The 285653-nt window shown below is 47.0% G+C and overlaps 6 protein-coding genes and 2 long non-coding RNA genes across 11 annotated transcripts; 4 read left to right on the plus strand and 4 right to left on the minus strand.

The window, feature by feature from the left end:
* Positions 1 to 30603: 30603 nt before the first annotated feature.
* On the minus strand, positions 30604 to 49046 carry ABRAXAS2 (abraxas 2, BRISC complex subunit). The gene is made up of 9 exons (XM_051618989.1): positions 48938 to 49046; positions 47802 to 47892; positions 44572 to 44608; positions 42044 to 42110; positions 39565 to 39755; positions 38880 to 38999; positions 38330 to 38414; positions 36461 to 36575; positions 30604 to 32804 (listed from the first exon to the last, which is right to left on the minus strand). The coding sequence occupies exons 1-9, from the start codon at positions 49010 to 49012 to the stop codon at positions 32338 to 32340; spliced, it is 1248 nt and encodes a 415-aa protein (XP_051474949.1). The 5' UTR covers positions 49013 to 49046; the 3' UTR covers positions 30604 to 32337.
* A 194-nt stretch (positions 49047 to 49240) lies between these two features.
* EEF1AKMT2 (EEF1A lysine methyltransferase 2) lies at positions 49241 to 55976 on the plus strand. Its single transcript, XM_051616716.1, has 6 exons — positions 49241 to 49491; positions 49755 to 49820; positions 50329 to 50443; positions 53025 to 53132; positions 53996 to 54212; positions 54976 to 55976. Exons 1-6 carry the CDS (start codon positions 49376 to 49378, stop codon positions 55101 to 55103), a joined length of 750 nt encoding a protein of 249 aa, XP_051472676.1. The 5' UTR covers positions 49241 to 49375; the 3' UTR covers positions 55104 to 55976.
* LOC127383576 (uncharacterized) lies at positions 54015 to 61493 on the minus strand. The gene is made up of 3 exons (XR_007889240.1): positions 61384 to 61493; positions 60185 to 60278; positions 54015 to 54092 (listed from the first exon to the last, which is right to left on the minus strand). It is a non-coding gene; the product is annotated as an uncharacterized LOC127383576 (long non-coding RNA).
* A 100-nt stretch (positions 61494 to 61593) lies between these two features.
* FAM53B (family with sequence similarity 53 member B) lies at positions 61594 to 101790 on the plus strand. Its single transcript, XM_051616715.1, has 5 exons — positions 61594 to 61692; positions 78058 to 78265; positions 81172 to 81223; positions 88057 to 88781; positions 98166 to 101790. The coding sequence occupies exons 2-5, from the start codon at positions 78197 to 78199 to the stop codon at positions 98493 to 98495; spliced, it is 1176 nt and encodes a 391-aa protein (XP_051472675.1). The 5' UTR covers positions 61594 to 61692; positions 78058 to 78196; the 3' UTR covers positions 98496 to 101790.
* Positions 101791 to 102650: 860 nt separating this feature from the next.
* On the minus strand, positions 102651 to 185801 carry LHPP (phospholysine phosphohistidine inorganic pyrophosphate phosphatase). 2 transcript variants are annotated; one of them, XM_051619673.1, is made up of 7 exons: positions 185439 to 185752; positions 173031 to 173218; positions 172144 to 172297; positions 168550 to 168613; positions 167316 to 167408; positions 160510 to 160601; positions 102651 to 103528 (listed from the first exon to the last, which is right to left on the minus strand). In XM_051619673.1, the coding sequence occupies exons 1-7, from the start codon at positions 185552 to 185554 to the stop codon at positions 103438 to 103440; spliced, it is 798 nt and encodes a 265-aa protein (XP_051475633.1). In that variant the 5' UTR covers positions 185555 to 185752; the 3' UTR covers positions 102651 to 103437. The 2 variants fall into 2 exon arrangements, with proteins under 2 accessions (XP_051475633.1, XP_051475634.1); XM_051619674.1 differs by lacking the exon at positions 160510 to 160601 and having other exon boundaries at positions 185439 to 185801.
* A 2961-nt stretch (positions 185802 to 188762) lies between these two features.
* NKX1-2 (NK1 homeobox 2) lies at positions 188763 to 190794 on the plus strand. Its single transcript, XM_051616695.1, has 2 exons — positions 188763 to 189372; positions 190151 to 190794. Exons 1-2 carry the CDS (start codon positions 188763 to 188765, stop codon positions 190738 to 190740), a joined length of 1200 nt encoding a protein of 399 aa, XP_051472655.1. The 3' UTR covers positions 190741 to 190794.
* Positions 190795 to 190997: 203 nt separating this feature from the next.
* Positions 190998 to 200362, minus strand: LOC127384633 (uncharacterized). Of its 3 annotated transcripts, XR_007889466.1 has the most exons (4): positions 199415 to 200362; positions 197727 to 197794; positions 194085 to 194165; positions 190998 to 193992 (listed from the first exon to the last, which is right to left on the minus strand). It is a non-coding gene; the product is annotated as an uncharacterized LOC127384633 (long non-coding RNA). The 3 variants fall into 3 exon arrangements; XR_007889467.1 differs by lacking the exons at positions 190998 to 193992; positions 194085 to 194165 and adding an exon at positions 194590 to 196103; XR_007889468.1 differs by lacking the exons at positions 190998 to 193992; positions 194085 to 194165 and adding an exon at positions 194590 to 196389.
* A 3294-nt stretch (positions 200363 to 203656) lies between these two features.
* On the plus strand, positions 203657 to 214295 carry OAT (ornithine aminotransferase). Its single transcript, XM_051617391.1, has 9 exons — positions 203657 to 203916; positions 204739 to 204963; positions 205086 to 205181; positions 207335 to 207462; positions 209021 to 209143; positions 210606 to 210734; positions 211701 to 211814; positions 212599 to 212743; positions 213901 to 214295. Exons 1-9 carry the CDS (start codon positions 203700 to 203702, stop codon positions 214059 to 214061), a joined length of 1338 nt encoding a protein of 445 aa, XP_051473351.1. The 5' UTR covers positions 203657 to 203699; the 3' UTR covers positions 214062 to 214295.
* Positions 214296 to 285653: the final 71358 nt, after the last annotated feature.

Below are 285653 nucleotides of genomic sequence, written 5' to 3' on the forward strand. Positions count from 1 at the left end.
ATTCCCTGCTCACACTGGCTCCTCAAATCCTGCTCTTGCTGTTGCTTTATTCAGGCTTTTTCTCATCAAGGAAGATTTGTGACTGAAGCGAAACACTTGGGTAAAGGGTGAGGAACAGAAAGGCACAAGAACCCAAAGGAAAAACAGTGTTTGAAGCTATTGAGAACAGATTTTAAATGGTTGACTGATTTGTTACCATTTCTCATCCTCTCTCTGAGTCAGCCTCAGCCTTCACACCCAGTATATCTCATACTAGGGGTTCTTTCTCCCATTTTAGTTTGAAATATGAAAATATTCAACTGCAGCTAGATCACTGTCCCCCCTGTCCAGTCGAGGATGGTGTCAGGTAGGGCATAATGCCCCAAACAAATCCCTTCTTCCCTGCCCCAGCTGCTGGGTGTTGTTGCAGGCTGCCACCCCCAGACCTCCAAACGAGCTTCAAATATTTGCACCTGAGCCCTGTGTCCTTCCCTGTCATTACCACACACTCCTGGTCCTGATGGAGGGTAATTGCCCCCAGACTAGCCCTGCTCTGGCCTCACAGCTGCATCCAGTGGGAAATGGCTTTGCTAGTCCTACCCCTTCTGTTGGCTCCAGCCTTTTCTCAAAATCACATCCTGCAGAGAATTATTTTCAGTCACAGATTTTATTCTGACTTCCCTGGATTCCTGGCTTTAAGGGATGCCACGTGCACGGATCAAACCCTTTTCCTTTTGGTCTTTTTTCGCTACAAAACAAGAGTTTATCCCACACCCTGAGCCACCAAACACATCGGCACAAGGGGCAGGAAAGAGCAACCAAAGGGGTAAGAGGTCCTCCTTGTCTTCAATAGCAAAAGGAAGAAGGTTGGAAGTAGGGAGCTCTTGGACTGAAAGCTTCAACACACACAGCATTTTTCTGGCTCTCTCTCTGGTTCTGCAGGGAGAAGAGGAAGGGGGTGAAGGAACAAATCCAGTGGGATGAGGCATTTGATCCACACGATTGGGGAATCTTAGGGACTTTCTGGTTGGGCAGATGCTCAGCAGGTGAAGGAATCTGTGCTGGGTGGCCAAACAGAAAAGCAGCACAGAGGCAAAATGAGAAAACTGGGAGGTAACGGGGTAGCTGGAGTCCAGCCTGCTCATTCCACATGGTTCTGGAGGCTCTGGGAGGCTGCAGGATCTGCCCATCCCAGATGGTGAGCACAGCGTGGCTGCTGCCGCGGCTCCAGGCTTGCATCAGCAGGTTTGTCACAGCAAAAGAATGCAGGGGGGAGGACACAGAGAAGGGGAGAACGAGAGGGAGAGAATGAAGGAAAAAATGCAAACCAGCGTGTTAAAATCCAAGGGAAAAGAAAAATAAAACGGGGAAATGCAAAGAGCTCTTCGAATGTGCTCTTAAGGACAGTCATGAGGGAGGACAATGGCAAGTCACGGTGCAACTATAAAAGGAAGCAGCAGCCTGTGTCCCTTTAGGGGAATGTAAGACACTTGTGAGGGCTCGAGACAGAAACCCATGAGACAAATGGACTAAAATCCATGAACTAATTGCTGGATAGAAATGTCAGGCCAAAAGAGGCTGGATTCCTCTGTGCAGTGGCCAGCACCTCTCTTGTCCTTCACGATGGCACGTGTAACACCGGGAGCCCCCTGAAACGCGTCTGCCAGCAGGCAAGAGTTGTGGGGTGAGCGTAACACTGGCTGCTCCAACACTGCTCACTCAGGCTAGATAAACATACCACCATTATACGACCACAGGCTTTGATGCTCGGGTTAGGTGCCTCCCTCCTCTGAGTACAGACTTTTGTGAGCCCCACCGAGGGCATCACCCCCCAAAAGCAACATCACATACCAGTCACAGATGGAAACCTCGGTGGCCGTAGGTTGTGAAGCTGAGAGGCAAGAACTCGTGCATTTTTCTGCTTGAGGTGAGCACACCCTTTTTTTCCTAGGGAGCAGTGTTATCAGGGGGCATTAATTGGCCCCAGAGGTTGGCAGCCATCAGTGGCTGGTGAAAGGAGCAGGGGATTCTTGTAAAAGCAGGCCACCCAGGAGCGTTGGAGGCAAGAGAGGAGGGACGTTCTGTGTTCAGTTTCCAGAACACAGCACATCTTGCTGAGCATAATCAGCACCAGCTAATCAGATTATTTGATGAGCCAGAGGGAGCAAAATCTATCTTCCAGCTGACGTAATCCACCAACAGACAGCTTAAGGCTTCTGGATGTGATCATTCTGAGTCTCACCAGCCTTCCCCTTACCTATTCATTGCGACTGATCCTTTTTTTTTGTGAGCAAATCTAGGATTAAACACCCTCGGTTCAAACACAAACCAGAAAACAAAACAGGTAAGCCAGACCTTGGGCTCAGAGGGAGTCAAAAAATCCCAGTGACACCAGGGATAGTTTAATGCTATTAGTGCAGACCTTGTAAGGATGGTAGCTGATGAAGCTAAGGAACTCACAAGTCTGGAATTAAAATCTGGAAAGGATGATTTTTCTGCAAAGTCCTGAATTTTGGAAGAGAATCGATTTTGATTTTAACTTGGGCCTAGCCTGAGCCAGGAATTCTTATCACTTTAATAGTGTTGCCTTATTTTAGAGATATGTTCTGCAAAATCTCTACACCTTCTCCCAGCATTTCTCATCCCAAATAGGCAGCTTCAACAACCGGATAAAAAGTAGCTTTCTATCTTATTTCTGTTTTCAGTCTTACAGAGAAGCATTTATCAGGGTACCTCATAATGCCATGCCTTATTTACAAACACAGCAAAGGTAAAATAAGTCAGAGAAACAGAAAAACAAATAATTTCCTAACCAGATTATTTTCCTGGAAGGACAGTTCTTTGATTGCTTTTATTCCTAACTTTACAATAAAAGATGTTAGCAATTATACCTTGAGCAGCTATTGTTTACTTGGATCAGGCATCACAGAAGCTGTTGTGCCTTCCCTTCTGGTACCTTGTGCTAAAAGGATGGGTAGAAACAGAATGATGTCATTGCACTAGAACATTGCCTGGGATCACTGTCTCCCTCCCATTGCACACAGAAATGCTGAAGTAAAGCTAAGACATTTATAGAGCCACAGGAGCTCCTTAGCTTGTTGTCAGTGCTCTCTCCCATTGATAGCTCTTACATGGCTATCTTGTAGGTAAGCAGCATTATAAAGAGTCTTTTTGTAGCACACGGTTCTGTTTCCATGCTAAAATTATGTTTGTTGTCTCCTAGATAACCCTTTCCACCCTGAGAAATACTGATTTTGTGATTTGGGAATGTGCTGCTTCAGTATTCCAGCCACAAGTCTCAGCTGCATCCAAGTTTGTCTTGCCTAAGCTCTTTGAAAAAAGTTTAAGCTTCAACAGCCTCCCCTTCCATGAGACAAATAGCTCCAGAACTGCTCATGTCTAGGGACAGGATTCATTTATAGGGCTTTAATGCAAAAGGGCCTAATTAAAATTGGAATTGTGTACACCTGAAATGGCTTAAAACTCACAGCAAGTTCCATCTCCCATAGAGGTCAGAGGAAGGACTGAGTATTGGAGAATTCAGAAGTATGTTTCACTGCGGGGTGAACTCCTGGCTCCTGATGGATGTCATAAGCCAGCCAGATCCACGTCCAGTCGTTTGTCTGTGCCTCTCACTCCTGGCCAAGCAAAAGAGAAACAGAGAGGGTGAGCCACTGCCTTACGTTTGCCCAGTGCCACTCAGGTTAATCAATAAAACAAATTCTACAGAATTGTGCAAAATGTTGAGCTCCTGCTAAAATTATTGGAAACTGGGGAAGCTGCTCAGTCTCCCGAAGGTCACATTCCTCCCCTGATGATTGCACCTTTACAAACATTGAGATCCTTGACCAGGGGGATTCGCAGGCTTATCTTTTTGGACATGGCACTGCTCTTCTTGCAGGTTTTGTGTAGCCTAGTTTCCTCAAGACTTCCCCAGTTTCTCCCAGACTTCCCACCATACATCTCTCTGACAAGTCAACTGCTCCAGCCAAGGGGCCTGGGGAGACACCCAAGGCCCAGTGCAAAGGTTCAGATTTGGACTTTTTCCCACAAGTCAGATTCGATGGGTAGAGAGAAATCACATTATACTGCCTACATTAGTAATATGAATGACACAACTGAAGTAGATAGAATCCATGTCAAAAGCAGAAGGTGGCTCTTCAGATGAACGGGGCTGATGACTTGCATCAAACTGGGAAGGCTGTTTCTCAAAAGGAGCAAAAATCTGTTTGGATTAGTGCTTTCCTAACACTCTGTGGAAGAAACAGAAGCTCTGCCATTTCATTTTGGTGCTGTTTCTCTTGTCCTGCCACCCTGGCTTTGAATTTGCCACTTTCTTATTCAGAGTGTGCTTCTTGCCCCGCTAACTCAGTCTTCAAGAGGCTTCACGTTGTTCTCAGGCACTCAGGGAAGAGGTCAAGTGGAGCTGGTCTTCCCTCAGAGCACACATCTCCAAAGCTGAACCATGTTCATTTCTTGGCTGTCTTCCTCTCACATCAGATAATATTCCAAATAAGGTCTCACTGGCGTATTGCTCAGAATCAAAATAGCTTTGTCTATTTAAGTCTGATAACCCCTTGAGAAAAGTCCCTTGGACTTTGACTTCCCTTTAGAGCTGTTGACTGCCTGGGCATATGGTCCTGTTAGATCTTCTCAGCTAAACTCTGTTAAATCACAGTTCTGTCAACTCTCAGTATTTTAATGTTTTTCTTGGAATATTTCCTTTCTGTCCTAGACCTCCTGCCTCTGGAGTCAAGTGATTCACTTAGACTCTCAGATTTTATTTCCAAAGTAGATTTCTAGTCCTCAAGGCAGTGAAGAAAAGCATAAAACACAGACTAAATATAACCTCAGTGCAATCTGAAGGTTCAGGAACTAGAAGTCAAGGCAAAAAAAAAAGAACCATGAATATTGGATCCTAAAACTGATTTTTTTAAAAAATAGATTTCAAATATTTTTGAGAATGACAAATTGGTTATTTTTTTTTCCCAGTGGTTTTGACTGCCAGTTCCACAATGCAGAAGACATTTCTTTTTGTGCCAGTGCTGGACCAATACCCCAGCTGAGTGCAGAGGAATGAGTAGGTTTGCTGTCACCAAGAGGTGTCTAAGTTTGCACTAGTTGTCCCCAAAACATGCTCCCTCTGCCTGTTTTCAGTGTTGTAGCCCCATATGAAGCTGAATTTAGTTGGTTTTCATTGAGAGAGGATGTGACCAGAGATCACATGAATTCCCAAAGTTTGCTGAGGCTGCATGAAACAAAATAGATTCTAGAGCTGAAACACAAGCCTTTGACCTAGGACACCAATAAAAGCTTTGGCTTCTTTTTCTTCCAGCCTAATACTGGAGGAGCCATGACAAAAATACTTACTTCATTTTTATTTATCATACGAGTTTATAACTAGAACTGATTAAAGACCATTAGTTCTTTTCTGTTTGAATTTTCAAAGTTCTGAAATAGCAATTTAAAAAAACAGAAAAAAAATACTGAAAACTTGCCAGAAAAAGAATCCTGTTATTTAAAACAAAAAGTGTTCGATCACAGAATTTGAGGCTGTTGTAATTTATCCAGGAACCCTGGGACTTGCTCTCCAAAGCTCTGCCTGATCACCTAAGTTCTCCAGTGCCCAAGACAGGGAGTCCAGGAGCCCAGCATGGCTGGTTCAGAGATGGTCTCTGAAGTGATGGAGATTCCTCATCATAACCTGGGGCTTCCCCAGAGATCCATCCAGTCCATCAAGTCCAGGCCATCTCCTGGTCCTCCTGGCAAACTTGTTAGTGTAGCTCAAATATGTGTCTTAACTCATTAGCTTGGGCAGAACAGGCTGGTTGCAGCAAGTTGTCAGTTATCACAACACCTGCATATTTGGAAACTGTTGAGCAAGAAGTATTTCCCATCTAAAAGGAAACATTTTGCTTATCATGAGCTGACAACATGAGCTTGCAGCCCAGAAAGCCAACCAAATCCTGGGCTGCACCAAAGGCAGCATGGCCAACAGGTCAGGAGGGGATTCCCCCCTCTCCTCTGCCTTCCTGAGACCCTCCTGCAGTGCTGGGTCCAGGTCCAGAGCCCCAGCACAGGAAGGACACGGAGCTGTTGGAGAGAGTCCAGAGGAGGCCGTGGAGATGACTCGAGGGCTGGAGCAGCTCTGCTAAGGAGACAGGATGGGAGAGTTGGGGTGTTCAGCCTGGAGAAGAGAAGGCTCCAGGGAGACCTTAGAGCACCTTCCAGTGCCTGAAGGGGCTCCAGGAAAGCTGGGGAGGAGCTTGGGACAAGGGTTTGTAATGAAAGGACAAGGGGTAATGGTTTTAAACTGGAAGAGGGGAGATTTGGGTTAGACATTAGGAGAAAATTCTTTGCTGTGAGGGTGGTGAGACCCTGGCCCAGGTTGCCCAGGAAGCTGTGGCTGCCCCATCCCTGGCAGTGTTGAAGGGCAGGTTGGATGGGGCTTGGAGCAACCTGGCCTGGTGGGAGGTGTCCCTGCCCATGCAGGGGGGTTGGGACTGGATGATCTTTAAGGTCCCTTCCAATCCAAACCATTCTATGATCACCTCGCAGCCACCTCTCCAAGAGCCATTTACCTGGGAGCTGTTCTGAGCTGTCCCACCTTCTCACCACAAGCAGAAAGCCAGGTGTGCAGCTCACCCCACCTGGCAGCGACTCAGTGCGTTTCACTGCGTGTAAACAAGGCTAAACCAGTTCCATCCCGGGCACGCTGCTCCCCAGGGAATACCAGCACTCTCCTCCAGGCTACACTCACATCATGGAGACCTAATTTAGTCCTGACATTTTGAGATCCACGTGCAAGCTGGTTTGTACAAGGTCACCCCCAGCACAGACAAGTCTTTTTCTTTTTTTTACTACTGTTAGCATGAAGACCTTGATTTCTGAAAAACACTCCTGCCTTTCATCATCATCTGCATGGTATTTTATCTTTCCCCCCCCCCCCATTTTACTCCCATGAAATGGTTGGTAGCAGAGGCTGTGATCCCTGCAGCACTGCAGCCAGCTCTCTCAGGGATGGCACAGAATGCAACCACCTGCATTTTAAATCCTGCTTTGAGTTAAATGGTCTCAGAAACACTGTCCAGTTTTTAAACTGTGAAGGTAACAGAGGCTGCCTGGTAAGGAGGAAAAAATGCATTTGGTGGCAAATTGAAGTGTTCAGCCAGAAAAAGAAAAAAAAAATGATGAGTCCCAGGAGGTGAAGAAAAAGAAATGGCAAAATAATGTTAAAATAAGACATTTTGATCTTTGGGCACATTTGTCTCTCTCTCCTTATAGAGAATATTTTAAAAAGTTCAGCCCTGATCCTGTGTAATTATCCTTGAGAGTTAGTACCAAGCACTTCCACAGGAAAATGATTTAGATCCACCAGTCACTAATTACCCTTCCTCGTGGTGCCTGTTTCCTTGGGTGCTCTGTTTTTCTCCATCACCATGACAACATTTCTCACACCAGAGGGAAAACTGCACTCACATCTTGGGGGTTGTTCAGCCTGGAGATGTTATGTTAGGAGGAGAGGGCTGGAGCAGCTCTGCTATGGAGGCAGGCTGAGAGGGTTAAGATTGTTCAGCCTGAAGAGAAGGCTCCAGGGAGACCCTAGAGCACCTTCCAGTGCCTGAAGGGGCTCCAGGAAAGATGGGGAGGTTAAACAATAGGAAGAAATTCTTCCCTGTGAGGGTGGTGAGACCCTGGCCCAGGTTGCCCAGGAAACTGTGGCTGCCCCATCCCTGGAAGTGTTGAAGGGCAGGTTGGAGCAACCTGGGCTGGTGGGAGGTGTCCCTGCCCATGCAGGGGGTTGGAACTGGATGATCTTTAAGGTCCCTTCCAACCCAAACCAGTCTGGGATTCTATCGTTCCTGCAAAGTCGTAATTCCCCCATTTTCATAACCCAAGCCTGCCTCACCCCAGCAGCTGCAGTATCTGCTTGGATTGCTGAATATTTATTTTGTGGTTGGTCTTTTTGTAAGTCCCGATCAAATTAGTTGGAAGAAAGCTGCCTCCAGAATCTTGAAAGAGCAGCTTTCCTTCACAAATCAACACTGGGAAATATTTGGTGTGTTTATCCAATGACCTGGCAGAACACAGGCTCCTGTATCCTGAAATCTTCTATCATCCCCCATTAAACAAGGAGGGAACTGAATCTCCTTTCCCAGCTACAGATCACAAATGTAAGTGGGAGGAAAGTCAACATTTAGCTTTCACCTTACTGAGATCTGAATCACTTTATCTGGGTTTAGTTCATCTGAAGTTTCTCGCCAATATCCTTAGGAAAGTGAGTGAGAGCATCTTGGTTTGTTTTTTTCTTTTTCCTTTTCCTAAATATTGGTTTCTCTGCAGCTCCCACATCCTCCTTAGCTAAACGGACACATGCTAGAAGGATAAAGATCTCTCTAAAAAAGGAATTATTTCCTAACCTTTGCCTGTCCAGGGGCCAAAGAAAGCTGTGTGATGTTTCCTCTTACATTTGCACAGAGCAGCTCAGGGGCTTGGTCAGCCACTCCTCAGGCTTTCAGTGTTAAGTTGTGTAGAAATCTTCCCCTTCAGTTAAAAATAGTTATATATATTATATATATATGTGTGTGTGTTTTATTTTGGCATAGGAACATTGGTGGTTGTAGCATTTGTTGGTTTTTTTTTTTCCCCTATGGGATTTCTAATGGCAGCAGGGGTTCCTGGACCCTGCACCCATCAGGTGCTGCGAGGACAGGGCCTGGGATCCCGTGTTGGACAGGTCATCAACAGTAATAACAGACTCCAAGCTGTCAGAGGATGTGACCAGGCCTTCTTGGTGATGGAAAATTCAGCCACATTGGATGACTGTCAGCTGCCATGACCTCAGAAGGAAGGGGTTCTGCCCACAGCAAGGAGCTTCTCGCCCACCCACAAATCCAATGTGTCCTTCCACAGGGATGCTCCCAGCCAGCCCCATCCTCCCAGGGACAACCTCTGCTCCTTCCTGTTCCCCACCAGGTGGGCAAAACTGGATCCATTTTATTTGGTGAGCTAGGATCTGTCTCCTCACTATCCACTGCTTGTGGCTGGGGGGAGAACTGTAACCCCAACAGATTTCCCACCTGTAGAGATTCCCATGCAGCCTGTGACAGCCTTTGTATAAGCCATGGAGCTTCTACAGCACTTGGCATTTTGGGATGTATAAGCCTTGCTGACCAGCCTGCCCCAGGACCAGGCTAAGTTCCTTCCCTGAGTAACAGGGAAAGCAGCTTCCCCATTTTTGTTTAGGAAGTCACACTAATTACAGAGTTATTGTCCTCTTCATTTAAGCAGATGCCATAAATCCCAATGCTATTAAAATCTCCACGATTCCAGCTTTCCTTGGGAAGAAATGGCTAATCATGGAACAAGCCCACACCCACACTGCTCTGCTGGGGTGACACTGGGCAAGTGGCAAACGCTGCACAGTCACTGTACATTCATATTTTGCTGGTCTCCTTCCCCAGGAGCCAGGCCAGAGCAGCCTGGAGCAGGATCTGGGCTCCTGCTTCCAACTGTGACAAAGAAGGTGCCAGAGGAGGGCAGAAGGAAAAGTGAGTCATTCCTGTGATCATTAATTAATTAGTGTCCTGCTGCTCCTCCAGACAGGCCAAACAGATTACACATGGCAAAACTGATATAAACCAGTAGAAATTTCTGCTCATCAAGAAACTTGGGAAGATGCTCAGTCCCCAACCTGCCAGAGCCCCAGACAGCGATCCAGGCTGCTCCCTTCTCAGGATGCTCTTAGGTGCTTGGATCCTTTAGGCTTCTCCCTAATGCAGGTAGGGTTCCCAGATGAGGAGATGCTCAGAAATTACTCTCCCTGGTGAGACAAATGCTTGTCAAATGCTTGACAAATTCTGTCTCCAACCTCGATGGGTGAAGAAGCTTCAGGATCTGAGTAAATCACAGCCACGGTCACAACTTCTACTTTGTGCTTCCTGGCAAAAGGCAGAGACCCCCACTGCCAGCACCAAGACAAGGAATTAATGGCAAATGCTTCATTGCCACCACCAAGTTCCTGAGGTGCCTACCTCCATGTCCTGTGCCCATAGAGAACTGGGTGAATTGGGAGGACAGTGTCACTGCCATCATGGTCAGGATCCCTCAAACTTGCTGAGACCATCCAGCATGGCACAGATGGCAGCTCTGTGTCACCTCCCTGCACTCAGAGAACTTCATCTTTGAAACTGTTGCAGACTTACCCAGGTGAGCTTTGTAAGAAAGCCACTAGTAAGAGCCAAATCTCATCTGTATTTGTGCACTTCCTAATTTCTTACTGTTCCCTTGCCTTGGACAGCAAAGGCTGCCTGCCAGAATGCCACCTTCCCTGGTGTCCCCTCTGCACCCTGTCCCAGACTCATTCCAGAGGAGAAACTCACCAGAAGAGGCAATATTACTGCAAAAAGGAGGATCTTCCGCCCCCACCTGCTCAGAGAAAACCAGTCTGGAGGGTGGGCTCAGCAGAAGGAGCCCCACTGCCTGCCTGCCCTTGCAGCCCCTCACAGCTTTCTGTCCCACTCCCCAAAGCTGCTGGTGAAGGGGGCAAGGGCTGGCACAGCAGAAGACAACAAATGTGGATGATGCTCCCAAGAGCACGGGCTGCCTGCCAATGAGCACTGACAGGTGCCTGCTGCTTAAATTGCTTAATACATTGTATTAAACAAAGACCAATATCAAATACACAGTCTCCATCCCTATCTTAGGGCATGAGCTTGTCTAGAGCTCACAGCATCCCACCAGGGCTGTGCTGAGGCACAGACTCCAATGCATGGACATAGCTCCTGAAGGTAGAGCTCACTGCACCATGTCCATCCTCCACCTCACCCCAGTCAAAGGACTGGAGGTGCTGGCAGAGTGCAGACAGTGACCACCCGTCAACTGACCCTCTGCAAAAGCTGAGTGTGCATTTTGCTGAAGTACAAAAACCCTCTTGGCAGGGAAATGATGATGGAGGAACCCTGACATCCATCTGCACAAGTCTGTCTGATGAAGGAAAAGATCTCAAAGCTCAGAGAAGGGTGCATAGCCCCAGACTCACCTTTCTGAGTCTGTGGGAAGGGAAGGCATTTTGAGACTGCTGGATAAAGCCACAACAGAGAAACCAAACCTTGTTGTTAAGTCCCCATAAGGGCAAGGTCCTTCCAAGGCTGGTCCTTCCAAGTGCTGTAGGCTCAGGCCCAAACTCTAATTGCTTTATTGTTGTTGAGTTACAATAGTCTGTGATAAAATCTCCAGCTATACAGAGCATTTCCCTGGCGTGGATTCAGAGCAGCAGACTTGCCTCCATCACAGAATGGTTTGGATGAGAAGGGATCTTAAAGATCATCTAGTTCCAACCCCCCTGCATGGGCAGGGACACCTCCCACCAGCCCAGGCTGCTCCAAGCCCCATCCAACCTGCCCTTCAACACTTCCAGGGATGGGGCAGCCACAGCTTCTCTGGGCAACCTGGGCCAGGGTCTCACATAATAATTTCCTCCTAATGTCTAAGGGAAAGGAAGGACAAGGAGGGGAGAGGAGAGGCACATACAAATCTAGAGTGAGAGATAGTCATACTTGTCTTATGACACTTTAAAAGCCATTAACTGTTTAGCTCATCTCATTTTCAAAAGGTTTCTAGCACAGCTGCCAGTATCTGATTGTCTAAACTGAGCATAACTGTAATTTCTTACCCAGACTTTGTAGAGGGTGTTGATCATGGACCATCCCAGCTTCTCCTGCAAGATATGTAGTACCTGAAAATAATTCAAGGGGACATATCTGAGATAGATCCTTCTTTCATTGGGAAACCTGTAGATGGAATGAAGTACTCATGAAACCCCCAAGATGACCCTAGGCTGGCAAGGGGGACTGGTAAATTTGAAGCAGAGGGAGTTGGTGCAGGGTCTCAGAGATGCCATCAGACACCTGGGGACATTCAGTGCTGCTGAGGTCCCTGAAAAGGAGCACTTGGGGAGCAGCAGGCGGGTATTGGCTGCCATGGCAGTGAGTCAGTGATGAGTTTTAAGGCAATTTATTTCTCTCTCTGCTCCTACCTGTGTAGAGGGGATATATAGCTCACTAACAGAGATCCCAACCTGGAGAAGTTTAACAGCTTCAGCAGAAGAATCAGCCTTAAGTTTGTTTCTACCAAATACACAGCAATGTTCAGAAACATCATTTAACTGCACATCCCATCACACAGGGAGCCCCACATCCCCCTGCATCCATGCTTCCCTCTCCCACTGCATTAATCAGACCTTTTCCAAAGACATTCACTAGCTCTTTCCCTGTTCAAAATCCTAAAATAATTGTCTGTAGCTATTTAAAGCCCTTCACAGACCAGCACACCACGGGTACAAACAAAACCCTTCTGGGTCAGCCCAGCCTGGCTGTTGATAAACAGGACACAAAAAAAGGACAGTCACATTGCCCAGATAAGCACAGAGACTCCTGCTTGTCAAGAACATCCCGGGAGGTTTGGGTGGCCAAGGTCATGTAAACATCACTCATTAATCTGCCCAGGTCACAGCTAGAACAGGCACGACAGGTTTGGATAATGTCCCTGGGGACATTTACAGCTTAATTTATAAAAATACCTCTGCAAACCCAGCAGGGCAAGGGAAGAGGTTCTCTGCTTCTTTCAGGGCTTATGGGATGCTGGGAGATGCTGCTGCCAGGATGCAGGGATTCCCTACTTTGCATCCAGAGAGGGAACGTGAAAACATGGGTATGGAAAAGACCCCCAAGGTGTCTGAGTGAGCTCCAGAGGCACCTGTGCTGTGACTATGGCCCATGGTTCACTACAGGGTTTAACAAGCCATGCAAGAGATTGCAAAACCTTTTTGCAGATTGCAAGGGGAATGAAAAAGACAGATCATTTCTTGCAACAAACACTGCACAGCTCACAGATGTCAGCAGAAGATTTTCAAAGTGGTGGTAAGGTCATTCCTATCAATAAATCATCCTGGCCAAGAGGAGCCCCATGGAGGGAAATATGCGTCCTGGCAAATGGGATCTGCCCTGAAAGGAGTCAGGTAATGACTGCTCCTTCTAATGCTGCAGGATTAAATGAGACCAACAATAGCATCCCTGGTTTTTAATCTCTCTGATGAATAATGCAGAGCATTCCATAAAGCCACGGTCAAGGTGTTCCCACAAACTGGTACCAAATACCAGCAGTGTGTGCAGTCCCAGAACTGCCCATTCAGAGGGTAGAAGCAGAGATGAGTCACTTAAGACAAGTGGGCTTTGCACACTCAGGTGTGCTGGGGTGCACACGTGCAGCCCCTGGCACATTTATCACGTGGAACTGCATGGCTTGACCTGGAACCTCCCCTGGGCAATCCTGCAAATACCTGTGGTAGAGCAGTGAGGAGAAAGCAGGAGCAATTCCTCCCACCCAACCTGATGGCACACTGTACAGAACTCATCTGAAAACAAAAATACTCAGCTGGCAGACTGGGTACCAGGCAGGAGGTGATGTCCAAGCCACAGAAGCACATTACATAGGGGAGAGGGAACAAGGAGCCCAGGGCTACATGGTCTGGGTTTGGCTGCATGGCACACTGGGCCACTGATGTGAGGAAGAGTCACCCGTGGGTGGAAGGAAAAAGTAGTAGGTAGGAAATCACCTGATCATGGGCTTTAATATTTATGCATAGCAAAGCTTACTGTAAGCTATTTTGAAAACAGAAATGTAAATGCTGAAGAGGGAAGGCATCAGGGCTAATGCAAGGGTGGAGCCACGTGGGGTTTGCACATCTTGTGATCCACTTCCATGGCCATTACACTAAAACCACCTGCTGTTCTTCTGGGAAATAATTGGATTTGGAAAGAATAAACCATAATTATTTTTAAGAACTATTACTCCATCCTCAACCCAAAGCTTCTGCTGACTCTCAATAGCACAGATCAGATCCAGCCTAAACTTCTGAACCTCAACCTGCTTTACAACGTTAATCCTTGTGCACAGCCCAGCATCACCATCCCCCTCCTGGGCTGGAGAGAACATGGCAAGGAGTTGGGCTGAGCTGCAGGAGCTGCAGCAAGCAGGGCGTGATGCACCACAACAGGGCTTGAAAGAAAACCCCTCATTTCAGATGGAGTGGAAGCTCTGGCCAAGCAGAGAAAGGAGAACGGGGGCAACAATGGGCTGGGCAGAGCAGGGACTGGGGCAGAAGTGAGCTCAGAGCTCAGGTCTCTGGGCAAATCCAGGGATGTGGCAGCATCCCAGCACATGGGAAGCTGACCAAACCATTAGAAGATAGAAAGCCTTTTACTGTAATGTCTGTCCTGTCTCTGTTTTTTTCCTGGGGAAAAGAAAAACACACACAAACCCAAGCATATGTTACAATACATCCATGGTAAAATTCCCTGTGCCATTTTTTCAATTAACATTAAAAAATAGCTACATGGGGATGCCAATCAACCTCTGGTTTTGACTATTTTGCGTGGGGAAGGAGAAGGGATGGGGAAGGTTTCCAAGTGAGAGAGAACTGCATGAAAAGAGGAAAGAGGTGCTTTGTGATTGTTTTTCACAAAGGATGAGGGTGGTCATAATTAACTGAAAATATGGCAGGAAAGGTTCACTCTCGGCTGAAAAGGCTTTTCTCTCAAAAATGGTTTAGATGATAGAAAAATTATGATCAATAGCCAGTCTAGATTCTATATTGAGCTCAGCTGAAAACGGGTGGTAGATGCATTCACATCCTACGGTGGTGTTAGCTGGATGAAGCCACCTCCTCCCCAGCTTCCCACGTCTCCTCAAACACTCTGCAACCAGGAGATGTTGCCAGTAGCAACCATGAGTGTTTCACCTGTTTGAAGGTCTCTCTCCTCTCCTTTAGCTGCTTCCTGGGCCCTGATCCTGCTGTGTGTGGCAGATTACCAACAGCTCTGCACTTCACAGTCTGTCCTTTCTTCCCCACCAAGCATGCAACTCCTTGGAGCCCACAGAGGCCAGTAGAGACCTTTAGAAGACGCCTGGACACTCCATTTCAAGTTGTGTTCATTTGGCATCCCAGTAAAACCAAATCCTTGATGGGAGAGGAGAGAAAACAGTTGGAAGGGACCTACAACCATCATCTAGTCCAAATACAACGGGACAGCATGGTCAGCTCCAAAAATGAGGAGCTCCAGCAAGAGACTGAGTGAAGTTGGCCAAGGATTTGGTTGCTCACCCATCCTTCTAGTTATGAAATTAGAAGCTGCCAGGTCACATTCAGAAAACCAATGTACATGTGTCTTTCATCAGCCACAAGCCATGCAAGGACCCTACCTTCTCCTGGCAGTGGCCAGCAGCTGACCTTCAGTCTTCCTGTCTTCAAATAGATCCCTTTCCCTGGTGTCCAAAATACTTGCCTAGTGGCTTTCACCCAGTTAAATGCTTCTGCAGATTTTATTAAAATGGCATTTTTAGTGAGTAAACGATGTTAATAGTTTTAAACACTTTTTTAAAACTTACGCTGTTCTGTTTAAAACAAAACAAAAAAACCCTCACCCATTCTTACCAGGGGATCATCTCCACCAATCCCTTTCTCTTGCCTCCAGCCTCCCCCAGGTGTTACCAGCCTTGCTGCAGACACAGTTGTCAAGGCAGCCCCCAACTGACGGATGCTTTGCAGATGGCAAACAGACCGGTAGGAGAGGAGCTGGCAGATGCTGCCCCCGGGCTGGCAGCAGCAGGCAGGCTGCCAGGTCAGCTCCCTGCACCCTCCAGAGGCAGCACCCAGCATAAACCCAACCTGCTTCTCCTCAAGGACCTCTCCTGAGCATCCCAGCTCTCTGTGTCCATAGTCATTCCGCTGTGGATCAAGGGCACCATTCCTATGGCCTGGCTGCGGTCTCAGTCATCAACACCAGCTCTTCCTAAACACTGCTTGGTTTTCCTCCAGGTCTTCCTTATGGATAAAACATCCTGAAGAACCTCCATCTTCCAGAGACAATAAACGCCCTGATCTGCTCTTCCAGCACCTAAAAAGTTGCACTCAACTTTATTCTATTTAGGACTTTCTGGGTTCTCTCCTTCCCCTGAAAAAACATGGAGGGTTTTTTTTTTCTCTGATGGTTCCTCTGAGCCCACTTTTTAAATGACAACTCTGGAAGACTTGAGTCAGTGCCTTTGTAGTGGTAACTATAAAAAAAAGAGTAGATGAAATATCTGCAGAGAAGTTGGATGGAGCAAAAAAAAAAAAAAAGAGCATCAGCACAATAGCAGGTGTCAGTCTGGGAAAGTATTTCTGGAAAAGGGAAAATCGCAGCATGATCCGCGTTGAGACATTTTGATTATAACTCCCCCCCCCAATGACTGTGCAGCTACAGCTAAGAATTATACAGAGGTATTCAATGTGATCACTGCCAAAAATAAAGAGCAAGAAATAAAGCAGATGTAAAGCAGAGCAGCACCTTCTGTCAGGTGAGGTACTGAGACATCAGTGCTCCACCTGCCTAAGAAAATCGTGTCGTATTCCCGGGATGCTGTATCTAAGGAGCCTCTAAGGAGCCTACAGATGTGGCTGGAGTTTGTCACGGGTGGGCACCCACTTTAGAGCATTTACATACTTTGTTCCAGAGGATACTCAAGGCCTCTCTGCCTCTGGGCTCCTCTTTCAGAAACTAAAGCCTCTTTTTCACCTGGCAAAACTGCCACTGCTCAGGGCATCATGGACAAGCTCCTTCTTTTTTTTTTTTATGCACAAGATTTTTTGTAAAAATGCTACTTGAAAGGAAAAAGGAAAAGGTACAATTATGGACAGACATCAGTGGAATAAGAACGAGGTGACATATGCAGAGAATACCCTCAAAGATGTGCTTGGTTCGTCTCTCCTGAGATGGTCTGTGATGATGAACAGGACTTTGAAAGCTGCTGCACTGGGTCAGCTCATGGGACCACTCTCCTGTCTCTGATTCTGACCCTCTGCTGTGAAGCCAGACTTTGGATGCTCACTCTGCTGTGACCTACATCTGTTGTGCAAGCAACCAAGTGCCAAAAACACAACTTGTGCTCTATTCTCCTCAGAGCTTTGCCACAAAGAGCTGTTTGACTTCACAAAACCATAGAATGGTTTGGGTTGGAAGGGACCTTAAAGACCATCTAGTTCCAACCCCCTGCATGGGCAGGGACACCTCCCACCAGCCCAGGCTGCTCCAAGCCCCATCCAACCTGCCCTTCAACACTGCCAGGGATGGGGCAGCCCCAGCTTCTCTGGGCAACCTGGGCCAGGGTCTCACAACCCTCACAGGAAAGAGTTTCTTCCTAACATGGCATCTAAATCTTCCCTCTTTGAACTTAAAAACCATTCCACCTCATCCCTTCACTCTCTGCCCTTGTCCAAAATCCCTCCCCACTTTCCTGGAGCCCCTTCAGGCACGGGAAGGTGCTCTAAGGTCTCCCTGGAGCCTTCTCTTCCCCAGGCTGAACACCCCAACTCTCTCAGCCTGTTCCCACAGCAGAGCTGCTCCAGCCCTCTGAGCATCTTCGTGGCCTCTTCAGAACTTGCTAACTCCTTTGCCCTGTGCTCCTCACTCTCAGCAGGGCTTTTGTCTCCCTCACTACCCACTCACTGAAGACAATACTTGCAAAGCCTTTCAGCTCTGCCTGGAATTCTTCAATCCTTCCCTAGGTGCTCTTCAAGTTTAGTAATACTTGGGAGGAACAGATTCCATGGAACAGGTCACATGAGGTTTGCCCACAGGCAAGCAAAGCCCACTTGGTCCAGAGGGTTGAGCAGAGCCCATTTCTGCCCAGTTCCCAGCACTGAAATTGAATGATCACTCAGTGGAGAAAATTAGAGAAGGGCAAGCTGCATTCTGCTCTCCTGGCTCACAAGATGTGGCTGACAACTTCACCCAGCCAATTTCAGAGCTGTGGGTTGGATTCCCTGGTCCAGACCTGCGCCTTGGCCAGCAGCCCACACCAGTGTGACCCACCACTGCTGTGATCCAGGCAGTGGAAAAGAAAAGAAACCTGAGCATAGATCAAAACCAACAACAAAACAAAGGCCACAACCCCACCCCCCAAAAAAAAACCCAAAACAAACACCCCTGAACTCCAAACCAAAGTCATCTCAGGCTTTCTACCAAATTAAGACAAATAAGCATAAAGAGGATGAGCACAAACCCTTGAGGGGAGAAGCTCTTCAACAGCTGGGTGAAATCTCTCTGAAGTAGCTTTGCTATCCCTCCCCTTCACTGCCCCGTGGGCCTCATGAAATTGTCTCCAACTCTTCCACTGCATTCAAAACCATAGTTGAGTTTCTCCTGGACACCACCACTGATAATCCTGAAACCTGCCAGACACTTTGGGCAAGTTAAACACCAGAAAAAAACCTCTCATCTCTTGCTTTGCAGGTAGGAAATGCAATTCCAAAGCAATTTTCTTAAAGAAAATTAATCTTTCAGTGCTCCTGTTCTAAGCTGGCACTTTGGACCCCAGCTGATAATTGTAACATTTGGGTCTTTCACTCACATCATATTAAAACTGCAACACTCTGCAGCCAAGATATGTGCTGTAGCCCCTTCTGGAGATAGATAAGAAACTAAATGCTATTCTCAGAGGTCAGTTCCATCTACAGAAGTTATCTAACCAAGTAATTACATGGACCCAAAGTCCTATAAACACATTGCATCATCAGCTGGTGATATGCAAAATCCCACCTCTGGGCTAGAAAATGGCTTGAATGCAGTTTGACAGCTCTGAATCCCCTCTAGGCCACTTGTTTGTCCAAAAAAATCCCAAAATTCAAATAAAGCAACTTTCTTCTCCTGCATTCATGAGGGTTATTTGACTTGTTGGATTTAAAACTTCACCAATAAACCAGTCTGAGAGCTGCCACTGAGTCCTGAGTTGCCTTTAGAGCTTATTTGCCTCATAGAATCTCATAGAATGGTTTGGGTTGGAAGGGTCCTTAAAGATCACCTAGTTCCATCTCATACCCCAGAGCACTGTTGGTACCACCATAGTGACCCATAAATAGAAGTAAATTAAAAATCCTCAAACTCCTCCAACTCAGAAACAAAATGTGTGGTGCTGTTTTCAGGGGGATGCTGGGAAGAAAAGTACCTTCCTGTCTGTCTGGAGAAAATCCAGGTCTTGAATGTGTTGCTTCACTAGATGATGTTGGTTAACAAACCCAACTGGAGCCTGCAGATGAAAGGAATGATCAGGGTAGGCTGTTCTTCATCCGTTAACTCCTTTTCTTTCCCAAAAACATGCTGGCAACCAACATCTACTGCCCTGCAAGATTTCTTCCTGCTCCTCGAGCACGTCGGGTCTGCTGTTATAGTGGAGGCTGGCACAGATTTTGTTTTGGAAAAGAGATCTTCCTTGAACATCTACCAGCAGACAGGATTTGGAAGACAGATCAGCACTGGGGTCACTCAAGGAGAAGAATGCCTTGGCCCAAGTCCATATTGGAAGTGTCCAAACTATCTGCAGCCTCCTGCAGTCAGTCTCCAAATATAGGCCCTGGTGGGGTGAGACCCTCCAGAACAACCCTCCCTGGAATACACAAACTGTCCCATCATGGTGCAGGGTGGAAGATGAAGCTCATTGTTCAGTGTTGGCTTGGAGATGCCAGCCCTGCTTCTGCTCTCCTCCTAGCCAGGAAAATCCTGAGGGAAAATAATGATGTAGAAGGGGCACGGAGCCAACCTGGGATTTTTGCAAGCATCCCTGGCTCAGGCAGCCTCAGGGGAAGGATAAAGCTCCTCATGCTGCAGCTCCTCGGGAGGGAAGGTCACATTTGCCACCAGGATTATTTCCCTCCCACCCCAGACTCACACACCAAGCTATATGCCATCAATGCACACACCAGCCTGAGGAGAACTGGGATCGCACAGCCAGTGCTGGGAAGGTAATGCTAAACACAGAACACCCTTATTTTTAGAGCATTTTACAAAAATGGCACCTTGGCTCACAGGAGCAATAGCAGAAGGGGTTGGGTGGAGGAGCTGGGCTCCATCACAGCAGCAACCCTGCGTCTCACTGGGATCACTGGTTTACCAGAGGAGTGTGTAGAGAGGGACATTCCTTACTTTGCACTCCTTTTCTTCCTTTACCTCCCCCTCCCTGGGGGCCATGAGGGTATTTCCCCCTGAGATCTGGCTGAGTCATTGCCAGGATGGTCCTGGAAAACCAAGGGCCATCCCAGCAGAAGTGCCCAGAGCCTCCCAGCACCCTCAGAAAGCTTTTTCAGGGGCTGAGCAAGTGTGAGCACTTTTTTTTTTTTTTTTTTTTTCCCAAGGGAGGAGCATTATGCTGTGTGCACTCAGAAAGGATTTTTAAAACCCACCTCCTGGCAAATTGCCCATCAGCAGGAACTGCCCATTCGGAGAACCAGTTTCCTGGAAAATCAGGGTCTGCTCCACTTCCACACAGGTGCCCTCACAAATCCTGCAGGAGAAATTTTAAAGGGAGGTTTTTTTTTGTTACTCTAAGAGACTGTGTTCTGGTGTTTTAGGCTGCCTGTGTGTCCATGCCAGCAGGAACATCCCACCCACGCAAGGTATTTCAACAATCCTGCTTAAATCTCCTGCTTCAGTAAGAGACCAATTTTGCAACGCATTAAAGCCTTGTAGGAAAAAAAAAACAAACACACAACAAACCCTCTTGAAACAAAACCCACCCCAAACCAACCCTACTCAGGATGCTCACAGCATCCCTGGTACACAGGTCAGAGCTGTTAGCAGGTGAACAGAAACAAGCTGAGATTCAGACTGCCTAGGGGGGGGAGCCTGACATACAAACTGCTGTTGTCTGCACGCTTGCAGAATTAGCAGCAGAGTGAGGGTTGGGCTGCAGCCTGGCTGTGGTCTGCTTAGCCATTTATCCCATTTGGAAAGCACACACAAGGCTGTCCTGCAAGGAGAAATATGCCCAGAGACCAACGGCCACCACACATGAGGGAGCAAGGAGTCTTTTAACCAACAGCAGAGCAGTTGCACCGCTGCTCAGCCGGGGAGGACTCTGTCTGAGCAGCCAGGGCCAGGCAGACAGATGAGGGCTGAGGATGGGATGCACTGTCATGGGATAGTAGAATCACAGACTGGTTTGAGTTGGAAAGGACCTTAAAGATCATCTAGTTCCAACTCCCCTGCATGGGCAGGGACACATCCCACCAGCCCAGGTTTCTCCAAGCACCATCCAACCCAGCCTTCAATACTTCCAGGGATGGGGCAGCCCCAGCTTCTCTGGGCAACCTGGGCCAGGGTCTCACCACCCTCACAGCAAAGAATTTATTCCTAGTATCTCATCTAAATCTCCTCTCTTCCAGTTCAAAACTGTCCCCCCTTCCCTTGTCCCAAGTCCCTCCCTAGATTTTTTGGAGCCCCTTCAGGCACTGGAAGGTGCTCTAAGGTCTCCCTGGAGCTCTCCCTTCTCCAGGCTGAAAAACCTTAACTCTCTCACTGCGGGGAATCCCTGGCTTTGCTCCCCAAATACTGCAGCAGGGCTGTAAGCTAGTGGTGAGGCTGCGTGTGGCAGGAGGGAGCTGGCTGGGATGAGGGTGCTTGGAGCAGGAGGTGAGACCCGATTAGCCGGCCAGCGTGTCCTGGAGCTGCTAATCCCGCCGCAGTGATCCCTGCAGCACAGCTGGGACACTGCTCCTGCCCCGCAGCACAGCCAAGCCAGGAGCCACAGCTAAGTCCTGGGCAGACCTGGCATGACCTCTCTCCAGCTGGGATGAAGCCTCAACACTGGGAAAATGAATGTTTTTTGCCCTTGAGCCTCTTATGCTCAATATCACACATGCCCCCTGAAACTCGGGACACGAATCCAGTGCTCGGGAAGAACGGGTCTGACACAAGCCCAGTGCTGCTGCACGTGGGGGTCCCTCCTTCCTGCATCCCCAGCAAGGCTGTTGATGGGGTTTGTTATGCAGAAGACACGTTTGAGAACAGCTGCTGGTGGCCTCCCATGGTGTGAGAAGCCTCGGCCACCAGGATGGCATCTCACTGTGTCCCTTTGGGCATCTTCCTGGCACCTTCCAGGAGGAAGAAGGAATTAGCTACAACTGAAGTCAAAGACACACCATGTACAAAGATGCTGGATTTTCAGAGCTCACCTGGCTCAGGGTGCAGGAGCAGAGCTTCCACACCAAAGAGAAAAACCTCCTTCTTCCCAGCCCCCACACACTGGGTGGATGTTGGCACCTCCAGGCTCGTGGGCAGCAGCTCCCTTCCATCCCCTGCACTGAAAATAGAGGAGAAAATCTGTGGATACAGAATCACAGAATCATTCTGGTTGGAAAAGACCTTGAAGATCATTGAGTCCAACCATAACCTGACTCTGTCAACCATTAACCTAACTACCATGGCCAATGCTTAAACCATGCTCCTCAGCACCACATCTATATGTCTCTTAAACACTTCCAGGGATGGAAACTCAACCACCTCCCTGGGCAGCCTGTTCCAGTGCTTAATTACCCTGTCAGATACACCCCAGTGCTGGGGGGCACGGCAGGGCTGAGAAGTGAAGGTTGGTCTGGGGAGGTCTGTGGGACTTCGTTAGTCAGAGCAGTGTCCATTTCCTGCAGAAACAGAAGGCACCCTTACGTTAAGTTAAAAAAAATACATAAATTAAGAAATGAAGTTTTGGAGCACAAACAAGTCAGATGTTTCACTTCATGAGCAAGGTGCTTCAGCACCGGCATCCTCCTGAGCTCCTGCTTGGTTGACCTCAGTGGGGGATACAGCCACATCTCTGTGTCCCTGAAGGCTCAAGCTGTTGCTCCAAGAGCCACTTCAGAAAGGCACATGATGTCTGTAAAAAAGCACAGTCTCTGTGCTGTGAAAGCTGTCTGGTGGAGGTGCACCTGGTAGCAGCAAAGCCACCCCTTTGCAAGCAGGAGTCCCTCTCTGAATGACACACAACATACTCATTTTCATCTGGAAATGCTACTGGCTTTTGTTACCTGAAATTTCATATTAAATTGTAAAGGTATTTTTAAATGAAAGGGGAATGAAGATTCACAGTTTTGCAGGTGATTCCAAAAATCCTGAGATTTGCCCCTTTCTACAAGGGAATCAAAGTTCAAGTCCTAAAAGCCTCGTTTGCTCTCTCAAATAAATAAGGAATAAAGCCTAAAAGGAAATAAAAATAAGCAGATAGGCTTGAATGTAACTTGGCATTAATAGAGCTTTAGAAAGGATTAGGTTAAGCTTGAAAAACACATCTAGTTTGATTCAGCAGCTTGTTTGGGTTTTTATTTGGACAACAGGAAAAGCCATGGGCAAAGAGGCACCGTCTGGCTGCGGCAGGATGGGTGCTCCCCTGCCCAGGGGTGAGGAGCTCTGCTCCCCTCTGCTTTGGGTGGAACAGGCATCAACCCAAAGGGAAAAGTCAGCTAAAGCCAGCATTCTGTATCTTGAAGGACACTGCACTCAGGCAATCATTTCAGCTTCATTTGCACCTACTTAATTAAAGCCTCTTCACAGTGCTGCTGCTCTGCTCCTTCCCAGCCACCATACTCTGCAAGGGACAAAACCTTCCACGGCCTCACGTCACAGCCAGGAGAAGCCCTTGTCCTTACTGCCACCATCCCACTACACCTTGCATTAACATTGAAAGTGACAGCCTAACATTTACTCTATGCATTACACCAGAGAGCAAGGGTCTGCCCAGTTTAAGGTCCCATAAAGAGAGGTTTTAAGCTCTTCAAGGACCAGTCGAACAAAGCAGGGTTGAAGGGACAGTAGAGAAAGCCTCACACGTGGAGAGCAAGATGGGTGGAGGAATGAAGAACACATCTGCTGCTACTGCATTCAGCATCCCATCCCCCCAAATTCATAGTGCCCTCAAATCACACCCAGCCAGGAGAGGCAAAAAAATAAGATCAAACCAGTTGCATTCCATGACAAAGACATGAACAACGAAAAGCAACATTTGAGCCCAGCAGAAAAGCCATGTACTGTGAAATCAGTTACAAGGGACTTGACGTTGACTCATTTCTCTCACTGAGGAGGGACCTCTCAGATGCAATTCCCATGAGCAAAGGATGAAACACACTAGGGAGGGGTTTCGCAAAGGATGAAACACACTAGGGAGGGGTTTCTAGGGCAAGCAGGTAGAAGGAATCACTTGGCTTTCCATGTGATGCTGCCTGTTTTGAATGTGGATTTCTGCTGATACAGCCTATAGCCTGCATCAGCCTAAGCTGAAGATCAGAGCAGTCCTACTGCTCTGCCTCCTCCACTGCAGTTACTCTGGTGTTACAAAGGGACTGACTGCATGATTGTGTCTGGCATCAGGATCTCCTGGTATCTGGAAACCATTGATCCAAAGGGGAAAAGCCTGTTGAAAACCTGAGGATTAATTCAGCACTGGATGATCTTTCTCACAATGCTGAAGTCCAAGGCCATTTTTTACATTTCACCAAATCAATTGACTTCCTCAGGAATGTCAGCACAGAAGTAATGATCCAGGCAAGTCCCATCCCCTGTCCCCATCGATTGTACACAAGGTGTCTACACACACCATAGAAATGATCTCTCTCTGCTAAATGTTTTTTTAGTGCTTCACCTCCCTTGAATTGCAAGGGCTTTGATAAATGAACTGAGAAGTTCCCCGACTCCTCCACTGCACGGGTAAGTAGCTCAGTATGTACTACCAAAATTACAGGGTGATTTTTCACAGCAATGCTCAGTGAACCACTGATAAAACATCTACACCTTTACCTGCACCCCAGCACAGAACCTGCTCATTGTTTCTTGCAGATTTCCCAGCTCCAAGGCACAGATATGTTTTTGGACAAGAGTTCAACAGGCATAGCTTGAAATTGGGTATAAAAGCTTCAGTTAAATCCAAAATCATCAGCTCAGCAGGATGCAGGCAAAGCTTTCCCTCCTAGCAACTTGCAGGAGAGCTGGTAAAAATGGAAATAGCAGCACTGGGCTTCATGCATCCTCCATAATGTGCCCATTTTTATTTCCTAGGAAAGGCACAGCTGTTGGCCTTGCTGGGGTAAGATCCAACAGCTCATCTGGATTTGGACAATTAGCAACCACAAATGACTGAGGGAAAGCCACCCTCCTCTTCAGCCACCTCTATTAAGGAGCCAAGGGATCAACCAGGAGCCTGTGACAAACCTGCTGCTAAAATAACAGCCTTAATCCCACCAAAGCACCTGGATCAGGCATTTATAAGGATAACCAGCTCTACTGGTGCTTCTCTGAGAGCATGAGGGCTGTGCAGGTCCAGGAGCTGGACATTCCACAGGTGCTCAGTCCCCCAGTCTCTCTGGCCAGGCTGTTTCCTGATGTTCCATCTCCATAGCCAATGCACACCAGTACTCATGGAAAGCTCAGCTTTCTCTTCTTTCAAGCATTCAGGCTGGATTAAATTTAACATCACTACGTTAAGAGTTATTATTAGCAAGTGACATCTAGTTTAATATACTCAAAGTCAGCAAAACATTCATCTTCTGCACACCAAAGCCTTGTATTATTTCACGGGCGTGACAGCCAGCAAATGAATTGTTCAGACCTGCAAGGGCTCAGAGAAACTAATGGGTGAGGGGTTTGATTGCCTGCCAGAATCAGGTTCAAAATAAAAGCTCATCAGGAACTGGTGGCCAGTTTGCTGCTGGTTGAAGTTGGGGAGGGTCACAGTCCTGCTTAAGGTTGGTTAAGGGACCTTAAACATCAGCTGGATGTTCAACAAGCAGCGGGGTTTGGGTTCCTATCTTTCATTGCCTCTCCCCTGAGGTATCCTCCAGATTGGGCTGCCTTGTCCCTAAACCACACCTCTCCCAGACGGTTCCCAGATGGCTCTTTGAATTTCTGCTTCCGTGGAAGGAAACCCCATGGCACAGCTGCCAAAACCCATGTGAAGGCTGGTCCAGTCCCCAGGCATTCCAGCAGCTCCTGCCTGCTTTCCAGAGGCTGAGTGCAAAGGCATGTTTGATTAACCAGAGTCCTTCAGGGACACAGAAGAGCTGAACATGCCACAATTATTTTGTAAAGATTTCTTTTGTAAGAAAGACAATTACAACCAAACCCAAACAAAGATCACAGCAAAACATTAGCATCCAGCAAATCAGCACACACAATTTATCTCCTCTCTACCTTCACAACTCCTGGGAACCTCCAGGGTCCCAGAGGAGCTCTAAGAAAACCATGATTCTTTGTCCTCTACACTGGCATGGTCTCACCTTCTCACTTTGGCAGCCTCTTCAAACAGAGGGTGAGAAAAAAACCACATTATTTTCTAATCTAGCCTTCCAGCTTGCTCTAGACACATCTCCCTGGTAGGGGAAGAAAGATCTCAAAAGCATCCACTGTTTGCTTACTCCCCAGCACACTCAGGGAGATGCATGTGGGCTGGAAGCTTTCTGAGCAAGGGTGGTCAATTTGATCTAAGTTGAGTAACTTTATATTCTGTGCAGAAATCTTGCCTGCCAGCTGCGAGGCTTTAGAGCATCCAAGGGCCACGACAACCACATGTGCAGGTTCACAGCAATGCTTCCAGACTCCAGGACACAGATAAGAGTAATAACTCACCTGCTTGTGGTGCTTACAAGTCAGCTCCACGTGATACTTGTTTCCTAATTCATGGTTGAGGCAAAGCTGTGCTTGGGAAGTTACCTGTCTTCATACCTCCAGGTGTCACAGGCAGAGGACACTGGTTTTGCCCTTCCCTGGAAGCAGACCAGAGCCCAAGCAGAGTCACTCTGCTGTCAGTTAGCCCAGGACCAGGAGAAATACCACATCTGCCCAGGGGCAAGTCCAACACCAGCATCACCAATCCCAGTGCTTTCACCAGCCATTTATAGGGATTTTAACAAAATAAAAGTCCTAAAAGCCCCAAACCCCACCACAGCTAACACCAAACATCAGAGTCAAACCTCTTCACGGGTTCCTTTGGTATAAAAACAAGCTGAATAGCAAGGGTTGAAGGGTTGCCCTTCAACCAGGAACTCTTCCTGCTCAGCCTAGACAGTTACAGCAATATAACTCTGTTTAATTAAGTTTGCCATGAGTCTTGAATAAGAACATTTAAGGCAGCTCCATTTATAGCTAAAATTAGCTATTCCTTATCAGCACTGAAGACCACCAATGATCTCTGCTCACAGCTTTGAGACAGCAGCTACAGCAGCCTCTTGCTCTTGCCAATGAGTCAGAAATCACAAACTGGCATGAAAAATTTGTTGGAACAAACCCCACAGTGGAAACAGGCCTGTGAAGGGAAAACACTTTGCAGTACTATTTTCCCTCCTTTGGAAAAAAAAAACACCACAAAAAAACACAACAACACCCAAACATTTGCTCAAAGAAAAATGCTGAGCAGGAAAATAACTCCGGGAAAAGCTAAATAAAAATAATTAAAATTGCTTATCATGAAAGAATTTTGAAGCACCTGTTTGTTCTATTACTGACTTGTCTCCTAAGGATTTTTAGTTTTTTCCTTCCTAGCAGCTTCTCCAATACAGTCAGAAGAAATAAATTTATGGTACACGAAGCCACACGAGGGAAATGACCAACTATTCTCTTTGGTCTAAGGTGATTATCAAGGGCCCTGGTGCCAGCAAAGCCACCCAGCACACCATGGGCATCACAGGGCCTCAGGGGAGCTGGAAATAATTAACACAAAACCCAGTGGCCTTGAGCTCCTTCTGCAGAGCTCAGCAGGCAACCCTTCCCTAATAAAACTGGAAAAGGCAAAGAGCTGCAAGTTAACATCTTGTTTAAAGGTCAAAAAGAGGATAAACCTTCCTCGATTTCCACTGGAAAATGCACAGTGTACAGCAGGATTTAAGCCTCACCCACCTGGGTCTGACAGGTGCCAAGAGATGCTGATGTGACTGACGTTACAATCCCCTCTTCCAGGAAGGTGTTCAGCTGACCTGCTTTAACATCCATCTTCAGGGCTTGCCCTGGGAAGCTGAGCCTGCAAGTCTCTGAAAATAAGGAGAAGGTTGAGCTCCTAACATACACTTTACACCTGGAGCTCTCGTGAGCTCTCCTGAGCCTCTGCTCTCCCTGCCTAGCAAGCCTGCCAAGCACAGGATTTATCCCCACAGACTACCTTGAGAGCTTTGCTCTCCACAGGGATTGTGCTCCTGGCCATTCTGGAGAAGCAATCTGTGTTCAGAAGGATTCAGAGGCTTTGGGTGTCATTAGAGTTACCATCAGATTTATGGGAAAGTATAAAAGCTTAGCTGTGAAAAAAAAAAAATAAAAAAAAATGAGGAAGAATAGAAGCCAGAGAGCTATTTAATCTGTTTAATCTGAAATCCTTAGACCTTAGGCATGAGCTACACCCCAGCCCAGGCTGTGGGGGCTGGGCAGGACATAGGTACCAGTTGCTAGTTTGTCCCAGGGAAAGGAGCAAAGCCAAGGCAGCCGAGTCTCCAGGGCTGACCCATCATTTCCCCCAGGCTCTGAGCTGCCATTCCCAACTCAGCAAACCTGAGCATCACAGGCTGGTTTCCTCCAGTCCAAATAACACTGAGATTTTTCACCTGTTCCAGCCCCTCTGTCCCCCATCTACAGTGAACCACCCTCTCAAATTTTGTCTGAAGCTGGTAAGAACCAGAGACAGCCCTCTCTGCTTCCACCAGCAGGAACAACACCAACTGATCCCAGGGAGGAATCCACAGGTATTTTTGCTCACAGAAAGTAAGAAAATGCAGGAGTCAACAACTTGAAGAAACATTCTTACACCTTGTTAGACAAGGTGTGAAACATGAAGCAGGTAAGAGCTTGGCAGGAGCCCTCTGAAGGTGAGAAAACCAAATTTGAGCAATGCCATATCAGGGTCACATTCTAACCACAGGCTGGGAGGGATGTCCAAGTATTTAGCCATTTACTAATGAAATCCTGTAATCAGGCTTCTGTTTTCTTCCTAAATCTGTAAGCTGTACAACTGAGCACCACAAAGGCAGGTGTACATGGAAACACACACCAGTGGGAGCCCATTTGATAAAGCAATGTGTATGTGAAACCACCCTAATTTTGTACACCAAGAGAAAGCCTGGGGAAGATTCTCCTCAGATGAAGCCAGAGAGATCAACACCTTTACCAGCTGATCCACAGACTGCTCAGAGGCAGCCATGAAAGACCCAAGCAAAGCAAGACTCTTAGCAGAAGGCTTAGACTAGACCTTGCAGCACTGAAAGAAGCAGTTAGGCTGACCAGCACTGACCAGGCACAGAGCTGTACCCTTTCACATGGGACAACCCAAAGAGACAGAAAAGCACTAACAACTGGCCCAGCAGACACATTCACTTGTGGGTAATAAAAAAATCCATTACTTCATGCCTAGAGGATCTCTCTACCACATTAATTATAAGCAGGGGTGGAGGATACAACAGAAGATGCAGTGTCATTTTGATCTGCAGCAATACTGATTGCCTTAAATGTTCTCTTCTGCTCCAATCAAAGGTTTTAAGTCTAAATAAAAGGAGCTAAACAACAGAATATGAAGTGTACTGATCTGTTACCTTAAGTATGGTCTGAAGGATCATTCCACTTGACAGGAAATCTAATCAGTGTTCTGCTGCTGCTTCACAAAGGACTCAGAGGTTCCCTTTAAACTGCAACTCAGAATAGGTCAGAGCCAGTGAAATGTCTCCTGGCAGTGGAGAGACACTAGACCAGAACTCAAAGCCTGCAGAGTCATGAATATGCCAAAAGTAAAGATGCTCCCACTTCACTCTGCCAACACACACCATTCCATAAGCAAACACAGGATCTGAAGACTCTCATAGTGTCAATCCCTGCTAATTTCAGAAATATCTGGTGATGCTTTCTTTTGTAAGCATATGTGATAGTTCCCTCTTATTGAGACTTCCCATATGGTATATTCCTGTTCTAGCTGTAAACAATCAGGGAGGGGAAAAAAATAATCCAAGGAAGCCTGGAAATAAAGAAAACAGCAATTCTAGATTTCTGACAACAATAAAACAATTTCATTGTATCAGAGGAACTACAGGGTTTTTAACCATAAGGCACAGATGCCAGTTTTTAGTAGCTGTTCTTCATGCTGCCTACCTGCTGGTGAGTGGTGACTGCTCAAGGTCGTGCTGCTGGGTTTTGTGCTCCCAGGAACCACCAAAAGAAACTCTCCACAGGTCAGACATGGAAGCTGGGTACTTCATGGGTATGAAACTCTGGCTTTATGACTAAAGCTGCTCCCTCTTGCCTTCAGATGGATCACAACCCAACATCATTACTTTTAACAGCACTGTAATGAAAACTGCAAAATCCACTCACATGTAGTTCTACCAGAATAATATCTGAATTAAATATATATATAAAAAAACCCACCCTTTGTTCTTATGAGTAAGCAGCTACAGTAAATGAAAGCATCTGCAGATTGGCACTGGCTAGAGGGCACAATTACATACTCATTCCACCTCCAAACTCAACATGTCACAGACAAAAACAAGCACAACTTAAAACATTTTTTGTTGTTAGAAGATTCCAGAACCTGGATTTCTGGATTAACATAATCATCAGAATGTGTGGCAGGCAGGTAACAGTTCTAGGCATGTTACAGTTCTACCTTCTCCCCCCTCCATCAAATCCCCCTCTCAGTCCTACAACCAGAGCAGCTTTCACAAACCAACCATTTTGAGCAGCATTTCTGTATCCTGGTGAGTTATTTCACTGGCATCAAACCTGACAAATAGAAAAATAGAAGTTCCCGGATTAAATATGATTTTATTGTCACATTTAACTGCTTTGTCAGATGTACACTTTGCAGGTTTCTGTGCAGAATAAAGAGAAAGACTGTAGTTGCCCTCTTGTCCAGTTCTGATTTCCACCCCGGGTGCCTGCAGCCAGCAAGGAACCCAGGGCAACACTCCAAGACAAAATGCATCAAGTTAAGGCTAACCAGAATCACGTCAAACAGCTAAACCAGACCACTAGGTGTTCAAAGGTAGAAACAAGCCATAGAAGAGTGGTGATTTTAACATCTTTTTTTTTTTTTCTTTCCAAAATAGTTTTTGCTTAATTTAGTACAGGTGAGGAGAGGCTCGTGAACAGCCTTTTGCCTACACATACATACATACTGAAATCTTCAGTCTTGTTGGAAATCTGAACTACTGCTACTTGTAAGCAACTGCTTTGTTCTTCTGGGTGCAAACCAAAGAAGTGGTTATGGACCCCTCAAAGGGACAAATGCTTAAGATAACCTCATCTTCAAATGTGTGCTTTCTCATTTACAGACCAGGGAGAAAAGTCCAATCATACAAACTTCTTAGTGGCACCATTTCACATATTTTGGGCAATGTTAGCATACAAGCAGTGTTTAAATAAGTGCATCCAAACATGAAATTCTCCAAATATACCACACTTCATTTATCCCAAATGGCAATTTTCTGACTAGAACCGCAATTCAGATTAGAATAATCATTTACACATTTCACCCAGAGGAAAAGAGGTAATAAACCCATGGGACTCTCCAAGCAATCTTCTCCTACCCTATCCCCTGTTTATTACATAAAATAACTCATCTAGAAGCATAAATCCAATATGCAGATGCAAATAAAATGCAAAAAGCAGTCTCTGATGTTTATAATTTGCAGACTCCAAAGTCCAATCATGATGGAATTTACTCCTTCTGTCAGTCATTTACTCCTTGTATGTGCACTTTGTATTTATGCTAAAATAACAAATGAGACAATAAATGAGGCTAGTGTGGCATAAAGTCATTGTAAACCCAGCGAAACCAGAATCATTATATTTATGACATTCATTTGGATGATTTACCAGTCATCCCACCCTCCCCCCCACCCCAACACCCTTTACAGAAAAAAGGCAACCATCATTTGAAGTGATACACACATTCTGCTAGTAAAAAAAGGTTGAAACAAACCCCTTCTCTGGTAAAAGAGCATGCTGATAGAAGAAGGTAGACCACATCTGTTCCAATCAGGCTTCTCAGAGCTACCAACATTCCTCTGCTTGCAAAGGCCAACTTGGCTTACCACAAAAAGCTATTTTGAAGGCGGCTGATGATACAATTCTTCCCTTTCAAAAATTAAAATTCAAGGCATGATAGTGCAAGAGGTAAGTTTTGATTTGAGAACATCATTTGTAGACTAGCTGTGCTTAGTTACTACACCCCAATTTATTGTCTTAAAGAAAATACGGCAACAAAAGCTACAAGTTCTCTATAAATTTCATTTTGCCTAAATTTACCAGGACATCCATGAAGCTCACCAGTATTTGTACAATTTGATTATCCTAATGATTCCATTATAAAACTTGCAAAATGTATCACAAGGTGAATAAACCCTCTAGTGCAAGTCTTCTACATTTTGTGTGCACAGAAATCCTGTGTAGTTCATTTCCTCCAGGTTAAATCCCCAAAATGTCTCTGGAACAAATGAAAAAACAGTGTCATGTGGATTTCTTTTCCCTCCCCCTATCAAATCTGGGAAGTTTGAGTGTTCCTGGAATCTCCATCGGGATGTGCTGCAGGTCGTGAATCCCTTGTCTGTGAGTATTCACTGTCAGATGACTCTGTAGGTTCAAGCAAATTTTCATAATCACTGTCTTCTGATTCATCAACATTGTCACCAACTGCTCTTTGGGAAGATGGCATGGATGCTCCATTACCAGAATATTTCAATCCTGCATTTGTGGAAACATAACTGGAAGAACCTACTGCTTGAGGCCGAGGCATAAAAACATTGCTGTCGAGGAGACCATGACTGACAGTACTTTCTTGACTGGATGCATTGAAATCAGAATATGGAGGGGGAGGATCAGAGACATCTGAATCTTCAAGCGTGCAGCCTTCCACAGCAAATCCAGTGTAGGACATTCGGGGAACAAACATAGGTTCCAAGTTATCTGTTGGCATTTGCCTGCTTAAAATTGCTTGCTGCATTCCTACAAAAGCAAAGAAAATCAGTGTACTTAATACTTACTCTGCAATGTTTTACATGACCTGGCTGCAACACACCACACTTCCCTAAATTTAGCAGTACATCCATCAAATCATCAGTGTTAGTGGAACTTGTGGATCCTACTGATCCCATTTCAAAAATGAAATGTGTTCAGAAAGCAGATGAGCCAAGTGCAAGTCTGCTACATTTTTCTGTGCAAAGTCATCCTGTGCAGTTAATTTCCTCCAGTTTAAGTTCCCTAAAAAAAAACAGCTACAGGAAGTTCCCAGAACCTGCTGCTCTTTCCACCTTCATCTTCTCTGTTTCTTAATTCCTTCTCACATCAAAAAGTAGCTATGGAAGAGCTCCTTGTGCCTGCTCCTCTCCACCTTTCTCTTATTCAGTATTGAAAGCTTGACTCAAGTTTGCGGGAACAGTATCAGCTTCTGCTGTGATATTAAAACTCAAAATCACTTCTCTACTTTCCCTGAATGCTCCTTGTTCAAGGGGACAATCTCAGGAACACCAGCAAAGCTACGTTGTCTGCTTCCCTCAGATTATTATTGTAAAACCTTTTCCTCCCAATGCCTGTGATGAGCCCAGCAGGCTGTTGAGACCACAGTGTACAACGGTCACCTTCTGCTGGTCAAAACAGCTGTACTCAAGTGGCACCTCACACTGAGACTGCTAACTAGCTGGCTGAGGAGGAACCACCTTTCCAGCCTGTGTTTTTAGGTCCCTGGCACAGCGATCCACAGCCAGGGCTCTGGCACTAATGTGAGACTGCTAAGGGATGCTGCTCACCAGAGCTGGAAGGGTCAGACACAATCACTGACATCTGTTCCCTGTGAAAAGCCACATACAATGGATAAACCCACCACTTCCATGATCTGACTTTTATTTACACAACTGGAGGCTTGGATAGGTGCTATAAATACATTTGTCCATTAAGGACAAGGTCTTTTTCTAGTCCACGTGGTTTTAACCATCCAAGCAAGACCAAAAGCCACAGATACACCTTGCCTTCAAGGATTTCAAAGCATCTCCATGTTTCATAATTAGTAAGCAGTAACATAAGCACTATGAGGATTTAAGATGTGCCAAGATGAGGCTCTCACAGCTCTGCCCTGGAACTGGAAATACACTTGTACTATCAACCTCAATGATGGAATTTAACCAGCACACGCTTATTAAAATTACAGATGGTTCCATGTCAGTAATAGCTGCAAGTATAACAGAGTATTAGAACAGAAAATTCAAAGTGATCTTAACATGAGATGATTTGGAAAATAATTTAAGGCAGACACACAAAGGAACAATGAACTGTACAAATGGCAAAAAGAGGAATGGTTACATCCTTCTGCTGACAAGAAACACAGGCTTACTCTTGATTTATGTAAGCTATAAATATCAACATGCATTAAGTGTGCTCAGCTGCTGAGAAACAGGCAAGTATTATTTTAGTATCTACTGTAATGGTTACAACTACAATACTGTATTTTTAAACACCACAGTTTGAGAAATAGGGAAAAAACTGGAGAAACTGCACAAAAGAGAAGGTCTCATTAGAAGTCTAGACATCATGACTGAAAAGGAAAGACTGGAATAATCGGGATAGAGAAGAACATGGGAACAATTTAAGTCTTTCAACTGTACATAAGAGGCTGCTGTGGAAAGGAAAGCAGAAGGCAGCTTAATTGAGAGTAGTACACATTAGACAGGAGGAAAAACTTTCCTGCAGGAAGGTTTGTTAAGTACTGGGGGAGACTTCAGTTTTTTCCTGGTTTCTAACTGGTTACTAACCTCCAAACACCTGTCTGAATTGACACTGGTATATTTAAAGCTGGCTTGCAGCTAGGCAATGGACAAAATGGTATCAGCTCTACTAACTGTAACACCAAACTGCTGGAAAAAGCAAAACCATTAAGGCTGAAGAGTTCCTTTAATAAGTCAATTAGCTGTATCTTCAGTAATAAAAATTATGTACTCCCTCAAGTGGCCAGGTAACAGCACTCCATTTTTACTCCATATTACAACTGTGGTGGGAGATTTCCAGGCACCTGGGAAGTGCACAGCACTCACTATACCCTAGAACATGCTCATACATGGGCAAAATTATTCCAGTGGTCTGGCAAGTCAAGCCTCAACTGACTTTTACACAACAGTGTTATAGTCATAACCTGTTCACCAAAAATGTGCCACAATAACAAGCTTAAACACAATACTACAGCAGGCATTGAAATCAAGTGCTCCATTTTCTTCCAGCTCAGAGAGCCACTGACTGGAATACTTAACTCACTAAAAGCAAGAAAATTCTCAAATATTGAGCAAGCAGGAGAACAGAAGGCCAGCTTCAGTATTTAGCCACACACATCTAAATATATTAGAGATACCAGCTGCATGTCTTCTTGTTTCAGCCCTCTCACATGACTATCTGCTCTGGCATAAATTCTCAGGCCAGCATTTGCATCTCACTAGCAGTATCAGAGGCCAGCACTGACTGCTCTTCCTCCTCCCCCAGCTTTTGCCATATGGGCTGGGATCAGCTCCAGTCACACTGCATTCCCATCTCCACTTCTCATTAGCTCTTGTAGTAGCAGTTCCCAAGCTGTTTCACCTACAGACAAGCAGGAAACAGCAGCAACTTGTGCCACTTCCATCTTTCAAATGGTCTGTGGCTGGTGCTGGTTCTTACCTTATCTCTGAGGCTGGAGAAGGAAAAACCTTAGAGAAGTGGCCTGACAGATCAAACTATGCTCTAAAAAACTCATGTGATACAGTACTTGAAATAGACAGGCAAATTCCAACAATATTCTGCATTTAAGTAATTTATTCCACTTTCTAGCAAGTACTTCTGAAGACAGGAATGACTGCAAAATGGGCTTTTAGGGAAGATTTAGTTCAACACTGAAAAGTGATACTTCAGTGCTCATTATGCTCACCACTGAGTCAGCAAATAATGGAAAAAAATGCTGACTAAATTAGGATTCAGTAACTGGGAAGTGGGACAGGAGGATAAAAATGTAGGTGGTCTTCTCTAAATCAGTGGTGAAAAAATCTGACACATCCACTAAAAGCTGCAAGATCAAAAATCATGATCTACATCAAAGTTCATCACTTAAGCATTGATTTTACTTCACCCAGTTTGCCTGGTGTCCAGAAATATAATTGGATTTTAATTTAATTGTGCTGGGATTGTATTTGGGGATAGAGCTGGGGAGTGGGAAAGGGAATAAAGATTTCAAATGGATAGCTACTAGCCTGTTAACTCAGTACCCTTTAACTGTGATACTTCAAAAAGGAATGTCCCCAGTGGTTAGATTTGCTTTTTCCCTTTCCTGGCTTTGCTCCACATTTCCTTTCCTACAACCAATCTTTCCCTGTGTTATTTTCCAAAATTACTTCCTCATTCTTTAGCTTTGTCTCTCTCCTGTGTTTTAATTTTGCTAACATTGGATGACTCTCACAAAAATACCTGCAGTACACATACTTTCACAGCTCAGTTATCATTCAACATAAACCCATCATATACCCCTTCCCAATGTGGGTTTTGTTTTGTTTTGCCATCAGGAAAACAACTCAAAATACTTCCACAAAGCCCTCTGTCCTTACAGCATCTGCTTCTGAAACAAACCAACAAAAAATTAAAAGGAAACTTACTTAATTCTTGTTCTTTTTCATTTTTCTTTTGTGCGATTTGCCTTTTTAACTTGTTTACATCAGCTTGAAAAGATTCAACAACACGTTCACTTTTTTCTACATCTATACACACTGCCTAGGAGAAAAACAAAAGATATGCTAAGATTTGGCAAAAAAACACAAAAGACTTCCATGAGAACATTAATAAAGCTACTACCAGACAAGAAGCAATTAAAAACACAAAACTAAAGAGCTGGACTTGAGAATATCAGACCATAATACTCAACCTGAAGATCATTTTCTTTACTGGTTGTTGCAATTCCCAACTGCTGCATGGCAAGAAAAGCATTTTCAAGTCATTTATCATTATAGAAAGGTTTGTAGTAAGATCCAAAGTTAGTTCTTCCTACTTGGTGGAGGAGATTTTTATTTTTAAATTTTAAATACACTGTTCTTAGCAGCTCAGGGTAATATTGATTGCTTTTTTAATCTGAAGATGTTATACTGGATATTGTTTACTTCTTCAGAAACTAAGTATGGGTCATTATCCTTAAACACAATCACTTTTGAAGAGCACACAGCTCTACAAGCATTGATGAGTCTTAATGTCACCAGCTATTCACAGCTTTTCTCCAAAAGGTTACTGATGTCTCCTGAGTTGAAACATTATGTTTTCATTTCTATATCTGATTTTGAGAAGTTTATAAAGTTTGAACCCTCTTCTCCCAACTAATGGGTGAGTAACACAAATACATGGCTCAGCTGCTCTACCAGAAAACTTTTTTTCCAGTCCTGCAATGTTCTTTGTGAAAGTCACTTTAAAGATAAGAGCTCCTCCGAAGTTAGCTAACACCTAAGTTTCTCTTAAGGTCTGTAAACAGCACAAACAGAGTCAGAGTTTTAACAGGTGTGAAGACAACTCCCTGATGATGGTACATTTTTTTTTTTCCAGACAGCAAGAGCATGAAGGGATGTGTGTGCTCTTGGCAAAAAAAAAAAAAAAGCACTACAGAATAACACCTTAGCTAATGGGACACCCTCTGAAAAGAGTTTATCATGTGTCCTGAAGGTGGCATGAGAGCTGCCTGCCTCCTGGACCCAAGTCACCCACCTCACAAGGCAGGTTAGAAATAGCTGCCTCCCTGAACAAGCAGGGTCAGGGATGACTGGAGATTCCTGTCTTGTTCTCTGCTGTACGTGCCAACCAGCAAAGCTAAGCTGGAGCTGAGACACAAATCCCTCCAGGGCAGATGTAAAGGGAAAGCCTGGGAATAAGCTGTGACTGCAGCACAATTAGCAGATGTGTGTGCTCCCCAGGCAGCACAGCTACACCGCTCTTCACATAGGACAAGCTGTGAATTGACAAGCTTGCACTGAGGAGATGTGACACTCAAGGCACTTTTCAGATGCTTTGTCACATTTGGAGCAGGATTCACTCATGCTCTCCACAAAATATTCACAAGTTTTAACTAACAGATGGAGCTCTTTGCTGCATGGTACATACCAAGAGCCAGGAATCATTTTTAAACTCACACAGGCAAGCCTCTAAACCTATGCAACTTCCTCCAGCCTTCAGTAATGCTTTTCTTCAACACATACTCTTAAAAATAGCTAACCTCTCCCAGAAACCACTAAGCATTACATCATTCTTACTTGCAAAAGAGAAAAAATTGATATTCCCATCAACCACTTTTACAGCAGCCACTGCAAATGCACACACTAACTAGAAACTTTATTAACACATTATTAAAGTCAAGACTTTTTTCCCCTACAGTCTATAATAAATTGTTTATGAGCTCTAAAAATCTCAGTCCCCATCCTTTGGTTTAAGCAAAGGACAAACAAAAGACACCAGATACATATGGATCAATAATAAGAAAAGGAAGTTACCTGTACTTTTTCCTGAAGTGCATTATAAACCTGATATATAGCCCTGATGTCCTTCATCACTCCATCTTTGTCAAAAAAATCAGTACTAAAAAAAAAAAAAAGAAAAAAAGAATTAATTCCTTAGAAAAGGCAATACAAGTTTCTAGCTCATGCTGTCTTCGAATTGCTGGTAAGCACTCTTAGCAGTTTGGTGCTAACATGTATCTTATCTTGTATCACTAAAAATATACCATACAGCCAAGAATCAAAATTGGGACAGCAGTATATTAAATACCAAAATTCCTTCTGGAAGAACAAAGTCCCTTTTGAATGAGATTAAACATTCAGAAATCTTTAATTTTATATATTTCCTTTGTTAACAGTCAGAAAAGCTACCTTGCATTTGCAGTATTTAATCAAAATTACTTAAAAAACAAATGCAGTGGGAACAGACCATTTTCCTGCAGAACTTGGGTTTCTCCTGCTTGAAATGCTTATTTGTATTATTCTTTGGAAGCTAAAGAATGTAGAATTGGTGACTGTACTTCATTTGCAAAGGAAAAATGCTTACCCATGTTCCTTAATAACTTTGGCATAATTCTGAGAAGTGTTTGGCACTGAAGAAACTTTGTATTCCTGTTGACTAGTGTTTCCTAGATTAGGAATAGTAAGCGACACCCTTTGATTATACCTGTAGAGAAAGTTTAGAAAGACTTCTTAATTCATGCTCAAAAAGATCAGTTACAATAGCCTTGATATGATGCCATCTCTCTGATGAGCTCATCTCATTTTACAGCTTGTGGGTTGGGTTTATTATAAAAGCTGCTAAGTATTCAAAGCTGTGTTCAAAATAAATGCATATCAAAACCTCCCTCGAGATGGACCTACCTCTTAGAACCTTTTAATTGTGCATTCAAACTACTTCAGATATAAGAAGGGTGAAGCTACATTCAAGTCCATTATAACAAGCATGGCAGTGACATCTGGTTTCTCTTAAAATATACTTTTTTTGGTAGTTATCTGAAGGCTGAGAGTGAAAAGAACTTTTACTCACCCCAAAACTTTAATTTATAAATGACTTGCTCAGAAAAAAAAGCTCTTGTGACTAACCATTGTACAGCAAGACATCACCTGACAAATACAAAGCTTTCCTTACATGTGATTGTACAAATCTCAAGACAATTTATAGTATAAAGAACAGCAATAAGAATAGTAATTTTAAAAAGAGGACTGGTTCCTCTACACAGATTTTTTACCTTCGGTTTGGTCTAAAAAGCACATATTCTAAAGCATGGGTTGAGTTATTTGCAGTGGAAATGAAGCTGAAGAGGAGGAAGACAAGATCAGGCACTCCAAGAATGTGTGTCAGCTGCTTGTGGATGATGTGCTCTCTATATGACATTTGCTGCTGAGTGTTTCTCCTAAATCTGTACCATCCAATAACGTTCTGTAATAAAAGTACATCAGAAAAAAACCCATAGTATTAGCAGAGATACATGTTTATTGTCTGACAATAAAGTTGCTCACATAATTAGCCAATAGCTTTATTACAAGGAAATTGGACTGAATTACTAGAGGCTTGTACCTGTTAAATAACCCAAGAGACATCCTGTTCCAACAAGACTATTAATTGCTAAACCTTACTGTGCTGCAAACACCTGTGTGTCTTCAATGCCGTTCAGGATCTCACTTCAGAAACACTTCAATCATTTAATTTTAGCATCAAATTTTGGAGCATCTTCAAATTATTAGACTTGAGCAGATGTAGGCTCTCTTTAGTCTAAATATTTCAACTGCTTCTTCACTTGTATTGATTTGTAAGACACTTCTCTTCACAAACATTTGCAAATTCGTGTCTGGTCACGTATGGGACTCTGCTGTGCAGAACAACACAATGATCTCATTGTGTATTTAATTGTGAAAGATTCATATGCACATCAGATAAGACCCATTCTAATTAAATTATTATTTCTAATACAACATGCATTAAACTCCTTTTCTTCATGTAAACTAACGTTTCATTCCAGAGATTAATGAAAAAAGGACACATAACGAAAAATTTGGTCTAAGAAGAGTTCCAAAAAGAGGCCTTATTGGGTAGTGAGGCATTTAGACTGCAGGTATATATTCAGTGCAATAGAGCAGATTCAGCAACATAAGACTTATGTGGGGAAGAAAAGAACAGTTTCCCACAACAGTGCTGCCATTTCCCCTGTTTTGCCTGCTTTCTCACCACAGATGATGCACCTTGCCAGAGTCTCCCTGCAAGGTAGGTCCTAACAAAGTAAAATTCCACTGAAATCTAGCAGGAGACAAGTCTTTTTAAATGATGGTGTTTGACTTGTCTCCTGAAGGGGAACTTAATATGCTTAGTGTGCTGGAGTAGAGTTAGAGGGCTACAGAATTCAGGATCTGAGACTAGTAACTCACTCCATAAAGATGTACATGTCTGTATGTATAAATACACACACAAAGCACCTCTGCACTAAGCAACAATACATTTGTATACACAGAGGAGTTTATTCTGAGGACATTTGCTAGAAGAAACACACACACACACAAATAACATTAGTGTTGCAGCAGTTGCAGAGATTTAAGACTTGCTTCCCTGAAGATCCCTTCTCAACTTAAGTCTTGTCTGTAAGGCAAAGTCCACAATTCAGATGGGTGAGGTGAACAGAAAGTCAAGACTGCAAATTCAATTTGCAGTTGGGAAACTGTCATCACTTTGCATAAAGATGATGGGTTCACACAGTAGACCTTCTTACTCAGACCAGAGCAGGGAAAATTAAGGACAGAAACCCCCCAAACCCAACAGGCCATCAGTGAAATACAACCAGCAGCTGGAATGACATGGGTTTGCTGCTGTTTTGCAGAATAAATAAAGCAAGGAAAAAGGTCTTGCTTTAACCTTGTACTAGCTCTGGCACTAACCAGACCTTGTGAGCCAAATCCAAGCACTGGTGATGCTTTTCGGACAGGTCTAACAGGGTCCACCACTGCCACAAGTTTATCCATGCAGGTCAGTCAGTGTGCTTTTGCCAGAGCAGGATGACTGGTTGATTCACTTCACTACATAAGGAACTAGACCTTCAGCTCTGCTCTTCAAAGTATCAGCTCAGGAGAGCTTCTGAAGTAACCATCTGATGATCAGAAGGACAGTGCATTCACATAGGGAATGAGATGGAACCCTGAAAAAGGCTTTGACTCTCCTCCATATAACTACTCAAATTTAATCTTACTGCCAGTTGTGCTGCTAATAACATAGACACAGCATAAAGCTGTGGCATCTTCTGAGATAGCTGACACGAGTTTACCCAGTGTAAAACTGACACTACAAAAATTGCAATTACAAGGCTTTATCATGACCACTCTTTGAAATTAACTCTTCAGAGCAGCTTTTCAGAGCAGCTCCATTGTTCTTGGTTCCAGCAGCAGAGAACACAACCTTTATGCTACATGTTTAGCTCAGGAATTTTAGAGGGTCAATACTAGCCCTTCACTTTTGGAGGCCTGAACTTAAATCTTTTGCATTTCTTCAGGGAATTTAGACGTTGTCCCCAGTTTAACCTTAGTAACACATTCTGTACAGGATAAGCATTGGGTCAAAACAAACGATCAGATTTGTGAAAGCAAGTATTTCTTCTGGTTGCCAACTCTGTTTGTTTTCCAAAATTGCTCTCTCTCATTACAGGCTCTAATGACTAGAAGAGGATGAAAAGACAGAAAACTTACTTTTCTTCGGTCTTTAAGAATCCTGTCCAAACTCTCCTCATTAACCTTGCCTGCATAGTCATAAAAGCTTGAACCAAAAAAGGAAGAGAGAAAGGTAGGTACATGGTTTACAAACACACATGATACATACAGTAGATAATTTAATCTTTGTGTTCTTTGAATAGATAGAATTCTAGACATTATAATAAGAACTTCCATAGTTTTGCCTTTATCGACACAGGTCAGTATTTCAGTACTCACACTGCCTATTTGAGATATCCAATTTAGGTGCCACGTAGAGCACAGCCAGTCCAGGTCTGACTGCACAGCTCACAGACAGAGGCAGCTGCTCACATTTAACCTAGATGCATAAGACCAGCTGCTGCAAAAACCCTAACCCTTCTTAAACCACTAGCAATGAATGACAACATTATTAGTTTTAAAATGCTTTCTTTGCAGACATCAGATTGATGCCTAGTATTTCACTGCTAGGCCCTACAAAAAGGGGCACATACACAAATGGTCTGTGTCGTTTTATTTTGACTACCATTCTGTAAAACCCTGATTTGATAACAAAAGGGCTACCTGCCAAAGAAGAAAGGAAAGCAGGGCCATTTTACATGCAACTACAAATCAATTTCTTGAGCTCCAGTCCTGCAACTGGACCCTCAAAGCCAAACCAGTCAGACTGAGGTTAGCAAGGATCCAAAGGATCATGGTCTTTCTGTGTGGTTCTGATTACAGAACTGAGGCTCAAACCCTGACAAGTTGTTCTTTTGAGGACAGGACAGATTCAAGAATTTATAAATCTATCTACACAGACAGGTTTATAAATTAAGGAGATCACACTTCATGATAAAAGGAAAAACGTTTGAAAACAGATCCCTCCCTGACTTACCTGCCAAGTCCTTGGTCCCTTTCAAGAGCTGGTATCACTAACACCTAAAGCATTGTAGGAAAACACTCTGTTTTAGAGGTCTATAATCTCAGCTCTTGTGTGTGGGGGTAAAAAAACCACAACAGAAAATCCTGAGCTCAGTACTTGGCTGGTAAATAAGGGTGGAAATAGAAATCGTTTTAAGATGCAGGTTATCTGGAATGTTAAGACTACAACTAACTACTAATGTGAGATTCTACATAATATTTGCATAATCTTTTCAATTAATGTTCGGAATGTTTTTATCTTCTTATAAGTAGTGGATATCTATTTCTCTTTCTAGGATTTATAAGAATATTCTTTTTATAGAATGAACAACTAGTACTTAACAGAACACTCCATTTGAAAACTGCAGAGAGAAATCAGCTCTTTTAAAATCCTTGCTTCTTACTCAGTTCCCACATGTTGGCAAAAGCACTGGAACCAAGCCTATCCTTCACACCAGCAGTGCCAGCTTCCAAGAACAGAGTGGATGAGCAATGTGCCTCCCTCAGACTGGCTACACTGAAGTGAAAAGAATAAGGGAGAATGCCCTAAAATCAGCATCTGCTCCAACTAAAGGAACAGAGAAACCAACAGCACGCTCTGGTACTGTTAAAGGCTGCATGAGCTGTGAGAGCTTCCCCTGTGCTCTGAAGTGAATAAATCCATCCGTGCTCTTCTGCAGCAACCATGCAGTGAAACCCAGACCTCTCCCCCTTCCTCCATCATCTCAGTTACTAAGAGCCAATTTCCTGACTGTGGAGAAGCAGTAAACATGAACAGTTTTGGTATATGCTGCACAAAGCATCACACCAGGAACCAGAAAGAATCTAGCAGACACTGGGATATTATCTTGCTTGTCTCTAGCATTTGAATCCCTGGGTTAAGAGCACCCTCCCTGGAATCACCAGGTAGCAAATGACAGCAGATTTTCTCTCTCATGTAACTAACGTCCATCATAGTATCTTAGGTATTTTGTTTTCTTAATTGGCTGGAAATCTCTAAATAAAGACAAGAGGAGACTGATTGGGAACTCCTTCTAAAATTAATTTCTAGACAGCAGTTTAGAAGCCATCACTCTATAGCAAGTGAAGACTATTAAAAAAAAACTATGAACTAATGGAAGATGCTAAATAGAATATAATAGATTTCAATTTAAATTCTGGAGTGCGGGAGACCAGAAAGCAAGAATAACTAGTAAGCTGAAAGTTTCAGAATAATTAGTTGTTGCAAGTCAGTAAAAGTAAGAACCTGGCAAGCCAGCAAGTGACTAAGGTTAGGGTGTCCTTTATCCATGCAAAGCTAATCTAAGGTTACAGTATCTTGACATTTCTCCTGATTATCAGATATGATTTGGTCTAACTGCTATCCCACCTCCACTACATGAGATACACACCCAAGGAGACAGAGAAATAAACTGAGCTGCCTCAACAACCTTTTTTAACCTAAGGTAAGTGCTACTAAAAGTGTAAACTCATGCTTTCACTGTCATGGCTGGTGCCATTTACACATGTCCCTTTAATGTCATCAGATGAGCAAACACTGGTGGAGACATGTGAAATGCTGATGTATTTCCATGAGCTATCTATTGTAGTGCAGACAATGCAGGAAGACAACAGAAAATGCTTACCTAAAGAGTTTGGAACAAGGCTCATGGTTATGGATTTCTGCAACAACAAACAAAAAGAGACATTTGTCCAACTGCTCAAGGTAAACTGAAATTACAGTGGCATATCTTGTAGGAACCTTCACATCACAGCTACTGAGCAAATAAGCATTTGTGTCAGACCACACACTGCCCTCTGTGTCTCAACAGCACCTGATGACACAGCACCATACCTGGAAAACTGGCTTCTCCTCCTCATCTGCCATTTTACAAAGGAAAATATGTTAACAATAAGCAAGCTGGACACTTGCTCAGACACACACAGACATACCTGAGCCTCAAATACACACTTTTGGTTGTAACATCCTCAAAAAGGCATTTATTGTATTTTTTTCTTTTTGATACACCTTTCCACAACAGTTTACTGGCATCGATACACACTGTGTATTACAGCACCATCTAATAAAAATAGGTATAGCTCAGCTATAGGAAATAGTAAAAAGCCACTGATGTATTTTTATTGAAGAAGCTGTAATAAATTCTGAGGTGCTTATTGAAGCAGCAAAGGTTGCAACATGACAACAATCTTGGAGAAGAGTGAGAGAAGTGCAAAAAAGCAATCCACTTCATCCCTCTAACACCAAGCAGGACTTCCTTTTTCTGTGGTGTTTAAAACTTCTCTAAAGTTCTCCTCTACTCTTTCCACCAAATACAGCTTGTCATTTAATAATATTATCAAACCCTGACCACACAACAACTGTCTGGAAGTGTCTGCTCAGACAGACTAGCACTTTTGTAGCAATACAACACCCAGCTCCTGTATCAGAGCCCTGCCGGAGTTGTGTTTAGCAGCAACTTTGTTGAGACTCTTCCTTCCTGGAGGGTGACTCACCACCCACAGCTCTGCAAGCCACGGGCTGCTGGCGATTGCAATCTCAGCAGAGTCAGGACCAGATCACAGTTCCCAAGAACAACAGACTACACACACTAAGCCACTATCAAAACAAGGCCCTGGACATCCACGGCAGGCATGCTGCCTGAGAATCCCTGCATTTTCACTGGCAAGAACCCTGCAGGATGCTGCTGGTACAGTTCCTGACCTTATTTACTTGGCATTGTTTAAAAGCCTATCAACCCTGCAGTTTCAAACAGGAATCTGTGGAAATGATCTGCTAAACAAAGCCAGCATGTGCAATTATTCCAGCTTAGACCAATTCCTTCCAGCAAACACACTGACTACAACAACTGAGTATACATACTTGATTCTTGGGTTGTTCTGTTGCTCCACAGACCTTGTCTTTTGAAAAGCAGGAAGCAACCAGCCTGCTGCTCAGAAGGCACAAAGCAGCCATCATTCTGAATTTGAGTTTTACACAGTGACTTACTGTATCCCAGACTGGTTTGGGTTGGAAGGGACCTTAAAGATCATCTAGTTCCAACCCCCCTGCATGGGAAGGGACACCTCCCACCAGCCCAGGCTGCTCCAAGCCCCATCCAACCTGCCCTTCAACACTGCCAGGGATGGGGCAGCCACAGCTTCTCTGGGCAACCTGGGCCAGGGTCTCACCACCCTCACAGGGAAGAATTTCTTCCTAAAACCTAAATATGTCTAGCTAGACACGTGTATATAGATGTAGATGTGCATATATATAAAAAACCCACACATGTATATATAAAAATATGCAGATGTACACGTGTATATATAAAAACCTATCTGTATCTTTATATAGAATATATGTACTATATACATACACACATATATACTCAGACACCACCACTGCCTCAGCTTTGAAACAGCAGACACAGAAAGATGTTCAAACTCACTAGTGACAACAGTGCCAGAGAACTGTCAATCTCAGTTCCTGAGTTGAACCGGGAGTTCAAAAGTGAATGGCAAGCAATAAATATGGAAGCAAACATTTGGTAAGAAAATAAAAATACCCAAAAGATCTCCATGGGAGAGTAGTTTCCATTTTCTGAAAATGACTGCAATCAGGAACGTGACAAAAGAGTTACCTAAAAAGGGAGTAATTCTGAGTGCCACAAACACTTGGTTTATGGAAGCAGGCTGAGGCTGCAGCTGGTGACATGACTGTGCTGCGCTGCACTGTCAACAATATCAGTTACCAGTGAATAATCCTGTCTAGTTCTGTCCCAACAGACAAAGCCATCAGCTGCCTTCCTTTCTGCAACACTTTGACAGTGATTGCACGCACACAGAAAATCCTACGCCTTTATTTTTTGTAATTTAGCTCAATTAATTAATTGTAGCTAATTGACACTTCACACAGCCAATTTATCAGTCCTGTTCCCTGAGGAATAACCGGAACAGGAAACCATTAACCTTCTGCATTCTTGAATACACAAGCAGTTAAGGTGGCAGGTACCTTGAGATGTGACATCCTATGGAAGACACTTCCAGAGATCTTTAGTTCTGTATCAGAAAGACATCTGAGAGTCAATCACAAGCTGCCCGTGCATTAGCTAAGCTTTCTGCAGACCCTGCCATGCCATCTGCAACCACCTTCACAAGCCAGGTATGTACACAGCTGGGTTTTTAAAAGAAGCTTTAGATGTATTTTAACATCAGGTCACAGATAAAAAAGGCATTTCCTATTTTCTATAAACCACAGAGCTACAAATACAAAACATGCAACAGCTTCTCACTCGTGTATGAAAATACCCACTTCAAGCAACAATACTTTACTGCAAGATCTCAGCTCTTCTTTCACTTTTCACAACAAAACCAAGCTGTGCTTATCACCAAACTGGCAAATATCCCTCAGCACATCTTGCTGTGACAGTTCATGAGGCCATCAACCACCAGACATCCATCCAAACCCTCTACTGGAAATCTGCCTCCTTCCAGTGTTAGAAAAATCAAGAAATGCAACTAATTTGATTTTGAGCACACGCTTGTATTTAGGCAACCATAGCAAGCAGGAAACTCCCTGCAGGACCAAAGCCAAATAAATAAGTTATCCACCATAAAATGCAGATAAATGCCTTTAATGAATGATCCTTCTTCCACAAAAGGAAATGCATGAAAGCACATCTAGCAAAGGACTGTCTCCCTTCCTCACACCTCAGCCACAATCACAAAAATACTTCACACATCAAAGACTGGAACAATACTACAGGAGAGACTGGAACATCATGTGCTGGTCTCACAAGTGAAGTAATTCTTGCTGAACTGTTGGACTGAAAGTGGAAACGCTGCTTCTTTCAGAATTTCTCAAAGTTCTATCACTTACCAATCACTTGCAGAAACTCAGTGTTGCTGATCTGTGAATCACTGATGCTAAAGGTCTCTTCTTGTCTCACCTCTCCCAGCAGGAATCCTTCCTACAATTTCAAAGAGGAAAAAAAAAACACAACTAAAAATAGGAGAAAACCCCCACTATAGAGTCCCTTCCTGTAACTTTCTCAGCATTAAATGGAAGGACTAAATCAAAGATTTAGTCTGAAATAAATATGAGCTGCAGCCGGAGTTCGATTCACCAACATCCTTTCATGACACTAAAGGAACAGGTTGTCCCACAATAAGATTAAATCCACAGCTCCACAGGTGAATCCCAGCTCATACAAGGCAGAGATGAAGCAAAGGGATGCTCTGCCTCCAGTCCCAGAAGGCAGGCAGGCCCTGGGGGAGGAAGCCGGATCAAGTGCTCCAAAGCTAAGGGCAGGTGGAGCTGACATCTGCAGAGCTCTCTCCAGTGTCCACATGGAGATGGGGCCCGGCTCGGAACAAAACCAAGGATGATACAACTCAAAAGGTAACTAAAGTCTTTCCCACCCCCCCACCCCATCCCCGCCCCAAATGAGTAAGTAGAATAAGGAGGAACCAGGTGCTTTCGGCGGTGCAGCCTGTCCTGGTGCAGGGATCGGGAAAAGCAAGCTCAGGCGAGGAGCCTGCCCGCACGGCAGCGGGGCTGAGCAGCCCCCCGGCTCTCGTCAGCGGCGCTCCCAGCTCCCGCCGCTCCCAGGGCTCCCAGCTCCCGGTGCTCCCAGCTCCCGGTGCTCCCAGGGCTCCCAGCTCCCGGTGCTCCCAGCTCCCGGTGCTCCCAGGGCTCCCAGCTCCCGGTGCTCCCAGGGCTCCCAGCTCCCGGTACTCCCAGCGCTCCCAGCTCCCGGTGCTCCCAGCTCCTGCCGCTCCCAGGGCTTCCAGCTCCCCGCCGCTCCCGCACGCCCCGAAAACCTTGTCCGGAGGGCCCGGCGGCTCTGCAGACCATCCCCCTCCTCCCGCAGCCCCCCCAGCCGGCCGGAGGCACCTGCGGGAGCCCAGCGGGGCCGCACCCCCCGCGCGGGGCCCGGCCCGGCCCGGCCCGGCGGCTGCGGGGCGGGGGAGGGGGGAGGCGAGCCCCGGGAGGCGGCGGCGGGAGGCACCTACGTGGTCGGCGCTGCTGTTGGCGCTGCAGTAGCAGACGGCGCTGAAGGTGTAGCCCGAGATGGACGCCGCCATCATGGAGGCCCCGCCGCCGCGCCCGCCGGCCCCGGCGCGCGCCCGCCCGCCGCCCGCCCTCCCGCTTCCGGCGGCGGCGGCGCGGGGGCTGCTGGGAAACGTAGTCCCGCCCGAGGGGCCGCTCCCCGTGTCCCGGCCGGCCGGCAGCCGCGCCCGGGGGAGCGGGCGTGCCTGAGGGATAGAGCGGCAAAACGCCTCCGTTGGGTTGGGTTGGTTTGGTTTTTGGTTTTGAGAGAGAACCGACCTCACCCTCGCGTCCCCCGACCGGCAGCGAGGAGGACTCCTCCAAGCCTAGAGCGGCGGCCGCTCTAGAGCAGCTGCACTCGGTGGTGCCGCGCGGGGCTTCCGGGCCGGGCCGGGCCGGGCATGGCGGCGGCGGGGGAGCAGCCCTGCTGCCCCTCGGGGGGCCGGGAGGAGCCCTGCTGCCCCTCGGGGAGCCCCTCGGAGCCCTTCAGCCCTTCGGCGCTGGGCACCCGGGAGCAGTGAGTGGCGGCGGGGCCCGCGGGACGCTGGGCAGACCCAGAACCTCTCGTCTCTTCACCCTCAGCCTTCCCTCTCCCGGCATCTCCTGTCGGGATAAGGTGTTTCCCCAGGATCTCCCGGCTCCGGGCCGCTCAGGGGACATGGGGCGGCACCGCCGCACGCAGACAGCCCTCCCGTCCCTTCCCTTCCCATCCCTTCCTCGCCCTCACGCTTTCACCTGAGTCTTTCCCCAGTGCTAACATCCCTGCCCTTCCCCCTCCAGCTGGGATGCTGCGTATGGAAGAGAACTGCAGGCTTTCCAAGATACCGGAGATGCCGGGGAAATCTGGTAAATAAAATGACTCCGGCACCGGAGTGTTGCTCTTATGTCGTTTTTGAAACAAGACCTTGCCAAACGCGGGGGGGGTGGGTTACTGAGCGGCTCTGGATGTTGGCAGAACGGTGGGAAGTGGGAATCTTGCAGCCACCAGTGCCTCTCTGGCCCGGTTTTGCCATCCAGACTTCCAATCTGTGTTTGGAAAACTGTCACGGCATGGAAAGGGAGCAGGTAGTTTTCATGTAAGTCACTAATAGATGTGTGTTTTGTCCCTGGTTTAACTAGGCAAGCTAACAGTGCTGCCTGCTTCTTTAACACGCAGAGGGTTTCCCCTCCCAGATCTGGTGTTTTGGGGAATTTTAAGGCCGTGTGATTCATTTCAACTGAAAGCAAACATGAAATCTGAGCTATGGCAGGTGTTGCCCAGCTGCTTCAGTAGGAGGCACTTTGCAGAAGCAGAAGAGAGGGTGTGATGACATAAATTTGCTGCCTTGATTGCCTGAGCCCTTGTTTTCCATAGGTTTGGAGAAGAAAGCATGGCTCGTGTTATCAGATGGCTGGGAAAACAGAAGGTGCCCCTGGACAGTTCTGTGCTGGACATTGGAACTGGGAACGGTGTTTTACTGGTTGAATTGGTTGGTACATGGCAAACTTTGTGGGGTTTGGTACAGGATCCATGGTACATGGCAAACTTTGTGGGGTTTGGTACAGGATCCTTGCAGCAGTTAGCAGTTCTCACCAGTGGCAACAGTAACCATTTGAAAGTGACTTCCGAAATTACACAGTTTATGGCTTTTAAGTAATTCAGGACCTCACTTGCTTAGTGGAGGTAGAAGAAATGGTTTTGTGTCAGTTGCCAGGCTTTGGAAATCAAGTCAGGGTTCTTTTGGCAAGCACCTCAGGTGCTGCAGAACGGTTCTGCCACTTGGTAAGGTGATAGGAATGGCAAGACTGGACAAGGCAATCAGACTTCAGACCTGGAGGGCATTGGGGGGCACCTCAGCAAAGGGAGCTGCTGAGGGAATGTAGTGGAACAGCACCTCAAGGGGAGGAGGTGCCATGGAGTACAGCTGAGTGGGGGATGCTGGGCACTGACACACCACCAGCCAGTAAACAGGAGCATAGTAAGGAAGTTACTCTGAAATGCAGCTGAGACAGTGTCAGCTGCAGCAGGGAGTGCTGCACAACAGGAGGTGGAATCGCTGGCTGAAAAGCAGGTTAAGAAATGAAGTGAGAACAAGCAAGGCTGCTGTACCCTGTGGAAAACGGCTCCACTAGAACGTGCTGCCACGGGTCTTCTCCATGCACACTGCAGGGATCTGCCCATCCGTGAGCTCCAAGAGAAATGTGGCTGGAGGTTCCTCTCTCCTTTCTGCTTTGAGGATCTCGGATGCAGAAATGCGACCTCTTGCTGTTTTGAGATGTGCAGTAGACCATGGTCCTACCCCTGCTGACTGCAGGAATTTGGTAGGCTGCACCAGTGACCTCATTCTTCTGCCATCCAAAAATTCCAGCTCCTCTAAGGAAATGTTGCAGCCACATGGAGCCCTGACCTTCTCTTTGTTTTTCCCTGAGCATCGTGGGAGCCAACAGTGGTTGAAGATCATCTCTGAAGTGCAGGGAATTCACCACCCAGGTGCAGGGCATTCACCACCCAAGTGCAGGTGTCTACCTGGCAGCACCAGAGACCCCACGATGGTGCAGTGCTGATGACATTGCAAACTCCCTTCTGCTGTTTAAGCTGCTTTGTCAAGAAGCAGCAGCAGAGTGCTTATAAATGCCACCTTCAGGACAGGAGTCCAGTTGCAGGATGCATCAAGGTCACATTTGGCACTTGAGTGAACCATCCTGTCCATACCTAGTCAGGCCATACAGGTTTAGCAGCTTCAGGGTTGTTTATCCTTAAACTTCCCTTCTGTGCCCTGGAGATGGTAGGAGTGAATGGGAACTCCCTGAAGTGACTCAAGCTCTTCCTTTCCAAACAGAGGAGCTGTTCTGGGAGCTGCTCTTCCACCCCCAACTCTTCAGCTCAGGCATCTCAGGAAGCTTGGCTTGCTCTGGGGAGGGACGTGGGCAGGAGGCTGAGCAAATACACTGTTCCTCACCAAAGGCAAACAACACCCTCTTTGTGTTTAGCTGCAATTAGCCCCCCAGTTAAGAACAGCTGCCTAGCACCCAGCTCACAAGGGCTGAGGAAGGGCTGTTTTTAAAAATTCCTCCTAGTTTTCCTCACTGTTGAGGTGCTTTTGGAAGGAGTAGCTCTGCAGCTGGTTGCTTAATGCTAGTTAAAGCCTGTGCATTGTTCAAAACCAAACCCAACCCGAGCCTCCTCCCTCTCTCTGCTGTTGCTGCCTGCAAGATCCCAGCTCTTCCTGGTAGCTTTGGATCCAGCCAGACCAACTGACAGACTCAGATACTCAAATCTGGTCCCTTCAGCTTCTACCTCAATCAAATGTGTCACTGCTCCCCTCCCTCCTGCCCAGCTCCAGGTGGTGCAAGGTGCCCCCCTTCTTGGAAAAAGGGTTGCTAGGATCTCCCTGCCTGACTTCCCTGAACTGGCTTTTAGTTACCTACTTGCAAAGTGAGATTAACAGAAAGTCTTTCCTAGGTGGTGCATAACCTGCCTGAAGATTGCTGATGCAAAGACCTGGTAGCATGGAAGTAATTGCATTCAAATAAATGTTAGTAGGAATAGTTAGAAAAATGTAAGGCTCTGCAGTGGATTTCAGAATTAATAAACTGCATTACATGTTTTGGCTCTTCCAGTTTGGGTTAGAAACCAAATAATTGCTCAATCTCAAATGTTATGTAACTGTCAGTGAGCTTTTCTTCTTATTTTGAAGCATCTGGCATTGGCACATGTTCCCATCACTGAAAATCCCTGGTTTCTAGGTTACTTTTGGTGCAGATAAGAGAGCCTCTTCCCCTCCAGGGTATTACTTTTCACAGTTCTGCTCCGTTTTTCATTTCTTGACATAAACTGGCTCTCAGTCAACAGTTCTCCTGATGAGGTAGTAGGCATAATGGAGTTATTTCAGCTCATTCCCCCAGCTATTTAGGCTCTTGTAATGGTAACAGGAATAAAAATGAATAAAAGGGTAGGGTTGTGGGTTTTTTTTCTGTCATTAAGAGGAAGAGAGGATTATAAACAAGGAGTACTCTTGTTGGATAACAAAATTGCTAGCACACTGATTAAGATTCTCTGCTTCTGTCTAGGCAAAGTCTGGCTACACTAATCTCACTGGGATCGATTACTGTCCCTCTGCAATACAACTTTCAGAAAAAGTAAGGGACAAAGAAGGGTTGTCTAACATTAAATTAAAGGTAAGTTTTAAGAGAAACTTCCCCGAGGAAATAGAAACCAATTGAACCCAAGATTAAATGACCTAAATGCTACTCAGATGTACTCAATGTACAACATCAATCATGTCTTTTGACATTCATTTGTCAGAGAAGTCTCACCCAAATAAATCTATTCACAAGAAGATTTTTGGTCTATTTTTTTTTTTTTTTCTGTTTGTAACAGTCATTAGGGCTAAAAAGATTAAAGATTTTCTTGCTTTTAGCAAGGAGCAGAACAGTGGTTTGCCACTTGGCAAGCTCTGTATTTTTGCTGCCACATTCTCAATTTCAGATTTGAGATAGAGGATGGAATCCTCAAGTGAGAAAATCCCTACCAGTAGCTGCGCAGCTGGAAATCTGAGAGGGAGCAGGGGCTGGGACCAGATGACCTCCAGAGATCCCTTCCAAACTCAACCATCCTGTGCTTCTGTGACTGCCTTTCACTCTGAGTGCTCACTCTGCTACCCTGTGTTCCCCTCCAGCTCCCTGCCTGTGTGATGTCTCTGTTCTGTCAGTTGTCATCTCCTAGTGGCAGGCACTGTCTGTTCTCTGTACAGAGCCTTGCAAGCAGAATCTAGGAAACCAGGGATCAAAGAACAAATAAAGAATGAATTTCAAGTAGGTTAGTTTGAACTTTAGATGGACAGGTAGATATATGGGCCTTGCAGCAAGTGTACTACATGGAGAAGAAAGAAGGTGACATGTAAGAGTGAAAAGCCCATGAGTTACCTGTTCCTAAGCACACCTGTTGTCAGGTTTGAGGCTTTTTATTTTAAAGTTTGCATTAAAGATTCAGGAGCTCCTGAGCAGAAGATTGTTTTCACAATTGCAGACTTCTGGTTTAGGTAGAAGACTTCCTGGCTCCATCAGCTGAGCTGTCAGGATTTGAGATTTGCATTGACAAGGGGACTTTTGATGCCATAAGCCTTAATCCAGATAACGCTGTGGGAAAGAGGAAGCAGTACCTGAGATCCCTCTGCAGTGTCTTGAAACCAGAGGGATTTTTCCTCATAACATCTTGCAACTGGACCAAGGAGGAGCTGCTGAACGAGTTCAGGGAAGGTAAGGAGTTGGACAGAACCACTGGCCAACTTATGGGGTTTTTTAAGGGTGTGATGAGTAAATGTTAATGTTTGTGTTAGGATATTGACTCTCTCAGATCAGAATTGGACAGGGTGAAGAGGGTAATAAATGCTTCAGCCTGTCTCCCCTCTGTTTTCCTCAGGAGTTGCAGCTTCTGTGTTTGGCCAACATGCCAAGGGACAGATTTTGTTACACTCTACAGGATGAGGATTTCAGTCTAGTTAGAGTAGGAAAGGAGGGGGCTCTATCTCCAGGTGATACTTTTTCTCTTCTGGCCCTTTATTGCCAGATCCTGCTCACCCATCTGCTTTAAAAAGAGGGGTAACATTGTTACTCAGGTTTGGGGGAACTGGCAAGTCTGTGACCATGACCTTTTATGTCACCTCAGCAACCTTTCTGATCCACTGGAAAGGGTGGTTTTTACAAGCTCATGCCTGAGGCTTGAAACTTCAGTGTGGATCTAAACCAACAATCCCTTCTGGGGAACTAAAATTACTGGCAAGTTTTCATCTTTTTTGCCATTAATTGGTGTGAGTCAGCCAGCTAAGATTTTTATTGTCCATGGAAAGATTTCAGCTGTATAAAGCAGTGGTGCAGTGTAACAACACCAGTCCTATAAATGTAGAGAGTAACTGACTTGCAGGTTTTCCAGACGAATAAAGGATGATTTGCAAGGAGTTATCCAAGAGGAGAATAAAAATTACTTCCTTCTAATACAAACATTTTAATTTCTGTCTGGCAGGATTTGAAATTCTGGAGGAGCTGCCAACACCCAAGTTTTGCTTTGGAGGAAGAACTGGAAACAGTGTAACAGCATTGGTTTTCCAAAGGAAAAAAGGGAGGCAATCCATCTTGGACAAATTAGATTAGTTGAGAAAAAAAAGTCTGAACTTTAAACCTGACAGAAAACCTCAGACACGTGTGTAAATAACTGCTATTTGAGTACACAGTAATACACTGTGTATGGAACTCTAAGGGACTATAAAACATTGCCCTAGAAACATTTCAGCTCTGCATAACTTGCCTATAAATTTTGCCCTTGCTACAACCTCACTTGTTTTAGGGAAAATGCAAGTTTGTAAGTGAGGGAGAAATAAGGCAATCTCAATATGGAGACTGGTATAACTGAATGATAGTTGTGTTTGGAACACAAAGATTACCTGGTGTTTAATTCCTGTATTGGCAACCAGTGAGCAGTAAAGGTATTCTGCAAAGCAAAAAACATCTCATGTCTCTGTTTTGTGGTGTCATAGGGAACAAGTTTTGCAATTTAAGTGCTGGGTTTTTTTCTTAGTTGACCATGAATGTAGCTGTTAAGGAGGGAATGAATATAAAAGCCATAGCACTTGCAAAAAAAGGACCAGTTAGTGCTTTAAATTCACATTTTCAGAGCTTCTCAGACTCAGCATGGTTCTGTCTCCACGGAAATACCTCAGGTGTTTTCCCACGGAGGAAGGCTGTTGGGTGCTTTTGAAAATTCCTCTTGCCTGAAGATGTTCCTGCTTTAGCAGTTATTTTCACTTATAAATATATAAAAGTGTGAAGTCAGAGTCTCTCTAGCACGTGACATATGCCTCCATCATTAATTTGCTATATAGTAATGTCTGAAGTGTCACCAATGACTGTGTTTTCCAGTCAATGTCTCAGGACAGATTTGAGCTGCATAAATCCAAAACAACCCAATGCACAACTGTCCATTCCTTTTTCCTTTGAAAAAAAATAAACTTCTGCGTGTGATCCTTTTTCTTGATTTCTTTGCCTTTATTTTATGGTTTTATGTTTTCACCATACTACTGTTGTTTGAAAGGTAGGAAATGGAGATTTCTTTGTGCCTTGACAAACACCTTTGCAGGTGACAATAAAACTTGTTCTTTCAAACATCAGGGAGGCCCTGTTAGGCAATCGGGTTTTGTCTCAGGCAAGGTCATGTTTGCTTCTCAGAGGATCACTTCTCCTAATTTCTAGGCTTCTCCTTGCTCCTGGGCTTCAGAAGATCTCTAAGGGTCAAGAAATACTTCTAGTCCTTCCCCAAGACAGGAAGTAAGGGATTATGTGCAGTGGTGAATCCTCCCTCTGCCATCCTACTGGTGATGTCTTCATGGTAGGGATCCTGAATTCTACTTCTTTTTGCTAAATGGGATATACTGGTTTCACTGGGAGCGTGGTCTGCCAGCAGTGGTGAGAGAGTTTAGTCCTTCCTTGCACACTGGGTCAGGCTTGGGCTCCTAACTTCAGTGCCACCACCAAGGTCTTGTTCTCATCTGGGTAACTCTTGTAGCACGATGGACTGGACCTGCCCATCAGGCAACAGGAGTGCTAGGAAATAGCAGTGGTGATTCAGACAGAGGGGTTTTCTGATGGAGGAGCAGCACAAAGGATTCAAAGCACACTGCTGACAGCAGCCCCAGAAAAAGACTATGATATTTGTGTAGCCAAATTGGCATCAGGTAGAGTTAATACAAGCAAATCTTAACTGGCAAGTGCTCTGGCAGGATGTGTTGAGGGCATCTGTTTTATTCCCATCTGTGATTTTTTGCAAACAAAGGCGTGATATGTATTTAATCATGGAATGAAAATAAAGTCGTGGCCATCACAGATTTTCTTTTCATCAATTAGGAGGAATTTAACTATAGGTTCACACTCCATAAGGGATGTAAGGCTCGGAGCAAATATAGGATTGATTATTATTAGATTTTTTTAGGTTTTCTAGGTAATATTTTTGTATCATTTCTAAAGCTAAAAATAAGCTTCTTGAAATGGTTACACACGAATTTTTAGCATCATCATCATGTGTGTCATGCAAGTTGCATCATCAACCACTTTCAATTAGGATTTTTAACAAGGCATTTGGAAACTGATAGTAATTCACAGTTTTCTCTTGCTGTCATGTTGCTGTTTCTCAAATGTTCTGGACATTTGAAATGGCTATTTTATTTATTTTTATTTTTTAATTTTCGTTTCTGTTTTCTTTTTTATTTCCTCCCATATAAGTAAATTTTCTACCAGAGTTCTGTAGTGGTGGGGAGGGACTAAGAACCAACCTCCCCTTCCAGCCTACCTCATTATTTGCCCAAGGTCATGGATTATTGAGGGTTTTCACTCCAAGCATTTCCCTGCTACTTCTGGCCCTATTTGTAGCTCCACAGGCAGCCAGCCTTCAGAGATGTGGTTCCTCTGCTTCACCTTGGCATGAAGGGTTCCAGTCACCACTAAAAGATCACAGGCCTATTATTAGGAGCCTTTAATGCTGGTTGTCTGAAGGAGTTTGGGACAGGAATGTGTTTTTCCCATGGACAAAGGTCTGGGCTGTGTCCATAGGCAGTCGTCTTCATGTCTCTGTGTTGTTCTGGGGAAGAATTCCTGTGCCCAGCTGCTTCTCAGGTCCATGTGAAGGTTTTCTAGTAACATGCTCAAGAAAGCTGAAAAGACCAAGCCTGCTGATAGGTGCCTGTACAGGGAGGATGGGTTGGGAGTGGAAAAATGGAGTGGCCCTCACATATAGAAAGGTTTGGATTCCTAAATTTGTCATGGCCCCTCTTTAGTCTAAACAAGCACACAAGCTGTTGCTTGAAACTAAGGATTTCTGCATCTGATCTGCAGTTTGCATGTTCTTTCACAGGACCCAGCACTTGTAGGTGTCACTGGAGAGTAGAAAAATCCTTGTAAAATATGTTTTAGGAGATTTATTTTCAGGTAATATCAACCCAAAGCTTACTGTTTAAAATCTGCGCTGTTGAAAACTTGGCATTTTATGAATCATGGAGTCTAGGTAGCAGCTCTGATACTGACTTGAGCAAGGGCTTTTTTCTGACTAGCAGGATTTGGAAATGGCATGTCAAAGAATGTCCTTGATTTGAGGCAGCTCATCTTGCTAGATGGTTCTTCATGAAGGTATGATCCCTAAATGTTGTTCCTTCTTCTTTTAAAAAAAGAGGCAGAGAGATAAAGAGTGAATTAGGAGGAACACAAGTAAGGTGTGCAATTAACAGTGCTGTGAGAGGACTGCCCCACACCTTCAGTGTAATAATAGGGTGTTCCAAAGAGGATACTAATATGGAAGCTGTGCCTGTAGTACAGGGTTTGCTGTAAAGACCCAGAGTGCTGGGCTGATGTCCTTGGAGGGCCTGCATTATCCTTGTCTTTTAAGCAATAAAGAAGATTCTTCTCTGAGGGAATGTGTCCATGGCTAAAGTGGAGATGTTCTCTCATAACATTTGCATCCAGATTATTCCAGTTCTGCACAGGCTTCTGGTGCTGGCCATGAGTCTGTGGGGCTGAAGTGTCTTAAGGCCTGAATGGGCAGATTGATGACCTGAAACCCTCACTTGGAACCCCTGGGCTATGTGTCCAGGTGTTGAAGGTGAAGCCACGTGTGCAAGCTAGATAGGTAACTGTGAAGATACAAAGCTGGGCTGACACTGATTCTGGCAGCTTTGGAGTTATTTTTATGTGAGGATGAGTTCTTGAATAGCTCTCCTGGTACATGAGGCACAGCAAGCTTTTTCTTCATTGCTGACACTGGCTTCCGTGTATTTCCACATTCTAGGAATGCACTGGCAGCACTGCAGTCATTGTAAGGAAAATCTGCCTATATATACTCTGCGATGTCCATTCTGCTCTGTTCCAGGGTGCCTGGTAAAAGGCTGCCAACATGGATGTTATTCCATACCAGACAGAATCTTGAAGTATGGTATTTAGCAACACACAGCAACATTTTCAGTCTTTTGGCTCTTGGATCCCTTTCCAAATCTTGGCATGTTGAAAGGTAAAGAACACGACTTGCTACAACAATAACTGCTGTGTTCTATAGGCCCTCTAAGCATTTTAACATATTGAATTGTCTCCTGTAAAATAGGTGGAGAGCACACAGGAAATCAAGGAGCTGGGGTTTTTTTCATGGCTGTAAAGAGACCTGCCTCTCCATTCCCATTGCTCCCTGCCTTTCCTGGGGTGGGAGGAGAGGAGGGCTGCACTGCCTGGTGTTACCTGCCCTTGGGTGGGTGGGTGGTATGGACAGCTCTGTCATGTCCTTGGCTGGAAGGATGTTGAGCATGACCTAACCCTTGTGGGTAGCAGCTGAACTGAGGAACAATTAGTGGACACCTAGGGCTTCCAGTGAGAGGGGATGAGGTGTTATAGCCTCAAGACAAAGGAGGAAAAGAAACACTGGTGTGTTTTATTTGATACAAATAAGGTAAAAGCCAACCTGTGGCTTAATTTCCATTTGTTAGGTAACAGTATAGCTTGAAATGAGCCCATTCCTAGGTTACTGGGAATTAAACTGAGTGCTGTCAGACAAACAAATGATGTAGCTGCAAAGTAGCATATAAATTCTGGATAATCACAAGTGCATAAGCTAATGCTGGAAAGCCAGAGCTAATAAACACTAGTGAGAGAACAGAAATGAACCTCAGTACAGTCACTCCCTTGGCCAAGTATTCATGGACTGCGTCACATGTCAAGCAGAGATGGGAAGAATGTACATTTATTGAGTGATTTAAAATGTTGATAGGGCTGTGAACTGAAACCTCTCATTAGCAGCACAGAGATGTGCACAGGCAGTGTGATAAACCTGCACCCTACCTGAAACATCGACCAAGAAAGGGCAAGCTGAAGGTTCATCAGTTTGGTTTTCTCTGCTGCTTCACCAAAACAGAGAATTGGTGTTTCAAGGGAAGGATCTGGGCTCTTTCACCCTGATTTGCAGTAGCAATTAGCTTCACTGACTGCTGCCCTACCCTAGGGCACCTGAACTCCATGGGTGCTCATCCACAGGGTGCTGCTCATGGGCATGCCCACAGCTGCCTCTGTTTTTGTGAATGATGGACAAGTAACTCCTAGCTCACCTGAAGCCCATTCAGATGCAAACCTGGCTGACAAGGTGATTAGCCTGTTCAAGTGAGAGGAGGGTTCACATGCGCGTGTCATGGTCTATTTATTTTATCTGTCACCTGTTTTCATGGTACCTCCTCTGGGACAGCCTGTAGCTCAGCAACCATGGCAGGCAGGGAGTGAAGCAAGGAGCTGAAATCTGCAGCAAGTAACCTGTGAAATAAAAGAAGGATTTTTCAGGCTTGGTACGTCTGCTTACATGTGGAATTTCTTCTTTATTACATTAAATACTGGCCAGTGGTCTTCTTCAACATTGATTTGGTACCTTGGCCAGAGGTGAGTGGGGCAGGACACCCGAAGCACTGCTGGGTCACAGAGCTGAGGCCTCCCTGTTTCCTTGGCATGCACGTGCCCTGGCTCATCCCCACCTGCCACCCCCAGCAGCGTGCCCGCTGGAGGAAGTTTAGATGCTGAAGCCTCAGACTCACTGCTGATGACACCTGTGTTGTCTGCCTGCGTATGTTCAAAATGTAGCCTCGATTTTTCTACTGACTTCTGTGTCTCCCCTTCAGCCGCCGTGCAGCTCCCTTGCTTGCTAACTATGCTTTGCTCTCGGAAGGAGCCGACGTGCCGGGCACGGTTCAGCTCAGATGGACTGAACACGTTATTGTGAGAGCAGATGGCTTCTAGAGGCCATCTCCTGCAGAACCACAGGATGGTTTTGCTTGGAAAAGACATCTCAGAGCAGCAGGTTAACCCAGCCCTGCACTGCCCCATGTCCCTCAGCACCATCTCCAGGGCTTGGAAACCCCTCCAGCGATGGGGACTCCCCCCCCCCCCCCTTTCCCTGGGCAGCCTGGGCCTGGCAACCGTTTATGTGAAGAAATTATTCCCAATATCCAGTCTAAACTTTCTCTGGCACAACTTGAGGCCGGTTCCTCTGGTCCAGTCCCTTGTTCCTGGGGAGCAGAGCCCGACCCCCCCGGCTCCAGCCTCCCCTCAGGCAGCTGCAGAGCCCTCAGGCCTCCCCTCACCTCCTCCTCCTCTCCAGGCTGGACACCCCCAGCTCCCTCAGCTGCTCCTCCTCACACTTGCGCTCCAGCCCCTTCCCCAGCTGCGCTGCCCTCCCTCCTCCGGGCACTTCTCGGCTACAAAAGCCGAGCGCAGGGCCGGCTCTGGCGGCCGGGCCCGCCCGTCCCGCCGGCGGAGCCACCAGGCGTCACCCTCGGCCCGGGGACGGGCCCGGCCGGCCCGCCCCGCCGCAGGCTCTGGGAGGGTTTTCCCTCCTCCTCCTCGCCCTTCCCGGGCCATGCCGCACCTTTGGGGATGCCCGCTCAGGCCCTGGCGACTCTTCCCTCACCTCAGCCCGGCCGCGCGGGTCCCTCCCGCCGCGGGTGCGGGGGGTTCCGCAGGTGCGGGCCGGGCCCGGCCCGGCCTCGGCCGGCCCCGCTCAGGAAGTGACAAGCGCATTTCCTCCTCCTCCTTCCTTCCTTCCCTCCCTCTCTCCCTCCTTCCTTCCCTCCGCCCGCCCCGCCCGCGGCACGGCGGCGGCAGGAGGCGGAGGCAGCGCGGCCGGGAGCGGAGCCCCCAGAGCCGGCCCGGCCCGGGCCGCGCCGCCGCCACCACGGTAAGAGCGCGGGGGGGGGGGGGGATGGCGGCCGGTCCTGCCCTGCCCTGCCCTGCCCGGGGGGACAGCAGGAGGGCACTGGTGTGTGACACCCCCCCAGTCACAGGTTGGCAGCCCCCCCAAAGCGAAGGCTGGCACACAGCAGCCCACCCCCCCCCCCCCGAAGGCTGGCATCCCCCCCACCCCGGAAAGCCGGCATCCTTCCTCCCCTCCACCCGCCCCGAAGGCTGGCACCTCGCTTCTGCGCATCCATCCCCCGGCGGCTTCTCTCCGCCCCGGGATGCCCTGAGGTCAGCGGTGCCCGGGATGGGGAATGCCCGGCCCGGGAAGGTGAGCGGTGCCAGGGCTGGGGAATGCCCGGCCCGGGAAGGTGAGCGGTGCCCGGGATGGGGAATGCCCGGCCCGGCAGCGGTTCGGCCGCCGAGGAGCCGCTTCCCGAGGCAGCCAGGTGCAGCTGGGAGGGCTCCTGGCGTGTTCCCGGGACAGGGTTGCGTTGCGGGGATGCTGAGCGCTTGTGCCAGGACAACAAGACCCGCTTCAGGATGGATTCGGGTCGCCCGGCCAGGCTGCCGGGGTTTAGGTCGCCTCGCCAAAGTTTAGCGTGTGGAGAGCAAGCGTTGCTCCCCTCCTCGGATTACCCTGCCTTTGCCTCTCTAATTTCTTCCTCCAAACGGATCAACACGTGCTTTCCTCCCTCCGGGCTGAGAGTGCTGTTTAATGGGCTGAAACTTGGATCTTGGTGAGCGCGGCACAGATCTCCCCAGGTTTCGGGGGCTGATGCGGGGGGGGGCTGCAGCCCTGGGGGAGCAGGGGATGTGGTTGAGCATCCTGCAGAGATGCTCCCCAGCCCGTCCAGGACCTTTGCACGTCCTTCCCAAGGTGCCCTGCCACGGTTTTCGTGCCAGGCGTGTGCGAGGTTGCTCAGTGGGGAGGGAGGGGTGCGAGGCTGGGCCCCCGGGGGGGGTCTCCAAGTCCCAGAGGCTGAGAGCTGGCAGCAGCTGGCTGTGCAAAGTGCCCTGGCAGCAGGGAAAGTCTGTGAGCCTTGTTCCTCTGCTCACTGACATCAGGTTGTTCAAATTACACGGTACGTGAAGGTTTCAGGTATAGATGTAGGCAAAGATTTCAGGAGTCAAGGTTTTCTCCTCGGTGACTTTTAAGATCTCCTTGACTGGAGTGAGAGGGTTGGGTGCCTGTTGCTGGGTCGTGCAGCCTCCAGAGAGGCTGGTGTACCTTGGCAGCACACCCTTAGGAAATCCTCTGGAGTCAAAAAGTAAGCATAATTTGTTATGAAATGGGCTGATAGACCAAACTTCAGCTTGCGATTGAAACCAGATGTGCATATTTTCCTTTTGAGTCCTCAAACGGTAATAAAAGACTTATTTTCGACGGATTAAACGCTACTTGCAAATTGCAGAGGTAGCAGGGTCTTGTGGTAGTGCTGTGAGAACACGGAGGGGCTGTGGGGGGGTCTTTTGCCCATCTCTCACCAGTGTCGGGTGTCTCCCAGGGCAGGGGGCTGCTGCTGAATTCCCTCTGATCACAAAGATTCCCTTGGCCGGTCTCTGATGCAGGCAGAAATATTTACCAGGGCTTGGCTGAGAGCTGGAAAAAGTAATAAAGAAACCTCAAAACAATGTATATAATGTTTCTAGAGAAAATATTTGGGGCGGGTCGTGAAACAGATTAATTAGAGTGGTGGTAAAAAAACCTGAATTTCAGAGTGGTTTGCTCTGTCCTTACCTGCTGTGGCTCCCTGCAGGTTTGAAGACAGCTTCTGATTTATTTCTTTGGTTTTGAAAGTCCTCTGGAGCCTGAGGATGCTTCTGGTGGTGGGTGTGTTACACCTGGCTCAGGGGTGCAGGATTTAGGGCTGTTCCCCCTGTGCTGGAGGCACTTTTCCTAGAGAAGGACACAGCCTCCTCGCTTTCAAAAGTGGGAGGAAAAACCCAACCAGAAAAACCCAACCAAAACAGCAGTGCCATGGAATTGTTTCCTCCTCTCCACTTCAAAGGAGGGAAAGACACCCCACTGAGCACGGCCACGCGTGCCAGTGGTTTAGCAGCTGAATCCCTGGATCTAGACTTTCTCACTTCCAGGTTAAACCCAGAGGAGGGAGGGAAACTTTTGCAAGTTCCAGCTCTGCACAGGGCCAAGATCTCCAAGAACCGCCACAGTCAGAGAAAGCAGATGGGCCTTCGGGAGGAAGATCAGTAAGAGCTCAGGCTGTCAGATCCAGAACTTTGCATGGAAAATCAGGGCAAATCGATTCAGTAGTTAATTGATTTCTGTGGATGGGATCCAGGTTCTTCTATATGGAGATCAAGCAGGCTGTGGGACAGAGCCAGCACCGGTGTAGGCTAATTTTTAGTTATGGATACCTGTAGAAATAAATACATGTGCAAAAATATGCACGCATGCAAATAGCTAAACAATATGAATTCCCAAATCCACTTTGATTATATGTAATTAATATTATTTTTTTTTGGTATCAAAGGCTTGCTTCACTTTCAGCAAAGGTATAGGTAGAAAGAGACATACAAGTTTTTGCTGAAGCATCTGTATTTTCGTGCAGGACTGTCTCCTGAGGGAGATGAGGTTTATCAAATTTGTCCATTTTATTATTTCTGGTTGACTTCTGATTTTTCAAATGACCGCTCTGTGGTTTGAGGCTGTTCTTCCTTTTTTCTTTCTTCTTTCTTTCTTGTGGTGTTTTGTACAGGTTTTTTTTCTCGATGTCCATCGGGCTGGAGAGTTTGTGCTTCCTTTGTAAAATGCCAGATAGAATAGAGGACACCCCAGGTTGAAGGGGCTGATTTTGGTTTTGTTCCCTTTCCCCTTCAGTATCATAGGGTTTGTAGAATGATTTTGCTGGGAAACAGTCCTAATGAACGTTCATCTGTAGCAGAGCAGACTTTGGACTAACGGGCTGGGCAGGGCGAGGTGCCAGAGATGCTCAAAGCTCTTTAGAGAGCTCAGCCTGGAGGGGTCGGCTCTGCTTCCCACATCCCAGGGGAGGGAGAGGAAAGCAGAGCCTTTCCATCAGGTCTGCCCTCATCAAAACTAGGGTTGCAACAGTTGAGAATACCTCCAGAAAGACAAGCCCATGTTTTATTCCCTGGCTATGGGGGACCAGGCCAGGAGGAGCCCAGGAGGTTGCTCCTCTGTAGCTCCTCAAGCAAACTCTCTTTGTAGCTGACTTTTTTTGTTTGTTTGCTCCTTTCTCTCCCAAAATGGGGAGGAGGAAGAGGAAGCAAGCCTGCTGACTCGGGGAAACAGCACAAAAAAAAAAAATAGAAGTCTGATGGGGGCTGTGACTCCTGGAGGTCTCACGTGGCTGGTCCGAGGTACGAAGAGAGGTCCCCTTGGCAGCCTCCCCCAGCATGCTGCTTTGCAGGGGTCCCTGCAGGGCTGTGCAAAAATATCACCAAAACAACAGCTCCTCCAGCACATCTGCTCCCCAGAGAGCTAAATATAAACTAACTGGGTGAAGAGAAGGGAATTTTCCACCATGCTCCTTGCCTGGGATCCTGCCACGTTGCTCCCCCCAGAGAACCCAATCCCGCTCTCCAGCGTGGCACAGTACGAGTGCCACCACTCTCTTTGGGGATGACACCTTCCCTAAGTTCCTCAAAAGCAGTTGAGACCTGAGCCCTGGAGTTCTGGTTGTGCTCTCAAGTATCCCCACGAGCAGCAGCCGTGTTACAATTATGAAAAAGGACTTTTCCAAGGTCACACTACGCGTCGGCAGTGGCAGCCCTGCTCCTTGCAACCCAGCTATTTGCTTAGAGCAGCAATGCAGAACGTGGCTCTGGTACAGTGAACTGGAGAGCAGATCCTTGGGCTGGTTTGTTTTTCCAGACTTTTACGAGCCGGCTGGCTTTAGAGTGACAGAAATTCCCAGGCAAGAGCTTATTCCTGAAGCCCTGCCAAGGTGGTGCGAGTTCTGATAGTACAGGCTGTAGATGCATGAGCCTTTAGCCATTAACAGGTGAAGTGGGTATAGAAAATTAGAAAGTGTCATCAGGCAATTAATTTACAGCCAGAATTTCTTCTGGCTTCAGGTGACTGATCCATGAGAAATGAAGCCTATGGCATTGGATAGGTTAGGTATGTAAAATATTGCATCTTATGCATCTAACATATGCTATGGAAGATAAATGAGATCTGATATGTTAGAAGTTTTTGTTGAAATGCACAGAAGGAGGGAACTGCTTTGGACTGACCTGGAGGAGCCTCAAAGCCTGCACGAATTGTGGCTGCTCCAGGCAAGTTTGGCTCCGTAATTGCCGTATTTGGGTAATATTTTAAGAACTGGTTGAGTGAGTGCAAAAAAATCTGTTCTGGCGCATTGAGTTTCTATACTTCCCCCCCCAAAAAAAAAAATAATAATAAAAAAAATTGCCCATGGGAGACTTGGTCATGGTTTTTGCTTTTAGAGGATTAAATACAGCAGCATCATCGGTGTCACCCCTCTGAAGTCCATCCGAAGCATCCCTTGGGCTATATCATTCCCTCTCTTGGTGGATCCTGGCCATAGCTTTTGCTTTCAGCAGCTGGAGCTCAGGGCTTGTGCTGTGCGGTAGGGAGGGAACCGTAGTGAAAGATGAGTTTAACTTTTGTGGCTCTTTTGTGCTTATATATCGTTAGGTCTCCCAGGGTTTGTAAAAAATGAAATCTGGCAAACTTCAGTCCAGCAGCTGGGAAACCTGCCCTCCCTCTCTCTGCTCAAAGCCAGCCCTTGAAAGGAAAGGCCAAAAAGTCCTTTTGATGGCAGAGGAGAAGCAGGGCTTGGGGGTGATGGAGCAGAATGATGCTGCTGTTGAGGTGCACCAGCAACTTGCTTTGGCCTTAATGGCCAGTATGGACTGGGTGGGGGTTAAGGAGATTCACCCCCCTATCCTGCTCCTGAATCCAGGGTCTCCTCAGAGATGAGTTAAAGTCTATACTTGCATTTAGGAAATTCCTTTTTTGTCCTTGTCTCCACGAAGACTCTTGCAGTGACCTGAGACAAGCCTCCATGCTCCTCTGTCTCAGCTGTCCTAGTTGTGCAACCAATGTCATGGTTCTTCTGCACTTCTGGGAAACATTAGGGAAGGAAAAGGCATTAACATGTCCCTGGTTAGGACAGCCTAGCACCTTGGTTAGGCCGGGTCACGGTAGCAATTGCTTGTTTCAAGTGGTGTGGGAAAGTCACAATAACTCTGGGTTTGGCATTTGTGAGCTTACCTTAATGTTACTGAAAATAGCTTCCTGGTGTGCTGGGTAATAGTTGTGGATGCTATCAAATTACTTCAAATATATCTATTATTAACCCCATTATCACAGGCTTTTTTTGTTCCAGCCATTAAAAATAAGTATTGTATAGTATTTTTGAAAGGACAAGCTTTAATACCATTAAAGGGATGCCAAAAGCTATAATTGTGTGCCAAAGCTGAAGATCCATTACAGTTATGAAGATACAAAAAGCATTAGGAATATCCACGCTTGGTTTTGTAGCCTCTGTTAATTCAGGAAAGGATTATCTCTTTATTGGACTATCAGTTGTGTTATAATTGAAATACGATGTGACGGATGGTGGTACTTGGAGCAAAAGCATCGTGGTTAATGAAGATTTACAGTTGCCAGTAGCTTCATTTAGCAATTATCACCCACATCTTCGGTTGCGTGTGGTTTATGTTGTTGGTAGATGACTTTTCCCATGGAGGTTTTAGGTGAATTGCTAAGTATTTAAACTTCATGAAAAAGAACAATAAATTCCAAGTCTCCAGTGTGATGGAACGTGCTGTTGATGCCCTCCCTGTGCCGGTTGCTTGTGTGCCCTCATGGGTTGAAATGGGTTGGGTTCCTCATGGGTTGTACACCAGGTTGCAAAGGAGCCATGTTAGAGCTAGGTGAAGAGGCTGACCAGTGGAGGGGCTGGTTTGCCACCTCTCCCTCCTTGTCCCTGCACAAGCCACCCTGGGGACACAATTCTCTGAATTAATTCTTGCCAGAGCACATCTTTTTAGAAAAGCCATCCAGTGCAGAGATAAAAACATAGTGAGGATTAAGAACCCACCACATCCATTCACTATGCCCTTAATTTATCACAATTATTGTCCATGCTGTTCAGGGAAAAAATTGCACTTTGCCCTTACTCTGAGTCTGCACAGTCCTGACTTCCTGCAGGTCTGGGTGGTGTTAGACTGCCAGCCCGCTCCCTCTGAAGGACCTGCTCAGCATCTCCTTCCCTCTGGGAAGGAGGCCAGGTTGTTCCTGAGCAGTTACCACCCCATGTTCTCCCAGTCTTGCTCTGTACCTGTGTCTTCAAGTCCCTCAGTTACACTGGGAGTCTTCTCCAGACCTTAATCAGACGTGGCAGATGGCTCCAGATGCCTGTAGTTGTTGTGATGTGCAGAGCACAGAGGCAATACCTCTTCTTCTTGTGGAGAGCTGCGGTTTATCCAGCCCACATGCCTTGGTAATCCACTGCACAGGGGACATGTCCCTACCTTTGAGGTGGGTGTCTTTTAAGCAATTAATTTTTTTTTAAGGCATCTCTTAACATCTCAGTTAAAACCTGTGCTGGTTGCTTTTCCCCGTTTTCTGTTGTCAGACTTGAGTCACTTACACGGCGCTGATTTTCCTGTTTCCTTCCCACTTACTGCCAGAAATACTACATGGCACGAGGTGGAAGTCTGGTTTGTGTGGAAGCCAGTATTGCTGGTTTACGTGCAGGTCTGTTTGAGATGCGTCTCTTCAGCATTTATCCGTAACTGCCATCCACGGCTGTGCACTTTCATCAAGTCTGTTTCACCAGCACTCCCTTGTCTCAGCTCAGAGACACGGAGAGGGGTGAGAGCTCTTTTTCTGGTGGTTTGTTAGTCGTGGTTCCTGACTTCTCTGTCCTTGGACTGAAACCTGAGCCTTGCAGGGCTGTTTTTCTTGGGGCCATCACGTTTACCACGCTGGCTTGTGCCTGACCTCCGGGAGCATCAGCCGTGATGGCTCAGAAGGCTTTTTGGCACCAACTTAAAACAGTTGAAGGTGTAAATTATTTGGAGCTGTTGTTTAAGAGAGAATCTATATTTAGTGCCTGCTGTTTAATATCATCCCAGGTTACTCTTGACAAACATGACCATATCATTTTACTTTTTCCTTGGGACAGCACTGAAGTATATATTGACCATTCCTCCCTTTTAGGCATCATGACTGATGTTCCTGCTGCTCTTTCTGACTCTAGAGTGACACTGTCAGTGGGACTTCTTGTTGTCCTTAATGTCTGTAGAAAATATGTGTCTTGTTTTCTGACAAAGCCTGATTTCTAGCTTGCAGTGTCATGCCTTTTAAGGTGGTGTCATTATTTTAGGGACTTCATAATGATTTACAAGTTCTAGGATTTGTTAGTTCCTTCGCTTATTAGTGTAGGAAGTTGATAAGTGTGTTTCCATGTGGTAAAGGTGGACGTTTTTGCTGCACTCTTTGTACTGGACAATCAATTGTGTTTGTGCACTGACAAAATACCTGGCATTTCCTTCCTGATCACCTGCTGGCAGCTTTGGAGCCAAGGTGGGATGCAGCATTTAGGTCAGTTCTTGGGATGCCATTTCAGGAGTCCATGGTTCACTCAGTACCAGGGCTGACCCTTCTGTCCTTTGGGCTTCCCATTTCCACCACACTGAGGAATCAGTTTCTCCTGATTTTTACCTGCAGGGTGGGAGGAAGAGGGATATACGGACAGTATCCAGACACTGGAGGCTCTTGGGGTGGAAAATGTAGATTTTTCACATTTTCTTTTCCCCCCTTTCACTGCATGTTCACACTATCATAAATGAGCTCGAGGAAGCCTGGGCAGGATGGTGTTTCTGCCAGCTCAAATAAAAGCAGGGGCTGTTTTCATTTCCACTTACTGCTGGATAGGGTTTTATTCCTCTCATGTCTTAGGCTGAAAAGTCCAGGATTTTACTGGTGCCAAGCCATAGTGGGGCTCATCCCGCCCCGCTCCAGCTGCGTGGGAATTGGGCACCTCCAGGGGATGAAGCATCCCAACACCTTGAAAGTTGTTCTCTGTGGGCACTGCTTCTCCATCTGGGTGATTGCCTGGTGGGGTACCTTGCTTTGGGGCAGCTGGAGCTGTACCCCAGGCCTGGGGGGAAATATTTCACTGCCCAGCCCTCAGGGAGCCCCTGATGGAGCCAAACCTGCACGAGGTTTGTGCTTTACGTGCTGCTGACACCTCGCAGGAGCTGAGAGTGTGTTATAGCAACAGATTCTGTATTATTCCAGCCTCACAAGCGTCTCCCTGCGATATTAAAAACACCAGCTGAAAGCCAAGTCCAGACTCTCCATGAATGACTCCGTGGAAATGCTGTCAGGCGCGTTTCGGCGCTGCTTGGCTCTGATTTAGACGAGTAAACACAGTGAGTGGGTGTTTGCTTTGACTCCTTCCTCGCAGCGAAAGACTTCCTTTGAGGGAAGGTGAAGCCTCCAGCACTGTTCCCCACCACAGACTGTTCTGCTCGTGGGTTGAACGTGGGCAAATCCCCAAATATCGGGGATGCCGTGTGCCCAGGGCTCTGCCCCTGGGTGCAGATAACCCCCCCAGAACCTGGCTTCTCCATCTGGACATGGTGTGGTCAGCTGGGACAATGTTGCAGGACGTCCTCGGCTTTTGGAGGCATCTCCCCCAGCTTGTCCCACGCTTTTCAGTTCCGTTCTCCTCAAAACTTCCCAAATTCACCTCCAGGTTTGTGTGTTGGACATAGCCTTGCTGTGCAGCTGGCAGTTGCTGGAGGAGGTAGGTTGGCTGCAGCCCAACCTCTCCTTGCCCCCTCTCCTCCCCACACATTCCCCCATCTCCTCCAGAGCTATCAAAAGCAGCTCCTTGGCAGCCAGTGCACGTAGGAACCGTCTTCTGGTAACAGATTGTTATGTATTTAATGAACCTGAGGAAAACAAGGAACGGGAAGGCTGCAGGGCGACACGAGTTGGCGGTTCAGGCTGCCAAATTCGTGCTAATTCAGACAACTCGCAGATGTTTGGCTCCTCGTTTGTTAAAGAGATTTATCTGAGATGCAGGGCTTGGAAATTTATTCCCAGAGAGGCTGAGGTGGCAGTGTGGGTAAAGGTTTCCCTGCTCCAGAGGATTCCTTCCTTATCTGTGGGGATGCACCGCTGCCATACCTTCCTCTTGCCAGGGCGGTGTTGGTGGCAACGAATGGACAAACAAAGGGGAAGTGTGCCTTTTGGTTGCTAAGAAAATGAATAAAGGCTCTGGGTTTGTCTCTCAGGAGCCAAGGAGCTCTTTGAAAGCTTTTTCTTAGCTGAGGAATGAAGACTCAGAGATTGCCCAAGAGCAGAAGTACTTCAGTCTAATGCAAACAGCGGTCTCGTAGGGTTTGCAGGGGATGGTGGCACATGTGGTGCCCTGTGCAGGCACAGAAACCATCCACTGAAAGCATTTGAAACTCTTTACATGTTGCCTGCCTAGTTCAGGTAGATAATTTCAATTTTTAGAAGGTCCTAAGTGCAGATCTTGCTGGGCTTCATGCAAGGTTCTGCAGTCTTAGAGTATTTATCCATAAAAGTGAAGTGGTAGGAGATGATGTGAAGTCTGGCAATCCCTACATCCATCCAGTATTTCCATACTTTAAATTGAGATACTTCTTCAGAGATATCATCTGCCTCTACTGATTCTCCAGCTCAGCCTCAAAACCAACCAAACAAACAAAAAATAAACCTGATATCCATACCTGTTCAGAGAACAGTGCTGGTGTTCTGCTGGTGCTGGGCAAGCTTTCCTCAACTACACCATGAGGTCTCCCAGATCTTGCTTATGCTTGGTCTGTGTGGTGGTTTTTTGGTGGTCACTGAGCAGAAGGCATTACTGTCAGCGTTGCGGTGCTGAGGTCCCTGTGCAGCTCTAAGACATTCTTCTCACAGAGACCCCAAGGGCTCTGGAGCAGTCAAGGAAGTGTGGGCTGGCCAAGAAGTCCCCCTAACCCTCAGAGCATCACTATTATCTGGCTATAAGTAGGTGGACGCCATGTTAGAGGTCGGTTTAAGATGGTTTTATGGTTTTATTAAGTGGGGTTTAGTATATAAACCCCACTGTGAAATTATTTGTGCTTGAGAAGTGTGTCTGTGAAAATGCCATGGTGGGGCTGTGTTTGCTGTCTCCTTCTGGGACATTTCTGGTTGTGTACAGAGAAAAGAATATTGAGAAGAAACAAGAATTGTGTTTTGTGTCTGTTTACTAGAGCAGCACGCTCTGAGCAGTAATTAAAAGTAAACCTGGACTCTGATGGCTTGTTCAGCATCCCTAGTTGTTGAGATTAAGCAGCCAAAGCAATTCTCAGTTCAGCAATTCCTCAGCTTTTGGGAGCATGGCCAACACTCACAGTGTCTCACCGACCGTTGCAAATTCTTGTAATAAATCTCACAATTGGGGAAGGAAATAAAAAAAGCAGAAAGGTGAGATGGTCTGTTGGAGCAGCAGGCTGGGCTGCTGCTGCTGCTTCAGCTGCTCTTCTTCAGAGACAACCCTTGGTCTGACTCTTCCAACAGTCCTTGGCAATATTACTCAAAATGAGAAGCAGTCCCCTAACGAGTGGACTAGGCAGTCATTGCAGGTTTGCTCAAAGGAAATGTGCCATTTGTACAGCTGCTGGGACAAAGAGCATCCTGTAGGATGTCTCTATCCCTGAGCCAGCATGGTGGGCTGCATTCCTGTGGGATTGTCCCTGCGACCAGTCCTGCTGAGTGGAGGAGGAGGATGCTGGGCTCATGGGGCAGACTGGGCTGAGCTGGTCCAGGTGTTGCACCATGGCAAAGCCACGTGCTGGGGATGTGCCCTCAAGCTGGAGCAGCTCACCAGCCTACACAGGTAGCCAGGAGTGATCCCTTGGAATGTCTGATGCTGGTCCTCCGTGAAAACATATATGTAGCTGGAATGTGCAATCAGGAGATACTGAGGACCCCATTATTAGTTCTCCAAACGTGCACACTCTTCTCTTTACCCACCGTGTGCAAGTTCTTGTGCAGGGAGCACATCCCTTCACGTGTCTCCTTGGCACCTCTGCTGCAGACCAGCAGTCTCCTTGCTCGCACCTCTCGCTTGCCGCTTTGCTGTTTTGCAATGACTAATTTTGCTCTCTTCTTTTCCTTTTCAGTTGCCAGGGAGGAAAAGGCAAACTCACTGCCAGCACCATTTTCTTCGAGCTAAGATGTTGAGACAAAGCACCTCTGCCCCTACTCTGTCCTTTCTGTCCCTTTCCACTGCTTCTGTGTCCCAGAGTCTTTTCTCCTGCCACTCCTGTTCCCGCAGACCACAGGGGCAATAAACCTCATGTGTTTTACTGAACCAGATGGTGTGTAATCTTCCTTAATTGTTCTTATTTATTTTCAGTGAGAAGTTGCACGTAGTTGAGGTCCAACCCAAAGGTGCAGGTCTGTGTGGGAGCTTGGACTTCAGGCTCTCTTGGGAGGCTGGGGGTGTTCTGGACACGCGCTTTGGGGCTCAGGATGCTGGTAACCCGTTGCTTTGTGTGACTTTGGCTTCAGGTTGGGCCACTTGGAACCAGGATTTGGATTGAAATAATAGCTTTTTATTTGCTTAGTGATTAATTTATGGCTGTGGGCAGGATCCTCATACATTTGTTGCTCCTGGTAGCATGGGTTAACCTCAGACCTCCGTAACCCAGGTTGCACATGTTTTGTGTTCCTAATGTGGCCCCTGGAGATGGGTACTGATGTGGTGAACCTCGGGCTCCTTCTGTCAGGGTGGCTGCAGAGGTCGGCTCCGTCCTGTGCCAGCAGCTCTGTGGCACACAAGCACTGGGTTGTCTTGGTGGGAGGCTCTGTTCCTGCGTGAAGCCGTTGGTTGCTCATATTCATTGCTCATTTGGTGGCATTTGCAACTTCTGAACTGTCATTACTGAACCCTCCTGCCCTGGGATAAACCTTGGGGCAGCAGAAAAACCTTGCCAGAAGATGGCCTGAGCTGGGACGCTTGGCTTGCTCCAGCCTTGCTTCCTTCCTTCCTCCAACCTTGTACCTTCCTGTAGCATCAGTGTTGGTTTTCCAGAGCTGCACGGCCAGGATTTTCAGTGTGGTGATGCTGGGAATGTTCTTCACTGAGCCCGAGCGTGCTCTTGTTTGCACCAGATTGTTTTGGAATGATGCTGCTGGTGGCGAGGGAGCCAAGTCTGCAACTACCCCGAGGACAGAGCCTGGACTCAGTGTCTTTCTTCTGCTTTTACAAAATTTGGGAGGGATTTGGAAGTAGCTGGAAATCCTCTGCCCAGAGAGGGACAGGCAGTTCTTGGTTTCATTCAGAAAGTAAATGTCAGGAATGCTTCTCTTTTCCTCCTGCTGGGATTGGAGAAAACTTTGTGGGCAGTCAGAAGGGTGCCCAAGTGCTTCCTTGTGCACAGCACAGGGAACAGTGGGAAGCAGGGTCCTGTGAGGGTCGTTGCTGTTTCACTGAAGGCTTTGGGCAGCAGAGTTTAACAATTCAGCAGGGCAGGTGATTTCTGTTCCGAGAGCCATCCCGCCGTGCTGCTTGTGAGGTGCATCAGAGCGCAAAATAAGGCTCTGGCTCCTCACTCCCCCCTGCCCTTCCTGCCTGTAAATGGGTTTTATGTCACTGTGTGTGTCTGGAGATGGATTGTTTGCGGTTGGATGAGAGTTGAATGTTTTCTGCCCAGAGGGGGCTGGTCCCACAGCAAGTTGAAATCTGTGCAGTGCTGGTCCTCAGTTGTCTTCATGAAGAGATCTGCTGGGATCAGAGCTGTTTGCCCATGGGGAGCAGCCCTAGGGCTGTGCTCCTTGCTGGTACCTTCTGAGGAGCATAATTGTTCACAAGTGTTACCTTTCAAACCCATGGATGAAAAATGGATCATCTGATTCATTCTCTTTGCAGTGTAGTTTTTTTCCAAGCCTGCAATACTGTCCAGGAAACATCTCTAAGAGAAACCTCTTTCCACCTCTGCAGCTACAAGTATCTCAAAGGCTTCTGCTGTATTTTGAAGCAAGTCCTATGGAAAAAGAATGATTTGCTGAAATTGGGGTGTTTCCATGTGCTAGTGCTGCTCATGGGTGCTGTGTACAGCTCAGGAGATCATGTCCGTCACAGTGGCCATGGCCCAAGTCTAAACTTAGCCTTGGTGAAGGGATGGAGATGGTACCTTTATCTGATTGCAAAGGAGGAAATACACATCTTAAAATAATTAATGGTTGCCAAAGAGTATCTTTTTATTAGAGTGTGTGTGTTTGAAAGCCTCCAGTATATAAATACACAATAATTTCCTCCTTGGAGTCAATAGGGAGAAAATGCTGGGTCTGCAGAAGTGTTTGTGTCCCACAGCTCTGGTTTGCATTGGTAGGACATGATGGGGCAGGACCGTGCTGGTCACGCCGTGCCTCTGGAGCCTGGTGAAGCAGGACAGGGAGCCAAAGATCACATTTCACTGGGAAGTTTTTCCATTTCATTGCAGTTCCTTGGTGGGGATGATTTCAAAACCAAACCAAGTGGTCCTTAACAGAGCCCAGACCCAAAAGCCCATCTCAGACCTGAGAGGGGGTGATATTAGCTGGCAGCTTGCAGCATGGCTGGTGGTTTATCGTTAGGCTTGTGCTAATTGCAGGAGATGCAGGGAGAGGGGAGGTGATGTGTGCTGCAGCCTGTCCGGCTCAGGCTGGGAGCATCTGCCTGTACTTGCTGCTGCTCCTGCCTGCTGGCTGCCACATGCCTGGCTGTATGTAGGAGCCTGCTGCAGCCACATGAATCATTACCTTAGGGAAAGAGAGTTATTCGTGGAGAAACCATACCCTGTTACCTGTGCTTAACTGCTTTCATGTTGCTCTGAACACTTGTTTGATCTTCACTGCCTGCCATTGGGGTGATGGCTCCAGTGGCCTCCAAAACACAGCAAGTCCAGCCGTGTGGCATCCCTGTCTGCACTGGGGTCAGGCACAACCAAGACTGTGGCAGAGGAAAATATAAACCTCGGGTGGCTTTAGTCCCCATCCTGTGCTTTAGCCACCTGTGGTAAGGCACAGGGGAGCAGGAGGGTGCTGCCAGCTCTGCTCTGCAGGTTTCTCCAGTGCTGGAGCATCCTAAAGAGCCTCCTGCTCCTCATCCTTGGGGTGGATTTAAACCTGGCCCAGCTGCCCTGGCTCAGAGGCACACACTGGCGTCTGAGTGCCTCTCCTTGGCTGGGCTGCTGTGGGCACAGCTGTCTCAGGGGGGCTGCAGGGCCACAGGTTTGGCAGGAGATGATTTTTCCTTGAGGAATGGGAGCTCTGTTCTGGCAGACCTGGGTGGGATATCCATGAGGTGGTCTCGCTGTGAAACGCCAGAGGCTTTGGCAGTGAGCATACCTCCAGCATTGCTGATTTTCCTCTGTATGGCTGTTTCCATGTTATTTGGTTCTCACTTCCACCCATTTTCTGTTTGTCCCTGTCTGCCCCCTGTTAGGCACTGACACTGGCAGCCCTTTGAGGGGGAGCATCCCTTCCTCTGCTCTTTGTTCAGAGCATGGTGGTGTAGGCAGCCATCCCTCCTGAGCAGGACCTCTGGGTTTTGCTGCATGCCAATATATTTGATGAAAGGTTTGTCAAAAAGCAGAGATGTAAAACTCCTCTGGAGCTTATTAATGACTGTACAGCAACACCTTCTGCTTGCTGCTGGAAAACAACTTGGTGTCCCCAAACTGGCCCCAGCGCAGGGCTTGGGGAGCCTCCTGAGCATAACCTTGGGAGTCCATGTGCTCTAACAGAGGTGTCTGAGCTGCCTGCAGCATCACTGGGGGGTTTGCAGGCCCATGGTGATGGGGTCAGGTTGCTGGGGTAGCCAACTGGTCCTCCAGCCACCCCATCCTCCTTTGCATCAAGGTCTCCTCGCACAAACCCAGGCTACCCACAGTACAAATGTGTGATCTGTGCTCAGCAAGTTTCATGTCATTTTGATGGTCTGAATTGCTTTGCTTTTCTGTTTGACTTTCCACTTGGTCATTCGCTTGTCCAGAGATTTATGGTGAAGCTCCCAGTAACTTGTGGATTATAAACCCACTGATGTCCCCTAAGAAGCTGGAGATTGTACAGAAGGAGCTGCAGATTGTACTGTGTGCCCTTGGGAACAGTCAATCTTCGGAAAACCTATTGATTCCCAATCCTGGCTTTGCACTCTGGATGAACTTTGTCCTCACAGAATAATAGAAGGTGGTTTTTCTTTACCAGCCAGCTGGCCTTCAAATGAGCTTCTCACCACACCATCACAAGCTCTAATCCAACTAAGCACGGAAAAGATGGTTTAGGAGCTGGGAAGAGAAGCTGTATCCGTTCATAATGAGGTTTAATACTTTGCTGTATATTCTGAAACATTATTCTAAAGTATTGCAGTTGGGTTTTGTCTTGCATGTTACACGATCGGTGTTTTATGCTCTTCGGATCATGCAAACGGTGGTTTTGTCTGTTTGTGTTAGCTGCAAGGCAACAAAATAGCAAAACAGGATTACAGGAGTGATTTGGTAAAAACACTGATTTCTATAATCAGATTTGAATTGCAATCTGTCTGCTTTTACACTGGAGTAAGTTTACTGGAAGCGGATGCCAGGAGGTGAGGCAGAGCTGGGCAGCTGCTCGTGGTCAGGTCTGTGCGGTGCTGTATGAGTCTGGTTGGGAGCTTGTCTTTTAGTATGTGCTCCTCGTTGTGCAGCCTTCAGCTTTTCCTACCTAAAACTGCCTAAGAAAGAGGTAAGAATTGGGAGGCTTAGCGTGGTCCTCAGGATTTCGGGGCAGGGAGCTCTCTCCTTCCTTGCAGGCAGCTCTTTGCCTTGTTTTTTCCCCACAGGGCTCTTCGTGGGTTGGGAACCAGGGGGAGTAGTTGGGGTGGGACAGGGGCATCCGGGGGATTTCACAGCCTTAATGATGCTGGAGGGGCTTTTTCTGCAGGACATCTGCTGCCAGTCAGTCAGGGGGCAAGGGCTTCTGTGAGATCAGCCCTGGGCCTTTAACAAGCCCTTCTGTCAAAGCCTCAGTGTCTTCGATATAGGGGACAGGAGTTCCCCTTTTCAAAGGGAGAATTCAGAGGGAAACGTGGTTTATTTATGCGTGTATTTATTTGCCTGACATACTTCTGTCCTTCCAGATCACCTTGGGTACCTTATGTACTTCCAGCAGCTTGTGTGAGTGCCTGTCTGTGCTGATGGGGTGCAGAGGAATGCCAACAATTCTTAAAGAGTCTAAAATAAATACTGCCCTGCGGTACCTGCCGTTGGGGTGTTTTTCTGGCGGCGCTCACCCCTTGCCCAGCACACCCACCCTCATCCTTCCATCTCCAGGCAAATCCCTTCAAGCTCTTCCTCTCTCCCTCTGTGCATACAGGGAGGCTGTTCCTGTGCATCCCCCGAGGGGCTGAGCCTTTCCTGGGGGAACATGCACTGAAAGAGGAGCTTTGCCACACAACGGCTGCCGGTGCCCTTCGCCTGGACCCTGATGGCCACGGAGGCAGGACTGCACTACCATGGTGATGATCTTAACCAAAACTCGGGAAAGCAAAGGTGCTGACTCTGTAACATGCAGGACTGAGCTGGTAAGCTTTGTGACATCTTCCTTTAAAACTCTGCTGCTGCTGAGAGCTTTGCTGTAGTTTTAGAACAAGGTGGTTTGGCGGGTTTTTTTGTGCTGTGGGGCTGCATCTCTAGATAGTTTATAGCACTGGCTTCCACCAAAATGCATTAATATCCAGGCAGCAGGTGATTAGCAGAAGATTGGAGTGCTGTGGCTTTTGCATGTGTGGATTTCAGGAAGCACACAGTGGAAAAAAGAGTAGAAAAACAAAAAGTCATTGCTGTGAAAAACACAGGCAAGAAGTTGCTTCACTAACAGGGAACGGATGCTCTTCATGATAGGAGGATGAGCAAGTGGGGTGCAGGATAAAGTGGGAGATGGTGAAGGGCAGCACTGTGGTGCTGAGCAGTCTTACTGCTACCCTGGAGAGATGGAAATCCAAGCATGCCTAAACAAGCAGACAATGACAAAAAAACCCAAATAAATTAAGGGCAGCAAACAGCCTAAATCAGGCTAAAAGGGGAGAGTGGGGCTGTGGGGCTGAGTGTATTGAAGGTAGAGGGAAATGAGGGGTGACTTTTTTATGGGGGCAGTGTTGGAGCAAGTGAAGGTGGGGAGTGGGTGCAGGGGGATGGGGAGCTGTCTGAGGAAGCCTGGAGCAATGCTGGTCATGGATGTTTGCTCCTCTGCCCTTCTGGAGAGATGGTCACGGTCGAAGACGAAATCAGACCACAAGGCTGTTCCTCACAGGGTGCACTGAGAGCCTCAGATAAGGGTGTGCAGGAACATGGCAGGAAGCATCTGGCAGGAGTAGCCATAAATGGGCATTTTGAGCATAAAGAAATAAAAATGTCTAAGTTTGCTGAGGATGACAAACTGTCTGACCAGGCTTCCTGGGCAGATATCGGAGAATGCTGAGGTGAAGGCAGGCTACCCTGGCAGTGCCTGGTGGAGGAGAAGGCAAGCAAGCCAGAGACAGTGTTAAATCCTTCCTTAAAAGGGTGAAATTTGGGAAGGAAGAATATCAATATATCAGAAGAACAGCCTTGCTTTAGTGTTTGCTCCTGCTAGGAAGGAGCCAATGGCTGCTGCTCAGAGTGGTGAGGAGGGAGCCTAAGCATCCAGTGCCCAGGGCAGGCAGAGGGGAACTTGCTGTGGAGAAGCAGATGAGAAGTAGTTTCATCTACCATGAGGGGAAGAGATGGGCACCCGGGCTGTGCTGTGGAGATGCAATGCAAAACTTTGCCCTCCCATGTTTGCCAAGTGCCTCCCACAGCTCCAGGGCTTGGTCAATAGTGCAGGGATGAATTGCTGAGTTGTCTAGGCTGCTAAGTTGGGGCAGATGTTCACAAGAAGAGTGATCCATCAAAGAAAGCAAGAGTTTTCCTGTTGACTTCATGGGAAAAGCCAAAAAGCAAAACCCAAAGGGAATAAATGTCTGAGGAGCAGGATGGTATCACCTACCAATGACTGATGGATTCGTTTGGTTCAGTTCCCAGTTTGGTGCCAAGACAAAACTCTTAGAAAATGGTAATTACACTCAATATGAGACATATGTCACCTGAAGATGTTCCTCCCCCTCCTGTGTTTGCAGGCAGTAGCTGGTCTCTGGGGCTGGCACACAGATGGGCACTGGCACAACTGCTGCTGTCTCTGGGCCTTTTCCCACTTTTTTTGCTTTGCTTTGGCCACTCTTTGGAGACAAGGGCCTGTCCTTGCTGTCTCCTGATTGATTCTACCTGCTGCTTCATAAGGTAGGGCTTGACAGACAGAAACAGCCTGACTTCCCCTAGAAAAGTGGCACAAAAGAAGGTGACCAACCCTGATTTACCTTCTCCCCATCTGCATCCCATCCCTGTTTTCTGCCTCTGCATCCCTCTACATTCAATATTTACAATCTTCTGTATGTGAAGTGGGATCCTTTTGTTGGATTGCCCCGTGCAGGCAGGTGCCAGCATTTGGGACATGATTTTTATTATTGTTAAGTGAGCAGGCAACGTGTGAAACATGGATCAGGAGAGGAGATGTGAATGTGGTGGCTTAAAGCCAGAGAAAATGCAGCTCTGACAGCGCAGATGAACGGGGAGGTCATGCTGGTGCTTCCCTCAGATGATGTAAAGCCTCAGTCAGAGGGGGCTGGTGTTGCCAGGAAAGACACTTCAGAAGCAGAATACGGGTATTTTGGGAGATAATAAAAGAACAATTAGCATGGAAGTGTGTTTTTGCAGACCTAGCTGAAATGGCACGTAGCTGCAGATGACACATTGATTTATTGTATATAAAACTGTCCATGCCCATTTTTAGAAGTCTGATGATGTCTCTTATGCTGTCAAGAAGAAAATTGTTGGAAAAAGAGAGTGTAAAAAAAAATAAACACCACAGAGGTTTGGGTTTTTTTTACCCCTATAACGGCATTTTAACCTATTTTTAGTGCAAATCAGCACAATCCTAGTGTGGACTCTCCAGAAGTGCTGGGGTGAGGATGCCTTGCCTAGAAATACATTATATGTTTAAAAAAACCTAAATAGCTGCTTTGTACCTAGACAGGAGGCCTTAATGGCCTTGGATGGGGTTCAGATACCACTGCTGCTGCTTTCTTGCCCAATCCTGAATTACCACTGGATTGCAGCTCCAGCTTCAGTTTCTCTGGTGTTTTGGATCCCAGAGCTGGGGGCCTTGCTGCAGCTATTCCCGTGGGTAAGGACTAGGTGCAGAAGCCACGATCTGCAAGCTCAGACCTCAGCACCTCAAGACAGGGAAGATGACTAGGTCTATCCTCTGGTCCCTGCCACAACAGCTCTGCTGTGGGTGCCCGAGGCTCTCCTGGCCATCAGGTGCTGAGTGGCTTTGCTGAGGCTGGAGGCAGGGTGGTCCCTGGTGCCCAGGTCGAGTCTGCAAGAATTGAATAGTTTTTCTGGTTGTTTGCAGCACACTCCAAAGATGAGTCAAGGACCTACTCTCTTCTCTTGTGGCGTGATGGGTAAGTAAGAGAAACTTCTGTCTGTATTTACTCCAACTCCACTCCTGCTTTCTTATAAAGATGGGTGGGAAGATCTCTCAAAAATGCTCCCCTGCAGACCTTGGGGTGGGCATCAAACCATCTGCCCTACACAGCTGGAATGGAGGAACACCCACAGTGGTGGGCATCACGCCTGTGCCACCCTCCTTCCCAGAGGTGGTTGTCCTGCCCCATTGCCATTGCTGAGTGAATTGCTTATCTCCTTCCCCCTCCCCTTTGATATATCTGCTTATTTTTAGAGTAATTTATGCAGTTGAGCTTATAACTTACATTTTGAGCCTGAGATCGTCTTTGAGGATCCAGCCCACGAGTGTGTGGCTCTTGCTGGCTCTTGACTGGTTGCAAGATGCAAGTCATAAATATCAGTATTATCACTAAAATGTTCCACCACTTGGCACAAAGTATTTGGAAAGGCCTCAAACAATATGGAAGATGTCTTATATTTTGCCTTGGACAATAACCATGATATAGGAGGTTTAATACCTTTTATTGTCAGAGCTTGCTATCAATGTTTATGCTGAGCAGCCACCAACATTCATGGGGGATTTGTACCTCGGCCAATGATCCTGAAAAACTGATAGTGCTGGAAGATGTGCCATGAAATTGTGTTCTTTGGGCTCTGCAGGGAGGAGGCAGTCACCAGGCGGCGTCTCAAAACCCAATTAAAATTGTAGGTCAAGTTTGCACCAAGCTACTTGCTATGAAAGCCAATACTCCCCAGACAAAGAAGCTGCCCCTTTTCTTCGTGGACGCAACGCTCATTAGTGTTAATGGGAGCCGAGCACATGCATTGACAGGAGATATTTCCCAAGCTCTCTGATAACTCCAGTCGTTGGGGGGCCGGGGGAAAGATGGAAAGCATTTGGATTTTTTCAAATGAAAGTCACAAGCTTCAGAGTCAAGAAGAGGTAGAGACAGCCCGTTCCCTTTCTCCTGCCTGTCAAACGTGAGCAAGGAACAAAGAAACCCAATCAGATGGTTTTGTCTTGCTCTGTGGCACTGGCAGCCTCTTCAGCAGATACGAAGAGTCTACTCCTAATTGAGAAGCAGCTTGTCGTTAAGAGCTTTCACAAAGCCTTCTGTGTCTTTGTAGCACTGTGCTGGTCTTCCTTGGCTGCCAAATCATCCTCTTTCTGAAGGGACTGAATGTCACCTCCTTGACCACAGCTTGCCATGTCATGGTCTTCATCGTGCCCAGTCAAGAGGAGCCAGGCTCCCCAGTGTGCAAGGGCATCGGTTGGCTTGGCTTTAAGTTTAGGTGTCTTTCCTGGGCGTTCCTAATGCCTCCAACTGTCATCACAAACCATTCCAATGTCAAAACTTATTTGCCTCTTTAAATAAGTCCCATGATTGTAATTGCACTGAATGTGAAACTAGGGAAATATTTTGGGTCAAGGTTGCTTTGGGTGGAAAGCGCTGAGGTAAATAACCACAGTGAAGTCTGGGCTGGCAACAGAGCCAGTGGGAGGCAAAGACTCATAGTCCCATGTATGAAGTTGGGGGGCTGAAGGGAAATGGGCTGAATTTTCTGGGGTTGTGTAGCCAGACATGGCTGAGGGTCTTAGCACAGGGACCTCCCCGTTGCCTTTGGGGGTGAGGGCAGCTTTGGGCTGGAAGGCAGCTCGTGACTGGTCCTGGTGGCCACGGGACAGCGGGGCAGAGGGAAGCCCAACCTTGGCCAGGCTGCTAGGGAGAGCATCATCCAAACCCTGGAGCCTCCCACAAGCACTGGATCAGGAGTGTCCATCTCCAGGAAGGAGAAGGAAGAAGTTGGGTCAGAGGCCCAAGGGGTCTGTAATTCACCATGACCAAGAAACCTAGCTGGCCACCATGGCCAGCTTGACCATGGCATAATGTGGGGAGAAAGAATAACCCAACACCCATGTGTTTAGACACCTCCTAAGGTACTGAACACCACAAGGATCTGAAAATCAGTTCTAGATTGTAAAATAAGTCAAAACATGAGTAAACATTAAAGACTTGATATGTTGGATGCTGCAATGTTAGATCCACTTCTCAGTGACCTAAATGATCCTTTGGTTTTCAGATTTATAAGAAGTACTCCTTTAGAAGAAGTGTGATGGTAATATTGCTAAAAAGATTGGGTTTTATCTTTATAAAGCCCTTTGCTGGGAGGACGGTTAAAGATGAAATGCCTGAAACTATAAATTGAACCATTTCTTTTTGCCCTTCTCCTTGTTGGATCCTTTGAACACCTGGCAGTATAAGAAATTCTTTGCTGTGAGGGTGGTGAGACCTTGGCCCAAGTTGCCCAGGGAAGCTGTGGCTGCCCCATCCCTGGCAGTGTTGAAGGGCAGGTTGGATGGGGCTTGGAGCAACCTGATCTAGTTGAAGATGTTCCTGCCCATGCAGGGGTGGTTAGATAAGTTTGAACCCAAACTATTGTATGATGCTAAGTGGCTTTTCACCCTGCGTGGGTGACCAAGGACAGCCAAGAAGCCAGAAGAAAGGCCAGCTGGGGGTTGATGCCCCTAGATCACATCCAGAAAGCAGGATTTTGGGGTATTTTGCAAAGCCACCGGGGCAGAACAGCATCTTGGTGCGTGCTCAAGCACAGTCAATCCAAAAAGAGAAAAAGCCACATGGGGAAAGCCAGCGAGGCGTAGCTGGAGTGGTGGTGAGACCTCACCACAGGAAGAGCAGGGCATGTTTTGCCATCGTGGTGGGGAATTTCCCTCCCTGGGCACGAGGAGCCCACAGCCCACTGGTGTGTGTGTTCTCCGTTGGGAGGTTTGGGGGCTGTTTTCATTTCCCATTGGAGCGCGGCTCCGTGCGCCGTATTTTCATCTCCTCTCTGCAGCGGGAAGGCTCAGCTCATTATGGCCATTAAGTTTGATCCACATTTAGAAACCATCTCTCGAGCATAAACAAGGGGCAGTGGAAAATGCAGGCTGCCTCTTCCCCTGTGCACGGGGACTGGGAGACCAACATTCATCTTGAACAACACAGGGGAGGAAAAAGAAAAAAGGAACTGGCTGCACACCCGTGTGTAGGGAAATGTTTGGGTTAGGATCCAAACAGAACTCACCTGCCAAAAAGGAGAAGAAAAATTGATTGAAGCCCCTAATTGCTTTACAAGTTGCTGTAATAAATTATGTATTAATGTAAATTATTCTGCGGGAAAAGAACGTAGAGGAAACTCGAGCAGAAGGATCATGCATTATGTATAAAAAGGAACTGTAAAATTATGATAGCAGCACATTTGTGTCGCTGTAGTTAAAGTTGTGTCAGCGTTTTGGTTTTACACCCTGCTCCGTGGTTATGAGTGTGGTGGTTAAAACTTGCTCTGTGTCACCAGAGGAGCACGCCAGTTGTTAAAGAAGGCTTCAACTATCCTAAAGCTGCAAGGTCCTGGTGTGTCCATGCCCTGCTCCCAGAAAACATGGAGCTCAGCGTTTGGAAGCCTGGCTGCAATGGGTCCTTTTCTCTCCATGGGGCTGTGCAAATCTCTCGGGGATGCTGCGAGGACAACATCCATCTCCTTGATTTTTGGAATGTGACTTCAGCCCACCAGTGCCTTGTGCCCTGGGGTTGCTCAGTGTGGTGAAGGTTGCACAGAAGAACAGGTGGATGTTGTTAAGGGCTCGGGTTCACTCTTAAAAGTGAAGGTCTTGGGTTTGCTTCCCCCCCACCCCAGGGTCAACAGCTCTGCCACCAAACTGCCTCCAGGGCTGGACAGGGCAGTGAGAAAGGATGGGGGACACACCTCAGATCACTCTTTCCAGGGCTGAATTGGAGCTAACTATCTCAGTCTTGCTTTAGAAAGCAGAAATAGTAGAGGTTTGGGTCCCCTTGAGGCTGGGCAGCCTGTGAGCTTGCAGCTGGAACCTGAATTTCTCGCTGCTTCCTGCATGGTTTGGAGGAGAACTCAAGTTCCCAGTGCCATGGCCAGAGAGGGCAGGATGAGAAACTTATCCTTCCTGGGCTGTGGATAACAACCCTCATGTCCTGGGAGCTGGGAAGCTATTTCACAACCAAAGAGATGCCAGACAACTCACTTGGTGCTGCCTCACCCTTGGAAACGCAGATTTGCAGCCGAAAACATCTCAGAAGAAATTTGCTGGACGTGCTCAGGAGTGACTCAAAGCATTTAGTTTTGCAGTTTAGGTTAAAATCCAGAAGGAAGATGCTATTTCATCCAGGACACTAACAGCCAAGAAGGACCTGATCAACCAGGGGAAGAGAGCTCTTCATGCCACACTTTTATTATACTCTGGCTGCAAATGTTCTTCTGTTGCTTTTTCCAATAAGCCAAGGGGAGTTTTCCAGCAAAGCTGCTCCCTGGAGAACTGAGGGGTTCTTTTCATGGTGGGTTTTATCCTGGAACAAATCACTGCCTGGGGGTAAACCAAACTGAGGGCTGCAATGTCAGAAAATAAATGCACGCTGAACTGCAGCAGCATTAATGGCTCCACTGCAATTATCGTTATCAGCGTGCTCAGGATGGGAATCTTAGCCTGAAAAAAATTGAACAAAACCAGCCACTCTTCCTCAGTGAGGTTTCCCAGAGTCCTTTAATTACACCCTCAACCCTTAGACTACCCCATATTCAATTTGTTTTGGGGCAAACAATTTTCTGTTTGTGCTGAAAAAAACCCACCCTTTTTTCTGGCTTCTCTGGTAGTTTGGGGCCAGTTCAGGGGGGCTCAGGGGAGGTTACGGCTGTCCCAGGGTCTTCTCCCTGCCATAAAAACAAGGTACAAGAGGAAAAGCAAATAACCCCAAGATGGGGATAGGAGGGAGATTACAGTTTTCTTTGCAAGGTTGGGAAGATTTATAGCTGTTTGTGCTGAAGCAGGGCGTGAAAGTGGAAGGTGTCCCGTATCCTCCTCACCAAGACCTTTTGTACAACTTGATGTCTCTGGCCAGAGGATTGTGGCAGCTTGCCATGAAAAAATCAGCTTCTATTTCTGTTTCTTTTGTCTGCTGACTTGACCCAAGAAACCTCTCTGCTGGCAGCATAATAAGGAGGGGAAAATAATAAAGATCTGAGTGTAGATGTCATTGTTTAGTGCAGATTTCTCACTTTTCATTGTGTTTAGTAAAATGAGGATGGCGACAGTTAAAGTGGCGTGTGGTTACTGAGGGCAGAGCCAGGCTGTTTGTGGCCAGAGCTGTCATGACAGCAGCTGGATGCAGGGTGAAATAAGAAAACTAGCCAAAAGTGGTGTACAGGGCCCAAAACCTCACCTCCTGACTTAAAACTGAGCCCTGGTTGGAAGCATCCTGCACTCTTGCATCTTCTCAAGCTGGTACCCAAAGCTGCAGGCTGAGCTTTTAATTCATCTTTCAGTTGCTTGCGTGGAAAAAAACCCTGAAAAATACTGCACCATCTAGATATAATCGTATGAAACTTCACTGTGACAGCCCTCATGGTTTTGCCTCTTGTTTGCAGCAGCCGAGGTCAAAACCAGCCACCAGAGAAGGTCTGCTGGGTGATCACTTTTTTCCACTGCAGCAGCCGATGGGGTTGCCCTACCTTGGTTTTCCTGTCGAGCATCAACAGTGTCTCTGCAGTGAGCTTCGTTCCCCTGGGCTGGGGAGCCAGGCCTTGCCCATCCACTGCTTTTTGCTGTTATCATCAGTGGGACCCTGTGGGACCATCACCCTCAATCCTCTCTTTTGGCACGGTCATCAGTGGGATTTTTGCTTTGCAGTTCCCACACAGAGCTGCCCGTAGCCGTAAACGTTTGAGGCTGCAGAGTCTGGGCCCAGGCAACGCAAAACCCACCTGAGGAAAGGAACATCTCTGTGCCCACCCTGGAACCATGCAACAGGTCACTGCCATCTTTTCCTCTGCTGCACTGGAAGACTGTTGGTGCACACCAAATCTGTTCCTTTAGGTGAACGATTCGGGGTTATGATTATTACAGAAAGGCAAACAATTGGCTGTGCTACGTGCAACTGGGATTTTGAAGGCAACCCTGAGAGATGCCACAGCCTCCAGGTGGCCCCAGGTTTGGGGGATGGAGGGGAGATGGGTGATGAGCCTTAAAACAGGGGCCAAAGAGCATGTTGTGAAGAACTGCTGGAGGTTTATGATGCATCCGTTCCACCATCAGCCATCCTAGAGCTTGCAATGTGCACCAACAGGAAGTTCTCATTTGGATCTTTGGGTTGATTTGGAGGTGAGGACAGAGTTTTATTGGCTTCATTTCTTTGTGTTTGGGAGGGCTGAGAGCAGGACAGCCCAAGGGGTGTCGGGATGGCTTTTGGTTTCCCTCTGATGACCTTGTTGGTATTTCCGCGCTATGACAGGCTGTTCAGTGCCCAAGGTGCGCTCCCCTTCTGTTAGGACCATCCTAACTGCTCTCTCTGAGCAGCTCCTCGCTGGTGTTTCGTCCATCTCAGCCCAGCTTTGTGCTCCTCACTTCCAGTTTTTATGAACCTCTCAGGCAATTGTGGAGCTCAGGAGAAGCTACAGGTCTGAGACAGGATTTAGCAGAGAGATAAGTCAACGCCCGTGTCACTTCATAATGCTGAATTTCCCTTCGCCAGTGTAATCTGGATGTTCAAAGGCATGTTATCTTCTTCTGGCCGCTCTGCTGCCGCTGCCGTTATCATTTTGTCTCTCTCTCTCTCCATCCATGCAGCAGCCAACGTTCTGCTGGCAGTTCAAAAAACCATATTCCAGGAGTTAATTAATCTGTACTAGAAGACGTCCCATCTGCTACTCTTTTTTGTTTACGGACGTAGAAAGCCAATCGCAGAATTAATTAACGCTAATGCCCGTGCGCGCGCGCGTGTTTTTCTTTTTCTCCTTTCTGAACCAGAAAATGACAGATGGAGAGATCTCAGCAGGAAATGTCCACTCCAGCTCGAGCAGCCGGGCGCCAGCATCTGGGACTGCTTGTCGGACAAGGGCGAGGAGGGCTCGCGCTGGCCGAGGGACGCGGCCAGCACCTGCTCCGTCACCAACCTGATCAAAGACCTCAGCCTCAGCGACCCCCACGGCAACTCCTCGGCCCCCCCCAGCAAGCGCCAGTGCCGCTCCCTCTCCTTCTCGGACGAGATGTCCAGCTGCGGGACCTCCTGGAGACCCTTAGGCTCCAAGGTTTGGACCCCGGTGGAGAAGCGGCGATGCTACAGCGGGGGCAGCGTGCAGCGTTACTCCAACGGCTTCGCCACCATGCAGAGGAGCTCGAGCTTCAGCCTCCCCTCGCGATCCCACCCCTTCTCCTGCGAGCATCCCGCCCTCGGCAACCGGCCGGGATGCCAGGCTGGGAAACCGGCCACCGACAGGCAGGGAGGAGAGCGGGTGGACATGCAGAGGTCCCTCTCCTGCTCACACGACCGCTTCTCCTGCTCGGAGTACTGCCCGCCCTCGGCCCGCAGCACGCCCGCCTCCACGCCCCAGCTGGGCCGGCGGGCCGGCGGGCTCTCGCGGAGCCGCTCGCAGCCCTGCGTCCTCAACGACACAAAGGTCGGGGTCAAGCGTCGGAGGCCAGAGGAGGTTCAGGAGGAGAGGCCCTCGCTGGACCTCGCCAAGATGACCCAGGTAAGAGGCGCCGTCCCTGCCAGGTGATGTTCTCTGCTTTGCTGAAAAATCCTCCAGGGTCATGAAGAGGGAGCAGTTCTGCTCTGGAGCCAGGCTGGGAGAGTTGGGGTGTTCAGCCTGGAGAAGAGAAGGCTCCACGGAGACCTTAGAGCAGCTTCCAGTGCCTGAAGGGGCTCCAGGAAAGCTGGGGAGGGACTTGGGACAAGGGCAGGGAGGGAGAGGACAAGGGGGAATGGATCAAAACTGGAAGAGGGGAGATTTAGATGAGACATCAGGAAGAAATTCTTTCCTGTGAGGGTGGTGAGACCCTGGCTCAGGTTGCCCAGAGAAGCTGTGGCTGCCCCATCCCTGGAAGTGTTGAAGGGCAGGTTGGATGGGGCTTGGAGCAACCTGGGCTGGTGGGAGGTGTCCCTGCCCAGGTAGGGATTTGGAACTGCATTAACTTTAAGATCCCTTCCAACCCAAACCGGTCTGGGATTCCCTGATCCTCCTGAGTAAGGCAGCCTGTGTTACTTGGTGACCCTCAAGCACGACATCAGATAAAAATAGCTGTGGGGGTGCTTCATCCTCTGCATGACCCGATAAGGGAAGGTCCCAGAGCCCCCCACTGTGAGGCAGGAGCACTGCAGGAAGAGGGAAGGGGTTGCCTTTGTGCAGCATCTCTTCAGGTGCTGGTGGGACCCCTCTCCCATCCCCTCCTTACCTGCCACTCCATGCTGAGGGGCCAGGGCCACTGCCCAATGCCCGATGGTTGCCACCACAACCAACCAACACCACCATCACTGGGGAATGGTGCTACTGGGATCCAGCCCAAGGCACATCCCGTGGAGCATCCTCCAGGGAGGAAACCCAGCCGGGTCCAGGAGCCCACTGCAGCAGATGGATTCCTGAGGCAGGGATGAGTTTGGAGCAGCAGAGTGGGAAGGAAGCAAAGGCTGGAGCCGTGCAAGGACCAGGGTTTCTGTAGCTGTTGAGTTCTGAGCACCGCCCTGGCAGGCTGCTCTCGCGTGGGAGGACTGGCACAGAGGGACGAGCAGGATTCGGCAAGTCTGGGAGAGCATTCTTGCCTGTGGTGGGGCCCAGCCAGAGCCCCCCCCACCCCGGGGGTGGGAATGCCATGAAAACCAACTAATTCCTCATGGGCAGTAGGAGATGGGGGATAATCCTGTTTGAGAAAACCCTGCAGGTTTGGGTGTTCCCCCAGGCTGCCTTTGATGCCTCGCTAGGAAGGAGACATTAGGTGCGATCAGATGAAGAGCTGAGATACTGGCAGGGTGTTGGCTGCACGTGCCCTCGAGTCCAGCTGTGTATGGGGTAGAAATGGCTCATGTGCAATGGTCCGAGTGACTCAAAGCAGAGGAGAACCAGTGTCCAGGGGGGGCTTTCCAGTAGCCCTCAAAGCATTGACTTTACATTTGGGGAGATGGAGGCACGGGTCAGGCTGTGAGTCCCTGGGTGCTGATGGCAGAGCTGGGGACCTAGCCTGGGGTGCTGGTGATGGATCAGCATTTGGCTCTGGCAGCAGATTGGTTAATTTTTTGCTCATGCTGGTAAACATATGTGTTTATAGCCCTGAAATTCGGTACCATAATCAAAATAAAAATAATTTGACCTGAAAGAAATGTTTTCTTCATACCAGAAGGGATATTTAGGCCAAGCAGGAGGGGAGGGAGCCACTCCTGGAAGCAATTACATGGCCACATAACTGGGCTAATTAAGAAAGAGACCTAAATGTTAAAAGTTCTGGGAAAGAAACTACTTGGGAAAACATTGCCTTTAGTTCTGCAAAATCCTGGTTTTGTCTCTTCTCCCTGCAATTCCCATAGCTCAGAGAGGGGAGGTGAGCTCAGAGCAGTCTCCTTATTTACTCATACGGCACCAAAGCAGAGAGGATTCAGCTTTGGGCAGAAACCCAACTGTGGAGACGTGGTTTTTGTTGAAATAGGAACAATTTTTAGAAGTAAAGGCACCAGGAAAATCCTTCTGCTGTTTTTAAACAAGATCCACCCTCTGAAATGCTGATGGTCATTTTGACAACATGTTAATCTCATGACTGCTTCCTAGGTACGGTGGGCACCAAGTCCCTTCCTGCAGGCTGTGATCAGAAATGGTTGGGATTGGATTTTTCCATGAGTTGGGATGTTTCTTAAAGAGCTGGGTTTCTTTTTCTGATGTGGTTGTGCCTGAAGGATTTGAGAGATGAGCAGTGTTTAAGAGTGTTGGGAGGTGGCTTTCACCTCAGCTATACTCCTGGCTGGGCTTCTTTGGGCAGGAACAGGTGGTTCCACCCTTTGCAAGGCACTTGGAGAAGGTGTCTGGGCATATTAAGTGAGAAAACTGAACTTTCTCAACAAATGGAGTCTGCCAGAGATGCTGTGTGGTGGAGGGACACCTGCTTGCTTTTCCTCTCCCATGGTCTGGTGTGGTTCTTCTCTGGAGGACACCTTGCTATGTGGTGACCTGGGGACCTGCCATCTCCCACCTCCATGCCTGATGCTTTCCATCAGCTCCGTGTGAACATTTCCTGCAGGATTTGGGGTGCCGTGTGCTGGAACGCCTCGCGGCAGCCGCTGGCTTCAGTGGCTTGGCTGAGTCACCTTCAGGAAGCCATGGGCCAGCCATGATGCTGGTGTCTGGGTGCTGGATGAGGACATGGCTTTCCTTCACCCAGGCTCTGGGGAGCTGCAGGGGACACATCCCAGGTTGGTCACACTGATCACACAGTGAGAAGCTGAAATCTCCCCCGGCAGTGGCAAAATGAGCCCTCACTATCTCTGGCCCAGTCTGCTTCCTGCCTTGTAAAGTGTTGATATGGTTGGTACTGGGAGATCTTAATTTGAGAGATCTCCTAACTCAGCTACCCTTTTAGCAGAGGGGTTTTTACGTGAATTATATATATATATATATATATATATAAAAATAACATTTATATATATATATATATATATATAACATTTTTACAAGTCTAATGAGGAGCAGCTGAAGGAGCTGGGGGTGTTCAGCCTGGAGAAAAAGAGGCTGAGGGGAGACCTTCTCATTCTCTGCAACTCCCTGAAAGGAGGCTGGAGTTAGGTGGGTGTTGCTCTCCTCTCCCAAGAACCAAGTGATAGAACAAGAGGAAATGGTCTCAAGCTGTGCCAGGGCAGGTTTAGATTAGGTATTAGAAGAATCTTCTTCACAGAAAGGGTTACCAGGAACAGGCTGCCCAGGGAGGGGGTTGAATCATCAGCCCTGGTGGAGGTGTTTAAAAGACTTGTAGATGTGGTGCTGAGGGACATGGTTTAGCACTGGACTTGGTAGAGTTGGGTTAATGGTTGGACTCAATGATCTTAAAAGTATTTTCCAACCAGAATGATTCTGTGATATATACAGGTATTAGCTGAATGCCAGCTGTGGTCCCTGCAGCACTAGCCCCAGGCAGGGGTAGCTCTGGATGGAGTTGGAGGATGGTCTCATAGTGTTTGGAAATACAACTTACTGTTTTAAGAAAGGCACAAACAACTTTGTAGCCTGTAGGCCATAGCCCCACTGGTGATAACTGTCAGACATGGTGAGAGGTAGTGGTTCCTGCCCATTGTAAAGGCCCTGGTAGGATCTGTGCACTGGTAAAGACTAGGGATGGTGCCAGTGACCCACTCCTGATGGCTTCAGAAGGTTTTGGCTTCTTGGTGAGACTTTGAGGCATTTGCAGTTTGAAGGGCTACATCTGTCGTAACAAAACGTTTCCTCTACTTCTACTGATGTTGGATGGGGCTCTGAGCAACCTGGTTTAGTGGGAGGTGTCCCTGCCCACGGCAGGGAGGTTGGAACTAGATGGTCTTTAAGGTCCCTTCCAACCCAAACCATTCCATGGTTCTGTAATTCTCCTCCTGAGTTTTCTCTGTTGACTTTCCTGCAAGAGTTGTAACCATGAACTCTGAGGAGTCCCAGAGAGCTGGCAAACTACTTCTCCTCCTCCATTAAGGTCCTTGTTGTGTAGTGTGGCAAATAGTGTATGGGACAGAGAGTAGTTGCTGTAGAATAAATAAGGCAATTAAAATATAATTACATCCTTTCATCTCCCCCGGGTTATGGACAGCTTCCCAGGGTCATGAATTCACCACCTGCTCTCTGCCCCACAGCTAGGCTGTGAAGGATGGGCAAGAGGGTCCTGGCAGCCATGGACACGAGCTTAGAAGGTGGTGAGGATGAAGCACTGGGTGTTCTTGATGAGGAAGAGAGAAGACTTTGTGCCTGAAAGGGCTGTGACGGGAGGGTGGAGCCAGGCACAACAGGACTTGTCACATTGCTCACTGGCTGCCATGGACAGATGGTGCCATTCATAGGGTGACTTCACTGTCCTCACGTGCCTTAGCAGGATGGAGTCATCTGCTCCAGGAGTCACCAGAGCATCCTCCTGAAATGGGGATGGGTGGTTCTTGTGTTTTTCAGGACTAAAATCAGCTTCAGCCTGGGCTGGAGATCCTGAGTGGGGTGTGTAATGGGCCTCTCCTGATGGTTGGTAGCCAGGTTGCCCCCTGCTTTGTTTTCCCTTCCAAACTAAGGAATAATGGCAGTTTCCATGAGGATCCAGGCACAAAGGAACTCTCCCACTCCCAAAACTGAAGTAAACAACCCACCAGCTTGGAAATGTTTCAGGTTGGTCTTGACCCTGAGTGGGGAGAAGGTTCAAACTGCAGGATGCAGAAGTGACCTCTTGTCTCCGACCACCCAGCTCTTCCCTCAAGAGGTAAAATTCTCTGTATTTTCACAGAAGAGGATTTTCTGTTTAAATTTTGGCAGCTTTCAGGCTGACTGGTGAGGGCAGGAGAGGTGGCAGAGATCTCAGCTGGCGTCAGCACCCACTCGAGCCAGGGGCAAATATTGCCAAAAGGTAGCGAGAGGCCAAAAAACTGGAGGTTTTAAATTCCAGACGTATCCCAGGAAATAGTTTGCTGTTGATGTAACTTCTGAGACAGATTCCAGCTTCCAAGCCCCAGTGTTTTTTAAATAAACACAAAGGAGAGCCTGCAAAGGTCAGTTTGTGGCTTGGTGGGAAAAAGCGTTGGGTTCAGGATCAAAAGAAAGTGACTTGGTGTGGAGGGCACAGAGGACCTGGGAGGCTGGTTGCTTTTAACTTTGGTGAGACTATGACACTTCTTTACTCATCCCCATTGCTTTATTTTTTTTTAATTTAAAAACTCAAATAGTTGGAAAAAAAAAATTGTCAGTATTGGAAATTAGATTCATAATGATGTTTATTCCTGGCATGAGCTGCTAATGGGGTTTTTTTCCCTCCTGGTTCCTTTGGCAAACAAGTCTCCATACTCACTGAAGTGCAGCAAACCTTGTCTTGGTTGGTGTCCCCAAGGGAAGTGACACTTGTTGAGGTTGCCCATTGGTGCAAGCCCACATTGCTGGTGTCCTCCTGCCTGTGATGCCAGGGAGGATGCTTGTATGCTGTGAGAAACTGAAACATTCCTGTTGATTTCAGAGATGGTTTGTTTCAGTTTTTCCCTCTGCTGTACTAAAATGTAAATCTTTTGATGGGCATCTTAGCTTGACCTGGTCTAGGAGTTTTCTCAGGCCCAAGTGTATATATTTTCAGGTATAGATGGCAATACATTAAGAGGAATGGGTTCTTTTGAAGTGATGGCATTGGACTGGGCCTCATATGTGTCAGCTCCTCTGCAAATGTCCTTCAAGCAGGATGTCCCTGCCTCAGTTTCCCAAATGGAAAAATGAAGGCAATGCATTTCTTCACCTACCCTTGTCCATAAGCTCCAGAGGCCGCACCTGCTTGGGTGGGCTGTAATTTGGGTGCTCCCCACAGGAATAAAAACCTGCTCTTGGCTGCTGGCTCATGTCACTTCCAGAAGGAGTGTGCAAAAAAGATCCATCTCCCTATAAAAGGCTGATGTGTTGGTACAGCCCTGGAGTGACCATTTCAGGCAAGGTACTTGGGTGCAGTCAGAGGACTCTTGCAGGAGGTGATTTATTGTAGCAGGCTCTATTTTAGTTACCAGACAGAGCTTTTAATAGCAATAACGTGCACTGCAGTGACATCCATTGTTTTGGTTTTATACAGTTGAAACGGGCCCATCTGCCTCAGTTAGAAATTTGTGACTCACCAAACACAATGGGCTGAAAATAAATTCAGCCAGGGAAGCAGAAACAGGCCGTGCCTGGGGACGTGGGCATTGCTGTCATTAAATCACTCTACCAGCGTGGGCTGGACTTGCGTGCATGGACAGGCAGCACCCCCCACCCCTGCAAGGGGCTTCCGAGTGCTGAAGGGCCCCGTGGTACCCAGGGACTGTGCTCTGGCATCTCCTGCTCCCAGCTCCATCCCCTGCTCCCAGCTCCATCCCCTGCTCCCAGGTCCATCCCCTGCTCCCAGCTCCATCTCCCCATGGGCCCAGGGACACAGGGTTGGGCGCTGTACCTTTGTTCACACTCACATGGGAGGACAGGGCTGGAAACGCAAACAAAGCTTGGCAGTGTCTGACCCAAAGACAGACAAAATCTGATTGTGTCCCCAAGACAGGCATCTGATTCCTGTGTGCTGTTTAACCCTCTGGGGCCCGGGCTCGTACCATACGGGGACCCAAAGAGCAGATTCATACTTGAATGAGTCAACATGCTCAAGTACTTGTACCATGGAGACAGGCTGGGAGAGCTGGGGCTGTTCAGCCTGGAGAAGAGAAGGCTCCAGGGAGACCTTAGAGCACCTTCCAGTGCCTGAAGGGGCTCCAGGAAAGCTGGGGAGGGGCTTGGGACAAGGGCAGGAAAAGACGGGACAAGGGGGAATGGTTTCAAACCAGAAGAGGGGAGATTTAGGTTGGACATAAGGAAGAAATTCTTTGGTGTGTTGGTGGTGAGACCCTGGCCCAGGCTGCCCAGAGAAGCTGTGGCTGCCCCATCCCTGGCAGTGTTGAAGGGCAGGTTGGATGGGGCTTGGAGCAACCTGGCCTGGTGGGAGGTGTCCCTGCCCATGCAGGGGGGGTTATAATTAGATGATCTTTAAGGGCCCTTCCAACCCAAACCAGTCTGTGATTTTGTGATTGCCTGGAACACTGGATTGCTGCAGCTTCAGGTGGAGGCAGGGGAAGATAAACCAGCACCTCAAACGGTCAGAAATGGGATATTGCTTTTATGAGCAAAGTGTTTTAGGTGGAAGGCACGTTACTGATGCTTGCTGGGAGAAGTCAGGATGGCCAGGAGCATCTCCCAAAAGCCACCTGTGTCAGATCCAGACAGGGGCCGGGATTCCTGGTTTCCTTGAGACCAACAGCAGCTGGGATGCCCGACACCTTTCTCGAGCTGGTGCTGAAGGACGAGGTTGTGGAGAGGCCGGGAGGGGGCCCAGGGCTGCCTGGCCATGGGGAACAAGCACCACATTGTGCCACCAAAACTGCTCTTTGGCCAGTGTCAATAGATGACTTGACTGCCCGTTTTTGCCAGCTCAGCACTTCAGCACGTGCTAAATTCACCCAATAAATAAAAAATGAGCAAAAGACCTCATGATGGGTGGAGAACAGACGCTGCATTGATGGTTGTGGCTGATCCACCTTGGCTCTACAGCCGGCACAGGCGATGCTGGCCACCATCCTGGGAGGACCCTCCCCCAAAATGTCCCCTTACAGGGTGTGTGGCAGCTGTCCCCCCCGCTGGGGAGGTGAGGCTTGGGATTTTGTGGCACCTGAAGCCTGTGAGAACTTGCTTCCCAAGGTGAGCTCCAGCAAAGCTGCGTCAGAGGGAGCGCCCGTGCCCGGCCCCCGCACATGGGCCTCCTCCAGCAGCCGCCCTGGCAGCACTGGGAGCTGCTGGGCCCTCCGGAGGGTTTTTCCATCCTCTGACAGGGAAGGTAAAAATATTACCTGGAACGACTCAAGGCTGTAGGTGGGAAATGTTGGGTGGCAGCAAAGTGTGGGTTTGAGCAGGGAAAATGAGGCTCTTGGCTTGATCATCTTGCCAAAGTCTAATAAATGCAAAGTTTCCCTGGAAGTCAAGTACATTCATGGCTGCTCTCCGAGGCATGTCCAAGCTTGGAAGCACTTTGTGTTCAGATGGGAAGAGTGTGCCATGGACCTGTTTAGTTACCCTTCACATTGCATCCCCCTTCATTCATCATCACAAGCATGGACCATCTCCCTCTGCAAAGCACTGTAGAGCATCTTCCATCCTCACAGGATGCTCTTGTCCACCTGCGGCCACCCAGCACTCCTGGACCTGGGTTCCAAGCCCAGGGAAGCACCAGAGATGAGCTTGATTAGCAGGAGAAAACTGAACATTCCCAGAAGTGCCAGAGTTTTGTTTGTAGAAGGGATTTGCACTTCTGAGAGGGCTGTTGACTTCCTGCAGACTTGGGCTTTCAAGTGCCTAAATCACTGTTGTAAATATGCTTGCAAACTTTTCTAAGCACTTAGAAAATATTTCTCCCATGTCCTCAGGCCTTCTCCAAGTGCAGTGGTAATTACAAGTTGTCCATTAACCACAACGTGCAGATCTGTGCTTGAAGCTGTTATGTGTTCAGGCCCTAGAAGGCAGCACACATGGAGAGGGACAGCTTGCATTTGAAAAACAGGAGAAGGATGACGTGGGGACTGGTGCAGTTGGGTTTTTAAAGGACACATACCTGTATTTTCACATGGGCTTGTGGGATTTTGGAAGGTTTCAGAGATTGAAGGCCATGTGAAATGTAGTTTCCCCAGCCTGGACACTGGCCACCTCCTCCTTGGGCAGCTGTAACTTCTTTCAGACACACCAGCCTCTGTGTCATCTCCTGCAACAACTGCTTTTACTGTGGTGTGTCTTCCTAGTATCTAATCTAAATCTGCCCTGAAAGAGGATACGTTTACCTTAGAGAATAGAATTTCTTTGCTGGGAGGGTGATGAGTCCCTGGCCCAGGTTGCCCAGAGAAGCTGTGGAAGCCCCATCTCTGGAAGTGTTGAAGGGCAGGTTGGATGAGGCTTGTACAGCCTGGTCTAGTGGGAGGTCTCCCTGTCCATGGCAGGGAGGTTGGAGCTAGAAGATCTTTGAGGTCCCTTCCAACCCAAACCAGTCTGGGATTCTGTGATTTTCAGCAAACAGCTCTGTACTGCCTCACAGGGCGTGGGGGTGGAGGTGGTGGTGGGACCAATCCAGACTGTGGTGGGGGTAGTTTTGATGCCATCCCCCATTGCAGGAGCTGTCATGGATGGGGAGGTGGGGCTGCCCAGCCAGCGGGGACCAGGCAGCTGCGAGTGGGGCGTTTCTGCTGATCCACTTGCTTCCTGCTGGGAAGACTGGAGGGTCAGGAGGACTCTCAGCTCCCCTAGTGTAGCTTCTAGCCCATCACAGCTCCAGGATTCCCTCCAGTCCCTGTCTCCACGCCTGTCTCAGCTGCCCCTTTGCCTTTGCAGAACCGCCAGACGTTCAACAGCCTGACCAGCCTTAGCGCCGGGGCCGAGGATGGCGCCCAGCGGCTCCCCGGCCCCCAGCCATGGACCACGGCCCCCAGCTCCCCGGAGGTGATGCCGGGCAGGACCCCTGCCTGCACCCCTGTGCCAGAGCCACCACCTTCCCGAGCTGAGGAGTGCCGGACCAGCCGGGATGACCTCTCCTGTGAGGAGGAGGAGGAGGGCGGCGGGAAGGAGGAGGACGGGACGGCGTGGCGGAGCGGCGGGACGAGCGCCGAGAGCCTGTTCCAGCTGGATGGAGAGATAGACATCGAGCAGATAGAAAACAACTGAGGAGGGAGCGGGGTCCTCTTCCCCCCACCCGGGGTCGGGGGCTCCCCGCTGCCAGCGCTGGGGTCCTGCCCAACGCTCTCCTCTGGGCAGCTGGAGGGGATGAAGCAGCTTTGCCAAAATTTCATCAGGTATTTGGAGCAATCCGCGTGCGTGTGAATCTTGAAATCCTTTGTTAACTACTGTAGCCAGAGCTCAGCGGCCGGAGGGAACTGCCTGTCCCGCTGGGAAAACCAGGCGCAGGGAAGGCCAGAAAACTCGCCTTCCAGCGAGGAAATGGCTTTGGCAAACGTGGGGTTGCAGCTGATGGGGCTGCCAGGTTCCCCTGCCTCCTGCCTGCGCTTGTTAAAAGGGGATGCACATGGAGAAACCACAGCCCGTGGGACTGGAAAAAGTGTGTGTGGGGGAAAAACCAGAATATTGGGCTTTGCAGCCCGAGCTGGGGGCTGCGGGGGCGGCTGCGGCCCCTGTCCTCGGGCCGCATCCCGCATGGCTCCAGCACCCACCTCGCTCCCCAGGTCCCTGGCAGGGGGAAATCACAAGTGAAGTGTTTTGCTTCGATGTAACAATGGTAAGAGCTGGATTTTTTTACTTTTTTTTCTTTTTTTTTTTTTATTTTTCCTGGTGAGGAATTAAAGGGACCCCCGGCCCGCACGGGACAGCGCCCACAGCAGCGCTCGGTGGGCGCTGCCCGAGGATGCTCAAACCTTCCCTATGTTGTTTTTTTTTTTCCCTTTCCAATCAATCCCTTCTCTCCATCCCATCAGGAAGACGCCCCGATCGGGCTCGGTGCCACCCTTCCTGAGGTTCCCAACCCCCAGTTCTGAGCGGGGCTGGGCCGTGCACCCCTTGCCCAGCGGCCCCGCTCTCTGTGCTGCCCAGGGCACAGCTGCCACCCTGGGGACGTGGCTCTGTCTTACTGTGAAGGGCTGCACGCCCCAGGCCCGCCATGGGGTTACTTGACACAAGTCAGCTGGAGAAAGGCTGAAAATTCCAGGTAGCAGCACTGAAAGCTTTTCCTGTGCCTTGTCAGAAGCACGGATAAAGTGGTGACCCTCATGTTTGTACGATAGGAATCCTATTTTGGTAAAAATAAGCTGTCCGTTGACCAGCAGGTGTAGAAGGACACGTTCATTTTTGTGGGGGTTTTTTCCCCCTCTTTTTTAATTTTTAGTTGGTTTAAAGCTCCAGGAAAGCTCCGAGTGGCTCCCAGCATCTTCTGCAGGTTCCCTCAAGCTCAGGGTTTAACTTCCTGATCTCCATAAAAGTGAGACAGGAAAACAAAAAAACCAAGAAAGTCGCCGATACCAATGGCAATTGAAGGCGTGATGTTTTTAACAGGGCTCAGCACCCACCCCTGGCAAAGCTTTTGGAGCCTGTAACTCAGCGAGGGCCGAGAGCCACTCGAGCAGGTTTTACTCATCATTTCTGGTTACGTTAGTGCACTTTTTTCTGCGGTGGCTGGGGATGCGCGCGGCATCTCCCCTCACCGTGGAACCCCTCAGCTGTTCGATAGCTTTACCCCCAGCCTGGCACCGCGGTGGCCACGGCCGCTCCCTCCGGGCCGGGTGCTGGCAGGCAGAGCCAGCCCCAAGGATTTTTTGGGAAGGGATGACAGGGATGGCTTTTCATTTTGGAGAACCCTCCGGCTCTTCTAAAGTGTCGCTTGATGCATCGCTTAAGAGAAGATAGGTCCTGGTTTCGTTCTTGGCCCTCCTGGAGTGGAAGGCGCTGCCGGTTCTTGGCTTGGAGTCTTCCTGATGCTTGATCCTCCCCCTGCACCGACGTGTCCCCGCTCTCGGGGCACACAGCTCCTGCTGGCCACAGGCACCTCCTCAGCTGCCAGGCTCCAGACTGACCGAAAAAGGGCAAATTCACCCAAATCCATGTCCAGCTGCTGCCACAGAGCTCCAGGTGGGCTCAGCACCGGGGAGAGGGGGGGGGGGGGCTGTAATTCCTAAGGGCTTCTGTTTTCTTTCCAAGGGCTGCTACCGGTGCCATGCTAACCCCCCTGGTAGGAAGGTGACCAGTGGACCACTACCCAGCTGTACTCGCCGTAGCGTTCAGTTTACACACAGCACAACCTGTTTGCCTTACTAGAGATGCTTCTCCAATGAGTCATGGCCTTATCCTGGGCACGTTAGCGTAGGCACAGACTACAGTTAGCGGCGGTTTTGAGGCCACGGTGGGGTTCTCTTGGGTATTTCCTTGCTGGGTTTGTATGATTTCGTGTACTTATTCTCAGTTTAAGAAAGCCTTACTTTTTACATTATTTTTTTTTTCTCTCTCTCTCTCTCTGTAGAGGTAAAACGTTTGTGGATTTATATATATATATAAATATATATAAATAAAGTAATTAAAAATATTAAATATAATATTAGCATGTGCCTCAGATTCAGGGGACATCCTGTTGATTGTAAAATCAGAAGTGGCGCCGCTCCCTGGCAGCAGGAGATCCGCGTGCCCTGTGACCAGAGTGGGAGAGCAGGGCATCCCCCCTGGGGGGGTCCTGCTCTTGGTTTGTAAAGGACTTCACCTGTTACAGGGATGCTTTGGGGACCCCCCCCCCCCACTTCCCATCAAATTCCTGCCGGCTGCCAGAATGTGATGTTAAATATGCAGACGAGGGATGTTATTCCTTGCTAGGAAAAAACAAAACAGGCTCATGATTGTGAAGAGACTCAGTGGCTTGTCCAGGGATTTTGATAGGAAAAGTCTTAATGCGTGCACAGGGTGGGTGCAGATGTAGCTCTTGGAGCCTGTTCTGTGCAAAGATTGCATTCAAAAGACAAAAAAGGAAGTATTTGTAAAATAGATTGTAATTTTTCCACGTTCCAGCGCAGCCTGTCGGGCCCATACGGTTGTGGTTGAAGTGCATTTTTTCAGAGCTCCTGGCTGAACAGGCAAACGGACTTGATGTAGGACCTTAGAGGATTGTAGCAGTGCTTTACAGCGTTCGTGGGTGTGACGGTCAAGAAATCCAAAGGATGGCCAAAAAAAAAAAAAAGAGAGGAGAAGGGAAAAAAAAAACAAACACAAAAAAAGGACCAAAAAAAAAAAGAAAAGAAAAAAAAAGAGACAGCCTTCTGAAGCTATGACCTGTAGTAGCCATGTCTCGCTGGCAATTGCACAAGCGCAGCGGGACCTGCGTGTCCCTGGGGAGGGGCTGCCCGAGGTGCCCCCACCGGTGCAGGCTGCCCCCTCATCCCCCTCCATGACTTGATTGCACTAGAGCAGCTCAGTCTCAGGAAATTGCTTGTTACTTTTACTGTGTAAATAAAGCTTCCTGGTTCAATAACCCCCGGCCGGTGTCTCGCCTCTCTGTGCTGTCCCTGCGGCGGCAGGATCGGGGGTGTCGGGGACACCGCAGCCCCTGGGGTTGTGGCACCCCTTGGGGTTGGATGGGGCACAGCAGGGTGCAGGAGCCCCACCTGCCTCCCCTCTCCCAGAGGGGGTCTGGCTGCGCCTGCTTGGCATCTCCATGGTTTCTGGGGTGGGGGTCCCAAAAATGGGTTGGGAAAGCACCCAGCTGGGACCCTACATCAAGGTGTCCACGTTGAAAATCCCAGGCTTGGGTTTCGCCAGAAACAAATGGGTATTTGATGATGCTCATGTGCAGGCAGATGTGATGGTCCCCCAGCCACCCCTCCCAATGAGGGGACATCTCTCAGGCCTCCCCTCCCAAGCCTGATGCTTGCTGCTCTTTAGCTGCAATGCAGCCAAGGAGGTAACAGCAAAATGCAAATCAACAATTAAGTGCCAGGTGGCACCTCGTGCTTTGTGTTTAAGGACAGAGATAATGGCCCACCCCTGAAAATCAAATCTAAACCCAAGCAAGGCAAGAGCCCACAGCAGGATAAGTGGACATGGGGTGTTAACTAAATTAGTGTAGTATCACCCCACAGCCTTTGTAAACCAGAAAGGAAAACTGCTGCATTTCCTCAAGTGAGCAACAGTTTAAAAAGTTTCATGACAGATGGCAGGATGTTTATCTGCCTGAACTTAATCAGATTGAAGTGATAGGCTTAGTGTGCCAGAACAAAAAGGAAGAATTAGAGGATAAAAAAGAAATTCACAGTGATCCGTCACAGGCCTAAGGTTCGAGCAGGCATCCCTGCCAGGGCTGATGTGACTGAACACAAGGACACCCAGGCCAGATGGGCAGGACAAGGTTTATTCCCGACAGGAAGCAGCAGTTGCTCCGCGATGTGCTGCAGTGTCCCTGGATTCCCCAGCCCTAACCCCGGGCGGTGCCTGACAGGGGCTGAACGTGGCAGAAACTCGATTACTGGCTTGCCAAGGGGGCAGGGGCTGTCCCCCTCCCCAGAGATTTTCTGCCCCGCCCCACCCAGCCAGGGGCACAGACGGGACCCCACAGAGCACCCCAGCCCAAGGCTTGGTAGCCACCGTCGCCCCTCAAGGACATCCCCCATCCCACCTCAGGCACCCCAAAAAGCACAGAAAGGGCGAGTTAAACAGCACAGCTTGTTCATGAAGGGGTGCTGGGTCCCCTCCATTTCCCACCCAGGGCTGGAGCCCTGGTGTGAGCAAAGAGTTAAAGGGGGTACAAACCCCCCCAGCATCACAGGGGGAGTCAGGGGCCCCTCAGCACCCTCAGGGTTCCCCTGGGGCAGACAAGACTCAGCCCCAGCTGGGGAAGAGCCCCGTACTTCTGGGACAGCCAATTTCACCTGCCCTGGCAGGGGCACAACACGGAGGGGAAGGTGTTCAGGACGTGGTGGAGGAGAGCAGAGCAGGTGGGTGCTCCCCTGGGGAGCTGAGGGCATCATTACCCAAGACGCCGAGGGACGCGGTGCTCACCGCTCCGGGCTGGAGGCTGGGGCTCTTCCTATCAGGTGGAGCTGGGAGAGGTGGCCTGGTGGAAGGGGCTGCCCGTGAGGCCTCCTGCTCCTCTTCCCTCTCCCCAGGCACATGCAGAGGGGCTCTACAGCTGCTGGAGGAGAATGTCGACGGCCTCAGCCAGGTTGTTGACGTAGGCGTCGGGCTTCACGTGGGGGTGGTTTTCATCGCAAGGCCTGCGGAGGAGACGGGCACGGTTAGCAAGGACAGGCTCCCAACCAGGTCCCACATCCCCAGCCATCCTCCTGCTGCACACGCAGCCAAGGTGGCCCCTGATGGAGCACTCTGGGATGAGCCTGGGTCTCACATTCCTCCCTTTTCTCTTTCTTTTTTCCCCCTTTCCCCCCTTGTGTCCCTATCTCCCCCATACCCAGGTCTCTCCTGGGTGCTATGGTAGATCCCATGTCCTTGCACAACTGGGCTGGGCAAAAGTTTGCAAAGACACTCTATATCATTAACTAATTAATCCAAATTAATGCACTGCCTTTTACATGGCAATTCTTCATTCAGGCAGTAGCAGTATCAGATGCAGTTGCTGGGAGGACACTTCATGGCAAGCCCAGAGCCCTGTGAAACTCTGCAAATAATTATTATCCCCTGTTTTTTCTGCAGAAACAGGTAAAAAAGAGGAGAATCCACTTCTGACCTCGAGACACAGCAGGTCTGTACGTAGCTTCAGTGAAGGGGAAGGCTCTGCCAGGGTGTAATTTGGCAGGATCACGACCTTCTTGCCAATCTAACAGTGGTGGTTTCAGACACAACCATGAGAAGGGTCAGACTCACCCTCCACCACAAGTCACCACCCCAAAGCAGAGCAGCTCAAAGCCATTTTTGCCAGTGATTTAATTAAAGGTTCTGGCCTAATGAGGCAGGGATGCATTGCTCTTAGGGAGGGGGGTAGAATTTTTCCAAACTTTGTGGCCCTGTGATGGCTTTTGGGCTGAGAAACCCAACAGCTGCTGCAGAGAAAACATATGTACTTCATATGCTGAATGGCTTTCCTTTGGGAAAGAGATGGGAGCCCTAACATCCACCTCCCACCTCTTTCACTCCTTGCAAAGGACAAACCTTTATTTAGCACGGGCCATTTTCTGAGCAGGGAAGATTCATTTCCCATCGGATGCATGGGAGGAAGAGAGACTATAATTATTATTTATGACGTGCAGAATTTGGTGAGCACTTGTCTGTACAAGCACCACATTATTTCTTCAGTTCCAGCACTATTCAGTTCCCCAGGGCTATTTCCTTTTTGGTCATTTTTCAGCTCTTTGTGCTCTGAGTGTACAAGCTCCTCACAAAGGCACGGCCTCTTTCAGGACCCCACACTGCTCCAGATTTTACTGCCTGCAAAGTTACACTATGCAACTAGGAAAAAGAAAAGACCCTGATATTCAGCTCTCCCTGTGTCACCTGCAAAGCCATGTCTAGCAGGGGGGTGATGGATCTGTGCAATGGACTCTTCCTTGGTATTGGGTGTTACTAAAGTATTTATTTAAAAGGCAGAAGGTTATTCCATGGGCCTTTCCTTGAGTATCCAAGTTTTTCTTGTTACAGGGCTAAGGTGCAATAAGAACAGTAATTATGTTTTCCCCAACTGAAGAAGAATTTAATTACTAAAGCAAGCTGTATTATACAATGGAGAAAAACCTTCCAATATAAAGTAAAAATCCAGTAAGTATCCATCCCTTGGCTGGGGATTATTGAGGATTCAAGCAAGGGGCTTTTATGAAGACAGAAACACCTTGGGTGGCATGTGGTAAAACACCAATTTCTTGGCAATAATCTTTTATTTGAGTGGAGAACTAAAAAAGGTAATGGACAAAACTTCTTTCCATTTTACACCCTGAAAAGTATTTCTTTCCTCGCTTATACATGAGGAGAAAATGTTAAGAACTGCTGGAAATGAACACTTCCACAAGAAAATTTAAATTATCCCTCCCTCTTTGATCTATTAAAAGCATCTTGTAATTGATACCTGTGCTGACAATGCAGAACTCCAGCTCTAGCTCAGCTGCTAAATGCCAGTTGTCAAGGAAATACACTTGCTGTCTGCTGTGGAAGGGGTGGGTGTAGATACACGTGTGTGTGTGTGTGTGTGTGTGTTCATAATGCAGTAAAACAAATCAGAAAAGAGGGTATTTTTACCCATTCATCCAAATAACACATGATGACAAGAGACAGCCTGGCCAGCCACCAAACCCTGGCTCCAGAGAGGTTAAAACCCATCTTAGCGCCAGGGGACCTACCAGTTCACCCCTGTATGTTGCCCAACTGCCCACAGGACACCTGGAGTGGACCTGGGCTTCATTTTTCTCTTCTGCACCCCTGTTTTCCATCCAAGCCTGCTTATTTCTCTTCTGATTTGCAGTCCCCACAGGGGTTTTGCTGTAACCCTACAGGGTTACAGCTGAGAACCCCACCGTGCCCCTCAGCTGGCTGTGCTGTAGGTCGGCAGCCTCGCTCACCACAGGAGGGTTTGAGTTGTTTTAATAAGATGTTACCTGTGCTATCCAGAAGAAAATGAGAGGAATCCCAGACTGGTTTGGGTTGGAATGGACCTAAAAGATCATCTAGATCCAACCCCCCTGCCATGGGCAGGGACACCTCCCACCAGACCAGGTTGCTCCAAGCCCCATCCAACCTGCCCTTCAACACTGCCAGGGATGGGGCAGCCACAGCTTCCCTGGGCAGCCTGGGCCAGGGTCTCACCACCCTCACAGGGAAGAATTTCTTCACTAATATCTCATCTAAGACTCTTTCAGTTTGAAACTGTCCCCCCTTTCCTCATCCAAAGCCCCTCCCCAGCTTTCCTGGAGCCCCTTCAGGCACTGGAAGATGCTCTAAGGTCTCCCTGGAGCCTTCTCTTCTCCAGGCTGAACACCCCAACTCTCCCAGCCTGTCTCCAGAGCAGAGCTGCTCCAGCCCTCCCCTCTGAAGCAGATGGGGTGCAGCAGAGCCCAGAGTTCAGCTGCTGCCTCTCCTGCCTGGCCTGGCTCCAGCCAGGACCCCACTTCCCTATAGCGGGGGGACCAGCCCCATGACACTGCTGTCCCCACACCAGCTGTCCCTACCCCTGGGCTGGAAGGGCACTTCATTTCAGCCCGTGGCACATTTTGGAGTTACACTTTCAAGACATGTCATATGCCTTAGATTATCCATATGTTCATCGCTGCGAAGTGGGGGAAAAGGCAATCCATACCATTGTCTGAACTCTGCAGGAAAGCAGAGAACTGGACTAAAACACACTTCCCTGCTCTCCAGCCTTTTCCTAGGGCCCTGCCAAAGAGCTTTTTATTCCTGTCAGTGCCACTCCAAGAGCTGTTTCATGTGGCCTCGTCCTTTGTCTCACAGAACGCTCTGTAACTCTCCCACTGCACACAAGCAGCCAAGCCATGGGTTTTTCCTCCCCTCCCTGGCTCAGTTTTGCTCTTTTAAGCATCTGTTGGAAGGACCCTGCAAGCAATAATCCCCCAACTCTGATGCCAAGAAGCAATGCTCCAAACGCAGCCAAACAACTCAGGAGCCCAAGTCCGGGTGCCAGAAGTGAGGCAGAAGAGAGAGCTCTGCCACAAAACCTCCGGGTAAGCCCAGGAGGCTGGAGGATGAGCCCTTCTTCTGCCACCCAAAGTGAGTGGAGACTGTGGCTCAGCGCCAGCCTCTCCCCTGGGGGAGCTGGGCTTTTCCCAGGGGAAACTCCCTGCTCCTGAGAGCTTTAAGATGCCCTTCAGTGGAGCACTGTGCTCTGGAGCTCAGCCCTGATGTCCTGGGTGTTGCCTGGGTGTGTCAGAGTCTCCCTGGACAGGGCCACCAGGTGCAGGTGGACACTTCAGATCTTGCGCTCACAGCTTCAGCTTGGCTCCTCCTGATGACAATGACTCTTTGCATTGCACGATGGCAGACATCGCAACAGCAGGACCCAAAAGTGACAGCAGAGGTTACTTTTGAGTACTTTTCCTTTTCAAATTCCAGAAATACGAAAAAACACTCTTAAAAATATATTGGATTTGCTAGGCCAGTTGAAGAAGAAACTTGCATTGAGCTAACTTTAAGATAAACTCCTTCCGATCATTTTTTTTTCACATGGGACTCTGGTTGCAGAGAAGAACATAAATCAAAATGACAGAAAATGATACTGTGCAGCTGAATATTGAGCTGTCAGCAGTCTTGGACAGAGCAGAAACTTGCTTGTAAAAAATCAACTACAGCCTTGGGAAAGACTCTCTTCAGTAAAGCAGGGCTCCTTGGAGTGGTTGAGCATCACAGCCTGGGCATGGACACAAGGAACATTTTCCAGCCCAAGCTGGGCCATGACAGCCTCCTGCTCTCTCACTGTGGAATGTGGCACTTCATTTCTACATTGTCTCTTCATGGCCACCTTGCTGGTATATGAAGTGGTCAGGGAAAGAAGTGGCTTTGCACAGGGATCCTCTGGAATCCTGGATGGTCCATCTTGGTCTCTGCTATGTTGTGAGGGCTCAGGGACCCAACGTCTGTTCCCACCCCTCTGTGCACAGAGCAATGTCAGGGGAACATGTTCTTCAACAGAAGAAGCCACCCAAACCCACTGGTGCATGACAACACAATAAAGATATGAAGTATCATTAGCATGATGCAACATGGACAGATGTCTTGAGGCTCAGTAGTTACTCCTGTCCACCAAATCATCCTCAGGAGATGACTAAATATCCTCCTCTCCCAGGGAACATTTATCACTGTCAGTGCTGCAGGAGCTGAGCAGCTATCTATAGCCCCATGTGCTCTGAGCCAGATCTTCCACCCAGACTAAACTGGTTAGTTCAGATCAATGTTTCAGCCTAAGACATGAAGGCAGCAGAAGGGTGCTGCAGAGATCTGCCTCTGAGATTTTAACTCTTCCCTCGGTCACTTGGTAAGAGAAGCTCCAGGATGGTATGAGGGCTACTGATGAGCAGAAAGCCATGGCTTCCTCCTGGTGAAGCATAAAAACAAATCCCAGATCATGAGAGGCAGTGAAAAATCAGCTACTGCAAGAAAAAGAAGATTCACTTACTGTCTGGGTCAGGTTTCCACTTGGACAGGGCTCTTCTAACAAGCTAAGTCCCCTACCTAGACTCAGCTATCAGGGATGGGCTTGAATTGCCTGGACCTGCTCAGGGATCTGTAAAGAATTCATCCAGATACAGCTGAATGTCTGTGATGGATGAAGGTTTGCACTGTCCTCTGCAGGAACTACTGTGAGTCTTCAAAGTGAATGAGGCAAATACAAGCAGCAGAGAGCACTGCTAGGGAGAGGGTGGAAAGATGCGCCAGAAAACACAGACTTCTAGTGAACCCTTCTTTCCTGTATCAGTTGGGATTCTGGGTTCAGTCTGTGGGTCAAGGCAGGCATTGGATGCTGCTGGCAGCTGGAACCAGACGAGCTTGTGTGGTAGGATCATTTCTGCAAAAGGAATGGGAGCTGCAGAACATCTGCAAAGGAAAACGTGGCTGGGTCTGAGATGTCCTGTGAGCTGGAAGCCAAACGCCCCACCAGGAGCTAGGCAGGGGAGCCTGGGCACCAAACCCCCACGTCATCTGTCCTGGGAAACTTCACATCCTGGTTGAAGTGTTCAACGGCAGGTTGGATGGGGCTTGGAGCAACCTGGTGTAGTGGGAGGTGTCCCTGCCTGTGCAGGGAGGTTGGAACTGGATGATCTTTAAGGTCCTTTCCAACCCAAACCAGTCTGGGATTCTATGATATGATTCTATGAATGACTCAAGCACCTCACTTGAGCTCATTTCCAACAAAACACATGGAGAACAAAAAGGAAACAGCTGGATTACTACGTGGACAAAATATTTAGCAGATAAAAGTCAAAGTGGAGGTAGCTGACATGGATAGTCATGGCCACAGGGATGGAAACAGCCTTAGAATCCAGCTCAACCCAAGACTTGCTGAAACTTGACTTCAGAGAACAGGAGCTGACAGGGATTGATCAACACACAATTAGTATCCTAGGTTAAAATTAGCTTTTACATGGATCTTTAAAATAGGGGGGGTAGGAAAAATAGCACACAGGGCCAAAGTGAGGCACCAATGTGAATTTGAAAAAGACAAATGATCTCATATTCCAGCACACAGAGCTGCAGTCAGCTGGCAAATCTGATCCATAAGGCTGTGATTCCCACCATCACTGACCTCCCCAGCAGCACAGCTCTCTGTGGGACAGCAAACCCCATCCCACAAACTCTCCCTCTGTTTGTACCCGGGGTCTCTCTGTGTCACCACACACACTTCCCACCAGCTCCCCAGTTAAAAAGCACATACTCCTGCTGCATACAATTAGATAAAAAACCCCTTGAAACCACTTCTCCTGACACTGTTTTCATCAGGGGCTCTTACCATGGCCGTAAAATACGTGAGACAGAGTTTAACAAGATTTTCTTCATGAGGAACGTAAACAGACACTGTAACCACTGCTGGTTTCTTTGGACAGATGCAATAATTTTCCTCAGTGCCACGAGTGAAACTCTCGTTTCTGTGAAACGTGCAGTTTAATCAGCTGGGCACTGGAAACCCAAACAAATCCTGGTGCCTGGCAGCACACAGCTGATGAATGGCTGCTTCTTGGTGTTAGGATGAGAAACAAACCTGCACCAAAGCCACTCAACACACCCAGCACTGGAGCAGGTCCCAGAACTTGAGGGAATCCTGTACCTGGACTCCATATCTCATGTCACACCCAGAACTCTCCCAGAATAGAAAGAGAATAGATGGCAGGTTGTCCTGCCATCTCCTCCTGGCCAACACGCCTACAAGAGCCCCAGGAAAGCAAATCCATGCCAGAGCAAATGAGCATCCTCCACTGCTCTTCTCCTGCCTCCCAGACCTGCAGACACAGCTAATTGTGTTTAATTGGGACTCATTTAAATGCAAGCATCCACAATCAGGTAAAAATGTACAGGCAAATTGTTTGCTGACATCTGAAGGGAGTCTGTGGGCTTAATTGTCCCCACTTATGTTAACTGCTCCAGTTTTATGAGCAGAATCAACCCGTTTAGGTACAACACTTCTCCAGGCAATATACCTCAACATACAGGAAAATACTGAGACTGAGGGGATAGGGAATTATCTTCCTGCATAAATTACTTTAAAAAAAACCCAAACAACGCTTGGCAAATGCTATCAAACATTCCCCAGATCTTTGTTTTTCTGAATTTCAAGGCACTTCCTGGGGTGAACACTTGTACTTTTCAAACATACATGTGCTGAAAATTTAATGTGGAGTGTTGTGGTAATTTGTTTCTAATCAGCTGGCCGCATGGTGATGCTCCAGCTAATGAGCTCAGACACACAATTCCAGAAATGACTGCTTGGAGGAGGCTGCTGAGGCTAAAATAGGTGCATGGGGGAGCATTTGGTGTCCCTGCTGTGGTTTGCTCTACCAGGACTCCTACCAGGTCTTTTAAAACTGGAACATGCCAAGATATGGTGCAGGACATCACACCAGGGAGCAAGGAGGGGGTCAGAATGGTGACTGTAACCACAGACACGAAGTGGTTCAGGGAGAGCAACTGATGCTTGGTCAAAATAAAAGAGTAAAAGGAAGAGCGGTGAGCAGGACAGATCACAAGCTGGGACCTGGCAGGGGCAAACTTCCGTGGATGTTACACACAGAGCCTGGGAGAGAGCCAACACACGTATTTCCAGTCCTTCTCCTCACAGGCAGGACCTGTGCTCACACCAGCTGTAAATGATCCCTTCAATAATCCCAGTTCCTGCTGTTCCTGCAGGACACACCGCGCTGAGCGGCCCAACACGCGGTGCTGAGGAAGCGGGTGGCACGGGAAGCTGCTTTTCTCCACCCACCCCTGTTTTCTCTCTCAGGAAACACAGTGCACATGAGCACACCAGATCAAGAGTTTTGGAGATTAAAATGCCTGATAGTCCTTGTACAGGCTGTGGACAGGACACAGACGGACCCACAGAATCCCAGAATCACGGACTGGTTTGGATTGGAAGATCATCCAGTTCCAACCCTACATGGGCAGGGACACCTCCCAGCAGCCCAGGTTGCTCCAAGCCCCATCCAACCTGCCCTTCAACACTGTCAGGGATGGGGCAGCCACAGCTTCTCTGGGCAGCCTGTTCCAGTGTCTCACCACCCTCACAGCAAAGAATTTCTTCTTAATATCTGACATAAATCTACCTTCTTACAGTTTAAAGCCATTGCCCTTCATTCTATCACTCCATGTCCTTGTAAAAATTCCCTTCCCAGCTCTACTGTAGGCCCTCTTCAGGTGCTGAAAGGTGCTCTAAGGCCTCCCCTCCTCTTCTTCTCTGCCAAAGGCATTGTGTGGGCTCTGAGCTGGGACCTGCTGCAGTCCCATCCATCCCTGAATCCAAAGTTTAAACCATCATGGCTCAAAAGCCAGCCTTGCTCCATGCTCGAGCTGATGGATACTTGATCAGGCTCCTCAAAGAACACGCAGGTGGAGGGGGTCACTGCATTCCTGACTGCCATCCTCAGCCTCGTGGAAACCATTTGAACTCACCCCATGCCACGAGGGCACATAGTGGTAAGAGTTGTGCAAGACACTCCATTAGGCCAACCAACACAGCTAGAGGAAACAACCTTTTGAGAACACAAAGTGCTTCTGGCTCCACAGGGGTGCACATTCACCCCTTGGTCACTCGGTTTTCCCCATCACACTGGCCCAGACCCATTTCATCCAGCATTGTCTGTCCAAAAGGAAGATGTTGTGCCCAGGCTGGTCACCTGAACCTCTTCAGGAACCTCCTCCTCTGGATGCACAGATCCCTCCGAGGGGAAAGGGAAGGGTTTTCATCCCACCTTCATAGGTAACAAGTCCAAATAGAAAATTCCCTCTTCAAAAGCTGATTTTTTTTCCCCCCCTATTGACTCTATTTAAAATAGGTGATGAGTTGATGGCCCAGAACTCATTCTTCAACAGTCAGGGTAAGGTGTAAAGAGTCTGGTCTAAATTTTAGATAAAGTTTAGATAAAATTAATGAAAATAAATCCTTCCTCTTGCATTACTGCAGTCTGCCAGCACAGGGTAGAGACAAATGATATATGCCAGGAGTGATGGTGTAAGTTCTCACCGTTTGGATGGAAGTGGACCAGGGGATGAGGAGTTCTGCACTGGACACATGGATGCACCTAGTGCTGCAAGGCAAGTTCAGCATGGCTGTGTTCAAGGAAAGCAAGTCTCTTTCTCCCCCGTAAAAGTTAAACACACTTCAGCTGCTTGCTGAGAAAACCTGAGAACTGCCCCAGCTTGGCCAAACCATCCAGTCTAACAGGGTGTTTGCAAGCACCGTGAGACAGCTCTGCCTGCCTGGATTAATTATTGATGCCCTGCACGGCTCTGCCAAATGACCTTACTCAATTCAGTAGAAAATTTAGATGCCCCTGAGAAAGAATTTGGACATAAATATCTTCTTTGTGCGTACATGCAAACAGATGTGCAACTTAAATGCATCTGAGGCATTAGCTCTTAATGGGACTTACAAGAGTGGGAAAGATTAATTTCAAGGGCTGAATGTGCAGCTCAGTGGTGCTCGGGCATCTTACTCTGACAGGCACTTTTAAAGACCTTAACCCAAGGGAATATTTCATTGCTGTCCTTTAATCCATTGCTTACAAAATTGATACGAAATGTGTACAGTGAATGGTGGCTTCTGCACTTGCAAAGCAGCCCATGGAAATTCAATTCACGGAACTCTGGCAGATCCAGACACTGCTAAGAAAGGAGCTTTGCAGATTATAAAAGCAAGAAGTCTAAATTTCAGATTTCAAATACCGTTTGGAGAAGTTTAATTGAACAAGTATCAGGCCAAAGTTGCACTGGTAGCCTAACCCTTGAAATAAGACACTCAAAATGCAGCAGTAAAAGACTGTTTCTCACCAAACAAGAATGTGAGCTACCCTAAGGAGAATAATATTTGTCTTCAGGTGGTGCTCACTACATCAGGCTTAATTTTAAATGAGAATGAAACTATGAGATATCTGTGCCACTCCCAGGAAACCCAAGCAGACAGACACATGCAGCCAGCTCTCCTTCCAAAGGGCAGGAACAGCCAATTCCTGCACATGTTGGGAACCAGCACCTCCCTGCTCCAAAACCTTTCTCATGTGAGAAGCCAAAGAAGCTCCTACATTGGAAAATTAAGTAATGCTCTACATCTTGGCTCCAAAGTTGCTCAGCCCAGACAAGGCAATGACATGGTCGGGCAGCAACCCTGGCCCAGTGGGACCTCTCCACAGGGTCTCTGACTTCTCCTCCTCCCAGACCAGAAAGGAATACTACATCCAACCTCACTATGCTCCTGGATGCCAGGAACCCACCTGTTTCTAAATATGCTCATGCTATCAACTGGTATAACGAAAGGGAATACATATTTGGTTTAGCTGGCAGGAGTTCACCCTAAGCTTTGACTCAGCCCATTTCTATTTATGCCTTCTGAAAGGGCTCAGAGCCACCTGAACACACTGAGCCCACCCAAAGAACTCAAACATACTCCTCAGAAACTTCTGGCCCTTCTAAAGCAGAAATCTTGCTACAGTTATTCCAAATTACGGCTCATTTGCTTAAGCTGCTCCATAAATGAGATCTTCATAATCTTCTCTTTGGAAGTTTGCATACTCCGAATGTCTGCCTACCTTCGTGTCCATGACTGCTGTGCCAGGGAGATGAGACCTCATTTGCCTTGAAAATTCTTTCACCAGTATCTGCACACCTATAGATGTATCCACACAGCACCGTTGGCACTGAAGACAATGAGGTTTGGGACAAGGGACAATCCTTTTCTATCTGCACAGCACCTACAGCAACACAGCCTTCACTTGGTGATGCTGAACTTCTCCTACGGTATCATTTTCTTCCTTTAAATAACAGATTTGCATGGATTATTCTGAACTCTTTCCAGCCCCTGCCAGTGGCTGTTATAAAAGTGGGGATTGCATGAGGAAGGAGAACAGCCCCGTGCACACCACCCAGACAGCAGCTCCTTTGAGTTCTCTGGCACACGACTCCCCAGAGGTGGCAGCCCACGGAGCTATTTATTTTCCAGAGCCTGTGTCAACTACCTCAAGTGACAGAGCTGATCAGCAGCTTTGCTTTCTGCTTTTTTTGCAGTGAGGAGGAAGGCAGGTCTGCCTGGCAGCTGAGTGGGTAATGAAGCAAGCCTTGTGCCTGCACCTCTGGGCTACTGCAGGGAGCTGATGGGCAGCAAGCTCCTAAATCTAACACCAAACCACCCAATCCTGTAGAGACCAGCAACAGGAAGCCCACACTGGATCCTTTTTTAATTGCCAATGGGGATCTTAGGCTGGGCTCCCTCTCTCCAGGAAATGCAAGATGTCCTCTGTTGATCACGTTCACAAAGATGGGAAGCTATTCAAAGAATTATGACTTGCTGCATTTATGGGCTGTGCTCCCTCCAGGTATCTCAGAATCAGAGAATCATCAAGGCTGGAAAAGACCTTTAAGATCATCAAATCTAGCCTATGACCAACACCACCACATCAGCCAGACCAAGTGCCACATCCAGCCTTTCCCTGAACACATCCAGGGATGGTGCCTCCACTGCTTCCCTGGGAAGTCCAGTCCACTGTCTAATCACCCTCTCTGTGAGGAAGCACTTCCTAATATCCAACCTAGACCTCCCCTGGAGCAACTTGAGGCCGTGCCCTCTTGTCTTGTTGCTAGCTGCCTGGAAAAAGAGCCCCTGGAAAAAGAGCCCCTCCCTGACTACAATTTCCCTTCAGGTAGTTGAAGAGAGTGATAAAGTGCCCCCTGAGTCTCCTCTTCTCCAGGCTAAACAATCCCAGCTCCCTCAGCCTATCCCTATAAGATTTTCCCTCTACTCCTTTCACCAGCCTTGTTGCTCTCACTCTCAAGCTCCTTGGAAGCCTCAGCAGGAAACGTGCAGCTCTGCTGCCCTGGAAAGGAGCTTTCCTGCAGCCACGCAGGGAGCCAGCAGGGACGGCTGTGGCATCTTCCTGCTCCTCCTGGCTCTCCCCCACCTGGACTCTGCATGGGGCAGGACACAGGAGGCAGGGCTGGGCTGAGGAAAGCCAGCTAGCACATTTTTCAAGGTGTCAAACCACATCGACGTTGGTGCTTACGAATGGATTATGGAAAGTATGCTAAGCCAACATTGTTAGTGTAAGGATTAAATCCCCAGCGCTCCTGGCGCTCAGCACTCTGCTTGGACCAGGAGAAGAGTGCAAGATTTATACCCACTTCCTTCCAGCTTTGAGTTACAGCTCCTCAGATGAAGGCTGCTGGTGTGTCCCACTTGCTGTGTGCTACAGCACATGTGTACTGCAGGCTCAGCACCAACCCCTGAAGTCTACTAAGAGGTTTGTCAAATGTGCAGTCCCAGTCAAGTCAACAGGAATTTTGCTCTACGTTGTCAAATAAATCAATCCAGATTTGAAGCAACTGACTAATCAGTCATAGAATCATAGAACCATCATGGTTGGAAAAGACCTTCAAGATCAAGTCCAACCATCCACCCTACCACCCCTAACCACTAAACCATCTCCTGAAACACCACGTCTACCCATTTTTTGAACACCCCTGGGGACGGTGCCTCCAGCACCTCTCTAGGCAGGGAGGCCTTCCCACTCTTTCTGTGAAGAAATTGTTCCTGATATTCAATCTGAACCTCCTCTGGCACAGCTTGACCTCATTTCCTCTTGTCCTATTGCTGGTCACCAGGGAGAAGAGGCCAACACCCACCTCACTACAACCTCCTCCCAGGTAGTTGCAGAGAGCAGTGAGGTCTCCCCTCAGCCTCCTCTTCTCCAGGCTGAACAGCCCTAGCTCGCTCAGCCTCTCCTCATAAGACCTGTTCTTCAGACCCTAATCAGCCTGCTTGCCCTTCTCTGCACCCTCTCCAGCACCTTGATGTCCTTCCTATACTGCAGTGCCCAAAACTGCACCCAGTGCTCAAGGTGCAGCCTCACCAAGGCTGAGTAGAGGGGCAGGATCATCTCCCTGGTCCTGCTGGTCACACTATTCCTGATGCAGGCCAGGATGCTGTTGATCCAACCCATTTTTTATCCAGCAAAGCATGTGCAGATCCAAGCCAGGAGCAGCCAGCTTCTCTAAGGAGAATGCTGTGGGAAACCTTGTCAAAGGCCTTGCTAAAGCCAAGGTAGACAACATCCACACACCCAATAAGCAGGTCACTCTGTCACAGAAGGAGATGAGGTTAGTCACACAGGACCTGCCCTTCATGAACCCATGCTGATTGGGCCTGTTCACCTGGTTGTCCTGCATGTACTGCAGAATGGTACTCAGGATGATCTGCTCCATCAGCTCCCCTGGTGCTGAAGTCAGACTAACAGGCCTGTAATTTCCCAGATCATCCTTCCATTCCTTCTTATATATTTGGGTTAATACTTGGGTTTGAACAGTTTGAGCATTTTGGGAAATGTGGCTTCAGCTCAGGTGTTGCAACCCATAAGGTCTGTGTCCTGCATTGAACTTGCACAGCCTCCAGCACCATCTTCTCCATTAGTGTCTGGCTGCCAATTTAATAAATATAATGGTCAGTAAATACTGTGGCCACTTCCAAATAGCTTATTGAAATAAGGTTGTGTGAGACTGACTAGACACTTCTCGTGGCAGTTTATCTCTACGTGCAAACCACAGCCTGAGCTCACAGAAATCATCAGGACTCCAACATTATTTGTTTTATACCACACCCAGCACACACAGAACAGCACCGGGCACCATCCCTGCTGTCACTTTGGTTTCAGACCCTGCCACACTCATCCTCATGAGGCTAAGATGGTATCTGAGTCAGTTCTTCACGACCTCCAAGACCCAGAAGTCCATGATCAGACTGTGCAAGGTGCCCAGAAGAGCTGTGAGCAAAACAAGGGTCCGGGGGGGTAACACCTCCACCTCCCGCGCAACGCACGAGGCAAGGTTTTCCCACGGCTGGTATTTGACCTCTCCCAAGGGAAAACTGAAGGACTTTGCAAGTCATGGGAGAGCAGAGAACTGCATTTCTAATGATAGACTCAAAGCACGAGTAAGGCTGCTGCAGCAGCTCAGTTTCCGCTGCTGTGCTACCTGCTCAGGGTGGGTACTTCACATTCCTGAGCACCAGACTGCACTTGGTGCATTTCTTAAACATTAAACCAATCAAAAGACCTTAGAGTTTTAAAACAGAGGAGAAAAAAAACACAAATAAACAAAGACAGTGGCTTTGAGACTGCTTCACCTTCCTGATACCTGCAGTTTTTGCTTTTATCTCAGCACTTCTGTTGAGATTTCAGCATTTCTGTAATTTCCTCCCTTTGCAACAGCTTCAAGTGGGGAGAATCCTTCAGAGAATCAAAGGCCCGAATTTTGGTTTTAGCTGTGGACCAGCAGCTTCTGTAACCCAACCTGGCATGAAATGAAGTGTATTTACATAGCATGCTTGGTACTTTTGAGAAAATCTACTACTCACAGTACTTCAAGGGATCACTTAGTACCAGGAGTGGAGCAGCCAAGATGACTGTTCTCTGCACACATTGCTAAATTCTTGCAAGGCATCTCAGGGTGGGGATATTTGTCTATCAAGTTAAAAACAACCCAACAAACCCAACCCCTTTCCAGCTGCATTCAAGACAGCACAGAGAAATCCCTGGAGGGCTAATCAATCCTCTTGGCTGGTTTTCCCAGTCTACAATGAAACAGTAGCTTGAAATGTAGGTTTAGTGTGTGGGTTAATGTGGGTATAGAAGCATAATAAAGAAATTTTTGAAATATAGCACGTAAGCCCATGTGTGGAAAGGAATTTACTAGATCATAAAGACAGAGACTTCATTTTCATTAAGTAAAACATTAAAGGAGATATTCTAACTTACAGTCCCATACATTAATGCTCAGCAATATAAGGTGTTTAATTGCCTGTTGTTTTCCCACCATAAATTACTACCTGCAGCTGATGGAAAACCTTCCTCCAGACCTGCTTGTGTGCCTCATTCCCATCTCAAACATTCACACTGGATGGAAACAGCAATGCAGCCTGGAATTACCCAAAGTCCACACAAATGGGCATGACTTCAGAAAGCAAAGAACATTTAGGAACATTGCATGTGTTTCTTAGAAACTACTTTTCTTAGAAGCTACTTTTTGAGTAGCTCATGATGTATGCAATACTCTGCAGGTTTTATGGCTGCATAGATCTGAATTTAATAACTAGCCAGTACAGGCTGAAGATGTCCTGTAATGACCTAATATAACAGTGGGGCAGAACCCTCCTCGTTTGCAGCTGAACAACATCCACATCCAAATACATGCAGGACATATTTTTTACTCCTAAGAAACAAGGTGTTTCCTTCAACCTTCAACTCCCACCCATGTCTCCCTTCTACATCCTCTTGCACTTTTCAGTGTCACTTAAAAAAGAAGAAAAAGACATGCATGTGTCCCCAGAACAGCTACCATGGGCTGCCTGTGGGGAGACACAGGGGGGAGTGTGCTTTCCTCCACGTCCCCTCCAAGTCCCAGCCCTGACTTGGAGCAAAGTCCACTGGCCAGCTTCACTGCTCTGTAAAGCTGGGTGTCAAATCCTCCTGTGGATCACAGGAAGGGGTAAATCCCGAGGAAGAGAGCTAACTCCAGCCCAGGCCGAAGAATCTGAAGAAAAAGCACTGAAAAAATGCTGCCTAGGCATCCTTCTGCTGCAAAACCTAAGAAAATATTGATCCAGCTCCCAAAGAGGAGGCTAAAACTCACAGGCTGTGCAGATCCTCAAACCCACAGGGCTGGCAGCTGCCACCCACATGACCCTTCAAGTTGGTTACACTTCAAGAAGTGATTTTCCAACCTTCCCTGATTGGGATTTACAACACCAAGGTAAAACCAAAGTAAAAACATCTCTATCTTAAAATAGCCCTCTAAAGTCACCAGGAGGATAAGCTGAGTTTTCTCCAGCATTTAGGAGGTGTCTTGTTATTTTTTGGGTTTTCTGGTGGACAAATATTTTCCAGTGCTCTGCACCTGCCTTCATTCTTTTGCTACCAAACCCCTTTTTTTATACTTCTACTTTTTACCCAATTTAACATCACTAGAACCAGCTCTAGGCTGATGTGGACTTCAGGCTTCCACAACTATGCTGCTCTCAGCACAGAGACAATATTCACTTGGCTCTTCTCCCTTGGGCAGTATTGGGTTGCTGTTTCTGGGTGCCCCATGGGTGTGTATTTGCCACATGCCTGTACTCAGTGCCCTGGATTTCTAGATAACGTGCATTTGATGTGGACTCTGATAAGATCTGGTCAGTAGTTACCTGCACTTGATTATTCATTAATACTAAGTAAAATGAGACAAGCTCCCGAGGCACCACGAGGAAGGACACTGGGGCAGGTGCCTGTTGTTTCCCACCTGATGGGACTCCTGAGGAGTAACACCCAGAAGGTGAAGAGAGGTTATTTACAGGAGAAAAATTTGGGTGGATGGTAAGCAGGTTAGCAGGAGCCAGCCTTAACATTTACACAACAGACAAGCAACAAATGAAAAAAACCTAAAGGAAAAAACAGGCGTGTGGCTTGGGAGAGCAGCTGTCACTGTTGGGGCCCTGGTCTTAACCCTAGTTGCACACATGGGGTATTCTGCAAAATAAAAATGACAAAACACCACGATGGGCAATTGCTAGAGGCAATCTGCAAACTCTGGCTTTGAATGGAATCTGCCTGAATCTCAGCTCCAGGGACTTCACTTTCAGTTCCTAACTCTGGAAGTCACCTGTTCCAGCCTTTAGAAGGGAAATGATGTGTTAGTGATGTCCCATTTAGGTTTGCTGCAAGACTTTTATCTTCTAAGCACTTCAGAAAAACTTTCCATCCAGCCTGTGACCACTTACAGTTCCTATAGCTAACTCTGCCCCATCACTGTAATCTGATTTTAGCTCATTAGCCTCAATGGCTAATGGCAGCTTGTATCCCATGGCAGGCTTTTACATGTCAGCACTCTGACTCCAGACAAAGCCTTTTTGTGCTTTTGCAGCTAACCCAGCAAATACTGGAGCTCTGAAAATTCCAAGAAACCAGATAATAGGAAAAAGGGCCTGAAAAATGTTGAATTAATATTTATGCAGAGTCAATTGGACTTCTCAGGTAATTATCAGCAGATCATAGTAAATACTAAGGTGAAACCATGCTCTAATGAAAGTTATTTGCTGATGAGGAGGAGCCTTAAGTCAAAGCTAAACCATGCCACCATTCACACACATGACTTTCATCACAGCTGTTCCCCCCCCCCAGGAAAGGACACTGCCTTCTTTGTGGGGGGCAGCATCAATAGAGTGATCTCTCCATCACCGTGTAGCCAAAGCAACCCAGCCCATTTGCTCTCCAAGCCTGGTAGGCTTCCAGAAGCAAAGGAAGGGAAACCTACCTACCTACCTACAGGATACACTCTAAGGAGGCTATAAAACACAGGCCCAGCTGTGAGCTGGGAGTGAGGGGGGCAGCCCTGAGCCCACCTCCAGCAGATGGGGGTGGTCGGGGTCCCTGTGGGTTGGGGCAGCAGGAGGGCTGAGCAGCCCACAGGGACCTGACCCCTTGGCAGCCCACCTGCACCCACAGCCCTCAAAAGACAATCTCACCTTCCTGAAGGCTGTCTTCCACAGGGGTGCTGCAGCTAGACTGTCAGGAGGATTTTAAAAAAAGGTAGAAAAATGAACGTTTGGTACCTTCCCAAGTTAAATTCAACAGCCTCTGCCTAAAGTGGCCAATACAGGCACAGAGACCTTCTCCTTTCAGTTGACTATAGGCTGGTGAGACATTTATACTATCTACCCAGTAGCCACCACCATGCATTACCTCACAGGAGGAATAAAACACTATTTAACACAGATATTCACAGGCTGCTGATGCCCTAGCACACGGGCAGAGGCAGGCTCCAGAGGCTGGCAGCAACAACTTCACCTGGGATAACAGGGCAGGTCACTTGAAGGAGAAAGAAAAATTACCCATCAGAGAGATGTCTTAAACCTTCTATGATTCCATGATTCTATGATGCAGGAAGGCAAGGCAGCATTTGGATTGAGTTTCACTACCCTGAACCTGGGAGATACTATTCAGATATAAACACAAACCAACAAGCCAGTATCCCAAGCACTTTCCCAAAGGATTAATTACAGCATGCTCCTCCCAGCCCCCATTCAGAAAATCTGGCTGGAAATTAAGTAACAGCAACTGTTTACCCCATTAAAGCTCTGCAGTGAGAAACGACAGCCTCCTGGAGCTTCCCACAACTCGGGGCACGATAAACATCTTTGTTACAAAGCATGAGCCTCTCCACTTTTATTGACAGAGAGTGCCAGAGAATGGGAGCTGCTGAATCCAGCCTCTGATTACCAATTAAGCCCTCGGAGAGGGGCGAGCCTCCGGGCAGCACTGCCCTCCCTCTGATTCACAGAAAACCTTCTCACATAAATTAGCCATCCCCGTGATTTTTAAATGCTCGGGTGTGCCATGGACAAAGGAGCCCTCTCGGGGCTCTGCGCAGCCGTCAGAAGCCTGGCAGGGTCCAGAGGGGTGTCAATCGATCTGTGCCCCCCTTGCCACGTGTGTGCCCTCCCGTGGGGACAAGCCCCTGGGGTCACCCGTGCAGCCCCAGGGAGACCCCCGGAACGCCAGGCGCGTGGCACGCCTGGTTCCGTCCCTCCTGCTTGAAGCGTGTGAACAAACGGTGAACGTGTCCTGGTTTTGCAAACACGGGGCACCTGCAGGGGCCATCAGCGGGTGCCTTGGAGCTCCCTGGCTTTGCTGTCTCCAGCCACACAGCACCCTGCGGAGCAGCACCCACCTCAGCTGGCAAGATCCAAACCGGGTGTTTCCCACTCGAAAGGGGCTACATGAAACCAAAGGGCTACTCGCGTCACCGGCCCAGCTCCCTCATGAAAAGCTGCAAGACCCCGAGCTCGGTCCGGACCAGCGATCAATCCTCCTGACACAAAGTGCCTGCAGAGACGTTTGCAGAACACGTCTGACGCTGCCCAGGGCTTTGTTTCCCCTGCACCTCCTTCCCCAGCATACAAAGCTGCTATGGAAAAGCCCCGGTCCTCGGAGGGAGCGCTGGTTTTTATCAGATGGTAACGATGAGTGCATCATGAAATCGTTTAATAGTTCTCATTAAATGCATTGCTGGAGAGCAGGCCTGATTTACGGACGCTACGCCGTGCGTATAAATAAGCTGCACTTTGCTTCTAACACAGCTGGTCAAGAAAATTAATGTTTCGTTTTCCATAACCTTCGTACTCTCCCTTCCTCTGCCACCACAGCAAAGCTCCAGGCCTGCAACTTGATGGTGCTGGGGAAGATGACACTGCCCCGACTGCCTCACACGGGCTCACCCCAGCAGCAGAGGGGTGGGCTCCCCTGACACAGCCCTGCACTCCAGCCTTCCCAAAACCCTCGCCCTTCCCTGTGGATATACCTCCCAATTTCCAAACAAAAGCCCCAAGTGCCTTCAGGCAGACCTGCCTCTTCTGCATTTGGGCTGGAAGTGTCCCTGGAACAGCGTTATCCCGCCAAGTTCAGGTCCAAGAAATACTGATATATTTAGCACTGCTGTATAACTTTCCATCTTTTAAAGCCCAGTTTTCCTTTTCCTTTTGTGCCCAGGGAATAGGACAAAAGCCACTCCAACCAGACGAACATCCGTCTTCAGAAGGGAGGAAATATGAGGCCATTGCGACACAGGACAGTGGCCAGAAACACTTTTTAATGCTTATATTCACCATGGCACCTAATCCTCAGCAAACACTTCACCAGGCACATAACACGCTTTTTTTTCAAAAGACCTTTGAGTCCCAGCACAAGGTGTGCACTGTGCTTGAGGCTGAGCACAGGGACAACTGCACTTTCGGGGCAGACAGATATTGAGGAGGCTTAGGAGAGAGTGGATTTAAACAAGGACAGAGAGAAAGGCTTTGTAATCGTATGGTGCACATCTGGAATTTACAGGCACGATAATTTTATAACCCTCTCCTTACGGTTTTGAAGCCACGCAATATTCTCCCTCACTTTCCAGCCTAAGCAAGAAACATCTTCATGCATCTGACAACTTTATGTGCTTCTGAGACTGCACACCATGTTGTAAAAAAGGTAGTGGGAAGCTGGCAGAGCCAGGGAGTTACGTCTGGGCACTTGTATTTCACAGGTATTAAAACATGAAGTTTTAAAATCGAAGAGGGAGACCCAGTTTCAGTTTACTTCTGCTCACAGCAAGTCCCTTTATATCTCATTCAGAGACCTTTCTGGTTGCTTTTATGGTATATATGAGCCTCTCCTCATAAAAGCCACTTGCTAGTGACTTTATGTATTTCTTCCCTGGTTGAAACCAAGAAACCTCTCACCCAACCAACCATTTTTCATGTGTACATAATACATGAGGCTGTAAAGTCACTGCAAGGAGAGGTTCTCAGGCACGAGCAGACAAAGCACTGAGACAGCTGAGAACAAAACAATGTGGAAATCACCTCCAACCACAGCAGGAAATGTGGAAAAGATTAATCTCTTTTAAAACTAATAATATTTGTACATTTCCACAGACGTAGCCCCAGCATGGTCACAGCTGTCTGCATACTCCAGGCACTAACCTCTGTGTGGACTCACAATCTGCCTAAAACCAGATCTTAGCTATCATCACGCTTAGTTTAGCCACATATTTGGAATCTAAACCCCCAGAAATTAAGAGCATTTATCTGGGAGGCAACACAGCTTTTGGCAACTGCTGTTAACGTTTTAAACATTTGAAAGTAATTGCTAATGCACAAACCGAGTGGAACTGGAGGAGAATTCTCCCCAGGTTGGAGAGGAGTATCCATCTCTCCTCCAAGAGGAACCGAAAAGTCAGGCTCAGTCTAACATCCCCTGCACAGATGTCAGCACCACCCCCAAACCATCAATGCACACAGACACATAGATCCATTAGCATTGATGTTACTCATTTTGAATGTCTGTTTCTCTGTAGATGAAGAAAATTAATATTCCATTATCTTCCTTTAAAACAATACATAAAGCAGGAAGATGACTTATTTCAGTAGGAAAACAATGATTAGGCTAATTTATAGGGTATATTTATTCAAAAGACAAATTGTTGCTAGGCCTGGTGATGCATTAAGATGAATCTGACCTAATGACTCTGGCTCTTCACTCCTACTAGTTCCTGTCTTGATAATTAAGAGGGATTTAATGATTTCTTGGAGTTTGGTTATGCAAAAATACATCAGTTTCGCAAAGGTCATTAACATCAGGGTTTCCACTGACTCCAAGGTTGATCTTGACCTGATGCAGCTCCAAATCTCATTGTTCCTGGCATGAACCTGTGTTTCATTGCTATCTGGGTTGATGAGAGAGGCTGGGAAGGAATGGAGGACATGGAGAACTGATTTCCTGCCTCTGACACTGGCCTGGTGAGTGACCTCAGGCATGTCACTTTGCCTTTCTGTGTATTGGCTTTCCCAGCTGCAACATGAGAAAAACACTGCTTGGCTCCTTTGTCTGAGCACTGTGAAACTTCATGGTGACAAAGCCAGACACAGAAGAGTGAGGTGTTACCCGTCCCTTCAGGATTAAGTAGGGATAACATTCAGTGATGGTTGAATCTGTGTCCAGGCCCTAGAGCAGGGCTGGATGATGGATCAGTCACAAACTGGCTGGGATGATGCCCTGGCCAGCTGGGAATCATAAATGGTTTTGGCATTGACTTCAAGGACATCAGAGCTTCACTAGCTTCATCTTCTATGTTGCAGGGCCCTATCTGTAAACCAGAAATAATGGGAATTCTGTCTTTCCCTTCCCTCTCCCCAGTACAGATTCTGTGTTCTTCAAACACAGGCTGTGTCTTTACCAACACTGTTAAACTCAGTTTTGGTAGGAACCTGGAGGAGTTACTGAAAGGAAATTAAATAATCTTACAAGCAACAAGACCAGCAGTAAGAGGACAAAGAGTGAGAGAGCAGGAGGGAGGACTTTGTGAATCCGAGCCCTCTGGGGCTGGATCAGTCGTCTGCAGGGCACGTAGTGCAGGCACAGCAGTTCCAGGGAAAAATTCATCCATAAAGCATGGGCCAAATTCTGGTCACTACCACCCACGAGGTGTTGTGAGGTCCCACACAGCTGAGAGCAGGATTTGTCTTTCTGTGTGTAATGTCTTGTACGTAAACAAAAGGGGGAGGAAGAGACCTCTTAGAAAATCATCACAGAAATTATCTTGGCTTTTCTAACACCAATGCCAAGAATGCAACTGATAAAAAAACCCTAGAGCTGATCTCTGCCTCATGATTGGATTTCTGCCAGCATGGATGTGGAAACTGGGATTGTTTGCTTGTGTGCATGGATGTCCCCTGCACAAAGTTTCCACTAAATGTATACAAGAAATCTCTGCCCTCCAGTGCCCCAGTGGCTCTGCAAAGCCGTGTTCCAGGCAGTACCTGCAAGGCTATGTAGCACCTGGGGCAGCCCCACGACAGCCCCAGTCAAACCCCAGAGGCTTGTGTCTGGCACCCATGTTTCATGATAACTTTGTGACCTTGCGCCAACCAATTAGTCTATATTGCAATTTCAACATGAATGAAGCAGAACAAAAAGACCCAGCCAGTCTTCGACCACCCGAGACCTGGGAATGAAAGGGGCGCCCTGAGAAAAACATGCTCTGGGTATCATCTGATCATGCTCCAAGTTCCCCTTTCCCACCTAGATGTCATTTGCACGTACTCTCAAGGCTCCAACGTGCTTTAGAAGATGTCTGAAGCATTAGGATTACACTCACACAAATCACTCTCCTTCCTTCTGGTTCACCTACTCCTGTGCAAACCCCTGGGCCAGCAACAAATCAGTTAGTTCCTCCTGGCCAGCAGGGTGGAAGCAGCTACTCCTGAGAGTAAGTACTTACAGTCATTGCCTCCAGGGAACTGGGCTGGGGCCAGGAATTAAAGGTAGCCAGCTGCTCCATGCCTACTGTAAATATTTTGCAGGCAGCAATGAAAGCCTGTTTCACTCCTTCACCCTGGAAAAAGCTTGCTCTTCCTAAGGAAGGGGCAATCAAACTGTTAGTGACTGCTTCCTCCAACACCTCCACCTTGCCTTTGGAGTCCTTCTGGAGATCCCCTTCCTCCAGCTTTCAAAGGACCATGACCAACAGTTCGAGAGTCCCTGAGGGAAGTGGTGGCTTTGGCTGACCAGAGATGTCCAACCCATGCTCAAACAGGCCAAGCCTCTCTTGCCCAAACAAGCGAATCACAACGAGCTGCCATCTCATAAAGAGTTTATAATTAAGAGTTCTGCTAACATTTAAGCATTACATATCTTTTCAGTTCAAGTAAATTATTCAGGAGATGTCATCCCTCAGGACTACCTGAGCTACATTTTTAAATAGTTTTATGCACTGAACAGGTACTGTCATAATACCAGTGATACCAAAGGATGTGAGATGAAGAAGGGGCAGAAGTGGGCAGGCTACAGAACATGGAAGAGAGAGCTGCATTCTCTGGATGGCCATGAACCATTGCCACCCAAGGCAGAGGAGAGATCAGAGGTGTCCCTTAGCCTGGAGAGGAGGAAACCAAACAGAAACAATGCACCAACTTCAGGAACCACAGGAGCTGCTTTCTTTCCTCCCAGAACCACTACCCTGTTCACCTGCTGCTCTCCCCTGTCTTAGGTCTCATCTACTGTGAATGAATCCACACTGTGACTCCACCAGGTTTTTCCAGAAAGAACCTGGAATCAAGGTCTACCCTCAAGGCTGCACAGATACACGGGGCAAGATAAACCCAAAACAAGGACCTCTTGTCCTACCAGTAAGAGGAGACCAGCTGCTGTGGAGTGACCCCAGATTTCCACACTTCTTATTTCTGTGCAGGAAAACAATTTTGCCCCTCATGTTTTCTGCCTGGTTCAGGTTAAACTGGGTGAGAAGGAGACGCAAGAAGTAACTGCAAGGCTCTTGCCAATCAAAGCATAGAAAAGGGGTGGAGATCCAGGAGATCCTCAGCCTCCTCCAGCAGCATCAGTGTCAAACTTACAAAGGGGCCAGTAAAAAAACTTCTGAGGAGCAAACACCACCTGGGCCTTCTCTGGTCTCCCAGATGGGACCAGCTGCTGACACGAGGGTAACAGCAGCTCAGTAGGTCTCTTTTGCTCTGAGGCATAACTCCATAAAGGTTATCAAGGAGGTTTTGCTACCTGGTGGTTCTCCTAAGAAGCAAGAGATGGCTGTTCAGGCCAATAAGGCAGCATATCTTGTGAAGAAGGGACCAAAATTTGGCAGGGGTTATGGAAAAAATGCAGACTCTCGTTCCTTATTCAGAGGTAAAGACAAGCACGAGGCGTGCAAGCCTTCTGGATGCCCACAACCACTCCCACTATTCACCCTAGCATCTCCTTGGGACTTGAAAGAATTCCTCAAAGGAAAAAAAATGCTGCGGTCAGTGATGAGTGGGCTCATGACTGAATAGTTAGCAAAGAAACCCCAAACGTGTCCAGGCTGGAATGAAGAACATTCAAAGGCAAATATGCCAAAGTACCGTTTGAGTTCTGCAGGGAGCGGCAGAAGGAACATTTGCCAAGACGGTGATTTCTGGGAGTTAAACGTGTGCCCAAAGGAGACCCGAGTGATGCCACCAACCCCAGGGAATGCAGGAAAGGCACCAAAGCCTGAATGTACAATTGACCTACAAGCTCAGAGGTGACAACACTCTCTGCCAGGTAGAAGAGAGAACAGCAGCGCTCTGTGGTAAAGCTTCATCACTTTTTCCATTTTGATTTATGCCTCCTTCCTCAGCTGTAAAACAGCTTAACTCCACTCACCTACAGCAGACAGGTTGCATCTGCCACGTATCTCATGAACTGGGATGCGAGGAGGACAAGCTGGCCTGGTGGCCAGGGCCAGCACACTTCATAAAGGATGATCAGCATCCTGGAGAGACGCCATCCAACCGCAATCCATCATCCGGAGCGCAGAGGATACAAGTGTGGGCTGAAAGTCAGCTATTGTGTGGTTGCACCTACTGAGGGACACTGGTGGAATGAGGGTAACAGGGAAAACAGGAAGCCTGAGCCTGTTTGTCCAAGGACAGTGCTTATAATAGTGCCTGTCTTTATTGCATACAATGGACGTTCCTGCAAGACTGTCACGTGCCACAGGGAGGAACATCTGGAGAAATATCTTTCTTTGGATACCTGGGAGGGTGAGGAACCCCCATCCTGTCAAGTATGAGATGAGTGGAGCACCAGGATGGAGAAGCAGAGCAAGGGTGAGGATGGGAGGGAGTGGGGAGAGCCAGCTGCCTGTTTTGGCAGTGGTGCTGCCTGAGGTATCAGGGAAGTCACTTCCCCTCTTCGCCTCCCAGTGGAAAAATAGCATGTCATCTGACATTGAAGAAATAACCACTGACCCTTTCCAGAAGTACTGAGTGGTGGATCAGCACTGAGAAGAATTAATTCTGTGCAGGATCTGGTGCTGGTTACGGTACCTCCAACAGTGGGAGCATTTTTGCCAAGGATGCAACTAAGCTGCTGCAGTACTTATCTCCTTGGGAAAGCACATCTCTGGGTTCCCTCCAGAAAGCTGCTCCTTTCCCTTGCTGTGTTACTGCCCGTTGACTCCAGCAGCACCTCTTGCTCCCTGGGAGGCTGAAGGGATTTCCAGACCTGGTCTGTGTTTGCTTGGGCACTGGAGGAAAAAAAAAACTGACCATTGTTCAGCAACCAGAGGTGCAAAAATGCAGTGACCTTGTGAATATGGAGGACAGGCCCAACCTGGAACAATCTGTTTTGTTTGGAGACATCCTGGCAGCGGCTGCATTAAGAATGCATGGCTTCTAATGTGGAACATGTGTTTGGTGAGGATAATAAAGCACCTGAGTAGGAAAGCTGGGCTGTTGAGCCTCCTTCCCTCTCTCGGCAGCCTCCCAGTTCCTTTCTGGTTTATGACTTTATGGTGAGAACGCAATCAGACAGGTAGGCCGGGAGGTTTATCTGTCCTCAGAAAGCACACATCAAAACCAAAAAGGATGGGTGGGAAAATGACTGACAGCAGTAGGATTTGGAAACATCAGCAAAGCTGCAACCAGGTCAAAGCTGGTGCCTGCTCTGACCGAGCACTGGATTTGATTTAACCCCCTAAAACCAGTCACTGCTACCTCCTGGGTACTCCCTCAGAGCAGCTTTTTGGGATTCTTTCAAACACTCTGATCCACTTCAAGCATCCCATGTGATGGCTGCAGTGGTGGCTCGGAGGGTCCCCATCCGTGAGGTCTCTCCATGCTCTGCCCAGGGACAGCCAGCCCCGGGTGATGGCTCCAAAATCCCAGGAGATTCTGAGGTCAACCCAGCCTGGCTCTACCCCCCTCCTGCTCCCACCTGGGGGCAGGAAAAGCAAGGCCCTGGTTCAGGCACCAACGCAGCATCTGAGGCTGCTGACACGGGAAGGGTTAAGTTCACCACAGTCTTGTTTACCCTGCACATTAGAGAGGGATAGTTTGCTGTGAACATGCTGATCAATATCTCCCAGCTGGCAGATTAATCAGGATTAAGTGAGCAGCTATTAATTTTGCTCTTTTCCAACAACATTTAGCCACCGTGTGAAAACGTTTCCTCTATCAACAAACAAATTAACCTCGATATCATCTAGCCAGACATTTTAAAGGGACTTAAAAAAAGAAAACCCCAAACCAAAACACTAACAAGAAGGGCCAGGTCCAATAATCTGGCTTTAATTAGAAGTTTCCCAGTGTGCAGCTCACAGGAGGAGGATGAAGCAGCCACGGGGGTGTTTGCCCAGAGCCAAGGCCAGAGCTGGGTGTGGAGAGGAAGGCTGGACACCTGCAAAGCCACCTTTGAAGTGGCAAACACAGCAACATGCAGGAGCAGCAATCAGGTCCCCAATACCCCTTTCCAGCCCACGGGGGCTCCAAGGCCAATGTCAGAGCAGCACCCGAGGGCACAGACACCTCCTTGGTCTGCAGGAATGTGGCCAGACACAGAGGCAGACACCGTGGCAGGGAGGTTTGACTCCTCAGGCACAGCATTTTACTGCTAAGGAGGCAAATCCTCCAACTCTCCCAGCAAACTTCAGGAACTGTTTTACCACGCTGACTGGTGCAGTTTGCTGCTCACCCACGGGAGCTGATTATTTCTATCCATGCAAAGTGCCTCCCTTCTTAAGGCATCTATCCACCTTTGGCCAGGGCTGGCAGGCTCTGCGTGCAGCTACCCATACAAACACACCCCAACCATCCAGCTTGGACTACCCTGGAACTCCTTGGGATTAAACCCCCCAGGCTAGAGATGATGACAGATGCTTGCAGATCCATGAACAAACGACCACAGTGCAACAGCTCTGAAGAGCCAGCTTCTGTTGTTTTGTCCCCTTTGCCCTGAAAGTCTCTTATTCTCATCCATGGGGTGACTCATGGGGGAAAAGGACATGTCCTAGGAAGAAGGGAAGCAGGACACACAGAAGCCCAGCTCCAAGCTTTGTGAAAGCCCCTTCTCTTGGCTGTTCTGCACATTGCAAAGGCACCAGAAGTTCTCCAAAGAAAGGACAATACACAGGGCTGGACTTTATTTCCATGCTTCCTCTGAAATCACACTTGGCAGAGCTGCCCCAGCCTGCAGAAAGAGCATGGGAACAAGCATGGCAAGGGCTGCTCTCAGGTTGGAGCTTGCTGGGTTTTTCTAAGCCATCTGGGCTCTGATTTAGCTTGCAGAATCAGGCCCTGTGAGTCCCAGATGAGAAGTCAGGTCCTAAATGAAAGGTTCAGCTTGGGATCGATGGCAGAGCAGTGGCTGAAGAACATGCTCATCAAATCCTCATCAAATCCCTTTGCTGCCCCAAAGGAAAACTCACCCCATCCATTCCTGTTGCTCAGACCCCCTGACTCTATTGCCTCATCTAGCCAGAAAATTTCTGCTTCTATTTCCCATCTGCTGAAAAAGGAGGCACAGACTCAGTGCAGGTAGAGCCCAGGAAGCTGATGAGTTTCCCGGTGCTGGGTTACACAACCCATCCCCTTCCCAACAGAGCAAGCCAATGTTTGAAACCCTGGTGCCCCCCAACCCATCCCTGAACCCCAGATCCTGCCTAGATGAAGTTCCCACCACCGTGTCCCAGTGGCAATGCTGAGCAGCCTTAGACCAAACGACCCTGGTGCAAACCCCATTCACTGCAAATCCCTCATCCTTTATGTAGCTCCAAAGCTTCACGAGATGCACGAACATCTTTCCTTCCTTTCTCCACACGAACCCAGAAAGGTCCTTGAAGAAGAGAAAAAAAATGGGCCGCAACTTGCCAGCTGGTGTGAATTCTGTCCTCTCAGTTATGCTACACAAGCCACAAAGGCACGACCCTAGGGTGGGGAGCGTGTCATGCTTGGTGACAAGTCTTTTCAGAGCAAACCTCAAACGTCTGTTGTTGCAGAGCTCTCCTTCCTTCCACTCCACTCCCCACAAACTATGAAGTGCCAAGTGACATCCTGCTCTGATTAATAGCTGTGTGGCACTGGGACTCCACCCTCCCCACTTATGTCAGGAACTCTGTTGATATAAATGAAACTGAAGAGCTATTGTGCAAATTGGGCCAAATCAAGCCATATTTAAGCCAGAAGAGCAGCAGTTCCAGGGAGGCTGCAATGTAGCAGAGCAGGTTCAGATAGCACTGAAGGCCAAGCCAACTTCACTGTGGAGGGAGAAATGGGTTTTGTGCCAGGTAGGATTATGGATAAGATGATGTTTTCCCAAGACTGGATATAATCCAGGTAGCAGCAGTTTCCCAGCGCCACCTCTGGGAATGTTAAAATAAGACTTTGCACTCTTTCTTTAAAGATCTTAGAGAGTTTTACAAACATTAGGGAATGAAATCTCTCGGTGCTCCCCAGGGTGGAATATAAACCAGCTGGGATATCCACCGAGGCAGGTTTAAAAGTCTCAAGGACTTTCTCATTTGTTTTACTGAAAGGGAAACTGAGGCCCCGAGGGAGTCGAGCCAATGCCTCCTAATTTGAATGCCTGATGTTAGGCAACCCATCCACATGAAGAAATCATTTACAATTTTTACAATTTTTCTTTTATCAGATTAAAGTATTACAAGCCTGATCCCCTTCCAGACAGCCTGGTTGGCTGCATTATGTTTCAATACTTGGATTTTTCCCACATAAAACACCACCAGCACATTGCAGAAATTCAACCATATGCCTGCATGTGCTTACACACACAGGGCCTTGAAAATGGCAACACCAAGTAAGTATTCCCCACAAAACCAAAAATTCCCTTTGAATATTAAAGCTCTTATAGAAAATATATACTTACTACTGCATAATTAAAAAAGCCTCTGCAACTTTAATGCATATTGCCCTTGATCATGTGGAAGGAAGAAAGAACAAAATCATTAGGAGCTAAATTATTCTAGTAGCCTATTATCATAGTGTAATCTTATTAAAGAAAATTCATGCTGGTATAGCCTCTTATCTTCTCCACTTACAGAAGAGCCATGTGGTGTATTTCTGAGTGCACAGAGATAATAAAATTACAGTGAATTATGCAGCCTGCATATGGAAAAAGAAGCATAATCCTGTCCCTTCGTGGAGGGATGCTGATTTTTCTCAGGGAGGCAAAACCAGCATCCCCAGTTATTAAATATAAAGGGACTATTCATTAATATCTGCAGACAAGCGATTTTGGAGAAGATCTAGGGGCTGCCAGTGCAAAAAGGCACAGCTTGCTGCCACAGCTTGGCCAACAGCTGGTGCTGCTTGCTGGCTTCAAGGGCTCCCATCACACCCCTTGGTTCTGGGCACCTGTGCCTGCCCACCCAGCCACGTGTGGAGCCCTGTGCCACCAACCCCGGGCACCACCAGTGTGTCCCCTGATACAGCAACAACTGGCACTCATGCTGTTCTCCCTCCAGTGATCCCTTCCCCAAGGCTCAGCATCTGGCTGTGTCCCTGGAAACTTTGGCTGTGCCACGGCAGGACACCACAACAAAGCGGAGCATGGAAATCCCACCTGGCTCAGGATAATGAGGACAAGGGATGCCCTGAGAGACAAGGTGTAACAGAAGGCCAAGCAGATAGAGGGGGAGCAGACCTGGTCCTACAGCTTCCTCTTCCACCAAAACACCTCTCTGCACATCTGGCCAGACCTGAGAACCATCATGGTCTGGACCAGCCTGCCACGACGCTCACACAGCCCTGTCCAGCTCATCCAGCTGTCTGGGGAGAAGATGGGGCACACCACGAAGCCCTCTGGGTTTTGGGATCTTTGGGCCAGCTGCTGTCTGTCCTAACCAGCCTTTACAAACAGAATTTAGCTGGTCATGAGTTAGGGACACATGATACAGAGCTTGTAACCTGATTTAAACATCAGCAGCATAAGGGAGAAGGGCCTCTCTTCCCTCACCACCTGCTGTGAAGGACAAGCACACAATTAAAAAGTTTTCTGTAAATGTTAATTACAATGGACTTACTTAGCTAACAACCAATTGATCTTTTGATAGTATTAAGTTTAGAAGTGTAATGAACTTGACTGAAGTATGGGTTACAGTCTTGTTCTAATTAAAACAAAAACGTGTAACATCTATTAGCCATCAGAAAGGGTTTTAATGGCTGTTTGGGGTCAGATTGTTGAAAATATTAATGTGTTGTCCACAGCCTGCAGCACTTAATTAGCTTCTTCATCCAAGTGGAATTCATGGGCCTTTAAATGATGCACCCAGATAAGGTGTTCTTGTGCACTCCGAAACAGCCGGGATATAGATCTGACCCATTCCTTCCATGCCACCCCTCCTCTGCCTTCCAGTTATAAATCCTGACCTCCTCGGTCCCCTTTGATCCAGGGAAGAGGTGAGGAAAGCTTGTGTTTCTGAACCCCTCGGTGCAAACGCATTTTGCACACCCCTGCAGGGAGAGCTGTACCATTTGCTCCCGTGCTCTGGGGCACAAAGCAGAGCAGGGAGGTCACGGTTATCGTGCAAGACTCTGAAAGAGAGCAAACAACTCCTACTGCTTCCAGCAGCCACGGGGAAAAGGTGCTCAGCCTTCGTGCAGCGCTAGTAGCCAAGCAAAGCCAAGGTCCAGAGGCCACAGGGATGAAATATGAGGAGCCCTGGAGGTCAGGATGGTGAGGGGAAGGGCACACACCTCTTGTCAGTGCTGTGCTGTGCTACAGCTCTGGCTCTAACCTTTGCAGCACTGGGAGGAACTGACCTACTTTAAGCCAACTTTTTAATGCCAAACGAAGAGGGGATCTGGAAACAGGACATTCTTCCTGGAAAGCGTGGGACTTAATTTCTTCCACTCCTTTGGCAGTACCTGTTTCTTCACTTCTTTAGGACAAAACACACAGCCCTTGCCTTCTTTTTCTGGGAGCTGCCCAAGGCAGGAGAATGCTGTTTGCTGTAGGTGATGTCTCCACCCAGTTCCTACCAGAAGCGACACATTTGCAAAGTCAAAAAGTCACTGCTCCTGAGGCCTCTCCAACCACCAAAACCCTATTTTAAAGTAACTGTGATCCCTTTTCTCCCAGCTGTGACCTTTGTCTGTCTTCAGTAACCCTTCCTTCAGGAACTTTGTTTCTAAACCACCCAGAGATGCTTGAAAGGAAGAGGGAGGAATTGCATCTCCAAAGGGGACCAAGGTCCCAAAACCATGGGGCAGTTTTGAACAGCTAAAGCCCTGTGAGGCTGGTGCATCATTTCTTTAAATTCAGAGTCTGGGCTTGCTTTCTGAGAAACAGCTGCTGTCACTGCTCCAGGTCCTCCTGGCATCACCAGGCCAAACATGTTGCTGGACACCGAGCTGCTCGCGCCAGCAGAAGCATGACAGGCTGGAGGGTGGTGGAAGGAAGCCACTCTCTAACCTGGCTTCCCCTGGACAGACAGGCAGAGCAGAATTGGAAACATGCAGCTGCAGGTCTCCTGGCCAGGAGGAGTGGTGGAGAGGCTGTGTAAGAGCAGCAGTTGCTCAAAGACAGGGCTGGGGAGGAAAACGTGTGAGCTCAGGAAGAGCTTGTGGTTATGAGGCAAAGTGTCACAAAGCAGCATGCGAGGTGACACTTCAGCTAGTCTGAGCTAAAGGCTTCCTGCCATCATAATACCTCTCTGGGGTCACACTTGAGGCAAACCGTGCTCAGCACAGCCATGCAGCAACACCTCACCTCCAACACACCACGGAGATGGAGGGACTTGTTGCAACAAGTCTGATGGTGCAAACCCTTCTGGCCTTGGTGCCATAGCACCTACACACCCACAACCATGCACATACGTCTTCTTCCAGACTGTGATGTAGCAGCTTATTAGCGTTTTTATGGCCACTCTGGTCACCTCTCTTGACACAAATCACTGCCTGGATGGGGAGTCTGGTATCAGTGGAGCCCTTCTCAACTCCCCTGTCACCACTCTACTGCTGCTGAGCCCTGTCACGGTAGTGCCCTGACATCTGTGAGCTTTGCAGTTTCAGGATAACCTCACTTTAGACAGCCTTAATTGGCCATATTGACCCAGTTAGCAACTGGTGTTTACCCAGTATCTCAAGTCCTTAGTTATGCACACCTGGGTGTGCCCTGAATTGACAGAGGGAGGAGAGTTTACGCTGGAATTCGGAAGTTGATTTAAGAACCCTCCTGTGAGGAATGAGGGCTGCAGTGCAACCCTTGCCTCTGAGAAGAGAAAGACCCAACCAACCAAGCCAAGAGAAGATGGCAGGGAGGGGAACACTGCAGGGAGTAAACTTAACTACATGCCTGTTAGGTTGCCAAGAGCTGGAGGGACAGAAGATGCTATAAGGTTAACACATTAGCATCAGGTAACATCACTGAGGCTGGAAGCCCCAGGAGGGAGCGAGCCTGCAGCCAGAAGTAGCCATGTCCAAACAACTAAACACCCTGCAAGTTCATCAAGAAATAGAGATGAGTTTAAGGAGAAGATGATTCACTCTAATTCAAGGACAGAGAATACCCCAGGCAGAGGTCCCAGCCCTGCTAGTGCTTTGACTTGGAAATTCAAAGGCCCAGAGTGGAGGGAGAGACATAGTGGGGACAATGTTGTTGAGGGGATGCACACCTGGGGACACCATGGCTGCTGGGGATGGGAGGAAGGCTGAGAGTGAGGGTACAAAGCAGTGACCACTCTGCCTTGTAGCAGAGAAAAGAAACACACCAGAGACTTGAAGCTAAAGAAAAGCTGCTGGGAATTTCTGCCCAGCATCCAGGACTGCTGCCATTGAAATCAGCCAAACCCCAGCAGGCAACCTCCCTTTGCTGGGTTGGTTTGCTCCTGGGATGTAAGAGAAGCCTCAAACCTCCATTTTTCTGAGTATACAAACATTGCCAGGTAACTCTGGTGAGTGCTAGGGAAGTCAACAAGCAGACAATCACATGCTGCAGCTGAACAACCTGAACAGAAGTGAGATGATTCACTGAGAAAACCAAGCTACACGCTCTTCCAAAAGCCACAGATTTTGCTCCTGAGGTTTTTGTGCCATAAATCCCATCAGCTGTTGGATTTACATGTTGAGATAGGGAGAGGTAAAGCAGGGTTAAGAAAAAGATAACACAGATGCTACTTCACCAGCCTCAGCTAATTTTCATGCAATTCTGGTTTTAGACAAAGAGCCTCCCACCGTTTTTTGTATGAGAACAGTAATGCAGGGCATTCACAAGGGCTGAGATACATCCCTTTTGTGGCTAAAGCCCCTGCTTTTGGAACTTGCATCCTCAAGGAACACAGCAGGGAGCAGGGATGTGTGCTCAACAACTCTGCCACCAGACTAAATCTCTTCCTCAAGACCTTCCTCAGCTCCAGCTTTGGAGCAGACAATAGGACAAAATTATTTCCAGGGAAGCCCTAATTGCATTTTGTACTATCAATAGGTTATGCTGAAAGCTAAGCAGGGGCAGACAAATTTATTCTTTATTATGGCTATTTCAGGGAACACTGAACTCTGCACAGATTCAGCAAATCTTTCCTTTTTCCACAAGATACTTGAACTTGCCCTTCTCTCAAGGGACAAGATTAAGGCTTTGTTAAAGCTGAGCTTTAAGGGCTTCACTGAAAACAGATGAGCTGAAAAACATCTTAAAGTGTTGAACTGAGCTGCAGCAACCATGGATGGCTGTTTTCACAGCCTCATAAACTAGATATTAAAAAAAGTTAAAAAAGGAAATTAAGAACAAAACAAAGAGAATGAAATCCACTTTAGCTGAGATAAACTGACCTGGCCACGTGTACATACCCCAGAAAGCATCTACAGCTATCTCACAAGCTAGAATGAGCTTCTCTTGGCTAAGAGTCTCAACTGTCTGTGAAAGAGGAATGTGAGCTGATGCTTCTTTTACTAAAACAATGAAAATAATTACTCTTTTTTAAAAGCATATTTAAAGCTAAGTGAACAGGATCATCCCAGCCCCTCATAAGAAACCTCTGACATTTCACAATACATGGTATAACCCTCTGAGGACATAGTTCTGAACTCATGCATCCTTGTGCTCTCCATGCCCCATCCCAAACTGTCTGCCCTTTGCTGCCCTTCCCTGCACCATCTCAGAGGAAACCATCTCTGTGTAAATCTCTGCAAAATCTGGAAGGCAAAAGAGGTTGCTCAAATTAGGTTGTAAAGCAGCATCCTCTCAGAGCCCAGCTCTCCAGCCAGCTAAGGTGTTGCCTTCACTGAAACAAGCAGGTGAGTTTTCCAGACTTCCCTGAAATCAATGGCCAAACCTACGAAACAGGGAGGTGTCAGTCCATGGGACAGCAGCCAAATCCTTTTGTGAGCCAAATAACCAACTCCTTTGCTGCCCTTCTGTAGCCTCAGCACAAAACCAAACCCTTCTGGCCTATCTGTTCACATATCCATGTGTGATGTGGAAACCAGACAAGGATAACTCAAACTTCCCTGTGGCTTTTTCAGAGCATAGGATCATGTTAGCTTTTCCCACCAGACAGACTTTGCCCCATGCCTGGGACAAGGCTTCTCCCCCAGTGATGGAGAGGATCCCCCTCTCCCTGCCCCCAGCTCTCTGAAAACCAGAATGCAGGATTTTGTTGCATGACTATAAATGGTGAATTGTCTGGACCAGGAAGGATTATTTATTTATTCACTCATTCCTCAGCACATGCAAAGCCAAGTTCTGCCTGCCTCCTGGGACTGCACACCAGGGCTAAGGGCTGTGGACCAGTCACTGGGGTGAAGTCCCCCAGGTACTGTCAAGTGGGGCCATTTTATTGTGCAAATAAACCTTCCTGGAGCCAAAAATGAGGAGTATGTTTGGGACACAGGGTTTCTCATTGCACAGCAGCATTCTGAAAGCCTGCCCACCTGTCCCTTCAGAACAAAAATAGTAACAGAAAGACTTTAGGTGCCTGCCAAATCTTTCTTCAAGGTCTTATAAGGTGTCACCTGGAGAGATCCCTCTTATCACCCATTTCAAGTATTCTTGGCTTTTTAGCTCTTGTAACCAACAATAATACCTGAGTGGACCCAGGTGCTCTGATATGTTCTTGGGAAGCATCAGGTTGGTTTTCTTTCAACTTCATTTCTCTATTCCCCTTTCTTCCCATAATGTCTGTTCCTCAGGCTCTGCCCACCTCATTCCCAGGGAACAGGATAACCAGTACAAAGTGACTGGCACATTTCATCCCTGAGAAGGAAACTCCTCCTGGACACGGCAGCACTGTGTGACACTGGGCAACGCTGTGGTACCATCACACCTGGAGAACATGGTCCAGCTACATCCTTGTGAAAGGGGTTTAGCTGCTGCTGTTGATGGACTCGCACCCACTTACATCTTGGGCTAAGTTTGTGCCTAAAAATCATGTGTTGAATTTATAAAGATTTTCTCCCTCACCTCTCTGCAGCGTGGATGTTTCAAGAGAAGCATCACTGGACTGCTCATCCTGGAGGATGCTGTTTGCTTCCTACCCAAGATGGAGGCCAGGGGCACATCTGGAGGCTCCCCAGTGGTCCTGGCCCTGGTGGGCATCAGCCTGACAGCCCCTTGCAGCCCTGAAGGTCCCCCAAAGCACCAGCACCCACTGAAAGGTGCAAAGACCATTTCCAGCAGTGCCATGTGACCACATGGAGCACACACTGGCCTTGCTGAGTTTTCTGTTTCCCATCTTGAAGCCCTCAGAAGGGCTTCATCCTGTTTCCAGATTTAATCCATTAAAAAAATGCACTATCCCTACACAGTCTTGTTTTTTTTCCTGAGCTCCTGCAAAGCTCTGTGTTAACTCTCTGTTAGACAAGATTTTTGTAGTGGCCTTACTCTGAACACAGGTCCTAGGAAAAACTGCCTGGGTCAGACAAACCCTCTGTCCTCCAGCTTGGAAACTCACCCCAGGAAACACACTAAAAATTGACATTTTGTGCTTCTCCTGAACCACATGGCCATGGAGTCCAAGCCCTGACTGATGCAGCAGCCAGCTCTCCTGCACAGCCACCAGCCCATCTTGAGGATATGTAGCATCACCACTTGACTTTCCATCCTGGAGCTCCTAGTTATCTGCCCAGGGTGAGAAGCTCCAACAGCACTCGTGGCTAGGCAATAGCCAACTCCTGACTCAAGGCCTGATCAAAATGAAAAAGGAAGACAGTCCATGGAGAGTCTTCTTCTGTTTCCTCAGAGTCTCCAGGACCCTTGCAAAGTAAGGAGTCACCTCAGTCCTTTTTCCACTGTGCTTCCAGCTTAGGTTCAGTCCTGACTGGAAATGCCCAGTTAGGCCAGGAACAGGCAAGAGTTCAGCAACAGCACCCTGGGCTTCACACCCACTGATGCTGGAGTTGGTCGTGCCACTGGGGTCTAGGCTTAAAAATAAAAGTTACATATATGTCCCCTTCTTCCAAACCTTCCCATGTAGCTACCCACTCCTCCTGACCTCCTTCTGCTAACGTAGGGAACACGATTTGGGAAATGCTCCCAAAGAGAACAGAAATAATGGTGAGACAGGGATCAGATTTTCAAAAGTGCTGAATCAGTGACCAGCTTTTCAGATGAGATGTGCCAGCTCCAGCACAGTGGAGTCTCCCAGTGTGTTAAACCTGCTGGTCACAGGAATTCCTGCAGGTGGGAGTCAAGAAGAGGGATTTCTTCAAGTCCAGGAGATCCATGACCTCCAGCCACTATCAGGCCTACTCAGAGTTTAGAAAGACAGAAAGGAAGCAAAAGAGGATGAAATTACTCCAATTTTCTTACAACACAGGGCACTGCATATGCAAAAACTATGTATACATATAAAAGGCAAAATAAAGTCAGGCATCAAAAGCTGCACCTAAAGGTCTATAATAATTTTCACCAATGCATTTTCAGTTAATTTTTCAGGTGAGATTTTGGCTGAATGGTCAAACACGGGTGAAGGGAAGGGAGCAGCTGTCACCAAGTCCCCACTGCTGGGTGCAGCTCCAAGCCCCACGTTGGCTATGACATGGCTCATGTCACTTAATGCTGTAAGAAAAGCAAAGCAACCCCCAGCTTGCTTTTTTGGGGATTCAGCTGCTGTAAGGAGCTTGTTGGCTTTTTTTTAAGGAACGGCTGCTCCAGGGCTGTTGGGCAATTGGACTTCGGGAAAAGAGCCCTTCCTGGCCGAAGGTGGGAAGCTGGGTCAGGCAGAGGAACTGTCTGTCTTTGATGCCATCTACTGGAAAGGTGGCCCCACGACCTGGGACCTGCTGCTCTGCTGGAGAGCACAGAATTGCAGGTGGATGCTGCAAGCAGGATGCAGGTTGCCCGGCCAAAATGATGCCCCACAGGATCCACAGATGCAGTGGGACTTCCAAGAGCACAGCTGAGGTTTTCAGAGATGTGGTGTGATGGTCCTGCCAGTCCATAGACGTCCAGAAAAACCAGGCAGGAAGGCAGAGCCCAAGGCATGAGCACTGCCATGGGAAAGGAGGACGAAGAAGAGGGAGTCCCTGGCTGCAAGGTTCAATACACAGGAGATTATGGCCCTTCTAGGAGAGGAAAGGTGAGACAGAGCTTTAAGGTTGGAAGGGCTTTCTTCACGTCCAGCTACAGCCCAGGGTACTAGTCTCTGAAATCAGACAAAGCAAAGCTGGGCTGTTGCCCACAAAAGACAAGTGAGATTTGGACAGTAGGTCTGAAATCCTGGGAATTTTCCCATGAGGATGGACCAATATTCATCAAGACACTCCACGACACCAACTAGGTTTTCCTCCCCACCCTCATGCTTTTCCATGCACCAGGCAGGCTTATTATAGGAAAAGCAAGGCTGATTTATCTGCTTAATTCTCATTTCATTTTTTCTGATGCTGACACTGTGTCCCCCCTAGCAGGCTGGTCAGATGCCACCCTCTACAACAGCCCAGGCACTGCCTGCAGTACCCAAATTACTGGAAGATGCTTTATCCAAACACTCTGCAAGACAGAGAAAAACACTAGGTGCTTTTTTTTAGTCCTAGCTATTTTAGGAAGGCATTAAATACCATATTTCATCTCCTGGAGGGATTATTCAGGGGGGTTTTGTGCCTTTTCTTTAAGAATCCCAGCAGATAAGACCAAGACTGGCCCAGGGTTTGTTTTGTGGGGGTTTTTTTCTGTCCCAGTAATCATGATTTGCAGATAGGAAATCCCTGCCAAGTGTCCCAACTACATGGTATGTGTTGGCTCCAGATGTGGAGCCAGCACTGACTTGGAAAGCAAGCACAGCAATCTCAGTATAAAGGGCACTTCTCCCACACTGTCTTCTGAAATGAGCTTGACAACACGGTGACAGCCACGTGGCCTTCTGGAGACAGTGGCCTGTCCTCTCCAGAAGAGTTGGGACACTCCAGGGAGTAGATACCCTGCCCCAAGTCCTCCTGTGGTTTTACAGTCCCAGTGCTGTGCCTTTGGAAACTTCCTCTGTCCTCTGAAAGATCCAGAAAACAAAGAGAGCAGAAGAACCAGCCACCCAGGGGAAGCAGTAAAAGTGATGGCAAACAACGTGCAGTTGGTAAGCAAACTGCAAGCTCAGAACAAATAAACCAAGAGAACAAACTTTTCTCCAATCTCCTGTAATTACACAAAACTTCCATGTTATTGGTAAGGGCAGCAGGCCAAACAAGACAGAGAAGTGTAAGCAGATCTTCATATTTCCATGTTGCCTGTATCTCCCAATCCAATAAAGACACAGTCCAGCCAGCTGCCCTATGCATTATGGTGCCAGTATATTGTTCTCTATGGCTATTTGATGCTTGTGCACAGCTTGGACATACAGCAGCACCAAGAGTTACCAGAGGGAATAATAAACATGCCTGAGAAGGTCACTTCTTTGGAAATGAAACCCCTCAAACCAACATAGATCATTAGGAAGTCATTTGGAATCTGTGGGACTGGTGAAACTCCCAAGCCAGGACCCACCTTTGCAGAGGACACCCATTCCAGAGACTCCTTCCACAGAGCAGCTCTCTGCTGCACGCTCCCAAAGGGATATCACAGGGAACAGTGTCCCCAGGGTAGCAGGGGGAGCCCACCAGGACCCCCAGCAGATTCCTGCTCCTGTGTAGTCCCAGGCTTCAGCTGGGATGTGCAGAACAGCCCATCACATGCAATTGCCTCTTCTTGCTTTCCAGCACAGAACGAAGCACAAGAAGAAAGCAAGGCAGACACAAACCCAAAGGAACAAATAAAGAGAGGAATCTGGGGCAAAGAAACAGGGAAAGGGGAAAAAAATGAAGAAAGTGAAAGGCTATGACTGAATGCAGCCAAGGGAAGGGTTGACCAAGGGAAATACAGGCAAACTTGATGTATTCTGTTCACTGGGCCACACGTATCTTTGTTTAACAGGTTATGGTGCCTCCAGTCTTTCCCTGGGTGTCTGCCAGAGAGCTGGGCTGACTCTCCATACAAACAAATGGGATTGATTAAATTCTGTTACAGTCCCAAGGATTTCCATAGGCATATGTCCTATACATTTACAATCCAGAGATCTGGCCAAATTCCCCGCAGAGTAATTGCTACAGAAAACTGTTGTTTTACTGCCTAGTCAATCTTCTAGGAGTTGCCTATAAAGACAGCAGCTCCTGGATTTACTTGGCAACCAGCCCCTTTCCCAGGGATGGCCACCTGGGATCAAGTTTGCTCACTGGCCGAGACTGTGCTGAAGATGGATGCAGTTTGTGCTCCATCCTGTGCCAGCCAAATTCTGTATCACAGCCCTCACATCCAATATAGAAACACTCAGGGAAGACAGTAACGCTCAGGGTAGCTTTTTGTTTCTTGCCACCTCCTGCCAGCTGAGTGGCTGGTCTTGTCAATGCCATCTGCCAGGCTGCCACGGAGGAGACGAGGAATGGTTGGTAAGCGAGTTAGAGAGCACTGAAAAGGTCAGGCAGAAGAGGATGCTGCCAATTACTCTCATTTATCAGTTATTTCATATCTCTGCTGTTCGCAGAGCTCTTGCTGTGAGATGGGGTTTCCTTCCAGCCACTCCCACAGGACCATGGGCTTTTCCATCCAGGAAACACGGTTGCACGTGAGCTGGAACAGGCACTGCAGCTTTTCTGTATGTTCTTCCCGGAGCAGTGTTCTCTCAGATAAAACCCACCTGGACATGTGTGTGGGTTTTGCTGAGAGTACAGCTGGGCCCTGGAGCACAGGCTGGGCTAGCACTCCATGAGCCCCGGCTCCCTCTCCACCAGAGCCCAGTGGTGGTTTGGTTTGCTTTTCCCCCAGACCTCTAGCTGCACCTTTCCCTCAAGCTTGCAACACAGCCTCATTCCTTAGGTAAAGTCAGGAGGACCAGTACAGGCCAGGAGGTCTGAAGGTCAGTAGGGTTGCTGCTCAGAACTGCCTGGCTTTTCCTGGGAAGGGATGCCTGCAAGATGTCCCCACACCATCCCAAGGGGACTGTGCAGGAACAGCTCAGCCATCAGCAGCAAGGAGATCCCTGCTCACCAATTTCAACCTAGGGCCAGGACAGAGGTCTCCATCTTAGACCCCTCAGAAACCAGGATTTGGGCTGCTCACAAAACCCCCTCCCTGAGCCCCCCAAAGCACAGCCACCCTGCACAACAGCACAGTGACCCACAGCCAGGCAGGGACAGTTGCTGGGACGGTCCTGGGGAGCTGAGCTGCAGCAACTGGGAGCTACAAAGCTGTTTATCCATTCCCATCAGATCCAGTCTCTCCTTTCCATCCAGGAAGCATCTGTCTGGGTGAAACTGTGCTCTGCATTATTATTCAGCGTGGGTAAGTTTGAAACGTTTATAGGGGAGACTCCTCTGCTCTCTCTGAATTGTCTTCTTTCTGTTGGTAACAGGCTGTGCTTTGGCAGGGACAAAGCCCTTGAGAATGGCCATATTAGTACACAAGTGTGTGGGAGGAGGGTGCCAGAAGAAGCAATTTTGAGCTAAATCATGTACACTGCAGCTGCAATGGAGGGTCCAAGGCACTGATGAAAGGCAAGGAGGTCACTCCATTCCCCTCTCTGCGACCATCCTATTAACATCTCCTGCAACACACTTCCCAAAACTTTCCAAAAGCCTCTTAGAGCAACTTCTGAGAAAGCCTGTGTGTAGGTGACATGGAAACACTGTCCCAAGACATGGCACTTAGTGCTGCAGCAGATTTTGCAGCTGAAAGTGATCCCAGGTTGGGATTTCAAGAACTCCTCTGCCACTTGTGACTGGGTGTGTGCAATGTTTTAAAAGTAATTAAAACAAAAACAAAAAAAAAACAACCAAAAAACAGGAAGAAAGAGATACGTGTGGGATTTGCAAGACCTTTTCTCAGCTCTTTGGGAGGAGTTGTGGGAACAGCTCCCACTGGCTTTAGCTGGAGAGGGACAAGACCTCTACATGGCTCTCCACATATGGATGGCACATTCCACAGCCACACTGGAGCTGGCAGCACAAGTCAGAAGCCATTCCTAAACTTGCCTCTCACTGCCAGAAAGCCCAGCTTCTATAATTTTTGCCCACATTGCAGCAGGAAACCAGAGAGATACACAAAGACCTCAGAAGTTGCTTCCATTTCCTAACACCTGGAGTGGCTGTTGGCTCTCAGGTTCAGTGAGCTGCCTACAAAAGGGGTGAATGTGGAGCAGAGCTGGCACTAAGGGTACAAGCTCTCCTCAGGACACATGGCAGAGGGGACATTTTGTGTTGCTGTCCCACCATTTTCCTAAGAACATGCCAAGATTTCTTCCTTTGCTTTGGTCAGGCCAACCATTTCACAGCTCCCAGGCTACAAAGCACTGATGTTCCCTAATAAATCACCAACCCCACCATCATCCAACACCTTTCCCAAACTCTTCAGAACCTGGATTGATGCAAAAATGGGAGTCTGCTCCCAAGGTGTGGGGCAGGCAGGGATGGGCAGCACAGGACCTGGGAGCACGGGACTGTAAAGACACTGCTTCACCCTCAAACACATGTTCTAACCACCCTTCCCCCACTGCCTCCCCATTTAGCCAACCTGCCTGGACCTTGTGGCCTTCCCAGTGACAATGAAGCAGTAGCAATGACCATGCAGCAGTCCAGGTGACAAGGCACCTCTCCTACACATTCATAGAGGAAGGTGCAACCCACGAGAGCTGCCACACCAGTTCAGACAGGCAGCCTGATCTAATTGTGCATTCTGCTTTCAACAGTGGCCAGTTTCTGACAGTGGTTCAGGAAAACGTAGGAGATTTTATATTAGAATGTGTGCCCTGAAGGAAAATTGCCTTTTAAATTTTATTAGTGAGAATTTGGCTTGTGTCTTGAAGCACGAAGGCTTCCAGTGCTACTGAACCCCTTGGACTGAAACTCTGACTCAGAAGGAGTCAAAGGAAATTTTCTTTCTGTCTTCTTTGGATGAACATTTTCATCTTTTAGGGTTTGTTGTTTGGGTTCCATGTGTGCTTCTACCAACCTTAAAATCCCAGAGTGCTTTAGAGTTGAACAGGAAACCAAGGCTATGTGTTCCTATTCCTGCCTGCTGGACTGGAAAAGGCAGTTGCTTTTGTGGTAAGAAAAGAGTAAATATTCAGCCAAAAGGCAGCACAGCTCATAAACCCACAAATGCAGACAGGCCTAGCAATTACCAACTAGCTACACAAAAGAAGAGGAACAATTATTACATCCCAGATCCAGGCATTTGCTCCTAATATTAAATGATGGCAACAAAGAGCTTCCAGGCTCATAGCTCTGCTCCCTTGCCTGTCTTCATTTTCCTGGATTCTGGATAACCTCTTTTTAAGAAACCCTGTATTGTCCCAAAGGGATTTTCCTCCTTGTGCTGCTCTTGCAGCTTCCAGCAGAGGTTTTCAGTTTTGGTAAGACTCTGGATGGACAGGTGATGACCATGGCTTGCCACAGGGAAACTGCAGCCAGCTCTCCAACTCAAACATGCTCTTGCTACTACGACCTTCCCTGCACAGGGAACCTCTGAATACATATTGCCTCTCCCTACGTGCAGGGAAATAAACACAGATCCACAGGAAAAAGGAAAAATTAGGCAGCTCCTGAAGAGGGGATGGAAGGAGCTCTGTTCCCTTCCCAACAGCTCAAGCTGCCCACAAAGGCCAGGTACTTCTTGCCTGCACAAAGCAAGTGGAAGAAGAGCATTTTGACTGACTCCAGCTGATTTTTGGCCTGTGCCTCCTCCGCCCCCATCCGCATTCCTGGTTCCCACGGCCTCCAAGGGGTGACAGTGAAAATAACCAGAGCAGCTCACGGGCCGTGCAGATGAACTCCCAAGTATTCAGATGACTGAACTGCACCTCCATAAATCTAGCCGATCCTCTGCTGCAGGAAAGGGTCCGGGGTGTTAAATAAATACAGTAAATTTCAGAGGATTTGGTAAAATTAGGGTTGTCATTACTTCTCCATTCCAAGAAGACTGATCTTGGTTATAATTATCCCAGCTACATCCAGTCTTTCCAATAGCTCCTACACTGTTAAGTGAAGCATTTGCTCTCACAAATGCCCCTCCTTCCCCTGATCTATGCAATGTGTTCCAGATGGATGGAGAAACCTTTTTTTTTGGGTGTTTTTTTTACACTTGGTAAGCTATTTCCAGGCACCCAGTGGGCCAGAGCAGCAGCAGGTGTAAATCAGCAGAGCTCTACTGGTTTACTCCACTCCTTATGGCAGGTGAGAACCTGTCCCCCTATTTCTAAACTTAAAATAGCTTCCTGCACACAGCAGATCTTCCCTGAGCAACATCCCATAAATGAGTGTGGTAAGAAAAAAACCCACCAGACAAAGAGAAAAGACAGCAACTGCACAAATCACTTTGGGCAGGTGATGCAGTGTGCCTGGCAGCTCCTGGGAAAAGCCACTTTCATTAGGCTGATTTAAATGCAGGCAGGTTTTGGGTTTATTTTTTTCAATCAAGGTCTTTGTACCCTCTCTGTACTAGGCAGAGTTAGCCTCAACAGAACTGAGCCAAAACCTGCCCTTCTGCTCCACTAATGAGAGCAAAGAGAGAGGGAAGAGCAAGCTCAGGAGAGCCCACATGAACTAGCCCAAAAGAGACCAGCACCTCCAAGGCCTGGTGAAGGGGGAGACAGGGATGCTTTTAAGATGTGCTGGAAAGACACAGTAGAAAAACCTACATAGAAACCAGGGACTGGCGAGGGGAAAAAGTTGCTCTCTAAGTCCCAGCACATTTAAGGCTGTGTCTGCTCTGTGGGAGACAAGGATTTGTCATGGAGAAGGGGTTGTGAGCACTTCATTAAGGACTGCTCCTCAGAGGGAATGCACAGTATGGTTGGATTCAGTAATGGCCTTTTAAAACCTATTAGTATCTGAATTTTTAATCTTAATGTTATTTGATAACTTTGGGAGCTCCTGGAGCAAGTCCAGAGGAGGCCATGAAGATACTCAGAAGGCTGCAGCAGCTCTCCTGGGGAGACAATGGAGACAGGCTGAGAGAGTTGGGGTGTTCAGCCTGGAGAAGAGAAGGCTCCAGGGAGACCTTAGAGCACCTTCCAGTGCCTGAAGGGGCTGCAGGAAAGCTGGAGAGGGGCTTGGGACAAGAGCAGAGAGTGAGGGGTCAAGGGACAGTGGCTTTAAAATTAAAGAGGGGAGATGTAGGTTGGACATTAGGAGGAAACTCTTTACTGTGAGGGTGGTGAGACACTGGAACAGGTTGCCCAGAGAAGCTGTGGCTGCCCCATCCCTGGCAGTGTTGAAGGGCAGGTTGGATGGGGCTCGGAGCAACCTGGGCTGGTGGGAGGTGTCCCTGCCCATGCAGGGGGTTGGAACTAGATTATCTTTAGGGTCCATTCCAACCCAACCCATTCTACGAACTTGGGCTACATGCAGCAGTGCTGGTCATCACTGTGTGTCTGCCAGGGCCTCTGGACACTGTCTCACAGCTCCTGGGCCTGCTCCCATTTCTCAGCTAAGTCTCTGCACCCACCTCCAACTCTGTGTGTGAAACTACAGGATTGCTATCTAGGGATGTTTTCAAAAAGAAGCAGGTTTAAAAGCTTGTGTGCATAAAAACACAGCTTTGTACAAAACTACAGTATCACGAAGCTCGGGGACTGCTGAGAGCAGGGTGATCAACCACGCCAAGAACTGCAGGAAGAGACTTTTCAAAGCAAAAGCCAACTCCCCACCTCTCTACATAGTTTAAAGATGACAAGGAAGTTGAGTGTTTGCTAGAGCATCTCAACCAGCAAGCAAAAATAAAGAGCTCCATCTGCAAGAATAAAAGCCAGCTCTTCTAGTGTGTGCCTTGCTTTCATTTATGTCAGCTCCACTAATGCCCCGTGAAGCAACGGGGCTGTGACACAGCAGCTGACCTCCAGCAGCACTGGCATTTGCTGCTGGCAAACACGAGATTTATTCCAGCTGTTTAGGTTTAGGTCCTTGCCTTTCACATGGTTACTCCAGTTAGGCTGTACTTACTAAAAAGTATCAGGGAACAGAAGTTTCACAGACTAGCTGCAAAGAGATCTGTCTCTCAGTCAGAGAGGCTTCAAGCTTTCACATCAAAAAATGTGAGAATCAGAGAATGGTGACGGTTGGAAGGGACCATAAAGATCATCTAGTCCCAACCCCCCTGCACGGGCAGGGACACCTCCCACCAGACCAGGCTGCACCAAGCCCCATCCAACCTGGTCTTGAACATCTCCAGGGAAGAGGCTTCCAAAGCCTCCCTGGGCAACCTCTTCCAGCACCTTACTACCCTCATGATGAAGATTTTTTTCCTAATATCTAACCTAAATCTCCCCTCTTTCAGTTTAAAACTATTACCCCTTGTCCTATCACTGCCCTCTCTGGTGAAAAGCCCCTCCCCAGCTTTCCTGGAGCCCCTTCAGGCACTGAAAGGTGCTCTAAGGTCTCCCTGCAGCCTTCTCTTCTCCAGGCTGAACAGCCCCAACACTCAGCCTGTCTCCAAAGCAGAGCTTCTCCAGCCCTTTGATCATCACATGGAAAAGCCCCTCTTAACTATAGTATAGGAAGTCAATTCCTGACCCTGCCTAGGCTAACACCTTCTTTGGGCTCAGTCAATGCCAATGAAACACCTTTGCAATGGCAGCCTGGTCACTTCCCAGCAGACAACCAGAAACATCCTCATACTTAAGTCAGAGAAATCCTACCCAGAGGCTGATGAGTGAAACACAGCTTGTCTGCGCCTGTTGCAGTGGCAGATGTCTATGAACCAGCCTGGCTGTAGGAAGAGTTTCACTGCTGTGATGATCTGAGAACATCAACACCCCAAGAAGGCCTGGCATGCCTGAACACTCTTCTCAGTCTCTAACCAAATCAATTGGTTTCATATTAGATGAGACACTGATATGGTAAAACTCTTGCCCTCTTCTCATTGTTGGTTACAAATGCCCAGCAGTATGCATGAAATCAGTTCTTGACATAGTGTTTACACAGGAACAGCAGCTTTTTCAGCTTCACTTGGGACTCAGGGACCAAACACTGCCCACAGTTGTGCTTTAGGCATCTCTGCTATAACAGCATTATAAATACATAATGAGAATTCAAAAGGCAGAAGGAAAACAGATGATGGAGACACCCTGGTTAAATATCACACTTAGCTCTCACCATCTGAAAAGAGCTATGAATTCCAGCGTGCACTCATCAACACTGAGGTAAACATGTCCTCGTTTAGAGCACAAGCACAGGAGCCACCAGGAAGCATCCAGAGGGAAAAGGACATCAAGTTTCAGAGGAAAACTGCCTACTGCATCGTTAACACACTTGCATTTTTAAAGAAGACAAAAAAGCTTAGCACAGAAATATGAGGAACTTGGTTCAAGCACTTTGGATTTACAACAATAGCAAGGTCATCCATGCTACTTGAACACAGATTTTGATAAAACCCCTGAAGTGCAGGGGGAGCTGCTGTCAACTATCAGAGAGCTGAAACCAAGGGAGGTCATTCAGTACTTGGCCATCTCAGACACCTCCATGGCCACCGTGAACAATATCCATGCACTTGCCAGTCTAAATCATGCAGACTCAAACCACAGCTGTGACTGGTATCACCAGATATCACTGGGTGGGCTGATGGTCAGAACCTCAACTGTAGCTCAATACCTTTCACCACACCTAGCAGGAAACAAAACCTTTACAGAACAGGCTCTGCCTGAATGGGACCATTTTTGCTCCTATCACCTCCCCTCAAGTTACACACAGACCACGCTCCCTTTCCGACATGTGGCTCTGATCCTTCTCCTCCATCTTCCTGCCTTTCCCTCCCCCTTCCCTCCTTCCCCCGATTCACGGTCACAGCGAACGCGCTGCCTGATTATCCACCACCACACGCATTTACCGCTCTTGTGTGGAAAGCAACGAATTTGGAAGCTTTTCCAGCTTCCCCTCTGGATGATGTCACCCTGGGCGGGCGCCAAGCTGGGTGACGAGTGAAACTCCTTCACTTCAGGGTCAGACATCCTCCTATTTTTAGGCCTGATTTCAGTGTCACGCAGCCAAGAGCCGAGCTGAAAACAGTTCACGTCGTTCAACTGCAAACGCCTGCTGGGGCTGGAACAAAGCTCGGCTCTGTGGCAGGTGGAGGGGCTCTGCAGCCCCTTTCAAAGGCCAGCAGCAGCTGCTTTGCTCGGCACGGTGCTTCAGCACTTCACACCAAGATGAAAACCACTTCAGGCTCCCTCCTGCCCTCCACCAACTGTGCCAGTAAAGCCACAGCCAGGGGCTGAATTTGAGCCGGCACCGAGGAGCGCTGCTGGCTGCGTCCTGCCCCAAGCAGCCCTCTGGAAAAGTGCACTGAGAAACAAGCCTGCTCCAGTACAAACTGGGAACTGGCAGGGTCCCAGGGGATGGGGAAGAAGGGCCCTGTGGCTGCAGTGGGCAAAGCACAGGCTATTGTGCAACCCTGAGCCCTGGAGCCAACACACGCATGGAGCTGTGAAATAAAAGTACATGCTGGCCTAAGTAACATGCAAGAAGCATGGCCAAAATCGCCCTCCACGACTGGAGGGAGTCCCTGAAGGTGCCACAGAAATTGTATTCATGCAGGAAGGGGACTATGGACTGGGAGAAGCATTTAGCAGAGTATCACTGGCCCAGGTTGCCCAGAGAAGCTGTGGCTGCCCCACCCCTGGCAGTGTTGAAGGGCAGGTTGGATGGGGCTTGGAGCAGCCTGGGCTGGTGGGAGGTGTCCCTGCCCATGCAGGGGGGTTGGAACTACCTGATGTTTAAGGTCCCTTCCAACCAAAACCAGTCTGGGATTCTATCAGACCTAGGTAATCACATGAGCCCATTTTTCACTCAGAGCACAGTCAAGAAGAAAAGGAAAAGCTTTTGAGACGAGCTGTAGGTCAATATGAGGAGCAACAGTACATGCAGCAGCTGCAAGTCAGTGGCCAGTGGGTGTCCCTGGCCCCGCTCCCCACATCCCCAAGCCCCATCCCTGTTTTTAAGGAGGACAATGACTCAAGTTTAAAGACCTGACAGAAGTCACAGACCCCATGCAACAGCACCAGCCCTATGTGCTGGATGAGCTCATGTGAGCAGCCTGTGAGCACGCAGGGCTGAGGTGTAACCCTACACGCTGCTGACAACGACCCAAACCCACAGACAAGTAAGAATGGTAAACGATTGAAGGCAAAGTGTGAACATGAGTCACATCCCAGCACCAGCTGCAAGCTGTCCTCATCCCCAGTGAAGAGCACTGCCCATGCTGGTGCTGCTCTTTGCCCAAAACCCTTTCTCTCACACTACCCTCTCCCTCCTGCTGCAGTACGTGAGCACTCACATATGGAGCCACCAGGGTTTCCCAGCACTTGCAGAAGCTGGCACTGCCAGGTGCTTTATTTTGAACACCAGGCAAGTCACATCATGCCTCTCGAAGGGGATGAAAACCAGACACCAGCCCAGGCTTGGCAGAAGCAGCTGGAGGGGCAGCAGTCCCCGTGTCCTGTGGCTGGTCCCTCAGCCTGAGCAGACCAGCCGCCCTGCTCCCACGCACCTCAACAAACACCCGGCTCCACCATCTCTGTGGGGAAAAGCCACAAGGCTGCAGGTGACCTCCAGCATCTGCGGGCCGTGCAGCACAGCAGGAAAGCATGAATACCTGTTGTTTTGTGCTTGCAGGTGCCTGCACCAGGTACTGCCCCAGCACCGTGGCTCCTGAACATGTTTACAGTGCAAGCAAGAGCCCAAGCCAGAAGATTAAATTTCAGATATTAAACCATTTGCTCCGAGGGAGTTACATCAGCAGCTGACTTGGCCTGTCTCACTCTTGTTTGCTTCTGTCTCCCTTTGAAAACAACGCTCTGCATTGGTTTTATCAATCAGAGCAGTCTGCCTGTCTGCCACACTCCCCGTGCTACTGGCTGGGAGGACTCCATCGACCAAGTGAGCTGGATGACACTTAACTACAGGAAAAAGACAGGCAGAGAAGAGGAACCTGTGTTTTAAAAAAAGGAAATCTCTAGTGAAACCACAATTATGCAGCTGTCCCAGCTCTGCCATTTCTGCAGCACACTTCAACACGCTCATTAGCATTTTTACAGAATTAGTTAGCTATTGGTATGGTGTTCATCATTGCTGGCAAACACTGAACAAGCTAATACAGCTCAGCATTCTGCAAGTGACAAGTCTTAAGGAACAGCGATGCACTCGGCCAGCTCCCAGCACTGCTTCGCTGGGGAATTCTTCTACTGCAGCCTTACACTGGCACTGAGGAAAGGTCCCTGAAGTTAAAAATAAGCAAAGACCTGCTCCCTGTCCTGCCTCGCAGACTGTGCTGCTCAGGCTCATACCAGGGAGGGAGGCTGGGGGTCTGGCAGGAGCTAGACATGGTCCTCAGGGGAAGCCACAGGTGTCTGCAAGGACAGTGGGTGCTTTGCCAGAGGTGAATACACTCCAGGGAAACCCTGGAAAGCTCCTGAGCTGTCTCATTTCAGGCAGTGCCACCACCACCTCAGCTTATAAATTATGTATCTGCAGAAACACAAAAGTGTTGATCAAGCAGCAGCCAAGGGCTCTGCTTGATGCACGAGTGCACGTGGCTGTGGCAGGTGGAGGAAGGCTGCCAGCCCAGGAGGGCATGAGCAGCAGAGAAGAAAAACAAAACAGCCATTAACTTGGAATGCTTTTCAGAGAGGGTCTGGAAGTGGTTTAGTCCCAAGCCCACCTGAGCAACGTGCCCTCCCAGGTCTCACTGCCTCTTGCTTCTGGAAGCTGACACCAGTACAACCTCATCCTCCTTCAGCCCTCTATTTAGCAACATCAGAAGGGGAGAAACAGAAAACTTTAAGGCAACTGTCTCTGTTGTGGCACACACTGTGTGGATGTGAAGCAAGAGGGGAAGCAAAACTGCAGCCCAGGCTGATGTGATCACTGCCAGCTTGATATGCAAAATGCAAATCACTTCCTTTCAGAAGTGCCTGAGATATGACAGCTGATCAGAGTGGGACTGCTGAGGAGAAGTCAGTCGTTAGACAGGTAGAGAGCAGAACTCGTGAGACTGTGGGGTAATGCTGCATTTCCACACTGACCTGATAAATTCTTCCTGTACTTATCCTTGTCCCTACTCTCGTCACAGACTGATCTCTTTTCTGATATTCAGACTCATTGTTTGAGAACAGCACCTGAGCACAAGCACAGCACCCACCACAGCTATGTCCGAGCACACTCTGCTTCCCCAAGTTTTTTTATGGGACCAACAAATAAAGTAACCTGCTAATAAAAACCAAACAAACTCCCATTTCTCTTTTAGACTGAAGATAATTATATTTACAGGTTAGCTACAACATAGCAGAATTCCCTATTCCTTCTTGCTTCTTTGAGGTGTGTTTTAGCTCAGATATAATCGGAGAGGGAGAGGACAATTCAGCTGGAAGGGACCTATAAGAATCATGTAGATCAACAGGTACTTCCAATATAAACCAGTAACTTCACTGGAAAGGAAACACTTGGCCCTGCTCAGTTAAGAAAACAGAAACACTTAAGACACACAAAAGATGGTTCTTCAGAATGAGAGGGTAAAACTTTCTGCTTCCCAAGTTCACCACTTGTAGCTCAACAATCACGTATTTCCAACGCAAGTTGTTATTTTGCATTGTGATTGGTGATGCCCTTCACTGAAAAGTGGATGGTTGGATTATAACAGCACACTAAGCAGCTGGAGATTAAACCTTCTCATAAGCTACTCATATCCTACATCAGATACTAAAACTGTAATTTCTGTGTCTGGGCATTTGGACATACTGGGAAAACTGAAGGCTGTCATCAGATGAGTGTGTACGCGAAGGCACCGCAGCATTTACTTTGAACTTCCTCCACAAAGCTGATTCAAAGATTACAGTAACCAAACTGTGGTCAAGAAATTGATAAACACATGTGAAGAAGGTCCTCACGTGGACAGAGCAAACTGTGATTTGAATGTCCAATAAAAGGTTAGTAAGACTGTGACTGACTGCAAACAGCTCTCATGCCACAATGAAAAGTGACTTGCTGACACTAGGTTTTAATAAACACTGCTTAAGACATCAACTAACATGAATTATGACTTTTTACAGTGTAAATATGGGTTGGAAGTCTTTCCATTTAATACTTCAAACAGGCTTGATTATCAGGACTGTGAGGCCATCAAAACGCCTCTGGTTCTGTTTCAGCACAAAGGGAGTGCCTCAGCCTGTTGGCTCTCATTGCACACTTCTGGTATGTTCCACCAGAGATGTGAACAAACTAATAAAATTGTTCATCTTGGCTGTGGTGAGTAAGGCAGTGAGCAAGAAAGTGAGGGTGGAGGGATGCTTCTTCTCTGGAGAGCACTAAGATGTGATTATTTCTTCCCAAAATGTGTCATGAGCTTTTATTTACTATCACAGTGACAGCTGTGAATTTATTTATGGGTGGAAATATATTTTTTTTTAAGAATAATTTTATAGCTTCATTTAGGAGGTTATTACAAAGACCCACCCTGTTTTTCTTAATCCTTAATCAATTGATGATGGCAGCTTAGAAGGCCTTTCCCCTGTCACAACTTTTGTCTTGATCACGACTGGATATTTATCATTTCCTATAAATCTGTACAAATCCCATATGTTTTTCAAACAGGTAAGAGGAGCAGATCACAAGCCACTTTCTTAATAAAGTCAGGATAATTATTCTCAGAGGATTATTATAAAGCAGGGAAACTGTAGAACAGCAACATGAAGTAACTTGAACCAGTTCTCCCAGAGAACAGCAGGCAGAGTTGGAGAGAGACAGCAGCTCTCGTGGGACCTGTCCTTTTATCCTCCATCCCTGGGAGATCCTTTGTGTCCCCAAGGAGGGAGCTCAGAGATGTTGCAGTATCAGCCATGGCTATGAGATAAGTCTCTAATCAAAGGAAGAAAACCTCATGTGGACACTCAGGGGGATGAATCCCTACTGCCAGCCTCTGAAACCATTTTGGAGCCCACAGGCAGGCAGGGGCAGCAGGTATCACTGCCATGAATATTCCTGGTACAGCCACTCACCAGCAGCGGAAAGTTCTTTACTTACAAATGAAGACCTGTAAATAACAACAAGGAGAAAGAGGTAGGTAATTGTTGTGCCTTGCCAAGAACCACCTGCAATTTGACACACTGACGCACCTGGAAGCTGATGCCAGTTTTACAGGGAGACAGCTGGAAAACCCTCAAAGCAAATGTTCTCTGCTCTGACTTGCACGCTACAAAGAAGAATGGGGACATTACCCAGCGTTGCAGAATCAATAGTTATTGTGGAAATTATTGGTTTGATGTCAAGGCCAATCAGCTACAAGTGGAATTAGCACATACCCTGTGCACATGTTCTTCCCTAGATAGGAAAGATGTTGGCTGTGAAGGGCCTCCATGCAGGTGTGCACAGAAACTGTGTAATTAGTGTCAGATTTCCCAATGCTGGAAAATCCACCACCAGCTGCTTCTCTCAGCACACAAGGGTCTGGAGCAATGGCCTGATCTGTCCTGTAGAAGGCACAAAGTGAGAGTGGACAAACTTGCAGACCAGACCGACCCTCTGCATTTGGATTTTACACCAAGGAAGGGCTATACTTGGCCAACCCAGCTACTCACCCCATGTTGGAGAACCACACTGGCTGAGATTAACTCAAAACACACCTTATCCCTATACCTTTCCCCTATTGCTATGACTTACACCAACAGAAATTTTATTCCATGTTGCAGCCAGGATATGTTATATTCCATGGACTAATCCATGCATGGTTTGGCTACTGAGAAAGAGCTACACACTTGAGACTACTTTAGAGGAGAAGATAAGCACAGATACAGGACTGAAGAACATGCAAAGCTTGTCATGCTAAAGGGAATCAGCTACACAAAAGAAACAAGACAAAGGAGCTACTTCTCAGACCTCCACACAAAGTGGTGTAAAACTGAATGGTTTTAAACCCCCCCCAGGACCAGGCAACACTGAAGAAGACCTTGCAAAGGTCGGGGATGTGAGCACCCTAGGATGGAGGCAGCCCTGGGGCTCCATAAACACCCCTTCTGCTTCTCCTCTGGCCCTCAATGTGCCTGTAAAGCCAACCACCCCCACCCAGTATTCACCAAACCAGTTCCTCAGACCAGCAGGGAGCTGGTACCCATCCCCACCATCACTGAGCAACGTGGAACAAACACCAGCATGGAGAAAGGCTCTGACGCTGCAGGCTGAAGTCAGTTTCCTGCACCCAGCTGGAGGCTGCCTGCCCTGCAGACCTGTCCACCCATGTCTACTGTTGAAACCCCTGCATCAGCAGATCAACTGATTCTTTCCACAAAGGGCTTTTAGGGTCAAAGGGGACTTTTTTTTTGTTTTTTTCTAGCTTGTTAAAGCCAGTAAGATGCACAGAGTTGCTTTGCAGCCTGCAATCTACACAGGACCACTGAAGTCCTTTTAAAACACAAAAAGGAGCTCAGTAAACCTTGACTCACGTGTCCTCTCTTGTGCTATGGTGCACAACCCTTTGCTGGCAGTTGGTGGGCAGCAGACCCCAAAGATATTCCCATGAACTGCTGTGACCCCTGACAGAAGGAGAGCTGCCCCGATGCACACTCATGCACCAGAGGTGACAACATCTGCCCGTCAGGGACAGCGTTTAGGTGGGACTGGAGGGCTACAACAGAGTCTGGACCAACAGAACAACATGCAAAATGCCTTCGCTGGCAGAACTTGTGCCCATCGTGTCATTTCCACGTGCCCAGCAGCATGCTGTGGAAAGCACCACTGGGCCAAGCCGAGGCAGGATTGTCGGGGTGGAACTGGAAAAAACTGCTCACGGCTGAAAAACAGAGACAACTCGTCCAAGGCAACCACCCCTGTCCCGAGCTGCAAGACCCTGACACCTGTGGAAAGCCCGGTGCGCCAACACAGAGCGTCTCCAGCAACCCCCTGACGCCTCTGGGCTCTACACTCCGGTCGCAAACCCGGGCTCTGCCTCCTGAGATGTCCCCAGGCTGCTGCTGAGGCCGAAGTGAACGGACTGACGCTGCCATCCGGAGGTACCTGGGTGTAGCACGCAGCTCTGTGGCAGCAAGAACCACCGCACGGGTGAAACAAGAGGTCCTCTGCACGATCTTATCCAGGTCAGACTTCAAACCAGCCATTAAATAATTCATTTCGCAGTTATTCTTTTACTCATCAGCTTTCACTCATTTGGGTTTTTTTTCCCACTTCTCTCAATATTCACTGTGTATCTTGATTTTCCACAGATACCACATCAGTCGTTCTTAAAAATATATGCATCTCTGACCTCTTCTGGCAAACAAGAGCTACTTCACTTTACTCACAACTGCTAAGTCCAGGACTGGCAGCCCCGTGCTCTGTTTAGAGAGACACTCATCTGTATTTCACTGCCGTGCCACAGAACATGATTTCAGATAACAGTAACCACACTGCAACAGGAAACACAACAGTGGAAAACAATCTTTCTTCCCCATCTAGAACAGCTGGTGACTCCCTTGCAGCTGTGAAATCATGACTCCACCTCGATAGAAGAAAATGTTTTTCCAGCATATGATGATACATATTCATTTCTCTGTGTGTGTGTGTATATACAGCTTATCTCAGTTGCCTGAATAGTTTGGATGCAGCATTTTTGATGATGGGCAAAGGATGTCACGGGAGAGATTTGTCCAGTAGCAAAGGTCTAACACGCCTCTGAGTGCAGAGATTCCTCCCTCACTGACACCTGTATGTCTGTGACAGAAATCTGTGGATTCCCAAAATGACCCCATTAATATCACAGTAAAATCCACCATTCAATCCTTATTTTTCTCCTCTAGGAAATGAATGGGATTCCACAGATTACAGACAAATAATCCCAAAAGCACAAACTAAATATTTAAATCTCTGGTATTTGTTGAGTTTTATTCAGACAGATAACTAATTTTGAGATGTACTATCTTAAAAATGCAAAAATAAACAAAATAAAATACACTTGGATCTCTCTGTTTGGTTTTTTTCACCCAGAAACCATTAGGATTAAGGCACTGGGTATTATATTATCACCTTACACAAACTAAAAGAAAAACTGAGAAACAGATTCACTTGAAAACTAACAAAACAACTTTTCATATAGCCTATGGCAAGCTCTACTCTCACTTGCTGCATCTCTCCCCCAAAAAAAGTCTGTCTTTTACAGTTTCTGTGTTTGAAAATCAAGACAATTTGTAAAAATATAAATTATGACAGATGGTGGTGCTGAACCATGCCTGCTACCACAAGGCATGGTTATGGCTAAGAGGAAGTAGTTAAGAGAAGACTTTGAGTGTTATGGAACCCAAATAGGAAGTGTAGGGACCAACATCTGCACTGCATTTGGAGAGTCACCATGACCTCAAACCTAACCTGGCCTGAGCATCAGATGGTGGCTTCATTTTCCACCAGGCAACCCTGGACCATGCTCTGGTTATAACTGCACTTAGGTCTCCTGTCAGCAGCTGCAAGGAGGCAGCTCTTGGGTCAATGGAAGCACAAGATCATGGAGACACCTGCACGGAGAAGGGTTTGAAGGGTCATTTGGAAGAAGTGAGTGAGCCTGTGGAAGCCTGCATGCTGGTAAGACTGGGAAGTGGAGACACAGTTCTCACATCCCAGGTATCCGAGTGCTAAATACATGTCTAGAGGAAATAGCAGACATATGGAGTCCCTCATAAAGCTCTGAGATATGACCCTCAGAGAGCACTGAGTCTAATTTTATAATCTTAACTCCACTGGAAGTTTCAGACATGTCTTGTATCAAGTGTACAACACTTTCACCCAGCAGCAAAACACAATAAAGCAAGCAAAACCCAAGAAACACATCAGTTCTATGCACTGTGATGAAAAAAAATATAGCAGTAATTTAACAGAAAACATTTTTTTTTAAAGATCAAAGACAGTATGTCTTTCCCTTCCTGCCACTTTCATACACACTGTGCTTTCCCAAAATGCTTTTTATAAATGAAAATACCATCACCCATGCAAGCCTAACTGCTGCACAAGGAGATGGTTGTTCAGACAGCAAGTGGAAGTGGCAAGTTTGTGCCACCAACAGAAAAAGATCTGGAAAACACATGGAAAAAATCTGCTTTTGCACATTCACTTGGAACGTGTACCAGCTTCCAAACCACAACCCCTCTCCTTTTAGAAACTCATGTGTTGCAAGGAAATCAGAGCACAGTGTCGTCTGGCAGAAAGGGTAGACACAAAGTCATTCCTTCCATTTGTTTCCCCCTCTTTCCACGACTGCCCCCACGGAGGGCAGGGTGTAGGGTGTGCACTGACCTGTACTTCCCTGTCCTCACTTGCAGGGCTCTCATCCCGCAGCGCTGGGCACCGCCGACATCGTTCACGATATCATCTCCAATCATGATGGCCTGTCAAGCCATGACACACAGAAAAACTGGCGTCAAGGCAGGTTGGTTTCTGCCATTCCCCTCTGACATAACAAACAGCCTGGTTTGATGTTCAGGGCTGCCACCAGGCAAATTAAACAAGATAATAGTGTCATCATATTGATTGAAAGTCATCCTACCTTGAATATAATTCATGCTATAGCTCCTCCAGCAAAGAACTAGAGCACATCTGGACAATTTGTCATCAATCACAAAAATCCAAGTGATTCAGCACAGTTCAAAGGGAATGTTGGATTTTATGAAGTTAGTCCTGCTCTGTTCCTAATGATGCATTTATGTTCTGCTCCAAGTAATGGAGATGAAGCTTAACTTTTTAAACATTCCCTTAAAATTGGTCTTCTCAAAGCCAGTCAAAAGCTTAAAACACTGAGATATGTAACTGCACAGAGCTTGATACCAACTCATGCTCAGGCTGAGACAGAAATTTGGGAAATCACTGGAAAATCTAATTTAGTATTTTTGTACAATGTGATGCATGTACCAGCTTAGCATCGTTTGCGTTCCAGTCAGCCTAAGCCTGTGCAAATATTAATAAACTCAAGTGAGCAGATTACAAAAAAAAATATGTAACTGAGCAAAGAGACCTTCTGGCTGTGCTACGATTTGTCTGATAAAACCATGTAGCCCACGTGCTCCCTATCTTTGGTAAAGATTTTTGTTAAATTGAAGCGTGTCAACCAAGGGGTCTTTCTCATTAACAACTGCCTCTTCAAAATTCCAAGTGCTTATTATCATCCTGCACGAAGAATTATTACACTTCAAATTTAAAAATGGTTGGGGAGGCTTATTTTGTAGTTTGAACAAAAAACAGCATCTACACTAACAGAAGTTTCCAATTAATAACCAGAAAATCAGCTTTCAAGCTTCCAAAACCATTATGGATGACCCTGAAGGGAATGAGGGCAGGAACCATCTTTGAAAATACATAATCAAGCAGTTTCTATGTGCCCATCCTCGCTTAAATCTGTCTAGAAGAGAGACCACCTTTCCTTACCACACCTCCAAACAAGCAATCCAGCATGAAAAGGATGAAGTGATGGGTTAATTTTAAGTAATCAGCAAATAAAGCATGTACACACAGATGAGAAGAACAGAATGGAAGGGCTGTAAAGAACCTGGCAGCACCACTCACAGCCAACCACCATTTCCAATTTCCCACCCCAGCTGCTTTGAGATATTTAATCATTCTCAACTACTGGCTTTAATAGTTTCTAATCCCTTCTTATAAAATTAATTGCAATACCTCCCTGAGGGGGACAGGGAAGGGCCCCCATAGAGTCTGCAGGGGCACCCCTGGAGCAGACCTGCCCTCCAGCACCCAAACACCTTTAGTTCAGCCTGAATCCAGAAGCTCAGGATGAGACTTCTGAAGCGAAGACAATTTCAGCCCTGGGTTCTCAAAACCCTAAAAATGAAATTTCCTCTGAAAATGAAAGAAGGGCAGAGCAGGGCAATGTTTTAACCCATCCAGGCAAGTTTTCTCTGCAAGATGCCCAGCAGGTCTGCAAGTGCAGCTGCAGATGAGCAGCAATGCCTGTCCAGGCCAGCTTGTGACATACGCATACAAAAACATACTCCAGCCCCCAGGGATTTCACAGATTTACTATCAGTGAAGGGCAATAATCACTAAAGGAGGAGCAATTATTCCCAAATCATTTAGGATTTAAAAAATCATTGGCAAGAAGATAGAGGTCAAAAGGTGCACTGTCAAGGGAAATAAAAAAACTCTACCTGTCAAACCTGGGTTTAACTTCCTCTCTGACTGCAATATGGTAAGAGAGAGGAAAGATATAGAACTGAAAGGTCACATATCTACTGAAAGCAAGAATTAGAAGATCCCTGTTCAGGTTCACATTTCACACAGAGATCACACCATTTATCTGTTCAATTATTCTGCAGAAGTTACTTTTTTTGAGATAGGTTTAAAATTTACAAAAAAGAAAGGCAAAAAGCATGAGACAGTCTCTCTGGTTTTAGGGCAAATCATCACAGGGCATAATTTCTATTCCTAAATCACATAGCTGGGGAGAGATGGTGTGTGTAGTTGTACACATGCAGTAAATAAAGAACAGTGCAAGCTGAATGAAGCCACTGCTCCTGAGGAGTCCTCATCAAACTCAGCCCAGATGGGCAGTGATAATGGAGAGGAACACAACCTTTGAGAATTTGGGGGTGGGAAGGCATAATATAATCCCCCCTGGACAAGTGTCTGTGGTAAAGAGATCAACATTGTGGTCAGAAATCTTACTGGTGGTGTCTGGGCCTTGGATGCAGAGCTGAATGGAAGTGGGGACTGGCTCCTCTTACCCACAGAAACAGACAACACTAAGAAGCCTTCAGAGATGCTGGTAGGATGGTGAATGGGAATCTTAGGCATTTCGTGTACAAACAGAGTTTTAGTATTTACTAAAATCACAGAAAAATGTTTGAACAGAAAAGGAATTATGGAGTAAGAAAATGAATGAGGCAGAAAAACAATACTGTGCACTAGCCAGCCATGCCTGTGAAAATTCAGTGCAGTAGGACAAGCTCAGGAGGCTGAAGTCTATGGAGGCTGCAAATGAAGAGCTGCACAGGGGAAGTGTGCAAACGTCAACACAATATTTAACCCTGTGAACCTTTCTAGAGTCAAACATATTTATGCCTACATAGACTTTTGCTATAGGTTTAATGCCCTTAATCAAGGTAAATGTGCCAGGGACATAAGGAAATAAAGCTCGCACAAAAATTCTCCCTATTTTCCTTGGCCTAGTAGTCTCCCAGGCTTCAGGATCCCATCTTACTGTTAATTAAGTTTCTATCTTGGAACTCCTAGCTGTGCAAACATCAGACATGCCAAGGGCATCACACATGGCCTCTGACCCAGGAGAAGCTGTGCAACAAGGCCAGGGAAGCAAAGAAATACATGAAAACTCCCGGGCAGATTTCCAAAGGTTGCAGGGCCAGCCAGGTTTCAGCAGGACTCAAAACTTCACTCAGCCACTTCACTCTTCTTCCTGAGATGGAAAGTCTACCCCTGCTGTGGCTGGTGGGCAGGGAGGGGACACCAGCATGGCAGCAGGTCCTCTGTGCCACTCTGGGGGTGACCTCCCTCTGCTCTCACGCGCCACTAACTCCCACCTGAGACTTGCAGGTGGCAGCAATGAGAATTGGTTAACTACCAGTAGTTTATGCACTCCAGTATGAACTGCCATAACTCCCATTAATGCAGGACAATTTGCTACAGAGAGAACTTTTTATGATTATATAAAGCTACCAGAACCCTAACATTATTTAGGTTTTATTGTAAAGCTGTAAAAATCATCCACTGTTACAGCTGCCTTAAAACATATGAATTAGGCATTTCAGTAACCTTTAAGATGTGTTATTCTTTGTCATCTTACTGAATCATAAGATAGGTCTGGTTACCTCTAAGAGGTTTAAATTTCCAATCTATTAAAGTATTACGGACAATCTGTTATCTCTAGGCCATTGAAGAAAGGTTAAAATGAAAATTTGACTTTGGGGAGCTCCTCCTGTTCTAAGTGCAGGTTGAAAACATCTCAGCAGCAGAAGGCAAAGTCAGGGGCTTGGTAAGAAGCAGTTATCATGGGAAAGCACTGGTGATAACTTTATTGATTAAAGCAGCTTGAGAAATTTCAGATTTGCCACTGTCTAGAACTACTGTGGTGAGACAGCTTTATTACAAAGGTATTTTTCATTAAAAGTCAGGTGAAAGAAAATGGCAATGTGTTTTCAAAAGCACAGCTCGTCTGAAACGGGTTAATGATGGTATGGATGAAATGCATTCCACAGGTGGAATAAATTATTGGCAAACATCTTATAAAAGTAAAGGCAACTAAAACCAGTCCTAGTCATTAGAGATGCAGAGAAGTATAGCTCATTCAGGATACAGGTTAAAATATAATACACAGTGCATTACTAAGGAACTCACTGAGCTGCATATACTATGTTTTTATTATTCTATATGACTAACTAAAACAACCTACAAATCGTTCTAAAAAGAACATTAAAGTTGCAAGGCCAAGCACCCAGAAGTTATAAACAATTTCAGAATTAAAGTAGTTTGCTCTGCTATAATTTGCTCCTCCTACGCATGTGCATCATGATCCAGGTTTTAACTCCAGCATCATGGACTGTTTTCTCCATAGTCAAAGCACAGAGAGACTGGTGCCATTCTGAGGTGGTGTCTGCTGTGTTCCTCCTTGTTTAGGCAATACTCCCTCCATCTCCAGTCTCCCTGAATACAAAACACTATGCCTACAGGCTAGACATATGACTTCAGGAAACTGATGGCATTTAACACTAGAAACTACAAGGGAAAAAATCTGTGTCAAAATATCAAGTTAATCCCTAGCAGCACTATGAACACCTGGCAAATAGCAGAGATGGAATAAGTAGCAATCTCTGCTGAGGACTATTCCTGCTTTTCTGTACCCTAAACAAATCCTCCTGAAGCCAATGGGAACCACTTGCTGAGGCCCACCCCATGGGACCATTTTTGGGAGCTTGATGATGCGTTAAATCAAGTTTTGCTCCCTGAAGCAAACTTTTTGAAACAGGAGCTCTGGGGTCCTGTCACATCCCTGTGATGGTTCCTTCCCTCGGTGCCAGGGCCTGGCACAGTCTCTGCTTACCAAGAAAAACAACATTTGAGGACAACCACCTCATCCTGCCTGTGGAAAAGGCACTGCAGACAATGAGAGAAAACCCCAAAAAAGCTCTTCCTTCCCACCCCTGCACACTGCTCATTTCTGGTGCAAGCAGAAAGGAAACACAACCCTTATTGCATCTGATTTAGACAAACAGCATCCAAGGGCTGAGTTTGGTGAGTTTTGCCTTTTTTCTTTGTTCTTTTTTTCCAGTTACTTTTCCCTCAAATACCATTCTGTGCCTGAAATGGATTTTTGGGGTTGTTGGTTGGATGAACGGATTGAGTAATTGCTGTGGCTGTACCTGGGATATTAATTTCAGACTGGGCTATCTTGTCATGGGGAAGATAGCAACACACTGAAGGGAGCCCAGAAGAGAGCCCCACAGCAGGGTAGGGTGCAGAGGGACAAAATCACAAGGCAAGCTCCTAAGAACTAAACACACAGTTTCAGTAAAAGACAACTACTGTAAGGATAACCAGTCTGGGGGGAACGGGAGGGAGACAATATCCAGGAAAGCAAGCAGCTATTTTGCTTGTTACCTGGAGCAAAACTAGTTTGACAAGGAAGCACCCAAGGAATCTCAGGAGAAGGTGCCAGTCCACGAGACCTACTTTGCCATCAACACTGCCCCTCAGGTGCTTAGAGAAGTCCAGTTGTTTGCTCACTGAAAACTACTCTGGACAAACTCTTAATAAATGTGAAGCAGGGAATGCTCCTGCACAGGGAAGGAGATGGATTGGATGGCCTGCTAGATCTTTTCCATCTCCCCATGCTATAATAAAGTAAAACCCAAGCACATTGTGAATTACAGGGCCATAATTTCATCTCCAGACTCTAGGGACCTACAAGCCACCCAAACTTCACTCCTGTTGTTTATAATGTCACCAAAACCCTCTGATGGAATTACTGCATTGTAATTCACTGCTGTCTGTGAGTCATCTCATACTCATCCCTATGTCCTGTGTGGCATGACAACAAATCATTGAAAAGGATCTGGCACAACTACAGAGAGGGTAAAAAATGGGCTGTGCTAAGTAGGGAGCACCACACATTCAGCAGAATGTTTCCAGAAAGTGTGATTAAATCCTCTAACACCAGAGGAATTTTGGGGTCAGTCAGTGCTCCCCATTCACCTAAATTAGCAAGCATCCTACTTCTGCCTTTCCCTTTTACTAAAAAAAAAGGTAGTCAGTGTGACACCAAAGGGAAGTGTGACCTTTTGGCTGCAATTTCACCATGCTGCAGCCTCCAGCTGCCAAGTGGACTGCCAGACATTGGGGCACCTCTCATCCTGTGAGGCACATCATCTTCCATAATTCCTTGGGAGAGGGAACTTTAGCCTCCAAATATAGGAATTTTGCAACAGAAGTGCATGTTCTTTGGAACGACATGATTTGGGAGGAAGGTGAACAAGAAGGTACAACACACCAGTACAAGTAGAAGGAGAAACCACAGTAGAGAATGGAGGATGGATGGAAGACTAAGGTGGGTAGAGGTATGGATGGCACAAGTCAGAGCAAAGAGAGACAGGACTGAAAAGGGAAATACCAGGCAGTCAAAAAGGACCTTCAAAAAAGCAGAGATAATAACATCATGCCTTTCAGGAGGGTAACAAGAACACACAGGGAAGAAGAAATTCAACAGGTCCCCACAGCATTTACCCTCTTGGCTGTCAGTTCTTTTTTGCCTACTTCACATTATTTGATAGAATGGGTAAATATACAACTTTTTCCCTCTGAAACATTTTTTCAACTATTTTTGTTTGTTTGTTTTGTGTTTGTTGTTTGTTTTTTGTGGGTTTTTTAAATAATTAATAGGAAGATCCTGAAGATAAATATGTCGTTGCATATATAACAGACTGTGTCTGGAAAAAAATATTGACCCCCTCCTCCTGGCCACATTCCCTTCAACCTCTTCTATAACTTTCCATGAAAGGCAGCAAACCCAACATTTTTTTAAAGCAGCATCAGTGAACACAACAACATGGCATGGCCAGAGGTGACAGCATCAGAAACCTTACCTGCTCTGGTGGAACTCCCAGTTCTGCTAAGGCTGACTCAAAAAATGTCTTTGCTGGTTTCCCCACCACCTCAGCTTGAACATCACAAGCATACTGCAAGAAAAGGAGAGAGAAGGACCCATAAAAAAATGCTGATCAGAAAAGGATTTCCTCACCTCCAAAACTCTAGTCCATTGTATAAAATTACGTGATTATTGATTTTTGCCCTTAAATACCAAAACGAAGCAGATGAAGGTGTGTATTGGGGATTTCGGATAACAAAAGTGTTTCGTGTTCTCTGGCAGGAGAGGAAGTTCTCCTGAAACATCTCAAGTTACAAACCTTTTTCATTCATCATGAGAGCAGACTTCAGATTCAGCCCCAATATCACCAGAATTTTTTAAGAGCATGACTCTTAAAGAAGCTTTTAAAGAAACATCCTTCATATGAAATTATCAAAACTACTGGAGGACCTTAAAAGATTTGGGTTCTTCAACCAGATGGCGTATTCTTATGGATTCCAGTGACGAGCCAGATTTGAAAAGCTGTATTTTCCTGCAACTAAATATCAGTAATCTCTTGGAAAAGGTGCTTCTAGCTTGTTCCTAGACAACTAGAAGCCTGAACTCTCCCCAGAACTCACACAGATACAAACTGAATTGCTGCGAGTTTGCATTGTATCTGCTATCTTCTGTCCTTGTCTACTACCCTACTTTGCTTCATTCCCTGCATTCACTATGTTGTGGGGTTTTTTTAAAGTCTCTGCAAGCCTATAAAAAGGAGAATAAGGAACACTTATGTTGCCTTATCTGTTGGATTCCAGTTCTGCACAGACTTAATCAAGCTTAAAAACATGACTGCATTTAAGTATCCTGCTGAATGAAAACCTTTTGCTGTGAACTCTTAATGTGTCTGCTATCAGCTCTATACCAAACATAAAATGGACCTTCAGTTTTTCTTGGGTATCTTGCAGACAATATTCCATGCTTTTTTTCTGTCTCCTTCTTTCAAGGGCCTCACTTCCAATAAAGGTACCCCAATGGCAAAAGTTCACCTTTTAAATAACATTTTTAAAAATGAACAAAGCCAGAAAACAAATGAATCCACCTGTCTTTAGAATGCAGCAAAAGAGTTTCAATCTGTGGAAACTTCCTTCAGCAAGATGAGTAATGACAGAAGGTGACCCATATTTATACAAGTTACTCTTTTAACAAGGTGCACAGAGCAAGTAAGCATAATGCAAGCTATAAAATACCTCTAATGCCTTCATATATGCTCCAACATCAAGTTTCAGACCATCAGTTTCTTTATAGTAGCGTCTGGAAACAAAAGTGATAAAGTTGCAATGAAATGAAAATGTTGGCAGTTAAATACAAAGAAACCACATTTTATTATTTCTGTGCCTATACAGGCGTCCATATGGCTGCAACAAAAAGTCAAGTCATCAGAAACTCTGGAGCCTTAATTTAACACCAGGAATTAAGTAAAGAACAGGCTCAGCACTGTGCGATGCCTGGGGAAAAGACCTCGGAGTGGATGCCCATCTGGCAGCTGGGACACAACTCTCCTGGTTCAAAGGGATTTCAACTAGCTCATATCAAGGATGAACTTGGCCTTTATTTTGCAGCACAGAGCCCTGGCTGCTCAGAAAGAGCAGCAGTTACATCTCTCTTCCTTTAATCAGCAACAGGGACGCCTTGGCAGATACAAGATGAGGGCTGGCACCAGCCAGCAGCTCTAACACCTTCTTCAGGACATCTGGAAGGGGACCAAGAACAGTTGTCCATCACTGCTCATCACCAGCCCCCCACATGAGAAAAGCCAAGGAACTGTTTATCAGGACAAAGAAAGCACTCCCAGCTAAATTCTGCTCCTTCTAAAAATGTTCCTATTGCCATGGAGCTCCTAAAATCAGTTAGTACCTTTCCAGTGTTTATCTGGAATACCCGTTCATACTAACACAGGTCTTCCAAGCTTTCCTGATCAAAGACAGGTTTCTATATGACAGGGGAAAAAAGGTAGGATGAGCAGTCAGTTAAGATTTTATGCCTTATCCTTCTGCCATTTTCGATTATTCAGCACAGGCTCCCTTTAAAATGACCACTTGACCTTTGCTAGAGCAGCCATTAACCTTCCATAGTCTAGCGTAAACAGCTTAATTTTCTGACAGTGGCATGACAGAAGAAATTACAAAGCCAATTCCCACTCTCAGCCCAAAACAGATGCTAAATGTAAATCACTCCATTTTCAGGAGGAGGGCATTCTGCTTCAGTGACTCCAACACTTCAGTTGCCTATGGCATGAAGGAAAACTTCAACCAAAATTCGACCAAGGCAGGCACCTTGTTAAGATCCACCCATTTACACTGATTCTGCACGATAAAAATGAAGCTGGCTTGTGGCTGTTGGTTGTCTATGGCCCTCTTGTCTATGGCCATTATTAATTAATAATTTACCCAATTTAATAATGTAAGTAACCCAATTTATAATCTCCCTTCTTTGAGTCAGAATTCACCTATCAGGGCAAATCATTCAGAGCTCATTTTTACATTGTCTAAATGACTGACCATTAAAAAAACATGCTCGTGGTCAAAACTGAGCTCAGAATATCCAAAAATCTCTGGTTTTCAATGAAAAATAACATAAAAAAAAATAAAATCACAGCAGGCCTAGTTTAGAGCTGTCTACATCAATGAATGTCCAAATAAATAAATGCTTTTATGTGCACAGGGTACAAAGGCATTTTTGCATTGATCACCTTGCAAATCTTAAAGAAAGGTTGAATCTATATTTCATTGTGAAAGGTGGCACAACATAACATAAAACCTGGTTGTTTTGTGTACATTAAGCATTCTGGTGGCTCAACATTCTCTCCTTATCCTTCTGACTGAGAAGCAGCAAGGATTTTTCACCCGTGTTGCAGGATCAGAGCATGCCAGCTACAGCAACACAATGGATTGAATTGCTCCTTCCTGCTGATAAGTTCTACCCAGCTGGATCAATAACCCACAAACCAAGAAGGCTTTTCATGCCCCTTCCAGCCTATTGAACCACTGGAAAAAGTTGTCACTACAGTTTCCTCAAGCTAAACACATACAGTCTTCTTTTAAGCCCATACATGGCACAACAGTTAAGAATAACTCCAAGGCCATTGGGGTTTGTCATTATTCAGTGCTGGCATTAATAACCTTGTGTTTAAAATCCCCAAACACAGCTAACTAGATTTTTTTTTTTTTTTTTTTTAGGAAAACATTCCAGTTCCCTGACTGGATTTTTTTCTGCGTGTGACAGCAGGAGGTCAAATTTTATATTCTTGGGCTCTCCTCTTCAGTCTTCTCAGCCACCACACTCCACTCAGAGCCAGACGAAAATCTACCCCATCTCTGACATAGTTTGGGAGGAGTTCATGCAGTGCAGCTACTTTCATAAATTGGTAGGGTTTCCATATCAGCAAATATAGGGGGGACCTTACAGTGACCTTTCAATACCTGAAACAGGCCTGTAAGAAGGCTAGGGAAGAGCTCTTCACAAGGGCATGTAACAATAGGACAAAGGGTAATGGTTTTAAGCCAGAAAAGGGTAGATTTAGGTTGGACACCAGGAGAAAGCTGTTTAACATGAGGGTGGTGGATCACTGGAACAGGTTGCCTAGAGAGGTGGTGGAGGCCCCATCCCTGGAGACGTTCAAGGTCAGCCTTGATGAGGATGTGATCACCCTGCTTAATGTAGGGGGGTTAGATGACCTTTAAAGGTCCCTTCCAACTCAAGACATTCTATGATTCTATGAAATAAACTATTCTTAACTTCTTATTCCCCATGTATAGCAATTCTCAAGCCACCAGCATCAAAGTGCTCCCTTATGTATGGCCCGTTGGACTTTTTTGTTTGCTTTGGGCTTCTTTCCCTATTAAAAATAATTTATTTTCAGTTCAGACAGGAACACATGGCTACAGGCAGCAGTTACACCAACAGCTCCCATCTCTGAGATCTTTCAGAGGCAAAACCAAACTGACAAGCAGTGCCCATCATCCCACTGGCCTCTTACAATACTAATTCACTGAGGGGTCACACACATCAAAGTCTAAATTCTCCATGATTTCTGCGGGTTTTTGAAGAGAATCTCAGACTTGCTCTCAAAACAACAAATGTTCTTTTCCTACTGGTTTACAAAACTACAGCTCTACAAAACCCTCCCACTGTCACCTGCAAAGATGCAGATTGTTTCATCAAAGTCTATCTCGGTCTTGAACAGTGACTTTGAAGAGTAGGAGGCTGGCATTTGCTGTGTTTATACACCAGGCTGTCTCCAGGTTCTCTAAAGGCTGCTACAGTTCCTCTTCAGAGGAGCAGCTACATTTCTCACTCTCCATAACTTGATTAAACACACCCACACAACTGCTTAGCCTGTGCTGTTGACAGAAGAAAGGCACCAAGGGCTGTAACACCACAGAGACTCTACTGACGAGTAGTTTCAAAATCAACTGGAGGATTAGCCCGTGGCAAGTTCAGTGACTTCCAATGTCTGCAATCCTGCACCAGCACAGGTGGCTCATGGGGAGCACCAATACCACCTTATTTTAGAGACCTGCACTGCAATCACCTCAGTTTTCCCCTACATCCCCAGAAAGGCTACAGGTAAGTGACCCAGGACAGGAGGCCAAGTTAGGTGACTTAATTACCCACTGAGGACTCCTCACTGACAAGATACCTGAGCAGATCAGCCTCCCAGTCCAGGCAGACAGATTAACTGCTTAAAAGGTGGCCACTATCTGGCTTCCATTAAGTACAAAGACACCAGAGGAAATGAAAAAGTGCAGAGAGACTGGAGGAAGAAACAGTGCTTTACTCACCCCCTCCCAAGGGAGATCAAAACAGGCTTCTCCATCCCAATCAGAAGCTGAAAAGCTTTGTTAAGGTTTGCATAGGTGAAGTTTTCTGCTGCATCTCCAAGAACCACACAGTTGGGGTTTGTTTTATCAAGTTCATCAAATTCGGGGACAAGATCTACAGAAGGAGAAATAAAAAAATAAAATCCACAAACCCCTTACCATTTCAGATCCCATTGGAACTGATGGTTTTCCCCTGGATTTGTGTTTCCCTTCATTAATCACTCAACATGTTAATTAAAAAAAAAATAAAAAATCCAAGTCTGAATCAGCTGTTCTTCAGACCCTCTATTCCCAACTGTATCCTGCTATTCCTGTCCTATAACAAAGAGCAAAATAAACCATTCCCTGCCCTTGCCTTAGCTCCCACCATCCATATCTCAGTGGTTCCTTGCACCCAAGCACCTAGACCTGAGGCAAACTCCTGGGTAGTTGAATGACAATGTGTAACAGTGAGGGCAGGACCCACCTCCTTCCTCTGCACCTACACTGTACAGGAGAAAACACTTCACACTTAAACCTCTGCCATGAAAACAATGTAATGTCCTGCACAAGACCTCACCCACCTCCTAGTCTCTGTGGTTGATCAGCAGACTCCTCTGTGCACTTGCTGACCCCCAGTACAACTCTGTGCCTGCAACTCTGCCATAACCGAGACCTTGCTCAGACCAGACCGTTCAGGTCTGTTCCGCAGTCTCACAACTAAGGAAAAAGCTCTTCCCTGTAGGAAAACAACAGCTGGGAGCTCTTCCCTGCACGGCCTGTGGGAATTCACTGCTCTACTGGTAGTGCCCACGTCTCCCCGGGGTGTCCCCTTAGGTGTCCCTGCATCTGCTGCCGTGTTGTCCCACCGTTGTGGACGAGCAAGTGTGGCCTCAGGCCGCGCTCCTTCAGCAGGCGGCAGGCGGCTGGTGCCGGGGCCGTGACTTCGGCCACCGAGATGTCGAAGCCCATGCCCTGGAGCTTCTTCACAAACTTCTCCCGGGTCGCTTGGGTTTCGTTAGTGCAGAGCTGCAGCTTCAGACCAGATGCCTTGATCCTGCCGAGTAAAAGCAGCGAAGGGGTTAACCAGACATAGGAAGTGAGCTGAGACATCAGCTCCGCCGTCCCACACCTAACCTGGACGGTTGCAATAAAAATGCACTGGTGATGTTACAGACCAGGAGCAGGATCCCTTTCTGTGACCAAGACACACCTAAAATATTGATTCTGGGCGCTATGGTTGCAGTTTTCATGTGCAGAGCCCCTGCCATAGCATGTAACCACCCTTCCAGAGAGCTAAGCTGAACATGGCAGCACAGGTGATGTCCACCCATCCCAGGACACCACACACGCACACGCTCCTTCCACACCTCAAAAACTCCAAAATCCAATTCCTTTTCTATAAGATGGTCCACAGATGTGGACACACGTGACCTGAAGGCACTGCACGGCCATGAGTACAGTACCTGGTGAGAGACCACAGGCTGTGATCTGCATTTTAACTTGGATTTTCACCTTTCCACTTACTGATCACCTGCTGCAGTAACCTCCTGGAGGTAACAGCAAGGCTCTGCACGTCTGCAGACTCCAGGTAAGAGGCCAGCAAGTTGCAGTGATGCTTCTATCAACACTGGGGTGGGCTTCAGCTACATTTATCACTTCATCTCTCCTAAAACACCTGTGCTGTTACTTGGTGAGTAATCCTGAAAAATATGGTGCTGCAACCGACTCATTAATAAATGAATCTGCTATCTGCTTCTCAAGGGAAGAAAACATGGCCCCAGGTGCCCACAGCCAAGGACAAGGCTTCTGTGAAGAAGTACTCTGCAATCTCGTGCAAGTCCTCTGCCTCTGAGCAGCTTTGTTTCCTGACCCAAGCTGGGGTGACCTCCTAGGGGTGTCACAAAAAGGCCTCTTCTTCTCCAGTGATGAGCTGTCAGCTATTTGGATAAATAAAGTATTTCAAAGTAGCCAGGGAAAGAAGAATTGAAAATTGATCACAATTATTATAATATATATATATATGTTTGCCAAAAGGACCGTCACTCAGCTCCTCAAATATATTAAGATACCTAATTTTTGTCAGCTTTAGTGTGAATTTTACATAATTTTCTTGGAGGAACTAAGCTAATATAGATTTAGAAACCTTTGAGGTTAGGTTTAGAAATTAATATTAAAATATTATTACATTTTTTGTGTTAGGATAAAAATTAGGATAATTTTATATTTAGGATACTTAAGGATTATATATTATTATATATAATAATATAAGGATTATATTATATTATATATATATATTATTATAAAAAAGGACTTTTCTATTAGGAAAGCCTTTGCATTGATTCTCAAGACAACTAAATGTGGTGAGTTCCTTCTCTAAGGAAGATGACCCCAATTGGTTGGTGTAAACAGCAAAACCATGTCAGGGGAATGTATCTGATGATGAATTTTCCACCAAAGGATTCTTAGAAATCCAGTCCTGACCAGAGAGCCCCTTCCACTTCTTAAAACTGCACACCAGTGTCTTCTTCAATACCACAGGTGATTCATTTCTTTCTTATTATTTGTCTTTCCTAATCATAGGTATGTGAATTATCAATTACACTTAGTGGTTAATTGCCCTTCATAAAGATAGCTTTTCTATTTTAAATTAGGCAGTTAATACATTGTAACTAATAGCATCCACTTGTACATTATAAATATATCTTCATTGATTGGAGCAGTGAATGTGAGATTCACTCACAAGTTAATGAAGCAATTGAGTGAAGAAGTGCAGGGTGTACCCAGGGAATAATTATTGTTAATGAATTATGATGTGACCTTCTCAGAACAATGAACAATCGGTGTGACAGTGGGATGACAGCATTCCACATCTGTTATTTCAAACACAGTTTCAGCTGGAGTTCAAAAGCAAAGCAGTGCAATTGGGCTCCAAAACAAACTTTAACAGAGATTGTCGTGGTTAGAAAGAAATAATCTTATTCTAAATGCAGAGCCTTTCTGCAGACTCTTAGGAAAAAGAAACCCATGATTCATCCATCACTGCCTGGAAGCAGCTATCTGTTGAATAAGAAGCTATTCTTTCTCTTCTTAAAGGTTTAGGGAATGAATCCAGGAACAACACTAACCACCGACTTGCCCTGACAAACAAATGTGCCCTCACAGGTCAGCTGGAGGAAAGCAGATTTGGCATTTCTGTATTACACATTAAACTCCTCAGTTTCAGATAAAAACCAGAGCAGCATTTCTGAAAGGCATGACCAAAACAGAAGCAGTCTGGACATATCCTGGACTGTTTCATGCCTTCATGAACTCAGCAATTAGAGCTCAACAAACGAGCTCAGTAAATGCTTAGGAGCAGGTGAGGTCTACAAAGAGTCAGGCCAACCTGGTCAGAAAATGGGACTCCTCAGGTGAAACATGAATAGGGCTCTCAAAAATATCTTGGGAGACTACACAAAAGAAAAATCACAAAGAACTCCAGAGAAGACTTATTTCTTAAAAAAAAAAAAAAACAACACCAAAACAAACAAACAAAAAAACACACCAAAACAAATCAACCAAACACCAAAACCCCTATATTTTTAATGAAGAGCCACTTTTCCCTTCAAAGTTAGCAGTCTGTGAAGACCCCCTGCTAGCTCTGCACCAAATCCTTGTACAATACAGTCACACTCACCAGTATGAGCACGGTTATACACACACTGGGATGAATCTACCCCTTGATGCCCAGCATGGGGACCCTGAGCAGAGCCTGCAGGCCAGCACCTATCAGCGAACAACTGTTAACTCAGAGCTTAAATAATTAGGGAGAGCTTTTAACAACAGGTCTACGTGGGAGAAATCCTGGCTCTGCTTGCATTTACAGCAAAATCAGCCTTCAGTTTTCATGGTCAGGTTTTGCACCAGGAGGAACTAAGAGATGTCTGACAGAGATGAGATGCTTTGCACAGGCAGTCAATACTCTACTGGAGGCACTGCTGCTAAACGTGCCAACTTAATGGGAAACCTTGAGCTACTGAGATGACCCAACCACCAGAGTTCACATTTTAAGAAGCATGTGTGGAGCAAGTTACCACCACTTCTAGTGCCAGCAAGTGTGGGGATGTTAGGAGCAGAATAAAGAACAACATTTATAAGGCGATGCCTTGTGAGATAAAGAGCAATGGATTAGATACCTGCAAGGGCAGAAGAATGAGGCAACAGCAGATGAAATACATTTATCAAGATCTCCAGCGTCTTAGAGATTTATTGACATCTGAATTACGGCAGCACAAGCAGAGCCAGGAACCCCAGTGGGTCAGGGCTGCAGCTGATTTCCACACCTCATGGCTGGGATTAGGATCCCAGCCAGACTCCAGAAGCAGCAGCAATCAATCCTGGTTAGAGCACAAGCCAAGCACACGGGCAGGCAGAGGGAACTCTGCGTGAGCCAGGTAGCTGTGGGCAGCCCAAGGCCAGCTCTGGGTCCCTGTTCGGGTCCAGCAGCAGGCTCAGCCTCAGACAAATCCACTCCATTGCTGACATGCTGAACACAAAAGACATTTCTGAGCCCAAAATGACAAGCAGACAGATGAGCGCTGAACACCAACAGGTGGGTAAGGAGCCTTTTTCTAAGCCTCACCAGAGGAGGGATTTGAACCCGCTCCAGGCTGAAACAACCACTGGATTGCCCAAACAATCCCTAAATCTAGAACCAGGGCACCCAGCCAGCCCGGGGCATGCCGTGAGCACTTGCACGGGGGAGAGATGGAAATGAGGGGTTTAATTTCAGCCCCGAGCTGCCCCTCTTGCTACGCCAGCTCTTTGAACTGACCTTTACCTCATTCTGCTGGAGCAGGACACGAGGCTGAGTGACAATGTCCCACAATGCAATTACCGTGCGTCTGATGAGCCGGTCCCTTACAAATCACCTCGAACTTTACACATCTGCTGGCTGTCAGCATCTGCCAGGCTCACTCACCCGAAAATAATGAAAAAACTCTCATTATTGTTCCATAACAGGTAAAGTGTTAGGACAATTATTAGACATCCTGACTGACCTTGTGCAGACTTTACCAACTACCCTTGCCAACCTTTACAGGCAGCCTTTGGGCATATAAAACACAGAAAAGAAATGGCCCTGGAATCTAGGCTGGAAGCCATCACTCCTTCTTAAATTCACATTGTCTTGCACTTGGTAGAAGCAACTAAGGACACTGCATAAAGCTAAACTTCAGATCTGCTATCTTTGATCACTGTCTTCTGCAACAAAGGTTTTTCCTAACACAGGAGCAGAAGGAGAGTCCTGTGCAGATGAGCAGGGAGACAGAAAGCAAAACCCTTGGAAGAGGCAACCAGCCTGAGCTTGGCAACTGTCCAAAGCCAACTTCAAAGGGGTTTGGAAGAGCCCTGGTTATGAGATTTCCAGAGCGATCTTTTTATCCTGCCTTTGGTTTTTCAGAGTGGGTTTTGTTGTTGTTTTATTTTGGTTCGTTTTTTCATTTAAAAGAAAAAAAAGTGTGCTTAGCACTTATGTTATTTTACTCTTTTGCTTGACCAAATGAGTACCAGTGTGCTTTAGTGTAAACCTGTCCGTGTAAATCCTAACACCATCTTTGAAGCACTGAGGAAAACTAGTACCAGAGAGTTATCTACCTGCAACCAATAAAGTAAACTCAGGACTTGGGCAGGAATGCTGTCCTCTCCTCAGGGCAAAGCCAACATTTGCTTATTGCCTCTGCAAGGCCAGGGTGCTGGTGCTACAGGAGAAACATCTGTCAAGAGGGGATGAAACCAAGCCAAGAAGAAACTAAGCCTAATGGCCAAAAGTAGAAATGACTTGCCCAGTTTCAAGGTCAATATAGAAGAAAGAGTTTGAAAAGAGCAGAAAATCACACCACTTCTTTAGCCTGCCTGGCTGACAGAAGACCACAGCATCTAATGGGGTTTTAGCCAGCATCTGAAAAATTAAATTGAATTAAACTGAATTAAAATGGGGTTTGCAGCAAGCCATCAGTACTAGCCCCCATCAGTCTGCATAACGGTGGGTAGAAGCTCACCCAGACCACACCTCGGAGTGTCAGATTATATTACATCTATGAATTAATGCAAATCCCAAGCCTGATTTTGCAGGCTTTTTCCAGGAAAATCTCCCACTGCTGGAGAAGGATGAACACCTGAGGATTCAAAAGGGCCTTCTGGCTCAATGCTGGCTGGAAGTGCTAACTAACACCTTCTGGAGTCCAGCTGTGGAAATGCCAGGGGGGGATGGCATTTGCTCTGCTTTATGTGCCCTCTGCTTAAAAAGAGTATTTGTGGCAATAGTGTATTATAATTTCTCTGTGAATCTGCATTCAGGCTATTTTAGTGGCTGCTTCAGTGACAAGCATTTTTCATCTTCAATTTCAGCTTCTGAAATAACACCAAGAAAAATCTTTATTTCAAAAGTCAGCAAGCCAACCATAAAAGCTTTTGTCCATCCTTAGTTCATTGGCCAGCTTCTACAGAAGGAACAAGCCTCTCCCAACTCCAGAGAAACACTGAACTTCCCAATATCTTGCTCAGCAGGTGCAGTGAGATCAGAGGACTGTGGAAAAAACCTCACACATGCTCCTGTGACACAGTGACCCTGACTTGCTTTCTGGTTGTTCCTTCTCTATCCTGGGGTCCAAACCTTTCATTGCTCTGATTTCTTCCATCCTCACAGTATGTCCAAACTGCTCAAATCTTGCTGCCACATCTCTGTGACTGCTGCCCCCTGATCTCCTGCTGTCTCCATTCACTGATGTCCTGTCATTGGTCCTGAGTGCAGCCAAGCTTATTAAAGCTCCTGTTCTCTGGTGGTCCAGCTTTCTGCTCCATATAGCAAGGCTGGCCTGACAAATCTTTACATACTGCACTTCTTGGCCCTGCTCCCCCTTGCACTCTTAGTGGGAAACTGATCTCTACATCTGCTATCTCACGAGCACAATTTCCTCTCCAGACCCATATGGCTCAACTCTATATATAGAAGTGGATAATTTGGAAGGAATCCAAAGGAGGGGTTGCAAAAGGGATTAAAAAAAATAGGAGGGCATTACTTTTGAACAGGCATGAAGGCAGATTAACAGGCACATGTGAGGGAGCCACAAGAAAAGAGGCCAAAGTTATTTAAGGATGGGCAAGGGTGAAAGAAGTGTGCCATTATAAAACTGAAGACTCTGTAAACACCACGTTGAGACACCGTTTGACAGCAAAACCTAAAAAAAAAAAATCACTAAGTAGTAGTTCGAAGTAAACTTTAAAAACCAAGTAATGGGTTTTTTTGGGGGTTTTTTTGGTGGTTTTTTTTAGGTATTTCAATCATCTGGAATTTTTCAGACATAGAAGTAAATGCTGGAAGTTGTACATCAAAACACACACAAAGTCTGACTTGCCCTGAACTCTCTCCAAAAGCTGCCTCATTGCAACCACCAAATACAGCTGGATACCAGAATGACTGAACAAATCACCTGATACCATAAATCACATTCCACCTGCCTGAACAGAAGGGTAGACAACAGAATTGCCTCCAGATTTGTGGACAACAATGTGCCAAAACAGTGAAATCTAGAATAAAGTATTGAAGGAAAATACTTCTTTTCGGTGAATTTGCAGAAAGGAACCAGGAAGCAGAATATAAGAAAAACCTTTAGTCCCAGAGTTTAAAACCACACTGCAGGATCTGAATCAGGGCTTCCCACCCTGTCTGGTAGTGGCTGACTGATGTTATGATTGTAGCAACACAGAACACCATTCAAACATGGGGGTGTGTTTTGTAACAAAAGTAAACTCTGGTAGACTTTCAGTACTTCCTATATCTCTGCCTTGGAGCTGTGAAGAAAAAAAACAACCCTAAACTTTGAGAATTGATTTAGCACGAACAGGTCTGGAATATATTTATTTGCATTAAGCAAAACATTTTTATGGACAATATAATGAATCATACACCAATAGCTTTCATTCTGTGCCAAATGCAGTTGGGTTTTTTTTTGGCTTCTGAAGCTGCTAATTATCACATTCAAATGTCAGTCAAAAGCACCTTATGTTTGTCGAGGTCAAATTATTACTTTGTATACAAACAGGACCTGTTTGTAAATACTGAACTCTTACTTGTTGGAAGAAGAAAGTACATTGACAAAAGGTTTAATTTAACCTATTTTCTAGAGAAAGAATCCACTCTCACATGCTCTGCTTCCCTACTTTGGAAGGTACATCACTTGCAAAGCCAGCCTGGAACCTGAGCAGCGATCCTGCTGAGGATTTATTTACAAAGTCAGACTCAATTTTAAGATTCTGGACTGAGCTCATCAAACGTGAAAGATCAGGGGGAAAAAAGTGTACTACTTCAGTGGTAAACTGAGACGAGTCTCAAGTTCCAAAGCACAGAACAAGGCAGAGTCCTGCCCGTCCACTTCAGGGATTAATCAGTATTCCTGCAAGGGAGTGGACAAACAAGTACCATCAGGTAGTAGGTATCACTGGAGTATCTCCTATTGCTCTTTGTTGGTAAATATTTGTACAGCACATAATCGTGCTGATGGACAGTAAGTAGCTCAAGACCCTAAAGGTTAATGATGTTTAAGTTCCAAAGTGCACTTACTCATGCAATTTGTGTAGACAGCACTTGGAGTACTCACCACTTCAAGGACACGGGTCTTTTAAAAATAATAATGAGCATTGCTGATTAGAAAAGCAAATACAAGTTAGGAAGGTTCAGTGCTCTCAGAAAACTGAGTCCATAGCTAATGTTCCAGACTGGAGTGCAGCTGTGATGACTCTGCACCCACGAAGGATCAATTCCTGGAGCTCTTTCTGGCTCTGCCGGTGAACAGCTACACTATACAGCACTGCTTCATCTTTCTGTGTCTCTGCTGCTTCAGAAAGAGCAGGTTACAACAAACATTTCCTACGCCTTGCCGAGCACACACTTTCAGATGGCTCTTTGTAAACTCCCAACTGTCCCACCCGAGCCCCCGCCCGCTGAATTGCTTTACGGCTCCAGCTCCTCTTGTTCTCCTCGCAATCTCCGCCTTGTTAGACTCCCCAGGTATTTTATTTTAACACGACTGTCCAGCTGCTCCCCAGCCTCCCTGCTCCCCAGATTTCCGCTGCTCTTTTAAAGGACGCTGCAGAAAGCTGTGCTAACAGATGCACTATCCTGGCCAAACAACAGGATGTTGTAAATGTCCAACCACTGTGTGCTTTTCATATGGATATGCTAATGGACACACTATCAGCACACAGCTGTAAATGCAAATACAGGCTGAGCATCTTTTATGGATGCTTAACCACCTTCTGTCTTGTAAGAGACCAGCTCCCTGCTATTTGTAAGATAAAAACCGAATAGGTCACCTCGTGTCAATGCTGTGTAAATCAATTAAGCCAATAACGGCACGGTACAGAGGCACTCTTCAGGCTGGCTCCAGAAGAAGCCTTTAAGTCACCGATGGGCTTTCTGATCTTGTCCATGGGCTTTCTGATCTGCTCCCCAGCGTCTGCCAGTTAACCACACATGCTGGGAAGAGGTGTGTTTTATTTAACTCTGTTACAAGGATTTTTTTTTTAAAACAGTAACAAACAGCTGCCACAGTAAACTACACAATCGAAGAAACCTGAAAGGCTGAAAGTTTTAAAGGGCCAAGTCATCTCATCAAGCTTCTGTTGGATTTCCTAATCATCCACCACTCCAATATTCCCACCCAAAGTTAACAATAACCTCTGGGTTAAACCAGGGGTGCCAGGGCCTTAGGCACATGGGTGCCTGTCTGCCACAGTCTGGCCAAGGAACGTGAAGGATCCAGAATCCCCTTATCATCACTTGAGCACAGAGGAGGTTTGCTCTGTACAACAAACACTTCTGTGGTTCACCCTTTTGGCCCCTGATTCACCAATTCCCTTCCAGGACATCCTGAACCCTAAGGTATTTCAGAGGTAACATTTAGGAGAGATGCAGGTACCTTAGCAATAAATAATGCATTCCCACTTACTTCCATCTCAAGTGACTACTGATGCTTTCCCCAGGAAGGCACAAATAAGTGTGTTACTGAATGTCATCTTGATCAGGATGTTTCACTGTCCATCAGCTTCTTGGGTCATTTTTTCTGCTCCATCTGCCCATACTGCTAGCTAAACCCAACCAAACAAAAGAGAACCAGCCCCCTGCAGCCACCATAAATATAAAATGGGCCAAATTCTGCTGGCAGAAATTACATTGCTACTCTCTCAAATACTAACTCAAATAACCACACAGTAGAATCTGGCAGAGGACAAGCAAAATAATGCAGCAAATATAGTTTTAGAGGATTCAAAATGGCTTCAGTCACAAGAAACCAACAGCAAATGAAAATATTTACTTATGCTTTTTATTGGTGTGTAGTAGATGATGTTACACAAAGTTAATTGCTGGAACAGTGTGGGAGATGATGAAGCAGGACAATCTGAAGAGAAGAGGTCAGCTGTCACATTATTAGAGTCCCTACCTTAGTATGAATTAACAAAATGGTATTTAAGACTCCTGTTGGACTTATATATGCATTAAGTAATTTTAAACATCTCTTTCAGGAAAAGATAATACCAATTTTAATTAGTTATAAAGGTTCTACCTATCTGCAATTATGACTCTTTAATTGATACAAAAATGAATTAATTTTAAAAGAGCCACTTCTAGCTTTAATCCATCTGCTTGAAACCACAGAGCTGCACTATGATGCAGATACAAATATTAATAACCAGCTGGCAATAGGATAATGAGTCAATAAAGATTTTAAATGGTGTGAGTTAGAACAATTACCAACCTAATGGGCAGACAAATATGGCTACTTGACTTTACCCAAGGAAAATTATTATTCTTAACCACTTACACTGAATGACCTGAACAAACTATTTTGGGTTTGGTTTTTTCCCTTCCTGGCACTTCTCCATACTCACTTTTGCTGCCCCAAATTTCCACAGCTATGACCACCACTTCTCCATTGCTTACTGACAGGAAAGTCTGAGCCCACACCTGTTAATGACAACCATCATCTTCCCAACACACCCCCTAGGAAACAAGCCTCATGCACAGAGCTGCAGAGAAGCCCCAGGGGCTTTTCCAGCGTTTCAAAAGAAAGCCCATAATATCTTACATTTAGCCCAAGGCCAAAATTTTACTGTTGTTTCATCGGTGCAGTTCTGACATTGCCCTAAGTTAAACTGCAGTTTATGTTGTCTCCGTATGAGAAGTTTCAGCAAATGAAGTGACAACAGCCTGGAACTCAACTGAAAGGCAAGTTTAAAAACCTAGGAGAAACAAAGAATGTGACAAAAACATGTGGTGAACTGTGATGCAGGGATTATTATGTCCTGGTTTTTAAAGGCATGATCTGATCTCTGACAGTAACTACGTAGTTGTTGATATTTATGTTTCTTTTGGCCGTGCTGGGAGGTCTCAGCTCCAGTCAGAGCTGCACAAACTCAGCGTATGTGACAGTCCCAGCAGAAAGTGTCAGGAAATGAGAGGAGGGTGGTAAGATGGGTTCTCCTGGAAGCTGGAGAACAGAAGACTCTCCTTCACCAACAGACTGGCTGATACCGTATCAGCCCCAGCCTTGATGGGAAGGAATATTATTACCAAAAGGATCTGAGTGAGGCAAGAAGGAAAGTCAGGGAGGTTTGATCTGGGCAGAAGCTGCCCTTTTGCAATCAGCAAACAGGCTGTTCTACACACCCAGGGGAAAACAAGTGCTCTCATTTTGCTACAAGCCTTCTCTCTTAGGGTCTCTCAAATCTGAGCCTGTAGCAGAGCCACAGGAAGGCACGAGAACAGGAACCACACTGAAATATTGTAAATGTGGAGAAACAGAGCAGAACTCGTCCTCGACCTCATGGAAAACCCACGTGCCACTGGATTTCAATGCAATGTCTTTAGAAAAGCAGCTTTTCCCTCTACCTAATCTCACTCGGAGGCTGCTCTCTCATCAGACAGACATCCCAGCACCTGGAGCTCCCCCCAGCTGGCGGGGACCAGCTAAGCCACACAAACAGGCCAAGAGCCTCAATAAGCCTCAAACTTCTTTCAAACACTGTTTTCCAACAGTGCTGGAAACTCTGATCCTGCAGATGAAAAAAGAAGATTCATCCCATGGCACTTTATGTGCCCACCACATGTATTTCAAGAGATTTGAACAAAGATATCACCTAAAAAGAAAAAAAAAGGAAACAAATAGCCACAAACACTTCTTTTATGATCAGTGCATCTAGGAATTGTCCAGTTCTACCTTTTCCATGGTGGTTCCACCAAGGTTTAAGCATGTATTTTAACTTAACTCTTATGATAAATTTCTGTGATTTCAGTATTTCTTACTGCCTGTTTCCCTGCTCAATAAAGCACTTGCCCCAGGTGTGTGTGTGGGTGTGGGTGTGTGTGTGTGTGCTGGGTGGCCCCAGAGGACAGCAGCCACACAGGTGCTCTCCAATCAGGCTGCCAATGCTGCTCCAGCGTTTCCCAACATTCCAAGTGGGATGCACACAGCAGCAGTCGCCACGTGGAACTGGCTTTGCTGCTGCGGGTCGGTGAACCAATCACACGGAGCCAAAAGGCTCTTCTGGAAACCCCCGGCCAGCTCCGGCGGGGCAGGCCCACAAACCAATACCTGTCTCTAAACAAAACTGACACGGCGGCCACTGCTCTCCCCTCGGCCCCATCCAGCTCCCCTGGCCCAGCAGGGCCAACGCGGGTACCCTGGGCGAGTCAGCCTAGTTGATTAGAGTCAGCTAAGTTAGAGGAGTGAAATCCCTGTGTCCAGCAGCGGTTACTCAGCCTGTGCTCACAGGATGACCCTGCCCAGGGAGGCAGGGAGGCAGGGAGCCGGCTCCCCGCGGGCGCTGCGAGCACCTCGCCCCGCAGCGCTCGGCGTCGGGGCCACCCGCCCCCCGGGCACTCGCCAGGTGCAGCGCCGGAATTCCCCGCTTCCGCCGGGCTGCGAGAGAGGCCCCGGCTCACCCGGCAGCACAGCCGACCGGTGGGTGGACAGAAGGACCTACAGACCCCGCCTGCCCTGCCCCGCTCCGCTTCACGCCGCACGCCGGTGGGCTGAAAGCCCAGCCCCCCCGCTCGCCCGCGGTTGTCGCGCCAAAGCCCGGGGCCAGGCTCACCCCGCCTGTCCCGGGGTGCCGAGCCCGCCCCGCCATCTCCCGCAGCTCCTCACGCCACCGGCTCCACCTCCGGCCTCCTCCCGCCTCAACGCGACGGGGCGTCCCGGGCCGCGCTCCGCCGAACCCCCCGCCCCGGCACCCACCTGCGCACCGCCTCCACCGAGCCGGCGATGGGCAGCCCGCCGTCCCCGCCGCTGTCGTACAGCACCCCGCTGACATCCAGCAGCAGCCCCCGCACCGCCCGCGCCCAGCCCGCCATGCCTCCCGCCGCGGGGCTGCCGGGACTTGTAGTCCGGTGGGAGGGGAGAGCCGCCACCGGCTCCCCCGGACCCGGGGAAAGGAGCCTCCAGCCTCCGCAACGCGCCCGTCACCTGAGCCGGTGTTGAAAGCAGAGGCAACGCAGGTGTTTCCTCAAACATTTATAGCGGTTTTGGCATTCCTGAAAGGGCTCCAGAGCTCCAGGGGTGCCTTTGGGAGAGCACAGAGTCACCGAGTGGTCAGGGCTGGAAGGGACCTCTGGAGATCTTTTAGTCACAGAGTCACAGAGTGGTCAGGGTTAGAAGGGATCTCTGGAGATCATCTCGTCACAGAGTGGTCAGGGTTGGAAGGGACCTCTGGAGATCATCTCATCATAGAGTCACAGAGGGGTCAGGGTTGGAAGGGACCTCTGGAGATCATCTCGTCACAGAGGGGTCAGGGTTGGAAGGGACCTCTGGAGATCATCTCGTCATAGAGTGGTCAGGGTTGGAAGGGACCTCTGGAGATCATCTAGTCCAACCCCCCTGCTAGAGCAGGGTCACCTACAGTAGATCCCACAGGAACACATCTAGACGTGGAGGTGTGGAGCATCCCGGCTCTTGACTTGGGTCAGGCTTTTCCGAAGGGACCACGAGCTCAGCGTGTTTCCATCCCGTGGTTCCTCTCATGCTGCAGCCCACACTGCCCCGGGGGGCCTCGGTGGGGTCTGTAGGAGCTGAAGTCCAACAGGATTCAGCCCTTAGAGCTGACAAGACCCACATCAGCTCAGCTGAAACTCTGACATCGTGCCCTGCCTCCGTGGTGTCTTCTCATACACGCCCAGCACTCCATACAGACCACTGAGAAAAGACACTGGTTTGTCATCCAAGGAACTGAACCGATCCCCTGAGTTTTACAATAATGGATAAGATTTCATTAACTGTGTTCCAGCTTTACAGATAATATCACCTTCTCCCTCAATAAAGTCCAAATACGTTCTTGTTTGCCAATACTACCAATAGTGTGCCATGACTCCCAGAATATATAAGAAGCTGTGGTGGAATTATGGCCCACTTTTTTTTTTTTAAGGAAAGCAGGGGAGCCTTGGCAGCATTGATTTGCATCACTGCTTCTGGCTTCTCCTTAAAGATAACATCTAAACTGTGAAATTCATTAAATAGACCCAGAAATGGATCAGGTTATTTAAAACAACATCACTAATGGCACAATATCTCAGCTGTCTCCACCGATAGTGAACATTGTCTTGGATAGTGTTATCAGTCCAGGACACCCGCTATGAATATTGATCTGCAGCTTGTTACAGCCATCACTTGCCATCAGGACAGGTCAGGGTTGAAACCCACCTAGCATCAAAGCAATTTAAAGACAGCACTCGGGCTGAATTTCAATGCCTGAGCTGGGAAATGGACCAACTTCAAACGGACTGCTAAAAGTAACCCCTGAACGGGTGCTTTTCCGTGTGTGCCTTTCTATGGGTGTGTATGTTTGCAGGTGGGTGTGCATGCACATCTTAAACTGATGGTGCCTGGAGATGTCTCCTAGCTCATGAATGAACCCCAGTGCTACAATTTACCTTCTCAGCTCCTGCAGACACAAGAACTCCAACAGAAGTACATATTGTCTCACATGTGTCAGATCTGATTATTTTTTTTTCTTTTAAAAATTAAAAAATCTCTGGCATTGCCAAGGTTTGCAAGCATTCCTGATTTACTGTATGGCACTACTCAAGATTTCTCCATGTAGTTTGAAGCCAGTGTTGTGCCACAGGAAGAACCTTTGTCCAAAAAGCATAAATAGGATATGCATTAGGACACCTTATCCATTTCCTTTATTTCATCTCACTTTTGAAGCAAGCTGTCCAGCACCTGCAAGTGCTCCTCTTCCCCTCCTTCTTCTTCTTCTGCACCTCAAGGAACCTTAAGGACATAACCAACACTTAAGTAGCACACAGCAGTGTTTTCCAGTTCTCCACCACCTTAACTTTCAAGCAGGGTGCATGCCCAAAACTAAGCTTTTTTGGTGTGTAGCTTTAGTGTGTGCACTGCTCAGGACAGAGCCTCCTTCTCTTCCACTCATGGGTTGTACCCCACATGAGGGGCCAGTGCCAAATGGGCTCTTGGATGTTGCTACCCCATAATTAACCATTACAACTACTTGTGATCACATCTCCCTGCACATCTGCATCTCTTCTCCTTGGTCTGCTGTCATCTTAAGGCCTATGCCTCAGTGATGGCAAAGAGAAAGCCCAATTCTGCTGAGGCTGAGACACCTGTAAAGAGGAGGGGGGCTGTGTGCTGCACCTCTTCCTGGGAATAAAAGCAGGTGGAGTAGGAGATTCCCCCTGAGGGCTGCCTCCTCTGGCTGAAGGGTGCCCCTTGGTCTACACCTCAGCCTGATCCACAGAACCAGCAAAACACAGAGATACAATGGAGGGAAGAAAGGATCCTCCTGAATAGATACAGACCTACAGAAGCACGTGGCTGGCAAGTTTTTAATAAACTAGAAGTGGTTTAGTCAGAAGTGGTCATGGACATGGGTCTGGTGCAGGATGGAGAGGCTCGACCTGCTGTTGCCTACCCTGTCCCAGATGTTGATATGAAGAAACCACAAAGCCTTTCCACTCCAGGCAAGGTGGGTTAGTCAGGGGGCAGCTCCTCGCCCAGCACAGCTGTGCCTCAGCTTCCCTGCCTGTTACCTGTGAACACCATGGACCAGCTCCAGGAGCTGGGGGAGCCCTTGGTGCAGAACCTGAAACCGGAGTGACCCCTTGCCGAACCAAAACGAGAAGCTGTGCAGACCTGTGGACCCCACAGCAGCCTCGCATCCCAAACTGCGTCTGCTGGCAGCAGGATCGCTGCGAGCCTGGAGCGGGCTCGGTGCAGCGGGGAGATGCAAGAGCCGTCCTCGCTGAGTCTGAGGCAGGAGGCTCGCTCGGCTGGACACAGGGGAGCTGCAGCTGGGGCAGCGGAGGGCGGGGGACACCAACCCGGCCCCCGGGAGGGCAGCAGCTACCGTGTGCAGCCGCATCTCCGCCCTGGCGAAGACCCGCGTGTGGCGGTGCCAGGGTTCCCGGCCGCCCCCGGCCCACCTCTCCACCCCTCCTAAATCCAGAGCAGGTAACGGGAAATCCCCGTCGCCGGGAAGCTGGGATGAAGGGATGGAGCCGGCGCGGCGGGAGGCGGGGAGGGGGCTGGGGGGGCGGTGTGCCAATGGCTGCGCTGCCCCCTCCTCTGCCCCCACCCCGCCGCCGGCCCCTCCGCCCTCCCCGCCCGACCCTCCTCCTCCTCCCCGCCGCTCACTCCGCGCCTCCAGCGCCCCGGCTCCGCGCCCGGCTCCGCGCCCGGCTCCGCAGCCCTCCGCAGCCCTCCGCAGCCCTCCGCAGCCCTCCGCCGGCTCCGCGCTGGGAGCCAGCAGGTCTCCGGGAAGCGCGGAGGGCGGGGAGGGGAATGCCGGAATGCCCGGACCGGGGGGCCAAAGCGGCCCCCATCCATCATAAAATCTCCTTCTCCATCTTAGACATCCTGGATCCCCAGAAATTCAGCAGGAGACGCGAAGCGGCCGCGGGGAGCTGGGGCAGCGTCCCCGGCTCGGGCGAGCGGGAGAAAAGTTTGGGAAGAGTTGAAGTAGGAAAGGACGCTGCTGCTCCCGGCAGCGGGAGGAATAAACTAGAGGCACATGGTAGGAACGCGCTCGAGTTTCTCCGGCCGGCGCTGGCGGGGCGAGCAGGTGGAGGCAGAGGGGACCCCCGGCCCCCCGCGCCCCCCGGGGTGCGCTCCCCGGAAGAAATACCGGGCAGCGCGGGGGACGGGGGGGCTGGAGGTGTATTTTAAGTCTGGATGATGCAAAGGGAAAAGTCCTTGGTGTGTCGTTCCGGCCGTGCGGGAAGAGGCGGCATCCCAGGGCGTGCTGCTGACCCATCCCGGCCCCGGGCAGGACCCCAAATTTGGCTCTCGCCAAGGCACCGCACCGGGTATTTTTCCCCCTACAAGCGCCCCTTTCCGTGGGGCGGGAGGGGTCGGCTGCCCCGGCAGCGGGGACGGCCGGCCGGGTAATTGCTCAGCCCGTCCCCACCGGAGGATGCCTTAGCTCCCGTTGATCGATATCCTATTACCGACTCCCGCCTATCTCCTGCCCGCAGCTTGCAGGTGCCCACTTCAAACCTCCTTCCCCCGGCCTGATCCTAATATTGTTCGATTAAAACTTACCTTTAATAGATGACATCTATCGATCCGGCCCTCGCAAATCTGAAACTCCATTAGCGCGGGGATGGGGGGAGGGGATTTATTTCACTTCGGCAGGGGACTTTAATAACTTCTTTTTTAATTGGTAAGAAATTCATATCGACGCCCTCCCCGCACACACACACACGTCCCCACCGGAGAGGCGATGGCCCAGCGGGGAGCGCCGAGGGGCTCTCGCACGGCGGGCGGGGTTTTTGTTCTCCCCTTTATTTTATTGTAACGATTTGCCGTTATTTTATCGCTTTGGGGCGGGGGGGATGGAGGAGAAGGTTTGGAGGGGTGGCAGGTCGGCTGGGTGAGGGGCAGGAGGAGGGAGCCCGGCCGCCCCCCTGACCAACGCCGCCGTCTCCCCTCAGATGCAGAGAGCGGCCCCGAGGCAGCGGGGCAGGACCGCGACCAGGAGGGTCCGCCCGGCGACGGCACCGGGACGGGGACAGAGGCAGGGACCGGTGCCCAGCCCGCTGCCCGGCCTCCCGGTGCGGAGGAGCCGGTCTCCCCGAGGGTCTCCCGGCGACGGCGGGCCGAGGCGGGATGCGGGAAGCCCCGGAGGGCACGGACGGCTTTCACCTACGAGCAGCTGGTGGCCCTGGAGAACAAGTTCCGAGCCACGCGGTACCTGTCGGTCTGCGAGCGCCTCAGCCTGGCCCTCTCCCTCAGCCTCACCGAGACGCAGGTGAAGATCTGGTTCCAGAACCGACGCACCAAGTGGAAGAAGCAGCACCCGGGAGCCGAGGGAGCGGCTCCCCCCGCATCCCCGGCGGCGGCGGGGGGCGGCGGCAGCCCCAGCCCGCCGGGCTCCGGAGCTTTGCCCTTCCAGACTTTCCCTTCCTACGCCGCCGCCAACGTCCTCGTCCCACCGGCCGCCCCCTTCCCGCTGGGCAGCGGCCCCTTCGCCCCTTTCCTCGGCCCCGCGTACCTCGGCCCTTTCTACGCCCCGCACCTCTGAGGGGGCAGAGCCGCGGGAGCCGGCGGAGGGGCTGCGGGGCCGGGCCCCCGAGCCCGCCCGGGAACCAGGAACGGCCCAGGGCTCTTCTCTCCAAGCGGGGAGCAACGTCTTGGCTTCTGGTGGTTGCATGGCGATTTGAAGCATAAGAAAGTTGATTTTTTTTTTTTTTATATATATATATTTTTTTTTTCCCTAGTGGTGGCAGCAGCATGTTTAAGGCACACACTTTGACAAAGAGAAAAAAACAAAACACCCCACCGTAACCACTGGATTTTATTAGCACGTTTGAGATGTAATGATAGACGTTGGAAATGGGAAAAGGAACCCTCTTTACACACGCCTGACACTAATTCCCTCCCGATTCCTCTCCAAGTTCCTCTTTAAAACACTCCTCGTTGCCGTCTGGCTTGCCAGCACATGCCTCAAACCTCGAGAGCTCGGGAGCTGTGGCACTTGGTACTGCTGCTGTTATCCTGAAGCTGGCGACGGTGCCGCTTCACATCCCAGGGATGCTCAACAGTGAAGACTTCCCCAGCCTCTGCTTTCGCTCCTGGGACTCGGCTGTGCCCTGTCTGTCCCACGTTTTATCACCGTTTCTGACTTCTGACCTGAAAACTGCAAGCCGTGGACTTGGTACCTGACCTGGAAGGGAGTTTTTCTTTGTGTCTGAGAAGGTGTAGGAAACTGCAGCTCCCTGTCATCAGGTGATGAGCAAGAAACCTGCTTGGTCAGTGGGAAAGTGTCCAGTTGCTGCTCATGTACATGGCCTCTCTGCCTTTCTTTTCAGTTTGTTTCCCGTGACTTCAAAGGTTTTGGATGAGATGTCTAAAGATCATTCTTTTTGCAGGGAACAGTTGTTCTTGTAATAACATAGCATTAGTGCCAAATGAGGCAGAAAAGAAAACATAAATCAGAGAAAACGATTATTCATTTCATTAAAAAAAAAATAAAAATGGAGCATTTGTGGTAGAAAACAACTAAAATGCAGAATTTCCAGCATGCCGAGACCTATTTTCCAGAACAGAGAAACACATGCTTTTTCTTTTTTTTTTTTTTGCTTTTTTGGATCATTTATTAGAAAGGAAAATCACATTTCATCTCCATCGTCACAAGCACCGGAATGAAAAGGAATTGTAGCTGGGGGCTCATCCATCCCTGAGAGGACGGGAAGTAATTGGTTTAAAGAAATAAATACATCTGTCTCATGCAGTTTCACAAATGATTACAACACGCTGCTAAAGACTTGGTCTCTTGCAATGCTTTCAAGTACACATTGGCTCTCCAACCAAAAAAAACTTGGCTCATAAATCCTATCTAGCTCTTCTTGTGTTTGTCTAAATAAAAAAGTGTTGGGTTGTTGGTTTTTTTTTTAATTATTCCGTGTTGAGTTGTTTCTAATTGTATGTGGATGAAGCAGTGTTTGCTTCCTGGATTGCTGACCCACTGGCTGTGGGTCTCAGCAGTGCCCTGTGCTGTGTTTGGGTGATGGTGGGTGGTACCTCCTCCTCCTCTGGGCTGGCTGTGAGGAGGGGCTTCACGGGACACCCCTCTTTTCCAGAAATCACCTTCCTGACTTCCAGCTTCACCCAGGCAGCAAGGGTGTGAATCCCACAGGGCCAGGCCTTGGGAATGACTGCTGCCTGCACCCTGCCAGGCTCACTGAAACTGCCTTCAGGAGGTTTTCAGTGTCTTCTCCAATGATTTGCCAAGCTATTAATACAAGACAAGGTTCACCACAGGTCATCCCTGTGGAAGTCATAACTACTGCGTGAATGTATCTAGTTGCAGGTTGATGAAAGTAACTTTTTAACTAATTTGGCTCAAGTTAGAGTGACATCAGAGAGGGGTCAGCACACCCGCTCAGCGTGTGTCCAAATCTGCCTGGTTTTCTGGCCAGTCCCAGTGTCTCACCCGCCAGGTCACAACGCTGCTGACCAACCAGCTGTCCCCTGTCTAGCTGCCTGAAGTCACTCAAGAGCTCAAGCCCTGCAGGAAGACAGAGGCATTCTAGCAGGCTCATCTAGTCCATTTTTCCTGCCTCAAGTTAGGACTAACTGGACTTCAAACCTCTTGACCTGTCTTTTCTTTCTACTTGTGATTGTCATCACTGAGCAGAAAACAACCCTTCTTTTCCTTGGGCTGTCACTCTGAGGTGTTCCCAGAGCACGGAGCAGTTGGTCACCTGCAGTGCACTGCAGTCTCTGATGGAAAAAAAGGACTGGTGCCATCATTTGTCAGATGACTAGTTCTTTTCCTTAAGAAGGGTACATCGTAGCAAAAAACAGGGAATGTTACAAATAAAAATAACTGGAGTACTATAAATTGTCTCCTCCTTAGAGGTGCAGCTTCGCTGTTCAGAAACCTTTTCAAGGCTCCGTGTTTTGCCAGCAATTTTTGCCTTTGGCAAGACTACATGAGCTTCATAAGGAAATCTGAATACTTGATTCCTATGCAAGAAATGCCAGCCCCTTTTCCACCTCTCCATTTAGTCGCTTCTACAGCCCTGGGTTAATGAAAAAGGTTTACAATTAGTTCTAGAGAACATAACCCCTGTTCCCACTTTGCATGACTTGCACCTTGCCCAGCCTTGGAAGGGTGGTGCATTGCAATGGGACTGAAGATTTTGCAGCAGTGATCCCAGGACACTAACGTTTTTCTGGCTAAATGCTTCCAAGCCCTTTGGTCAGACCCTTCCCATCCTGCTTTGTTGAGGAGGCAGCTGCTCAGCTGGGTGGTCCCTGTGGCTTCTGGTTAGGGATGTGGAGAGTGGCCACTGGTTGCATCTGTAATTCAAAGCAGTCCTGGAAATGACAATTGCTGTCAAACCTCGTGTTGTCCAGATGATGCTGTTCACGCTGGTAACACTTCTGGAAATGCTCCACTGAGTATCCAGTATCTCTAATAATTCTGGATACAGATTTGTGCAAGGTTTTCAAGCACAGACAAAAATGGACTTTCCTCACGGCTGAATATAGATGTTAAAGGGAATCTCAAGTCAGTCCCATGTGTGAAGAGAGGAAAACCCAACAACATCTATATTAAATTAAAAGAGTTTTGAATTCAAATGCTCTAGAGAGAACAGGTAAGTTCATATCCTCCTTCATTCCTACCATATTGTCTGGACTAACAGTGTCTGCAGTGAGCAGGCAGCAACTGCTGGGTCACAAATGAGATCAAAGTCTGATTTTCAGCAGGTTTACAACTCTCAGGTAGACCAGACGTCTGGCAAAACATTTGGTGGGATAGATCCTCCTGAAAAAAAAAATTGATAATAGGACTCTTGCATCACTAGACCTGAACACATTTTCCATTTTCCAGTATGACCCTGTATCAGCTGAAGTTACCTTGGAGAGAACTTTACAGCACTTCCGTGACATGGAAAAGTCGTGTTCTGGGCCCTGTTTCTGCTCGTGCACTCAAAGTTTCTGGGAAGATAATGAGTGAAACTAATTAATGAGCTGCATGTTACAGGTTTGCTTTAGCCTCTGAGTTGGCACCTTTGTCATTTTATTCACAGGAGCTCTTTTGTGGTTCCTGTGATTCATGGAGCCTGTAGCAAGACTACCTTTGCTTACTACTGTAGAACAAATATTAAACTCAGTTTCTCTTACATTTTCCCACTCAAACACTGAAGAGTTCCCAAGCTAGCTTCCCTCTCATGTTGATCACCTCATTTGCTGTGTTCTGTGTAATGCCACATGAAAAATGTAATTAAAAATGTGGCATTCCATGGGGCTTAGGCATGTCATAACACTGCAGAGGGATTTCAGTAGTGTTCAAGAGTCATGCTTTTTCACCAAGCAGCCTCTGAAATCCTCTCAAACATACCAGATCAATGTACAAGATCAATACAAATAAAAGATTTTACTCCTACACATGCTGATTTGTTACAGTAGTTTTGATCATGGAAGTTATTTTACTGCTATCATTTAAAGAAAGAATCACAGAATCACAAATATATATATATATACACACACATATATATATTAAAAAAGGAGAGAAAATACAGATTCATAGCCTTAGCAAAATGGGAATCTGAAAATATGTCATGTTTAACATCTGTGAACATAACAAATGGAGAGTCAGTTGAGTTGAAACCTTGTCCTCTCAGGTTAGGTCAGTTCTATGACAATGTCCCACCACTGTTGGTTGTCCCCCCTGGCAGACTGACAGCTTTTCTTGTCATTCACTCCCTTCCTTTGAATGACACTGAAAGTCACAGGTATTGGTGGATTCAAGAAATGTTGCATTTCACTGGAATTGCTAGAGAAGAGCATTAGTTTGAAGAAATGATAAATGATCTGCAGAGAACAAGGAATAGATTAAATGCTTTACTAGTTTATTTGTCCCTTCTAAGGAACAGCCAGATGATGGTTTAGATTAAGGTAATTTCCATCAAGACCTTTCTGCTTTCTGAAGATCTTCCTTCCTTTGGTAATAATAGCATAGAATCATGGAATCCCAGACTGGTTTGTGTTGGAAGACACCTTAAGGATCATCCAGTTCCACCCTCCTGCATGGGCAGGGACACCTCCCACTAGACCAGGTTGCTCCAAGCCACATCCAGCCTGGCCTTGAACACTTCCAGGGATGGGGCAGCCACAGCTTCTCTGGGCAACCTGTTTCAGTGTCTCACCACCCTCACAGAAATGTCCAACCTAAACCTTCCTTCTTTCAGTTTTAACCCATTACCCCTTGTCCTCTCTCTACAAGCCCTTGATATGCTCATCATATTTCTGATATCTCAAGTTGTGTGATTTTTGACAACAATAATTATGAAATAAATTGTTTTAAAACAATGGATTTCAAAGCAAAGTGTTTTGTCCTAATGCATCAAGAAAACCTGTAATTTTCTGCATTTCCTGGTGGTCTAGAAAACCTAAGGGTAAAGTCCTGAATGTGGAAGTCCAGGAGATGACACCATGTCACCCTGATGTAACGACAAGTGGCAGATGATGCAATAGGTCACCTCACTGATCTTCCACTGCAGTGGTGCCAAGTTCAAGCCTGACTTGGTGGAACCATTATTTAGGCTCTGCAGTTTCCAACTGCAGAGGAGTTCTGGCCAGCTAGTAGGATCAACCACCTGCCTTGCAGCAATGTCAAATGGCAGGGCCAGCATGGATCTGCCTTGGCAGAATCCTGAGAGGAGTTTCAGAGCTCCTGAGATAAAGTGTATCCAAATGTTCAGTGCTCAGTCCTGAGATTAACCAAATTGACAAGATATTTATTCTTATTACACAGTTAGACACATTTTTGTTCATTTTCCCTGTGCTCTCATGACAGTTATAGTTGCCATCTGCATCAGATTTTGAAAGTCTGGAGAGCAGGTAAAGCAGTTGTTGTTTCCAGAAATCACCGTCCTGATAAAATCCAAGACAGAAGAATGGAAGTTAGGATGAAGAAGGTCTGTGGGATCTAAATCAAAATACATTCATACAAGGAAGAAGCAAGCTCACATATGAGGCACCTGAAAGCCTGAAATTCAAACTGACTTGACTCATTCCAATTTTCTCTGGATTTATTTTACCACTTCTGTTTTTTGTTTTTCTCAGGCTTTTTCCATTTTGTGTCTTCTTGGTAGCACGATGCCCAAGGAATGTGATGCTCACCAGAAATGTATGTAGAAAGGCTCCTTCATTTAATTAACTACAAGTTCAAGAAACAGAAGAGTGTATCATTTACCTTTCAGTTTGGCTTCACGTAAGTAAAATGTCTCAGCTCATTTTGGAAGGCTCTGGACACAGGGTCAGTAAATGACCAGAATAACAGAAATATGGGCCATGGAAAGTGACTTTTCTATACAAGGCACTATTAAAAATCAGCATGGGCTTCAATCTCATTGATGAAACTGAAAAATTGAAGGGTACAAGTAGTAAATTCCTGAAACCACCCATCTCTCCATTGGTATCTTATCACCATCACAATAAAGCACCTTCATCTTCTTCTTTGGCCTTTTCCAGATGTGTTTTCAAATAGGAGACACCTGCCACAGAAAAGTCTTGCCCCCGTGTAGGTCCCCATGTCCTCATGTGTTACAAGAGTCCCATCACTGCATACTGTTATCTGGTCAATCGCAGATGACACAACCATCTGGAAGGCTGGCCTGTAGAGTACCTGACAACATCACACTCTTCTCAGAAAGCAGTTCAGTGTGAAGTGTCTGGACGGTTCAGACTGGGTCTGCAGGTGGACTTCTCCAGGGCAAACCACTTGGTTTGCCTTAAAATCTGCCTTTGGCTCAGAGAAGCGTGACTTTTTTTGCTGAGTGGCAGGACAGTTTCATCCAGAGGACAAAGGGTGAAGACTACCCTTGTGGCTTCCCTAGAGGTGGGAAGAGGGGTGGGACTGTCTTTCTGCCAGCACTGTAGACTTGTGTTGGTTTTAGATAATTATGAACTTGCACCTTGAGTCTCATGACTTGGATGAACTCCACATCCAGCCTGCTGGCTGGTCTGGCTCTCAGCTCTGAGGTGAGGACCTCTTCCTGTGAGCTGAGTGAGAAACTCCCGTGCCATCAAACAGTGGGACACTGGTGCCCTGTGCCCGAAGACGGGCTGTCCAGGTGCTTCAGACACTCAGGGCAGCAGAATCATGGAACGTGCTGAGTTGGGAGGGACCCATCAGGATCATCGAATCCAACTCCTGTGCCTGTGTAGGGCACCCCAAGGATCCCACCACATGCCTGAGAGCAACCCTGCTGCTGCACCAGTGCTTCCAGCAGCTCCCACGAGCAGCACATGAATCCTGGGATGGCGCTGGGTTTGTGCAGCCTTACAGACTAAGGAGGCCAAGCCTGTAATTCCCTTGTGTTGGCCCTACCTCTAAATAACCACAACAACTGGGATGCAATTCCTCAGTCTCCTCACAAGCCTAATTCCTGATGACTTCAATGAGCATTTCTGCCAGAGAAAGAGCTGCAGAATTACTCCTAACAACTGGCATGACTTAACTTGTTCCTTCTTATAAATGTATGGTTTACTTACATGTCACACTGGATTTTGTGGAATGTAATAACCCTCTTTCCTCAAGTAGGTCAAGATTTTCTTCCTTTCTGCAAGGCAAATTATTGTAAAATGTGAAATTTTCATGTCTTATGTTTTTCATGTTTTGTTTACTGTCGTGTGAAGTCTTTAGGGGAGCTACAGGTAACTTGATATTACACATTAAACTTCTGCTTTCCTTTTTTAAATCACTGGAAATACCACGTCTAGCTGAGAGCAACTGCTCCAAGGCCTGTGGTAATAGCTGCCATTGTGCACAACATGAATAATTTAAAATTCTAGCTCGATAGCACTGAAAGAAGAAAAGTGGGTGTTCTCTGTGTCTTGATTATCAGTGCCAAAAAACAAAGGAGGAAAGAAAGTGAGCCACAACAGGGCTACACTGCTCCTAGATAAAACTAGGGATCACTCTCTCTTTGAGTACTGAATAACTACATTCCGGTTGAGAGTTATTTCATACTTGCAATTTTTTTAATCTCATAAACAGTCTGCACTAGCTTTAAAAAATACATTTACACGTAGCATGGATACGTTCCACACTACGTGTTTGAGAACACAAACCAAAAGAGGTTTTGTTTCTTCTTCTTTCAGGCCTTGCAGAATGCAAAAGAAAGCAAGCCCTTTCTTGCTGCAGGGTTGTTTGTTTGTTTTTGAAACACTCCACCTCAGACCCCAGTCTGCAGTGTTTACGTGGGCACAGGATGGCTGTTTTCCCAGGAGTGAGGCTGGATGCCTGACTTCTGAAATCACCTCTCCAGCTCCAGCCTGAGCACAAGCTTCAGCACTTCAGCAGTTGATCTTGGTTGCCTTTGGTTTAATTGTTCAGATGTTTGTTTTCCTCATATGCTATGGACTATTTAATCCTTTGGACAAGTTCTGCCCTTTCTGCTTTTTTCCATTTCCTCTAAAAAATGCATGGCTGGAGGAATCTAAAATAATTGGAAGTGTCCTTGAGAAAAACAGGATTTAAAGGCAGGGAAAAGGCTGATGTTGAATACAAATTCAGTCTACAAAAGATGAAGAGAATGTAGCTCCCAGTATCTCATTTTCTGTGGCTAAATAGGCAGAAGACAACACTAGCATGACTTCAGCAAACTGATAAGCTATCTACCACAATAATGAAATACCAAAGCTAAAAAAAAAATAAAATATATATATATCAAAATAATAAAGACAGTTTAAAGCTGTATTTCTTACCTAGGAAAATCCCACTGATCTCACAGATTGCAAATCCTGGCCCGTGGCTACCCAGGCTATTTGAGCCAAAACCAGATGGATCATAGAATCATAGAATCATAGAATCCTAGGGGTTGGAAGGGACCTCGAAAGATCATCTAGTCCAACCCCCCTGCCAGAGCAGGGTCACCCAGAGCACATCACACAGGAAGGCGTCCAGGTGGGTTTTGAATGTCTCCAGAGAAGGAGACTCCACAACCTCTCTGGGCAGCCTGTTCCAGTGCTCTGTCACTCTCACAGTAAAAAAAAATTTTCTGATATTGACCTTAAACCTCCTGTGCTCCAATTTGTATCCATTACTCCTTGTCCTATCACTGGTCATCACTGAAAAAAGCTTAACTCCATCTTTTTGTCCATCATTGTTTATTGTCAGCCTTGAAATTTCAGGTGTTTTACACACACAAAAAATAATAATTAATAAAAAAAAATCATACCTTTAGCTAGAGATAGAGGAGTTTCAGTAGCTCCTGGCCAACAAACTGCTTCTGGACTTCAGGAGCTTGACTTGGCACAACCACGTGTTCCTTCAACAGACGCGACTGTGCAACGTGTTTTGCCCCTAAGGCACAACCTTCCTGGGCTTTTTTTTTTGTTGTTGTCTGCATGCAACTTCGGCAGCAGACGTAGGGCACAATTCCTTGGCAGAATGAGACGGGTGAGAGACATCACCACGTCAGCGAGGCCAAGCCCGGCTGCGTGTGCGGTGTGTTTCCAAGGAGCAGAGCATCACCTCTCCTGGTGGCAGCCCTCGCTGCACCAAGCTGGCTGCTCGCTGGGCACCTTTTCTCCCAGGGCACAGACCTGCCAGCACACAAGCTGCTCCCTGACAACCGGAGCGGCTCCAGCAGTTTTGGGTGGAATACACGGCGAGATTCGGGAACGGCGCCAGACCTGCCGTTGCTTTAGCGCCGGGGAGACGCGCCAGTTCTCTGCGCTGTCCGCCCAGGGCACCGTGTTTTCTCTGAGGTGAAAAACAAACTCTTTCTTTCAGAGCTGATCCAGTTGTCAGGACGATTCACGAGCTAAAAAAAAAAGCAAGAGGAACCCGGGGAGTCGCGGCGGCTCAGAGCGAGGTGTTTTTTTTGGGTTTCCCCCCGCCTCTAGCGACAGGAGGGGAATGTCCGAGGTGTTCTGCATCAGAGCCGGCACGTGTGTGTGTGTACCGAGCACACCTCACGCTTCCCCGTGAGCCACCGGATTTTCCGCTCACAAAATGCTCTCCCCAGCCGAGGGCCGCCTGGCACGGCGGAGCAGCCAGGCTGAGGCGGTGACAGCCGGCGGGAGGGCCAGAGGGGCTTCAACCCGGCCAGCCGAGGGGATTTAGGGGGGCTGTAAAACCCGGTCCCCCCGCCCCGGGGAGCCGCGCGGAGGCGGCGGGAGGAGCGGGCGCCGCGGCGGGGGAGCGCTCCGGTAGGGCGGGGCCTGGGCGCTGAGCCGCCTTCCGATTGGCTGAGCCGCGGGGTGTCGTCGCCGAGGGGGGAGCATTCTGACCAATGGGAAGCGGGGGGTGGAGGGCTGCAGCCAATGGGCGGCGGGGGCGGCGGGCGGTGGGCGTGGCGGAGCGCGGAGCGGTGACAGCGGCCGCGGGGCCGCCCCCGCCTCTTCGCCGCGGGCTCCGGGCCGAGCAGCAGCAGCTCCCGCAGCAGCTCCCGCAGCAGCTCCCGCAGCGCCGGCGGTGGCCGCGGTCGGCAGGTACAGCGCGGCGGGTTCGGCTGGGGCAGCCCCGTGGGAGCCGTTCCTGCCGGTCGCCTTGCCCCCCCCCCCCCCCCGCCCCGCGGGTGTGAGGGCGCGGCCCTGGCAGTGCGGGCCAGGCCGCACCAGGCCCCGTCGCCAAGGCAACGCGAGGGCCCGGGGCGGCTGCGGGGCCGGGGCCCAGCCGCCTGCCCGCCGCTCCGGGCGCTCCTGCGGCCGGGTGTGACCGGCTGTCCCCGGGGGGCGGGCGGGCCGAGCCGCCAGGCTGTCATCTTCCTCCCGCGGCCTGCGGGGGGGGGGCTGCCGTCTTTGCCTTGGCTTTGGCCCGAGGGATGGCGAGGAGGTTCTGGTGGTTTCACCGCTGCGTTTCTGGCTCTTTCTGCGCTGCCGGTCTAGGTCCCGAGCTGTTTCTGATGTGGTGCTCGCCTGGAAAGGTGGTTTGGCACGTCCAGGCTGATATCCCTCCTGCTGTAGCTTGTCCTCTTGAACGCTCACCCCCTTCGCGTTCAGCGGGTAGAGGCTGCGGTGTGGCACCCGCTCCTGTAAGCTGCATTAACACCGAGCCTAGTGTTTTTCATCTGCTCCATAATAGATGCCACTAGCCTTGGGGTGTCTTTCAGCGTGTGCCAGGGACTGGGTACATACAGCCATTGGATTCAGCTCTGAGGGCTGCAGGCAGGGTGCTCTGGTCTGGATATTCTTGCTCACAGTTGAGCCAAGTTATTCAAGTATGTTTTACAGCTGTGCTCTGAGTAGCTTTTGTATTTCTGATGCAAGACCTTTTCCACTTGGTGAAATGCCCTGGCTTCTGATTCTTGTGCTGCATGCTGCAGGGCATCAGCATGTTTCTCACTTCCTCATAGTTTGTTTTTTTTTTCTCTTCCTCCCCCCTCCCCTTTACTGTGCCTCTCCTTTTTCCTGAAATTTCTGTTCATTGTGTCTTGCTGATCCTAAAAAACCAATTCATTCTTCTGCTTTTAACTCCAGATGCATCCATAATTTCCTGTTTCCCTCCCATGTAATCTCCCACACCTTGGCTAAAATGATGTGGCCCCACTAGCATAGTCTGCAGGTCATTTCTCCTCATGGAGGGCAAAGTCCTTTTAAAAATCCCTAGTGAGGATTTTTCCAACCTGAAAGAAGTGAAATAAGAACCTCAAACTGGTAGTTTGTAATTCTTAATGCAAAAAGGCAATGCTCTGATACAGGGCAGATGAGAGTTTAATTTCTCTTCAGCTTTCATTTCAGAAATATCTGGAAAAATCTCCAAAAATATGGAAGCTTGTGACAGAATTAGCTGCTCTGCCATGGAGGTGTGCCAGGGGACAGGATGTCACAGACTAATTAAATTTTATTAATCAAGCAAGTTGTAATATTGAGTGGTGCAGCTGAGCTGAGTTTCTGTTCAAAAACTTTTCTTGGGCAGAGAAGAATTTGTGATTTGCAAAATCTTGGAATAGCAGTCTTGAAAAGTATTAACATAATGGGTTGATATTTAACAGCATTGATGGTAGCTGGTAGAACGCCCAGAGCTGAGAAGTTGCTGGAACAGAAACTATTGACTCTTCCAAAAGACGTGGATGACCTGGCTAATTTCAGTAGATGCAGAAAACGAGTCTTCTGGCCTTGCTGAAAAGTGAGGAGCAGCAACGTGGTATCTGAGGAGTCTTTTGCAAGAAATGCCTCTCTGCTTAACGTCACACAACCCCTGTGCAGACCTTTTCCAAAATAAATTTCGAATAAATCCATTATTTAATACTTCTGTCTCAACAAGCAGCCTGAAATAACAGTTGCACCCTTGTGTAACCATCCCTGCATTCTCCTGTAGGTATTTCCTAGGTGTATTTTGGCTAAGTATCACAGTATCCTTTGGTTGTTGGGTAGCAGCAGTGTGAAGGTTACTCAGCTCTTTGGTTTGCTATGGAGTAGGAGGCTGCATTTGATAAGCAGAGTACTTGTCATTGCCATCTGGGATCTTCCTTTTGGGCCATCGTATCCGTGTCATGTTCTGCAAGACTAGAAACTTGAGCTTTGAGAACTTGTGATCTTGCTAAAGGACTCGTTGTTTCCATGGTGGTTCCCTGCTGTCCCCAGTACTGGGTGCTGAGAGGACACCTTGCTCCAGCTCCTCCTAAGATGCCAGCTCAGTTTCCCTTCCCTGGACTGTTACAGAGCTGCACATGGACTGAAGTGAATGCACAGGGAGGAAATACAAATGCATTTGTCTCATGAAATTCTACCCTCAGAATATTCTTAGGTATTAACAGTACCAAGTTATATATTCAGGGGGAATCACATAGTTTTAGTAAGAACATACAGGGTGCCATCATGACCATTAATTTCTGACATGCTGTTACTTTTCATCTGTTTTCTGATGGTTTTAAAATGCTGGTCACAGTGAGTGCTTTGTATGTAGGTGGCAACATTGTGAAATCAGCAGTGCAATTTATAGACAAAGTCACAAATTTAAAGCTGACCTCATTTAAAACTAGTCAGTCCTTTCCCAAATTTGATAGTACTATCAACTAAACATTGTTTGGGTCAGGTGCATCTTTCTGGGATTGTATTATTTGTTTTCTGATTTTGTGACAAAATTTGTCTTATGGAAATCTTTGTGAGACAAAAGGCATTTCAATAGCAAGAGAAATTTGATAAACTTTCATGTTGTAGTTTATATTCATAAATCCAGTAACAATTTAAGGCACAATGAGAAAGGAACTCTTAGAGGAAAAATTATGTGACTAGTTCATAGATTTGGTGAGTCACACATGCATCTGTTGCTCTGAGTGTGTATGTTAAAATAGGAAAAAAATACTTATTTGAAGTTAGCACCACATTAACTTGCATTTCATACAAGCTTTCTTGGCTGAATTGCAAAAGAGCTGGGAAACCTGTAGTCCTGGCAGCACAACCACTTCACTCGCCTCATACGTTTCTTTTGACGTATTCCTGGTGCTAATGATTAACTTGTAATTTTATTTCAGTCCCCCCCCCCCCAGATCTAGAGCAGCGTAGCTGAAGGCAACAATGTTTTCCAAGCTGACCCACCCTCAGAGCCTTGCTGCTCTCTCTCGAGGTGTTCGTGCTTCTCTGAGTTCTGCTGCCTCCCTGAGTTCTGCTGCCTCAGTTGCTACCAAAAAAAACGTTCAAGGATCTGCATCCTCCGAGTACATATTTGAGCGGGAGGCCAAATATGGTGCCCACAATTATCACCCACTCCCTGTGGCTTTGGAAAGAGGGAAAGGTATTTTATTTAGGTTTCCTTTGGGTGGTGTAGATGGGATGGGATCATGACATAATGATTTTGGCATAACACATTTCTGAACGTTTTGGGGTTTTTTTGGGGTGGGATAGAGGTGACTGATGAAATAAAGACAGCTGATTGCTGGTCAGAGAGCTGGATCATAGTGCATAAGGCCTCCTGATAAAATTGTTCTGAAATGATTATTCTGAGTAGAGATCTAAGTTCTGATAATCTCCATAATTCAAATAACTCAGCGAGGAAGTTTCAAACAACTTTGTGTCTTTTATTTCTTTATGTGGAGAGGCTTAATGTTAATGTGAACATGAAAAGGTTAATTGGAACTCTGCCCTGGAGACAGGCTGAGAGAGTTAAGGCTGTTCAGCCTGGAAAAGAGAAGATTCCAGGGAGACCTTAGAGCACCTTCCTGTGCCTGAAGGGGCTCCAGGAAAGCTGGGGAGGGACTTTTCAGCAGAGAGGGCAGTGATAGGACAAGGGGTAATAGTTTTAAACTGAAAGAGGGGAGATTTAGGTTAGATATTAGGAAAAAAATCTTCATCATGAGGGTAGTAAGGTGCTGGAACAGGCTGCCCAGGGAGGCTTTGGAAGCCTCTTCCCTGGAGGTGATCCAGGTTGGATGGGGCTTGGTGCAGCCTGGTCTCGTGGGAGGTGTCCCTGCCCGTGCAGGGGGGTTGGAACTAGATGATCTTTAAGGTCCCTTCCAACCCAAACCATTCTATGTTTCTATGATTTTAGTCCTTGTGTACTGCTCCTGTGTTATTGCTTGATTTATTTTGTGTATTGACCATACCTGTGTTTTCCTAGGTGTTTATGTGTGGGATGTGGAAGGCAGAAAGTATTTTGACTTTCTGAGTGCTTACAGTGCTGTTAATCAAGGCCACTGTCACCCAAAGATTGTGAACGCTCTGAAAGCTCAGTCTGAAAAACTGACCCTTACATCCAGAGCATTCTACAATGATGTACTTGGTGAATATGAGGAACTTGTCACCAAAATGTTCAATTACAACAAAGTTCTTCCCATGAACACAGGTAAAAAATAAAATTCGATTTTATTTATTATCTGTGAGATTCAAGCATTTTGTGTCATTTGTCACTGTGTCGATGGCCTGTCTCATGTGCAGATGTGATCATGGTGTTGCTTTATGGTTTAGGAGTGGAAGCTGGAGAAACTGCCTGCAAACTGGCTCGGAAGTGGGCATACACTGTGAAAGGGATTCCAAAATACAAAGCCAAGATTATTTTTGCAGGTATGTAAAGTGCATGTTACGAGTTGAGGTGCTGAGGAGGAGGAGAGCTCCAGGCTCTGGCCATAGCACACTATTTTCTCCAGTTGCTGCAGGGAGTATTTGCAGTATTCTTATTGTTTCAGTTTTTTCACTAGAGCCAGTCTGTGCAAGGTCTCTATGACCTCTGACATTTTAATAGTTGATGCTATTATTTTAACAGGTTATGTTGCACTCAGATATCTGCAATTGGCAAGTCTGCTAAAAAACTATTGTTGTGGCTACAACAGCCTTTGCAGGATCTGAAGGTTTGCTAAGTCCCTCCTTCTAAATTGTGAAGTTCAGTCTTAAAGATATTCAGTTGATAAAATATTCTATGTATGCTTCTGGCTATTCAATTTGAACCTCAAGCAGTTACAATAAATGTTTTTTAAAATGTCATGTCCTTTAAGAAACACATATGATCTTAACAGAAGTGATTGTAAAAGCAAGAGAAATTTATGTAGTTCCTATGATGAGTCAGTTTCAGATCCTCTGCCTTGTGGAGGTGGATGCATCAAGTGGCAATGGGGGTAGTTGTGCTGGTAATGTCTGTTTTTGCAAGGGAAGTGCAACAATGAAGTTAAGTGCAGGAAGGAAACCTGGATTAGTTAATTAGATGGTTCATAAAGCAATTCAATATATAAAGTGGACCTTATTGGTACTTCTTAACCTTTTTAGTTGTCAAAAATGAATGAGTGACTGCCTGAAGTCACATGGAAAGTGTATTCAGTGCTCCATGCTCTTCTAACTGCTGCTTGGGTGTTAAAGTGCAATATCTTTTTATTCCCAAGTGGTTGGTTTTTATATACCTTTCCCTTGAATTAATTCCTCAAATTGCTGCCTCCGTTTTTATAGATTCCACATTTGGGTTGAACCTGCTTTCCTTACTAGTGGTTTTCTTCTGCATTCTTAAGGTCTCCCAGAATTTGGCATTAGCCCAGTAAAGCCATATGGAGTTGTGATCAGATAATGAAAGTGAAAGCAGTCTTGCTAAAGTAAATGTGGGGCCCTGGAAAATCCTTAATATATGTGTGGTGTATTTCCTCCCTTCATCTGCCTGCGCTGCTTGGCTCTGCAATAGGGAGAAGTTAGGTGCTCCTGAAGAGACTGTTGTTTTTGCAAAAAATAGTAATAAAAAAATAAAATTAAAAAACCAGTCTAATTCAAATAACTTACTTTGGGTATTCTTTGGTTATAGGTGAAGTATTTTTGTCAATTCTAATGTTATTCAGTGGTTCTCTAATTTAAAAAACCTTCCCAAATAAAGCTTCCTAGTTAAATATTGACTTATTTTATTTTTAATTGCTACAGCTGGAAATACTTTTTTTGATTTTTGGTACATATAGTAGCTGAATTATTAACTGTTACTAATATTTATTATTTGAAATCTATAGTTGAATGTTGCCTTATGATTTCTAGGAACGATTAGATTAGATTGTTTTTCTCTTCTGGGAATTCTGTGAACAAATACATTTCTCACTCCTTCTCTTCCATATATATTTTGTTTTGTCAGTCAGTTAACTTTTAGGAAGTGCTTTCTCATCTTGAGAAACTGGGTATGCTCTCAGTTATTATGACCCCATCTCCTTAACTACAAGATTTAATTATGTACCAAGTAACTGGAACAAAATAATAATCCTCTTATCAGAAGCCAGCATTTGGGCAGAAAAAAGCTCTTTTGGGTAGCTGTGGTCAGAACAAACAGTGCCTTTAAACATCAGTTTTTGTTTTAGGTTCAATGGCAGCTTTATTTTTAAGACCTAAATTCTGGGTGATGTTTATTTTTTTTCCTTTCTGCATTTAATGAATAATATTTATATAAAAGCTCTACACCCTCCTTAAAAAGATGTTCTCTTCCTAAGTTAGGTTACATTTTCAGACTACTATGAAAGCTTAGGGAACTGATTTTGTATACTTGCCAGGTCTTATAGTGTATTTGTCTTTTGCTTTTGATACAGGAACACAATGTATATATGGCATCAATATAAAATGCTACCAATTAGCAGAAGGATGCTAATATTCTAACATTAGACAATTCTTAAAACACAGTATCAGATGGAAAGTGTGATGTCTTATAAACTGTTCTGGCTCTTAGTCAGATTTGTACCAATCCCCTCTTCATTTTTTTTTTACAGCTGGCAACTTCTGGGGCAGAACCATGTCTGCTATCTCCAGTTCTACTGACCCATCCAGCTATGATGGGTTTGGACCATTTATGCCAGGTTTTGAAGTCGTCCCATACAATGACCTACCAGCTCTTGAGGTATTTGACTATTTTGGTTCTCTTCTAAGAAATCATTTTGCAGTGTCTCTTTGGTGAATAGCAAGGCAGGAAAATCAGAAGTTTATCCTTTGAAAAACCTGCTTTGGCATAAGAGGTATCTGTCTAGACATAAAGTAGAAATATATATGTTATAATTGTGTATAGGAAATGTGTATAAATTCTGCTTTAGGATGTAAAAGGAAAACCATGTGATCTGTTTCATTTCCCACATCACTAAGGTGTTCTAGGTACAACAGGAGAACAGCAGATATACCATGAGGAAATTCAGACCAGTAGAATACATTCCAAAGGCGGGACCTGGATTCTAATATCTTTACCTACTTCCCTCAGAAATGCTGTGCATTCTTCAATGACCACATGACAGGATTCACTGCAGTCACAGAGAGGTCTCTCCAGCATCCTTAAACCCAGGCTAGGCTGCTGTTTTGCTGAAGTTACTGGAATTACAGTGACTCTGTGTTGCCCCAGGTTTTCTGTGGTGCATCCTGCCAAGCTGTTGGGGAGGGATGACCTTGATTAGTCTAAAATTTCCCACCCTTTTAAGGTGGGATTAGGTATTAAAGGGTAGGTTTTGCTTGATGGCAGCCATAGGGTGCTGGACTTGGGATGTGGGAGGCAAAAGGGTTCCAGCCAAACACAGATAGTCCTGAAACACTGGGAAGGTTGGCATGGCCACTTTTCCATCATCTAGGTATGTTGTCTCCATGTCTTCTGGCACTACAGGTTGGTTAGTCCTCTCTGCCTTTTGGGTCTGCTTAGTACAAGTGAGTGAGCTGTGGAAGTTGGAGGGTTTGTGGGACAGAGATGCTTGCCTCCTAGGTGTCTGGTTAGAGGAAATAAAGGTCTCTCAGTGTATTAGAGTTGCAGTGTGGAAAAGCTTACTCAGATTTGAACCTGTGTGAACCTGCCCATTGTGAAAACCCTCTAAGTATTTACTGGCTTTCAGCCAATTTTATTGAGGCTTTGAGTGTGCTCTGGGAACTTGGATCCACGTCCATCAGACTGATAACTGAATTTGTCCTGTTCTTGGGGCAATACTGAGAGAAGCTCTAGTAAATTCATGCTGGGAATCATCATATCTCTTGAGTCTTATGGACTTCTGAACTTTTTAGAACTTGATGTTGCAAGAATGTAGCTGTGGACTTTGCTTTAAGGTGACAAAATTGCTCTGGAGAGGCTCCATTTTTTGCTTGAGAGAAGCGTTGAGCAATTGTTTGTCCTGCATGGGGTAATGCAAAACTGAGTGGATTTCTGAGGTAAATTATGAACTGATCTGATAATCTGCTTGTCTGGGTTTGCAATTTTGAAGGTTTCTAATTTCCCAAGCAAGCACACCAGCTGATCTTTTGAGGGAAACAGTGACACAGGCTACTGTGTTGGAACTGAAATGGCACTCAGGGATAACTGCCTGACATGAATGCTGCTGTCATCATTTGAGGTAGAACACCAGGGGCAGAGCTAGATTCTGCTACACGTATCTATCTCCAGAGCTTCTAAATCTGACCTGAGTAAAAGGTTTCTCTGTCCATTTGTCCAGCGGGCCCTTCAAGATCCCAACGTAGCAGCTTTCATGGTTGAACCCATCCAAGGTGAAGCAGGTGTGGTTGTTCCTGACAAAGGTTACCTCACGGGAGTGCGGGAGCTCTGCACCAAGCACAATGTAAGTAACTGGCTGTAGCATTACACACTGTGTGTGCTGGCAGGTCTTGGATGCCAGGTTGAAGACTTTGTGTGCTATTTAATAATCTCCTTTTCTTTCAGTGGAATAGGGTGGGATACTTCTTGTATTTCCTGGCAATACCTTACCAGGAAGTACTTCTTAGCAGTGCACGATTTTCCCTGTTTCTTAATGCTGTCTCTGATTTAAGTTTCTAATGAATGTACTTGAAGCTGCATTTATTTAAAATTTATTTAACTTTCAATCTCCTTTTCACCTTACAAGTTTCTTGGGCCAGGGGCCAATTACAGCAGTGGTTCTACCATGGCTATAGAGGGACCTTAATGCTGGAGTGCATACGAGCTGCCAGGAGTTAGTAAGAGTAATGGTGTGGAGAGGGCCGCAGAATGAAACACTAAAGAAAATGGTCATCTGCTTATGGATGTTCTTTTAAGACCTCTGAAGAGCAAAGGTCTTTTTCTCTGATTTTATTTCATACTGCATTCCTGACTCCTATTCCAGATATCAGGTCCTGCCTGAATCCTACTAAGAAATGTTTAGTTTTGAAAGCAGAGTGTTAGATCTGTAATTTCAGACACACTGAATTAGATCTGCATTCGGTGTCTGTGGAAGGGTGGCTTCCATGTCCTTCAGTTGCTACTTCTCCCAAGCAGGTTGCCATGCTGCCTTATTCCAGGACCAGTCTGGTCAGCCTCTCCCACAGGCCCAGGCCACATTTTTTGTAAGTCTAGGGAAAACAACAGGAAAAGGTGTGCTGATTTATAACTTTTTATGCCCTCGCTGTTGCCTGTGTGATTTAAAAATCAGTGACCTCTGTTCCAATTAGAATTCAGATTCTTATTTTGCAAGTGCTACCCATAAATTATTTAGATGAAGGTATTGGTTTCATTGTTGCTGTGATACCTCAGAAAAAATCAGAGCTACTTTACAAATAGCAGTGAATGACAATAAAAACAAGATCAAAAAGGTGTATTTAGTTTCTCAGAATTATTTAGACACAGAGATCAGACTGCAAGACCTGCAAGGTTGCTAAGGTGGCATTTTTCAGAGGGTTCCAAAGGTCCAGGCACAAATGATACACTGGGAGTGAAGACAAAGTGACCCTAACTTTTTGCAAGTCTCACTCATTGTTATGTTGCAAATAGTTTTTGGTTGGGCAGTGTCCAAACCCTGTGAGGACTATGCCTTGCATAGAAGAGAATGTGCTAAAGATGTGGGGGAGAGAGGACAGCATGTTCATTTGTCAGTAGTTTCACATTCCATAGAATGTGTGTATCTCCAGCAGGTTTAGAGAAGCAAAGAAAGTACCTTTGTGTTCTTAGTGTGCTGGAAGGTCTTTCACTTACTGTGTACAGCTCTTCTGTGTTGTTTGAATCCAGCTGGGAATCTGAGTGAAAGTCATTCTGTCTTATGTATGATTTTTCTTCCTTCTGTTTCTATAAAGGTTCTGTTTATTGCTGATGAAGTACAGACTGGTTTAGCCAGAACAGGGAAGATGCTAGCTGTGGACCATGAAGATGTGAGACCTGATATAGTTCTTCTTGGAAAAGCCCTTTCTGGTGGCTTATATCCTGTAAGTAACAAAGACAGACCCATTTAAGTAATTACACTGAAAATCTGTTAGGTGGAAGGCAAACAAAGCTGATGTTTGTTGTGCTTGGAAACTGGTGTTTACAAGATTAACTGTGATTGATGATGCAGGTAGTCTAACCTGTGAGAGACAGGGAAGAGAATAAGAAATACATAATGTTCCATTCCTAGCAGAAATGGTTATATAGTATCCTGAAATTTCTGTGTTGATAACTTGACTTGTTAGGGTGGTGAGGTAGTTAAATACCATCCTATTAGGCTGGTGAGTTTTAGGTTTTTTGGCCCTTGTCGATTAATTGAGTAGATTTGGTAGATCTGCTTTCTTCAGTTGGATATTATCTTGACTGGGAAGTCAGTGTCCAGGGGTCAACCTTTCATTCTGGAATTACTGGTTAGTTTTTTGAACTCTTTCCGGAGAGTATCACAGACATAGTGAATTTCTAGGTGAATTCTGTAAAGGGAGAAAAAAAATCCTGATGTGTTTAATATTGATTATAAATCTATATTTGTACAACTGACATTACTTCCCTTGTTTGGCATCCCACACGACTGATTTTATCCCCTTAGGAATGACTCAAATTCCTGCTGATTAGGCTGGAAGTTACAACCTGCTTTGGACTATTTTGTCTGATTGAAGCTATTTCTGAGTTGTTAAACAGAGTATTGAAGCTTAAACTCTTGAAATAATATTCAGTTTGGAGAAATGCCCCTCAGCTCTAGTTATATGTTACATGTTACCAGCGTAGCTCATGGTATTTAAGGGATTAAGCTGTTTGGTAATTTCCAGATACACTCTCCTCTGTACAGAGCTGAGAATGTTAAAGTAATTTATCACCATAGCCTGAAATTTATCCTTTGCTGAGCCCTGAGGAAAAGTTTGCTTCAGAGAGATGTAAGTTTACAGTTCTAAATATGTATGTAAAGGAGTTTGCTGACCTTCCCACTCCAGGTCTCTGCAGTGCTCTGTGATGATGAAGTTATGCTGACCATTAAGCCTGGTGAACATGGATCTACCTATGGAGGAAATCCATTGGCTTGCCGTGTGGCAATGGCAGCACTGGAGGTTTGTGTCTTGTGACAGAGATTTGGATTCCAAAGGAAAAAAAGGTGTCACACTGACATGATCTTTGCTTAAATAAGTGACACAATTACAAGTAGAAATCTGGCTTTAAGTAAGAATAGAAAACTGGTAGCTGTGGTTAACTCTTTGCATGGAAGGAAGTCTAAAGTCTTCACTGGAAATGTGTTCAAATTGTCTGTATTTTATGGTATTAATGTCTTATATGACAAAATAAAATTAAAATGTGGGAAGTTTCAAGGCACTTACAAAAAATTGGTAAAATAGTTTCACTGACTTCACAAAGGTGTTTTTAAATTGGCTTTTTTTACTATACCATGTTGCAGAGGCTTTGTGAGCTTGGTAACACATATGTGCTACAGGAGCTCAAACAGAAGTTAGTAAAATGTCTTGTCCAGAGTCTCTATTTTAATTATTCTGTAGCTGCAAAATTGACTACATGTAAGGCAAGTCACTCAGAAAGCCTCATCATTGCCCAATATCTGGACCTGGACAGATCAAGAGTATTCATAGCTTTACTGTTTGCTTGTAAAGAATGGCAAATGAGAAGCAGTTGCTTTAGAAGAAAATTTCCAAGAGATTATTGCTTCCTGTAAACACGAATGAATAAAGGCTGGATACTAATCTGCTTGGATGTGCAGCCTTTGCTGTGCCACTTTGGATGTATCAGCTTTTGTATCTCAGCAAGTGCAGTGTCATTAGTCATCTAGTCCAGCCCATACATAACTGCAGTGCCCTTCCATTTACTGTAGATCTGATTTCTCTTTAGGTAATTGAAGAGGAAGACCTGGCTAAAAATGCAGAAATAATGGGTAACATATTAAGAAATGAACTCATGAAGACACCATCTGATATTGTAACTGCTGTAAGAGGAAAAGGGCTATTAAATGCAATTGTAATTCGGGAAACCAAAGGTAAGGAAATACAACTGCACAATCATAGTGTGAAAATGTATTTTAACTTCATGGAATCACAGAATGGTTTGGGTTCCAAACCCCCTACCATGGGCAGGAACACCTCCCACCAGACCAGGCTGCACCAAGCCCCATCCAACCTGGTCTTGAACATCTCTAGGGATGAGGCTTCCACAGCCTCCCTGGGCAACCTCTTCCAGCACCTTCCTACCCTTGTGAAGAATTTCTTTCTAATATCTAACCTAAATCTGCTCTCTTTCAGTTAACTGAAATTGAAAGTATCTTAATGGAGCAGGGGGATGGCTTATAGTCATCATGTTGGGTTCAGATCTCAGCTCTAATACTGTAGTACCTACTGAATTCAAGTGATTGTGTGCTATTAAAAATAGTTTTGTTTTTTAACTAAGTAGATCTTAACTTTTTTTTAATAATTTGAATTATTGTATGATGTGATAATGTCCAAACCTGATGGTGAATCTAGCTCCCAGCAAATACCCTTTTGTCTCCTTACCTGAAGAAAATTGTCCACATCTGCAAAGCCAGTTTCTGTCAGATTATGAAGGTGTTTTTTTTTTCTCCAGGATAGTTAGAAGAGTACAGTGAATACCAGAGGGTGCAAGGAAGGAAAAAGCTAATGACTGAAAACAAGTTTCTCAGGATTAACACCTTGAATTACATCAGGAATCAGCTTAGAAGCCAGATCAGACAATGATTTGTGTCTTGGGCATGTGAAGTGACAAAGTGCTGCGGGGGGGACGGGACAGGTTGTAATTTCCTAAGACAGGCACATGATGCACTGAAATCCAGGCCTAAATGTAACCTTGTCAGTAGTCCTGTCCAGGTGTTCTCTGACCTCCCCTTGGCATGGTTTTCTTCTTAAAAGTTACTGCTACAGCTAGTCAGGGCCTCAGCTGTGAAGGAGCAAAGCTTGGTGTGCTGGAAGCAAACCTGGGTCCTGTCAGACAGACTGCAGCTTTGCAGCAGCCTTGTGTGTTCACTGCACGTTCTGGGGGGCTACTAAGATGCTCAGAAGTGACCACTTCATCTTTTTCACTGCCAGATGGCAAGGAGTTTACAGCCTGCCCCCTGTGTACCCTGTGCTGGGAGGTGGGCCACTTTTGGGTCATTTTTTTCTTCTCTTCCCCCTTTCCTTGCAGACTACGATGCCTGGAAGGTGTGTTTGCGGCTCCGGGACAACGGGCTTCTTGCCAAGCCTACCCATGGGGATATCATCAGGCTGGCACCACCCCTTGTGATCAAGGAGGATGAAATCAGGGAATGCATTGAAATAATTCACAAGACCATCCTGTCTTTCTGAACACTGGGCTTTTAAAGTGCATCTGCTGACTGACCCCAGGTGGTGTGCTGAAATGTGTGTGTGGTGGAGGCCTGCTCTTGAAGCAAGCATCTCGCATTCCTTTTATCCAAGAGGACTTCAATCTTAAAATGTAGCTATGGCTTGAAATAATAATGTCTCTGAAGAAAATAAAGAATGATTTAAAAGAGTTTCCAATCTTGGAATACTTGGAATTAAAGTGGTGATGTTCTGTTCGTCTAGTCGTGTACCTGCTGAACAGCTAAGTCAGAATGATTGAGGGGAGGTATCTGAAGAAGTCTGTTAATTGCTGAAAGTCTTGGCCAAAGCTTGAAGTCTAATTTATATATATTTTAGTAAGGGTGGTCTTGTGCTCCCATCTGGCTCCCCAAAACATCACATTTAGCCTTTTTGTCCCTTGGTGAAATATCTGTAGGGTGGAGGCACTTGTCATTATGGATGAATTTCTGTTTCTCCTTTGTAGCTAGAAAAGCTTTCAAATGCTGGAGGTTTGACAAACTGGGTATTCTGCTGGAGAACCTGACAAGCATTGAGCTGTGTTCTTTCCATACAATATTTTGACTGGATGACAAGAGATGCTGTTTTCAAGCCTGGTCTCAGTGTTTGGCTTTGCAGTCTTGTAAAATAGATCTGATTTTACCTGTAGATCTGATTTTATCATTATCAGACTTTCTATAATCTAGATGTTTGTATTAAAACATACATTGCATTAAAAAAATATCTATGTTAATGTGCACCTATAATCCACAGTGTATTAAAAAAAGAGCAGAAATTTATGGTTGCCTCTGTCCAGAGCCACAGCAAGTGCTGCCTTTGCAGTCTGTGTGTTTCTCTCCATCTCCACATGGAAGGTTCTGCTGTGCAGTTCTACAGGGTGAATTCTTCTGCACTTTGGTGCCTCTGGGTGCTGTAAGAAGCTGCAGCTTTGGCTGCTGTTCTTGCACTAGGTTGTTTTTGCATGTTTCTTAACTGAGCTGGTTTCAGCTGAGACTAAATCCTGATTCATCACCGTTAATGCCAAATATTCCCTTTGCCAAGTGTTAGGGGGGAAAGGCAGTCACGTGTGTGTAATTGGAAGTGGCAAATAATCCTGTGGTGTTTTAAGGGCAGCTGGGTTTATGGAAGTGAAGCAGTCTGGTGGTTAGGGTCACAGAACTGTTTGCCTTCTTTCAGGTGAGCCAAAGGAGCAGTCATCTGCTGGGGATGAAGTAAGACTGATTTAATCTTGGAAAGGCCTCATTGTTGCAAGGGGTGATGTGTCACTGGGACTCTTAGTGTGAGGAATAAGAAGAAAGTGTAGAAGGGTGCTGCCTGGGAATTTTGGCATGTCTGAAGGCTGTGTTTATGGAATCTGATTGGAAAGGAGTGAAATAGCTGAAAGAAACCATCGTGTAAATAGCATTTGCTGCAGTTCCTTCATAGACCAAAAGGTAAACCCCAAAAAATCCTTACCAGCAAAAAATTTTACTTACAGGGCTGGCAAGGACCCAAGGACACTATTAGACCTTTGTCCCTGCTCAAGTTTCAGCCGTGTCATTGCCTAATTACCTGAGAGGGCTGTGGCACAGAAGACTCCAGCCTGTGTCAGCCCCTGCCTGTCCTTGCTGCTAGCAAGCCTTCTGCCATATTCTCCATCTGTCCTTCTTGCTGCCCATTTATAGTGTCAGGCTACAGGCAACAGGTTATTTTCCTTCTATGCAACAGCCTTTTACACACCTGAAGTTTGTCATTGTTTCTGTTTCAGTCAGTGCTCCTTCTCTAGTTAAAGTTTTCTTTCTTGCTGTTCTCTTCCCATTTCTCACTCTCCAGCCGTGCCCTCACTAATGCTGAGTGGGGCTGGATGAGTCCCCATTGGCTTGGATGCTGCACTGGAGGTTATTCCCCAGTGTTGTGGTTTGGGTTTCCCTGATATTTTGGGATTTCCATGATATTTTTACCTCTCAGCCTGTGCTCCCAGACCTTCTCTTGCACAAACTCTTTGGAAGAACAGCTTTGAAGCTGCTTCCCCCCATTTTTTATTTGTGTAATAATCAACAGTTAAATGTGTATAAATTTTTGTGGTCTAGTCTACTAACTTTCTTCCTTTATTACTGAGATCATTTCTCTGGCTTCTGGTGATCCATTTGAGCAATAATCTTGTCCAACTCACTTTAAGGTTGCAGATTTACTAGGCCAAGACTTCTTAGAACTTGAGAAATTTTCCTCTTCCTACAGCAGACCATTGCTGACTGATTTCTGGGCTTTACATTCATCCTAAGGTTGCTTCATGAATCCAGTTTCTTTGCAAGCTTAGGAAAGGTATGTGTAACCTTTCTGAAGACAGGTCAAAAACTGTCCTCCTAAATTGCCCTTATTTAATGATGGGGTAATTGAGGAATTATCTGCTTTAACCTGGAAGTTCTGACTCTCTCAGCCCTGTGTTGTTCCCACAGCCACAGTGTTCTGTGTGAGGAAGGTGGGTGCATAGTACCTGCCTAAGCAGCTCAGAGATTCAGGAAGGGGATTGAAGATGACAAAGTCCCCAGAGCCCAGAGGTGTGTTCAAAGCCTAAACTCAGGTTTCAGGTGGCCAGGGCCCTTTGTCAGGTGGTTCTCACCTTGCATTGATAAGGTAGTGGCTGGGATGTGTGTCCAGGAGGTGGCTCTGTCACTGTCCTTCTGGTGGTGGGACAAACTCTCCTCATGCTTGTGGAACAACCCTGCTGTGTGCAAACCAGTGAAAACCTGAAGGGGTGGGAAGCAGAGTGAGGGTGAGGGTGTGTGGCTGCAGCCCAGGAGCTAAAGCAGAGGAGGTGTTTTTTTTTGCATGTTTGGCTTAATGACAGTTCAATACCAGAACAAATACAGAAATATATATATTATTTCAGGAGCGAAGACAGGAACCCAGGACTTCCCTTCCCAGACACAGAGCCTGTCACCAGTTAACCTGCACTTCACCAACAATAATAAACATCTTGGCAGTTGGTCAGTGAGATAGCAGGAAGAGCTGGAATGGCCAAAGGCTTAAACCCCACAAACTCAAATGTACGGTGCTTGTATAACTAATGTGCTTCTAAATCAGGCTCTGATTTTGTTGTCTGGGATTTTAATTAGCCTGAGAAATCTTCTTCAGGGCTTTTATTACCAAAAAAATTGTAGACAGCTAAAGTGCTCTTCCCCACTTAGTGCCAGAAATTCAGTGCTCTGGGGTTTGTACTTGTTCCACGTATTGCTCAAGTGTACATGGCTCTGCCAAGTGCTGGTCCTGAGCATTTAATTGGAAATCATTTACAAATTAGTGTAATACGTACTCTGAAATGTGCTAAGAAGATATGTAAGATGTTTCAGAAAATATTTTGAGTTTGGTTTTTGCACCATCGCTGTATAGGAGGTGAAGGTGAGAAAAGCAAGCTCAGAGAAAACCCTCTCTGTAGCTCCCAGTATTTCTCAAGTGCTTTTCTTACTTTGTGGTAGAGGTTGGAGATTGTGCTAGAGATGGGAGTGTGGAAATGGCATTTCTCTGGGGATGCTTTTTGCTGGTGTAATTGTAATTTAGTTTTAAAATGGCACTTGGAAGAGATCTGTATTGCCTATCCAGAGGGTTTAGGTTTCTTTAACAGGAGCTAAGCAGCAATAACATTTTCTAAAGGTATATGGATGTATCTCCCAAATGTTACTTTAAGCATTTGGCTGTAAAGGCTGAATCTGTGTCCATCATATTCCCTGCACATATTTTTATGAAGTAGCTTCTGATGTTTCTTTACATCAGGTATATGAAATGCTCTTCTAGATGAATAGTGACTCTGCACGGAGTGCTGTGCAAACACAGGGAGGTTATCCAAGCACCTAAGAGCCAAGCCAACATTCCTGGGACACCCAGGGCAGCCCTTGGCTTCACTGGGAGCTTTGTTTGCAGCAATAATGCCCAATTGTGCTGGGTGCCTGTGCACTTTGGCAAGAGAAGTGTGTGTGGTTTTTGGCATGAAATCAGGGAATATGTATAGTGGCATAAAAATATTACTCTGTGTATGGATCAATTTAAGATTTAAAGGCACCAAGTGAAACACTGAAAGGTAAATGCAACACAGTGAACACTGAGGAGATATGACCATGAGCCAGCAATGTGCCCTTGTGGCCAAGAAGGCCAATGGCATCCCGGGGTGTGTTAGAAAGGGTGTGGTTAGTGGGTCAGGGGAGGTTCTCCTCCCTCTGTGCTGCCTTGGTGAGGCTGCATCTGGAATATTGTGTCCAGTTCTGGGCCCCTCAGCTCAAGAAGGACAGGGAACTACTTGAAAGAGTCCAGCGCAGAGACACTAAGATGATGAAGGGAGTGGAACATCTCCCTGATGAGGAAAGGCTGAGGGAGCTGGGTCTGTTGAGCTTGGAGAAGAGACTGAGGGGTGACCACATCAATGTTTACAAATACGTTAAGGGTGAGTGTCAGGAGGACAGAGCCAGGCTTTGTTCAGTGATGTCCAGTGACAGTACAAGGGGCAATGGATGCAAACTGGAGCATAGGAAGTTCCACGTAAACATCAGAAATAACTTCTTTCCTGTGAGAGTGACAGAGCCCTGGGACAGGCTGCCCAGAGAGGTTGTGGAGTCTCTTCCTCTGAAGACATTCAAACCCTTCTGGACACGTTGCTGTGTGATGTGCTCTGGCTGATCCTGCTCTGGCAGGGGGGCTGGACTGGACAATCTTTTGAGGTCCCTTCCAACCCCTAAGATTCTGTGATGGGAAAAGATATAATGCAGGTTTCTCTTTTTTTTTTTCCCTTCCCTTTCCTGCTGGCAATCTTGAGAACCTTACTTATGAAGCTGTCCTTTATCTGAGCTCCTTTTCAACTACAAAAGCATGAATTTATGTCATCAAACACTGTTTTCTTAAGTTAAAAACAACCAAAATAGATTACTTACTTAATAGGACCCAAATGCCTACTGATCATGACCTGGTGAGGAGCTGCACATCTTGACCCTGTTAGAAGTTTCCGTGATGAAGCAATCTCTGTTTTGTTTTGCTTTTTACAACAATGTTAGTGGAGTGGTTAAGTAGAAAAACAGGCCTGAATTCTTTTTTTAAAAAAAAATTTCCTGTAGCTGCTTCTTGTTCCCGTCTCCTCTTTTCCATCTTTCTGGCAGCAGATGGAGCCAGAAGCTCAGATTTAAGGTAAAGAGTTTACTGCTGAGAGTGGAGTTTTTGGAGTTTGGGGGGGCTTGCTTTTGGTTTTTACTAATACAAAAATGGGACACGAACTTCAGCCTCATTTCTGGGTTCTATTTCAGTGTGTACCTTGTGCTGTGCAGTCTTGTGGTTAATCTTGTTTGAAGGGGATTGTAAAAAGAATTCTTCTGTCTCTAGTGGGGCAAACATGCAGTAATTCCTAGCTGTCAGTGTGTGACTGGTAGGGATGTAGGGACAGCTGAGAAGAGGAAAAGAAAAAGAGGTTTTTCCTTCTCACAGCACTGAAATAGACCATCAGAAAGTGGAGGTTTGAGACAAAACTTTAAATATTTCTTTAAATTTGGGATTTGCTTTCCTTGAGCCTCCCCATGGTGCTTCAATCCAGAGTGAGAGGCTTAATCAGTTGGGGTTGTTGTATTTGGGCAGTAAAGGAGGTGTTTTGCTGAACCTTCACTCAACCCTCGGCAGGAAAAGCAGGCAAGAAAAAAAAACAAAAAGGTGCTATTAAGCAATTAAAAATCCCTAGTGCTACCCTGGCAGAAAGCTCACAAACCTGCTGTGTTGACCACCACGTGGAAGGGGTCTTGGCATCTGCACCAAACACTTGAGAGTGGGAACTTTTCCTCCTGCTAGGTCTGTAAATCCTGGTGGGAGCTCCTTGGGCCCCATGTGGTCAGATTGCTGGAGGGGATGAAGGAAGAGCTGCTAACTTGGGCCATGGGTTAAAATGCTCCTTTGTTTTTTTGTTTCCCAAGCAAGTGAGCGTGCTTGTATTTCCCCCCTGGAGGCAGGCTGCTGTCACCCTGCAGCCCCATGTGCTGGTTGCTGCCCTGGCCCAGATGAGAGGTGACCCAAAGAATCCTGTGTGGTTGTTGTTCCCCTCCGTGCTGCTCTCTGCCCCTCTGCTCAGGCTTGTTTGGAGAAATCTGAGCAGAGACTGTGCTGTCTGGAAAATCCCCGGGCTCTTATCGGCGCTAGTCCAAACAAATGAGGGTAGAAAGCAACTCCTACTCATTCCTGTAAAAAAAAAAAATATCCTACTAATCTGCTATGATTTGGGCTGCAGAGAAAGCCCCTCAGGAGCATTGACCCCCTGCACAAGGCGTAATCCAAACAAAGGCCTGGACCTTGGATGAACTCTCAGCCCTTACCCGGGATCTGACACATGGGGGACCTAATCCTCAGGCTCATCCAGTCATCTGGAATAGCTGTGACATGAGGAGAGGGAAAAGCTGGCCCAGCCAGACACCTCCACTTGGAACAGCAGAAGGAACCATACAGAAGAGAGGGCAACTTAGCCTCCAAGCAACTCAATTCCCCATCTGCTGGTTGTTTCCAGCAGGCACTGAGGCCTTAGGTGAGTTGTGCCGGAGCCTGGTTTTAAGTAAGAAATAAGAAGGAATAGATAAGTAATAAATAAATATTCATCAGACCATCCAGGTAGGACAGTCAGTGGCATGTCATTCCCCGTGAGAGTCAGTCAGAAGACTGGTGTTGTCTCGACATTGTCATCAGTGCCTAGACCCCAAAATCTGTGACAGATGTGTAAGTGCATGCAGGCTGTGCTGGGTGTGGGTGCAGCCTTATTGGAGCAGATGGTTGTGAGAAGCATCCTTTGTTCAAGGTTATGGTGTTGACATGGACAGGAAGCCATTGGAGGAGTATCCAGCCCTGTTCCCATTTTCTTTTCAGAAAAACACCCAGAGACTTTGAATTTTGGCTGCCTACTTTGGTCTAAGGAAGGGGATGGTGTAAAACTATTCAGTGATTGGTTCCTCGTGGGAGGTCCGTAGCAGTTAAATCTTCATCAGCTACTCTGCTGGGGAAGTGGGTGAGGGAGAGTCCCAGGTCACTGCTGGGCAGCTGGTGGCCAAGCAGTGACCTGAGGGTGGTCACCCACCTCCAGCCAGGACAGGTCCCACAGCTCTGCTGCTGAACACGGTGCCTTCCCCCTCTGTGGAACAAGGATGGTGGACCTCCTGCCACCACCTTTGACTGACTACAGGCTCTTGAGACATCAGTGAGCACCTCGAGGTGTGCCTGCCATGACAGGGGGGTGAGTTCTGTGAGCAGTCCCCTCACAGGAGCAACCCCCCCGGATACTGATGGTGATGCACAGGCAGGGCTGCAAACCTGCTCTGGGCAGGGGGGAATATTATCAAGGGGAAAGAAAAAAGGAGAAGGAAAATGATGCTGTTGTATGAAAATCTTGCCCTGCTTTGTGTCCCTGCAGCAGCCTGGCTGCCCCTGGAGGAGACTGTGGCTGCACATGGACCACAAGCCACACAAGCAGGAGGGTTTGTATTGTCTAGACTGCAGTGACTCTGAGGCAGCTGGAGCACAAACACCGAGGCCTGGCCTTGCTGATATGGCCCTTGATCTCCCCCTCTCTCCTCTGAAGGAGCAGCTGCTTCTGGTCAAGGTGAGGGGCAGTGTGAGAAAGGGACTGGGGGGTTGCATGGCCTGGGCTCTGAGCAAAAGAGCTCGAGCTTGAGCTCCCAGCTCTGAAGTTAACCTTCAAGAGCTCAAGAATGAAAACAAGATTAAAGCCAAATGGGGCAGGCGTTCCTGTGCGGCCACTGCCTTTGGAGCAGAGGATGCCTGCACCATTAAAGACATCAAGTTGGGTGCAGAGTGGCCCCTCCACAAGGAGCTGCTTCTTGCTAGAGAAGGAGGTGATAGAACAATATAATTTTGAAAGGCCCTGCTCTTTGTGGCACTGTAGAGATGAACTTGGAGGCTGTAATGGGGCTTTCTAAGCTCTGATAAATCCACTTATGTCCACAGGGGTGAGCCACAAGGTTCTCACTGGGCAGCCTGGACCAGCTTTGTCCCTGGGGTGCAGGGGTGCACCCATGGGTGCTTTCAGCTCTGTGGGTCTTTTTCTTTTATGGGTGAGGAATCCACTCATCAGGTTTTTCCAAGCAAGTCTTGAGATGTTCCTGCTGGCCCTCCAGAGGGAGGTTTGCTGCAGCCCAGACCCCTCCTGTGGAGGGGAAGACACTGCGGTGGGGATCTGGGGAGCTCAGAGACAGATGGGGATGGCTTTTTCAAAGCTGCAAGTCAACAGTTGGTAGTTCACATGCCATGAGTTCCAGCAGGAACATTTTGGTTTAATCTAGTCCTCTGCCCACGCTATTCTTCTGCAGGCTAGTGGGTGGTCACATGCTAAACCAATAAGAAGTAAATTAAAACCAAAAAGAAGGGCAGACAACCATGGTGGTGCCTGGGACCTGCTTCCCCACGTGGCACAGCTTTGTGTCTCATGATGGCTGGGCCAACTGTGCCCATGCAACCCTGCTGGCGTCTCTGTGACTAGAGCAACAGAGCTCAACCCAGAAATGAAGGTAAAATGACTGAAGAGAGGAGGAACTGGGTCTGGGGTGAAAACCAACCCAGTTGAGGAGCACCAGTGCCTGCCTGGCCCCGTGGGAGGGTCCTGAGTGTCTCCCCTCTCTTGGGAGGGCTAAAACTTTGGAGCTTTGCAGAATGTGCTTTCACAATTCCAGAGGAACTTGGAGCGCGATCAATATTTATCTAAAGAACAAAAAAGTAATGAGGATTTAAAAATGGGGAATGGCTGGGTGGGAGGAAGCAGGGCTGGCTGAGGTTGCACAAGAGCGACGGGGAAGCTGTGCAGGAACAGACACCAAGTGCTGGCAGTGGCAGTGGGTCACAGGGCTCCTTTCAGTCACACTTTCCAGGCTAATGCTCTCTCCCTAGATCCAGGAAGCCTCAAGAATTGTTCCTTCTCTGTCCACGGGGGTCTGGGCCATCATCTTCCACCTTGATTCCTTGCTTTTATTACCTAGGCCTTGGAGTACACTTTATCCTCCTCTTAGACTTAGCACGTGTCCCCTCACTCTTCACCTCAAGCTAAACAATCCAGACCTTGAACTCTTTCCCTCTGTGTTGTGTCTTCAAGCCTGCTCAGCACTTCTGCTGCTCTCTGTGCTGCTCCCTCCCTTTCCTCTGGCTGCAATGAAGGTTTCCAGGGCTTACACACAGCAGCAGCACACCTTCAAGAAGGCTCTTCTCCTTATTTAGGCATCTAAGAAGGATATTTGCTTGCTTTTTTTTTTTTTCTTTTTTTCTTTTAATATACATTTTTACAGCAGCATGACTCCCATCTCACTGGTAACCTGGGATAATGGCCCCTGGCTGGTGTTCAGTTGTCAGTCAGTGCAAGCAACTATCCCTGCCTAAGGGTCACACTTGTCCCTGCTGCTGCCACCTCTTCCTCCAGTGTCTCAAGATCTTGCTGAATTTTGTCCCTGTCAGTCTTGTACCCTCTGTCCATCCTGGCCCTGTCAAACTCAACCTACTCTGAGGGGCTGTGGCTGCACTGACCCCCAACCAGGTCCAGGACAGGCCTTTGCTAAAAGTTTCACCCTGTTTTTCCAGGAAGCTGTTGGTGGCCACCAACAGATTTATTTGCACCTGATCCTGCCACAGCTTCATGCAGGTCTTATTTCCAGAGCTTAGTTGGGAGAGCAGCAGCAAGAGCCTTCCCAATATGAGGGGACATGGGGACCTTGTTCACAAGCACAGTCTGTTATGGAAGGGACTAAACTGGATTTCCATGATATTTTCTTGATGATTCCATCACGCCTGCTAATGATAACCTTGTGTGAGCTGGTGAGGTTTGTCAGGGGTGAGGGGTGAAGTGTCACAGTGGGTTTCAATGGATGATATTAAAATACTAACAAAGCAGCCAGAAACTCTGCAGTGAAGTTCAGCCCAGCTTGTCTCTGGGAAGCTTTGAAATTCAGGAGGTAGATTAGTCACTGAGAAAGAAAGAAGACTACTAACAGACGGTGATCCCTGCTCATTACCAAGCTCCAAGAAGACAATTGACACTAAGAACTCATCTCACTAAGGTGGGTAACCACTGGCCCGTGGGCTTGTATCCCCCATGGTCAAAGCTGCATGACAGTAATTCAAGGAGCTGTTAGCAAAAGCACATCTCCAAATATTAAAGCATGTTGATGCCCATCAGACAGCCCAGAGGCAGGTGGAATGGGCTGCTAGATCCCTCACAAGATCCCTGCTAGATGCCCCAGAAGATCCCTTTGAGATCCCTGCAGGATCCCCTGGGAGATCCCTGGGAGATCCCTTCTGATGTTGCTCATCAGCTGCATTCACGCTGCTTCTGCCTAAAAGTGGGCTCCTTTTTTGGGAGCAGCAGGTTCAGTTTGTGCCTTCTTGACTGCTGTGTGTGTGTTGGGGGCTAAAATGAACATCTGCAGAGCAATGGTCTGCAGAAGGGTGCTGGGGAGCTTCCCAGGAGCCACAGTGGCCTGTTCCTCCTTTGCTCTTTGCATCCCCTGGCACAGGATGAGTGGAGGATGAGGAGCACTTTTCTTTCTGTGGGGCAACACAAGTTCAGGCTTATTTATCAGGGCTTAAGGTGAAGGCTCAAAAGAAAATGCAATATTCAACAAAAACCAGCATAGGCTGGATTTACTTAGGAGATGTTTTCCTACATGTTCTTTGAGGCTGAGTGTGTGATGGCCAAGTTTCTTGTAAGGAAACTGCACCATCCTTTAGCCATCCTAGCTCTCTGAAAGAGTCTCTTGTTCTCTCAGACCAGGGACCTGGGCCTGGCCCCCCCCCAGCAGTGCCCACCTCCTTGGTGGAGCACACTCAGCAGTGGGAAGAGCTACTATTTGCAGCCCTCCCCGTGCCCAGCCACCTCTCCCCACTCCACACCTCTTTAGCAGGAGCTATTTTAGGATCAGCCACTTTACCCCTGCTCACATTACAAGCCTTTAATCTCTGCTTGAGGTTTGCAGCCCTGTTCACTGGAAGCTGCTGCTGCTTGCACTTCAGCCTCCCAGAGCTCCCTCTGGATGGACATCACTCAAAGTCTTTTTTGGATGTATTCTTAGGAAGATGCCTAACACATGAAATCAGTGCTGTCCTGCGTGGTTTGAGGTCAACTCCATCACCCTGAACACAACATGTTCCTGCTGCTCTAAGCCAAGAGGTCCCCACCACCTCCTCCAGCAGGATGGAGGTTCCTCATCAGCTGCTACTCTAAAAAAACACATGCTGCTGCCATCAGCCCCTCTTCCCCAGAGGATTTCTGGCTTGTGGGAACAGATTATTTACTCTCACACATTAATCAAACTATTTCAGACATGTCTTTGATCATCCACACACAGAAGGTGGTGGTTGTGTTCCCTCTTTGGGGAGCTGGGAAGTGCTGAGGGAGCTGCACCCATGTCCCTGGATGGCCCCCATGCCCTGGATGGCCTCCATGTCTTGGCCAAAGTTTTTATTCTAAGTAAGAAATAAAATGCAGTCCCATGAGGGGGTAATACCATCATGGGCACCTCTGACACAAGAGAAATACACATGAAAACCCACAAACAGCTTCTTCTTCCCACCCTCCACCCCACTGTGAAAGTGCCCTTTCAAGGTAGAACTCTGCAGACCTCAACCTTGGATATTTTTTAATGCCCAGACCATGGGGACAAGCTTTCCTCCTTTCCTCTATAATCTCATTTTTCCCTCAAAGCCTCAATTCCTGACCTGTTTGCTGGTGCTGACCTCTTTACTGCTCTGCAGAAGGAAGGGGCTGCCCATGCAGAGCAGCTGATTTATGTGTCACCTTGTGACCAGGCCCTCCCAGCTTTGGACGTGAGGGGCATTTTTCTAGCACAAACTAATAAAAATGTGTAGTTCCATGGCAGGAAAAAAAGAAATACTGAGGGCTAACAAGCATTTGGCAGGAATGGTTTTAAAATCTGCATCCCTTAGAGAGCCCATCAGCAGCACAGATGATGTAATGGGCATGACTCAATAGTTAAGTCATAGGTAACAGCAATGGGAACACTGATCTTTCAAGTTATGTCCAATAATATCATTCCTCCCAGTGAAATTCTGTGTGATTCCCAATATTTTCCTTTAGAAAGTATGGAGAATAAATTAACAGATTTTGTACAGAGGTTTGAAAAGCTGGAGTAGATGTTTTGCTGCTCACTTGGATTTATTCTCCGGGCCAACTGGACTTTCCCAGGATGTTTTTCCTTCCCACGACTCTTCCTGTGCCTTATTCATGATATTCTTTAAGCCTCCCTCAAATGAAAATTTCTTTCATTATAACTTCGTCACCTGTAATCTCTAAAAGGTCTAATTACAGCCCCAAGTACCTCAGCAGGGGAGCTGTAATCAAACTTCATTCATCAGGGTCCACACACACTGTGAGCTGCTCTGGAACAATGACTCATCTCCTTCCACATGCCAAAACACACTCCTTGCATTTTTAATACCTGAAGTTATTCTTGGGTTTGGGTTTGTTGTTTTGTTTGGGTTTTTTTTTTTCACTTAGAAAAACTGGGCTTCTAAAACTTCATCAGATAACACCTGTGGTTCACAACTCTGTGTTTCGATGGCACAAACCCAGCCACCCACTGCCTTGATCTGGGATGGAGCTGGTCTGGGTCTGCAGGGCTTCCAGATCCCCTTCTTTATCTCACTCACCAGTTCCAGTTCTGCACCTGAATAAAAGCCACCCTGGCTGGTAGCCCACTCCATCGTTCATTTTTACCAACCTCCTTATTTATTACTTCACCTTCAGGGCATCTCACACATCCTTGAGGAGATCTGGGAAGCGCTGGGTGTGTTTTCTGTGCTTGGGTGCCTTCCACGGGCTTTATTTAAAGATGGATTCAAGGCAGGTTTTGCTCCAGAGGCAGCAGGGATGGTGCATTTCTGTTGGGAAATCCCAACATCTCCAGTGACTCTGCCTGGTGTTTTATTTCCCACCTCCAGAGCCAGCAGTGCTGGGCTTCCTCAGCAGGCGAGGGGAACACGTTTGTGTGTTTTCCATTCCACCCAGCACACCTTCCTTCCAAATTTGTGGAAGGCAGAGGGTGAAGGAATATTCCAGCCTTCTTCATTAGCTTAGGAACTTCATGTTTAATGCCACTTGATGACATTTCATTAAGCAGTAAACTGCTGGACCTCATTTTGCTGAGCCAAGTAGAGGAAATACAAAGCAGTACATTGGACTGACTCTTACTTATTGCCTAATCCTCTCCCCAACTCAAAGTCCTGTTCTTTTACCTCAGATTTATTCCAAATACCATTAAAGTTATTTGCCTTATACAAAATTTAACCCAGCACAAGACTAAAGGTTTTGAAACAACCCTTTTACTTAAACGTAGGAAAAATGTGGCCTTTAATGTCAACTGATAAAAACCAACAGATGTTTTTTCTTAGCTGGAGGTGTGTGCCAATCACAGTGGTGGGGCAGGAGGTCCAGGAGAGCTTTAGGGTTTCTTGGGGCTGTACAGAGGTCTGCTCTTTGCCCAGTTGCCTCTGGCCCCAGCTGGGTTGTATCAGCCCCAGTGATTTGCAAGGACTATTTATTTCTACTCCTCCTCCTCCCCAGTGCCCAGCACAGGGGAATGATCCCTGCCCTGTTCTGCTGGCCACACTATTGCTGAGACAGGCCAGGATGCTGGTGGCTTTCCTGGCCACCTGGCCACACCCTGGCTCATATTCAGCCTCTGTCAACCAACACTCCCAGGTCCTTTATTTCTCCTCATCCCTCCACCCTGGACACCTGGAGGAGGTATTGGTGGTGATGTGCATCATGCCTGTTTCAACAGCTCCTAAAGGAAGCCTGGAAAACCACCAGTGACCAATTCAGTGAGCTGGCACGAGCCACCCTCTTGCAAATGGCTGGCACCCTGCTGTTGTCAGGGTTTGGTACATCCTGTCTGCCCTGCCACATGTGTATATTAATCACAGGATCACAGAATGACTGGGGTTGGAAGGGACCTCTGGAGATCATCTAATCCAACCCCTCTGCCAGAGCAGGATCCCCTAGAGCAGATCACACAGGAACATGCGCAGGTGGGTTTTGAATGTCTCCAGAGATGGAGACTCCACAACCTCCCTGAGCAGCCTGTTCCAGGGCTCTGGTACCCTCAGAGTAAAGAAGTATTTTCATATATTTAAGTTATACCTCCTGCGTGCCAGTTTGTGACCATTGCCCCTTTTCCTGTCACTGGACACCACTGAGAAGAGTCTGGCCCCATCCTCCTGACACCCCCCATAGATATTTACAAGCACTGATGAGCTCCCCCCTCAGCCTCCTTTTCTCCAGGCTGAGCAGCCCCAGCTCTCCCAGCCTTTCCTCACAGGCAGATGCTCCAGCCCCTTCAGCATCTCAGTGGCCTGTGCTGGACTCTCTCCAGCAGTTCCTTCCCCTTCTTCAACTGGGGAGCCCAGAACTGCACACAGTGCTCCAGGTGAGGTCTCAGCAGGGCAGAGTAGAAGGGGAGGGGAACCTCCCTGGCCTGCTGGCCTCACTCTCTTAAAGCCCCCAGAAGGCTGCTTTTCTGAAGGGACCTGTAGGGCCCCGCTGTGCCCCGTGCTCTGCTTGGCACAGCCTGCTCTGACCCAGCAGTTTCTCCGAACAAACCCCCCCATTGCAGTTGCCTCGGCCAAAGTTTCACTCCATCCTCCTTCCCATGGAGACAAGTGGGACTGTCTCAGCTGCCCCAAGCCCAGCAGCCCCAAGCCCAGCTAAGCAGCCGTGCCCCTCCCTGCCATTCCAATTAGCACAGCTCCCTCAGCACATGGCCCAGAATAGTGACATTCCTGACGAACGCCCAGGCTTGCAGGCTTTCACTCAACACAGCTTCACAGCAGTGCCACTTTCTCCCCAGGTTCCTGGGAGTTGTTGGTATTTACAGACCTACCAGGCAAACAAGAAGAGATGGATGTGCTCCTGTCAAACCTGCCCCCACCAACGACAGCAGCAAATTACACAGAAGGGACAGTGGAGCAACCTGAAGCTAATGTGTCTGGTGATAAATTAACTGCAATTTAAAGCGAGTTGGTTTTCCTTTATAAATCCCCAGGAAAGCAAGAGGCACCGTGTCAGGCAGGTGGCATCTTGTCAGTCAAGGAGACAGGATGAACAAAGCTTGCAGGGATCCAAGCCCACGTGAAGGAAAACCTCTTGCCACGGGGTGGAGGTGGATGATGGATGCTGAGACAGTCATTGAAAACTGGTGAACTCTTTACTGCCTGCTCTGGCTGCATCTTTGTCTCCAGGCTCCTGTGCTTCTCCCCAGTGGTTTTGTGGAAACTATGCAGAGTTTTGTTTCCTTGGTGATGGTTTCAGTGGATAAATCCACTTTCACACTGGCTCCCAGTTCATCACCCACCTTACCTGGGTGCCTGGGCACTGCAGGGTCTCAGAGTCAGTCTGTTTTGCTGTGACTAAAACGTGGCCAAAGTGCCCAAACCACACTCCCCACGTGTGAGTGCTTGTGTGCAGCAGTTCCCAACCTGCTCCCTGGGGCATTTCTCCCTGTGACCACCCTCTCCTGGCTGCAAAGGCTTGTCACAGCAGGCTCCTCGGGTGGCTCCCAAACCCCACGGCAAGCAGGCAGCTTTCCTTCCAGGCTCAAAGCCTTGGATCCTGGTGAGCCCATGACCCAGCAGGAGCTCAGAGACACATAATCAAGGCACCCTCAGAACCAGGGGGCAGGTTCTCCCTCTTGTCCAACATGGCATCAGTGCTTGGTGTTGCAGTGACAAAGCACACCCTGTTACTCCTGCCCTCACTCACAATAGCTGGCTCATGGGCATCTCTCCCAGAGTAACCTTTCCCTTCTCATTAGGTGTTTTCCATCTCTTAAACCTCAGCTTTAATTTATCATGTTCAGGGACTTTTGAAAGATCCATTTTTGCTTTCTGCAGAAACTTAAAAAGAGGGAGAAAAATATTTAGTCTTTCCTCCCCCACCCCAGTTTCTGGTTTTCTTTTTCTTACCATATTTTTTTCTTGAAAAGATTGATTTTAAGGCACTTTCAGATAATACCCAAGGATTTTCAGAGTCACGTATAATTCAGGTTAGCTGCAGTCTTCCAGCTGTGTATGGCCCTCCATGAAATGACAGCAGATGTTGATGGGGTGATCACAGCTAGAGCTGCACCACAGAGCTACCTTCTTTCTGCTGGGTCCAACAGGCAAGGAAAAGCACTTCTGAAGAAAGTTCTGCAGTGAAGGTTTGAACACCCTTTGCAGCAGAAGCTTTAAGGTTCCTTCCCCTTTTGCAGCTGTAGGGCATGAGTGGCACAGGTTGGTTGATGCTTCTCACTTTCCTGTACCTGTTGAGAAGCTCAAACTCAGTGGGCTGCAAATCCCAGGAAAAGCTCCTTTTGATCCATCAAGCAAGCCAAGACATGTCCTGTTTTCAAAATCAGACTAGCTGAAAGGAGTCTGAAAACCAAGTGCATGAATCCTGTTTCTTAGTCCTTCCTGCTCTCTTTTTACCTCTTGTCTGCATCTCTCAGCTTGGGGCTTGCTGCTCTATTTCCCCTCTCCTAAGCCTTTATTACTTTTATTCATTTTAATTAAGTTCTCCCTGGGATTCAGAAGCTTAATAAGGTTTAAAGAAAGGAAGTGAGCTTGCCCAGGAAACTGGCTTTCCTCACAGCGACAGTTCCCCTTTGGTGTCTCCTGCTCTGAGTCCCCAGAGCTCCTTCTCAGGGCAGGGAGGTGGGCAGGAGCTGGAGGGGCTGGAGCTGCCAGCAAGGGCTGCTCTGCTGCCAGAGCCTTGGTCCTGACCAGCTGTGGGCTGCAATCAGGTGGGGTGATCATAGAATTCCAGACTGGTTTGGGTTGGAAGGCACCTTAAAGCTCATTTAGATGCAACCCCCTGCCATGAGCAGGGACACCTCCCACTAGACCAGGCTGCTCCAAGCCCCATCCAACCTGCCCTTCAACACTGCCAGGGATGGGGCAGCCACAGCTTCTCTGGGCAACCTGGGCTGGTGTCTCATCACCCTCACAAGAAAGAATTTCCTCCTAATGTCTCACCTAAATCTCCCCTCTTCTAGTTTTAAACCCTCACCCCTTGTCCTTTCCCTACAAGCCCTTGTCCAAAGCCCCTCCCCAGCTTTCCTGCAGCCCCTTCAGGCACTGGAAGGTGCTCTCAGGTCTCCCTGGAGCCTTCTCTTCTCCAGGCTGAACACCCCAACTCTCCCAGCCTGTCTCCAGAGCAGAGCTGCTCCAGCCCTTGAATCATCTGTTTGGTCTCCTCTGGAATCTCTCCAGGAGGTCCATGTCCTTCTTGTGTTGGGAGCTCCAGAACTGGACACAATGCCCCAGGTGGAGTCTTACGAGAGCCAAATAAAGGGGGAGAATCACCTCCTTTGACCTGGTGGCCACACTCTGTGTTTTGAAGGGTGACAAAGCTGTTCTCAGGGGGTCCTGCCAGGTGGGTCTCAGGGATACCCATTCAGGAGTCCCTCCAAATAGACAGCCTTGCTGGCTCTGAGTCCTCACAGTGACAGCAGGTGATGGGGAATGGGCTGTTGGTGGATGATGCCATGTCCACCTGCACTTCCAGGGCTGGGTCCCCCACGACAGCCTCCCTCCTCAGCATGGTTTCTGCCTTGGTCACCAGAGAGTTAATCCCCATCTGAGCTCCTACAGGTGGCAGATTCCAGCAGCAAAGGTAGAGACCTTCAGGCTGCCCTGCCAGTCTAACTCTTCAGCTCTTGGATGGTGGTGTTGCAGCTCTCCAGTGCTGTCCCTAAACTTCCTCTGCTCAGTGCTCTGCAAACACAGCTCCTTGTTTATCCTGAGATCACACACCACGGCTTCCCAAACAGGCCTGGGTCGTGTCCATCATCTCTGCATCTCATTACACACTCAGCATCTCGTTAGGTATAAATACACCATTCCAGAGCTCGTTACTGTTCAACCAACACCTGAATACATTTAGAAAGTCAAATACTCTGCAACTTAGTGTTACTGGCAGTACTTTTCCACACTCCTATGAGCAGACAGGTCCTGACCAGTCTATGTGTAGGACTGCAATGGACAGCTTTATTCTCCAGATACCCTTCTGCTGTGCTGCTCTAAATGGGCACTGAGGATTTTTGTTGTTTACAGAGATTGTTTATTCTTCCTGCACGCCCAGGTTTCATGCACCCCAGCCCACCTCCTGCTCGATGTTTCCCCTCTGCGTTGACTTTGTTAGGAACCTGACTTTAGAAGGAGTTTCTGGAGGAGCTGTAGAAGTTTGAGTGTGATGGCCTTGAAGCTGCCCAGAGGGACATCTCACTGCAAGGATCTGGTGTCTGGGCAGTGCTGTGCTTTGAGTCCCCCAGCAGAAAGATGCTGCTGCTGCTTTTTTCAACCGTCCTTGTGGCCTGTGCTCCTCAGCTGATGGAAACTGCCTAAAGATCCATTTTGGAACAAAGTTAGTAGATCATAAAATGGTTTATGTTGAAAGGGACCTTAAAGATCATCCAGTCCCACCCCTGCCATGGGCAGGGACACCTCCCACCAGCCCAGGCTGCTCCAAGCCCCATCCAACCTGCCCTTCAACACTGCCAGGGATGGGGCAGCCACAGCTTCCCTGGGCAACCTGTTCCAGTGTCAAGATACTTGGATCCCAGAGACCCCAAAAGCCAGAAGATGGACTGGGAAGTTGGGAAAGAGCAAGAAAGCCCAAGGTAAGCAAAACCACTGATGCATGCAGGCACCTTTGATGTACGTGCCATACCTGGAGGACCAATACCACTTTCTGTGCTCCTGGCAGTCACCCACAAGTCACATTTTCCACGCTCAGGAATCATCTTTGTAAACGCCACTTGTGTCCTGACACGGCGGCTGCTCCTGCCTTTCATGTGTTTTGGTTCCTCCGTGTTTATCTTGGCCCGTGGGAGGAAAAATGCCTTCCGAGCTGCAGCCTCATTTCTCCTGCATTCCCTCCCAGCCCACGGAGCACCAAACACAGCAGCACTTGTAAAACCCTCCCCAAAGCTCTACCAACCCCTCGCAGGGCACGGGCCAGGCCGTGTAGACCCACCCTGGGGGTCACATCCCTCCATTAATGACCCTTTTCTGCTTGAATCCAGGAGCAAGACTCATTAAAGGGTCTGAAGGGAAGGCTGATTTGGCTGGGTGATAATCTGCAGTATTTTCCTGATGATAATGAAGGGAAAAATTCTGCTGGAGCACTGGGGGAATAATAATGCACAAAGAGCTTTGCAGAGCTGGGTGTTCATGGCAGTTAGATGAATGTAACCAAGTCTGAGTAAAAAAAAAAAAAATATATATATAAAGAAAGAGATTGGAAAAAAGTATTTAAAGTTAAGCCATTTTTCTGCCCCTGCCACATACCAGGAAGAAATGGGAAAAAGACCAAACCTTCAGCCTGGTCCCTCCAGATTTCACACGGACTTGCTGGAGCACTGCAGGGTGCTGGTGGGGTGACAAGGTGCCATGCTGGCACCCACAGGTGCTGCTGGGCTCTGGGGAGCCCTTGCTGTCCTGCCAGGGTGGGCCCTGGTCTGCAGCTCGTCAGGCAGGAGCAGCCCAGGAGGTCATAGGAGAAATACTAATTTTCCTTCTTGGTTTTCTCCCCTGGGTTCCCCTCTCAGACACAGCACCCATCACTGACTGCTCCTGCAGGGAGGCTTCACCCTCTGTGGATAAAGAGGACAAACCCAGCCTTAAGGAATTTGTGGTGCACCTGATAAAAAGCCTCATCTGCTCATTTTTCTGTTGCTGACTGCACCAAGCAGTTGGATTATTGCAAGTACCAGCCCCCCAGTAGCTGGAAACCAACAAGTTTTATAGCTGGCATTTTACTCTTGATGGTCCAGCTCATGATGTAGAATTGGATTTGAACATCAGCCCAGGTTTTATGACCATGTGTTGGGTTAAAGGCAGTGAAGCTACACTGGGCACCTGGCAGGGAGACAGGAGCACCAGTTTATAAGCACTGATGTTATCAGGAACAGCAATGTTGGCTGAAGAAACAAATTTGACCTTGCAAGTGCTGAATTTTAGTGCTGGAAACCATAAACATCACTGCTGCAATTAGGAAACCCAACTGCACCAAGCGACCTCCCCATCCAGTCCCAGGGGCCTGGCTTTTATTGCTGGCTGGTGATAAAAACCTGCAAATGTCATTTTCCCCTTGAACACTGATAGGACTTTCTTTACACAGCACATTACAGCTGGGAATGCCCCCATCCTCAGCCTGTCAAGAGGACAGGGAGTGCTACTACCAGTTTACAAATAGGTCCTGAAGGCAGGGAGGAGCTGAACTGCCTTGCTGCATGTCAGACACCAAGTCTGCTCCAGAATAAGGAGACTTGGCTCTGATTTACAATCCCCAGCCCTCAGCACCAACCCCGGGCACAGTGTATCCTTGTTCTTCTGGCTGCTGAAAGGGCCACTGAGGGTTTGGATAAGAGCTCTTTTTCATAAATGGGGAAAAACAAAAAATAAAAGAAAAGAGGAAAAAGAATGAACACTTTGGCCTACCAAGTGTTACTTGCTGAAACTGAGCTCTGGATTGTGCATCTTCCAGATCAGAGGTTGGCTCTGGTGTGTGTTTATATGTTGTTTAACACAGAGGATAATTGGTCCCAGTTGGGATATTGGATGTACAAATTATGCAAATATATTTACTACAAATAATAAAAGCAGCTTAAAAAATGGGCAAAGCCCTCCTGCTGCCTAACAGGGCTTTTCATTTGAGCCTGGGCATTTTCAGTTAAAATTCAAACAATTCATTCAATGATACCCTTCACTTTCAGGTTCCCTAATTGTCTCCTCTGGGGAAGTGATAAAAAATCATTTTCTCAACAATTTTCAGTAAAGTTTCTTTCTAGATAAAAATGGGCTTATTTCATGCCTTGATGGATCAATTTTTTTTCTTGATCTCTTCAAAACTCACTGTCACTCTGCTCAGGGCTGGTGCATCATCAGGTTGTGATCAGAGTCCAGTCCAAAAGGAGCAGTCAAGAAAAGATGGGGGTTAAAAAATGCCCAATTTGGTCTTTGCTGCCAGTGACCTTCGAGAGGGTGGGAACAGTTTTAGATCAGTGACATGTAAGTTTTGAAATCCCAAATGAAAATAGCTATGAAAATATTTGGATTAGAAAACTGTTGACCCATCAGATGGTGGAAGATAAGAGCTTCACGGCCCGAGACGTGTGATGTGTTTCCACAGCTCCACTGGCTCAGCAGCTCAGGGTCACGTAGCTCCTCAACTCCTTGTCACTCTTCCAATTACTATTTTTGGACCCAAACTAATAGCAATAGTGACTCTTACTTGTGTGGCTCCTGTAACTCTCAGTCTTGAAACTAAAATTGGTGATAGATGAATTCTCTGAGCTCCGTCCCCATCAGAGGTAGAATTTCATGACTGTACTATACATTTTTCAGAGAAGAAAACTACAATTTGCAATTCCAGTTGTTAACTCTGCTCAGATGTCCTTGATTCACAGAGGCACATGCAGATGAGGCCCCCAAACCCACAGGAGCAGATACATTTGTGCTGCAGAGCCAGGTTGCCCTGGTGGCCTTGCAGACCTTGGGGCTGTGGTGGGTGCTAAGCATGTTTCACAGCTGGAGGGAAGAGATGTTACCAGAAAATAATGTTTTTTTCTGATAAAACCATACTTATTTCCACAGGATTTATCATCCTGATTCACTGATCCACTTCAAAGGCTTGGTCACAACTGGTTATTTTCCTGTCAGCTCCAGACATGAGACAACAGGTTCATGGATAAGAGGGTAACCCAGCCTTCAACTGCTGATGCATGGAAGTTCATTATACCCTTTCTTTGTGTCTGGTCCTCCCAGAACTCACCTATCGAGGCCTTCAGAGTCATTCAGCTGGTTATTTTAATTAGAAAACCCTTCAAAACACTGATGTGTTTGACTTAGTTTCTAAAGAGTCCAGATGACACTTCATGCTGTACCAGTGGGTTGAAGGGATGATGCTGGAATGATGAGCACTCCTCCTCCCCTGACCTCTGCTTTTGGAAACCACTTTTGGCCTCACTGGTTTCCCAAAAGCACTGGGAATGAACAGGAAAATGAACACAGCATTTTCTGAAGACTTCAAGGCAACATGCAGTCAGCTATAAAGCTGGTAGACTGGCAAAGCTCTGCTGTCCTTGGGGCTGTGTTTCTCAAACTTGCCTGACTGAGAAATGTCAAGAGTAACAATCATAGGGCTGACAAATAACATTTGATCAGGAATATTACTGTTGTCATTAGGGGACTGTGTGACTTATGGAAGGTGTAGGGCCACACCAACGTGGTGTCCTCAGTGGAAGTGTGTAATTACTGACCCTCCACTGTCACATTGCTGTGGCTTCACAGAACTCTTCCTTTAGCTGGATGAGTGATGCTTGTCCCCATTAAATCCTCAGTGAATTTGCATTTTATCAGGAACTGCTGAAGAACATCCAGCCTAAACCAAATTTCTAATGGAAAAGAGAGCCATCAGAACCCAGGCCACTTGGAAAAGATGCAGCAAACTTCTTGCTGGATATAAAAGAACTATAAAGTTATATAAAATTAATAACAACAAAGGATGGATTGGTTTTGGTTTTCTCTTTTTTTAAACTGCTGAAGAGCTAGTCACAGAAATTTCTTGATGAACAAATTCAGACAGTTCCCAGATCATTCAAGAACAACATGACATGTGTCACACTGCAATCTTCTCACAGGCTTATTTATAACTTTCCATCTCCATTTTCTCCAGGGTCTCCTATTTCCACTTTGTCAGGAGAGCCAATGGCAGCAGCCACCTCCAAACCTTTCCCAGTAAAATGACACCGATGCAAATAAGACACTTAAATCTCAGGACCCTTTACACCAGGGGGCAAAAATGCTACTTGGCTGTTCTTTAAAAACAGGAGAGCTACTACTGACCTGCTGGGTCCTTGGGGCCCCTTGTTCCACACACTCATCCTGAGATGGAGACCTCCTAACCCATCCCAGTGAGAGCAGAGGGGGCATGTGCATGGGATGGAGAAGCTGAGGTCTCCTGCCAGCTGGAAGAGGCTGGGGGTGGCACAGGTACCCCATGTGTGCACGTGCCCTTTCCCCAAGGCAGGGCCCAGGTTCTGTCCTGGTACACCCACAAAAGGCAGCAGGGTTTTCACCTGCCACCCACTCTCCCTGGGAGCTTCCCAGCAAAACCTCCAGCAAAGCCAGGTTGGAGCAACCTGGTCGAGTGGGAGTTGTCCCTGCTGATGCAGGGGGTTGGAACCAGATGATCTTTAAGGTTCCTTCCAAGCCAAGCCATGCCCTGACTTTCCCAGTTTGCCCCTGGGGCCTTGCTAGATATTGCTGCCAAAACCCTCTGGGTTTGTCCTCGCTACATTTACCACCAGTGCTGAAAAGACTGGAGCCCCTCCCAGTTGGAGCAACCTGAAACCACTAAATCCTCCCACCAAAACCTTTCTTTGGAGCCATGAAGCTTTCTGCTATCAGCCACCTGAGTCTCTACTTACTTTGAATTATGGTTGGCACAGATTAAATTTAACTGCAGTGGAAATCAGAATCTTATTCCTAGTCCCTCATATATGGAGTTTATAAGGAGGCTGTTGTCACCTAAAGAGAAGCACAGGTCACATTAAAGTCACTTGTAGCCAGCTCTGCTTTTTCCACACATGGCACAACGATGTTATTTTCAAGCTAAAATGCCTCTATTGCCCTTCAGGGAAAAGAGTAAGATGGAAAACTGCAACAGTCACAATTTTTTAAGGAAGACAAGCGTTAGGATTTGTGTCTCCCTCTGGACAAGTCTCCTCTGAAATGGCTGCAGAGTGCCTGCCAAGCATGGTGGTGAAGGAGGGGATGCCTTGCAGATTAAAAAGGGCAACCTACCAAAATAAAGACATAACAGCTCCATAGCACATGAGCTGCAAATCTCTGCAAGTGTAATTACACAGCAATTTGTAGGAGCCTGTAAATCTCCCGCTGCCACGTGTTATTTGTTAGTGAAATCTCCAGAATTGCAGAATAATTAAAGGATAAGTTGCATGATATTTGTGCCCAGTGACTCCATAAAATCACTTTAACAGCTGTTTTGACATAACGTTCACTTTATTTACAAAGAAATTGTTCTGCTGGAACAGCTGTGAAACTGCTTTTAATGGTGCCTGTCTTTACATCTATTCATAACTGGGACACTAATAGAAATCCCTGTTTATCCAAACTTTCCTGTGTGTTGAATAAGCTACAGAGGATAATGTTTTAGGAGTACAGCCACAGGGCTTGCTGCTTGAAATTCTGTACTTCTCCCTGACACTTCTCTGTAGGAAAACCAACAGTTTGTGAAGGTCTTTTAGGCCAGAGAATGTTCTGCACTGTGTAAGAAGTTCCTTACCTAAGACCTAAAGAAGTGCAAACATGTGCACGAGGGACGTATTTCAGGTCAGATTTAGCTACCTCTGGATTAGACTGGAGAAAGTCTGCTGAGTGCAGTTGCCTTCTACCAGTACAAAAGCAGCAACAGAACTGGGCTGGCAGGTGTTGATTTGCAGGAACTGCCCCACAAGTTTCTGCTTGCTGGGCCTTCCTGACATTTCCTTACTTTAACTGGCATTTTTCAGGAACTTCATCAGAAGGCACCTTGGCCCGATCAGCAACGATGAGTCAATAATTCCCTTTGGAAAACGAGCACGGAGCAGCCTTTGTGGTGGGGCAGGAACCTGGTTTCTTTCCTGGTTCTGACAACTGCCAATGGCCAAACCAGGCACGAGGCATTTGTGAGGGGCAGGAGCTGTGAGGGTTTCCTTTGTAGAGCTTGTCACCACTTGGGGTGGGCATGATTTACACAAGCTGGTGTTTTGAGGGGAGTTGTTATGCAGTGTTGCAGAACAACAAAGCAGGACACTCCACAGGCAATCTCAGCAGTGTTGCCTGGGCTCTGTCTCTCAGCCCAGGGCTTCCAGTGCCTTGAGAAGAGGTTTCAAGCTCATCCATTACTCACCTGCAATAACTGTCTTTTAAAATGTAACTGTTAGAGGTAACAACCATCCATGCTTATTCACCATTGCCATTGCTACCCTGAACGAGGACTAGTCTGTAACTCAGTGACAAGGAATATTCCTGAAATCTCTCCCCCCCTTTCTCAGGCTCTTACAAAAATGAAGTGAATTGTGACAGGATCAGGCTGGTTGTGCCTGTCCTGCCCCTGGGACTTCCTCAGCATCATGGCTGGGTTCAGTGCTGAAATCTGCTGAAAACTTCACTCCTTTGTGAGTTTAAATACCTACAGTCACAGGACTGTAAGTCAAAATTATAATGATTTATAAACCCCCTCCATTTGTGATGTAAATCAGGGCATGGAACAAGAGAGAGGACAGGGGTTAATGGATTTAAACTGGAAGAGGGGAGATTTAGATGAGAAGAGGAAATTCCTCACTATGAGGGTGGTGAGACCCTGGCCCAGGTTGCCCAGGGAAGCTGTGGCTGCCCCATCCCTGGCAGTGTTGAAGGGCAGGTTGGATGGGGCTTGGAGCAACCTGGGCTGGTGGGAGGTGTCCCTACCCATGCAGGGGCTTGGAACTGGATGGTCTTTAAGGTCCCTTCCAATCCAAACCAATCTGGGATTCTATGATCCTATGATTTCTCTGCTTTTCTTTCAGCTAGGTATGTTTTATGAGCTGGTTGCTGAGGACAAACATCATCATGTGTGGAAATAATGGAGAACGTATTTAGGCCGTGTGCTGTTTCTGTTGCTCAGTTTATTGATTTTTAATATATGTTACATAGTGAAAAGCTATGTTTCCTTTTGGGATTGTGATTAACCAGCTGGACCCATTGCTTCTGGCTCAGCTATGAGTGTTACACAAAAAAATGCTATGAAAGACCAGGAGGAATCACAGCCTGGTCTGTGATTCCCTAGCCTGGGATTTCTAGATGTCCATGAACCAAACACTGCACTGATGAGAAGTCATATTTTCCCTCTCCTAACTGGAACAGAGAAAATCTGGTACAACACCAACAGGAGGGGTCATGAGCCTGGATGAAGGTCTCTGAGGTACAGAATCCCATTTTCTGAGGGGTGCACAGAGCAGGCAGTAGCTCCAGGCCCACAATCCCCGGTTTTATTTAGGTCCTCAGTGGGAGAAGCTTTAACTTGCAAAGATTCTTTGGGACTTCTAGCCTGGATTTTTATGTGAGTAAACATGATACAGGGGAGGTACAAGCAGGTGCTCTCCTAACCCAAATGAAGTCAGTACCATTTAGATCTGCCTACTTTGGTGAGGCCAATCCATGCAGGATCATTTTACTATGAAGATAACTCAGGCCATAGTGTGGTTGTGTACCTGGGCAGTGTTTTCAGTTCTAGTAAAAAGCCTTGATGTCAGTACCACGAGGGGAAAGGAATCACCATCTCCATCACATTAGGGTGAAAAGCTCCTGTCTTGCATCCCCAAGTGACATATTTCCTACCCCATCTTTTCAGATTCCTGGCTTTGGAATCCTTTTTAGGGTGCTGGCTGACATGATGATACAGGTACAGCTCATATCCTACATGTCCCCAGAATAAATGCCCAAGAAAATGGAACTTAATAGATCAAGGGAAGATTAATGTAGCAGTACATGAGCAGAGGCAGAGGAATGTTTCAGCAAGCTGCTGTTCTCTGATCTTGACCCTCTCATCAATACTTTTCAATCTACTGTGCTGAGAGGGACATCACTCCTAATGCCCCAAGGTCACCAAAATCACACATCAAATCTGTAATCCTTGAGCTGGCAGCACAGCAAATGATTTCTCTATTGGTCTTTATAACTGTAATTGCCACTGAACAGAAGCCAGATATATTTCTCACTCTTAAGTTATGTGACTGATGACACGGATGGTTTCCTTATAAAGGTGGTGTGAAGCTGATGAACAGTGTTATCTGTTGGCTTTTGTGTCTCTTAAAAACAATTTCTTGCCAGATGGTCTTCTGAGATTGTATCATCTTCTGTATCATTGAGGTAACACTGACACTGTAGCAGAAACCTTCATTTCCAAGGTGTTTTAACTCGTAGCCACATCATGTAAAAAACCAAAAAGTAAAAATCAGTTTCCCTCTTGTAGGAAGGGAACAGAAAAGACTGCAGGGCTGAACAGTTGTGCAGGTTTGTAAAACTCCTGACTTGAGTACACATGGCTTAGGAGACAATTAACAAGGTACTGAGCTTTTTGTTTGTTAAGGTCCTCACTTCACACAAGCTCTGGTTTAATCCTGGCCAAAGGAGTCTGATGTCTAAGGGCTGTTCATTCATTTAATTCAGGTCATACAGACTCAGAGGGGATGGGAGGGGACATCCTATCACCTCAAGGCCATCAGGAAGGGGCTCAGCAGTCACCCCTACATGAGCAAGGGCCTTCCAGGAACTGGGGATACGACTGGGGAGGAAGATGAGCATCCAAAGCCTGTTCTCTGCCTGCTCTGGGGCTCAGCTGACCTTTCTGGCCCAGCTTTGTGTGCTTTATTAGAAGTGTTCTGCAAGAGCTCCTGCATGAAGCAGTGTTGCAGCTGCTGTCATTAGATAACACCAAATTACCCCACAGCTGCAGGGGTTTAACCTGCAGGTAGGATTGAGAGTATTTAGCAACACAGCTCAAGGCTCGTGCATATTTTTTGGATGTGTCTCCTTCCCCTTCTGAGGTTGTCTGAACACTTGTGTCCCCTCACTGTCCCCTTCCCTCTTGTGGAAGATGGGATTCAATGCTCTCCTCTAACAAGACTTGGGTCAAGTCACGATGAACAAAGTTTGAGATAAAAGGAGGTTGGAGTGAGGTGGGAGTTAGTCTCTTCTTCCAAGTAACAAGTGATAGAACAACAAGAAATGGCCTCAAGTTGTGCCAGGGGAGGTTTAGATTGGAAATTAGGAACAACTCTTTAACCAAAAAGGTTGTCAGGCCCTGGAACGGGGCAGTGGTGGAGTCCCCATCCCTTGAGAGATTTCAAAGCTGTGTTGATCTGGTGCTGAGGGACATGGGTCAGTGGAGGCCCTGGTAATGCTGGAGTAATGGTGGCACCTGATGATCTTAAAGGTTTTTTCCAACCCAAACAATTCTATGATGCTATAGCTGTAAGAATCAGGCAGTGCTTTTTGGATGCACTACCTGTTCTCCTCCACCTGTGCACCCTCCAACAAGGAGCAGGAGTTCCTCACTCACTGTGTAACTCTCCATCTTACTTCACTGCAGGCAGGACCATCAAAGCATCACCTATGAAATGGCTTCATTGGTCTTCATGGAATTAGCCAGCAAGGGGATTTTTTGTCCCCTCCTGACTGCACATTTTGGCTTGCAGTGCTACAGCCACTTTCAGCTGCTGGAAGCAGAGGAACAGCAATGTCCATCTTCATCAGGAATAGGTGGGAAACGACTTTCTCTGGATTGCACGTGGCAGTGCTGAGCTCAACAGCAGCAGGACAGCTTTCCTTTATGGGTAGAACAGGCCAACCTTTGAACTGCTGGTCAGGCAGCACAACTTTAATGTTATTGAAAGACTGTTTTGGTTTTTTTCCCCCTCTTTTCTTTCTTTCCAGCACTGTCTGCACGGAGTTCTCAAACAGATGTGAAAGCAAAGGGCTGGATTCTCAACTGGTTGAGCTCTCACGGTTGACCCAATGTTTTTATTCAGAGCAGCTGAGAATCTGGTTCTCTACAAAAATTATTGAAAACATAAAACATAAAACCCCCCACAATCACTGAGTCTGATCCTACCAATTGCTTCAGTGAACCCAGGTGTGTTTTTTTGCCAAGAGCTTTATGTGTCTCTCCTGTCTAAGATGTGTTCCACAGTCTCATGCACAACTCTGCCTTTGTCTCTCACCAAGGACCAGCCTCTTGTGTCCCCTGGTAATTAGAACAAACCAAATCAACCCGTTTCCCACGAGCCAACACTCCAAATGTTTTAGAGAAAAAGTGGGGGTGGAAGGAGCCTCTTTTTCCAAAGGAGACAGCCAACATTACAACCAGAACTCAGCTAACAGAAAACATGGTTCCTTTTAGAGCCAATACCATATGTCATGAAGCCAGGGGGAAACACTCAGCCATGTCACAAATGTGACCGTGGATGAACTTGGAGAATTTACCCAGAATAAACCCAGAATGTTTCTCCTGCCATCAGAAGAAAAGCTGTTGGAGGGAAGTTTTGCATCTTGAACTCGTGTGGAAATGATGCAAGGAAGCATGAATTCTTGGAAAAATGTTCAAAGCAGTTGAAAGGTGAGAGAAGAAAACAGCATATGGGGAGGAATTAGCTCCATGGATTTAGACACAGAACAGGAACAGAGGTAGCTCCACCATCAACTGACAGAGCAACCAGCCAGGAAGCCAGATGCTGTGGCAATAGAAAATATCTTCCACCACTTGGCAGTTGACTCCTGTAATTGCCAAGGACAATGGGAAAAAAAATTTGCTCGTGGGAAGCAGCACCACAGGATCCAGAAAGCAACTGCACACCAAGAGAGTTAGGTCTAAAAAAAGGCTGCTCTTTTATTATTATTTTTTTTAATTTGGAAAGGTGCCTGCCAAAGGGAAAAAGGCAGAGGAGCTTGTGTGCAGGGGAAGTGACCTTTAAATGTTTCTCCATGTCATTCCCAGCTGGGGTGACGTGTCTGGGTGCTTAGGCAGGGACCCCAGTGCAAGGTCTGACATGGGCAGGGTGGCTGTGGTGTGGTCACCCACGGCTGGTGGCACCCAGGAGGCACCACATGGGGAACAAACACCAGTTGAAGGCGGTTGTGGGGTGTTTTGTTTTTGTTTGTCTGTTTGTTTTGTTTTCCAAGGAATGAAAACACAGCATTTCCTAGAGAAGCCCCACTTTTCTGTTCTGTGCACATGCAGACACCCTGGGCTTGTTTTGCAGGGAGAGGCTGGGGATACCAGCCAGGAAAGCTCTGCCACCACAAGCTCAGCAGAGTTTCAGCACTGAGTTGGGCTCCACCTGTGTAAACGAGCTCTTAATCTGCAGAGGGATTCACGTGTGTGCTCCAGCTGCCACGAGCAGGTCAAGCATGACTCCCTTGTTCTCTGAGATCAGATTATAATGGGCTCTTTTTTACAAGTATGTATTCCCAAAGAAAAGCTGGTCTGAGGTTTGGAAGGGTCTGTTTTCTGACGATGCAGGGGAGCCTTTTTTAATGCATTTAGAGATGCTCTTAAATCTGCTTGCGTTTTTTAAAATCAAAGAGCAAGAAAGGAAAACTCCCCTGAACTTGGGCTTCTTTAAAGATGGGGATTTGCAAGGATTCTGTTACCTCTCCAGGAGGCTCCTGGTGAGCAGCCAACCCTCAAACACTGCTTGTCCAGCAGCAGCACCTGGGCTCAGTGTGAGGATGGAGCCCTATGGGCAGACACCAGAGGGGTCCAGAAGAAGGACCCAGAGGTGACTGCTCTAAAAAAAAATACCCTGTAGCTGATTGTGTCTGAATTTCAAGACATCCCTGGTTGAATCCCAGCTTTGCAGCAGGATATGTACTCGGGCCGTTCAGTGCTGGGTTTTGCTGTCACAAATGATTAAACCTTAGCACTGTTCTCATTGTTTTTATAGTCCCAGTTGGGTCACACATTTTTAATTACTAGCCTGCATTAACGCAAAAAGGGCTAAATTTGGTCTTTTAGTCCCTAAGGGGACAAAAAGCCTGACAAGGAGATTTTATACTGGCAAGTCTCCTGCTCTCCCTGGGAAAGCTGGAGCAGGACAATATGTGCAAAGCACCTGCCGTGGCCTGGGATGGAATCCAGCATGGCTTGCCCACCGTGTCCAGCTTTGTGACACACCAGCACGGTGGGGCTGGCTGCCTAAAGACCAAAGATCTTTTCAGATCACACTCTTCTGTCCCATGAACAAATACAAACCAAAGGCAGAAAAGAGAAGATGTGTCCAATGTAATCAAACAGCCCGTGAACCATCTCAGCCTGGGGCCTTGTCCCTGAGTGACTTTTAGCCAGGTTTTGGTGATCAAAGCACACTGTTTTGTTTGTACTTGTGGCTAGAAGAGGTGGATCCTTGGAGTTTCCTCCTGCAGCTGGAGAGGGGGAGAAGGAGGATGGAAACCACTGGCATGGGAAACTTTCTGGGACCACAGTGTCCACTGCAGCAGGGGTCCTCTGAGTTTAGGGAAGATTAATTCCTTAATGGGGATCCTGGGTTTATTCAGCTGTAAAACTCAACAGGGTTTGCTGGAAACTCAGAATTATGAAGATACTCCCAGGTAGGAAAAAGGAAGAAATGAGTAAGACAGTTCTTTTACTGATATAAATTTTCCACAGTTGATCTGTGTCCACAAAAATGACCGGAAACCAGCTGGGAATGTAAATTTGAGATGTCTGGCATCTTGTTTGCACTGGATACTTCCTGCCTTTTGCTGTGCTTTCCCGCCCCGAAAGACCATTTTTGGCACAGGGAAAGTAAAACATGGACTAAAAAATTAACATTGGGTACAGGGCCTTTTAATCTCCCTCCCTTTTTTCTCCCCCCCTCCCCCATATAAGGAGGTCTGTAGAAATGAAGTTAGGAAAGTAACATTCTCTCTCATTACTTTATGATATATTTACATGGATTAATAGTTGCTGCTGGAAATGATATCAAGCAAGAAGAGCAGCAGTACCAGCCCCTCTCTGCAGTGTTCCTCTCCTACCTTCTAGCAGTAAATGTTCATTGATTTGAGCTTCAAAGCACTATCTGATGATTTTGCTTCAAGTTGCCTTCCCCCCCCCCCAATAACAAGGTAACATTCTGTAAATTGCTAGTCATTGCAGACTTTGATCATCATTTCAAGCTACTTAAGCCAGCACTACCTGGCATGGTTACTTAGATAACTTCCTTGTGACTAAGCTAGTGCCATGACAAGCTGAAAGATGTATCCAATGCAATGAAAACTCAACATTTACAGTGACAGGCCCATTAAAAATTCTGTTCACTCCTCACCATTTCAAGCAAGCAGCAGCTTGACATGTGCTAGGCTTGTTTTTCAAGCAGGTTTTCAAAGGAGAGAAAGATGACCTCCATAAATGTCAGTGCAAACAGGATGTGTATTTCCAGGGATGCCCTTAAGGAAGCCCATTAGTCCAATTAGTCCAGTAGCAGCAACATGCTCGGTGTGAGTAAGTAGCTCTCACTGGGCATAGGAGGAGGGCATGAAACTGGATGTAAAGGGCTAGGAGGACCCCAGGGTTGTCACTGGATCCTTTCCCATGTGGAAATGCAGTGGGAAAATTGCAGAAGCCCAGAGGAGTGAAAGAGAAGGTGGTTGTGTCCTCGGTGGGGTTACACACATTTACTGATCCTGGGGCTGGAAAAAAAACCCAAACAACTCAAGTCTCTAGAAAGAAGAGTCTAAAAGACAAACTGGTGCTGAATAATACGGCTGGTGGACCCAAAGGTGTCACCAGGACCCTGACAGATGTCACTGCTCTGTTCCTGTGCAGCTGTTTCCTGGCTGGCACAGGAGCTGTCGCCCAGTGGACACGGAGCGAGGATCCAGCTGCAAACCCCGGCCAGGTCTGGGCTTCCTCTTCAAGCAGCCTGGAAAGCACAGAGCCCTTCTGCTCCCTGATGCAGCCCGTCAGTGCCTCTGTGCATCAAGGCAGAAAAATGGTGTTTATGGTCCCTCAGGACAAGAAAGTGAGGGTTTAAATCACTTTGCTTCCTTTAACTCCCCTGATTTCTCCAGCATGGATGAAAGAAAACAAGGCATCAAATATTAATAAGATAAAGATTTCCAGTCGGGCTTGCACACCTTCTGCTCCTGAAATTATGTGACACTTCCCTCTCAACCACTGGTGTCCTGTTGCTTCCAGAACACCTGTAGCCTATACAGACCACGTGGGAATTATCCCAACAGGAGCACTCCCACCGAAACCTGAGCAGAATAGAGGGGGAGGAGAACCTCCCTTGACCTACTAACCACACCCTTTTTAATACACCCCAGGATGCCATTGGCCTTCTTGGCCACAAGGGCACATTGCTGGCTCATGGTCATCCTCCTGCCCACCAGGACCCCCAGGTCCCTTTCTCCTACACTGCTCTCCAGCAGGTCAGCCCCCAACCTGTACTGGTGCATGGGCTTGTTCTTCCCCAGATGTTCCCTACAGTCTGTTCCCTCATCCAGGTCGTTGATGAAAATATTGAAGAGTACCCATCCCAGTACTGACCCCTGAGGGACTCCACTAGTCACAGACCTCCAACTAGATTTTGTCCCATTGACCACAACTCTCTGACTTCTTCCTTTCAGCCAGTTCATGATCCGCCTCACTACCACTACTGATAAGTATGACATTTGAAGCATGTGTCTTGGCAGTTTAAGGATATGCCAAAATGGTGGTGGGCAGAAGCTCCAGTCAGAAAGTATTAATCTGCTGAGGAGGAAAAGCAAGGAAGGAGAAAGTAGGGAGAGAGGCTGGTCAGAAGGAAAAGCTGAGGTTTGCTGAGGAGGGCAGAGGCTGCTGGAGAGTTACTGTCCTGATTCGTGCCATTACATGAGGGCTGTGAGAAACCAGCCCCAGGTCACACCAGACCATCCTCTGCTTAGCTCTGGGGCTGCCCGTGTGGGGCCCTTCTGCAAATACATCAGCACGACCTGATAGAAAATATTTTCCCACTTTTTCATCCGAGAAAAAAAACAACCAACCTTTAAATTAACGATGAGGAGAAGCCGGTACCAAAGGCTGCGTGCAAGCTGTAATGAGTTCATGCTTTTAGGAGTACTTTTAAGATTTATGGTGTGTACTGAGTTCCTTTCATCACTACAGAGATTATGTTCATGTGGTTTTCTACTACATTTAGCTCAGAAGCTGCGGTTGCGACGGATCCAGTCTGTTAACCAGGGAAGATGTTGTGGGAAAACACAGACATCCAGCAAAAACTGTGCCTTGAAAGGGGCAGAGAACTTTGCTGGGCATCAGGGGGATCAGTAACCTGATCGGCCTTGGAGAAGAATTTGGAAACCCTCATAGAAAGGAAAAGGGGAAATAAAAGAAGGAAAAGGCAGCGTGTGCCCCTGTGCCGTGCAGGAAGCCCATCTTCTGTGCTTGCAAATGGCCTCAGATAAATCACCTGCATTTCCTGCACAGGCCCTGGCCAGCTGGGGAAGGGACGTAAATAAGTTGTTCTCCACCAAAGTCCTTTGGAACAAATTAGTCACTTCCACTTGAAATAACAAGAACAGAACGGGAAAACAAATGAAAAGGTGGTTGTGGGGCCAGAGCCAGTTGGCTGTGGAACTGTGTGGTCTCTCCTGAGCTATGCAGAAAGGACATGCATGTCCCACTTCTGGGAGATCCATGAGGTGGTGGGAACTCTCCTGTTGTCCTCATTACATCTCAGCCACGGGCAAGATCATTCCTGCTGCTGAACCTCCTCAGCTCCTGCAGGACAGACAGAGAGAAACATCTACTTGTGGCTGAGGTCCCTCTAGGCATGTTAATCTACAGCTGAAGAAGAGATTACTTGTGTGGCTAATTACCCCACGGGCACACAACCCTCCACACAGCTCAAAACCTCAACTGTTACTGAATTGTCCTCAGCTCATCATGGTGCTGAGCTCCTCCAAAGTAGGGAAAATTGGTGGTTCATTGCCCCGTAGTTCTGTTTTCTGTCATTGTCAGCTGGAAAGGAATTGTTCTGACAGCCTAGGAAGCCTTCCCCCACCCTCCTGAATATCATTTGCTGAAGGGAAAAAAGCACAGTGTTTTCTTCTTGGGATACTGCTCTTGATCACACTGCTTGGACATTGGAAAGAGCACTTGGAATTTCTGAGAAAAGGCAAAAAACTGCCTCGTAGTAGCCTGTATTGTTACTGGTGTCAATGGGAACTTCTGATGCTGAACTTTGAGTGTGAAGTATACACGAGACCACTGTTTAATATATAGAAACACATGCTACTGAGTCATAGAACCATAGACAGGTTGGGGTTGGAAGAGACCCCAAAGACCATTCTATGATTCTATGATTCTATCATCTAGTTCCAACCCTCCTGCCATGGGCAGGGACACCTCCCACTAGACCTATTTGAAGCTGTGTCCTGTGCAAAATATATGAGCTCCTATCAAGGTTAAAATCCTTTCACCATCTACTCCTTTTTAACATGTTTCCCATAAACAAGCTGGCAAAGTCTTCTGCTCCAACTTGGAGGCAGATAGGGCAGGTGGTTTGGGGGCAAGATGGAGATAAAGGCTGGGTGCCCAATATATGAATCAAACAGTCTGGAATATTAGATGATTGGCAGCATGTGGAAGGAGTGACCAGCCCCAAGCACAGTGGCCACAAGGTGACCCTGTAAACTGAGCAGAATTTCAGCTTTTGTATCATTCATGCAAGCTTTCCCTGCTGAGAGGGATGCCCAATAAAAGTACAGTCTGACAACAAGAGGAAGCTTGTTTTGGTTTGCCATCTGATCTACAAGCAATTTGTGCTGGCTTCAAAAGGATCCATAAAAGTGGTTGGAAGAAAACCAGCATCTTAGTTCTAGCTTTCTAGGGTGATGGTGGAATAGACACTATCATGACCATGTGCAAAGAAACACTGGAGCGAGACTGAGTGCAACGGGTCATCAAGTAGGACTAATTAGAAGCAGAGAGAGTGCAGATTTTTTTATATGTGATTTATAAATGACACTGACTGCTTTGCCTTTGGTTTTGATTCCAGTCGTGTTTGGAGGAGCTTTCCCGTTGTATTTGACAGAGGTCATGAGCCGTGACCTAAACCAAACCATAAAATATAAACAAACCACTGAATCCCAGATGCCCTTGTCAGATGATTTCCTCTTCATGAAGATGTTCTGCAAACTCGAGGAAAAGCCTTAGTTTAAACCACTCGTGGGAAGTAATGCAGGTTATTAAATGTGTCATGGAGAAGGTTGTTGGTCCAGGGGCTTCATACAGAGTGGCAATGATTGTGGAAAGATCGCACTAATAATTTTGGACTTGGGAGCTAAAAATATAGCAATTAGAGAACCTAATTAATGAGGATCTTTACATAATTAAATTAATGTGGTAAAATGTCACATTAACATTTCATTGACATTCATATTTACTAATAAAGCCAGTGTCAACCGGTGACGCATCCCATTTTCAGGACACTTTTAGAAAAAAACTAGAGCACTGTACAGGAATTTGCTTTCTCATCACCACCCACCTCTCCCCCCGGGTAGGACACAAGGTTACAAGTCTGAACACCCACATCCTTTTCCCCAGAGTAATTCTGAGTTGATCTTTGACATTAGACAAGTCATTGAGCTCTCAGTGCCAGCTGAGCTATCCCAACAAATTACAACACCCAGCTGTCTCTTGTGCAGCAGTGTGATTTTTAGAGAGCCTTTCAGAAGTAGCTGGAGAAAAGGGCAGTGTATGGTTTATTAGAGTTGTGGTTTGTGGCTGTAAAGTTACTTAAATGCCCTGTTTCCTCTGGCTTTTTTTTGGTTTTGTTTTAATCAGGAATTTCACTGGTGACCAGAGCGCAGGAAAAGTATTTTCACCATCTCAGTAATTTCTAAGTAACATGGTCCTATTGTATGGTGAGATGAAGCCCTACAGTGAAGGAAAACTAAACAAGCATTTCTAAATCCATCTGAAGGGAAAAGGCTGAAGTAAATGTAATCCCTGCCTTGATATTAGTTTGTTTCATCACTAGGATCTTTTAGGAGTAGGTCCCACACCTTGAACAATTATAACAGGATTTTAAAAATGACTTTGGCTTTTTAAGAGCCAGTATGACACATCTTTATCACACAACCCTGTCCCTGCACCCGTTTTCTTCTCTACAAGGTGAATGCTACTGATTTTGAAACAGATGTTTTTTCCTGTGCACCTATTATAACGTTAGTTGAACAAGAAGTAATTAGTTCAACAATAAGTAATAGGATCACAAAGCCATAGAATGGTTTGGATTGGAAAAGACCTTTAAAGGCCATTTAGTTCAACCCCCCTTGCAGGGAGCAGGGACATCTTCAACTAGACCAGGTTGCTCAGGGCCCTGTCCAACCTGCAAAGGAGTCACCCTATATTCAGGAATTTCTGCTAAACCAAATGTAGCAGAGCCCCTACAGATTATGGATAACAGGTTCTTCCACAAGCCTCTGCATTGCTGTGACCAAAGCCTGAGGGTTACATTGCTCCTGGCTGGCTGAGGACATCTAGTAAGGTAATGTTACTGTTATCAAGCAATGGACTTAGGGAAGATGGAGGAAGGCTGTTCCTGTCCCCCCCACCCCACCCAGAGTGCAGGGTTGTCCCATGTGCATTTCCCAGCACCTTCTCCACTTTATGCCTTTAGTGATAACTTTTCCATCACTTGTCTTAAGAAACCAGTAGGAGAGACCTGAAGAACTCACTGTCAGGAAATTCCCCTTGATATTCAGTCTTAACATACCTCTCTGAAATATCAACTCATTATTTCTCTTCCTAACACCTTGCAATATCTTGAAAAATTCTTTCACACCCTTTCTAAAAAGAGAGGAGATTTAGATTGGATAGTAGGAAGAAATTCTTCACTGTGAGGGTGGTGAGACACTGCAACAAGTTGCCCAGGGAAGCTGTGGCTGCCCCATCCCTGGAAGTGTTGAAGGGCAGGTTGGATGGGGCTTGGAGTAGCCTGGTCTGGTGGGAGGTGTCCCTGCTCATATAGAGGAGTTGGAACTGGATGATCTTTGAGGTCTCTTCCAACCATTCTGGTTTCAGACAGATACTCATATTCCTCTCAGCATTCACCACCCAGTTTATTCCAAAGTTTCCTTTTAACTTCCTTCCAAAGCCCCTGCTTCTGCAAGTCCCATCTCCTTTGGTCTTCAGCAGGGTTTCAGGGGAGGAGGAAAGTCTGGGGGAGAAGCTGGGCAGTAAAAAGACAGCACAGACACTGTGTCTATTTGGGGAAGGGGGAGAAAGCAGAGGAAAACAACAGCAAGTGCTGTGCTGTTTCTCTCATCAGAGCTTGTGGTGTTGGAAAGGTTCTGTTGGTTCTGTGGTGCTCCTGTGACAGCCCAGCACGGGCAGAAGAGCTTCATGCCCTCAGCTCCTACTTGCTGCTGGGGACGTTTTTTGCCCCCTGCACCCACTGCCCAGCACCTACTTTATCCAGTGGGAGAGGGCATTTCCTTACTGGCAACTGCTTCTATCTGCTTCTTACAAACAGACCTTCCAAAAGCTCATTTAGGAAGATGCAGTGGAAAAGCAAAGGTTTGGGCCAAACGGTGGTTGGCTTTTGTGGCTGAACAAAGGAGTCGGCCAGGTTTTTGTTGTTTGCATGTCCTTGTCTGAGTTCACAACTTGTAAACCCATTTCCCTTGTCGAGACTAATTCTTCCTGCAGGGGATGGCACTCCAAAGCTTTTGTTCAGGCTGCTGGGGGAGTGGGAAGGCTTGATACCACTGGGGTACCTAAGTGCCTAATTGCCACCAACTTCAATAGGAGCTGCCCTAAATATTCCCTGGAAGATGCATATCAAAGACAGATACTTTTAAAGGGGATTGCTCTCTATCTGACTCGATAATCTCCTTGGTTCCTGCCAGCATTTTCTTTTTGTTTGTTTGTTTGTTTCCAAAAGGTTTGATTCTTTTATTTCTCTTGCCGGCTTGAGCAGCTGAGCCACGGAGAGGGGAGGAGGACTGCAAGGTTGGCAAAAGCTGGCTGCAATGACTTCTGAATCCTAGAAAGGAAAGGATCTGTGCCAGGGGCATTTGCTACCTCACCCACTGCTTCAGAAAGGCCCCGCATGTCTAACACATGCTCAGCTTCCTTGGGAAGAATTTTCCCTTGGCCTTTGCTGGTAGCCCATATTGTTTCCGCCTTCACAAAGCATCAGTCAGATTTTCAAGGTGTCTTGAATTAGTTCCTCCTGCCACACTGGTATGACAATAGCAAAGAATTCCAGTGCCCTTGCAGAGTTTAGCGAGGAGTGTCCCTGCTCCTCCTGCAGGCAGGTTTTCAAGCCCATATTTTGTAAGACAGAAGCTGGTGTCCTAGAGTTGTTCTCTTCTAGGTACAGCAAAAGCAGAGAGTAGGTGAGAGAGAGGAGCAGCACAAAGACAGTGTTGGTTGCACAAGTAGGACATGCCAATGTTAGCCAAGCTGCCCCGGTGGCGCCGCAGATCCATCAAGGTACCATGAGGAGATGTTTGCATGACAGCTCCTCTCTCTGCTGCAATGGGAGATGTTGCTCCAGGTAGCACATTATTTAGAAAAAAACAACCCGAACACTCAACTGTGAATCATTTATGGCAAGTACCTGACCTTCAGGGCTTATAACTGTAACTACCCCGGAGTGATGACCCTCCTTGAGTGCCAACATAAAATATCTTTCACCACTGATAATGCACCTGTGCTTCAGGTGCTCCAGAGGACACTGTCATGCTGAGAACCTGGTGTTTGCTGCTCTGCTTTGAGCTACTCCTACTTCAGATGGAAAGCTAAAAATACCCACTTGGAAGCAAACGGAATAGTGGATGTATTTTATGAGACCCACCTTCTGGTGGGAATGCCCAGCAATTGAAAATGCAGTTACCTAATCTGACTTGGGTTAGCACATAATTAATTAGCCCAGTAAAGTCAGGCAGTCTACACCTCTTTCTAATACAGAGTAAACCACATCTAGACAAAAATTACTCCCTATCCCACTTGCCCTCACTGAGCCTTGAGTAATGTTAGAGTTTGTGGCAAACAGCACGAGGATAGGAATGTATGTGGCACAGTAAAAAGAAATTAAAAATAAGTCATTTTCAATCAGATGTTGAGGAGTCCCTTCCAATCTTGTATTTTTCCAGTAATAATGTGCAATTTCTTCAATGCTGGCCAAGGAAGGGTGGCAGAATCAGCTCCTTAAACAAATATGCTCACTTTACCCACTGCTAAAATTTAGCAGAATATGTGCAGCTTCACTAAAGGTGTTTGCTGAACTAGCCTAACGTTATTTGCACTGCGAGTTCCTGAGGAAGGTGCCCTTGTGCCTCTTTTCTGTTGCTGTAATTCAGTCAGGGTTCTTCTGGCTTTGGTGAAAATGATTTTTACAAGTCGGTCTTGACTGAGCTGGTTCAAGAAAAAAAAAATAATGAAAAATCTGCCACCATTTACTGAATCCAAAATATTTTTCCCAGCTCTAGCTTCTAACATTTTTGTCTCAGTCATGCTTAAAATACAAAATGCTTTTTTTTTTTTTTTTAATTTTTTTTTTTTAATGCACACATGAATTTGAGACAATTTTCCTAAGAAATTCTTGAAACCCTCCCACACACCCTTTATTACTGTGGTCTTTTTTTTTTCGGTGTGGTGCAATTGTCATCATGAATTTGAATATATTGAATAATTTCAGGAGAAGAACAGAAGAAATAAATAGGCTGGACTTGGCTGACTAAACACGGTTAAATCCAAGAGAGCTGCTTTTGAGATAACTTGGGACTTTTAGAACTGGGAGAGGGATTACTGAAATGGGATAAAAATATTATTAGTGCCTGGCTAAAGTACCTGCGGAAGGATTTTTGCCTTAAGATAGTCAGTTTAGGGAAACAGACCAAAGGATCATATTTTATGACTGACTACAACTTGGCCCAGCCCTGTCTAAGGGAGCCAGGCTACAAATACCTTTCATGAGCAGGCAGTTTTGCACAGGATTCTGTTCCAGTGGGGCTCTTTGTGCTAACGACTTTCCAAGATGAGAAAAGTACAATCACCTACCCCTATGAAACATAAATCAAAAAATCAGCCCTTTCAGTGGGTGGGGAACAACAAGAGAGACCAAAACGCAAAAAATGATTTGTAAGGCACTGAAAACAGGCAAAATATACTCAGCTTTCAGCTGAGGAAACGTAAGAGGCAGGGAATATAGCACCCTCTTTTCCCATGGGGAGGAAAAAAAACCCCTTATTAGAGAGTTTTGTGCTGGTCTTTTCAAATCAATTAGGTTTCTCTGGGAGACAGGAGTTCCTGGCAGGGAAAAAGCCTTTTGATTCTCCACCTCTGTGGAAACTGAGCTGATTTTTTTTTTTTTTTTTCCTGTGGTGCAGCCTGTCCCTGCTTTGCTGACCTGGATAGTCCTCCTTGTTTAGAGAAGTTTTGTCTTAGGCAGGAAAAAAGGAAAAACACGGGCTTTCACTCATCTGTCGTCAATGACAGACAAAACCAAGAAGGCCTTTGGGTTTCCAGAGAATTACAGGCATTTCTGATATGTTGAAATTATTAAAAATTCCGCGTCTGGCAACTGGAGTCAAGACAGTTCAGTGGATGTTTATTTCCTTTGAGTCTTTGAAGAGCCTTCTCCTCTCTCTTTTTTTTTTTTTTTTTTTTAATGATGGTGAAAGGATAACTCAGAAAACTACAACAGAAAAGGACCTTTTTTTCTCTCTCTACCCCAGTATTTTGACTTTGAAACTCCTCGTTGTCTTCAAAGGGAAAGGAGAAGCATGAGACCATTGGCAGGGAAAGCCCTGACAGAGCAAAGCCCTCATGGCCCCTGATATGGAGATAATGCAGTAATGGGGACTGCAGGAGGAGGCTTCTGGTGTCCTTCTTGTCCTTAGGGAGTTTCAAATTTCATCTGCACTTCCACCAGCAAGCCATGAGAAGGCAGTTGAACCTCCTCAGCTTGGAGTGCTTCCATGGTAGGAGCAGGGCCAGAAGAAGAGGGGGAACAGCAGGACGGGATAAAACAGCCTCCAAATTTTCACTTGCTTGCTTTCCCTCACCATTCCTGGCTCCAACCATCGGTCCTCACCCTGTCCTGAATCCCCCCAGCAGCTCTGCCATCGTGAGGGTGATGGCCCCAGCCAAGCTCCACCTCACTTGGGTGCCTGAAACTCAGTTATTGCCCCTCCTGTTAGTTTTGACCAATGCTGCTGGGCTCCCTCCTCTGCAGCGCTGGGCAGCACCGGCAGCCTGCCCGCCTGGCAAGTGTGGGATCCCTGCAAGGTGACCCACCAGCACCCCAGCAAGGTGCCGGTTTTTGTGTGGCAAATTCACGAGAAGCGCTGAAATCAGCGTTACGGAGAAGTGTGGAAAGGGAAAAGGAGGACTCTGACCACTCGTGAAATCCCCCCTCGGTGCTGTGTCCAGTTCTGGGGGAAGCCCCTAACGCAGGGAGGACGTGGAGCTGTTGGAGCAAGTCCAGAGGAGGCCGTGGAGACACTCAGAGGGCTGGAGCAGCTCTGCTCTGGAGACAGGCTGGGAGAGCTGGCGTTCCTTGGAGCACCGTCCAGTGCCTGAAGGGGCTCCAGGAAAGCTGGGGAGGGACTTGGGACAAGGGCAGGGAGCAATGGGACAAGGGGGAAGGGTTTCAAGCCATTTTTCATTTCCTCAAGGTCACTGAAGCAAGGGGCTCCGGGAGGAGCGGCTGCTGCGCCTGAGCGCGGGCGGGACGATCCCCTCCCGGGCAGGACGATCCCCCCATGGGCGGGATGATCCCCCCACGGGTGGGATGGTCCCCCCACGGGTGGGACAGAGAGCAGGGCGTGGAGCTGCAGTTTGCACGGGAAGGACGCGGGAGGCGGGATGGGGGTCACGGGGAGGGTGCCCGGGCTGCAGCCCCGGCTGAGGCAGTGGCGCTCTGCACCCCGGGAGTGGCCAGGGCCTTCCCGTGTGGGTGAAACTGGAAGAGGGGAGATTCACATGGGATAGTAGGAAGAAATTCTTCCCTGTGAGGGTGGTGAGACCCTGGCCCAGGTTGCCCAGGGAAGCTGTGGCTGCCCCATCCCTGGCAGTGTTGAAGGGCAGGTTGGATGGGGCTTGGAGCAGCAAAACAGAAGGGACAGAAGGGTTCAGTGGTTTGCCGTTTCCCCCCCCAAACAGGCACACTCACTCCATGAAGGCTGAACAGCATGGAGGAGTTTGGAGAGCTTTGAGTTAGTCAGCACAGGTTGCCCAGAGAAGCTGTGGCTGCCCCATCCCTGGCAGTGTTGAAGGGCAGGTTGGATGGGGCTTGGAGCAGCCTGGGCTGGTGGGAGGTGTCCCTGCCCATGCAGGGGGTTGGATCTAGATGATCTTTGAGGTATCAGACACTCATATTCCTCTCAGCATTCACCACCCAGTTTATTCCAAAGTTTCCTTTTAACTTCCTTCCAAAGCCCCTGCTCTGCAAGTCCCATCTCCTTTGGTCTTCAGCAGGGTTTCAGGGGAGGAGGAAAGTCTGGGGGAGAAGCTGGGCAGTAAAAAGACAGCACAGACACTGTGTCTATTTGGGGAAGGGAGAGAAAGCAGAGGAAAACAACAGCAAGACCTGTGCTGTTTCTCTCATCAGAGCTTGTGGTGTTGGAAAGGTTCTGTTGGTTCTGTGGTGCTCCTGTGACAGCCCAGCATGGGCAGAAGAGCTTCATGCCCTCAGCTCCTACTTGCTGCTGGGGACGTTTTTTGACCCCTGCACCCACTGCCCAGCACCTACTTTGTCCTAGATGAGCTGTAAGGTCCCTTCCAACCCCAACAGTTCTACGATTCTATGAAAGACGTGCTCTACAGAAGCTGCTCTTTGAAAAGCTTAGTGCTGTACTACCCCTGAATTGCCACCAAATGAGAACAGCCTATTGGACACCGCCTCTGTTACCATTTCACTCTGTACTGCCTGCCTGGATTTCTGCTTTATTTCTGACCAAGTGCGTGGTGTTACATCTGAAGTCTCCAACATCACAGAAAAAAAAAAGGTAAAAATTTAAAAAAAGATATATATTTTTGATGCTTCCAGAGGGAAGAAGGTAACATACAGGAGAGCCATCACACACTGCTCCTCAGATGACCCACCCCGTGCTTGTAGTAACTTGATTACGTGGCACACCTTGAATGAAATTGAGCCCTTATTAAAGCCTTCAAAATACCCAGCTCCCTACTGAACTTCTGGTAAAGAATCCTGCCAATTTTCTTGCTCATCTTTTTAAAAACCTGCTGGTCCTATGACAGGGTACAAATGGATTTAACTTCTGATGTGGTTGTTTGGTTCAAAACGAGCAAACTCACCATTAATTATTGATCTGGCTTGTCGAGCTATAGGATCAATTACTGCAGCGCTGGCACATGGGTCTCTGGAATTAAAAGCATCCATAACCTTTGTGTGGAAAGGGCTTATTCATTCTAGCTTAAGAATATGATTTTTCTTCCACAACATGTTCATGACTTGTGTACATCCAGTCTCCACTCACATGTGCCTGTTTCCAGGCACAGGTAAACCCCAGAGTTTATTAAATAACAATGGTACCCAGACAGACCCCCTGATAAACATAAGGTTGTTCCTTTCTGGAGCTGATGCTCTGTTCCCTGGGGAGAGTGGAAACTGCTGTGTCACAATTTTTTCTCCTCAGTATTTTCTCTCAGTTTTAGGCTTGTCAGATTATCTTGGCTTTTCATCCATTCCAGCAGTGACATATATTTCAGAGGTAGAAATAGAAGCTACGGCCATCAGGGGTGGGAGATGAAGCTGTTGGCATTTCCTTGGTGTAATAGGATTCAGATTTCCTTCTGGAGGATGGGAACATGACTCTGGTGTGGAATTCTAAAATCCTGAGCTGAGGAAATATGTTTTTGTAATTGCATTTGTTGATGAAGAAAGGAAAAGTGAGGGATAAAGCAGTATTTCATTTCTGCGTGATTCAAGAAATATCAACTTGACAATTTTAGAAATCTGTGAAAAATCACCTTGTCGTTATTAGGGCTGGGAGTTACAATGAATTACAGACTCCTTAGAGCAATATTTCTGAGAGCTTTTATATAGACACATTTCTTAGCACTGAAAAACAGGGAAATAATACTTCACATGGGATTTGTGGGTTTGGGAATGAAAGCAACACTTGCTCTTAGCAACGTGAGTGCATAGAAGAGCTGAGTCTTCACTCTAACCTCAGTGGATGTTGCAATCCACAAATTAATGCTCCCATTCTACCTGTCTGTGGGCTGCTGCTCCAAAATCAGCTTTCCAGAGGGACTTTCTCCTCCACAAGTGCTGCTGGGTCTCAGGCTTGGGAAGGCAGCTGGCAGGGTATTTTGTCCCTTTTTCATCTTGTGTTTTATGGTTGGACTGGGAATTTCTCTGCCTTCCATGTTTTTTTCACAGCACCTATTTCCAGACAACCTTCATCCTATGGTGGCACCATACACTAAAGTGAATCTGTGTATGAAGTATTAGGATTACAAAGAAATTGTAAGGTATGAAACTGCAGAGAAGCTACTGAATGTAGCCCACAGTATTGGGTTTTTTCCTTCAGGATCTTCCACCTGAAGTAAATCATTGAAGTTTGACTGTTTAGAGCCTCACATGGAACAGGTTGTCCAGGGAAGTTTTGGCTGCCCCATCCCTGGAAGTCTTAAAGGCCAGCTTGGATGGGGCTTGGAGCAACTTGGTCTAGTGGGAGGTGTCCCTGCCTGTGCAGGGGGGGCTGGAGCTGGATGATCTTTAAGGTCCCTTCCAATCCAAACCATTCTATGATTCTCTGCAGATGCTCTCCCTGGACAAGGAATCAAACATCCCAAGGATGCCATGCTTGCACTCTCAACAGGGAGGCACAGCTGACAAAGTCTTTATATCACATGAATCCAAGTGAATGAGGCTAAAATAAAAACCTCAGTGATTTCAGAGGGAAAAGCCATGGACATTTGCAGAAAATGTTTTAAGGAAAATGTTTCAGCTTCATTTATCTGCCTTATTAGAGGGGAAAAACTGGTCTCTGGACCTTACCAAAGCAGATACCTGAAGTCAGCCCATGCAGCTCAGGATATTAAGCCAGTGAGCTCATCACGCCCTTTGCTTTTGTACCTGGCCTTGAAGCTACATTAATACACAGTTTTCTGCCTTAGCTGGCTGGTCAGGTGTGGGAGGAGTTGGGAAAGCACCTTGAAGGTTGCTCCTTGAGACCTGGTCGTCAAACTGTGACCTCTTGAGGGGTGTTTTTGGAGAGGGCAGAGCCATGGCTGACCAGTGCCCTGATGATGCTCCGTGGTCTCAGCTCAGTATTGGCCAAGAGGACTCACTCAGATAAAGAGTGAGAACATGGGAGCTGGGTTAGCTGCAACCCAGCATGGTGGAAATTCCTAACTAATCATTTCACTATGACCTATGAATAAACATCTGACCTTCCTGGTGGGGCAGCTGAGTCAACAGTCAGCAGACCAGCCCTTGTTATCTTACAAACACATAGCTGCTGCAGCAGAGACTTCCCAGAAACCAGGTGGCTATGCCTGGGATGCCATATTTCAAAAAAAAAAGAAGGAGCTTTCCACTACTAATTCAATCTTCTGCCAAAAACTGCTCCTCCTAGAGGCCATCAGGGCTGGAGGTGCTAAGGTAGAGCATGGGGAAGTTCCTTTGGACAGTCAGATTTCTCTGGGAAAAATGACACCCAAAGGATTCTTCCTTTGCTCTAGACAGCAGGCAGGGGAAGCTGAAGAGGTCAGTGGGCCACACTTACCCTTCTTCTCAAGGAAAACAAAGAGGTTGCAACTTCCTGTTATTTGATTCAAAGTTTAGGGGAAATAAAACTAGCATCAGTCATTGTGCTTTCCTGGAACGTTTCAAACCCCATATATTCAGCTGGCCTAACCTTACACAGGCCACCTACTGGGTTTGGCTTGTCTCTTGGCAGCAAAACAGAAGGGACAGAAGGGTTCAGTGGTTTGCCATTTCCCCCCCAAACAGGCACACTCACTCCATGAAGGCTGAACAGCACGGAGGAGTTTGGAGAGCTTTGAGTTAGTCAGCACAGGTTGCCCAGGGAAGCTGTGGCTGCCCCATCCCTGGCAGTGTTGAAGGGCAGGTTGGATGGGGCTTGGAGCAACCTGGGCTTGGGAGGTGTCCCTGCCCATGGCAGGGGGTTGGAACTAGATGGTCTTTAAGGTCCCTTCCAACCCAACCCAGTCTGTGATTCTGTGAGTCTAATGCCAGAGATCTCCCCCATTTTTGTTGCACTTTCTGGCCCCACAGATGTTTGGGAATGCAGAGTCTTCTGTGAGTGCAAGTAAACATTTCCATGCTTGGTTTTGTCAGTCCAGTCACCTTCACCATCTCTACCTAGTCCCGCATGACTCTAAACTGTGGATTTATGAGTCCCTTGCCCAAGCAGGGTGTCAGCCAGCCACGTGTCCATCAGGGAACCTTGTCCCAGGCACTAGCAGAGCACCCTCGCTCCCTTCGGAAGCGCTGTGCTTGGAAAAGCAGGCATGCCAAGAATGGATTAGTGAAAACACTTCTGCCCTTTAACAAGCTGGATTAAAAATAATAAGTCTCATCAGGAGGCTCAGTTTAATTGCTGGGATCGTGCCAGCAGTGGAGATGTAAGGAGAGTCAAGCTAGCAGGGGATATGTCCAGAAGGAACATGTTCCCTTGACTTCCCTCACAAACTGGAGGAGAAGACTGGCCAATGATTCAGTTTTGCCTTTTGATTCAACATAATGACTAAATCCTGCAAAGATAATTGGTGTTATGGCCATTTGTGCTGGCAGCTGCACTCCAGTACTTTTAAAAATCATTATCTGTTAAGACATTTGCAAATATACAGTGAGCCTGGCAATGCCTCATTAAAGCACTGAAGAAGACAGTCATAAATTTTATTGCCTCAGCATTACATGTTGAAGTCATACTGGGAGAGATCTGTTCTGCATGTATAAACTCCCTTATCGCTTCAATGAAATCTCATGTTTTTCTGGACAAGCTCTTGAGAAGGGCATTAAAAATGAAAAATGCCATCAGCAGTCAAACAGAGAAGCCTGAATGGCTCCATTTTTTTTCATTTAGGGAAAATGCTTGTTCTTACCACTCAAATAATGTATTTTAAGATGTAACCATACCAAAACATCAGACAAATACTATTCCTGCAGCAATTTTAGGTGATAAATTTATGTATGAAGCTTTCTTTCCAGCCCACTATTTGTCCTGATGCACATTAAGTTTTATTTTAGGGTCTCTATCCAAAGTTATTGAGGGCAGTGGAGAGATTATAGTTGCTTTCTTTCAGTTTTGCATCAAACCCTTGATCAGGACAGCTTCATTTTTATTAGGAGAGAAGAAATTTGCTAGTGGGTTAGAAAAACTTTGTTGCCATTGGCTCAGGAAAATAGATTGTGATTTAATGGATCTGAAACACAGAAATTAATGTGGTATCATTCTAGATTCTTGGGACAGGTCTCTAGTCTGAGACGGTTTGCTGTTGTAAATTTGTACATATAAAAAAGCAACATTAGTAAGAGTTTAATTCTCTGAACTTCCCAGATGTTTAATGGTGTTTGAGAGACAAACAAATCCCATTGGATGAGTCACTCACTTCTTATTCCACATAAACCTGGAATGGGACCCTAGATAAATGAGTGTAGATAAATAGTATTTACCCTAATGAAGTCCTCACGGGTTGGGATGAGTTTCTCACCATTACTCCCTCAGTTCCTCTCCTCATGTCTTTGGATCTGGGGAGGGATATTTCAGGATCTGTATTCTCCTTGGTGTGCATGCAGGTCACCTCTGTGCAGCTGTGTATTTGCATGGGTACCCAGGGGAAAATAAATCACCTTTGAATTGCTTCTCAGAGGGAGTTAATCTATTTAGGATTGAACCATCTATTCTATAAGACTGGAGATAGTTCCATTTAGATGGCATGGATGCTGGAATAGCAATGCTGGAGTTTCACTGTCACAGAGCAGGAGATATAAAGCAGGGACACCAAGATGACACTATGAATATAAAGCCAGATTTGCCATCACTGTCCCCAGTGATTTAATTTTAAGGGTATGATACCGTTCACTTTGAGTTGCTGCAGAAACACAGTCTGTATTCCAAGGTCCCAGCATTTCCATATAGATAAAACCACCACTTGCTCACAAATTGTTCAAAGCCTTTACGTGCCTTCTGGAGCAGGATTGCTCAGTGGCATCCTGGCAGGCTCTCCTAACCTTGTGGGAGAAGGGCGTTCCTGCTGTAAGTTAACTGGAGTTGGGATAGCATCAGCTGGAATGGAGGGAGCAGGAAAGGGATGGACCATTATCCCTCAGCCTCCAAAAACTTCTCAGCTATGCCACGAAAAACAGAGCCAGACACCAGCTGGAGGCTGGTACACGGCCACCAGTTGACCTCCAACCATTCTCTTCCCTCCTCCTCCAGCTCCTTGCTACCCCAGCTGAGAACTGTTTTAAAAAGTGAGAACTAAAGCAAACACATTATAGGGTTTGTCATTTTAAAGGCAAGACAGAATCTAAAAAAAGAAAACCAAACCAGGAATCCTAGGAAAATCTGACCAATATGAGAGAGGCCTCAGAGTGTTTTGATGGCTGAAGCCGTCCAGAGGCATTGCCAGATTTTTTTTCCCCAGTATGCTGGAAAAACTCTGCCCTGGGATAGGTCTGCCTTGTCAAGTGTTTGGAGAATCACTTTGGCCTTGCTGAAGCTGAGGGTGGAGTTTGGGCATGAAGCCTGGTTCTTGGTCAAACCCCGACTTTGATCTCAACTACGGAGAGACTAGCACCTCTCACTGTAATTTAGGATCTGCCACAAATATTTGGGCTGCAGGCTCCCCTCCCCTTCCCCCCCACCCTGCTTCCTTTTTCCACGCTTTTGGTTTTTTCTTTCTCCTCTTGGATTCCCTCATCATTCTGGGAGCTTGACCTCCGAGCAATGTTGGCAGCCCTGTGTGCCAATGTTGACATCCCAGCCATGTACAGCTGCACAGCCCACAAACCTCCATAGGCAGAGGGTCAAATCACCTCAAGAAAAAAGTGAAAAAATTAAGAACTAGTAACTGGCCTGTCCCCAACACCCTCAGCTTGAAAACCTTACTGCATTGAAGGACACAACTGGCACCTTTCTAAGGGTTGCCCAACCCTTTGCTAGGCCCCAGATCTGGTACTGCTGCTTCTCACCCCCAGTAAGCAGGTTAGGAGGGACAAAGTCTTGGCTTTGTTCCTCAAAGTACCAATCAGCTTCCTAAGGTCCATCAAGGCAAGGCAGCTGGCTGAGGGTAATTCCTCTTTGGACCAAGAAGTCACTCAAATCCGGAGTCAGACCCTGGTTGTTGCTCCACAGGAGATGTCACACAGCTGTGTACTTGGTGAGCAGACTGCCCAGCCCTTGCCAGCCTCAGAGGTACAATCAAGCATGTTCTTACCAAAACACCAAACCCTCGAGGGCCTTTTGTATAATATACAGCATCTCCAGGAAATAATTTTAGAGTTTAAAACAGGAAAGAACTTTCTACCCAGTTTCAGCTTAGACTTGGAAATCAATGTATTATTCCTAGCTGCACAGTTATGGGATATCGATGCAGGAGAGACTGATGTTTATTGGAGCACAAGCATTGCTGGTGCAGCTCCTGTATTTCTTTTAAACTATTCCACCCAGAATATGGGGTTACAGAAGACAAGAGAAATCTACAGCAGGATATTGAGATAATTGGGTAATTCCACCAGCTCCCTGTGCTGATCTGACAGTTTTCATTACATTCCTGTTACAGCAGCACATTTCAGTGCCTCCTTTTATCATCTGGTGATGCTTTTCAACTCTGGGTCTCCCCCAGAGACTTTTGTAAAACTTCCAGTGTGTTGTCCTCCTGCCTCAGCATAGTTCTAGGATAAGAAGCTGCCACAAGCAAAACCATGCAAGTAGGGTACTTAACACAGCTGATGAACCCTGTGCACCAACGATGATGGGCAGATGTACGGAGCTGGGATCTATGAGAAGTGGTGGAGTCCCCATCCCTGGAGGGATTTAAAAGCAGTGTAAATGTGGTGCTGAGGGACATGGCTCAGTGGTGGCCTGGGCAGGGCTGGGTTAATGCTTGAACTTGATGATCTTCAAGCTCTTTTCCAACCAAAATGATTCTATGATGCCACTTTGAGGGGACATCTTGTGAGCTTTATAGTGGTGGGAACTGTGCCTCTTCAAATATGTTGTAACCTGGCCCTCCAGCTCTGAAAAGCCAAAGGTAAATTTAAGGTTAAGTGGAGAGGTCAAAATGTTCTGGTGGTAACGTGAAGGACTGAAGAAAAGCCTGGGCTTTTCAAGGTTCAGACTTGGGCTGATGTGATGCAAGACAGGCTCCTTGGATTCATACCAAGGGAAACTCTTCTTGTTTATGTTGGTGTAAACGACAGCAGCATTTTACCAAAAACAAGAGGCTCATCCACTCAAGCTCCTTAACGATATCAGGCACAGTGCTTATCGCTGTTCATTAACATATGAAATGAAGCCAAAAAGGCAGAGCACAGTTTGTTCCATTCCCACTCTAATTGGGTGCACTTTGTTATTTTCTGGATCATTCACCCTTGGTTCAATTTAAGGTTATTTTAAGACAGGATAATCAGCCTTTTAACTAGAGAATCCTTGGCCTCCCACTGCTCACTTGCTGTGGTGCCTAATCAGGTAGAAGGAGCATTTCTGCTCAGTGTAAAGGCAAGGCTGATGGTGGCCTCAAGAAGTGTCCTGCCAAGAGGTCACCACCGTGGGCTGCCATGGTTTGAAAGAACTCTCCTAAGGAGTCCCCTCCAAAAGGACTAGAGAATAGGCCCTATTTTACTGTATGTTATCGTAGTACATTTCAAACCACGAGCACAGGAGCTCCCCAGGTAGCTAAAACCTTTGCTTTTCACCTTTATTACTCAGTCTTTATGAAATGGTGATGGAAATGGAGAAGAGACAGTGATGTTTTTTGGGATTCTGCACTGGAGCCTGAGGAGAGAGGGAAATTCTTTGCGTGTTTAACTGTGCTAACTTCACCAGGGATGTGGCTGGCCTTGCAGGGCTATTGTCTTGGTACAATATGGTTTTATACTTTTATGAATGGGTTATTTATGTAGCTTCTGTGGAAGATCTTCATCTGGTGGAGAACAATAGAGAGCGATGAGGATCTGCCACGGGGTTACAGATCAGATATTCGAGGGCCCCATGAGCCCATCAAAGATAAAGTCCATTGTATTTAGATTTGAATAGAAGGAATGTTCAGATTTGAAATAGAAGAGCCATTGCTTGATATCCTGCAGGAGCTTACCCACTGCTTTGTTCGTGGGTGAGAGGAAGACAGGTAGGTTGAAGTTTCTTCTTCCTGGGAGCTGTGCACCATCAAATAACTAATTTGAGGAAAACAAGCCATTAGCTTCCTCAGCCATCCTCTTGCAGGGTTGTGCATGAGCTTGGCTCACATTCTATATGGTGGGACTCTGTCTTTACTTCAGCAGGATCTCAGTTCTCATCATCCCCAACTCTGTAAAAAGCTTTTACGTAGTACAACGGCAGTTTGCTTTTGAGTGGAGACATTAATAGCATAAATATGTTTATATGCTCACCAGGAGTTCTGGCCTGGATTAAACTCTGCATAGCATTCTTCATAATGACTCTCAAACAAATTTTGCATATGGAAAACAGTTCTTTTTCCCCTACTATTTCCCTCTTGTCTGTATGTCACTTTTTTGCCATCTCTGTGCCTTCTTGTGTGGTAAACGATGGCTATTAATGCTGAACTTGTGACACTGGCTTTGGTCAAGTTCCTAGAAGACAATTATGAACACCTTCTTTCATCTCCTGCACAGGAGGAGACACGCAGGCTAAAGAACCCAAGTCAATAATTCTGTCTTCAGCTCATAAAAGAGACTTGAAGTATAGCCTATCTCTCAGGGAGTTATTGTCTTGGTGCATTGAAGCACAGACCTCAAAAAATGGAGACTCCACCACACTTTCCTTTCTCATAGACTTCAAATAAAAAAACCACAAAACCAACAACTGGTGGGCCATCAACCCCTAAGCCTGATTTTGTTCTGCTTACAGCCCTGGCATAGGCAACAAGGGCGAAAATCATGTCAGTAAGGATACTTTCAAATTAAAATGTGGCTGTCTGACATAGCATGCTAAATGGACCCTTTTACACTTAACCAGCCTCTCTGTCTGAACCCCAGCAGTTCGAAGAGTGTCCTCACACCACCTTTTTGACTTGGTGACATCTCTGGTTTCCATTGGGCTTGACTGAAAGACCTCACAGTGGGAGAACATCTGGCGGTCTGATGGCATCATCTGTGGTAGCAGCATGTGACAGAACAACTTTGTGTCACTTTCTGCAGTGGGACATGGGGTAATAAAGAGAATAGAAAGAAAGGAATTGAAAGGCTGTGGGAAGAGAACATTTTCCATCCTTAGGAAGAACCATTTGTAACCAGTTTTCCCTCCCAACTACGGGCTTTTGGCTGGGAGCAGGAGGACTGAGAACTCTCTTTCCCCTGGTGGGGGAAGGATGTGGCAGTGAGGCCTGTCTCTTAGCTCTCTGCCCCTCAAAGAAGGTAAAAAAAGTGGGACACCAATTTCCAAGGGTGGAAACATGCAGTGTGAACATGGATCTTCTCTAAGCCAACACACTGGGCTCCATCCACCCCAAGCACGCTCCTGGCACTCTGTGCTCCAACCACAGGGTCATCTCCTTGTGCTGCCCCAGTGTTGTCCTCCTGGCCTGAAGCAGGAGAAGGTGCTTTGCTCTGCAGGCAGAGAGGTGCCATGTCTTAGCCCAAACCTTCACCTGGCTGGCAGGTCCATAGGGCTGCCCAGAGGCAGGAGCACCTGCCCCTTGCATGGTAGCTGCTCCTTAGACATGGGGCTCTCCACACAGCCTGCTTGAAAAAGCATGAAGTTTCCCCAGGATTTTTTGTTTGTGTAGGCTGGCAGCAAGAACAGTGATTCCTGTGCTATGAAATAGCACCACATCTCCATGGGATGCAGCAGGAATGCTCTCAATTCTGGTAGATTCATGTCCCTTATCAGCTTTGAGTGTAGCTTTGCTTGCTGACTGTTTTTTTGTTGTTTTTTTTTCCATAACTGTAGATATTCAGCTGACTGTTAAAATTAATGAGAATAATTAAAATTGTGGATCTGTGGGAACAAAACAGGACATAGGGTTGGTTTAGCACCAGGCTGCTCCCTGGGGGCAAAGTTCTGGTGGCCGAGAGACTGGAAGACATAATCTTAAACAATGAAAAAGGAGCTGATGAGTCATTCCAGCTACTAAAGGGATTAAAATATTTTTAAGCAGAAGAGCAGTTATTAATAAAGTGCAGGAAATGATAGGGAGTTACTGCACTTTGAGCAAAAAGACCAACACGACTGCCTCCCACATAGTACTTACTTTTATGATTCTCTCCCTCCCTCTTAGATCTTATTTTTATTCTGCTCAACTCCCTTTCAAAACTTGTTTACAAAAGTGGCCATGATGTTATCCTTTCTTTGGGTGGATACTCATCTGCCATAAACAGTTTCTACTTCTCAGTCCTTGTAACTGGCCAGGGTTAGGAAAAACAACTCCACTTTGTTTCTTGGACATGCTCACTTCTTGAGACCATGACTCAAAATACCAGTGTCCACTGTGAGTGTCCTAGTCCTTCTGAGTCCGCCTGAGGCTTCTTTCTTCCCAAGTATCTTGTTAATACAGGAAGTTTCACCTGCTCCATGTATCTATATAAATAAAACAGTAATTTTGCCACGGCAGATAGGAAGTGTGCAGAGCTGCAGAGCATGGCCCCAGGGTTCTTCTGACTGCAAAATCACCACTGAGAAAACAGTGATAAACACGTATTCAAACTCCTCCACCAGCCAAACCCTGTTCTCACACCTCTGTCCCCCATCACCTTCAGAGCTATCACCTGGCAGCGAGGCCACCACGTTTCCTGCAGGCTCTATTCTCACCTCTGACATTTTTTGGGAGATAAATTTAATGCATTGAATTATTTCAGAAGGCATTTTATATGTTGACTTCCCTCCCCACCCCGCCACCCCCCCCCCCGCCCCCGTAAATATCACAGCACACCTTATTTTTCTCTTGAGAGGTTTATGGATTTACTTTAACTCCTTGAAGTATTTTGGCTGCTTTCCCCAGAAACTCAAACCAATCCATCCAGGTTAAGCAGAGCACTGCTGAAGCGCAGAGGCTTGTTAGCTTGAGCAGCATTTGACAGGAGAGCATTTTCCCCTGAAACTTGGCATCAGTGCTCTTTTTAACTCACTGCTGCTCCAAATCAAAATGTTTGAACTGTCCTCACCTAATCTATAAGGTTTTGTGCAGCTCTGGCTTTCTAGCTGCGTGGGTAACTTTGGTCTGATTTATTCTGCTTCTTTCTTTTCACCGCCAGTAACAGGATCCTGCCTCTGGAAACAAGCCCAAGTCTCCAGTTTAATTTTAGTTTGTGATGCTTTACTTTTGTGATGGTCACTTTACAAATCAGAATCCCCCTCAGCCACCAGCTCATATTTATTCTTATAAATCCTGTGAAGCACGAGAACACAAGGGAAAAATGTCCTTCTTCATCTTGAGAACATAATGCTGAATGGCTGGAATGTGCTGAAATGGAAAACCCAATTATTTTATGATGTCTTTGATCCACATCTAATGCAGTACAGGGAAGAAACTACCCAGAAAGTTATGAGCCACAAAATTGAGGTTTCAGAAGAAATAAACCCAGACCAAATTCTTATTTTTATCTTTTTCTTTCTTTCTCTTTAACGGATGCTTGTATTATTGTAACAGCTCAAGCCCTTTATGAGAAAAAAACACAAAACCAACCTCCATTCTGTTGCATCCTTTCTGATTTGACAAGTGAAGCTTAATATTCCTATTTAATATCCCTTTAGTCTCTCTCTGCTTTCCTGTTTGAATGTTTATCACCCAGGCTTATATTTCCTCTTTGGATTTCTTCTGAACATTGAGCTGGATCTTTGTTACATTCTGGCTTTCTTCCCCACTGCTGAGATGGTGTTATTTCTTGATCAGCAGTTACAGCAACGATTTTCTGCAATGTTTCTCTTTCTTCTTTTGGAAACTGTACATCTGCTCTTGGCATCTGTTTCATATCCTCTATGAACATTGAAGCAGGGAATTCATTTATTTTTTTTCCCCTTGCAGAGGCTGGATCTATTGTCTAGAAATTATTGGCTTTGCCTTAGAAAGCCCATGGTCTCCTCCACTGACTTTTTACTCACATGGGAAACACTTCCTACTGCTCATCAGCTGGTGAAATCCTATTTTATTCTGTGTCACTGTTTTCCTTGCAATTTCTTTGGAGTCTTTAATTGCATCTATTAACCACTCCAGCCCTTCTGCCCCTTTATTGCTCTTTTTTTACTTCTTGCAGCTTTTTTTTTTTTTGCACACCCATTTTTATGCTCCTTGGGGATATTTAATGACATCCACAGCCTCTGAGCCTCCTAGAAAATGGCTTTGAAGCTGTGGCTTTTCTACCCTATGTCATTTCTATCTCTTTATTCAACAGAATCCCACTGCATTTCCTCTGCTTCAATGCAAACACCTCATTTTTGTCATCTATATGCCCCCATAGTGTGGAGCAAACTGCTTCTGCTGAAGGGTTTTCCCCTCCATTGAAATATTTCTCTCTTGATAGCTCCAAATCGAGAGGAGAATCTCTCTCTCCTTGTAGTTTTTTTTGTTTTGCTTTAGATTTTGCATGAAAAAAAACCCGACACCAAAGCTTTATGCACCTCAGCAAAGTGCTTGACTAATGCATTTATTGCTCCAACTTGTTTGTATCTGTGAAGTTAACATCTTTCATCTTGAAGTATTATTACACACTGCTGGCCAGTAAAGTGCAAATGGACAAGCACGCAGTCTGGTTTATAATAGATCTTCAAAGAGACATTTTTATGCTTCAGTGAAGAATCACCAACAGAGACTTTGCTCTCTGGAGAGTGCCAAGAACTTGTGAAGCTCAACAATTATAATACATGCGCCCAGGGAATGGGAACAGAAAGCAGAGTGAGAGTTTATTGAACCTTCAAGGGCTGTGGGGTGCACGGCTTGGCTGAGAGGCTGGACGTGGCAACTCTGCACAGCTCTGAGTGAGAAAGGGGTTCCCAGCTTCTGCTGGGAACCTGAGGAGCAGTGCAACCCCACAGAAACTTCTTTGAACTTTTGGTTTAAAGGAGATGAACCTGTTGAAGCGAGTCCAGAGGAGGCTGTGGAGATGCTCAGAGGGCTGGAGCAGCTCTGCTGTGGAGACAGGCTGAGCGAGTTGGCGTGTTCAGCCTGCAGAAGAGAAGGCTCCAGGGAGACCTTAGAGCACCTTCCAGTGGAGTTGTGTGGATCTAAGTTTTCCTGATTTGTACCGACCATGAATCACCTATTGCTCATGTTTTGGTAGATCATACATTCTCCCTTTGGAATATATTGGGGGAAGAAAAAAAAAAAAGAAAAGGAAAGAATGGCATCAGAGAACTCATGTTACAGAGAAAACTTTGCAAAATTGGCTACTGATGGCAGTTCCCCTGAGCTTCATATTCCCCATTTTCCTTTGGGATAGTGGATCAGATCCAGCAGAGCTATCACAGTGATGCTAAAAAGGTTTTATTGTCATAAATGGAAAGAGCTGGGACTCCTCGTCCTCCCAGTGTTTATGGCTGTTGGTGGAAAAGAAACCCCTCCTTTGAGGGAAAGGCAGGAGGGAACTGGGAATGCCAGGAGTCTTGTGCTGGGAAATCAGCCCCATGCCTGCAAATGGATTTCCACTGATATTTTCCTGCAAAAAATCCTGAGAACAGCATGCAAACAGTCCTTTGGTGAACACAAAGAATCCAAGAAAATCAAAGCAAAAAAGTCAAGACAGTTTGCTGGCAGCTGGGAAAGGATGGGGAAGCTGATGGGTTTTGGGGAGGGCTGCCCTCCTCAGTAGTAAAACGCATCTGGTTGGGCTCCTGTCGTAAAATGAACAATGTAATCATTGTGAACTGAGCTGGCTTTAGGTTCTGGGACTGAAAAATCTGCAAATAGAAGCTATCATAGACGAGATTAAACCGTATGACTTCTTCTGAGTAAGGAAATCCACGTCAAGACAAGCTGTAGCCAAGCCTGCCAATATGAAGTTGTACTTTATGAGCCACAGCGGGACAAAAAAAATGATCGTATCTTCCAGAAATTACTAGAAAAAGGGTTTTCTGTTACATAAAAGCCTGTTGCAATGGCCACAAGTCAGATCAGATCCCTCACTGATTTGGGCACTCTACTTCGTAGCTGTACTTTTACCTTTTACTTGGTGCAAATATAGATGTTTCATGCATCTATCATTTTGAAACTTTCACACAAGAATGAAAATTAAACAACACACTCACTTCTACGTCATTATTTTAACATTTTTTCTCTGCTGACATGTACTGAAGAACTTTATCAACTATAGTGGTGAAAAACTGGTCCTCAGAGCCTGGCTATTGAAAAGGAATTTGCTGTTTACAATATGCATGGAGTTGTTAATTTGGTGAGGCAGCTGCTAGGGAAAATTAATCATTAATTTCAGCAGATGATAAAGAAGATGAGGAGAAATTGTGTGTGTAGAGAAGTGATTGGTACAGCTTAGGGAGGCCCTGTGTTACCCACCCTAATGAACTCATTGCCATAAGAGAAACACAAGAGTTCACCACTAGACTCAAGGTGGGTAAGTGGAGAAATGTTATTGTTAGTGGTGCATAACTGAGGCTCCCAGGAACTGGCAGCTCACTACAGTGACCCAAGTGGGGACCCAGCAGCACCTGAGCCAGGTCTGTGGGAAGGTGGGACAGCCACCCCTCTCCTCCACCTCATTGTGCCAGGCAGCAAAAGCCACCTGAGATCTGAAGAGATGGTGCTGTCTAGCAACAAATCATCCAGACATTGTGATGGCCCCAATTATGTCCTTATTCTGATTTTTTTTTAAGCTTCGTAAGGGCTCTACATGAAATTAGCCAAGCTGCTATCATACCTGTGCCAGGTTTCTCCTTTCTAAGTTGGCTGCTGATTCAGTGCAAACAGAACCATGAGGCAAACATTAAACACATGTCTCTCTCTGAGCTGTGTTCTTAAATTTTTCATGAAGTAATAGGAGAATTTCCTCAAACCAGCAACATCACACAACACAGACCAGTATTTTTTCCAAAGCAGTAAATGTTACTTGTAAGGGTATGGACACTTGCCTTTTAAATGAAATGTTTTGCAGCTTTCTCTGGTGCAGCAAGGGAATGAAAAGGGGAGATTTACACACTGCTTTGTCTTCTGAGCATGTTTGCATGGATGCTGAGGCTGTAGCTACAAACAACACTGAAATACTGCTTTTATTTACAGCCTGGTAGTCTACAGGCTGCAGCCACCAGGAGGATGAAGACAGCTCTGCTGATATTTTAACTCTATCACTCTGCATTGTTAATTAATATAAGGAAGCTGTTTGTTTGCAGAGAGCTGGACAACGGCGTGAAGGAGTTCATAAAAGAGATGCTCCACAACAGCCACAGGGACAGAGCCAGGAGTGCTTGGGGAAAGCTGCTGGGAATGTCTTTGCCTTTTTGGAGCAGGCGTTTTCTCTGATTCTCTCAAGGAGCTCTGTACCTTTTAAGTGTTGTCTGTCTTTGATCAAGAAACCTCTTTTTTTCATCTCGAATATTGAATTTCTGAACATACACAACACTGAAATCATCAGCTGGTTAACCTGTATTTGTTGGCTGTTGAGAGGAGTAAAGTGATCTGCATATACAGCCCAGATCAGCAATAATTTAACATTCTGATGCACTTGAGACACGTACGGAGCCATGAAAATCACACAGTGTTAACTCTGCAGTATTACACCTAGGAGGCTTTTGGAGATTTTTAGTTACAACTGAAAGTGCAAGTCCCAGCCTATACCAGCAAAAAAAAAGGCTGGACTAAAGCCAGAGTTTTGAAGTTTTCCAACGTGAGCCATTGCATTAAAAAAGGCATCACATTTTTATTATGGCCTTAGGTTTCATGATGCAAAGAGAAGCACATGTCAAGAGTTCTCCCTCAATCCCTGTGCTCTACAACTTGCTCTCTCCTGAAGTTTTACAACTACATGTCTTGGAAAGCCAGAAAATTGGGGTTTTTTTATAGACTGCACTGGTAGCAACCACTTACTGGAGGAGTCTAATGCTTCTCACTGACAATCTGGTTTTAGTTGTATGAAATAAACAGACCTGGTGGAAAAAAAAACCCCAACACCTGATCCTGTGATGAGTAGCCCTGAAGGAACAGTGTTAAATCCTGACATTTCTTAACTTTGCTACCTGAAATGCAGCCCCTTCAGTTGAGGTTTCACAATTTAGCTGCACTGCCTGAGCATCCCCCTGTGTCCAGGGCTTGAACTGCTGTGACTGTTCCTGCTCCTTTTCCCTGGACACCTTGCAGTGACAGGACAGGGTGGGACCAGACTCAGCACCCAAAGCAGAGCAGCCTAACTCCTGTCTGGGCTCTGCCAGAGAGCAGCAGAGGGGAAGAAGGACCTCATATCTGACAAGAAGAACCAGAGAGAATCTCAGCTCACTTTGATTCACTGCTCCCAAGGTCCTTCTGCTGTTCCTGTGTCAGGGCACAGGCACATCACCAGGAGGGAAGCCTGGGCAACCAGCTCTAGGACAACTGTCTGCCACCAACTCTCCACGGGACAACTCTCTGCTGAGACATCTCTCCACAGATAGGCAGATGATATAGGGCTGTGTTAGTGTCCTGGTGCAGAGATGTCCATTCTCATGGGCAACCCTCCATCCCTACCCCACCTCACCCACTAGGACAGGAAGCCTTCTCCCACCACTGGCACCACCAGCAGAGATCCTAGCCCACAGTGGCATAAAACAAGGGAGACCTTTCTTGAAAGATAAGACTCTCCTTCCCCAGTAACCCACCCCTGCTGCCCCATTTCTCTCTCCTCCACCTCTCATCACAATAATCATTTATCAGCCTTCTTGAGCTGATCCACTGCTGCTGCTCATCTTAACCAGCCAAAGCCTCTTCATTTCTTTAAGAGGATTTTAGAGGTGGAAAGGTCAGTAGTAAACAACACACCATGCCAGCCTAGATTAGATTTACATTTTAAAGGATGACACTCTTTTAATTATGAATGCTGCCAGGCACTGGGGAGTTTCATGAAGCTGCCTTCAGCAACACCAGCAGATACTTTTCTTCTACAACAGAACAGCCCGCAACACACACCAAATCTGTGCATTTTTAAGGGGGACTACCTTGAACTCCCTATTGAATTTAATTTTTTTGGTTGTCTACTTGCTGCTCCCTGGTTTTCCCTGAAGGTTGCCTGCCTCCCTTGTGTCCTTCACAGATGCTGCCACCTTGGGATGACACAGTGTCCACATGTAGCCTCAGCAAGCTGAGGCAGCTCCACCAGCTTTCAGGAGAAGATGTAACTGTCTGATTCTGTTCCTCAGCTGCTCTTTGCAGCCAATTAACTTGCACCCTGCACCTACCAGCTTTTGCAAAAGCCTTTCCTAAGTGGGTTTATCAACAGCTTTTGAAAGATCCCAATGAGCACCACCTGGTCCTGTTTCATGGGTGCTTAACTGAGCCACAAAGAAGCAAAGTAACAGATAAGGGCAAACACTGATTAGATGAAAATAAAATGCAGCTGCAGGGGATGATCTAGGAGCTTTGCACAAAATCTCCCAAAGGATTCCTTTTCCTGAGACAAGAATGATATGAAATAAAATTCTGGAAGATTTAGGAGGCTTGTATGTGATCAAGTTTAGAACAAGAATTCAGCCATTGAGTACAGCTAAGCTACATGGGAGAAGCATGAACAGCTCTTTCATTTTCTGATGAAAAAAGATAAAAGCAAAGAAGATACAAATGAACACACTAAAAGAAATAATCAGCTACAGAGCACCTAGAATTTCCTCCATCCTTTGCACTGTTACATCAACAGGAAGAATCAGGAAAACACTCATGAAATTGCAGCTGCAAGGACCCTGGATCTGGAAGCCCCACCACACCCCATGTAGCTCTCCACAAAACATAGCTGTGTTGTGGGAGCTTTTCTAGGAAAGTCTCCACCCCCATTTCCCACCATGCTTGAAGCTCACAGCCATAGAAATGCCAGCAAGTCAGTCCTGGTGGTGTGTGTTTCTTGTTTTTTTCTAGTTGTGAGTGGGTTAGTGGTGGGGATGTTGCTCCTAACTGGACATTGGTACCTCAGACCATCTGGAAGCAGAGCTGCAGGTTTGCACAGGTATGTTGCAAAAGGAACACCAAGCATGTTCTCTGAACCTGGCATGGGAAAAAGAACGTGTTGAGCACTACCTGGAGTTGTGGGTTGTGACATTAAATTAGCACATGTTGGAATGGTATTCCCCTCTTTCTTAAGAAAGTGTCTTATTATTCAATAATCTGATTTTTGAATAAGGAGCAGCTTTCCCTAAGCATTGCATCTGGTTAAAGGAATTCTTATGAAAACAGGAGAAGTACCCATTATGTTATTAAAACTTTCCTGTTTACATGGAAAAATCACTATGAGGGTGATGCTGTGAGAAAGTGAAGACTTTGAAGGGTAGAACTTGAAAGTCAAAGTCCTGTTAAAGAACATGAGTCAGCTTTGGGAATGGGATTGAAGTAACCTGCTCTGGTAGTCAGTGGACTCTGTGGCACTCCTGCTCCCCTGTTTTCTGGCTGCCTGATGTCTTTGCTCAGAAATGAGTTAGGAAGGGGAGTAAAGTAATGCCCTCAAGGCATTCCTGCAGAAGTGTCTCTGTTCTCCTTAGGCATGTGAGACGTCCCCTGCAAGGCAGCTCTGGTGCCAAACTGCTCAACTTCAACAAGATGGTCTTGCCTTCTGCACATTCTCCCTTGTCCTGTGCACTGAGCTGATGTCACTGAGAGCTTAGCCTGTGATCCCCAAACCAGCTATGGGCTGGGATAGTAGGTTCTTGTTCTGATTTTATTGGGGTGGAGAGGGGAAAAATAAGTTTTATGAGAAGTCTTGAAAAAGAAGACTCTGAATGTTTCTGGTGCTATTTTTCTGGCACTGCATTTTAATTAACACTCATTTTCTAGCTGGTAGATGAAATATCTGTTCTTTTAAAGGTTATAGGCAATACAATATGTAGTGCCAGCAGTTCACTACTCTCAACAACACAGTTACAGTAGAAAGGAAATCTGAGTTACTTTATTGGTCCCTTAGGAGGAAGCAAAGCCAAACTCTGGGGGGAAAAAAAGTTCTGCAGACTATGACCTCTGTGATACATGTAGCATTAGAATAGGGACTTGAACATGGACCTGTAGATGAACTTCTACAATTCACACCTCACTTAGTGGTTTAAAAGTGACAGCTGCCTCTAGCATTTCCAAAAACAGGTGGACCTTTGCTATTTGTTAGAATCTGTAGAGTTTCTGTCATCCCTGAAGATGGAGGAGAAAGCTCCTGGCACTCTCTCCCTTCTTCCTTGATAAAAGGAAATAAAAGGCATCAGAAAGAGCACTCAGAGGACTTTGGTGTTACTTGGTTGTCTTCTGGGCTGTGTCTGAGGAGGGCCAGCCCCACCAGGAGCAGGGAGGAGGTATGTCTCCTATGACCAAGGGCTCCCCTGGGACAAAGGTTTTCTTTGCCAAGAGAGGAAGATGACCAGAGTAGATGTGAGAAACCAGCAAGCTGTGAAAGATCAGGGAGAAATCCTCAGAGAGAAGAGGGAAATTACTTCAGAGAAAAGGGATGGGAATAGAGGACACAGATGACTTCTTTGATGGTTCCTCTTCTGAAGTCTGGGTTGTCACAGCTTTTCCACTGCCTCTAGGAGGAAGCTCAGGGGCAGATGCCCATGTGAAAGAGCTCTTGCTCAAGATGTAAGCCTTCAAGTGATGCAAAAGTGAAGTGTAACATTTCTAAGAAATTGTCAGACAAGCTTTTATATCTAGGGATGTGTATATCTCTCAGAAAGCAGCTCTGCCAGCAGGAGGTGAACCCCTGATGCAGGGCAGTAAAATATTCTGTAAGTGGCATGTGGGGAGGGCTTGTACAACCTGCACTTGCATCTGTTTTGCCAAAAGGGCTAGCCCACGTTGGAGTAGGGGATTTGTGATAAATCAGCTGAGAAAATGAGTAGACAAGAATTGGAGGAAAGTCTGTCTGTGGGTTGTGTCCACACAGAGTGATCCTGTAGGAATATGGTGCATGAAAGAAACGTAAACCTAAAATGTTGTGATGAGCATCACTGTGAGATTAACTCAAGATGTTAAAAACCAAAAGAAGAGGTCTTAAAATCTGGTTTAGTGTGAAAGAGGGACATATGGTGGAGAAACTGAAATGCTTATCCAAGAGCACCTTCCAGCAGAAGGCACCATTACAGACACCACCTGAGCTTTGGAAGGCTCCTGCAGAAGGTGTATTCCCCAACCAGCTGAAGGTGTTTTTCAAAAGGCTGAAGTCTAATAGCAGTTAAGTGCTTGCAAAAGGGGAAGACCAAGGAGGTGCAGCAAGCTCCCTGTGTAGGGTTCCTGCTGGAAAAGGCTGTTGGACTCATGGATGTGATCTGGTCACTATTGAAGGAGTAACTCCAATTCTCCTGCAGTGTTGTGTCATTCCACTGGCACCTTGCTGGTGTTTATGGAACCTGCCCTCTTGTAGAGTAAGTAAACTTCTGCTGCAAGTTGTAAATAGTGTGGGTTTTTTTAGCCAGTTAGGCTGATCAGTTGAAAAACAATAGAATTCAAGTTTCAGATTTTGAATACAGAAAAAAATATTAAAAACATATCAGAGATTACTCACTCTTTCAGAGACTTGTAGCAGGTGACCTTTATTTTGGAGTATTCTTGTCAAGCCTAGATTTTCAGCCAAGCCCAGATGATGCACAGTTTTAGTGGTGCAGAAGTTTATACCAGTTCTGGAATGAGCAGGATACCCTGTAGCATGGAGAGGTGAAGACCTGACCACAGTGACCTGCCTGATGGACACCTTGGATGCTGTAGCTAGCTCTGATGGCCATGTTGGGGTGAGGAGCTGGTTCTGTGGAACAGGCAGGCAAGGGATGCTTCACTAGCCAGGTTAAAAAGCAGTCAGTAACTGGGCTTGAATCCTTCTGCACTGCATGGAAGTGTAAAATAAGCAGCACTGAGGGTGAATCCATCTGCTCCATGGCAGCATCACGGCTGCTCTGTCCTATTTCCCTGGCAGGATTCCCACCTCTCCTGTGGTTCACAGCTCAGCCAGCTCACCACAGATCATCCTCTGCCCCTGAGCAAGGTTGGATACTGAAATCACCCTGAAAAAAAGGGCATCTTTATCTCGGGCTCAGCCACCAATCTCCTTTCTTCTCTCGGTGCTGGACCCGTATCTACAGCTTTCACAGCCAACATGGAACTGGGTATTTGGCTTTCCTGCCTCAGGCTGTGGGGTTTGTGCTCTGTTCCAACCAGGTACATCACTACCCAGGGAGGTATTTATGTGCTTCAGTGTTTTGACTACACCAGCTTTCAGTTCCAGCAATTTCTGGAGAAAACAAACCAAGCCTGTGGTGAGAGAAGAGGGCAAGGAACTGGGAAAGCTGTTTTGTTGGAACAGACAAGGTCTGAGGGCAAATCACCAGTAGGACTGAGGTGGTGTGATCAAGAATGATGCTATCATTTTCTTAGAGGCTTCATCACTGGTTGTATTGATGCAGGGATTCTTGGTGTGTTTTTCACAGAGAAAATGCCAAGTGGGGATGAACTGTGTTATACTCAGCCCTGAAACTGTGCTCAAGAATGAATCCATTCTGAGCTATGAAGGGAAAGAAAAATCTATAATATTTACACAGTGTCAGGTCGATGCCTTTGAAAGTGCAGATCCCAGCATTGTGGACTGGTGGGCCACAGAGTTCAGTGAAGATGTATTGATGCTGACCAACTGAGAGCAGGTACCTTCACTGGCTGCCAGAGAAAGTGCTTCTTCCCCTGAGGAAGCACATGCTATTTATCTCTCTCAGGTTGGCATCAAACACAAAGGAAGCAGCCAAGGGAAAATAGGTGGGCTTCATTTTTTTTTTTCCCCACTCGATTTTAGGATTTGTTAATACACAGCTAAACTCTTGTGTTGCTCTTAGGAATTCTGTTTATTTTTCTCTGAAATTGTTTGTTACTTTTTCATGAGCCCAAACTGCACATGGGTGCTCTACATTTGAGCTCCTCTTTTCAGCACATTTGACCACCAGTCCGATGGGGGTAGATGCTCCACTTCTGGAAACATTCAAGGGCAGGTTGGATGGGGCTCTGAGCAACCTGATCTAGTTGAAGATGTTCCTGCTCATGGCAGGGGGTTGGACTAGATGGCCTGTAAAAGTCCCTGCCAACCCAAATGGTTCTGTGTTTATGCATGATGGCAGAGTCTGGGATAAAGGCTGGAAAAAGGTCTCCATGGGTTAGGTTTTGATTTATTTTTCCTCTTTTTGCCTCACAAAAAAAGACTGAAAACCTTTACAAACTATACAGATGAAGCTTTCCCCTAATTTCCCCAACGTGTCCTCTTAACTTCCAAGGAGATTTCTAGGACTGGTTTTCAATGGAAATCAATTGGAGTAATTCTGTGACTCTCAGTGTAAAACACACACACACCATTTATGCATGACTGAGGATCTTAGCTTTTATTTTTAAGGTGTCACTAACACCTGGGGTTGAGTGCCCACAAAGAAATGGCAGCAGGTCCTGCTGGCTTTAGCTTTTGTCACCCTCACCTCGGGTTGCCATAATTTCAGTGGGTAAGCTCTGCTTTGTATCAAGGTTCTAAACTGTAGAACTGCTGAACAGACAGAAATCCTGGTGGGATTCAGAGAGCTGGTGTGCTCCTGCTTGTCTCCAGTACATCCAGGCAGGTGGGCTTAGAGCATCCCTGTGGCTTATTTGCTTAGGGACCTTTTGTGGGAGGTGGGAAATGAGGGGTTTATGCTGCATCTCAAGTGAAAAAGAGTTTTAAACCTACAGAATCCACATGCTAATTAACAGGTCAAGAAGACAAATCTGTTCCCTCCTCTTCCAGAAGCCCAACCATGCTTCTGCACCCAAAATTGGGGTTGGTCCACAGCCATGGGTGGTGGGGCAGGCAGGATTCTAGCTGTTGAGGGGTGTTTAATCCATTCTCCTCAGCCTGCTGTTTAGCTAGCAAAGCCAAATCTGTGTCAGCTCTCCTGTTTGCGTGGTGTTTTTAGGCATTTAATTATTCCCATCTATTTTAGGAGTTGCCAGGGCACTCTTGCATGTCTGGCCCCTGAAGCTGATGCATAACTACCTCTTCTTTGGTAAATTTAAACAGATGCATTATCTGATGAAGTGCTTTTTGTGATGTAGAAGCAGCAGAGGGACTAAGCGCAGAGATCAATCAATATTGATCCTCACAGTTTTTCCTGGGCTTAAGAGAAGTGTGAGTAATAAAGGTTTCAGGGGTTGTGAAGCTGGCCTGCCTTTTCCCTGAGAGAAATCAAAGTGAGGGTAATGAATGCTGTTGGCATGAGCATGAATTCTGGAGCAGTGATACGGACAATAAAAGGAGGATGTAGCCTGGCCCATAATGTATTGCACTGAGTGTGTATGTATATTTGGCTGTAGTTGAGTTTGATGAATTATCTGCTGTTCTTCTGCCACTGATATTTTTCTAAAGCTCATTAAGTCTGGAGGAGGGCCCTGATCAGAGGGCTGGAGAAGCTCTGCTATGGAGACAGGCTGGGAGAGTTGGGGTGTTCAACCTGGAGAAGAGAAGGCTTCAGGGAGACCTTACAGCACCTCCCAGTGCTCCAGGAAAGTTGGGGAAGGGCTTTGGACAAAGACACAGAGTGATGGGATGAGTGGGGGAGGTTTTAAGGTGATAGAGAGGAGATTTGGGTTAAACATTAGGAAGAAATTCTTCCCTGTGAGGGTGGTGAGACCCTGGCCCAGGTTGCCCAGAGAAGCTGTGGCTGCCCCATCCCTGGCAGTGTTGAAGGGCAGGTTGGATGGGGCTTGGAGCAACCTGGGCTGGTGAGAGGTGTCCCTGCCCATGCAGGGGGGTGGGACTAGATGATCTTGGAGGTCCCTTCCAAACCACTCTATAGTTCTATGATGAAACACAAAGTGGTGGCAAAGGCACTGGTGCACAGGGTTTGGCTGCTGCTCATGGCCCCCTCCCAGCACATATTTGTGTGCCAATGTGTGTTTTTTTTTCCTCCAGCTGTGCAGTAGGAGCAGTTGAGGCTCCTAAGTACTGCCTGCAATAAAGAGCTGCATTAACAAGGCCAGCAAGACTGTTGCCTCAGTCTTCCCAGGGCAAACAGCACTCGATGGTTCCTGCAGAGTTTGGTGTTGGAGGGGGCAGTCAGACCAGGCGTGTTTTTTCTGTGTTTACACTTTGCTTCTCTTTGAGGTTTGTGACATCCCAGTCTCTTCACTGAACTGGGGGAACAGTGGTGTGTTCTGTGGGTTCTGGCCTGGGCTGAACTCAGCCTTTCTGCCCAGCTTTGTGCCGGGCTCGGCCGCAGAGACAGGTACAGATCTGATGCAAATGCTCAGCTGAGCTCTGCTGGCTTTTTGCATTGAAAAAAAAAAAAGCTAGGAGCAGAATGGGTTACCCTATCACAGTGACAGTCTCCCTCTTCTCCACATCTCCCTTTTGGAAACAATAAAAGCTCATTTGTGGCTTTAAAAATAAAAAACCTCCATAGTTTACAGCCTCATCTGCATGCCAGCTTGTGCGGCTGCAATGGTCTGAACACTTCTTTTATTTCAGGGATTTAATCTAAAACTCTTCTGATTTGTTGTGACTGCCCTGATAAAAAAAGCCCCCTTTGACTGGGTATAAAGTGCCCCTATTGCCTCGTTCAACCAGTAAACCTTGTACCTGCAGCTGCCCAGTCAAAGCCTCTGGGATGCTAAATAAGGGCGAGAAAAGCCTGGCACATCCTGAGGCTGTTGTCCCAGCCCGGGTGGGAAAGCTCTGCTCTGCCCCCAGGGTGAGTGCACACAGAAGGTCCCAAGCCTGGAGAGCTGGCAGTTGCTTGGAGAAGATGCTCTGCCTGGAGGGTCTGCAAAATCTTAATGGCTTCCCAGGCAGTCCCATCCCTTTCTGGAGCTCTTTCAGAAGCTCATTTTGCCCTCTGGGCCTGGGGGTTCCCACCTTTGGGGTGCAAACTGTAGCAGTCGATGTGTAGAGAGACCTGGCACTTGGGAAGCAGCTCATGACTGTCACCCTGCTCCAGCTGTGCTGGAACACTGTTTTGGGTGGGAAATATTCAGAAGAAGACATCCCTGGCACCAGCAAGTAGTTACTTGTATGAGGACTTCTGACAGTCTTGCTCTGGTCCACAGCCAATATTAATATTCAAAACCAAAAAGACAGATTTTACTCAGAGCTCAAAGCATCCTTGATTCACTCACTGACAGAAACTGAGGCAGAGATTCCCTTTTTCTCCTTGCACACTGCAGCTCAAGGTTGTCTATAGATCCCTCCAAAGGGCTAATAGGTTAAAAAAGAGCAAGCTGATACATGGTAAACCACCTCAAACCTTTTCCTCTGTTTAAGATGAAGCCAATGGAGTTTAATGCTGCCCAAACACAAATACTAATAGTTCTGCAACTATAAAACTTGCTGCTGATATGGCAAATAATCCCATCAGGTTCACCTCCCACCCTTTCCTGAAGCAATGTGTTTGGAGGCAAAATATTGACACATGCAATTGCTGAGACTTTCTGTTCTGCATTTGAATTAATTCCAAAGATTTAAATCGGGATTTATTTAACTTTATCTTGCTTTATCAAAATGCTGGGCTCTGGCTACCTAGCAGTTGCTCAACATGTATTTGAAGCCTCTTACTAGCCTGATATTAAATGTATTTAATGATTCTTTGTTTGCATATCAAAGACAGAGACAACACCGTTTGGTTACAGAGCTAATCTTGAATCTTGTGTTGATTCTTTGATCTTGGTACTTCCAGTGCTGTGTAAAACAACAAACCACAGCCTTTTCATTAAGACACTGAAGAGATACCAATTCCTGAGAAAATAAGATGTTATTGATCTTCTGAGGGAGGGGGGGCAGTGAATGTGAGATCTATTAGCACAGCACAGATAGAGGTTGGCAAATCTATGAGGCTGGTTATGAGGGAGATCATGTTTCACTTGAGGAAACAAACTGGGAAGCAGAGCTACCTCCCCATGTAACCCCAGCATCAGCCTGTCTCATGGGGATGGAAGGTGGTGTTGGGCCATGGGCACCCACAGCAGCACCTTGCAGAGGGCCTGGGGATGGGGGGACAGGTCAAAGGAAGGGTGAGTCCATTGTTTCTTATCCCACAGCTCATGTGTAAAAGTGGTTCAACATGCTGAAGCGCCTTAAATCTGCTGAGTTGCAGTATGATGTTTCTGAAGTGTTAGGGTTTAAATAAAGAAGGGATTTAAACTAAAAGAGGGTAGGTTTAGTCTAGATATAAGGAAGAAATCTTTTACAGTGGTGGTGAACCACTGGCACAGGTTGGTCAGAGAGGTGGTAATTGCCCCATCCCTGGAAATATTCAAAGCCAGGTTGGATGGGGCTCTGAGCAACCTGATCTAGTTGAAGATGTGCCTGCTCATGGCAGAGTGCTTGGATTAGGTGACCTTTATTCCTCTCAACCCAAACCGTTCTATGATTCTGCATAATCTTGCTTTGGTCCTCCTGATAAGGAGATGCACACAAGGAGGGGAAGGAAAGAGTGAAAGCAATGGGTGTGCACAATCCAAGTCATGCCTTGCAGCAGAAGGCTTGTAGACAAGACCTTTTCCCCCATCCCAAACTCAGGCCTTTAGCAGGTACTGGCTTTTTTTCCAGTCACTAACCTATATGCAGTCAGTCTGAACAGCTTTGAGGGAAGAAGCCTAGAAATGCTTTCAGAGTCTGAAGAAAGGCCTGTGATTACCCTGGATTCCTCCTGTGATATTTGTACCACCAACTGAAGCCACAAATCCTCAATCTGGCCCATTGTGCTAGTCCAGGGCATCAGAGGACCTGGGCTGGTGATTAATGGTGTCGGGGTGATCAGCAATAGAGTGCAAAGGAAGCAAACCTTCAATTGCCATCATCCTGCACCCCCCTGGGAGAGCTGCAGGGCAGGATGGTCTGGAGGAGCTTTTAAGAAGGGTTTCTTTTGATGTTTTCTGTGAATGGCTGTAGACAAAGGGCAGGATATGCCAGTCAGCTGTGGGCTGGAGAGCAGGACAGGAGACTGGGAGGGAGCTGGTATCTGTGATTAAAGCCTGAACATTTCTTACCCATGGTTGAAAATCCTATGTAAATGTGATTACATCTGATTTTTCTGGCAATAATGGTGGTGGATGGAGCCTGGAAGAGTAATAAAGCCCCTGTCACTGGGGAGCCAGGTGGGGATGGGGCCAGCTGGGATTCATCTGGCTAATGGCACTAGAGGTGGGCAGTGGCCTTCCCCAGCAGCTGCCCCAGGACCTGGTATTCCCCTTGCTTTCCTCTGGGCCCGATTCAGATGTCTTTAGGGATAATGGACCCTCCAAAAGACCTGGTGGCCAACTGCATACCCAGCCCAGTCTTGAAGAGTCAGCAGGGAGCCTTTCTTCTTGAAGGCTGGGATATGCCAGCGCTGGGTCTGGATGCTGAAACTCTGACTTTTGGGAGTGAGACTTAGGCTTGGGTCTCCTGCTGTGCTGTGGCTCAGCCAAAATTCTCCTTGCAAAACCTTTGAAAGGAGACATTAGGATCTGAAAGGAGGTTGGAGTGGAGGGTGGGGGGTTGGTTACTTCTCTCAAGTAACAAGTGTCAGAACAAGGGCAAACGGCCTCATGTTGTGCCAGTGGAGGCTTAGACTGGATATTAGGGACAATTTCTTCCCCAAAAGGGCTGTCAGGCCCTGGCACAGGCTGCCCAGGGCAGGGGTGGAGTCCCCATCCTTGGAGGGGTTTAAAAGCCTCATAGATGTGGTGCTGAG

Source organism: Apus apus, chromosome 4 (genome assembly GCF_020740795.1).
Source record: "Apus apus isolate bApuApu2 chromosome 4, bApuApu2.pri.cur, whole genome shotgun sequence".
Taxonomy (NCBI): domain Eukaryota; kingdom Metazoa; phylum Chordata; class Aves; order Apodiformes; family Apodidae; genus Apus; species Apus apus.

Coding starts and splice junctions, on each gene's coding strand:
- ABRAXAS2 (XM_051618989.1), bottom strand. CDS start 49,012: ATGATGGCGGCGTCCATCTCGGGCTACACCTTCAGCGCCGTCTGCTAC. Junction 38,415..38,879: donor AAAGTTATTAAGGAACATGG/GTAAGCATTTTT, acceptor TTTTTTTTTTAG/TACTGATTTTTTTGACAAAG. Junction 32,805..36,460: donor TGAAAAAGAACAAGAATTAA/GTAAGTTTCCTT, acceptor TTGCTTTTGTAG/GAATGCAGCAAGCAATTTTA.
- EEF1AKMT2 (XM_051616716.1), top strand. CDS start 49,376: ATGGCGGCGGCGGGGGAGCAGCCCTGCTGCCCCTCGGGGGGCCGGGAG. Junction 49,821..50,328: donor GGAGATGCCGGGGAAATCTG/GTAAATAAAATG, acceptor TGTTTTCCATAG/GTTTGGAGAAGAAAGCATGG. Junction 54,213..54,975: donor GCTGAACGAGTTCAGGGAAG/GTAAGGAGTTGG, acceptor TCTGTCTGGCAG/GATTTGAAATTCTGGAGGAG.
- OAT (XM_051617391.1), top strand. CDS start 203,700: ATGTTTTCCAAGCTGACCCACCCTCAGAGCCTTGCTGCTCTCTCTCGA. Junction 205,182..207,334: donor AGCCAAGATTATTTTTGCAG/GTATGTAAAGTG, acceptor TTTTTTTTACAG/CTGGCAACTTCTGGGGCAGA. Junction 211,815..212,598: donor TGGCAATGGCAGCACTGGAG/GTTTGTGTCTTG, acceptor ATTTCTCTTTAG/GTAATTGAAGAGGAAGACCT.
- NKX1-2 (XM_051616695.1), top strand. CDS start 188,763: ATGGCTGCGCTGCCCCCTCCTCTGCCCCCACCCCGCCGCCGGCCCCTC. Junction 189,373..190,150: donor GGGGGACGGGGGGGCTGGAG/GTGTATTTTAAG, acceptor GTCTCCCCTCAG/ATGCAGAGAGCGGCCCCGAG.
- FAM53B (XM_051616715.1), top strand. CDS start 78,197: ATGGTGATGATCTTAACCAAAACTCGGGAAAGCAAAGGTGCTGACTCT. Junction 78,266..81,171: donor TAACATGCAGGACTGAGCTG/GTAAGCTTTGTG, acceptor GGTTGTTTGCAG/CACACTCCAAAGATGAGTCA. Junction 81,224..88,056: donor CTTCTCTTGTGGCGTGATGG/GTAAGTAAGAGA, acceptor TTTCTGAACCAG/AAAATGACAGATGGAGAGAT.
- LHPP (XM_051619673.1), bottom strand. CDS start 185,554: ATGGCGGGCTGGGCGCGGGCGGTGCGGGGGCTGCTGCTGGATGTCAGC. Junction 173,219..185,438: donor TCGGTGGAGGCGGTGCGCAG/GTGGGTGCCGGG, acceptor TTTACTCGGCAG/GATCAAGGCATCTGGTCTGA. Junction 160,602..167,315: donor TGGGAGTTCCACCAGAGCAG/GTAAGGTTTCTG, acceptor ATGGCTTGACAG/GCCATCATGATTGGAGATGA.